Source organism: Leucoraja erinacea, chromosome 5 (assembly GCF_028641065.1).
Source record: "Leucoraja erinacea ecotype New England chromosome 5, Leri_hhj_1, whole genome shotgun sequence".
Taxonomy (NCBI): Eukaryota; Metazoa; Chordata; class Chondrichthyes; order Rajiformes; family Rajidae; genus Leucoraja; species Leucoraja erinaceus.
This window is the reverse complement of record NC_073381.1, coordinates 58,267,008-58,510,800: the sequence shown is the minus strand read 5'-3', so window position 1 is coordinate 58,510,800 and position 243,793 is coordinate 58,267,008. Positions and strand designations below refer to the sequence as shown.

General features: G+C 41.5%; 4 protein-coding genes across 5 annotated transcripts; 2 read left to right on the top strand and 2 right to left on the bottom strand.

Annotated features, from left to right (window-relative positions):
* Nucleotides 1-2,455: 2,455 nt before the first annotated feature.
* On the bottom strand, nucleotides 2,456-147,649 carry tbc1d32 (TBC1 domain family, member 32). 2 transcript variants are annotated; one of them, XM_055635730.1, is made up of 34 exons: nucleotides 147,349-147,647; nucleotides 142,030-142,188; nucleotides 139,991-140,149; nucleotides 135,167-135,344; nucleotides 120,509-120,580; nucleotides 119,853-119,978; nucleotides 117,250-117,328; nucleotides 110,079-110,182; nucleotides 109,921-109,982; nucleotides 108,068-108,218; nucleotides 101,576-101,635; nucleotides 96,612-96,708; nucleotides 96,257-96,394; nucleotides 86,773-86,865; nucleotides 84,175-84,317; nucleotides 82,238-82,362; nucleotides 81,695-81,896; nucleotides 79,992-80,074; nucleotides 76,217-76,355; nucleotides 74,828-74,915; nucleotides 68,880-68,998; nucleotides 67,084-67,203; nucleotides 58,146-58,234; nucleotides 52,939-53,061; nucleotides 52,746-52,854; nucleotides 42,063-42,156; nucleotides 41,268-41,384; nucleotides 38,392-38,469; nucleotides 29,312-29,381; nucleotides 28,458-28,573; nucleotides 26,646-26,800; nucleotides 23,137-23,277; nucleotides 15,874-16,062; nucleotides 2,456-3,043 (listed from the first exon to the last, which is right to left on the bottom strand). In XM_055635730.1, exons 2-34 carry the CDS (start codon nucleotides 142,182-142,184, stop codon nucleotides 2,930-2,932), a joined length of 3,888 nt encoding a protein of 1,295 aa, XP_055491705.1. In that variant the 5' UTR covers nucleotides 142,185-142,188; nucleotides 147,349-147,647; the 3' UTR covers nucleotides 2,456-2,929. The 2 variants fall into 2 exon arrangements, with proteins under 2 accessions (XP_055491705.1, XP_055491706.1); XM_055635731.1 differs by lacking the exon at nucleotides 139,991-140,149 and having other exon boundaries at nucleotides 147,349-147,649.
* Nucleotides 147,650-152,387: 4,738 nt separating this feature from the next.
* On the bottom strand, nucleotides 152,388-163,680 carry hsdl1 (hydroxysteroid dehydrogenase like 1). Its single transcript, XM_055635732.1, has 4 exons — nucleotides 162,995-163,680; nucleotides 158,136-158,581; nucleotides 156,359-156,586; nucleotides 152,388-152,779 (listed from the first exon to the last, which is right to left on the bottom strand). The coding sequence occupies exons 1-4, from the start codon at nucleotides 163,212-163,214 to the stop codon at nucleotides 152,684-152,686; spliced, it is 990 nt and encodes a 329-aa protein (XP_055491707.1). The 5' UTR covers nucleotides 163,215-163,680; the 3' UTR covers nucleotides 152,388-152,683.
* Nucleotides 163,681-172,154: 8,474 nt separating this feature from the next.
* On the top strand, nucleotides 172,155-189,710 carry LOC129697300 (gap junction Cx32.7 protein-like). The gene is made up of 2 exons (XM_055635733.1): nucleotides 172,155-172,564; nucleotides 187,476-189,710. The coding sequence occupies exon 2, from the start codon at nucleotides 187,490-187,492 to the stop codon at nucleotides 188,363-188,365; it is 876 nt and encodes a 291-aa protein (XP_055491708.1). The 5' UTR covers nucleotides 172,155-172,564; nucleotides 187,476-187,489; the 3' UTR covers nucleotides 188,366-189,710.
* A 14,773-nt stretch (nucleotides 189,711-204,483) lies between these two features.
* Nucleotides 204,484-213,196, top strand: gja1b (gap junction protein alpha 1b). The gene is made up of 2 exons (XM_055635729.1): nucleotides 204,484-204,958; nucleotides 209,674-213,196. The coding sequence occupies exon 2, from the start codon at nucleotides 209,690-209,692 to the stop codon at nucleotides 210,836-210,838; it is 1,149 nt and encodes a 382-aa protein (XP_055491704.1). The 5' UTR covers nucleotides 204,484-204,958; nucleotides 209,674-209,689; the 3' UTR covers nucleotides 210,839-213,196.
* The last annotated feature ends 30,597 nt before the right edge of the window (nucleotides 213,197-243,793 follow it).

Genomic DNA, 243,793 nt, shown 5'->3' with positions numbered 1-243,793 from the left:
TTTAAAGACCTGTCCCACCCTGGTAATTCTTCTTCTCCCTGCTCCTGTCCAGCAGAAGGTACTGAAGTTTGAAACCAGCACTATCAGACTCAGGAACAGCCTCTTGCCATTATCAGGCTTCTGAAATGTCCTTTAATATGATTCACCTCTACCCCATCGTGGATAACGGACTTTGTCTATGCAACTGATTCGGTACAATGCTGAGAACTATATTCTGCACTGTATCTTTCTCTGCAGTATCTATTGTACTTAAGTTTGACTTGCTTGTATTTATGTATGATATATCTGATCTGTTTGGATAGCATGCAAAATAATGCTTTCTACTGTATCTCAGTAACTGTGTCAAAAATAAATCTAAACCTAGAGAGCTTCGCCAAAAATATGCCTCACACAAATTTTGCAGAGAGCTTCTCCTCACTCTCTACTACTTTCCACTCTTGCCATAACCACTTTTTGCAGGATATTTAGCTCTGGTCTGGCCTTGTAGCTACAGTCTTTACATGCAAGATACAGGTGTGGCGTCGCCTTCATGCCCATGTTGGTTTTGCACACAGCCCGTCACTGCTGGCAACTCGCCAGCAGCCTCACGAGAAGGTCCAGCCACAAGAGCTCAATAACAACTTCAAGATCAGATGCACTAATTAGCCTTATCTACACACGGGACATGATTGGTGAGAATGTAGGTAAAAGGGGCTTCTGGAATAAACGTGACACAAGGTGTCTGGCTCAGCTAAGTGGCATTTGTTCTTTGCTTTCTGTCGTGGGCTTCAGTAGATCCTACACACTTAAACTGCTGGTCAGATGTGACTTCTATGTTGATTGTCATGGTTTGATGATAATAATGCTACAAAATCATTGAGGTGGCTATTCACTTCATAGGATCTGCAATAGTTCCAGTGTAATTTCTTCACTCTTTCCCGATAGCCTTCCATACATTTTTCCATCCAATTGTATTTTAAAACCCACAATCGTATTCACAAACACCATACCTTCAGGCATTGGATTCCAGATCATAAATATCCTGGGACTTCCATCTGCACCCCTCCTCTCACACTGGATCTTTTGGTTACCACTCAAAATCTATGTTTAAAAGGTGGTTTAAAAATCACCATGAAACTAAACAGTTTCAAATTATTTTGTTTGTGGTTATGTAGAATGATCAATTAAATTTGAATTTACTAAGGAGCTTCACAGATTTTTGTTTCAAAATATATTTGGACAACTAAATGGACAATAGCTTAAATGTGCAATAATTGGTTCATTAGCACAGATGTGATTTATTGTTAAATGTTCCAAAAATGTGCTTCATGTAACAAATACATTTGACAGCATATTATAAACTCGATCCCTTCAATTTAAATGGTGTAATGATTACTGGCTAACATTCTTCAGCAATCTAAATTACATCGCATTGGAGGAACTTCAAGTTACAATGGCACCGCAATCGCCCCCAACTACCACCTCCCGTCCAAAATAAATATTTTAATGAAAATCTGCTTTCAGAGGTGTGAATCTTTTATCAACGAAGTCCAATACGAAATATTTGATAACGTTAGAAGCAAATGATTACAATTATAGTTTAAAGTGCAGACTTGTACATTACAAAGCACATAGAAAATAATAAGCACTCGATGGGTTTGTTCAGTATTTACAATGCTCAAATTAATCATTAAGGTCCCAGTATATATAACATATAACCATATAACAATTACATCACGGAAACAGGCCATCTCGGCCCTACAAGTCCGTGCCGAACAAATTTTTTTTTTTCCCCTTAGTCCCACCTGCCTGCACTCATACCATAACCCTCCATTCCCTTCTCATCCATATGCCTATCCAATTTATTTTTAAATGATACCAATGAAAATAATATAAAAATATGAAAGTGCACATAAATATTTACCTTATTAAAGCAGAACTATGGCAATATAAAATTAAATAAGATATTTTATCAATCTAGATACCAATTATTCATAGTCATAGAAAGTAGAAACAGGGCCTTTAACCCTCCAGCATCTTATCCATTGTGACCAAAATGTCCATTATTATTGTTACTAATAATAATAAATAACAGGTTGTCTTAATTAGTCTGAAGAAATGACACACCTTAAAACATTGAGCTTGTTTCTCCTTTCACAGATGCTACCTGATCTGCTGAGTACATCCAGCATTTCATTTTTTTTTAAAAACAAACAATTTATAGCATACTAGACTAAGTGGAACCCGTTCGCTCCCATGTTCACACGGGAGGGCTGGTCCCCCAACGCAATATTCCAAGTCTCCACCAATTCCAATATTGGTGGCCAGTTGCATAGCACTCCAGGCAGGATGCAGGCCACCACATTCAATTGCATAGCACTCCAGGCAGGGTGCAGGCCACCACATTCAATTTTATAGCATTTCAGGCAGAGTGCAGGCCACCAAATTGCCAAACAACTCATTGTATTGTCATTAAGGGCTAACAAATCATTTATTGCAAGTACATTACAGACTCACAGTTCAGTAGATTCACAATATATATTTTTTTTAAATTCTCATTTGCACGTCCTCTACTAGGTCACAATGTCTCTCAGGCCTAACTCTAGAAGAATACAATAACTTTTCGATTGTTCCCAAATGTCCACACTACTATTTGTTAAATTTAAACTGAAAGCTAAAGGAATATGAAATGCATTTGATCACATCTTATCAGCCTCCAAAAATATATTTTATTTACTTTGCAGCAGTTGGATTTTGTAAAATTCTGGTAATTTTATTCAAACATTTGCGAAAATGCTTTTCAGTCACAGCTTACCATCTATACGTAAACCTGCATTGTTGTGGGAATATTTAAGATTTTATAATATATTCTTCCAATAAAATTACATAAATAACAATTGAAAAGGATGGAGCTACCAGAAAAGTAGTCCATCAAATCTTCAATCTGTTTTCACTTTATATTTATGTTCTTCATTTCTGCAAGTATAGTTGTTCTGTAGGATTTTTCCAGCTTTTCCATATATTCAAAGTAGCTGCTAATATGAAATCCATGGATTGCTTCCTCCTAAAAATAAATTGAAATAAATTAAAAAAAAATATTTTGCTGGATATATTTGGGATTAAAATATCGTGATGCTTTCTTTACATATATAGAACATTGCAACTGATTAAAGCAAATTTAGGAAAAAAGTAAAAGATGACTTTTGGCTTCCATGAAAACTACTATCCACAGGTGCAGTATGTAGTTTTGGTGCCTTAACAATATCGTGCGCCAATACTGTACAAAATAAAACTCTATAGTGACCTGTAAGTTACAGTACATAAATCCAAGAGCATAGTACAGTACGTTAATTTTCATGAGTACAGAAGCCATAAGCTGGTAATGGTCAGTCATTGTCATATCATATTACGGTATTGGTCAAAAAGTATTACATTTATTCCTCAAATACTTAGAGGAATAAATTTAACTGTAACTGTAAACGTGCTGGAGAATTACATGACGTTTTTCTCTTTTAGACAGTCTCTCAGGATTAAGGATCACTTGTTACGATTGCTGACTGATGGGACCAAGTGGAATCTGCAAATTCATCTACATATATGGCAGGAGATGCATGGTGTTCTGGGTGGGCAGGTTGTTTGCGAGGTGGTGCATTCCTTCTGCCAGATATGTAAGGCATCTGTGTTATCCACCTTGAATGATCATGAACTAATGATTCTGAGGAACCACCGGTGATAACCATATAACAATTACAGCACGGAAACAGGCCATCTCGGCCCTACAAGTACGTGCCGAACAATTATTTTCCCCTAGTCCCATCTACCTGCACTCAGACCATAACCCTCCATTCCTTTCCCATCCATATACCTATCCAATTTATTTTTAAATGATAAAATCGAACCTGCCTCCACCACTTCCACTGGAAACTCATTCCACACAGCTACCACTCTCTGAGTAAAGAAGTTCCCCCTCATGTTACCCCTAAACTTCTGTCCCTTAATTCTGAAGTAATGTCCTCTTGTTTGAATCTTCCCTACTCTCAATGGGAAAAGCTTGTCCACGTCAACTCTATCTATCCCTCTCATCATTTTAAAGACCTCTATCTAGTCCCCCCTTAACCTTCTGCGCTCCAAAGAATAAAGACCTAACTTGTTCAATCTTTCTCTGTAACTTAGTTGCTGAAACCCAGGTAACATTCTAGTAAATCTCCTCTGTACTCTCTCTATTTTGTTGACATCCTTCCTATAATCGGGTGACCAAAATTGTACACCATAGTCCAGAATTGGTCTCACCAATGCCTTGTACAATTTTAACTTAACATCCCAACTTCTATACTCAATGCTCTGATTTATAAAGGCTAGCACACCAAAAGCATTATTTACCACCCTATCTACATGAGATTCCACCTTCAGGGAACTATGCAGTTATTCCTAGATCCCTCTGTTCAACTGCATTCCTCAATTCGCTACCATTTACCATGTACGTCCTATTTTGATTTGTCCTGCCAAGATGTAGCACCTCACACTTATCAGCATTAAACTCCATCTGCCATCTTTCAGCCCATTCTTCCAAATGGCCTAAATCTCTCTGTAAACTTTGGAAATCTACTTCATTATCCTCAACACCACATAGCTTAGTATCATCTGCATACTTACTAATCCAATTTACCACACCTTCATCCAGATCATTGATGTACATGACAAACAACAGTGGACCCAACACAGATCCCTGAGGCACCCCACTAGTCACCTGCCTCCAACCTGATAAACAGCCATCCACCATTACTCTCTGGCGTCTCGCATTCAGCCACTGTTGAATCCATCTTGCTGCTCCTGCATTTATACCCAACAATTGAACCTTCTTAACCAACCTTCCATGAGGAATCTTGTCAAAGGCCTTACTAAAGTCCATATAGACAACATCCACTGCTTTACCCTCATCAATTTCCCTAGTAACGTCTTCAAAAATTTCAAGATGATTAGTCAAACATGACCTTCCAGGCACAAATCCATGTTGACTTTTCCTAATCAGAGCCCCTGTTTATCCAGATGCTTATATATATTATCTCTAAGTATCTTTTCCATTAATTTGCCCACCACTGAAGTCAAACTAACAGGTCTATAATTGCTAGGTTTACTCTTAGAACCCTTTTTAAACAATGGAACAGCATGCGCAGTACGCCAATCCTCGGGCACTATTCCCGTTTCTAATGACATTTGAAATATTTCTGTCATAGCCCCTGCTATTTCTATACTAACTTCCCTCAATGTCCTGGGGAATATCCTGTCAGGACCTGGAGACTTATCCACTTTTATATTTTTCAAAAGTGTCAGTACTTCTTTTTCTTTGAATCTCATAGTATCCATAGCTACTCTACTTGTTTCCCTTACCTCACATAATTCAATATCCTTCTCCTTGGTGAATACTGAAGAAAATAAATTGTTCAATATCTTCCCCATCTCTTTGACTCTGCAGATAGCTGTCCACTCTGTCTCTCTAATGGACCAATTTTATCCCTCGTTATCCTTTTGCTATTAATATAGCTGTAGAAACCCTTTGGATTTACTTTCACCTTACTTGCCAAAGCAACGTCATATCTTCTTTTGGCTTTTCTAATTTTTTTCTTAAGATTCTTTTTACATTTTTTATACTCCAGAAGCACCGAATTCACTCCATGCTGCCTATAATTATTGATGTTGCATTTTTTCCAAGGAGGCTTTCAGAACAGCCTTATCAATTTACCTTTTAATATATTCATATCAAAGAGTTTGGAAGAGAGTCTGGTAGATGGCTTTCTTATACTTATATACAATGATACTTTATAAACATTAAACAAAACCATTCATTAGAACTGGCAACAGGACTTCCATGATGTTTACAAATAAGTTGATTTCAGTTTTAATTAGTTGCCTTTAGGTTTAATTTAGAAATGGTAAACATGATTTAAATCACCTATGGTAATGATAACTAAGCATAATCTATGAATTACGTTTCATAATGATTTACAGGGAACAGAATGATTTAATGGATTAAACAGTTCGTGTCGGAATAATCAAAATTAGAATGTATCATGATATAACCACACATCTCCATACTAAGTATATGCTTACACCATTTTTTGTAAACATTATGTATGCCAATACACAGTCTGTGAGATGTAAATTACAAAACAAGTTATTCATCTGATCTTAATGCAATGTTTATCATTTGCCAAAATCAATAACTTTCAAGAGCAAATTACTTGACTAGTGGTTTGTTTCACCATAGACTACAGAAACAACAAATTGTTTTAAAACAGAGTCTGCTGAACACTTCTGAATCTAAGGCAAATACAGAAGTATATTTACTTTTCGGCTCGCATGCTTGGATTGCGACTGTTCAATTACTGTTAGTGCCACATCAAAGCTCCACTAGACGATCATTTTTTGTCACTGGAAACTCTATTTCCTGACTTTTAAAAAGTCTATTGCCTTGCTGAATAATAATACACTTACAGCCCAAAATATGAATGGACGCTTTTACATTTTTCACCCAATTTATCTTCAAACCTGTAAAGCCTAACCATTTCCTTGGAAACAAATAATTTCGAAATAAATTATACAATATTGTGTTTCCTTTACACAGTTTATATATAATACAATTTTTCTTTTGGCAGTGGTCTTCCTAAGCTAGCATTTTTTTACGATTTAAAAAAAATTGGTCTGCTTCAGATGATATGAGGGTCAAAATTGACAAGCGAGGCTTACGGCAATTGCCATTATTTGTGAGGGGTTGATGCAAGGGTAAAAACTCAAGTCTGGAAGTTTCTATTCCAATTACAGAAAAGTAGAATTGAACATTTCACTATGGCAATGCACTAAATGGTATGAAGTGTGATTGCTTCATGGTAGAAACAAAAAAAACTTGCTTTGTCTGTTTAGGTTTCCGTAATCATTTAATAATATGACGAGTAATTACTGCTTAGTAGAATCACAAAGGCATTGAAAAATAACTATTTGAACTGGAATTCCATCATTCAATTATTCACATTAAAATTCTTTCTGTCATTGAATGGTAAATATCACAATCTTTCTATCTGATTGTTGTAACATAATGAAACTTTCCTAAGATTATCACTTCAGGAAATGATGGCCTTGAATTAAATATTGGGTGCTAGTTGAAACCGATGGTCAAAAGATGGAATAAATACCCATTTTTAAAACCTATCATGATTAACTCAATTGTTGTAATCTAAACACAATTTGCTGTACTCATTTCTGCATACCTCCCATGCCCTTACCAAACTACTCTGTGCTTTCTCAGTAACATTGTGTCACAGCGTAGATACTGCTTCAGTAAGTACTTTGATGATTTTTCAAAATCATTCCCTTTGTTCAGCATAATAATTGCATTCTTGCTCCAATTTTTAATTTAGTTAATTATTGTCAAGTGTACTGTGAAAAGCTTTGTGTGCTAACCAGACAAAAAGACTATGCATGAATACAATCAAGCTCTCCACAGTGCACCGACAAGGATAAAGGATACAAATCATTTTAGTGCAAAATTTAACAAAAGGTATTTTAGTTTTTATGGCCGATAATAGTAGTAGTTTTAAAAGACTCTCTCAACCAACCCGCGACCCCTTCAAACATTAAAGGGTCTTATTTTTACATAAAAATGACCCTGTCTATAAAGTTTTCTATGAATAGGATTTTGGGTCCCGCAGTACTGGGCATTTGAGAGCACAAAAATCCACTGCAATTGAGCGCGTTCACAGGAACCCACTAGAAAGCCGATTTAAATGATTACAGCAATTGAACACTAAATTCCTTCCATTTGCCTATAAATTGATGTAAATGAGATTTAAAAATCATGTTTATTGTGAACATTTGTGTTACACTTAGGCTATTTAAAAATGTTAATCATTTATTAAGAAATGCATGATTTTTAATCTAGTAATTGAAGTTTGAAATTAGGATTTATCTTTAATTTCAGGGTAAGATTATTTTATATTTGTTTCAGAATGGTTCAATCTATGGTTCTCTTAATTTTTAAAGGTTATGGGCTTTTGACTGTCCTCGATCACAGTATTTCAGAAAGGTTAGCATTTTTTTAATGATATCCATTGAGAATGTATGGAACAAAGATAAACATTAAGTGTTACCATTTTTAAAAATTGACATTACTATTCCTTTCACCTGGGCAAACATTTTTTTGAAATAATAAAACAGAGGCAAAATGAATTGTTTATTTTCAATAGGATACCCAGAGCTGCAATTCCACAGAGATGGACAGTGGGATGGTGCATCAAGCTGTGTACATTTTGTTTCATGTGCATTTTGTTTCATTGCTAAACAAACAAAAAAAAAATCTTTAGTGTGTCCCACCAGATATAACTTGCAGACATGATAATATCCTGTTGATCCAGAATCTTTGTAGACTGTCTACTAACCAGTATTCTTTTCATACTAATATATATCTCTCAATCACATACACTTTTGCAAACTAGCATTTTACATGGCACCTTTCTGAACATGTCAATTGAATTTAATAATTGACACAATAGAGGTTGTTTAAGCTATGAAATAGACCAGAACATCTTTGTTACACAATTGTCAGATGGTACATTTTTTAACAATCAATCTTGAATCACTCTTATAGCAAGTGTTATAAATTCTTACATGATAGCAAGACAGCCATTTGACCCATCTTGCATGAGGAAGTTCTATGCAACAGATATTCAACCATTTCTACACGTCTTTTTCTCACAGCTTGCTAAAATGTAACGTTCCAATTGTGAGTTATTTTTTTGAAAATGATTACTGAATCTGCTTTGCCGTTAAACAGAACTTTATAATTCATCATTGAGAATATCGAGCTATACTGGACATCATACAGGGAGTCTCATATATTTACGCATTAGTTTACACGTTCATTTGTTTATCTCCTTCCATTGTAATTTCCTGGTTCTTCCCATAGAGCTTTCTGTGCCATCTAATTTATTGCTATTCACACACATTGACATATTTATAAATAAATTCAGTGGAATTGACATGTGCAAAGTCTGTTCATTAAACACCTAACTACTTGTCACATCCCATCAATCAGAAAAATACTTTATCTCAAACTTCTACTTTCAATTGATTACTGATGCACATCAAAAGTTGCTTCAAGTCCACGTTATCATTTTTACTAATAACATCATGCACAGAGTCTCACCAAATATAGACACTTGCAAAAAGTATCATTATCTTGCAGCTACGTCACATGTCATGACTTGTTTGAAGAAAGAGTTTTAAGCAAGAGTAAGGAAGGCTGCCATTTTGAAATGTCTCTAACTGCATTACAATTATTTAACGTCAAAACTCAAAATGTAGTAAGGCAGTGTGGTGGATGGCATGCTTGCATGAATAAAACAAAAATTGGTGGGTTATCCAATTTTGCCTATCATAAATGTTTTCATGAATCAAACTGGTAAACCAGACATTATCTGGCATTGTAACTATTTGGCAAATGTTGTAAAATGCATTAAAATTAGAGGCAGCCTCTCTTTCACTGAGCGACTTGTTTGGGTACTCAACAAGTCTCTAAGTAAGCCCCAAGCCTTTTATACCAAAAACATTCTGATGACCCTTTGTTCAAAGAAGAAGCGTTCAATTTCTTAAATATTTGGAAAGTTGCCTAAAGGGCCTGTCCCACTGTGGCAACGTATTTCGCGAATTTAGAAGAGTTTGCCCTCGACTCACTCGCAGCATGGTCGACACGAGGTCCTAGGAGGTCTTTGTAACTCTCCTTCATGCTCGAGAGTAGTCCCTGTGTACTCGAGGCCTCAGCTAGGTCGCGGCGTTTTTTCAAAGATAGTCGAAGGTAAAGTTCGTTGAGAAAAAAAAAGGTAAGTAAACCGACCGGTAATGTTAAATGCCCACTAAACCTTATTAAAAGTTGTCTGGCTTCTTAAAAGTGTCTCCACTCCTTCTCCCCCTCTATCTAGTTATTAAAAATGGGATAGCAGCACATTTGAAAAGTGGTGAAATCATTGGACAAAGTCAGCATGGATTTACGAAAGGTAAATCATGTCTGACGAATCTTATAGAATTTTTCAAGGATGTAACTAGTAGAGTGGATAGAGGAGAATCAGTGGATGTGTTATATCTGGACTTTCAGAAGGCTTTCGACAAGGTCCCACATAAGAGATTAGGAAATAAACTTGAAGCACACGGTATTGGGGGTTCAGTATTGATGTGGAAAGAGAACTGGCTGGCAAACAGGAAGCAAAGAGTAGGAGTAAACAGGTTCTTTTCAGAATGGCAGGCAGTGACTAGTGGGGTACTGCAAGGCTCAGTACTGGGACCCCAGCTATTTACAATATATACTAGACTAAGTGGGACCCGTTGGGTCCCAGCATCACACAGGAGGGCTGGTCATCCAACACAATATTCCACCGCTCCACCAATTCTAATATTGGTGGCCAGTTTGGGGGGGGGGCTTTCTGGAGCGCTAGTATGGGTGTTATGGGCTGAAGGGACTGGTTTCCAGAGGGCTAGTATGCAAATTGTGCGCCAAATGGATTATTGGGCTGGCGTCTCAGTCAATCAAGCCTGTTGTGCTGGCAACTCACTCACAGCTGGAGGGCTGGTAGTTGACACGGCTAATCCTTGAAATTCTATTTCAAGCAGGGTATAAGGCCACCAAATTCAAGTGCAGTTTCTTACCACTTCTAGCAGGGTGCAAGGCCACCAAATTCAAGTGCAGTTTCATACCATTTGAAGTAGGGTGCAAAGCCACTAAAGACAGCGAGTCGTGACCTCTCCCTCCTCCATCTTGCAGAGACTGAGCCACATTTCCGGGTTTTATAAAAGGTGTGGCTTTCAAGGAGTGAATTGACAGGAGTGAGATTCTCAACATTTTTTTAAAAACTAATAACACTTTTATTTTTCATTGATGGGAAGAATTATCTGCATCTGCTCCACCGAGGGGGACTGAGTAAGATGGCCAAAAATCACAGCTGTGAGTGATAACGTTTTATCTAAAATCAATATACAGTGCAAACAGGAAGTAAGTGCATTTTAACTTCAAGCCAAAGCACCCAAGCCACCATTTGCAGTAAGTAGTGCCTTTCTTTTTTTATTTTTTTTAATTTTATTAGAAGTACAGTCATATGGCACCAAAGTGCCTAATATATATTTTCATAATACATTTTAAGTACAACTTCTTTTTTTTTTGTTACATTGAAAAAAGATTAGAATAAGAAGAAGTTAGATAGTAAAGGATCGAAAGATGGGAAATATATAGTGTGTGAAGAAAGAAAACGAGTAAATGAAGAAAGTTGAGAGAGAAAATAGACAAAAGAAAATAAAATTAAAAAGAAAAGGATCATTATTTATAGTCTTGACCAACCCTCATCCAGTCCTGAAACAGTTAGTTTTTACAATTGTGTTGCACCATATGATTCCAAAAAAAACGACGAATGGAGACCAACTCGTTATGAATTGGTCTGATTTATCCATTAGGAGGAATCACATTTCCTCAAGATGAGCTGTGTCCAACATAATTGCAATCCACATTTTAAGCGTTGGTATTGATGTACCCTTCCAAAATGTAAGTATTAATTTTTTTGATATTATTAAACCATAGTTAAGGAATAGATTTTGAGATGTGTTCAATTTATTCCCATCTTTCATTACGCCAAATATAATCATTTCAGTATTAGATTCCATTCTTGTCTTGAATAATTTTGTAAATATTTCAAAAATATCATTCCAAAATCTATAAAGTTTTATGCAGGAAACTAAGGAGTGTGTTACAGTTGCCTTTCGGTCTAAACATTTATCACAAGTGGCGGATATATTTGGATAAAATTTGTTCAATCTTGTTTTTGAATAGTATAATCTATGTACAATTTTAAATTAAATTTGATTATGTCTTACATTAATTGAACATTTGTGAATATATATCAAGTATTTTTCCCATTTAACCTTCGTAATTTTTATCATTAGTTCCCGTTCCCACTCTTTTCTAAGTACATCTGTCGATGGTAGGTCTATATTTAGAATACTATTATATAAATATGATATTAATTTTTGTGAGTCAGCTTCAATATTCATTGCTTCTTCCAATAAGTCAGGAGTTACTTTTTGATATCCTTGTATATATTTTTTCATGAAATCACAAATCTGAAGATATTTAAAATATTTGTTGTTTTTCAATTTAGATTATAATTGTAATTGTTGGAATTATAGTAGGTTTCCCATTTCGTACATATCCCGATCCTTCTAATTCCGAGACTTTCCCATTGGTTATATGTCTTATCAATAAGAGATGGTTTAAATAAAGGGTTATTCGCAATTGGCATTAACAGTGATAGATTTCTTAATTTTAAAGATAATTTTAGTTGTTTCCAAATTCTTATTGTACCATATAGAATTGGGTTCTTTTTATATATTGTTTTGTTCCGTTTTTTTGGGGAGAAGAGGATCGTTCCTATATTACAAGGATGGCAATCCTCCTTCTCCATTTTTATCCATTCTGCCTGTTGGGTAGAACTATCCAACCAATAAATTATATTCTTAATATGCACTGCCCAGTAATAATACATAAAATTCGGAAGTGAAAGTCCCCCGGCCTCTTTTGGTTTACATAAGTGTTTTTTTGGGATTCTATGCGATCTATAGTCCCAAATATAATTAGTAATATTAGTCTAATTTAAAAAATATATATTTTGGTATACATACCGGTATAGACTGAAATAGGTATAGTAATTGTGGTAGGAAGATCATTTTTATTGCATTTATTCTACCTAATAATGATAAGGGAAGTGTTTTCCAAAATTTAATCAGGGTATTAAGTTTATTTAATAAAGGTATGAAATTAGCGTTGAATAATGCTTTATATTTTCTAGTAATCTGAATACCCAAATATTTAATTTTTTCTGTTGCAATTTTAAAGGGGAACTTCAATAAGTGTTTAGGTTCTTGAGGTTTTAATGTCATGATTTCACATTTATTCCAGTTTATTCTATATCCAGAAAAAGACCCAAATTCCTCTATTAAATTTAATAAATTTGGTATGCTCGTTTGTGACTTTGTAATATATAAAAGTATATCGTCTGCATATAATGAGATTTTATTTCTTTGAGTCCCTGGTATTATAGCCCTGAATATTCGGATGAATTCTTATACTTTCAGCCAGGTGTTCTATCCTAAGGGCAAATAGCAGGGGTGATAGTGCACATCCCTGCCTATTACCCCTTGATAGTTGAAATTGTTGAGATAACATGTTATTAGTTAAAATTCTTGCCATCGGTTTATCATATAATAATTTTACCCATGTTATAAAATTCTCTCCCATATTAAATTTTTGTAGTACTTTATATAAGTATTGCCACTCTACCTGATCAAATGCTTTCTCTGCATCCAAAGAAATAATTGATATATCATCTTCCTCTACTTTATGCGAGTACATTATATTAAACAGGCGTCTCAGATTATTAAATGAGTATCTTTTGGGTATAAACCCCGTTTGATCAGGGTTTATCAATTTACTAATATATTTGCTTAATCTTCTTGCTAAAATCTTTGCTAAAATTTTCTGATCTGTATTTAAAAGTGATATAGCTCTGTACGAGCCCGGATCTTCTAAATCTTTATCTTTTTTTGGAATAAGCGTAATAGTTGATTCTGTTAGTGTTTCAGGTAGTTTGTTTTCTTTAAAAGCATGGGAGTATAAATTAAATAAATAAGGCGTCGTTATCTCATGAAATATTTTATAAAATTCATTATTAAAACCATCTGGTCCCGGTGTCTTACCATTTTTCAGCGATTTTATTGTTTCACCTATTTCTTTGATTGTAATTTGAGCTCCTAGTTCCTCTTGTTCCAAAAGGCCCAGTATTGGAAGATAACAGTTATCTAGAAATTTTGTTTATCTATCTTGCCAGAAGACCTGCCTCATCAGCCTTTTTCCCTCAGCTTGTACCCCTAACTCGCAACAATCAGCCACTTGAATTTCTTCACCAACTCTGCTATTGAAGGAAAGGACTAGTTGCAGTCTGAACACATGATGCCTAGGTACTCGTGCGGAACATTTATGGTAGGCGGCTCACACATGAAAACGCATTGATCTTATGCGTATTGCTGATTTTAGTCAGCCAGTCACTATATATTTACTAGGGTTCATTCTTAAATAAATAGTTCTTATATTAACCCATATGCAATCAGAACACGATCTTACAATCTGCATTGTTTCATTCTGCTGTTGAATAATTTAAGCTATTATTGAAGATAGAGGCAGTGATCGCAAATATATCGCTCTGCAGCAGCCAATAATTCAATCTGAATTTGAGTGACCAACCAATAGCTATTGAGCAACAACATTTATCCACAGATGAATAGCTGATGGGCATGAAAATAAAATAGAGTGCAACTCACACACGTGGGAGGTAGGCAGACAATGAATATCTTGCTTTCCAAATAAATCATTTGTCGTTCAGTCTTCTTGTTCTGAATTAACCCATGTACGACACATCATCGTCTAAACAGCAGCTCCATGAATTAAATACTTTGTAAGTACTTAACTGAATTAGCTTAGTTATGTTACAAACATTTGAATCCACAACTTTTTGACCTAGAAGTTTGTCTATGCAGTGATCAATAAATGGGCAACACTACATATTTTACTGCCATGTCCAAGGAAATGATCCCCAAATTCTTTAAAACATACTAAGTTTAATGAGAATAAATGAGTTTTAAAGTATTTTAGGTTGAAAATTGAGAATAGCCCAGTTGATGTTCTCCACAAGGCCTACGAATACCATTTAAGTTGAACATTTTCCAAAGAACCTGGTTGAGGAACATGGTGTTGAGCTATCTGTGAGCATACAGGTACAGCAGACATGGAGAAAGGTAATAGCGTGTTGGCCTTCATAACAAGGGGCGTTGAGTATAGGAGAAAAGAGTTCCTTCTGCAGTTGGTGAGATCACACCAGGAGTATTGTGTGCAGATTTGGTATCCAAATTTGAGGAAGGACATTCTTGGTATTGAGGGAGTGCAGCGTAGGTTCACAAGGTTAATTTTCGGGATGGTTGGACTGTCATATGTTGAAAGAATGGAGCGACTGGGCTTGCTTACACTGGAATTTATAAGGATGAGAGGATATCTTATTGAAACATATGATTATTAAGAGATTGGACATGCTAGAGGCAGGAAACATGTTCCCAATGTTGGGGGAGTGCAGAACCAGAGGCCACAGTTTAAGAATAAGGGGTAGGCCATTTAGAACAGAGATGAGGAAAAACCTTTTTACCCAGAGAGTTGTGAATCTGTGGAATTCTCTGCCTCAGGAGGCAGTGGAGCCCGATTCTCTGAATGCTTTCAAGGGAGAGTTAGATAGAGCTCTTAAAGATAGCGGAGTCAAGGGATTATGGGGAGAAGGAAGGAAAGGGGTACTGATTGTGGATGATCAGTCATGATCACAATGTATGGCGGTGCTGGCTCAAAGGGCCGAGTGGCCTACTCCTGCACCTATTTTCCATTATGTCCGACTACTTTGACCTTTATTTAGATTCAAATGCATTCCTCGACAAAAAGCATTTGAGATAGCTTGTAGAATGACTTCATAAAGTGAATAAATTATGTTTACATTAACAAAAAAACATGAACTGAAACAAATTACACTGACTGACAAAAACATTGATGGCTCACTGAATTAAGACAAAGAACACCATCAATCTAAATTGATTACAGCCAAAGTTATAATTTCAGTATTTTTATTATAGTAATTGTGTTCAACCATTCGAAGAGAAAATAGTAAATAACCCGAATCAAGTTTTGCTTGATGTGTACAAATGTTTGGTGTTGCTAATTAATTACTTTCAAAATTTTTAAAAATATATATTTTCACATTTAATAGCATCACTTACCTTAAGAAAAACCTGAAGATCCTGAGTTTGCATGTGATGAAGAACATCTTGTTGCATGTGTTTCAGCAAAGCAATGCACATGTAAACCTGATAATCAGGGCCCAAGATTATGCAGATAGCAATGTAATGTCCAATTTCAGTCCAGTTCAAATAGTTCCAGAAACATTGAGCCAGCCAGTGTTGACAAATCTGCATGCAATGGAGAAAAATGAAGCACATTTCAATGAATCACAGAAATAGAGATCTTCAAGAGGATTTGAGCAAGTTCTTATTTTGTGTGCAAATGCTTACATTAATCACATGGAGTATCACTAGGTTAAATGCTTAAAGAGTTTTATTAGGGGCTTGAACAGAAAAACACACACACGCACACACAGACAGAGACAGAGACACAGACAGAGACAGACAGAGACAGAGACAGAGACAGAGACACACATTCTGTTGCCGGAACAGGCAGTGAAATCAAATCCAATCATGGCTTAAGAGGCAAATAGATAGGCATTTAAACAGACAAGACATAGAAGGGTACAGACCTACAGCAAGCAAATAAAATTACTAAGATGGACCAATGGGCCCGTTTCTGTGCTGTTCAACTCTATGGCTACAACACAATCAACCGTGATATTGTACTTTCAGCTGAAATTATTCTCTATGTCCAAGAATATATATTTTTTAATTTGAGTTCCTAAAATTACAAGATGCATTTGATGAAAAATCTTCATTCATCATTCAACTCTAAATTGCAACCATACACTCCATCTGAAAACAAAAACTAATAGCAGCAATGTACTGAATTAGTACATAGTTTCTCCTGCACAAAAAAAAATCACTTTCTGCCAAATTTTCAGCACAGCAGATTAGAAAATGCTCAATGTAGTGGTGGCCTCAATATTATTCAATCAAAAGCATTGATACTATTAAAAATCTAGATCCGTGCTTTATTTATAGTGGTGAATTATAGCCTAAGATTTCACACTTCACATTTCCCCTTTTGAACGGAGTTTTCTGCTTTCAGAATACGTGCACAACTGCAAGAAACTGAATTAAGAAGTTTAGTATATGTTAAAGTAAAAGAAGAATTTTGTCTAGCTTGCAATAATCCATACAAGAGTGGAAAAGAAGAATTATATTCAAAATAATTGGAAAGAAGTAAGAGCAATCAGCACAGAGTACTCTCATAGAATAATTTCCATTTGAAGAATTCCAATATGTAAATAATTTCTCCTCAAGTTAATTGCAACAATAAGTAAATGAAGAGAAATGTTAAAATTTGATAAAGTCCCACATAGGAGATTAGTGGGCAAAATTAGGGCACATGGTATTGGGTGTAGAGTGCTGACATGGATAGAAAATTGGTTGGCAGACAGGAAACAAAGAGTAGGGATTAACGGGTCCCTTTCAGAATGGCAGGCAGTGACTAGTGGGGTACCGCAAGGCACGGTGCTGGGACCACAGCTATTTACAATATACATCAATGATTTAGATGAAGGGATACAAAGCAACATTAGCAAATTTGCAGATGACACAAGGCTGGGTGGCAGTGTGGACTGTGAGGAGGATGCTATGAGAATGCAGGGTGACTTGGACAGGTTGGGTGTGTGGGCAGATGCATGGCTGATGCAGTTTAATGTGGATAAATGTGAGGTTGCAAAAACATGAAGGCACATTATTATCTAAATGGTGTCAAGTTGGGAAAAGGGGAAGCACAACGGGATCTGGGGGTCCTTCTTCATCAGTCAATGAAAGTAAGCATGTAGGTACAGCAGGCAGTGAAGAAAGCGAATGGCATGTTGGCCTTTATAACAAAAGGAGTTGAGCATTGGAGTAAAGAGGTCCTTCTGCAGTTGTATAGGGCCCTAGTGAGACCACACCTGGAGTATTGTGTGCAATTTTGGCCCCCTAATTTGAGGAAGGTCATTCTTGCTATTGAGGGAGTGCAGCATAGGTTTACAAGGTTAATTCCCGGGATGGCGGGACTGTCATATGCTGATAGAATGGAGCAGCTGGGCTTGTATACTTTAGAAGTTTAGAAGGATGAGAGGGTATCTTATTGAAACATGTAAGATTATTAAGGGTTTCGACACGCTAGAGGCAGGAAACATGTTCCCGATGTTGGGGGAGTCCAGAACTAGGGGCCACAATTTAAGAATAAGGGGTGAGCTATTTAGAACGGAGATGAGGAAACACTTTTTCCTTGAGAATTGTGAGTCTGTGGAATTCTCTGCCTCAGAGGGCGGTGGTGGCCGGTGTTAGGCGATATGGGGAGAAGGCAGGAACGGGGTACTGATTAGGGATGATCAACCATGATCACATTGAATCGCTCGAAGGGCTGAATGGCCTACTCCGGCACCTATTGTCTATAAAATAATTAACTGAAGACAATTTGCAATGTGCTATACTTACAGGGCATTTACTGATAGAATGACCAACTCTCAGGTAAGGCATTTTACAATCGCTTTCACAATGCTGCTGAATTTGATATTGATCTATCCAAAGGTTTATTATTTATTTCTACAGTGAATGCAACCACAATGTTGCACATTATTGAAAAAACAAATATTCCTATGATAAGTATTTTATTACATCCAGAGATAATTTTTGTAATAAAAAGATATAAACATATTAAATTTGGTTAGCAAAGAGATGATGAGGTGGAATTAACCCATATTTGCTGTTTCCAATGCGGGCAACATGCCAATTTCCTGAAGGCTACTAAGTGATGCAGTTTCTTCGTGCAGCCAGTTTTTTTTACTGCCCTGCTAACACTATGCATGTCTCAGCAGGAAGCTCAAAATTGTGAATGATGAACCAACATTACTTAAAGGGAGGCTATACTATAGTTTTAATAATTAGGAATTTCCATGATAACGTTTTCAATGAAGCACAGATATATGACATTATTCCTTGTGCATGCTCAAGCAGGGAGCTAGCTCATTAAACATCCTGGGTGGATATACCTCTTGTTTAGAACCTTTCTCTCTGTTCTTCCTATTCAAGCCGCATGTATCACTCTGTGGGCCTCTTTGTTCATTCTACATGTTATTCGGTATTCCAAGAGGAATAACTATTAATGCATACATGTGTGAGGGTAACTAGTTTATCCAGAAAACTTGAAGTCAAGACAAAATAATTCAGTAACCATAATAAGATGTAAGCTTTAAAAGTTTAGATGTGGCACCTTCTAGGAAATCATCATATTGCAGCTTAAATGTGAGGGATAGAGAAGGAATGTGTTACTTTCAGACAGAAGGAAAAAAATAGGCAGGTAGTGCAAGCACTCCCTGAGTATTCCTCATTCCTCCCAGAGTAATTCCTTAGAGAGCATCTCACTCACTCCTACACTCAGTTCGAATTGACAATGAAGGCATACGTTCCAAGAGTACAGCCAGAGTCAAGTTTTGCAGAAACCCATCCATACAGCAGGGATGGGGGAAGACAGAGAAAGAAGTAGTTATCGAAGAGTCTTTAGTTGTTGAGTTCCGCTGGGTGTTTTACAGCTGCAATGTGATTTCAGAATTATATTCCTGCTGTCAGGGTCAAGGATGTCACTCAGCATCTACAGAATACAGCGATGATTCACAGCACAGAAACTCATCCATGCCGACTCATCCAGGTATTTATAAACCTGTTTAAGGCTGAAGCGAACTTTGTATCCACATTCCAAATATCTGTGCACAAAATGTATCTGGCCCTCTGATGGATCATTTAAGATCTTTGCTTAAAGCTACATAGAGTTTAATTTCTCTACTCAGCAGACATCCTTGCTGATTTCTGTGCTACTGATAGCCTTACACTAAAGTTTGGAGTGTAGTAGCTCTGGCACAGTGGTGATGAATACAGAGCTAAAATCAACAAACAAAATCCTCGCATAGGTCCCTGGCAGTCTAGGTGCTGGAGGATGAAATGCAAGCCCAGGTTGACTGCATCATCCACAGATCTATTGACCCGATATGCAAACTGCAGAGGTTCCAGCAGGGGGTTTGTGATATTTTTCAGCTTGGCCAGCACAAGCCTTTCAAGGGTCTTCATGACTACAGAGGTCAGTGCGACAGGCCTGTAGTCATTAAGACCAGTAATCCTTGCCATTTTGGGTACAGGGACAATAGTGGAGGCTTTGAAGCAGGCAGGATCAGTACAGGTTTGCAGGAACTGGTTGAAAATGTCTGTGTAGACCGGTGCCAGTTGTTCAGCACAGAGCTTGAGAGTAGAGGGGGAAACATTGTCCGGTCCTGGAGATTTCCGGCTTTTCTGTCTTCTGAACAGCCTCTCCACCTCCTCTATTTTTAATGTTGATGATGGGCAGGACATGGGCAGAACCTACACAGTAAATGGTAGGGCTCTGGGAGTGTTGTAGAGCCAATGGATCTAGTTCATTGAAAGTAGCAGCACAGGTAGATAGGGTGATCAAAAAGGTTTTGGGCACATTGGCTTTCATCAGTCACAATATTGAGTATAGAAGTTGGGAGGTCATGTTGCCGTTATATAAGACGTTGGTGAGGTCAAATTTAGAGTAGGTGTTCAGTTTTGAGCACCAATTAATAGGAAAGATGTTGACAAGCTGGAACGAGCTGCCGGAAGTGGTAGTTGAGGCAGGTACTATCGCAAAGTTTAAGAAACATTTGGACAGGTGGCAAACGTAGGCAGGTGGGATAGGGCATGTTTGTCGGTGTGGGCAAGTTGGTCGAAGCGCCTCTTTCCACAATATATGACTCTATAACTTGCACGTACATGCCTAATATTCTCTTTCTCAACAATAAATCTGGGATTCTGCACCTGCATCTATTAGCAACATAAGATCTTTTAACACCCAGACATCCCATCTGCTTGTGGTCACTGGTAGTGAAGACCCAATCAGCTGTCAACAATTCTCTGAAGACTCGACACTATCCAGGAACATGCAGCACATTTGATGGGCACCCCATCAATCATCCTAATTTTTTGTTCTCTCGCCCATCATGCACAAATGTATGGGGTGTGCATTTTCTACAAACACAAATTGCCATCAAAGCTACTCGGAACAGCTTCTCCAAAATCTTTACTACCAAGAGGGACAAGGGAAGTAGGGCAAGGAAATACCACCACCTGCAGGCTTCCTCTCCCAGCTGCACACCAAACTGCTTTAGAAGTACATTACTGGTACTTCATCGTCCCCAGGTCTAAAACATGAAACGGCATTGAGAGACCATCTTCACCAGAAGGACTGTAACAATTCCTAAAGGTGGCTCGCCACCACTTTCTCATTAGTGAACAGCAATAAATGGCTGAAACAAGGGACTGCAGATGCAGGTTTACACAAAAGGACACAACTCAGCAGGTCAGGTAAGATCTCCATAGAACATGGATAGGTGACGTTTTGTGTTGGGACACTTCTTCAATCCCACTCGAAACGTCACCTATCCATGTTCTCCAGAGATGCTGCCTGACCTGCTGAGTTACTCCAGCATTTTGTGTTCTTTTTAACAATAAATCATGACCTTGTTTGTGACCGCCAGGGCTCTTAAATTAATAAAAGTTAGTTCTTTAAAACTTGCTGATCATGGGAATGCCATGAGAGGCAAGCAGTGGCAACATAAATGCCCGATTTTTATTTTTCTGTGCTTACACAAAAAGAGAAATGGATATAAATTAACCTGTGGTGTTACTCACTAGCAGGACATAATTATGTCATTACCTCAAAATAAAACAAAGGTCAAGCAGGTCCTATATTGAGAGAAACAGTTAACACTGAGATTGATGATATTTCATCAGCATCAGGTGAAACTGAAAGGTTAATTCTGTTTCTCACTCCACAAACTGGGCATCGACCCCTCCCTCTGCAACTGGATACTGGACTTTCTAACCAACAGACCCCAGTCTGTGAGGTTAGACAAGCACACCTCTTCAACCCTCACCCTGAACACCGGCGTTCCACAGGGCTGTGTGCTGAGCCCCCTCCTCTACTCCCTCTTCACCTATGACTGCACACCTGTACATGGTACTAACACCATCATCAAGTATGCAGATGATACAACGGTGATTGGCCTCATCAGCAACAACGATGAGCTGGCCTACAGGGAGGAGGTCCAGCACTTAGCAGCATGGTGCGCTGACAACAACCTGGCCCTTAACTCCAAGAAGACCAAGGAGCTCATTGTAGACTTCAGGAAGTCCAGAGGCGGCACGCACACCCCCATCCACATTAACGGGACGGAGGTGGAACGTGTTTCTAGCTTCAGGTTCCTGGGAGTCAACATCTCCGATGACCTCTCTTGGACCCACAATACCTCTACTCTGATCAAGAAGGCTCATCAGCGTCTCTTCTTCCTGAGGAGACTGAAGAAGGTCCATCTGTCTCCTCAGATCCTGGTGAACTTCTACCGCTGCACCATCAAGAGCATCCTTACCAACTGCATCACAGTATGGTATGGCAACTGCTCTGTCTCCGACCGGAAGGCATTGCAGAGGGTGGTGAAAATTGCCCAACGCATCACCGGTTCCTCGCTCCCCTCCATTGAGTCTGTCCAAAGCAAGCGCTGTCTGCAGAGGGCGCTCAGCATCGCCAAGGACTGCTCTCACCCCAACCATGGACTGTTTACCCTCCTACCATCCGGGAGGCGCTACAGGTCTCTCCGTTGCTGAACCAGCAGGTCGAGGAGAACAGCTTCTTTCTGGCGGTTGTCACTCTACTCAACAACGTACCTCGGTGACTGCCAATCACCACCCCCCCCCCCCCCCCCCCCCCCCCCCCGGACACTTATTATTATTTATTCAAATTGTTTGCTATGTCGCTCTTGCAGGGAGATGCTAAATGCATTTCGTTGTCTCTGTACTGTTCACTGACAATGACAATTAAAATTGAATCTGAATCTGAATCTGAAACCCTGTCTGACCTCATGAGTATTTACTACATTTCCTGTTTTATTTCAGATTAACAGCATCTACGCATTTCACTTTCACATTATCTAAAAATGTGCGCTCATATGACACACAAATATTCAAAGATCAGTGTAATTCTATCTGCTGTGACTAATCATAAGCCACCAGAAATGATGATAATAGATATTCTAATTTTATATCAAATACCCTCAATGAGTGCAGCTTCAAAAGACAGATCTTTAGAAATAACATGAAATTGCAAAATTAAATTTAAGTCTATTTCTGAAATTCTTAATATAGGCCACAGGTCTATAAAATTAGTTTTATTTAAAAAAATACATTTATTAACTTCCCAATTGCAATAATAAAACTCTTCATATACATGCATTTAAAATCTTAACATTTCACCTGTGAAGGAGTGAAGCCTGACATGCGGAATGCTGAGAAAACAAGTGGCAACTCTTTCTTCAGTAGCATCTCAATGAAATAAGTTGTGCACGAATACACAGGATGGATACCGGACTCTGATCTTTCCACAGGAAGGTGGATCTGTCAAAGTGACAACATAGACAGATGAATTAATTTTGAAAAACAATTTAGAGATGTACTTCTTCCAACTAGTCATCATGTACCCTGCCTAAAAGTGTCCCTTGATTAAGTTTAATTCCTTTGTTTTGTCATAATATAACCAAGTCATTTTATATTTGAGAATCCAGGCAGAAACAACCATTTACTAGTGCTCTTAACATTTAAAATGTGGTCATCAAAGGGAAATTATGTTCAAATGTGTGTCAAATTGAATATTTCAGCTCCAGTTTTTACTTTTTATAAATATATTCCATGGTTCTAAATAGTCAAATGATCTCAATCTTTCTGAAAGAAATACAGGATTATCCTGGCTATCCCATCACACCATAGAAAATAAAATGAGTTGATAGGATACATCTTCCTTCCAATATCTCCATGTAGAATAAGTAAGGAGATGATGATTAATTAACTGAAGGGAAGGTCGCTGTGGATTTTCTGTGTCACCTTCAAAATAAAACCCTTTGCCAAGATCAATTAGCTGGCCTAACTCGTGAACATTGGTGGGTGCTTTATGTGAATGGAATTAAAATCAACAGTGAAATTGATTTAAAAATGGTTTCACCTTGGCAACATTATATTCAACCCCACCCAAAACCACTCTGATTTATAGTTTTGTTTTGCTCTGCTCTGAGTCCTAATATCTAGGCATTTGTTGTTAATCAGCACTTGTTCTCTTCGTAAATTCTGATTATGATCTATGAATAAAGGCAGAAGGCTTAGTGGGATTTTAAATTATGAGTCTTTACAAAGGAAACAGATGCTGCCAAAATCTCAGTAGAAAAGAAGGTATTGGAGATAAAGGATGAGGCGATAATTGATTAAGGAGAAAATACCAGAAAGCAAACTAGAAAGCTGGACCAGATGGTCTGCTGCTGAGAGCTGTGGATGTAAAGGTTGCTAACGTCATGCCCAATTAGAGAGGAGGTGGAGGCGTCAGAGGCTAGCAAATTGACAACTATAATACTCTTATTCAAGAAAAGATTTAGAGACAACCACAAACACCAGTTTTACCCTGGTGATAGAGAAGTTTCCATAAAGAACAATCAACAAAATAAATTAATGGACACTGAGATATTTGAGTTTATAAAGAAGAATCAATGTATTTGTAATCAGCCATAATCTTGTACAATTGCAGAGCTAGCTTGAGGGACTGACACCCATTCTTATTTCAACTATTCATTTGTTAAAACTACATTTTGCTGGACTAAGAAATGGATTTTAATTGAACATGCAGAACATGTTGATGGAGAGATTGCAGTAGATGGTTCGAATAAATGCCAGACATTGGCTTCAGGATAATAAGTGGTCAAGCATTGTTTTTCAGGATGGAGTGTGGCAGGCATATGATGCTCTCCATTTAACAGTCCTGGTACTAGTGCTATCTTTGATGAAACCGCAACACAGAATTTATTGTCTCAGTTTCATCGGCCATCGATATTGTTTGGAACCTTCACATTGGCAAGCCAGGTCCCTCCATTTTTCAGTGAAGCAAATTTATATCTATGGAAACGGCAATCTGATGCAGTATGATTTGAAGAGAACTCCCAAGAAATGTTATTAACAAAAACTCAAAGCTGGACAGGCAGCACCTGTGGAGAGTATAGACAGGTGATACTTCAGGTCATGATCTTGTTCAGACTGACTGGAGTAGGGGGAACAAGCTGGAAAATAAGAAATGAGGGTGGGGCAAAGACTGGCAAGTGAACGATGGACATAGACTGGGGTGAGGGGCAATGAATGATTGCCACATGGGTGGAGTAAGTGACAAAAACTAGAGGCGAAAAGGAAACAAAATGGTATCAGTTAAGGAAGGAAGAGGAATGAAATATACAGCTAGAGGCAGGGATGTGGATGGAAGGGGACAGAGGGAAGAGGAAAGAAGGGGTAAAAAGATACTGCCAGGACTTGAGTGCACAAGCTATTAGGTGAGATTGGCTGGGCTAGGAATTTATTTCTTGGAGCACCGGAGGTTAAGGGGTAAACTTAGTGAGGTGTATAACATCATTAAGAGAATAGATAGGGATAATGCAGTTTATTTTCCTATGGTAGGGAAATCAAGAACTAGAAGACATATGTTTGAGGTGGGAGTTCAAGATTTAATAGGAACCTGAGAGACAATTATTTTCCACGGGGGGAGGCGGCGGAGGTGGGTACATGGAATAAGTTGCAGGGGAAATAGTTGAGGCAGGTATAATACCAATTTTAAATATATATTTCAAGAGGAATATGGATAGGCAAGCTGTAGAGGGATATAGGCCATGGGTGAGTAAATGGGACTCGCTTAGATGAGGCATCTTTGTTATTAAGGATAGGATGGGCCACCAGAAGGAAATCAATTGTTCTTACTCCCTACCTCGCCAAGCCATTATGAACAACACCTTCCCCAACTACCGTGTAAAATCCTATTTCCATCTTCAATCCTCTTTCTAAATCACTAATTCACTCTCACTCCTCACTGATCCATTCTCTACCTCTCAATTGTATCTTTCCTCTTATTCTTATTCTTAGCAGAAGAATTGATTTTCTTTTAGTGGCTTTTGAAACTAAAGTCAGCATGCTTATTCCATCCTGCATACTGCCTTAAGCCTTTCGTGCTAGGCGCTCATTGCCAATGGAGAGAACAGTCTCAGAGAAAATTGAATCAGAGACCTACACAGAACTCCCTTAATGTGCCTTTGCAAGCTTTGTGCTATCTCTTGTCCCATTATCTGTGCTTTTGCCTTTAAAAAGATGTGATTTGATCCCTGTAAATGGTTTATCCTGAGCAATCCAACAATCCTGATCATTCCTGGTCAAAACACAGCAAAAATTGAAAATGACTTCTTCACTGACTTATTGAAAAGACATGGCTGCAGTTAAATTCCATTATCTCATCCAAACTGTCATTATTTCTGTATCAGATAGGAAAGGTTAAGTTGTTTTCAGGCAAGGTCATTGGAGTGGATGTGTCCAGATTATATTCCGACTTCAATTGAGTGTTTTAGGTCAGATTAACATTAATTTTGAAAAAGTCCTCTAGATATTAATGCTTTTTTTAAGGAACATATCTTTATCCTGATGAGATTTTGACACTTTTTAAATAATTATTTCCGAATTTCCAAGCCAAGAATGACGCTTACAAGTCGTAGGCTTAACCAAACCAATATATTACCATAGATAACATTATGCCAATGGGCCCCAACTACTACAATGAACTGAACACTTTGCTGGCCTGGTGTCAAAGACAAATTTGCGGAATACATTTATCCACACTTTTTCAAATGCTGTCTACCTGGAATGTAATTAAGAAAAATTAAGCAAGTGTTAGATTTTACTAAAGGAATACGCACAGAGCTATGTAAGCGAGGTAGCCAGAGAAATGCTGAAACAAGTAGGTTTGAAAATTGTTGCAGAAATTTTAGTGTTCTCTCTCCATCCCCTGACATTATCAAAAACGCAGTGGATGCAAACCAGTCATGCCCAACATAACCTCCCTGTAGACAGCCTGTAAACTGCAGTTAAGGAAATTTGAAAGCATAAATCAATTTTTTAAGGCATATAATTTCTGTTATGTTTCTATCAGTGAATTTGAATTCCAATCTTACATCCCCTGTGAAAATATGTTACATTGTTCTGTTGAATCAGCATTTTTACATCTATTTGATATGGCTGAGGTGAAAAATCTTACATTTAGAAGCTTAAATAGTAAGGTGCATAAAAGTAAATGTTTGATAAAATAATATACAATACTGATTATAATCTGTGTGATTTTGTTTATCTGGTGATACAATTCTTATTGTTACAATTTGAAGTATAAACTTATCTAATACGTAATACTATATATGACATGATTACATAACACATCAGCAACATGGAAAATCAGTGTTTAAATGTTATTAAATAGGAAGCATGAATGTTAGCCTCTGATCTTTTCCCTATCAATTTCTAATCATAACATCACCAGAAGATGAGACCAAGGATTTCTCTCCAATGATGAAGCATAATATGTAGTCAAAATAGGGCAGAGACGCAGCAGGATTCTTGGGTATAGGTACACGTCACTAAGTGTAGTGATGTAGGGTAAAAGGCAAAAGTACAGGAAATAGGTCCTTGAGGAATATAATTGAAAAGTTAAAGTTATTTTCAATTTGGAAAGAACTTTGTTTGGAACTATTTGAGTTCTGTGCTAATTTCTATCTCTGCTAAAAAGAAGCAAAGCAAATATTACCAGAACAGTCCTAGATCCATCGTGATACTTTGAAGAGATCGGGGTTGCTATTTCCAGAAAGAAAACTGGCAGTTGACGATTTGGATTCTATGCTTATGAAGGTATTGGAATATGGTAGATTACGTTAAGATATAGCCTTTATTGTAGTCTTCATCTTAATGTCTTACAAACTAAGTGAACATGTAGTTTATGTGAAATTATAAAAAAATAATTGGTAGTTCTACAGTGACAGACCAGTAAATAACTTGCCATGCCAGTCCCCGCTGTGGTAGTTGTAGAAAATACAAGAGCAATTATGGAAATAAATGAGTAGGTCCTTCAGCAAAAATAAATTGGCAAGTTGCTCTTCCTGTAGGAAGTCTTCTTGTCAGAACTGAAGTTCTCATGAGAAATCTCCAGCTGGAATACTAATTTATCATTTATGTTAATAATAAGTTGACAGTGAGAGGATCATGTCTTAAGTTAATTTACCAGGCACAATTCCTTAATATTCTTAAAATCCATGTCAAGTCAACTCCCAGTTTTCTTTCTGGAAATAGCAACCCCAATCTGTTCAATTTACAATTCCAGATTTCTTGGGGCTTCAATTTTATGTTTTGCCATTATGTGTGCCACAAACTATAACACAATCCATTTGAGAATGACATCCAAAAATTAAACACAAGTTCAGAAACTCACCACAAATCTTAATGTTATAGTTGTTGTGAAACTGTAGTTGATGAATTATGAACCTGACTATATTATCAAAACATAAATTAATAATAATGGGATAAAGAAGTTGGTGGGAATGAAAAACATGGAAAAAGCTATTTGGGAATTCATTGTAATCAAATCTGTACTCCATGTGTAGCTTACAATAACAAATACAAGCATATTGATTTGAATAAGAATTAAGTGTTCAAATCATGAAATATTAAATCACACAGAAGGATACAAAGTGAAGAGCCTAGGGCAACTTGCTGCTGTTTCAAAAATCCATCACAGTGCATCAGTAAAACTGCAAGTTCCTCATCAGCATCAATCTTTAGTACCCCAAGGAATCTTCCATATCTACGAGAAAGATTTTAAATATAACTAGTTATAAGGGCATTCTCTAGACATTGGTATTTAACATATGCTAGTATAATTTTCCGAGCAAATAAACATCTTAAAGTTGAAATACCACAACAATATATTGGACTTGGTCATTGATTAAAATTATCAAACGTAAACAATAGAGAAAAATTTGTTAAAAGGTTTTATACAGAATCATATATGAAGCAAACATTTGTTTTTGTAATAACATTAGTGCCACCTAATGTGAAGGAAAGCAAATTGCAGCAACACACCCAAACAAAATTGGAGTAAAAGCCCTGTCCCACTGTACGAGTTCATTCAAGAGCTCTCCCGAGTTTAAAAAAAAACAAACTCGTGGAAGCACATAGAATGAACGTAGTGGGTACGTCGGAGCTCGGGGACGTCTCTTAGCGGTTCGTAACACTAACGGCAGATACTTGGGAAACGCGGTAAGCTCGGGAAGACTTGTGAAGATTTTTCAACATGTTAAAAAATGTCCACGAGAACCCAGAGTACCTGAGGGCGGCCATTACCGTAAATCTCCAAGTTCGAATCAGGGCAAAACTCGGGAGAACTCTTGAATGAACTCATACAGTGGGACAGGGCTATTACTTGCAACTATTTACATTTTCCCAAACTCAAAATTAAATATTTTGAGTACTTCTGCTTAATCTTAATGCATACAAAAATGTTTAGAATCCTACCCATAGATGTACATAAACTGTAAAATACCTGACAACCATCTTTATTCCAAGCTGTTGAATAGGCGAAAGACTGAGATGCTTGACACCATCATCAGTTGCTGTAAAAACAGAAGAAATATTGTACCTAATAATCAGATGGAAGTCATTCATATCCATTTTAAAAGCCAAACACAAATAGGGAAAGAAAGCAACGATATTAGCTAAATGAAATATAATGCCCATAACATACTGTACTTTCATTACATGCTATTTTATTTAAAAAAAAGAGTTGTTGTACGATGGAAAGTATTACTGTATGAGTGTAGTGAGCAAAAGGATTGGAACCAATTACACAGTTCTGTCAAATATTAGATGCAGCTACAATGGACTCAATGCCCAATTCGATGATGTAAGAGGATACAGTATATTAGGCTGAAATATATTGGATCCAATTTGCTGTCTGTGGTGCCTGCCCACCTACACTAATATGTCCCAGGTAATGAAAGCTGATTGAACTGACCTTCCATTATCCAAGAATTCTCCTATGAAATGAAACACTTCACATCTTTGTAATCAAACATTTTAAAACAGTTCAAATAGTCCCAAACGTTGAATAAATAATGAAAGAATACCCAATATAATTAATTAAGAACAACTTAAAATGATAGGAATGAATAAAAAAAACACAAATATAAAGTGTAAAGTAAAGTTTACAAAAAACAAAAATATAAAGTTCATCTTGCCAGCAAAAGAAGAACGCCAGTAGTTCTCGAAAGATACTGGCCCAATTTCAAAAGATTTGGGTTTAGGTTTAGGTTTATTATTGTCATGTGTACGAAGGTACAGTGAAGAGTTTTGTTTTGCATACTATTCAATCAGATTAGATAATAATCTGAAGAATGGTCTCGACCCGAAACGTCACCCATTCCTTCTCTCCAGAGATGCTGCCTGTCCCGCTGAGTTACTCCAGCTTTTTGGGTCTATCTTCGGTTTAAACCAGCATCTGCAGTTTCTTTTAACACAGATTAGATAATACTATACATAAATACAATCGGCAAAATGGCCAATGTGGCAAAAATCTTTGAGATCACCCTATCTACCTGCGACTCCACCTTCTCAACTCTAGATCCCTCTGCTCTGTAACACTCCAGTGTTAGACTTCCCAAAATACAACCTCACATTTCTCTGTGTTAAAATCCATCAATGAAATGGCAGATGAGTTGAACAGGTACTTTGGATCCGTCTTCACTAAGGAGGACACAAACAATCTTCCTGATGTACTAGTGGCCAGAGGATCTGGAGTGACGGAAGAACTGAAGGAAGTCCACATTAGGCAGGAAGTGGTGTTGGGTAAACTGATGGGATTGAAGGCTGATAAATCCCCAGGGCATGATGGTCTGCATACAAGGGCACTTAAGGAAGTGGCTCTAGAAATTGTGGACGCATTGGTGATCATTTTCCAATGTTCTATATATTCAGGATCAGTTCCTGTGGATTGGAGGGTAGCTAATATTATCCCACTTTTTATGAAAGGCGGAAAGAAAAAACAGGGAATTATAGACCAGTTAGCGTGACATCGGTGGTGGGGAAGATGCTGGAGTCAATTTAAAAAGATGAAATTGCGGCACATTTGGATAGCAGTAACAGGATCGGTCCGAGTCAGCATGGATTTATGAAGGGGAAATCATGCTTGACTAATCTTCGGGAATTTTTTGAGAATGTAATTAGGAAAATGAACAAGGGAGAGCAAGTGGATGTAGTGTACCTGGACTTTCAGAAAGCATTTGATAAGGTCCCTTATAGGAGATTAGTGGGCAAAATTAGGGCACATGGTATTGGGGGTAGAGTGCTGACATGGATAGAAAATTGGTTGGCAGACAGGAAATCAAGAGTAGGGATTAACGGGTCCCTTTCAGAATGGCAGGCAGTGACTAACGGGGTGCCACAAGGCTCGGTGCTGGGACCGCAGCTATTTACAATATACATCAATGATTTAGATGAAGGGATTACAAGGAACATTAGCAAATTTGCAGATGACACAAAGCTGGGTGACAGTGTGAACAGTGAGGAGGATGCTCTGAGAATGCAGGGTGACTTGGACAGGTTAGGTGAGTGGGCAGATGCATGGGTTTAATGTGATAAATGTGAGGTTATCCACTTTGGTAGCAAAAACAGGGAGGCAGATTATTATCTAAATGGTGTCAAGTTTGGAAAATAGGAAGTACAACTGGATCCGGGGGTCCTTGTTCATCAGTCAATGAAAGTAAGCATGCAGGTACAGCGGGCAAGAGGAAAGCGAATGGCATGTTGGCCTTCATAACAAGAGGAGTTGAGTATAGGAGCAAAGAGGTCTTTCTGCAATTGTACAGGGCCCTAGTGAGACCACACCTGGAGTATTGTGTGCAGTTTTGGTCTCCAAATTTGAGGAAGGACATTCTTGCTATTGAGGGAGTACAGCGTAGGTTCACAAGGTTAATTCCAGGGATGGCGGGACTGTCATATGCTGAAAGAATGGAGCGGTTGGGTTTGTATACTCTGGAATTTAGAAGGATGCGAGGATATCCTATTGAAACATATATGATTATTAAGGGTTTGGACACGCTAGAGGCAGAAAACATGTTCCCGATGTTTGGGGGGGAGACCAGAACCAGGGCCACTGTTGAAGAATAGGGGTATGCCATTTAGAACGGAGATGATGAAACACTTTTTCACACAGAGAGTTGTGAGTCTGTGTAATTCTCTGCCTCAGGAGGCCAGCTCTCTGAATACTTTCAAGAGAGAGCTAGATAGGTCTCTTGAAGATAATGGAGTCAGGGGATATGGGGAGAAGGCAGGATCGGTGTACTGATTGTGGATGATCAGCCATGATCACATTGAATGGCGGTGCTGCTCGAAGGGCCGAATGGCCTACACCTGCACATATTGTCTATTGTCTAATCATTTCACAGCCCACCTGGCCATCCGATCAAGATCCTGCTGAAATTTTCACAAATCTTCATTCTCATTATCTGCAATACCACACACTTTTGTATTAACTTCAATCTTATTAATCTTGCCATGGACGTTCTCATCCAAATCATTGATATAGATGACTAACAGTAATGGGCCCAGCACCAAACCTTGAGGCGCACCACTAGTCACAGGCCTCCAGTCCGAGAAGCAACTTTCCACTTTCCAGCAACTTCTATCCATCGAAGGGCCAAATGGCCTACTCCTGCACCTACTGTCTATTGTCTAGTCAAGTCAAGTCAAGTTTATTTGTCATATACACATACAAGATGTGCAGTGAAATGAAAGTGGCAATGCTCGCGGACTTTTGTACAAAAGACAAACAACCAAACAACCAAACTATAAACACAATCATAACACACATATTCTTTAACATAATAAATAATGGAAGGAAAAACGTTCAGTAGAGTTAGTCCCTGGTGAGATAGGCATTTACAGTCCGAATGGCCTCTGGGAAGAAACTCCTTCTCAACCTCTCCGTTCTCACCGTATGGCAACGGAGGCGTTTGCCTGACCGTAGCAGCTGGAACAGTCCGTTGCAGGGGTGGAAGAGGTCTCTCATGGTATTGTTGGCTCTGGAGTTGCACCTCCTGATGTATAGTTCCTGCAGGGGGGCAAGTGAAGTTCCCATAGTGCGTTCGGCCGAACGCACTACTCTCTGCAGAGCCTTCTTGTCCTTGGCAGAGCAATTCCCAAACCAGATGGTAATGTTCCCGGACAAGATGCTTTCCACCGCCGCTGCGTAGAAGCACTGGAGAATCCTCGGAGACACTCTGAATTTCCTCAATTGCCTGAGGTGGTAAAGGCTCTGCCTTGCCTTACTCACGAGTGCTGAGGCGTGTGATACCCATGTCATATCCTCAGAGATGTGGACTCCCAGATATTTAAAACAGTTCACCCTATCCACAGGATCCCCATTTATCCTCAATGGAGTGTACGTCCTCGGATGATGTGCCCTCCTAAAGTCCATGATCAGCTCCTTCGTTTTTTTTGATGTTCAAGAGGAGGCTGTTATCCTGGCACCAGAGTGCTAGACCAGCCACCTCCTCCCGGTAGGCCTTCTCGTCGTTGTCTGAGATCAGGCCCACCACCACAGTGTCATCAGCAAACTTAATTATTGAGTTGGAGCTAAACCTAGCCACACAGTCATGTGTGTACAGGGATTACAATAGGGGGCTGAGGACACAACCCTGGGGCGATCCTGTGCTCAGGGTGAGGGACTTTGATGTATCCTTCAGCCAATGTAAGCCAATTTTCTATCCATTCAGCTATCTCTCCTTGGATTCCATGCAATCTAACCTTCCAGAGCAGCCTACCACATGGAATCTTGTCAAATGTTTTGCTGAAGTTGATAGACTTCAGTGTGGAAAAGTGCAATGTCATCCACTGTGGATGTAAAATACATCAGAAACATCCTAAATCTAGGAACTGTAAAATCACCAATTGAGGAACTGTGGAATCACAATACGTATGAGAAATGTACATATATCAGTAAAGGCAAGTGAGTAAATAAGAAAAATATGATTTAAAACTTTTATGGAATGCTATTTATCTTCATTTGTAGTGTGTGAATTACAAACTGCAATTTTATAAAGTCCTGCTAAGATCTCATATGAAAGTAATGCATTTAACTGATAGGATATACTGGTCTTGCAGCAAGTTCCACAGAGTGATACCAGGTTATCAGTCTGAAGAAGGGTTTTGTTCCTTCGCTCCAAAGATGCTGTCTCACCCACTAAGTTTCTCTAGCATTTTTGTCTACCAGATGATAAAGTTCATTTGTGAGGGCATATTCCATAGCCCTTGTTTATATCCCCCTGTATACAGGATCAAACATGAAATTACTGAAAAAGATAAGATGACAATGGAATTTTGATGATACAGAAACCATTTTCATTGGTGGGCAATACAAAATAGAGATTGTAATCTTAAAATCCTAGCTAATATGTTCAGGGTTCTATACAAATTAAAAACAAGTAGGCTATTCAGCCTTTCAAGCCTATTTTGACATTTAAAAAGTTCTGATTGTAACACAACTCTGCACTCTTGTGTATCTACAGTAATGGGCCTGTCCCACTTAGGCGACTACAGGAGACTATGCGGTCGCCACATGTTCGCGGGTGGTTTCTGGGGAGTCACATTCATGGTCGTGAGTTGTTCCCGCATTCTCGGAACTAGTCACGACTCATTCCGGAACTAGTCACGACCAGAATGAAGCCGCCATGGAGAGTAGCGAGAATTCTCGTGCTGTAGGTGCAGTGGTATTGAGTTGCCAGGAGGCCGAAGGTTGTCATAGGTTGTCGTAGGTTGTTGCCGGTGCAAATCATTGGCTCATTGGGAAAAAAAACGTAAACAGTTTTCAGAACTAAGGATAACTGAAGGTAATGCTAATGTCTGCCAAGCATCACAGCCGTGTATATCTGGCTTCTTAAAAGTTGTCTCCACTCATTCTCCCCATTCTCTCTTTTAAAGGACTTGCGTGACCCTTCCCGTACACTGTGCTTTCACTGTCTTAATTACAGTGCAAACCTTCCTGTTCATTGTGGAGTGTGTCTATATCACATTGGCTTTGCACCGTGTGAATTTCACTCAGACAGTGCTCCCCCTGCTTGCCCTGTTCCTGCCTGCATAACTGGCTGGTGAAGGAAGCGATTTATGTCTGTGTGTGTTCAGCTATGGCGGTGAAGGCTCGAAGGGCTGAATGGCCTACTCCTGCACCTAATTTCTATGACTGTCGCCGTGTGTGTGTGTGTGTGTTTTCTTTGCTGACAGTCACCGATTTTTCAGCGACCTGCTACGACTTGACAGTTGCCTGAAAAATCGCCGAAGTGGGACAGGCACATAACCTTTCACCCACTGACATATCAAGTATCACCTGCTACATTAACATTATTCAAATACCTTGGATCAATTGTCTTTTTAGGAAGAGAGTTCCAAAGACTTACAGAAAAAGAAAAACAAATGTTTGCTTTAAAATGGCAATTCTTAATTTTAAACAATGCCCCTTAGTCTAGATTCGCTCACAATAGGAAATATACTCTACATGTCTATCTTGTAAAGATCCCTTGGGATCATAGACACAAAAAGCTGGAGTAAAGGGCCTGTCCCACTTGGGTGTAATTTGCGCGTCATTTACGCAACATCATTTACGCGTCATGCCGCTTACATGGCGCGTGGTGAGGCGTGGTGGCGTAGGCAGTGACGCGCGGTCGTGTGAGGCGCCCCAGGATTTGGGGTTTTCACAAAATCTTCGCGCACCATCTGTGTTTCTAACTCAAAAATACTGTTGAAACTTTGGTAGATTTGTTCCTTGTGCACTTACTAGACTCGGTGTTGTTGTGAGTGTTATTCTCCGTAAAACATTAAATTATTTTTAAAATTTGTAAACACACAAAAATTAGAGCCTTAATGTTTTACTCAGGACCAAATATTTTACTACGATTAAAAGAAACAAAATGAAAACACACTTCATTGAGATTATTTTGTTTATCTATTCTGGTCAGAAAAAGATTTGTGTCAACTGAAACTGAATTTGTAGAGATGGGAATGGAGACTGAATTGTCATTCTTGGAAGGAAGCCAATCTTTTCTTTTCATTATGTTTTTACTTCTTGCCTCATAGATCAAAGGACAAACAATCAGGCTTCCATATCAACTCTACATGCAGCCACCGCTTTTCAAAAAGGTAATTTTGCTTTCATGAACAAAAATCCAATAGTAAACGAAACTCACTTTGCTTTTAGCGACATGGATTTTGAACAGTAATAAATGAGTGGTGTTGAAATGCATTCCCCTCCTCACATAGAATTTATTTGGGAGGTGATTTTTTTAGATCAATAAACTGAGTAGAGTTAGTGAAGTATGAAGCATGATAATATTAAAAACTGGGAACCTAACAGCAAGGTCATAATCCTATCAACGAAAGGCAACTTCCCAATTATTTCTGTCCAGACCAATCTAAATAACAATCTCGCTAAAACCACTAATTTAGCAGTTAATTATGATGCAGATATAGCTACAAGGAACTGTATATTAATTTTATTCAGGATCCTTTCATTTGGCAAATAAAAAACTCTTGATTTCATCATATTGAGATGAATTCAAAATCACAACTAAAAAATGAAAGTACAACATGTTGATCAATAGTGCTGAATTTGCATCTAAATTATATTTTAAAAGGTTGGACTTCTGTAAAAGTAAACATAAGCAGTGTTCCACACAGTGCAGTCACCAATTTATTTGCATTAGTCTGGATTCTGTTTTAAAAGGAATCAATTCCTGCATATAGCAACATATATTTTAGCTCATTTTTGTTCGGCAAATGCACAATCTATGGTTGAATTTGAACTTTATGTTGTTTTGTTAAAATCACGCATATGATAAACCTAATGAAATTGTCTCATGTTCTTCAGAACAAAAACACCACATTTTGGCTACCTATTGCTCTTTCTGAAATGCTTCTAGTGAAAAAATCATTTAATTCTCATAATTATCACAAATTCAGCAAAGAATATAAAAATGCATTTCCCCCTTTTAACAGAAAAATGTAAAAAATTGTCATCAATATTAGCACTCATATGCATTGCTTCTAGCCTTTTCATGGTTAAATCTTTCTCATTGAGAATCTAAAGGGCCTGTCCCACGATGCGAGTTCACCAAGAGCTCTCCCGAGTTTAAAAATAAATCAAACTCGTGGTAGGTATGTAGAATGTATGTAGTGAGTACGTCAAAGCTCGTGGATGTCTCGTAGCGGCTCAAAATGCTAACGGCAGGTACTCAGGAAACGCGGAAACTCGTGAAGTTTTTTCAACAGTGTGAAAAATTTCCAAGACTAAACAAATACTCGTGATGAGGTACCACAAGTTTGATTTTTTTTTTTTTAACTCGGGAGAACTCATGGGTGAACTCGCATCGTGGGACAGGTTGATACATTCATATTGATACATTCATTATCACACTGCATTTTGAGATTTGTTAACGGGCTTGATGAAAATTTACATAATGCAATACTCGTTTTGATAACTTCATATTACTTTTCTTTTTTGCCAATTTTCACCCCACTCATGTCTCACAATGTCATTAACACTTTGGGAAATATATTATATTAATTGTATCTAAAGCCTTGCACATAAGGCCGCTTTTTATCTGTGAACTTTGCTGATGTGGTATCAGGTTACTTAGAAGCAAGTGGCCAACACCTCCTGCTGGGGTTTATGTTTATTTCCTCCTCTTTGGAGAAGTTGAGGTCTACATAGCTCAGCTCTTCACAACTAAGATCGCTCAGCATGAGGAGAGGCACAGTGGCGCAACGGTACAGTTGCCTCACAGCGCCATAGTCCCGGGTTCGATCCTGTACATTGTCTTTATACATTCTCCTTGTGACCAAGTGGGTTATCTCCAGGAGTTCAGATTTCCTCTCAAGACATACAAAACACTCCAAAAACATAATTGTAAAGTCTTCTTTCTACCCTATCCGGCTTAATGGTATCCTTCCTTTAGCAGGGTGACCAAAACTACACACAATACTCCAAGGTGCAGCCTCACAAATGTCTTTGTACAACTGGAACCTAACTTCCCAATTTCTCTACGGTCTCGGAGAATGTCCGTAGCGGCTCCGTAGGAGTTCGTGGATGTCTCGTAGCAGCTCGTACGAGTAACGGTAGGTACTCGGGAAATCCGTAAAACTTGTGACGCTTTTTCAACACTGTGGAAAATGTCCACGTGTAAAAAAATACTCGTGATGAAAAAAATTGTTACTTTTTACTCGTACGAGCTACTATGAGACATCAACGAACTCATTCGGACCCGCTACGGATATTCTCCGAGTTCGAATCAGGGGAAAACCCTTGAATTACCTCGTACGGTGGGACAGGCCTTTTAGAAGGGTGAGATAGATCAGCCATGATTGAATGGCGGAGTAGACTTGATAGGCTGAAAGGCCAAATTCTACTCCTATCAGTTACGATCTTATGATCAAACAAATCCCTAATTACCATTCCCAAAAATATTTCAGAAAAAAAGTATTTTAAATATTTTGCAGCAATTCTATCATTGAAAAATAACCTTTACAAAAGCCCAATAACGTATTTCCAATCATAGATAAGGGAAAGTAATAACTCACCTTTGTATGGTCTGAAAAAACACTCAGATGGGTTATTAGCGAGAAATTCAACAACGTTCTCCAGCAATTCAACGAGTGCTTAAGTTTGAAGAAATAAACAATGTTAATAGACAATAAAGTAAACGTGAAAATCAAAAATAATTGCAGATGTTGTATCTAAAACAAAATGACAATGCTGGAAATACACGGCAGGCAAGGCAGCATCTAAGGGAAGAAAAATCTGATTTAATGCTTCTGGTTAAAAACTCTTTGTCAGAATAGTCTTCAAATTATTATAACAAAAAATGATTATTTCCCCCCCAATTTGCAGCATTCTGTAAGCTATAAAATAAATCAAATCTTGCTTTCAACTACTTCCAAAGAAGACGATCTTTATAGAAAATAGCAATGGAGATTTGTGAAAATCTATTCAACTGATGATATGCAAACTAGCTGATGAATCACCCTAGCATGTTTTCATTTCTTTACAATGACTGCCAATGGTTCAGAAATTCAGTACAGTTTAGTGCCATAAAACTTGTGATCTGTTCTTGAGAAATTATTTGTTTAAATCTTTAACTGGGTGTGGATTTTCAAATATGGGGAAGCAGATTGATTTAATGTTGCTATCTCAAATAATAACCTGGAAAATATATTCTGTAATTTATATTTTAGGTTTATCACTACTGTAATTTATTTTCAAGCTTTGAAAGTTTAGTTTAGTTTAGAGATAGAGCTCGGAAACGGACCCTTTGACCACCGAGTCCGCACCGACCAGCGATTCTCGCATGCTTACACTATTCTACACACACTAGGGACAATTTTACATTTATAACAAGCCAATTAAGCTACAAAACCTGTATGTCTTTGGAATGTTGGAGGAAACTGAAGATCTTGGAGAAAACCCATGCGGTCACGGGGAGAGCGTACAAACACCCGTAGACAAGCGCCCGTAGTTGGGATTGAACCCAGGTCTACTGGCACTTAAGCACTATAAAGCCCCTGTCCCACTTGCGTGTCTTTGGCACGCTAATTATGCGACCTTGTGGTCGCGTTGAGGCGCGACGGTCCCGCAAAGGCCGCTCGCGACTTTATGCGCCCGCACAGCCGTCTGGAGTGCGTGACGTCATTTGAAGATGCACACAAAAAGCTGGAGTAACTCAGCAGGACCGGCAGCATCTCTGGAGAGACGGAATGGATGACGTTTCATGTCGAGACGCTTCTTCAGTCTGAAAGAAGGGTCTTGACCGGAAACGTCACCCATTGCCTGTCTCCAGGGATGCTGCCGATCCCGCTGAGTTACTCCAGCATTTTGTGTCCATCTTCAATTTTCTTGGCCTCGCTCTGGGAGTAGAAGTGGTGGTGAATCCAGATCCGGAATGGCCGTGAGCCCCAGGCCGAGCTCGGCGATTGTTTGCCTGCTTCTGCTGCTGTTGGAGGTGAGACGTTGTGTCGTGCCAGGGTCTTGGGCCTGTCTCACTTTTGCCATCAGTTACGCGACAGGCCGTTGGTGCGCGAAGATTTCGTTTGGTACAAAATTTCGGAGCGCCGCGCGATATCGCGCACAACTCCATACCCCTCCGCGCTTCTCAGTGGGACCGGCCCCACGCGGCCACACAATGCCCGTGCGCCTCAACGCGACGACGAGGTCGCGTAATTTGCATGCCAAGGACACCGGGCCTTAAGGCTGCAACTCTACTGCTGCACCACTAAATAAGTTTGTTCAACAAAATTGTGAAATATCTGCATCATTTTTGTTTTTAAGAGGCAGAATACTGCCAGATTGATAATTTCTAACAATACATTTTACAGAATGTAGGTGAGGCAGATTTATTACCCATTTCTAATCACTCTTAAAAAGTTGGTGAATGACCTTTTGAAGCACTGTAGTCTAGTGCCTATCGTTTTTGCAAAAAATGAATAGGATGTTATAAAAAAGCTTAATTTTCCATTGATTTGGCAAGCCATCAATGGAAGATTCGGCTGTTTTGGTCTTAAAATCCATTTGGTCTTAAAATCCCAGCTTACTTGGAAGAGGCCTCAAGGGCCAGTCTTCTGCTGGGAAGCCAGATTCCAGCTGATTGATAAGATCCAGTGCTGCCTTGCTCCCAGTTTACTTTGTATCAAAGCTGACATTGAGATTGAAGGTTTGTGTGTAGGTCTCTCATTGCAAACATAAAAATCATCCGAACATTTCAAAACAAGAAATATAGTTCAAATATTCTGTCAGAAAAACCCCCCAAAACAAATAAATACATTTCAATTATACCAATTGAAATAAAGTATGTAGGAAGGAACTGCAGTTGCTGGTTTAAACCGAAGATAGACACAAAATGCTGGAGTAACTCAGGGGGACAGGCAACATCTCTGGAAAGAATGAATAGGTGACAGGTCTGAAGAAGGGTCTGAACCCGAAATGTCACCCATTCCTCCTCTCCAGAGATTCTGCCTGTCCCACTGAGTTATTCCAGCACTTTGTGTCTATTTCCAATTGAAATACATACCTTTCCATCTGATTCTTTCAAGTGTAATCAATGGGGTTGCTGCATTTTGCCAGGTTAAACAGACAAATCTGCAGCAGAAACACTGATAAATCGGCAGATGTTTGTACACTTGAATTCAAGAAGCATTAGAGGGTGAGTGCAGGTGCCCCACAATCAACAATCAGCTGTACCTAAATTCAGATTTTCCAGCATCACTCGGGTATCCTGAACTTTCATTCAGTTACATCGTTAAAATCAACATGGGATGCAATCAATTTAAAGCAAAATATCCATTCCATTGTTGAAAAAAATTGCATGTTTAAAGTTCCCATTAAATAATAGAAATGCTTTTTCCATTTCATGCTAAATCAATGCTTGTCCAAAAATATATTTATAATAAACGTGAAAACTTACCGTTTCCTTTAATTATTTCAGTTTTGATTGTCATATTTTTACGGAACTGCTTCTTACAGCACTCTAACCAGTCTGGCTGTTTCCCTGAAATTTTCAGTAACTTGATAACTTCATTATCTAAATAATAATAAAATTTGTTATGTTATGTTGCATATTACCTTTTTTTTTATAAAAAGGAAATCAGTGTATTCAATTGTTTGCAGCAGAATAGGGAATAGTGAAAATAATTTGCATTTACACAATATTGTTCATAGATTCTTCGAAATAGCTCATATGGACACAAGACAACAGCCTCAGGACAAGGCAGAACAAGAAAACTTACCATAGTTTTGTGTGATAAATCTTAGTCTTATGTAGGAGAACTAAAATCAGAAAATGTCAGACCTTTCCAACATTCAGTTCCACAAAAGGAGAAATGTTGTCTTTAATATACTATACTTGTCTTTAAAAAATACGATTCATTTTACTCTTTGAAAAGTGTCAGACAGAAACCATTTTGAATCAGCAAAATATGTGGATACAACAGCTTATTACCCAACAAACATCATCTCTAGCTGATTTTGCATTTTGAATCCTGCCCCAAAACATAAGAACTTTATAGGATTTCTTAATTTTCATGAGGCAAATGTGATCAACCACATTCTTTCTGGCTGTAGTGATGTACACTAACTGATCCTTTATTTTAATAACATGAAATGCTTCTGTAGGAACGAATGTCACATTCAATTTTTAAGTGCGCAACAACCTATTTTTATGACTATAAAACAAAGAACTTACTCATTTATTAATGTTTACCTTGTTTTAGTACAACATTTTTCAATGGGTCTTGCAAATAACACTTTGGTACAGGGTAAGAGGAAAATAGTGGCCAAGGATATGGGTCATTACCCTAGGGTAGAAAAGTACAAGATTAAAGTGGAAAAAACAGATTTAAAGTAATATTTTCCCATCATTCTTTTATTGACTTTAATTTCAGCATTTTAGGTCTGTTAGGTTTTCAAAGTTCTCCATTTTCCCACTTAAGAAAATTAATTCCAATCCAAAGCCATTAAATTATAAAGAAATACAGAATAATAGATATCTTTCTTCTGTCTCTACCAACATAACTATCCATGAAAGCACCATTCTTGTACTGCGCTGATGTCTATGCATTAGGTGCTGAAGCCCTAAGGGGAAAAAAGTGTATTTTCAGTAGGATTACTAATATTATTCCACGTCAGTAATTTCCACATCCTTTGTGTAAACTTGACAGCTAATATGGACATATAGCCTTACAAAGAAAATGCTCTAACAAAGATTACACCCTGTGCATACTAATGAGGATCATCACATATAGATCTTAGTTGTTCATCAGGCTGCATTTGGCCACAGAAAATCCAGACAGGAAAATAAAAACTAATGTTTATGTTATAAATCAATGAATTTATATCGCTGGTATTAATTTAGAGGCTCAAAATGATTTAATATTTTTCAATAAATTGAATGGTTGTAAATTGTTAAGATTGACCATTAATTATTTCCGTAATAAGATCAAACTACACTCTCAACGGATCTTCTAGTGTAAATATCTAGTGTAAGCGTTGCTTGTTGCATTACAGGCTTAGATATTGGAAATAGTAATGTTATGTAGATGAAGGATTAACACAACATTGTTTTGGTAATTGCAATGAAAGCACTGAATAAACTTTGAATAATAATTCAAAGTTTACACCACAGTAGGAAACCAGTTGGCATATTGTATTTATCAGCACTGCATCAATCAAAAGCTAATTCCACGTAATCCTCACATTCCTGTAGTGGATATTAACTCAGAAACAGAGCTGAAGCCTTGGCTCAGATATCAGCCCACCATGCTCACATTGTTTAAAGGAACAATCAAAAAGGCAGACAAATTTGGGGAGAATTTACCAACTATGCAATTTTGTTGGCACCATGTGCAAAAAACCTAAATCAATGAATTTCATTTTGAGACTCCAAACTTTCCTAACTTAATGCTTTTATTTAATGAAACATGCAATTGTTTAAAAAAGTTGGAACCAATTTGAATGTAAAGATGTATTAATTAATCTCCAACTTAAAATAGTAATTACCCAAAATATATTTGCATTTCCTTCAAAATAATTAATAAACGGGAATTTTGAGGTGCCCATTCATAATATAACCAGCATGTAAAAGATGGTCAATAATTATAATATTTAAATGAGGCAAGAAAGATGATTCAAGAAAGACTGGAGAGAGAAGGCCAGCTAGCATTTATCATTGACAATACTATAACATTTTAATAGGAAACTACCAATGAGACATATTAAACCATATTAGACATTAAGCTGTGTGTTCGCATCATTCTTCAGCGAGAGATTATTATGCGGCCTTGACGTTGTCTTTGGAAAGGTAAATGTTTCATCTGTGGTTGCATTTCCTGCTGTGGCTGGCTAGACCCATCGTTGACAGGCATTAAGGTAATCACGGTGCAATCAAAATGATAATTTGAAAGAGTAGAAGAAATAAAACAAAAATATTAGAATTTATTTATTAAATATGTCGATATTTAAAATGAAATTATAATAGTCAAGAAGAGCCAATAAGCTCTTGCGAAAGAGAAGTTATGTTTGACAAATTTGTCAGCATTCTGAGATTATATTTAGGAGTAGGGCCTATAAAGGGAATCAATTGGTAGCTGGATTCCAAAAGATGTTCAAAAGGGTGCTAGATAAAAGTAACCATATGGATAGAGGATTGACTAATCAACTGAAAGTTGGGATAAATAGGCCATTTTGGAGGAATACCACTTTGATTAGTGCTCATGTTTCAACTACTTAAGGGCCTGTCCCACCAGCATATGAATGCATGTGTCTAGCGCGACCAAATGTGGTCGTTTGAGGCGTACGGCCTCGCGGGGCCGGTCCCACTTCGATCGCTGGAGGCGTATGGAGTTGTGTGGGGCTGGTCCCGACATTGGGCGGGGCTCCGAAAATCTTGCCCTGTCCGAAACTCCCGCGCGCCAACGGCCTGTCGGCCCACAGGCACACTGAGGGCGTACGCAGAGTCTCGACGCCGTACGCAGCGTCTTGATGTCGTACGCAGCATCTTGACGGCGTTGCACGATGACGTCACCGCCCGGCGTGCCGTTGTGCGATGACGTCACCGCCTGGCGTGCCGTTGTGCGATGACGTCACCGCCCGGCACCATGCGACATCCAAATTCAGTCGGCCCGCCTCCTGCCGAGCTAATTGGTGAGTATGACCTAAATTATGTCACGAGCGAACTTTGCGAGTACTTAACGTGAACTCCGCTTCTGTTTGGTCGCGCTAGACGCATGCAATCGTATCATCAATCAATCAAGAAATTAGAGGAAAGGATTGGTTATACAGAAGCAAAACAGAGGAAAGCAATTATGACATGAAGAAAATACAAAGAGATGTAGATGACTGAAGTGGATAGCAAAAATGGCAGATCAATCATGGGTATCTGGACATTCTCTCAGATGCAACACAGGAAGTCACCATGAAAATACAGCAAGCATTTTGAGTAGAAAATATAATATTGGACCAAAAAAACATTATAGGCAGCATCAAGGAGTACAAAATAAAAGAGAAGTACTTAGGATCCGTCTTCACTAAGAAGGGCACAAGCAATCGTCCTGATGTACTAGCGGCCAGAGGATCTGGGGTGACGGAGGAACTGAAGAAAATCCACATTAGGCAGGAAATGGTGTTGGGTAGACTGATGAGACTGAAGGCTGATAAATCCCCAGGGCCTGATGGCCTGCATCCCTGGGTACATAAGGAAGTTGCTCTTGAAATCGTGGACGCATTGATGATAATTTCCCAATGTTCTATAGATTCAGGATTAGTTCCTGTGGATTCCAGAACCAGGGGCCACGGTCTTAGAATAAAGGGGAGGTCATTTAAGACTGAGGTGAGAAAAAACTTTTTCACCCAGAGAGTGGTGAATTTATGGAATTCCCTGCCACAGAGGACAGTGGAGGCCAAGTAACTAGATGGATTTAAGAGAGAGTTAGATAGAGCTCTAGGGTCTAGTGAAGTCAAGGGATATGGGGAGAAGGCAGGCACGGGTTATTGATAGGGGACAATCAGCCATGATCACAATGAATGGCGGTGCTGGCTCGAAGGGCCGAATGGCCTCCTCCTGCACCTATTTTCTATGTTTCTATGATTGGAGGGTAGCTAATGTTATCCCACCTTTTAAGAAAGGCGGGAGAGAGAAAACAGGGAATTATAGACCAGTTAGCCTGACATTGGTGGTGCGGAAGATGTAGAAGACAATCATAAAAGATGAAATAGCGGCACATTTAGATAGCAATAACAGGATCGGTCCGAGTCAGCATGGAATTACGAAGCGGAAATCATGCTTGACTAACCATCTGGATTTTTTTTAGGATGTAACGAGGAAAATGGACAAGGGCGAGCCAGTGGATGTAGTGTACCTGGACTTTCAGAAAGCATTTGATAAGGTCCCACATAGGAGATTAGTGGGCAAAATTAGGGCACATGGTATTGGGGGTAGAGTGCAGACATGGAAGAAAATTGGTTGGCAGACAGGAATCAAAGAGTAGGGATTAACGGGTCCCTTTCAGAATGGCAGGCAGTGACTAGTGGGGTGCCGCAAGGCTCGGTGCTTGGGACTGCAGTATACAATTTACAATATACATCAATGATTTAGATGAAGGGATTCAAAGTAACATTAGCAAATTTGCAGATGACACAAAGCTGGGTGGCAGTGCGAACTGTGAGGACGATGCTATGAGAATGTAGGGTGACTTGGACAGATTGGGCAAGTGGGCAAATGCATGGCAGATGCAGTTTAATGTGGATAATTGGCAGAGTATTATCTAAATGGTGTCAAGTTGGGAAAAGGGGAAGTGCAATGGGATCTGGGGGACCTTGTTCAATAGTTAATGAAAGTAAGCATGCAGGTACAGCAGGCAGTGAAGAAAGCAAATGGCATGTTGGGCTTCATAACAAGAGGAGTTGAGTATAGGAGCAAATAGGTCCTCTGCAGTTGTATAGGGCCCTAGCGAGACCACACCTGGAGTATTGTGTGCAGTTTTGGTTCCCTAATTTGAGGAAGGACATTCTTGCTATTTGGGGAGTGCAGCATAGATTTACAAGGTTAATTCCCGGGATGGCGGGACTGTCATACAATGAGAGAATGGAGCGTCTGGGCTTGTATACTCTGGAATTTAGAAGGATGAGAGCGGATCTTATTGAAACATACGATTATTAAGGGTTTGGACACACTCGAGGCAGGAAACATGTTCCCGATGTTGGGGGAGTCCAGAACTAGGGGTCCACAGTTTAAGAATAAGGGGTAAGCCATTTAGAACAGAGATGAGGAAACACTTTTTCTCACAGCGAGTTATGAGTCTGTGGAATTAATTGCCTCAGAGGGCGGTGGAGGCCGGTTCTCTGGATACTTTCAAGAGAGAGCTAAATAGGGCTCTTAAAGATAGCAGAGATTCAGATTCAGATTCAGATTCAATTTTAATTGTCATTGTCAGTGTACAGTATATGACAATGGGATATGGGATATGGGGAGAAGGCAGGAATGGGGTACTGAGCTGGGAGCCGCTTCGGACTGTCGTGAATCTCATAGCGGGGCGCGGACTTACCATCGGAGCGGTTCCCTTGCCTGGGATCGCTCCCACCGCGACCACCGTGGACTTACCAACAAGGGCTCACTGTCTCGGGAGAGGCAAGTCAGGAGCTCCAACGCCGCAGTCCAGCCCCGACGCGAGGTTCGATCGCCCGGCGCGGGGAGCTGACATCCCCCCGATGCGGGAGCTGAACGCCTCGACGCGGAGGACCCGAACAACGCCGGCTGCGGGTGTTAAGACCGTCATGACAACGGGGGGATCGAGGCCCCCGACCGAGGAAGAACAAAGGAAGAGACTTTAACTTTACTTCGCCTTCCATCACAGTGAGGAATGTGTAGGAGTCTCTGTGGTGGATGTTCATGTTAAATATGTTTTTGAGTCTGTTGCTTTTAATTGTATGACTGACCTGGCCAGTGAAATTCCTCGTATGTTGCAAAACATACTTGGCGAATAAATTCTGATTCTGATTGTGGATGATCAGCCATGATCATATTGAATGGCGGTGCTGGCTCGAAGGGCCGAATGGCCTACTCCTGCACCTATTGTCTAAAATACCTAAAATACAACAACTATTCAGGACTTTTTAATTACTGAGGTAGCCTTGGAGGTAGTTCAGAGAAAGTCTGCAAGTGTGATTCTCGAGATGAACTGGTTATCATGTAGAGAACAATCGAGCTTGCTGAAATTTGGAAACTTAAATGTGATCTATTGAATTGTAAACATTTTTAGGGGATCTTAAATGACACTGAGAGGACATTTGTCCAATGCAGAAATCTGGAACTGGGGGGTCACAGAGTCAGAATAAGAGACCATTTAAGGTAGAGATGAGAAAGAATTTCTGGAAGGAGGAGGTGGCAAATGATTTGGATTTCTATCCCAAAGAGTTTCTGAGGTGCAATTACGAGCATTTTCAAAGGAGATATAACTTTTTGGATGTATGGTTGTAGAAACAGACAGAAAGGTGGCGTTGAACCAATTGTCTGCTCATCAATGAACTGGTTCAAGCTGGACAAAGAGCTGCTACTGGACCGGGCGCACAGATCCACACAGCCGAAACCACGACCCGGTGAGCGACCACGACCCATCATTGCCAGGTTCCATTACTACAACGACTGCATAAATGTTTTACGCCGTGCAAGAGAGATTCGACAGATCCATATCGGTGATTTGAGGATCTCCGTTTTCCCCGACCACACTGCTAAGGTGGCCCGGGCAGCCTTCAACGAGGTCAGAAAACAGCTTCGTGGTGTGAAGGGGGTTCGCTACGGTCTTTTCTACCCGGCCCGATTCCGGACCAGCTACCGAGGTGTGGAGAATGACTTTGACTCGGCGGAGGATGCCAAGGCTTATGTCAACAAGATGAATATTGGGTGATGTTGTACAATATGTTGCAATAATGTCATGCACCCATGCCTTTACTTTACATTTGAATACTTCTTCACATTTGATGTTTGTTTACATTTAGACACTTGTTTACACTTGTTCAACTTACAATCCTCTGCAATTTTCCTTTTATATACAGGGGGAATTTGTTTAAATTGTCATGTGATAATACCTTAATTTGCACTAATATTAGCCCCCCAAAATATATTACAGTATATTGGTGTTTATATATTTTTGAAGTGGTCTTTTCATGTACATCCTTTCAGCCTACATGAGGTAATATTTCATTTAAGCCGATACGGGATATTCTTATTATTAGTTGTGCCTTTTATTACACATTTAGGAGTGTGGGAGTTATTTCTTAGGTTTGGCTTAGTTTATTCTCCGAGTTGTTGGCAGAGTTATGAGGCAACAATTGTTTTCTCGTTTCTTACACTGCTGTCTCCCTTTTGGAGTAGTTTGGTTGACCCTTGGAGACTTTGTAACCCCTCAACCACAAAGTTCTCTTTCTTTTCTCATGTACATTAATCATATTCAAGAATAGATTATTTCTTTATGGATAATAGTCTCAACTCATGTGTAGTTTCCTCGGATTATTCAAGTATTCTAATATCTGATCGTGCACCATTTTTTCTAGATATGCTGTTATCCATACAGAAATCTACTCTCCCCCCCCCCTCCCCCTTTGGAGATTTAACTCATTAATGTTGGCTGATAAAACATTTTGTGAATTTTTCACACTCAATTGATGAGTTTCTCTTCTTGAGAGTGAATCTACATCTTTTTCATTAATTTGGGAGTAGCTGAAAGCTTTTCTTAGAGGGCAGATTATTTCATGTTCCTATTCTAATAAAAAAACACAATACCAGGCTTACTGAGCTTACATCTCCTATTAATAGCCTCGATCAAGAATATTCATCCGATCCTTCTCCAGAACTATTTGAAGCGTCTTAATCTTCAGGCGGAGTTTGATCTTATTTCTACCAGATGTGCTGAGCGACTGTTGTTACAAATTCATGGTACTTATTATGAACATGATGATAAAGCAAATCGATTATTAGCACACCAATTAAAACGTCAGTTCACCTCATGTCTTATACCTCAAATAAATAATGTTTTTAACACGACTGTTAGGGATCCTGTGGAAATTAATGCCACATTTAAATCATTTTATTCTTCCCTATACAAATCAGAATTCCCTGCTGATACTACGAAAATGAATCAGTTCCTGGCCAATCTTGAGAATCCTACCATTGATTCTGACCGTGCAAAAGAATTGGATGCTCCACTTTCCCTTGAAGAACTCAGTTTTGCAATTACAGCAATGTAATCTAACAAAGCCCCAGGTCCTGATCGATTTCCAATAGAGTTTCTAAATAAATTTATTGATAAATTGGCACCTCTACTTTTGTTGATGTTCAATGAATCTTTGGAAAATGGTTTGTAACTTCCCACACTGACTCGAGCTTCGATAGTTCTTCTTTTAAAGAAAGATTAAGACACCACTTCCTGTGGTTCTTACAGACCTTTATCTTTACTGAATGCTGATGTAAAGGTTTTGGCAAAAATTATTGCTCTCCGTCTCGAGGTTTTTGTCTAGTATTATTTCTGATCAAAGAATGGCTTTTTAAAGGACGCATTTATTTTTCAAATCGTACTCTTTTAAATATTATTCATTCAGCACATTCTGATAATTTACCTGAGATTGTAATCTCATTAGATGCTGAGTAGGCATTCAATAGGGTTGAGTGGGGGTACCTATTTGCGGTATTGAAGACATTTGGTTTTGGAGATAAATTTATCAGTTGGGTAAGATTACTGTATGCATCGCCACAAGCTAGTGTTCAAACAAATGATATTTGTTCTGAATACTTTGCACTAGAACGTAGGACACGTCTGGGCTGACCTTTATCTCCATCTCTCTTCGCTTTGGCTAATAAACCGCTGGCCATTTCTTTAAGGTCCTCCACTTCTTTTAAAGGTTTTATTCGTAACGGTGTCGAACATCGTTTATCTCTGTATGTGGATGATTTGTTGCTGTATGTAACTGATCCTGCATCTTGTCTTCCAGGTATCCTATCAATTCTGGATATTTTTCGTTCTTTTTCAGGATATAAACTAAATCTTAAAGAGTGAATGTTGCCCCATTAACGCAGCAGGTTTGCAACTTCAGGAAGCTGATTTGCCCTTTAAAATCACTCGTTCTGGATTCAAGTATCTTGGCATCAATGTGACGCGTACATTCTCAGGCTTTTTGTCCGCCAACTTTACCCTGCTCATGACTAAAGTGAAATCTGATTTTCAGCGATGGAATAATCTGCCTCTCCCTTTAATTGGGAAGATTAATGTTGTTAAAATGAATGTTTTGCCTAAATGTCTTTATTTGTTTCAATCAATTCCCTTATTCTTACCAAAACATTTTTTTGACTCCTTAGACAAAATGACTAGCTCTTTTATTTGGGGTGTGAAGCCCTCGAGGGTCCGTAAATCATTACTCCAACGATGTAAGTTCAGTAGTGGTCTCGCTTTACCAAACTTTCAATTCTACTACTGGGCTACTCACTTCTATAAAATACGTTGTTGGGTTGATTTTCCGTATTTAGCTAAGTGCAAACTGGAAGCCCGCTTTTGCCCTCCTTCATCCCCCTTCATATCTGCTCTTATATATTCCTCTCTTCCAACCAAGATGTCATTGTTTATCAAAAATCCTGTTGTGCTTAATACTTTAAAGATTTGGTATCAATTCAGGAAACATTTCAAATTTGTAGCTGCATCTCCCTTAGGTCCTTTATGTAACAATCACCTGTTTCCTCCCTCACATTTGGATTCCGTTTTTTCGGTATGGCGTAACAAAGGTATACAATGTTTTCTTGATCTGTTTTCAGATGGTATTTTTAACGGCGTTACCAATTTATCATCATTGTATGGATTACCAGCAAATCATTTTCTAAGGTACTTCCAAGTTAGACACTTTGTTCCTAAATGTTTTTCTAATTTTCCCTCTTCACCTCCATGACAAATATGAGATAGTTTGATTTATTTCAAGACCCAACAAAGAGGGATTGTTTCAGAGATGTATAACTGCATCCTGGATCTTTGCGATCAGTCCAACTCTAAAACAAGGGCTGCTTGGGATGAAGAGCTGGGACTTCAACTTACTGAGGAGTGGTGCGATAACGTTGTGGGTGGGCTTGTCTTGCACTCATTCAGTTTAAGGTTATACATAGGGTCCATTTTTCTAAATCAAGACTGTCTGGGATTTATCCAGAGGTGGAGGATAAATGTAATAGATGTCTGGGCCCACACTGTTCATCGGAGCCATATGTTTTTCCTTTGTCCACGATTACATAATTGTTGGTCCTGCTACTTTAATATAATGTCTACCGTAATGGGAATACCTCTACAGCCCTGTTCATTGATTGCCATTTTTGGGGCCCCGGATGAGTCAGGTCGATTAAACTCTGTGCAAAAATAAATTATTCATTTTACATCTTTAATAGCCAGACGTCGCCTACTCCTACAGTGGAAATCCCCTAATCCACCCTCTGTGTCAGTGGCTCAAATATGTAGTGTTTTTTCTTAAACTTGAGAAAATTAAATATAAATTGAGGGGATGTACTGATAATTTTTTTCACAAATGGCAACTTTTTTCATCATACTTTACAGACTTGCAGGTTCTGCCAGATTAAGGGCTGGTTTGTTAAATGTTGTTATGTGTAGGTGCATTGTTCACTCTTAATTAGCCAGGGTGCGATGGGTGGGGTGTGTGACTGATGCATTATATATTTATTTTTATTATTTTTTTTATATACAGTATATATATATATAATTATTTCTATTTATTTTATGTTTCTGTATATTTTTGTATTTTTCTTTTGTGTATTATTTGAGCTTTGTATTAACATGTCTTTTTTCATTTTTGTGTTGATTTATTTTAAATTAAAAATTAAAAAAATAAATGAGCCTAGTAAATGGCAAAGCTGGCTCAAGAGGCTATCGAGGCTATTTCAATTGCTTACGTAACCATATTAGGAGCCATTTGGAATTAATAGGTGCAAGTTGAATATCCTGCTGAAACCCAGAGCTGAATGTACTCCCTTGGTCCCACAACCAATATTCAATGTAGATTATGGCTAACTCTGACATTATTCTATTTTGCTGGCCGATCCCCACACCCCAACACTTAGAACCCAAGAATATACTTAAGTCACTGTGCAAACCTAGTCTAAAGAAGGGTCGTGGCCCAAAACATTATCTGCCCATTTCCTCCACAAATGCTGCCATACCGGCAGTTCCTCTAAGTTTGTTTTTACTCAATATTCCATCATCTTTTGATATTCAAAAGCTGACAGATACCATTAACAGCAAAGGGAAGTCAATGAGCTAATCATTGGGGCCAAGATAAACACTGTACACCATTTAATTTCAAATGAAAAGGAAGCAACATTTCAAGCAGGAGATATGGAGAATTTTCCAACCTTCTGTAAAACTCTTGGTGGTAAAACCCGCTCCGAGGCTCCCCCGACAAGTTCCATGCGGATAAGTATATGATTTCTCTCCACAGAGAGACCATCAATTATGAAGTCCCTTGAATATATAATTATAATTGTTTCAGAATAAATAGCTTAGAAGTCTAAAACATGTAAAATGCCAATAATATAATTTACTTACCCCAGATTTTTTAAGTCTTCTCTAACATTTTCCTTTTGTGCATTCAGGAAAATTTCTGTTACGCTATATTGGGATTCTAAAAGTAAAAGAATATCCAGATTGCAGCACAGAACACTCAGCAGCCTACAGAAAGAAAATAATGATCTTCAGCAACATAACAAAAGTGTGCCCATTTGTTATAAATTAAACACACACTTTTCTCGTCAATGTGTAAACATTTATGCATATGAAGGATCACCAGTTTAGTAAATGGTCACAACTGTAGATGTTTGTTAAATGGGAACACAGATCTAATGTGGTAGGTGTTTTAACTAATTTGTCACTGCCAAGATTATATCCCTCATCTGTCCTCAAATTCCCCTAACCATTCTCCCAAGTCTGCCATATTCCACATCTTCCCCCTACTAATGTTAAAATCCCATTGACATTATCAAAAACCTAAGTGTGAAACACTGTGTTGGATGTTGGAATATTTATTTCTGACTCAAAACATTAGAAATTTCAGATTATCAGTTACAAAAAAGAATTTCTGAAGTTAAGTGCAACAATAGATAAAGAAATAACATCACCTTAATATTTAATGGAAGCAAGTCAGCAAGATATCAATTGTAGGTAGACAAAAATGCTGGAGGAACTCAGCAGGTCAATCAGCAGGTCATTCAATCAAGACTTTATTGTCATTCAAAAATACACCAACAAATGCAAGTCAGAACGAAATTTCAACATAAAATAACAAAAGGGTACAATAGATAAAAAGATAAAATAGTTAAAAGATAAAATAGATAATAGTGGCGGCACATTATATGGAATTCAAGAGTCTGATGGCTTGGGGGAAGAAGCTGTTGAAAAACCTGGCCGTTCTGCTCCTTATACTACGATACCTGGAGGGCAGCAGAGTGAACAGTCCATGATGGAGATGTGTGGGGTCTTTTACAATGCTGTTGGTCTTGGACAAGCAACGTTTGCACGCAATGTCCCGGATTGAAGGAAGAGAAGTTCCGATGATTTTTTCAGCCATCCTCACCAATCTTTGCACGGACTACCAGTCGGAGGCTTTGCAGTCCCCAAACCAGACAGAGATGCAGCTCTATGGTGCCCCTGTAGAAAGTGGTGAGGGCGGGATGGGGAAGGTGAGCTCTTCTCATCCGGCGCAGTAAGTACAAACGCTGCTGCGCTTTCTTAACTAGTGATGCGATGTTTTGTGACCAGGTCAGACTGTTCGTGATCTGCACCGCCAGGAACTTAGTGCAACTGACCAACTCCACATCGATGTCAATACTGTGTAGTGGTGTGTGAATGTGCCGGTTTCTTGTGAAGTCAATGATGACCTCCTTTGTTTTGTCAACATTCAGGATCAGATTCAGGTGAGGCTGCATCCATGGAGAGAAGGAATAGGCGACGTTTCGGGTAGTGACCCTTCTTCAGACTGATGTCGGGGAAAGGGGGGCGGGAAACAGAAAGGAAGAGGCGTAGACAGAAGGCTGGGAAGGGGGCGGGGGAGAGGGAAGGGGAGGGCAAGGAGGGAGAAAGCAAGGACTATCTGAAATTAGAAAAGTCAATGTTTACACCCCTCTACCTTAGCGAAATATGAGGTGCTGTTCCTCCAATTTGCGCTGGGCCTCACTCTGGCAAGGAGGCCCAGAACAGAAAGGTCAAATTCAGAATGGGAGGGGGAGTTGAAGTGCTGAGCCACCGAGGATCAGGTTGGTTAGTGCGAACTGAGCGGAGGTGTTAGGCGAAGCGATCGCCAAGCCTGTGGTTGGTCTCGCCAATGTAAAGAAGTTGACACCTGGAACAGCGGATGCAGTAGGTGAGGTTGGAGGCAGTGCAGGTGAACCTCTGCCGTACCTGGACAGACTGCTTGGGACCTTGGATGGAGTCGAGGGGGGAGGTAAAGTGACAAGTGTAGCATTTCCTGCTGTTGCAAAGGAAAGTGCCCGGGGAGGGGGTGCTTTGGGTGAGAAGGGACAAATTAACCAGTGCGTTACGGAGGGAACGGTCTCTGTGTGAAAGCAGAAAGGGGAGGAGATGGGAAGATGTGGCCAGTAGTAGGATCCCGTTAGAGGTGGCAAAAATGTCGGAGGATTATATGTTGTATGCGACGACTGATGGGGTGGAAGGTGAGGACAAGGGGGACTCTGGCCTTGTTACGAGTAGGGGGATGAGGAGTAAGAGAGGAGCAGTGGGATATAGAGGAGACCCTGGTGAGAGCTTGGACCTCCTCCATTGCCAGAGTGAGGACCAGCACAAATTGGATGAACAGCACCACATATTTCGCTTAGGTAGTTTACACCCCAGCAGTATGAACATTGACTTGTCTAATGTCAGATAGTCCTCGCTGATTCCCTCCTTCCCCTCCCCCTTCCCAACTCTTCCACAAGCCTACTGTCTCCGCCTCCCCCCCGACATCAGTCTGAAGAAGGGTCTCGACCCGAAACGTCGCCTATTCCTTCTCTCCATAGATGCTGCCTCACCCGCTGAATTCCTCCAGCAATTTTGAGTATCTTCGATTTTTTCAGCATCTGCAGATCCTTTTTAAACAAAATAAATCATTTGTGATCACATTGACAAATGGAACAAAGTGGCAATTTATCTAGCTTTGAAAACTGTTTGCTAATCATGTTTATCATGCCCTTGAGAGCTGTCAGGTCTTTAATTTATCTTACTCTATTCACTGATGGTAAATACTGTCCTTTGTGATTGTCATATGTAGTCAAAGATCATAGCTTCAACTTCACGTTCACATTTATTGTCACATGCACCAATTGGTATAGTGAAATTTGAGACCATACAGCCATACAAATAAAAATAACACAATACACGATAGAGTTTAACATAAACATCCACCACAGTAGAATCAACGTTTCCCACTGTGATGGAAGGCAGTAGAGTTCAGTCATCTTCCTCTTTGTTCACCTGTGGTCGGAGCCTTTGAACCCTCCGCAGTCGTCGCTACGGACGGCCCGATGTACAGGCCCTCTCGCCGGGATGATCGGAGCTCCGGCATCGGAACGGATCGAAACACACTCGCAGCTAGGAGTTTCCGAATCGGCCGCTTCTTACTGCGGCTTCAGAGTCCACAGGCCGAGATGGACAGAGCTCCAACACTGGCGATCCCCGGCAAAAGTCCCAGGCCTCCGCGATGTTAAAGTCAGCACTGCGCCCGCGGCTAGAAGCTCCGCAGACCACAGTTCCACGGTGTTAGAGTCAGCGGGCCCAACACTCCAGAGCTCCAACACTGCTGCGCGATGATAATTTAGTGCAGCGCTGCTGTTGAAGCTCTGGGCCGGCCTCCGGTAGGAAAGGCTGCACCAATCCAGTTGGTAGGCCGCGAGCGGTGGGCGTAGATGCAACAAAGAGAAAAGACGCATCTCCATCCAGGTAAGTGACTAAAAAACAGTTTCCCCCTATTACCCCACCACCACCACTAAGAAACATTTAAAACATACATTTAGACACAATAAAAATAACCAAATGGGTGAAAGGACTAACAGATGCTGGCGAGGCAGCCACTGAGCTTATGAGCCTACATAGGAATATTACTTGTTGAGTAGAAGAGCGACTTGAAAATGATTGGTAGGCGCAACCCAGGGAGGCGAATCAGAATTTAGGTTGCATAAAATAAGTACGGGTCAGAACACCTGTAGGTTTAGATTTTACAGAACGGTAGCAATATTTTTTATAGCATTTGTCAATTTGATCACAAATGACACATTGATGGATTACTAACATTAAAAAAAACTTTAATCTGATGTTGTGGCATTATCCATTCAGACAATATCCACTGACCTGCTCTCATCAATCCCCTTGGTAACCTCTTCAAAAATATTAGATTTTTGAGACAAGATTTCCCACACACAAAGCCACGTTGACCCTCTCTAATCAATCTCTGCCTTTCCACTGCTGATAGATCCTTTCGCGCAGATTTTCCTCCAACTAACTTTCCCACAATTGACGTTGGGCACAGCTGCCTGTTGTTCCTTGGCTTGTCCTTGCTGCCATGGTCCAATATTAACAACCCTCCAGTCTTCTGGCCCTGATCAGGCCCTGGGAACTTATCCACCTTAATGATCTTTCTTTGGTAATTCTTACATGATCTATGACATCACAACTCACCTCTCAATTCCTCAACTTCCATGATCTTTTACTCAGTAAAAAACAGGTGAGAAGTATCGATTTACTAACTCCTCCAATTCTTGTGGTTCTACACAAGGACGGCCATGCTGAACTTTAAAAGGTCATCTTCTCTTCCTCGCTACTCTTTTACTCTTAATATACCTACTGCATCTATTAGGATTTTCCTTTACCCCACCTGCCAGCTCAATTTCATGTCCTCTTTTTGCCGTTCTGATTGCTTTAAGTGTATTCTTATATTTGTTGAGGGGTTTGCTTGATGCCGACAACCTAAATCTGGCGTTATGGTTTTTTTCTTTTTCCTGATCAGAGCTTCCACATCTCTTATCAAAATAGATTTCCAAAACTTGCCAGTCTTGGAATTTACCCTCACAGGAACATGCTGCCCCTGATTTCTTGCTATCACACTTTTGAAAGACTCCATCTTGCCAGTATAGTTGCAGAGTGGCACGTTTCTAATGATCTCTACACTGAGATTTGGTAGAACTTTATTTGAGTTGAACTTTGTGTTAAAATTGACAGAATCAATTTCAATGTAGCATCACACAAGAAAACTTGACAGCCTTGTTCCCACTGCATATGCCACTTTTATAAAGAGCATGAAAATGATCCACAATTCTAGTTGAAAGCCAAAAAAACATTGCAAAAACATTGTGTATACATTAGTCGCATGCTAAGTTCCTAGACTGGTAATGACCTTGAGATATGTTCAAATTCCACCATAGCTGGGAGTTTTAATTCAAGTAATTAAATAAATCTGGAATAAAAATCTAGTTTCAGTAATGGTGAAAATGAAACTGCCAGATGGCCGTTTACAAAAAAAAGGACACATCAAGAATAACTCAACTGTCTGAAGAAGAGTCCTGGCCCAAAACGTCACCTGTACATGTTCTCCAGAGTTGCTGTCTGACCAGCTGAGTTACTCCAGCACTTTGTGGGGGTTTTTTGTCATTAAAAATCCACCTATTTCATTAACGTCCCACAGGATAGGATATCTATTATCCTTTTAAATGAACAATAAAATACACATAAATACATTATTTCCATCTGTAAGTAGTTGGAGTCCTACTTACCTAAGCCCAAACATATGGGAATGCTCATAGTTGAACAGCGAGTGTATTTTGGCATTAGAATTGATAATTATCAGTCGGTCAATTACATCCTTTAAAAGAGAAACATTATTATTATACCAATCATTAATGCTGTATAGAGGGCAGAATGTAGTATAAAAATAGAAGACCATAAAAATAAAATTTTCGTTATCTGAAGGCAGCGGGGAGATGAGTGAGTGGCCAGGATGGTGTGGATCCTTGATGATGCTGGCAGTCTTTTTGAGGCAGCAAGCAGTGAAGAAACTGTACCTTTTGAGGCAGCAGGCAGTGAAGAAAGCGAATGGCATGTTGGCCTTTATAACAAGAGGAGTCGAGTTTAGGAGCAAAGAGGTCCTTCTGCAGTTGTACAGGGCCCTAGTGAGACCACACATGGAGTATTGGGTGCAGTTTTGGCTCCCCAATTTGAGAAAGGACATTCTTGCTATTGAGGGAGTGCAGCGTAGGTTTAAAAGGTTAATTCCCGGGATGGCAGGACTGTCATATGTTGAGAGAATGGAGCGGCTTGGCTTGTACACTGTGGAGTTTAGAAGGATGAGAGGGAATCTTATTGAAACATATAAGATTGTGAAGGGTTTGGACACACTAGAGGCAGGAAACATGTTCCCGATGTTGGGGGAGTCCGGAACCAGGGGCCACAGTTTAAGAATAAGGGGTAAGCCATTTAGAACAGAGACGAGGAAATACTTTTTCTCACAGAGAGTTGTGAGTCTGTGGAATTCTCTGCCTCAGAGGGTGGTGGAGGCCTGTTCTCTGGATACTTTCAAGAGAGAGCTAGATAGGGCTCTTAAAGATAGCGGAGTCAGGGGATATGGGGAGAAGGCAGGAATTGATTGGGGATGATCACATTGAATGGCGGTGCTGGCTCGAAAGGCCGAATGGCCTACTGCACCTATTGTCTATTGACTATCTCTAGAACATCACACACCGAGGAAGAATTAGACAGAAAAACGCCTACCTTAACCTGCTATTACCCTTTTCTCGGCTCTTTCACAAAGCCTCAATGCTGCACTTTCCCTCAATGCAGTCCTTCACCTCAACACAACTGTTCCCAATAGGCCGCTCTGCTAAACATTTCCTGCCTTTTATTGGCTGATCTGTCTCTTCCTTAGCCAAACAACAACTGATCACCAAACTCGGTAACCTGGGCATCGACCCCTCCCTCTGCAACTGGATACTGGACTTTCTAACCAACAGACCCCAGTCTGTGAGGTTAGACAAGCACATCTCTTCAACCCTCACCCTGAACACTGGCGTTCCACAGGGCTGTGTGCTGAGCCCCCTCCTCTACTCCCTCTTCACCTATGACTACACACCTGTACATGGTACTAACACCATCATCAAGTATGCAGATGATACAACGGTGATTGGCCTCATCAGCAACAACGATGAGCTGGCCTACAGGGAAGAGGTCCAGCACTTAGCAGCATGGTGCGCTGACAACAACCTGGCCCTTAACTCCAAGAAGACCAAGGAGCTCATTGTAGACTTCAGGAAGTCCAGAGGTGGCACGCACACCCCCATCCACATTAACGGGACGGAGGTGGAACGTGTTTCTAGCTTCAGTTTCCTGGGAGTCAACATCTCCGATGACCTCTCTTGGACCCACAATACCTCAACTCTGATCAAGTAGGCTCATCAGCGTCTCTTCTTCCTGAGGAGACTGAAGAAGGTCCATCTGTCTCCTCAGATCCTGGTGAACCTCTACCGCTGCACCATCGAGAGCATCCTTACCAACTGCATCACAGTATGGTATGGCAACTGCTCTGTCTCCGACCGGAAGGCATTGCAGAGGGTGGTGAAAATTTCCCAACGCATCACCGGTTCCTCGCTCCCCTCCATTGAGTCTGTCCAAAGCAAGCGCTGTCTGCGGAGGGCGCTCAGCATCGATAAGGACTGCTCTCACCCCAACCATGGACTGTTTACCCTCCTACCATCCAGGAGGCGCTACAGGTCCCTCCGTTGCCGAACCAGCAGGTCGAAGGAACAGCTTCTTTCCGGCGGCTGTCACTCTACTCAACAACGTACCTCGATGACTGCCAATCACCCCCCCCCCCCCTGGACACTTATTATTATTTATTCAAATCGTTTGCTATGTCGCTCTTGCAGGGAGATGCTAAATGCATTTTGTTGTCTCTGTACTGTACACTGACAATGACAATTAAAATTGAATCTGAATCTGAACATTTGCTTTTTGAATGTCCTGCCTTCGATTGAAACAGTCTCTTTTCGATCAAAGCACAGTTTTCTCTCTCTCTCTCTCTCTCTCTGAGTTACTCCAGCACTTTTTTCCTCAAGATTCCAGCATCAGCAGTTCCTTGTGAGATTGGAGATTGTGAGAACTGAGTTCTTGGGTGGTGCAGACTTAAAAATGGCTTCTTAAACATCTCCCATTGGTCTAAAGTCTTACAGATCCAGCCAGGGTCTCAACTAAAATGTATTTAACAACCAATTAAACTAAAACCATTATGACTGAATAATCAAGGGAGTGGCCAATAACATTTATCTCATTGTGCCTTGTCATATAACACCGATTAAATTTAATAAGTGTTGTGTTGGTTATAACATCTGGGATGTTCTATGGTGGTAACCTTGAAACTCACAAAATAAAAGCAACTGTTACAATGTAAACACTGACATGGTTTGGGTTTCATCTTAATTCATAAAGTTATTAAATATAAATCAATTAATTTGCAAAACGTTCAATGGTCTAGATATTTAGTAGACCCATTTTGAGCTTTTGACCTCAGTGTTTATTGTTGATCCTCAAATAAGGAGATTCAACTTGATCTGGATTTTGCATTAAACTGTGTAGCTGGAGTTTAGCTTATTATTGTCACATACATCGAGGTACGGTGAAAAGCTATTGTTTGCCTGCTACCCAGTCAAAGACAAGACTATACATGTTCAAACTGTCCACAGTGCACAGATAAAGGATAAAGGGCACAACTGTCTGTCTGCCTTTTTTTTTCCTTTTGCCTTGTTGTTTAGTTTATTTTGTTTATTTTAGTTGTGTATGTGTGGGGGTTGGGGGTGTGAGAAACTGTTTTTAGTCTTTTGCGACCTTTTCTTGTTGTATCCCCCGTCTCAGTCTCCGTCTGCGCTGAGGCCTATCGACCAGGACCTACCAACTCGGGGCTGGCCGACTTCGGGGCTGTGGTGGCGTTGCGGCGGCGGCGACGACCCGACTTCGGAGCCTCGGAGGCTCGGCCACGACAACGTCGGGACCTCGCAGGTCCCATGTTGGTGACCGGTTTTCTGGAGCTCCCGCAACGACAGGTTCGTCCGCTGGACTGGAGGGTGGCAGCTTCGGCAGCTTCGACCGCCCCGGACCACAGAGTTTGAACCGGCCCGTTCACGGTGCTCGGATGCGGCCGCTGGACTTACCATCACCCGGCGGGGTCCCTACATCGAAAGCTGGATCGCCTCAATGCAGAGGGAGACGAGGAGGGAAGAGACAAGGACTTTAAGACTTTTGCCTTCCATCACAGTGAGGAGGTGCCTGGTAGACTCACTGTGGTGGATGTTAAACTGTGTTAAGTGTGTGTTTTGTTATTTTATTCTATGTTATGACTGCAAGGTATACAATTTTGTTCAGACTGAAATCTGAATGACCCTTAACTTAAGTCGATCTAAAGTTAGCGACCGCTCGCAGCCACCCGTTGAAGACGCACCCGTCAGACGCACCTCTCCCGGTTGCGCCACAATGCGGTGGCTGGCCGCGCCCGGAGCGCCACGGCGCTGCGTTCCCAGCGACCGTGAGTTGCTTGCTGACCTCCCCGCAACTTTGGCCCAGCCAAGTTTACTACTTTGCTGGCATGGCTAGGCCGTGCTGACCCGACCCCCTCCTTTGACCCTCCCCGCAACTTTGCCCCTGGTGGCCCAGCCAAGTTTACTACTTTGTGCAGCATAGGCCGTGCTGACCCAAGCCAGATTTCCCACACGCTGTGGCAAGGAACACTCCCCCCCCACCCCCAGCGGTGCTGTCCTTTTGCAGCTGCTTCCCACTTCACATAGTTCATGGGTTGAAGGAGTGGCAGGTTCTGCGGAGCAGTCGCTACGAGAGTGGCATTGCTTGTCCTAACCTTCAGCCTCCAAGACCCAGGTAAATTTTCAGGCCTTATTTTAGAGTAAACAATAGCGTCATGGACGCCGGGAAATATGGTAGGTAGATTGGAGGTCATGACCTCACTCTAGCTGGTGAAGGGAAGGTTCAGTTTCCTAATAAAAGCTGGGAGAAAACTGCACCTGAATCTGGAGGTATGCGTTTTCATACTTATGTACCTCTTGGAGAGGGGAGAAGAGGGAGTGACTGGGGTGAAACTGGTCCTGGATTATGATGTTGGCCTTGCTGAGGCAGCATGAAGTGTGGATGGAGTCAATGGAACATGCAGATGTAAAAATATAAATTTTCAGATAGATAGTTTGGCCCATGGGGGTCTGAAAGAGGGTTAGGTGAGCCTCAGAATCCATTATCATAGTTCAATGGACTCTGGATAGGAAGATAATGTGACATGGCAGTATTATTGGTTGGTTGAGCAAGAACATCACTGGCCTATGGATCACTGGTGGGAGGAATTACGTGCTCTGTTGGGGGTGTTTTAGCGCCAAGGATATAGGAAGAGCAAAGGTGGGTGTCTGGGAGAAAGGGGAGTGACCGTGTAGTGCAGGAGACCCCAGTGACTGTGCCACATGAAAACAGATACACCCTTTTGGGAGCTTTCGGGGCAGACAACACTTGAGGGGGTGAGAAACCTGGTGAAAAACCACGCAAACCGGAAGAGCACAAGATCGGAGTTTTAATTAAAGCCCTGTCCCACTGTACGAGTTCATTCAAGAGCTCTCCCAAGTTTTAAAAAAAAAGTCCAACTCGTAGTAAGCACGTAGAATGTATGTAGAGGGTACGTCGGAGCTCGGGGACATCTCTTAACGGCTCGTAACGCTAACGGCAGGTACTCGGGAAACGCGGTAAACTCGGGAAGACTCATGACGATTTTTCAACATGTTGAAAAATGTCCACGAGAGCCCCGAGTACCTACGAGCGGCCATTACCGTAAATCTCCCAGTTTGAATCAGGGCAAACTCAGGAGAACTCTTGAATGAACTCGTACAGTGGGACAGGGCTTTTAGGTATAGATTAAACAATTGGACACACTAGAGGCAGGAAACATGTTCCCAATGTTGGGGGAATCCAGAACCAGGGGCCACATTTTAAGAATTAGGGGGAGGCTATTTAGAACGGAGATCTTTTTCACCCAGATTTGTGAATCTGTGGAATTCTCTGCCTCAGAAGGCAGTGGAGGCCAATTCTCTGGATGCTTTCAAGAGAGAGTTAGATCGAGCTCTTAAAGATAGCGGTCAGGGCATATGGTGATAAGGCAGGAACGGGGTACTCATTGTGGATGATCAGCCATGATCACATTGAATGACGATGCTGGCTCGAAGGGCCAAATGGCCTACAATATTGTCCATTGAGATGCTGTTCCTCCTATTTGTGTTTAGCCTCACTCTGACAATGGAGGATACCAAGGACAGAAAGGTCTGTGTAGGAATGGGAAGGAGGATTAAAGTGTCCAGCAACCAGGAGATCAGGTTGGTTCACGTGGGTTGAGCGAAAGTGCTCCACGAAACGATCACCCAGTCTGCGTTTGGTCTCGCCGATGTACGAGTCCACATCTTGAACAACGAATACAGCACTTGAGGTTGGAGGAGGTGTAAGTGAACCTGAAAGGACTGTTGGGGTTCCTGGACAGAGACGAGGGAGGAGGTATAGCGACAGGTGTTGCATCTTCTGTGGTTGCAGGGGAAGGTAAGTGGGTGGTTTGGATGGGAAGAGATGAGTTACCCAGCGAGTTGCGGAGTGAACGGTCTCTGCGAAAGGCAGAAAGGCGTGAAGATGGGAAAATGTGGCCAGTGGTGGGATCCCGTTGGAGGTAGCAGAAATTTCGGAGGATTATGTGTTGTATGCGATGGCTGATGGGGTGGAAGGTAAGGACTAGGGGGACAGCAAGGGCAGAGCTGTGGGGGCCTCATTTTTGATGGGAAAGGGGAACCCCTGTTCCCGAAAGAATGAGGACATCTCGGATGTTCTAGTATGGAACACCTCATCTTGGGCGCAGATGTGACATAGACGGAAGAATTGGGAATAGGGGATAGAGTCTTTGCAGGAAGCAGGGTGGGAAGAAGTGTAGTCGAGATAGTTTTGTGAGTCAGTGGGTTTGTAATATACGTCAGTCTATAGTCTATTTCTTGTGATGGAGACTGTGAGATCAAGAAAGGGGAGGGAGGTATCGGAGATGGTCCAAAACAAACATACCCATGATGTGGCAGATTACCAAGACAAATTTGATCTCATTACAGTTCTACCTAAATATGGACCAGAGAGATGGTTTCTGGAGGTAAGACAAGGATGACTGTACCTAATGGTAAGGGAGGAATAAGAAAAGTGGCATCAAAAAGGCCAATCAAATTTAAAAGGCAATGGGAATTAAAGGGAAAGGGCTCAGCAGTGGCTGGAGTCAAAGGTAGTTTCAGTAGAGATGGTTGTGGATGATAGAGGCCGCCCAGGACAATGATGAATAAATCCCACAGCAAAGTATCCAAGGCCTAACAATGCTGAAAAACTGAAATTCCCTTCAACCAGTAATAAAACTATCCATATTGATCTGACAACACTTGTTCAGGTTTGATGTAGCATTTTAAATGACAACTTCTGTGACATGTAATTATCACACTCAAAGACCATTTCCAACAACAGAAAAACATAATCATGTTACCATGACATTTAATCATCACGTCTTCCAACATAAAGCATCATTGATCTATAAATCAACTTGATCATACACACATATATAAAATAAATATAATCCACATAAATATACAGAGAGTGGGTATTCTGCACTTCATCTGCTGAATCTCTGAATCACCCTGGCTATGCTTCTTAGGTGTCAGGAGGAATTGCAGATGCTGGTTTAAACTGAAGACAGACACAAAAAGCTGGAGTATCTCAGTGGGCCAGGCAGCATTTCTGGAGAAAAGGAATAGGTGAGGTTTTGGGTCAAGACCCTTCTTTAGACTATTCCTTGTCTCCAGAGATGCTGCCTGACCCATTGAGTTACTCCAGCCTTTCCTATCTGTCGTGTTTATACTTCTTAGATAACCCCTTGGAAGTGGAAAATGATTTGCTTTCTATCCAGTTTGTTTATTTTTAAGTGGCTTATGAGGAGATGTCAGATAAAAGAATCACACATCCTCCATTTGTGTGGATGATTATAGCAACGGAAATCTTGAAGCTTGACAAAGTAGTCCTTTTATCAATACCATATCCACCGATTTGAAGTGTCAAAGTAGTAGAAGCAGAACAAATTGTTGGTGATATTTATGTCTAGAAACTTGACGTTTGCGAGCATCTGCACTTCAGATGCAGATTGGGATTTATGCATCACCCCGCATCATGAAGTTGATAACTAGATCCTTCAATTTGCTGACATTGAATAAGAGGTAGTTATCTTGACATTATGTAACTAAGCTCTCAGTATCTTTCCTGTACTTCATTTCATCATTGTCTGAGAACCAGCCCATTACAGTGTGGCATTGCAAATTTGTAAATGGAGTGGCACAGTCGTGACAGTATAGGGAGCTGGCAATGCATTCTTGCAAGGCACCAGTATTGAAAAATGTCATGGAGGATGTTTTGCAGCCAATCCTCACTGATTATAGTCAATAGAATCAGGACGTCCTGGAACAAATACACTATCTAAGTGGGTGTCAAGACCAGGTGCTCTCACAACATTTAATAATCAAAATTATGCTGAATGTTGAATCGTCATTGCATTGAAGCTGCAGAGTGAGAGCTGGTAAATGTATTAATTGGTACATGATGGGTGGCATGGACCTGCAGGGCCAAAGGGCCTATTTTTGCATGTATATCATTTTCATTAAACGACATAAACTGGTGATGATGCTTTAACTGAGAACTAAGCAGTGACTTATCAAGCTCCAGCCTGATTTGTTTAATATTGTACACTGTTCTGTATTTACTTTTTGGAATATGAGAATTGCTGACAGCACCAGGATTTATGGCACATCATTAATTGCCCAGGAAATATTGATGATGAGCCATGTGCTTAAACTACTACCATCCGTCTTGTGAAAGAACATTTACAGTGCAGTTGGCGATACTCACACAGTAACATTCTGGAGTAAAAATGTTATCATCCTGCACCCTTAGGACTTTGGTTGTGCCATAATAGCAGATTTCCTGCACTATTATTGAATGTTATTGCTAATAACACTAACATATTTCTAAGCTACTTTTAACACAGTAATTTAATAAATTTTCTTACAAATCTATTTAGGATTATTTTCCAAACCCTAATGAATCTATTGTTTTAAAAGAAGCTGAAGAAATGGGGAGCCAGTTCATTTAAAGGGAAAGCCGGAAAAAGTGCCCTAATCTGTTTAAAAATGAGGGACTAATGTATTTTAAAGGGAGTGGCGAGTAAAAAGGTAAAATTGGATAAAAGGGTCGCAGTGAGGTTGAGTGGGAAAGAACTGCAGATGCTGGTTTAAATGCACACAATGCTGGAGTAACTCAGCGGGACAGGTAGCAGCTCTGGAGAGAAGAAATGTGTGGCGTTTTGGTTCGAGTCTGAAGAAGGGTCTCGACCCGAAACGTCACCCATTCCTTCTCTCCAGAGACCCTGCCTATCCCAGTGAGGTTGAAGTGAGTGCAAGAAACAGGGAATGTTTTAAAGAGATCATGGGAAACAGGACCCCAGTGTGATTAAAAGAAGTGAGATGCTGCAACATCTGGATTTTCAAATTTATCTTTAGAAAGTTTATACAGAACAAATTGTATTAACAATAAAGTACTTTCAGGAATAAAAATAGTTCCACTTACAACAACTGAGCTAGGCACTTCACGTAAGGAGTATACTGCCTTGTTTGGTAGTGGCAGATTACCAATAAGTTCGTAGACAGCTTGGTAAGAAGAGAGCAGATTCACCAGAGCTAAAAATGACTTAAAATAAAGAAGATTTCTGTCAATATCCATAAACGCTAAAGAAAATCTTAGTAACATAGAAGAAAAAATGTCCAAAGTAAAAGCACAGAATCAGAAAACAAACTATACGGCAATAAGTTCAGTGCACAGCATACCTTTGGAAATATAATTTATTGACATCAAACTTAACTAAACCACACTACGTTAGTTGTTTCCAGTAGGAATATTGCAAAGGCCTTAACTTTCACTAGAGCATTCTACAATGACAACAAACTCAATTTTATTTGACATTTATTCTGTAAATAAAGAAAACCAATCCATGCCACCTACAAGGCCAAGGCAATCCTTATGATGTATTGATCACTGTACATGGACTATTAATATATTTAAATAACTACAAATCTGCCTCCATAACACATGTGGAGACAAGTCCTTCGGCCCACCAGGTCCTCACCGACCAATGATAACACATACACTACTTCTATCCTGCACTCGAGGACAATCTACATAAGCCAATTAACCTACAAACCCGTAGACCCTTGGAATGTTGGAGGAAACAAGAGAAAACCCATGGCATCAAAGGGAGAACATACAAACTCCATACACACAGCAACCATGGTCATGAAATAATCTCTTCAATTTAATTCATATACAGCTGTAGCAGAAAATCTCCATGATCTATAATTGCTTGTTTGAGAGACAACTGATTCGTTATCGGGCAATAGAAAACAAGAGTGCCAAAGATGCTAATGAAACCAGATGGCACATAACAACATAAGAAAAATAAGCAGAAGTATATCATCTGGCCTCTTGAACCCACTCTACCACTTTGTATGAACATGCTTTATCTTTCACCTCTGCACTATTTTCCACCACTCGACCCGTATCCCTCGATTTTCTTCTAAAATATATTCATCTCTGCATTGGATATATTCAGTGAATTCTCAGGATCAAGGCTCGACCTGAAACGTCACCCATTTCTTCTCTCCATAGATGCTGCCTCACCCTGTCGAGTTACTCCAGCATTTTGCGTCTACCTTCGTCCTGTACTGATTCCTATTGTGTCCCAGAATCATGGCCTCTAACCCCAAAATAATCTGTTTTCTGCCTGTTTAACAATCCTCAATCCACATCAGTACATTATCCTGAGATTCATGTGCTCTCATTTTGTTCAACAATTTTTTTGCATCTTAAAGGTCTTCTAAAAATGGCTTGTCCTTAATCCAAGTTTAATTATAAATCAAAAGGCTCTCACACATATGCCAATTATAAACCCATGCTGACCCAATTTTTATTTTCTATGTGCCACTTCCTTTTTAAATAATTTACAATAGATTCTAGCATTATCTCTGCCACTGCTCTGTAGCCTCTTTCTATTTTCTTCTCATGTGGCTACATTCTAAACTGTGGAGAACCATCCTAGCATTCATGTAGTTTTAGATGACATCACTGTTTCCACCATCTCCATTACCACAACATTCAAAACTATAGGAGTGAGAATAGCAAATCCTCAACATTTATCCGCATTGTCGCTTGGTTAATCACCCAGTCTACATCTGTTGCTGTCCACTATTTCTAAATACCACTTTATCTCACCCCAGAGAATTTGCAGGAAATGGTAACAATATTTTTCCTTGGCACTATGCCATTAGTTGGTTAAAATCCAGGGCTTAATTTCCAAATTTCCCACTTACCTTCTGACAGCTTCGATCTATGGCCTCCACTGGAGTTGGTTTAGGATTGATCATTCTAGCGTCATCTCTTCCACACTCCAAAACAGACCACAACTCCATTACAAGAGCTTTGATAAACCCTGAAAACAAAAATAGATGACACTATTCAAACATGAAAATGTGTTTAAAAAAATACTGTATGTCAAAAATCTGAGAGCTAGCTACTGTTAACCATGTTGATGAATCAGATATTCTATCTCAAATGGATTATCAACTGGACTAAAGCTTTTCACATATTACATACTACCTTGTATATTCATGCAGCCTATGACTAAATCTAGTATTCCTACTAACCAGAGAATACAACTTTCAAAGTTGTTTAAAACAAATACCATCAATAGATGCAAGGCTTGAAGGTTCGGTTATGTTCATTTAAGGTGGGTCATAACAATATATTTCAAAACTTCGCACAGTAACATTGGTGATGCAACAACAGTTAGAAACATGGGATTAGAAATGTCTGAAGATGATGGAATATGTACTCAGATAGTACCAACCGAATGGGAACTAGAGTCAATGTGTCAGAGTAGTGATCTTTCTGATTAAATAATAAACAAGCTCTCTGGATTCTGATGAAAGATCAAAGCAATCTGATATCAGCACTGTACATAATACTCCTAATCTGGACTAACTGAAGTTCCCAACAAAACTGACTTCCCAACTTTTATACTCAATGATCCAACCAATAAAGGCAAACATACCGAATGGCTTCTTTACCACCCTCTCCTCTTACATAGTCACTGTCAGGGAGCTATGGATGCGCTCAAGATCTCACTGTACCTCAATGCTCCCAAGTGTCCCGTATTTATTGAACACTTTCCTTTTGCATTTGATCTGTCAAATTGCAACGTTTTACACTTGTCCCAATACAATTTCATCAGCCATTTATCCACCCAATTGTTTTATTGATCTATATCCTGCTGTTACTCCCCGAGTTATTACAGGATGTGTCCATATCCTGCCACCTCCTTTGACAACCTTTCACACCATCCGCAATTCCAATCATTATGGTGTCATCTATAAAATTACTAATCAGCCCATCTAAATTGTGATCCAGATATCAATTAACCATGGAATATTATTTATATCCCAACCTGCCTTCAACAACAGCTTTCTTCTTTTGTGCCTTTCCCATCTACCCTGCAAACAGGCAAAGACTCAAAGATCATTCTGCTGATTTTTTTTTGTTATATGATAGCATTTGAAGCTGAGAAGTGGTGTCAAAGCTAAGGTGAAGACTGACATAGAAGGGAAGCAGGACAGCAAAATATAGATATCAGGATAGAAGGTGAGTATGAGTAATTGAGACAATAATGGCTTGAGGCAGCTCAAAAGTAAGCCAACTGTGAAGAGAATCAGAGGCTTTCAAAATAAATCTATGAGACTTGTGGGACTGAGCTTCTCACTCATTCAATGGCATTTCTAACAATTAATACTTGTCACCAATACTGTAATCAGAGGAAAGAATATTTATCTCACTGAAATTCATCATTAAAATCTTTCCTAAATTTCCTTCGTGTGAGGTAATAAACCCAGTATTTACAGTAAATTACTGAAATAGTACCAAAAACTTGCATTTTCTTCATTAGTCTTGCAAAATTATATGTGGAATTAGATAAAGACGCAAATCGAATGGGACTATTTGAGTGGGAATGCGGTGAAAATTTATTATCACAAATTGATATCAACACGGGCTAATTATTATAAAAAAGGAGGTTAATTTTATTTTTCACACATGGCACCTTTGTAATATGGCACAATACTCCCACTGGAACTAAGCTATAAATCTACCTTACAGAGCTCACTATCCACCCAGTCAGAGAGATCTTAACGTAATTTGTAAGGCATTTATAGAGGATAAATGTAAAAGAAATAAACAATAAATTATTTGAGTGCAGAATCGAGCTAGAGTCATACAGCACGGAAACAACCTTTCAACCCAACTCATCCACGTTGAGCAAAATGCCCCATTGAAGCTTCATCTGCCTGCACCTAGTCCATGTCTCTTTGTACCTTTTCTATCCCTGTACCTGTCCAAATGTCCTTTAAATGTTGTTATTATATCTTCCTCTACTGCTTCTTCATGTAGCTCGTTCCATATAACCATCACCCTCTGTGAGGACCACTTACCCGGCTGATGAAGATCTCTCCGTAATTCTTGATTACCATCTTCACTGTCTACAAATCCACCTATTTTAGGACATAGGGCCATAAGTGATAGGAGTAGAATTAGCCCATTCGGCCCATCAAGTCTACTCCGACATTCAATCATGGCTGATCTATCTCTCCCTCCGAGCCCCATTCTCCCTCCGCTCCCCATAACCTCTGATACCTGTACTAGTCAATAATCCATCTATATCTGCCTTAAAAAGATCGACTGTCTTGGCCTCCACAGCCTTCTGTGGCAAAGAATTCCACAAATCCACCATTCTCTGACTAAATACATTTCTTCTCATCTCCTTCCTAAAAGAATGTCCTTTAATTCTGAGGCTATGACCTCAAGTCCTAGACTCTCCCACTAGTGGAAAACATCCTCTCCACATCCACTCTATCACAATCACAATCATCACAACCACAATAATATTAGCCAAGTATGTTTTGCAACATACGAGGAATTTCATTTGACAATAGACAATAGGTGCTGGAATAGACCATGCGGCCCCTCAATCCAGCACCGACATTCAATGTGATCTTGGCTGATCATCCCCAATCAGTAGCCGTTCCTGCCTTCTCCCCATATCCCCTGACTGCTATCTTTAAGAGCCCTATCTAGCTCTCTCTTGAAAGCATCCAGAGAACCTGCCTCCACCGCCCTCTGAGGAAGAGAATTCCACAGATTTGCCAGATCAGTCAAACAAATAAATGCAACGGGACACACAAAACACATTTTAACATAAACATCCACCACAGCGACTCCTCCGCATTCCTCACTGTGATGGAAGGCGATAAAAAGTTCAAATCTCTTCCCTTCATTGTTCCCCCGCGGTCGGGGGCCTCGAGCCCTCCGTTGACGGGACAATCTTGACTCCCGTAGCCAGTGGTCGGGCCCTCCGCATCGGGGTGATTAGCTCCTGCATCGGGGAGATGTCAGCTCCCCCGCTCCGGCGATCGAACCCCGCATCGGGGCTGGTCGAACCTCTGCATCATTGGAGCTCCCGACATCCACGGTCTCTCCCAAGACTGTGAGCTTACGATGGTAAAGTCCGCAATCCCGTGCCTGGAAAGATCCCAGGCAAGGGATAGGCTCCGATGTTAAGTCCACGCACTGTGCTGGGGCACAAGGTCAGTCCGAGGAAGCTTCCAGCTCCATCGATGGTAGGCCGCAGAGCGACCGGAGACACGATCTCGAAAATAAACGCATCTCCGGCAAGGTAAGAAACTGAAAAAAAGTTTCCCCCTGGCCCCTCCGCCTCCCCCCACATAAAATAAACCGAACATTTACACTAACTTTTAACACACACAAAAATGTTTTAAAAAGACGAAAAAACAGACAGACTGTTGGCGAGGCTGCCAATCGTGCGGCACCCCTAACCAAGCCTTTCACTATTCTGTATGTTTCAATGAGGTCCCCCTCATTCTTCTAAACTCCAGCGAGTACAGGCCCAGTGCTGACAAATGCTCAGCATAGGTTAACCTACTCATTCCTGGGATCATTCTTGAATGTGTCATCTGCAAGCTTATTAATCATGTCTTGTATATTGTCATCCTAATCGTTGATATAAGTAATAAATAGCAACTTGTATTAACACCAATTGCCGAAGCACACCACTAGCCACAGGCCTCCAATCTGAAATACAACCTTCCATCACCACACTACTTCCTACCATTAAGTGAAGAGTAACAGTAGCTCAGTTATGACCAGTTAAATGAAATATTATTCCTATTAATATGCTGTCACATAAATTTCACACTACAAATTACAGAAACATAGTTTGATGTGTAATCGATCATTGAGCCACAAAATTATGCAGCAGGGATACAGGTCATTTGTCCCAAATTGTCCATGCTGAACAAAAGTGCACCCTTTCGTATTAATCCCATCTTCCAGCCTTCATGGAAGGTTCAGCGCTTTCCATGCCACAGCAATTTAAGTGCTCAACTTTAGTTCTTATTTGCTATCGACAACTAGCTTCAACCACTCTCTCAGGAATTTACAAAGGTAGACAAAAATGCTGGAGAAACTCATAGGGAATGGAATAGGAGACGTAGGGAATGAATAGGAGACGTTCGAGACCCTTCTTCAAACACACACTAAAAAGGTCTGAAGAAGGGTCTCGACCCGAAACGTCACCCATTCCTTCGCTCCATAGATGCTGCCTCACTCGCTGAGTTTCTCCAGCATTTTTGTCTACCTTTGATTTTTCCAGCATCTGCAATTCTTCCTTAAACACCAGGAATTTACAACCCTCTGGATAAAGAAGGTTCCCTCATACCACCTCTAACCTACCCTACATTTTCATATTATAAAACTCAATCATGCCTCTCTTAACTTCCTCCTCTGTTTCTCCAGTCTCTCTTCATAACTGAATTGCCCTACCAGCGAATCCTCCCTCTAGCACGATGACTCTGTGCACACAAAAAAAAACTGCACACAATACTCCAGCTGAGGTCTGAATATTATGCCACATGCCTTCCTAACTAAATTATAATACTGTATTGCCACCCTCAAATATCTGTTGCCATAATTCAAGTTCCCTCAGTTCCTCAATTCTCCCTACAACTCATGATATATGACCTATTCTCATTAGTATTCCAAAAATGCATCACAACACATTTGTCTCCTATTTCACCAATACTTCGATTTCCCTTTGCAGCCAAAGACTACCTTCCATTTCCCTTGAGAATGGTGCAAATGTTCTCATGCTAATAGTAATCCAATTTTTTTATTTAATTGGCATTCAATATTCTATTAGAATGCACATTCTAAATCCTAACTTGCATTGCACATATCCTAATATCACCTCTGGTTCTATTGACAATCAACTTAGACGATATTTATTATCATAATTGTTTAAGACAATTTAAATACTTTCTTCATTTTATTCAAACCCTTCATGATTTTGATTGCCTATGTCACTTCTCCTCCTATACTTCTATGCTGCAAATTGTCTTTGCTTATCTATCCTATCCACATAAAGGTAGTGCTCATGTGGACAAGTATAATACATTGGCATGAATAGAGGACATAGAGCAGAAAAAGAGATGGACAGGCCTAAGGATTTGGCTAAGTACTTTGCTTACCTCTATGCACCCCAGGTCAATGCTACAGAATAAAAAAGCATATTGTCCTGAGAATGCTATATTAAGCACTCCTAAGACAATGTTATTCAAGATCACATGTAATGCTGCAAAAGGAGCATTAATACGATACAATACGATAGAAATATATTTATCCCAGGAGGGAAATTGAATTTCCAACAGTAATAAAAAAACACAAAATACATGAAACATTAAATTAAAGTGATGATGGGGGATGTACAAAGATTGGGGAGGGGGGAAGGGAGTCAGTCTCAGTCTATCCCACTACAGAAGGGGGAGGAGTTGTACAGTTTGATAGCCACAGGGAAGAGGGTTCTCCTGTGGCGTTCTGTCCTGCATCTTGGTGAAACCAGTCTGTTGCTGAAGGTACTCCTCAGGTTGACCAATGTGTCATGGAAAGGGTGAGCTGTATTGTCTAGGATGCTCCACAGTTTTAGCAGCATCCTCCCCGCCAAGACCACCTCCCATGAACCCAACTCCGCCACCAGGACGGAGCCAGCCTTCCTGATGAGTTTGTTTAGCATTGCATTGGAAAATTACATCATGAAATACACCACTGAAATAATAAAGGATACTTGTAACATTTCATTTACAGTAAAATTCTTCCAATTTACACCAGATTTGGCAAACTTCCACTCATCAATGTTTACCTGAACTTTGCAGTGCCACAATGCCAGGTGCTGTTGCAGCTACCTGTGTGACCATTACTCCATATCCAAACTTTTCACATTTGCTGACCTGCCAAATTAAGGGGAAAGTAAGTACTTTTTCTACAACTTGATCTAGAATTTGATACCCAAACACCCCCCCCCCCCCCCCCCCCCCCCTCCCCCCCCCCCCCCTCCCCCCCCCTCCCCTCCTCCCCTCCCCCCCCCCCCCCCCTCCCTCCTCCCCCCCCCCCCCCCCCTCACACAAGAAAATAATGTTTGGTGCAAGTAGGTGCAAGAGACCTTCTTCATTTGATTTGAAAGGAAGAGAAAAAGCTGAGAGAATCTTGTATAATTTTAGACTTTCAGTTAGGTCAATAAAATTAAAATAGACTTCTAATATTTTCTTTAGAATTTATTTTAAACTCTAGTTATTTTTTTTAATGAAAAAACGCATCTGAAAGAATTTTAGATTTTTTTAGTAACTTACTTTTCTTCACTTTTGCTTTTAAAAATTAAATATTTTTGATATTAAATAGGAAGGTGAAGGGAGAAAGATTTAATAGGAACCTGAGGGGTAACTTTTTCAGACAAAGGGTTGGGGGGTGTATGGAACAAGCTGCCGGAGAAGATAACTATTGCGGGTACTATTGTGACTTTTAAGAAACATTTAGACAGATACATGGAATAGGACTGGTTTAGAGGGATATGGGCCAAACGCAGGCAGGTGGGACTAGTGTATATAGGACATCTTGGCCGGTGTGGATGTTGGGCCGTAGGGCATGTTTCCACGCTGTAAGACACTATGATTGCATGACTATACGCGACAGTGCTCATTACTGATCTGCAAAATGTGCCCAAACTATATACGGCTAACCTATTATTATTTGATGATTAATTACTTGCTATTTATAATCAGGATTATGGTGTTCTTGCCTTTAAACTGTTGCCCACAGGAATTTAAGATTCTATTTTAAATCTCTATGATCAAGGGGAAAAAGAAAGCTTCTCGAAATGGCCCTGAAATAATCTTAAAGGTAATAAAATAATTGTTTGTTTGTGAACATACATTTGGGCCTTATGAGCCTATCCCACTTATACAACTTTTTCGGCGCCTGCCGGCACCCGTCATAGGTCATTACAGGTCACCAAAATTTTTCAACATGTTGGTGTCGCCTCTATGGTCGTGAGTAGTCTCCTCAGTCGCCCAAAGTTTATTAGCGTCTTTCTGGTCGCCGGTGGATTTTCAACATGTTGAAAAATTTTGGCGACCTGTAATAACGGGTGCCGACAGTCGCCAAAAAGTAGTGTAAGTGGGACCATCGTGTAATGATGGTAACATATTATGTTAATTCCATTCATCCTCATATAATTGTCAGATTTTATACAAACCTGAAGTTTTTTAGTGAATCTGCTAAACATATAATTCACACACTCATTGATTGCTCCAGTTTGCTGCAGAAGTAATAATCCTTTTGGAGTAGCGGCGAAGTTTAATAGATTGTCCAGAAGCATCTCTTCCAAGTTCATCCTAACAAGGAAGTTAAAGGATTTAGCTTTTATGGTAGCTGGAAAATTTAAACATGTTATGCAATGGTAGTTCAAATGAGATTCCTCCTACTGGGTGTCATGGTACACCAGTCATTGAAAGTAGGCATGCAGGTGCAGCAGGCAGTGAAGAAAGCGAATGGTATGTTAGCATTCATAGCAAAAGGATTTGAGTATAGGAGCAGGGAGGTTCTAATGCAGTTGTACAGGGTCTTGGTGAGACCACACCTGGAGTATTGCGTACAGTTTTGGTCTCCAAATCTGAGGAAAGACATTCTTGCCATAGAAGGGAATACAGAGATGGTTCACCAGACTGATTCCTGGGATGTCAGGACTTTCATATGAAGAAAGACTGGATAGACTCGGCTTGTACTCGCTGGAATTTAGAAGATTGAGGGGGGATCTTATAGAAACTTACAAAATTCTTAAAGGGTTGGACAGGCTAGATGCAGGAAGATTGTTCCCGATATTGGGGAAGTCCAGGACAAGGAGTCACAGTTTGAGGATAAAGGGGAAATCTTTTAGGACTAAGATGAGAAAAACATTTTTCACACAGAGAGTGGTGAATCTCTGGAACTCTTTGCCACAGAAGGTAGTTGAGGCCAGTTCATTGGCTATATTTAAGAGGGAGTTAGATGTGGCCCTAAAGGGATCGGGGGTATGGAGAGAAGGCAGATACAGGATACGTAGTTAGATGATCAGCCATGATCATATTGAATGGCAGTGCAGGCTCGACGGGCCGAATGGCCTACTCCTGCACCTATTTTCTATGTTTCTACTTGGATACCTCCACATCCACAATTTTAACTAGGGACATTGCCTACAACACAGGGTCAGCCACTCTAGGCAGGTATAAATCCGTTTCACAGACTAATATGTGGCCTGATGATGCAATCAGCATGCCAATTCTGCTTTAACTCGGGAAAATGGGAATTAAGTATGACATCAAACCTGAAATCTGGCAACAAATAAGAGAATGCCTAGAAAATGCTAAGTCTGTTAGCAATATTTTGATACCCTGCACTCCTTAGAGTCTGGGGCTCCAAAGATTACTTCTTTATACAAGAAAAAAAGCTCCTTTCCGATACACCTAAAGCAATAGCTGGTATGTCCTCACTTCTGTTTGTTAAACATGACTTCCCTCCTGCATATTTTGGATAAACATATTGTTCTGTCAGATTGCAATGTGACCCCATTAAAAAATAGGACTGAATAGAAAATATATATCTGTATACACTGTAATAAAATGGGAGACAGATTTGAAAGGTATAATGGCTAACGTTGATACATTCAATGTGTACCATGGAAGAATGCAGTTGGAAATAGAATGATAAGTCACAGAACTACACAGAACAGAGATTGGACTTTTGGCCTATCACGTTCATGACAACATTTTTGTCACATTTTCCCGCACTATAGCCCTCTAAGCCTTGTCTATTTCAGTATCTATCCAAATATCTCTTAAAAACAATGAATTTCTCTCCATAACTAAAGTCTTCCAATCCAAATGACATCACGGTGAATCTTCTCTGCACTCTCTCCTGCACAATATTCTTCCAATGGTGTCGCGACCAGAGCTGCACATAATACATCACGTGTAGCCTAACAAATGATTGATAAAGTTGACACATGACCCATTAACCTTTATGTTCCATGTCCCAACCTATGAAGGTAAGCATGCCACATGCCATCTTCGCTACCCTATTTACACGTATTACCTTTTTTAGGGAATTATGCATTTGCACCACAAAGTTTTTCTGTTCCTCAACATTCCTTGGCACCGTACCAACTAATGTAAATGTCCCATTCCTATTTGACTTCCCAAAATGCATCATCTAGCAATTGTTTGGATTAAATTCCATCTGTCAATACTACTGCCCAACTTTCAATCTGGCTGTGGCCTTAAAGTGACTTCCTCGTTATCCACAACGCCATCAACTTCTGTTCCATCCACAAACTTAGTAACTATTTCTCCTCAATTAACATCCAAGTTGTTAATATATAATCACAAACAACGAGAGTGTGAGCACTGAACCATGCAGTACATCACTGGTCACAGATTTCCAATCAGAAAAACATCCTTCCACCAGCATCCTCTCCTCTGACCACCAAGCCTCTTTTGGATCCAATTAGCTAGTTCACCTGGATCCTATGTGACTTAACCTTCTCTACCAGCCTACCATGTGGAATATTACAACATTCATAGACAACATCTGCCATCCTGCTTTCATCAATCTTTTTTTAATTACCCCTCCCCTGTAAATCTCCCCCGCACAAAGCTATGATGACTATCCCCAATCACCCATCTCGCCAAATGTATAGAAATTCCATCCAAATTCCGGTCTCTGTCCAATAATGTTTCTACCACCGATGTACCGTAGCATTAAAATACAAAGACAAATTGACCCAAAGAAACTGGGAAAAGCGATAGAGAACTAATTAATAATAAATAAAAGTTAATGGAAACACAGTATACTTCTTTTATAGAAATTGTAGTACCTGTAGTAGGTCCATCAAAGATTGCCTCGTACCCTTGGTTCCAGGACCTTGCTGGATTATCCGTTTTGCCAGACCAGAGGTCACAGCCTCCGAGAGGAGGCTTTGCTACACCCCATACCACAGTTTGGAGCAGGAGGCTATCATTGGTGACCCAGGGCTTGTCCTGCAAATGGGGCAGGTGGACAAATCGGTAGGGAGGTGCAGGATCAGAACAGCTGTTGGGTGTCGTGAACCGCTTCGTGCAACCCCCCAGAGCACCGCCGGAGCCAAAACCATGGCGAGCCACAAGAATAATAACAGCACCCAGAGTACTGAAAAGTTTCACCTAGGCCGCCGGGGGGCTGAGATACTGGCCTGCAAAGTTGGCCTCAGACGTTGGCTAACTTCTGAGGCCAACTATGGGATCAGATTTGGTAGGGGACAAATTCGACCTGCTGATCGGCCACGGAATTGCCGATGAGGTTGACTGCCTCACCTAGCCTAGGTGCCACATTTTCGGGCGGACTTCCAAGTGGGGTTTCAAGTATGCACCATAATGTTGTCTGATTAAAGGAGGTGCCAGATCAGCAGTTGCCAGAAATTTGGTGATGAACCTGTATTATATTATAGCAAGGATGAGTACTAAGGTTTAATCTCATAATCTGACAGATGTTGGTTTTAGCATAACCACATTATACATTCTTCATAGCTCTTTCAATGTCTGCCATCGAGTATACTCTTTAACCACTGCTTAACAGGCAATATAATTTTGATGCAATGTTGCGGACCACCGTTTGCATTAGCAATGTAGGAAAATAAAACATTCTTACCTATTGGGCGAAAGGCTGAATTATCAGACCATAAGGCATCGGAGCAGAATTAGACCATTTGGCCCATCAAGTCCACTCTGCCATTTGATCATGCCTGATCTATTTCTCCCACTCAACCTCATTCTCCTGTCTGCTCCCCGGAATCTTTGACACCCATATATAACATTAAACCTAATATTGGGCCTCATATTAAATGCAATGTAGTGGTTTCATGCGGTTAACATCAGAATTTAAAGTAAGGATTAAGAAATAACTATTGTTAACCAGCAGGATTGCTGATGATTACAAAATAACAATTCACTAGTACTTACATGTTTTGCAGTTCATGAGCTGTTGAAGAGCCTGATTCACTTCCTGCTACAGGAGTTGGTATTCGTTCAGTAATTAAACTGGCCTGATTTATGAAATAAAGTTAAAACTAAGGTATGACAACATTTCTCTTCAACTTCATTAGTAGTAAGATAGTAAGATCAATTCATTTTTAAACATTCCACTTCAAACTGGAAATTACACCAGGGTAAGTTCTTAACATCGGATTTTGCACAAAACAACTTTGGCATGAGAAAACGTCCTGAGCTGCCATTTGCATAGCAGAGGGGATGAATCATGCAAAAATAGATTTTCGCACAAAGATTAGATTTTAACACCATAACTTTTGAAGATGCATCAACTTAGAAAACAAGAAATTATAATAATAATAATAATAATAATAATAATAGGTGCTTTAACAAAAATGCAATTCTAAGAGAAATTGAAATAAAGCCACAAATAGGGATTAAAAAAAAAATGATTTTAGTTTAATAAGCAACTAGCACTGTTTTAAAAAATTCAGATAACAGTTCACGGTCGGCCAGAAACATCGCCTCTACGTCTGGGATCATCGTTCCAGGCTCCGATTCTTTGTTGACATGGGAGCAGAGATCAGCATACTAACCCCGTCCAGAGTCGACACCCATTCCGGTAAGCGAGGCCCTGCCCTAACCGCCGTCAATGGCAGCCTTATCCAGACATATGGAGTCCGCACAGTTCCCCTTATTTTCAGCTCCTGCCATTTCACGCAGCCAATATTGACCTGGTGCACAGTTACCACCAGATACCTGCCCACCCAGTTGATGTGCCCAAAATCGCCATTATCACCCCTTTCGGACTATTTGAATTTTTGAGAATGCCTTTTGGCCTCAAAAACGTCACCCAAGCCTTTCAGCGGCTTAGGGACATGGTCGGCCGGGTGTTGGAATTGTTATTCATCTATCTCGATGACATTCTAGTTGTCAGTCGCTCTCGTCAAGAGCACTGCGCACACCTCCGGTTAATGTGCCAGCACCATAATGACCATGGCATCGCCATTAATGCAGCCAAGTGCCAGTTTGGCCTTAACTCGATTACCTTTCTCGGCCATCATGTCACCCAACAGGGCGCAATCCTGCTCCCCACCAAGGTGGAGGCCATTCGACAGTTTCCCTGGCCAGCCACAGTGAAAAGTCTCCAGGAGTTCGTTGGTATGATAAACTTTAACCATCGTTTCGTACCAGCGGCAGCCCGGATTATTCGACCTTTGTTTTAGTGTTTGGGCAGGCAAACAGCGATACCTAGTGTGGGATGCTGAATCCACAGCCGCATATGATGGCGCAAAGGAGGCGCTGGCAAACGCAACAATGCTCGTCCATCTGCGGGCCAATGCCCCTACCGTTCTCACCGTGGACGCTTATGACACCACTGTCAAGGTGGTCCTCGAACAATTCATTGACGGTCGCTGGCAGCCACTTGCCTTTTTCACCTGGCACCTGCGCCCTCCAGAGAGAAATTATAGCGCATTTGATCGCAAGCTCTTGGCTCTCTACGTAGCTGACCGTCATTTCCGTTATTTCCAGTAATAAAAAACAAAATCAACCTTTTTAAAAAGATAAAAATCTGAAAAAAGCTCATTATGATAGATCACATCAGATTTTCAGAAGCCGTACTAAGAAAGTTCATGATAAAACAAGTTTTGATGTTGAGCAATAATAAGTGTTACCTTCTTCCATGCTTTAGAGATAGATTCATGCAAGCCATAGGGCATCAAAACCTCGAGACCCTCGCATGTATTGTACATTTGACGACAGACAAAAATAAAAGCCCCCTTCAGAGCTGAGGATGGTTCAGTGGAATCTAAAGCTGGAAGCTCTCCATCAAGTAGTCTTTTGGTAAATTCGGCAATTATATGTGCAGTAGAAAGACTGATAAGAGAAGGAAAAACATACAAGTCTTATGATGTGCTGTTTATTCAAAAACATTTTAATTTACTAAGCGCTATTAACTTAAAGTTTCTGATGCTACATACAGGTAGTTACCTATTACCATTCCCAATTGGATATGACAAATGTTAATGCATTTAAAATAATTTTTGGCCACAGCATTTTAAGAATGTTATTAAAAACACCATAAACTAGTTTACTTACTTAGTAAAACTTAGCTGTCACAAGAAAATTTTAATTCTTCGGCCAAGAGAAAAAAGAGGAACAATGTATATGAAATGTTATAGGCAAACTATGTTTTTCTATCTTGTATACTTTCTTACCAATTTGTTGCAATAGGGCTGTCATTTTCACCAAAAAGGAGCAAAGAAAGTCCTCGGTCTGTAGAGGCTATCCTTGCCAAAATATCAGCTATGTTTATCAACACTGTTTCATTACAGTTCTTTATCTATTCATTGCAAAAAAAAATCAAATTAATAGAATGTTTACTACAAAACAAAATAACTCAATGACAATTTAAATTTGAAGCCATTGTAGCCATTTCACATCTAGAACAATTTATAAATGTTTATGTTAAATCTTAAGTAAATTTTAAGGTATTTCATGAAGGACATCGATGGAGATAACTATTTTTATTGACAGAGAAATCAAGAACTAACAGACATAGCTGGATGGAAACTGGAATATGTACATGAAAGGGCTGAATTTGAAGGGCTATGGGGAGAGTGCATAGAAACATAGAAAATAGGTGCAGGAGTAGGCCATTTGGCCCTTCCAGCCTGCACTGCCATTCAAGATGATCATGGCTGATCATCCAACTCAGTATCCTGCCATCACTCCATACCCCCTGATACCTTTAGCCACAAGGGCCACATCTAACTACCTCTTAAATATAGCCAATGAACTGGCCTCAACTACCTTCTGTGGTAGAGAATTCCAGAGATTCACCACTCTCTGTGTGAAAATGTTTTTCTCATCTCGGTCCTAAAAGATTTCCCCCTTATCCTTAAACTGTGACCCCTTGTTCTGGACTTCCCCAACATCGGGAACAATCTTCCAGCATCTAGCCCGTCCAAACCCTTAAGAAGTTTGTAAGTTTCTATAAGAAACTTATAAGTACAGGTGAGTAGGTCATGGAACTGGTATGGACTGTGGGTTGAATGGCCTGCTTCCATGATATAACTATTTTATGATTCTATAAGTGTTGTTTCTAAGGAAATATCATCCCAATTAATCAAAAGCAAAGGAAACCAAGTATACATAAAAGGAAGGTGCACAAATAATAGTTTGCGGGTGATACAAAACTTTGTACAGCGCAGGAAGGAGAAAGTTAATGACATTATTTGAGACCTGGTTAGTTGGGCAGAAACATGGCAAACAAAATTTAATAAAGAAAAATGTGATGTAATGCATTTGGAAAAGTGCAACAAGATGGCTCCCATTCAACAAAACTTCAGATATAGAGAGCATTGGTAAAACCACATTTGGAAAGCTGTGCATAATACCAGTCTCTTTGTTTAAGGAAGGATATTAATATGTCAGAAGGAACTCAGAGATGATTTACTAAATTAACACTTAAAATAGTCAGGCTGGAAGGGTTGAAGAGGTTGATTCATTGGAGTTTGGAACACTGAGAGGTGACGATCAAAACATACAAGCTTCAGACAGGTCTTCAAAGATTGGATGTGGAAAAGATGGTTCCTCTTATGGGAATATTTGGAATAAATTTTAACACTGTTTAAAATTAATAGATCTTCCGTTTAAGTTCAGGCAATTTTTTTCTTTCAGAGAGTCATGATTCTTCAGAACAATTTTTCTCAAAAGGCAGAGGAAGCAAAGTCTTTGAGTTTTTAAGGCAGAAATATATACGTCTTGATAACCTTGAGGTGAAAGATTGACAGGAATGCAAAGTTGAGGTTACAGTCAGATCAATCAAGAGCTTATCATATATTTCTGCAAGCTAGATGATTGAGTATCCTCCTCCTGTCACTAAATAGCCTGTTCCGACAGGAATATCCAATAAAAGACAAAGACTTTGGGAAATGTGGAGAGATGGGGTCTTTGGTGGGTATGAGCACAGATCCTTAAAGGAGGAAAATGTGTCAATAACATGATTAAAAAGGCACATGAGATGTACATGGGTCACTGGGAAATACTTGATAAGATGGGACCAGGCTCAGAGGTGATGTAATTGAGGTGCATAAAAAGAGTAATAGTCCAGTAACAAAAACACAAACAACATCAGTAGAAATCACTGCACCTGTTTTCCTTTCAGCAATGTGACTATCGGAAAAAGAAGGGATTCAGTAATGATGTTCTTGTACAGGCACTCTGTAGCACACTCTTTTCCACCACATAACATGCGCAATACTTCCATTACGAGATTTGCTGGAGCATATGAATCTGAATGAAAAATATTTGTTAAATATTGAATATTCAACTCCAGACTTTTCACGATTTTATGGATTATCACAGCAAACCCAGTAGCATTTGAAAAGGAAAAATGCAGACTGCTGTTTCCAGCAAAGCTTTAACAACCATACAGTGAAGAAGGCTGTCAGAAGATAAAGTAGGATATAGGTCAGCTGCAGAAATGGGCAAAGAAATATCAGATAGAGTTTAACCCAAGCAAGTGTGAGGTGTTGCACTTTGGGAGGTTGAGTGCAAGGAGAGAGTATACAGTTAATGGCAAGACCCTCAACAACAATGATTTGCAGAGGGATCTTGGAGTCCAGGTTCATAGCTCACTAAAGGTGGCAGCACAAGTAGTTAGGGTGCTAAAGAAGGCATACAGTATGCTTGCCTTCATTACTAAGTACTAAGAGTCAGGAAGTCAAGATGCAGTTCTATAGGACTTTGATTAAGCCACATTTGGAATATTGCATGCAGTTCTGGTCACCCGTTTACATGAATAATGTGGAAGCTTTGTAGAGGGTGCAGAGGTGATTTACCAAGATGCAGCCTAGATTACAGGGCTTCAGCTACAGGGAGAGTTCGTCACGTTCAAGTTCAAGTGAGTTTATTGTCATGTGTCCATGTATAGGACAATGAAATTCTTGCTTTGCTTAAGCACACAGAACATAGTAGGCATTTACTACAACACAAATAAGTGTGTCCATATACCATAATATAAATATATACACACATGAATAAATAAACTGATAAAGTGCAAATAACAGAAAATGGGTTAATAATAATCAGTTTTGTCCGAGCCAGGTTTAATAACCCGATGGCTGTGGGGTAGTAGCTATTCCTGAACCTGGTTGTTGCAGTCTTCAGGCTCCTGTACCTTCTACCTGAAGGTAGCAGGGAGATGAATGTGTGGCCAGGATGGTGAGGGTCTTTGATGATACTGCCAGCCTTTTTGAGGCAGCGACTGCGATAAATCCCCTCGATGGAAGGAAGGTCAGAACCGATGATGGACTGGGCAGTGTTTACTACTTTTTGTAGTCTTTTCCTCTCCAGGGCGCTCAAATTGCCGAATCAAGCCACGATGCAACCGGTCAGCATGCTCTCTACTATGCACCTGTAGAAGTTAGAGAGAGTCTTCCTTGACAAACCAACTCTCCGTAATCTTCTCAGGAAGTAGAGGAGCTGATGAGCTTTCTTGATAATTGCATTAGTGTTCTCGGACCAGGAAAGATCTTCAGAGATGTGCATGCCCAGGAATTTGAAGCTCTTGACGCTTTCAACCATCGACCCGTTGATATAAATGGGGCTGTGGGTTCCCCTCCTACTCCTTCCAAAGTCCACAATCAGTTCCTTGGTTTTGCTGGTGTTGAGGGCCAGGTTATTGTGCTGGCACCATACGGACAGTTGCTCGATCTCTCTTCTGTACTCTGACTCATCCCCATCAGTGATACGTCCCACAACAATGGCGTCGTCAGCGAACTTGATGATGGAGTTCGCACTGTGACTGGCTACGCAGTCATGAGTATAGAGTGAGTAAAGCAGGGGGCTGAGCACGCAGCCTTGAGGTGCTCCTGTGCTGATTGTTATCGAGGCTGACACATTTCCACCAATACGAACAGACTGTGGTCTGTGAGTGAGGATGTCGAGGATCCAATTGCAGAGGGATGCGCAGAGACCCAGTTCTGCGAGTTTGGTAACCAGCTTGGAGGGGATGATTGTATTAAATGCCGAGCTGTAATCGATGAATAACAGCCTGACGTATGAGTTTCTGTTGTCCAAGTGGTCCAGAGCGGAGTGGAGGGCCAGCGAGATCGCATCCACCGTTGATCTGTTGTGGCGGTAAGCGAACTGCAGTGGGTCGAGGTTAGGTAGACTTGGATTATTTTTTCTGGCACGTTGCAGGTGGAAGAGAGACTTGATAGAAGTATATATAATTATGAGATGCATAGACAATCAGAATCTTCTTCTACGCGGGGTGGAATTGTCCAACACTAGAGGGCTTAGTTATAAGGTGAGAGGGCAATAGTTTAATGGGGGTGTGCGTTTTTGGTGGTGGCGGGTGCCTGGAACGCATTGCCAGGGGTGGTGTTGGAGCCAGATATGATAGTGGCGTTTGTGGTTTTTGGACAGTAACATGGAAATGCAGGGAATAGTGGAATATGAATCATTTGCAGGCAGGAGATCAATCAACTGATTGTGGCTTGAAGGGACCATTCCTGTGCTGTACTGTTCTATGTTTTATGTACAGCTGTGCCAGGAAGTAAAGATTTGATCATATAAGCCCTTTGTTGGAAATGCTTTAAAACTACTTTGCAGATACTGCCAGAATTTAGATTTTAGTATCTAGATTTCTCACACTTTCTTCATTTAATTCTAATCTTTAAATGTAGGATTTTAATTTTCATCATTAAACACGTTATGCTAAAATATTCCAGTTGATAATTACCTGTTTGTGTAACATTTCCTGTCTGTGTTGTGTTTGGATGCTGGTACATCATACGAATCAAGAGTACAAGGAAGTCCATCAGAGATACTGGTTCTGTATTGTAAAAGTAAAAGTTACTCGTCCATTTATAATAATTTTCTTGAATGATTGAGACATCTTTATTCCTTATTTTATTGTGCATTAAGTTAAAAACATTTTCCCTTTACGTCTACTTACTTCAGTTTAATTTGAGCTCCTTAATGCCACATTCAGCCAAATATCAAAACCAGTCAATTACACCTCACCTCTGGAATATAGCTTTTTGGGTTTCTCTCAATTCACCCATACCACCACCATTTATTTTGCCTGGCATTAACATCTTTTCTGTCATTTAATTTCTCCATCTATTACAGACTCTCCCTTCACTTTTTTCCCCTGCTACTCCACTTCCTACGCATCTTAAACCTTGTTATTTATTCGACTTCTTAATCTTTGTAATAACTCTGCTACATATTCATTGTCCCTAAACATTGGACCAGATGTTGCCTATGATTTTGATTAAAGTTATTGATTTTTAGTTGTTCAAACTGTACCAATGGATATTCTCATCACTGTGTTATGGATTTCAACACCTGCTATGAAATGCTGAAGTTGTGTATGTATGTACAGGTCTTGAAGACCAAATAGAGCCATGAAGCTGGTCAGTTCGGCTCAGCTGCAATACTTCATATCGAGTCCAACAGCAGTGCACTGACTCAATGAGATTCCATAGAATTATATACTAGGATCCTGTGCCAGATACATTATCTGAAAGCCTGAAACAAGATCACAATTCCCTCAATGAGGTTTGCTGGGCTAATATTTGGGACACAAAGAAGGTAACTTGCTTCTTTGCAGTGATTTTGTGTACTTTTTCATGTTATTTTGAGATGAAGTGATGAAAAATCAAGTTCAAATAATTATTTCTATTTAGCAGTCTTGAAATAACCAGAATACACAATAGACAATAGGTGCAGGAGTAGCCCATTCAGCCCCTCGAGTCAGCACTGCCATTCAATGAGATCATGGCTGATCATCCACAAATCAGTACCCCATTCCTGCCTTCTCCCCATATCTCTTGACTCCGCTATCCTTAAGAGCTCTGTCTAGCTCTCTCTTGAAAGCATCCAGAGAACCAGCTCCACCGCCCTCAGAGGCAGAGAATTCCACAGACTTACAACTCTCTGTGTGAAAAAGTTTTTACTAATCTCCGTTCCAAATTTTTCTTCGGTATTCACCAAGGAGAAGGATATTGAATTATGTGAGGTAAGGGAAACAAGTAGAGTAGCTATGGAAACTATGAGGATCAAAGAAGAGGAAGTACTGACACTTTTGATAATATAAATATAAAATATAAAAGTGGATAAGTCTCCAGGTCCGGACAGGATATTCCCTAGGACATTGAGGGAAGTTAGTGTAGAAATAGCAGGGGCTATGGCAGAAATATTTCAAATGTCATTAGAAACGGGAATAGTGCTGGAGGATTGGCGTACTGCGCATGTTGTTCCATTGTTTAAAAAGAGGTCTAAGAGTAAACCTAGCAATTATAGACCTGTTAGTTTGACGTCAGTGGTGGGCAAATTAATGGAAAGAATACTTAGAGATAATATATATAAGCATCTGGATAAACATGGTCTGATTAGGAACAGTCAACATGGATTTGTGCCTGGAAGGTCTTGTTTAACTAATCTTCTTGAATTTTTTGAAGATGTTACTCGGGAAATTGATGAGGGTAACGCAGTGGATGTTGTGTATATGGACTTCAGTAAGGCCTTTGACAAGGTTCCTCATGGAAGGTTGGTTAAGAAGGTTCAATGGTTGGGTATTAATGGTGGAGTAGCAAGATGGATTCAACAGTGGCTGAATGGGAGATGCCAGAGAGTAATGGTGGATGGTTGTTTGTCAGGTTGGAGGCCAGTGACGAGTGGGGTGCCACAGGGATCTGTGTTGGGTCCACTGTTGTTTGTCATGTACATCAATGATCTGGATGATGGTGTGGTAAATTGGATTAGTAAGTATGCAGATGATACTAAGATAGGTGCGGTTGCGGGTAATGAAGTAGAGTTTCAAAGTCTACAGAGAGATTTATGCCAGTTGGAAGAGTGGGCTGAAAGATGGCAGATGGAGTTTAATGCTGATAAGTGTGAGGTGCTACATCTTGGCAGGACAAATCAAAATAGGACGTACATGGTAAATGGTAGGGAATTGAAGAATGTAGGTGAACAGAGGGATCTGGGAATAACTGTGCACAGTTCCCTGAAAGTGGAATCTCATGTAGATAGGGTGGTAAAGAAAGCTTTTGGTGTGCTGGCCTTTATAAATCAGAGCATTGAGTATAGAAGTTGGGATGTAATGTTAAAATTGTACAAGGCAGTGGTGAGGCCAATTTTGGAGTATGGTGTACAATTTTGGTCGCCTAATTATAGGAAGGATGTCAACAAAATAGAGAGAGTACAGAGGAGATTTACTAGAATGTTGCCTGGGTTTCAGCAACTAAGTTACAGAGAAAGGTTAAACAAGTTAGGGCTTTATTCTTTGGAGCGCAGAAGGTTAAGGGGGTACTTGATAGAGGTTTTTAAAATGATGAGAGGGATAGACAGAGTTGACGTGGAAAAGCTTTTCCCACTGAGAGTAGGGAAGATTCAAACAAGGGGGCATGACATGAGAATTAAGGGACTGAAGTTTAGGGGTAACATGAGGGGGAATTTCTTTACTCAGAGAGTGGTAGCTGTGTGGAATGAGCTTCCAGTGATGGTGGTGGAGGCAGGTTCGTTTTTATCATTTAAAAATAAATTGGATAGTTATATGGATGGGAAGGGAATGGAGGGTTATGGTCTGAGCGCAGGTATATGGGACTAGGGGAGATTATGTGTTCGGCACGGACTAGAAGGGTCGAGATGGCCTTTTTCCGTGCTGTAATTGTTATATGGTTATATGGTTATATGGTTAAATGGCTTACTCCTTATTCTTAAACTGTGGCCCCTGGTTCTGGACTCCGCCAACATCGAGAACATGTTTCCTGCCTCTAGCGTATCCAAACCCTTAACAATCTTATACGTTTCAATGAGATCCCCTCTGATCCTAAATATAAGAGTATACTTGTCCAGCCGCTCCATTCTAACAACACATGGCAGTCCCGCCATCCCGGGAATTAACCTGGTGAACCTACGCCGCACTCCCTCAATACCAAAAACGTCCTGCCTCAAATTGGGAGACCAAATTTGCACACATTACTCCAGATGTGGTCTCACTACGGCCCTGTACAACCGCAGAAGGACCTCTTTGCTCCTATACTCAACTCCTCTTGTTATGAAGGCCAACATGCCATTTGCTTTCTTCGCTGCCTGCTGTACCTGCATGCTTACTGTCATTGACTGATGAACAAGGACCCCCAGGTCCCATTGTACTTACCCTTTTCCCAAATTGATTCCATTTAGTTAATAATCTGCCCTCCTGTTTTTACCACCAAAGTGGATAACCTCACATTTATCCACATTAAACAGCATCTGCCATGCATCTGCCCACTCACCCAACCTGTCCAAGTCACCCTGCATCCTCATAGCTTCTTCTTCACAGTTCACACTGCCATTCAGCTTTGTGTCATCTGCAAATTTGCTAATGTTACTTTTAATCCCTTCATCTAAATCCTTAATGTATATTGTAAAAAGCTGCGGTCCCAGCACCGAGCCTTGCGGTACCCCACTAGTCACTGCCTGCCATTCTGAAAGGGACCTGTTTATCCCTACCCTTTGGTTCCTGTCTACTAACCAATTTTCTATCCATGTCAGCACTCTACCCCAAAACCATGTGCTCTACTTTTTCCCACTAATCTCCTATGTGGTACCTTATCAAATGCTTTCTGAAAGTCCATGTACACTACATCTACTGGCTCTCCCTTGTCCATTTTCGTAGTTACATGGTCAAAAATTAGTCAAGCATGATTTTCCATTCGTAAATCGATGCTGACTCGGACCGATCCTGCTACTGCAATCCAAATGTGCTGCTATTTCATCTTTTACAATTGACTCCAGTATCTTCCCCACCACCGAAGTCAGGCTAACTGGTTTATAATTCAGTTTTCTCTCTCCCACCTTTCTTAAAAAGTGGGATAACATTAGCTACCCTCCAATCCACAGGAACTGATACTGAATCTATAGAACATTGGAAAATGATCACCAATGCGTCCACAATTTCTAGAGCCACTTCCTTAAGTACCCTGGGAAGCAGACCATCAGGCCCTGGGGGTTTATCAGCCTTCAGTCCCATCAGTCTACCCTACACCATTTCCTGCCTAATGTGAATTTCCTTCAGTTCCTCCATCACCCTAGATCCTCTGTCAACTAGTACATCAGCGAGATTGTTTGTGTCCTCCATAGTGAAGACGGATCCAAAGTGCCTGTTCAACTCATCTGCCATTTCCTTGTACCCCATAATAAATTCACCTTTTTCAGTCTTCAAGGGTCCCAATTTGGTCTTAACTAGTTTTTTTTCCTCTTCACATACTTTAAGAAGCTTTTACTATCCTCCTTTATATTCTTGGCTAGCTTACCTTTGTACCTCATCTTTTCTCCCCGTATTGCCTTTTTAGTTATCTTCTGTTGGTCTTTAAAAGTTGCCCAATCCTCTGGCTTCCCACTCATCTTTGCTATGTTATACTTCTTCTCCTTTATTTTTATACTGTCCCTGACTTCCCTTGTCAGCCACGGTCACGCCTTATTCCCCTTGGAATCTTTCTTCATCTGAGAACATGAGATACTTTTAAAACGGTTAAAACCTTCATAGCTAACAAAGTCTCACAGTGAAGCTATCCATAATAGAATGTTGGGTGCATTCAAAACAAAACTTGCACATTGTACCACTAATAGCTCTGTTGCAGATAAAGCCAGCTGGATTATTCACACAGTTTGGTTAAGGGCAAGACTTGGGGACTAAATCGTGATTCCAGGCAAGGAGAAAATAAGTCAGCAAGTTCGGTCCTGTTAACTGGTTTGCATTATTGTGACATACATCTCTCAAGAAATCAATACAATGTTGGTGATTTGAGTCTTGCCTCGAGAACAAATCTTTGTTTAATTTCTATATCAAAATAGTAATTAATGCCATGTCAATCTCTGAGGTGAAAATCAATTTTTATCACAACAATCTCTGCACAGTCATATATATATATATATTTCACACATTATTAATATTCATAATATAATAAATATTTCCTGTCAATTAAAAATGTAGGTTTTATTTTGAAATAAAATAATATTTATTATCATCAAGGTTTGCATCAAAGTTTCAATTATTTCAGTTAATTTTTGAGCTGGTTATAAAATATTCTATTTTCAACCCACCCATTAAGAATACAGGACTAAAAGTGCATTTGCTTTATGCTGAAACTTATCTAATTCTTCCATGAAAGGTAGAATAATGCTCAGACTGAACAGTGTTTTGTTCAGAAATAATTGCTTTGATGCTGCTAGTTTTTATACTTCTTGCCATGTTGCTATGCCTTGTCGAGCTTTTGGTCGGGTTCAAAGAACAAGTAATATTGACATTACTTTTTATTTATGCCTCTACAGCAAAGCTTCACATGGTATGCAAAAAATTATGAGCTGGTGAACTGAGATGCAATACTTTGCTAAGTCAATCCACATTCCTTGAGTGACAAATCTATAAAGATATGCCCAGATATCTATAAAGATATGACTGCACAAGGTGGCAGCATAATTAGATAGGGTGGTAAAGAAGGCATATGGTATGCTTGCCTTCATTGCTATGGGGCATTAAATACAAGAGCCAGGAAGTCATGATGCAACTCCATAGCATTTTGAATATTGCATGTAGTTCTGGTCATCCCATTGCAGCAAAGATGGGGAGGCTTTCAAAATGGTGCAGAGGTAGTTTACCAAAATGTTGCCTGCATTCAAGGGTTTCAACCACAGGGAGAGATTGGATAGATTAGGATTGTTTTCTCTGAAACTTCAGGGGTTGAGGTGACATAGAAACATACAAAATAGGTGCAGGAGTAGGCCATTCGGCCCTTTGAGCCTGCACCGCCATTCAATATGATCATGGCTGATCATCCAACTCAGTATCCTGTACCTGCCTTCTCTCCATACCCCCGATCTCTTTAACCACAAGGGCCCTCTTAAATATAGCCAATACTCCCTCTTAAATATAGCCAATGAACTGGCCTCAACTAACTTCTGTGGCAGAGAATTCCAGAGATTCACCACTCTCTGTGTGAAAAATGTTTTTCTCATCTAGGTCCTAAAAGACTTCCCCCTTATCCTTAAACTGTGACCCCTTGTTCTGGACTTCCCCAACATCGGGAACAATATTCCTGCATCTAGCTTGTCCAACCCCTTAAGAATTTTGTAAATTTCTATAAGATCTCCCCTCAATCTTCTAAATTCTAGCGAGTACAAGCCGAGTCTATCCAGTCTTTCTTCATATGAAAGTCCTGACATCCCAGGAATCAGTCTGGTGAACCTTCTCTGTACTCCCTCATGATAGGAGTATATAACATTATGTGAGGCATTGATTGGATAGTCAGAACCTTTTTCCCTTGGTGGAAATGTCCAATAAAAGAGGCCACAGCCATAAGGTAAGAGGGGAAAAGTTTAATGGAGATATGCGGGACAAGTTTTTTTTAACATACAGAGTAGTGAGGATAAGGAACGCTTTGCCAGAGGTGGAAGGATATGATTAAGTTTAATAGGGTGACAAAAATTTATAAAATTGGGGTTGTTTTCCCGTTAGTGCAGAAAACATCAGGGAGATTGTTTGTGTCCTCCTTAGTGAAGACGCATCCAAAGCACCTGTAAATAATATAAAGAAGCTTTTCCTATCCTCCTTTATATTCTTGGCTAGCTTACCTTTGTACCTCATCTTTTCTCCCCGTATTGCCTTTATATTTATCTTCTGTTGCTATTTAAAAGTTACCCAATCCTCTGGTTTCCTTCTCATCTGTGTTATGTTATGCTTCTTCTGCTTTATTTTTATACAGTCCCTGACTTCCCTTGTCAGCCACGGTCACCCCTTAATCCCCTTGGAATCTTTCTTCTTCTTTGGAATGAACTAATCCTGCACCTTCTGTATTATTCTCAGAAGTACCTGCCATTGTTGTTCCACTGTCATCCCTGCTAGGGTATCTTTCCAGTCAACTTTGGCCAGCTCCTCCCTCATGGCTCCATAGTCCCCTTTATTCAACTGTTATACTGATACCTCCGATTTACCTTTCTCCCTCTCAAATTTTAGATTAAAATATCATATTATGGTCACTACCTCCTATTGGCTCCTTTACCGTGAGTTCCCTTATCCAATCCGGTTCATTACACTATATTAAATCCAAAATTGCCTTCTCCCTGGTCAGCTCCAGTACAAGCTGCTCTAAGAATCCATCATGGAGGCACTCCACAAACTCTCTTTCTTGGGGTCCAGTACCAACCTGATTTTCCCAGTCTACCTGCATGTTGAAATCTCCCATAACAACCGTAGCATTACCTTTACGACATGCCAATTTTAACTATTGATTCAACTTGCACCCTATATCCAGACTACTGTTTGGGGGCCTGTAGAAAACTCCAATTAGGGTCTTTTTACCCTTACAATTTCTCAGTTCTATACACACCGACTCTCATCTCCTGATTCTATGTCACCCCTCGCAAGGGACTGAATTTAATTCCTCACCAACAACTACCCCACCCCCCTGCCCACCTGTCTGTTTTTTTTGATAGGACACATATCCTTAAATATTCAGTTCCCAGTCCTGGTCCTCGTGCAGCCATGTCACTGTAATTCCCACAACATCATACTTGCCAATAAGCCAGTTCGGTATTCCGAGTGTGCATGCACAGGTCATGGGTCGCTCGGGATAAACACTTTCGGCAATCCATTCCGCTGCATGGGTGTAGACCTGCGGAACGGATGGACAGGAGTGGCGCCCAGGCCCGCAGGCGGCACGGAAAAGAAGCACCAACTCCAGTTCAACTCGCCCGTCCCGCCGGCGAGACAGGCAGGGTCGAGCTGGGGCCGAAACTCCTGTCCGCGGACCTCTGGATAGAAGACCCTCCTTCAGACTTCCTACACATTAGACTTTTGCGCCGTGGTTGGGATGGATGGGAGTGGGGATTTCCACGGGCACAAGGAACAAATGACCTAAAGTTTGCGTTGAGTGAACTGAGTGTTCTTAACGTCCTCGCCGTACACCGGCGTTTTATGGGAGTGGTTGGATCCCAGCTTCAGCTCAACCAAAGTTGGTCACATTATCCGGACAGGCAGTGGGGGATCAGTAGCTGATGTGAGGCATAGGCGATGCTCTGGAATCCTAGTCGGCCGCTGCCGATCAGCGGGGTCGAGGAGGCAGCACCCGACCCGGGGAGTAGAGGTGTCAGTTCTTCCAGCGGTGAGTAGAGAGGCACCAGCTCCCGCGGGCTGCTCACCTGTCTGGCACTGACTCCTCGATCCCGGGATCCAACCACTCGCATAAATCGCCAGTTTACGATGCGGACGGTAAGAACACTCAGTTCACTCAATGCAAACTTTAGGTCATTTGTTCCTTGGTCCCGCGGAAATCTTCAGCGCAGTCGAGACGAAGGGGTTCTGAAGTTGCATTGTCTTGATTGAGGAAATTTTCTCAACTCTCCTAGACGCATCGAGCCATGGCTTTACCTATGGTTGTCGATCTAACTGAAACATCTCTCCCCCACTTCTCACCATCTCTCCCTGTCTCCCACTCGCATCTCTCCCCCTTCCTCTCGCTGTTACACCCAGCTCTCCCCCTCTACCAGGCACACCGTTTGCTAATTTTATTCTTGAATGACCTTTGACAAATCCCATGATTCCTTGCGTTTTTCGGAATACCGAACTGGCTTATTTCTAACTGAGCCTCAAGCTCATCCACTTTATTTCTTATACATTGCGTATTCATATACAACACTTTGACTTCAGTATTCACCTCCCCTCTTGCTCCAGTCACTATTGGCCCTGACCTTACTCTCTTATCCCTTCTCGAACTTTCCTTCCCATTAATTCGGGAGTCTTTTGTAACTTTTCCTGTATTCACTTCCACCACAAGTACTAACTTATGTTCTTTCCTATCCACTCTAAACTAAAAAAACTTACAAGAATTAAAACCGATTATCAGATTTCCATTTTCTCCTCAATAATGTATTACCACTGAGAAATAAGGGTAGCTTGTGACAGATCTGAAGAGCATTTCAGGATATTGACACTTTATATAGTTGGCAATGAATTAAATATTTTTTAATTTTATTTCGTCCAACATATTGAGTCTTTGGATAGCATGTAAGTCCAAAAACAAATAAATTTGAGTTCCTCTACCATAACATATGAATTTTATGTATCTATTTCAAATTTTAGATAGAGAAACAGGTGTGGTGAACCATATCAGAAGCAGCCACTTTGTCAAGTTCATGCAATGGAAAATTCATTTGATCATTTGTTTTTTTTTTACCTTTTTTGTTATTCACTTTTACAGGAAATAGTTTTCTGCCATGTGTGTACATCAACATTCTTCCCAGAAGACAAAGTGAATGTACGAAGCAAATGTATTGCAATTCACTTCCTGTATAGTACGTTCTCTGACCACTGCCTTTAGACAAAAATGAAAAATTAGATTACAATAAAACAATCTTTGCATAAAGAAAGTGAAGCAGAATTTCCTTAATAGGAATCCCCTAGCAAAGAAATTCTGCAAAAAACAAGCTTTTGTACCAGCTAATATTGAAGACATAAATGTGTATCGACAGATTACCTCCTTGTTGGTGTACAGCACTAAATATAGCAATATAGCAAATAATGCTACTTACTTATGTGATAAAGCATGGTACATAAATTGTCAGTAGCATCATCCTCTAATTTTCCTGAATCAAAGTAATTCAAGCATTGTTGAACAGCTGCAGTTATCTGTAGAAAAATAGATAAAAGTATTACGGCATTAAATTCTCCATTTCATCTTACTGTATAGAATAGTGAATGTTCTCTGAGCTATGAAAACACATGTACCAAACAACAGTGAATCCAAAATTATGAAACAAAATTATTTAACTATCCAAAATCACATTTCATAATTGTTAACTTTAGATAAAATATATTTTTCATGTTATTGAAGTATTCAGTAAATCATAAGTTCACAAGTTCATAAGTTATAGGAGTAGACTTAGGCCATTTGGCCGATTAAGTCTACTCCGCCGTTCAATCATGGCTGATCTAGCTTTCCCTCTCAACCCCATTCTCCTGCCTTCTCCTCATAACTCAACACCTTAAATACTCCAAAGGGTGTATCATGCACACATTTTCTGAAATACAATTTTTTTACATCAAATTAATTCAATTTGTGTATTGTGATATATGGCTCCAAAGAACAAAATATTGCAAAATGATTTCATACGCTGTCTCAATCCTTTCGAAAACAATATGGAGAAATATCTGTGTACAACAATATTTTGCAACAGTTTTAACTTCCAAACACAGTCATCTTCGATGGAATTCCAACTGTTATTTATCAATCGTGCTGCTAATACTCTTCCCCAATTACATCATATGGAATACATACAAAATAATCATTTCCAAGCCAAAGTTCCCTTATGAAAATGCCTCTAAATGCTTGAATAAATAAAGTAATTGAAATATTTTTGAAAAACTATGCCAAATATGAACAATATTTTACTCAAATTACTCATTGTAGTCCAAGGATAGATTAATCTCTCAAAATTTAAACTTGATTTTCTAAGCTCTATCAATTCGTTGTTATTGCCTTGTGCCATCCAGGTCAGTCCTCATTATAAAGCATGAGCAAAAAGCATAGGTGTACTGTGATGTTGATGTAACTACAATTTGCAGAAGCCTTAATGTGGCTCCAGATACAAGACATCTCCATTTAATTGTTCACCCAGGTCTGCAGGCCCTGTTCCTGTTAGAGGTGTGAAATCAAATATTCTGTTTTCGGAATCAATTATTTTCCTGTCCCAGGCATTGGTCCCATCCAATGGCCCAGACCTTGATTTTCTGCTTGTTTCCATCTTAATTCCAAATGTTAAACTGAAAAGTATGGAAAACACAATTGGATGGTTTTAAAATAGGCTGGAAACAGTGCCATTTTCTCTCCCTACATTTTTCATATTTTGCATTTGCTCCTCCAATCTCCTCGCCATTTTATCTTCATGATTGGAACCCTACTGTGATCCCCTGCCACTTTATCTTCAGGTATCAGGTACCAATTCACCTCCTCAAGTAATTCCTCAATTTTCATTCTTCTTAAAGTTGCTTCTACTTTCTCGTGTGTATTCATGCTACCTACACCTGTCATCAATCGAGACAAATTGAAACATTTTTCTCGAATTTGAATGTATTCAATAAAAGTAAACAATACAAATATTGGCAAATGGAATAAGTTAACATGAAAAAACTCCAGATATACAGAAAATACATATAGAGACTAACATATTGATTCGTACTTTTGCTGAGAAATGTAATGGGACGAGCATATAATGAATGTGCTGCAGAGACAACATTTCCATCTTATTAGCCAATTAAGTGGAAAACTGACCATACTACAAATCAGGCATATTGACCACCTTCTCAAAACCTGATCCCTTGCTAATAACTCAGCAGTCATTTTTGAAAGAGAACGCTTGACTGGAGGTATCAAATCAATACTCCTGGCGACCAGAAATGTTCCTACATAAAAATGAATTATCTTGAATAATGTTGTTGATGCAGCTAGTCACAGTTTGCTTCCAAAGCTTACAACATTTGTAGAACTACAGATTATTATGTGTGCTCATCCTAGCATAGTTCAGATATTGGAATACAATTATCGTTGGAAAATCTTGACCTCAGATTGTATTATTAACTGTGAGATTAAGGGAGAAAATCATGATTATTCTTACCTCAAGATGTTGTTGGAAGATCTTGTATCTCAATAAAATTTAATTCGCTCCCCCTCCCACCTTGTTTACATAGAACTGTACTGCAAAAAATCAGTCCTATTCGCCCACAATGCCCGTGCCAAACATAATGCCACGACCAACTTATCTGCCTGCACAAAATCCATATCCCTCCATTCCCTGCATATCTATATGCCTATCAAAACACTTTTTAAATGCTGCTATCGTAACGGCCTCCACCACTTCCCCTGGCAATGCGTTCCAAGCACTTATCAACCTCTTTATTAAAAAAACAGCCTGACGCATCTCCTTTACATTTTGCTCCACTCTCCATAGATATACCTTCTAGTATTTAATTTTTTCCAGCCTGAGAAAATGTTTCTGTCATACGATACGATACAATAAACTTTATTGAAGCCCGGACGAGGAATTGGTCTGCCGACAGTCACAACACACAAGGTACAAAAAAAGAAAAGACAAGTGACTGTTGGCTGGCTGCTGCGTGGACAGCGCCTTCACTGGAACGAATGAACAAACAAACAAACGAGCAGCGACCTATCACCTGGGCAGAGGATTCTAAACTAGAGTGCCCTTCCCCACACCGGGTCCCCATTTGTTCTCCTACCGTCCCTCCCAGCGGTCCCCCCATGCCGGGCCTACCATTGTTCTTCACGGCAGTCCTCCCAGGCCGGGTCCCCATTGTCTTCTCCTTCCCCCATCACACTCATCGACCACGAAGACCCACCGCTACCGAGGCTCCCGTTGCCACCGAGGCCCACTTTTCCCGCCGAGGCTCCCATTGTCGTCACCACTGAGGCTCTTTTGGCCCAGACAGGCCGCGCCGCATCGCTTCACCGCAGTCTCCTGGGAGTCCTGTGGGGCGAGTTGGGCCTATCGCGTTCCGGTCTTGGGTTGTCACCCCAGCCATCGGCAACGCGGTTGTTCAACAGGTGGATCGGGCCTGCGTGGCTCCCCGGGACACATATCTATCTCTATAACTTCTCATCTTGTATGTGGCATCAAGGAGGCATCGAGACCACAGCGGTGAGGCCTTGCGACGATGGGGAGCACGGTGGTCATGGGGTCTGGACGAGAGTTGAGCTGGGGTTGCCATTTCTCCATGCTAGCTGTGGGCCTGAGGCTGCTGGTATCGTCGGTCCGGGTCTGTTGGTTGTCCCGGTGGGAGTTGAGCTGGGATTGTCGCTTCTTCTCCGCGCTATCTGTGGGCCTGGGGCCGCCGATGTCGGGTCCCAGCCCCACAGCCAGCGCAGAGAAGAAGCAGCAACCACAGCTCAAAAAAGGCACCAATAACCCCCCCCCCCCTATGGGTTATTCACAACCCACACCCTCTCCAGTTTATTCACACTCTCCCTCCCGGGTTCTTCACACCCCCCTGCTGCCTCAAAAAGGCAGCCAACAACTTCCCCCGGGTTATTCACACCCCCGCCCCCTCCCTGAAAACTGTAACTTCCAGTTTCGGGAACATATTCTTCCCTACACCCAAGCAAGCAAGAATTTTGTTGTCCTATCTGGGACATATGACAATAAAACACTCTTGACTCATCACCCCCCCCCCCCCCCCCCCCCCCCACCCCTCCCACCACCCCTCCCGCCGCATGCCCCCCCCCCCCCACTCACCTCCCCCTAACTCCCTCGCGCCCCCCCCCCTAACCTAACCCCCCCCCCCCACCCCTCCCCCTCCCCCTATCCGCCCCCCCCCCCCCTCCCAATGCGGAGACGACTGATTGCCTCCATAAATTCCATAATTTTCCTTGTGGGGGTTGATTGGACAATAGACAATAGGTGCAGGAGTAGGCCATTCGGCCCTTCGAGCCAGCACCGCACCATGGCTAATTGACTTTGGGGCCGCCTGTCTCCGGGGTGAGCGCAAATGCCACGCAATCCCCCCAGCTTGGGGGACGGAGCCCAGCGTGTCCCACTTGGTCTATATCTCTCTAAATCTCTGCTTGCCTCCCATGGGGACTATGGGTGAGTGGTGTAATATTGCATTGGGGGAACCAGACCTCCGCTGTGACAGGCCAGTTCGTCTCGTATAACTTTAAAACTCTCATCTTGTATGTGTGTGTGTGTATATTTGTATGTCTGTATATTTTCGCCAAAATGCTACACGGTAACGATAAGAATTTTTACATATTCTGACACATTTTTCCTCTCTAAGCAGTGACCAGCTTCACTTAAGATTTTATGCATTATTTCACAACTTATTGGTGATTAAAGTTTAAAAAAAAAGACAAAACTGCCTTTTAAGCTTCGCCTGATGACGTCACAATAAAGTGACATATGACAATAAAACACGATTGACTCTAGACCACCGCCTCCCCTCCTTCCGCACCCCCCGCTTTCTGCATCCCCCACCCCCCTCCCGCCACCTCTTTTCCAAACCCTCCACCTCCGTCCTGTAAATGGGGCAACCAGAACCGCATGCAATACTTCAAATGCAGCCTAACCAAAGTCCTATACAGCCGCATCATTCCTTCCTGACTCTTATACTCAATGCTCCAACCAATGGAAGCTAGCATGCCATATGCCTTCTTTACCACCCTCTCTACTTGTGTTGCCACTTTCAGGAATGTTATAGACTTGGACCCCAAGATTCCTTTGTACATCAATGCTGAAAGGATGAAACCATTAATCGTATATTTCCCTCTTACATTTAACCTCCACGTGCAACACCTCGTAATCGGATTAAACTCCATCTCCATTCTCCTTGTTCATCACGTTGGGTGCATAAATTCAATACAGAATATAATGCGGTAATAATTTTGATGGTACTGGAACAGCACATAACTCAAATCACTATTGATATAGCCATGATGCCTACAAAATATGAGAATAAATGCATCACTTAATTCTGGGACACTTACCAATGACTTGTACTTATTTTCAAGGAGTCTTAAAACTACTGTTCTGCTATAGTAACCATGCTATGAAAAGAAAACAAAGTGTATTAATACCCTATAAGCTCCTACAGCTACTCATTTAGAAACCAACTCACATTCATTGTTGAATTACTATATATGAATAATTCAGAATTATGATAAATAGGTAGTGAAAGGTAACATATTACCATTAATAAAATATGTCATATCCATTACCTAAAGTACAATTCTTATTCTTAACATTCATTCGTATTAAACATTGCATATTTCTCCTGATAACATGCCACTCTTTGCATTTGACATTTTCAATATATTTGTAAAAGATTTATTTTAGTTTCATCCATTTTTTCCCTATTTTTACAGCATATTCCATTACAACTAAATGTTTATTGGTTACAGTTGCAAAAAGCAGTGGAATAATCTCCTATCTAAGTGTAAATCTGCACTCAAATTTTGTACAGATTTGTTAAAGCTTTCTAAGGTCAGGAGACTTATTTAAAGACATCTCAAATTCAAATCATCTGAGAGCTAATGTTAAATCCATATCATATTAATGGGAAAATAAAACTTGTTCTCTGCCATCTGAAAAATACTCTACATAAAATGTTTTGAGGAATGTCAAATCTGGGCTTATTACTATAAATTGTCAACACTAAACTAAATAAATATGATCTGAAACTCAGTGGTGTATGTCCCAATGTTTGAATATAGCTGTAGCAAACACAGGGCCTAACATGGACAGGTCATATAGGTGATATTGCAGGGAGGTTGGATGATAGTGAAAAGTTGCATGCAGAGATTTCCATCCCCAAAACTGATTTTTTCCCACATGCTTTTGTCCATGATTGGCACCCTGATAAAATTTTAGTCTTAAATAGGCTATGAGTGGAAAGTATTTCAGAGCAGATAGTTTACCAATTTGCATTGTTGGACCTAAACCTTTGACTTATTTTCCTGTTGGCTAAAACAGTGGCAATTGATTCTGGAGATGGAAAGAGAGGGGTGATTGAATGAGGGCTTAGAAATAAGTTACAAAATGTCTTATTGAAGTGAAATTCCTGTGGTGTATGTAATAGCATGCGCAAGAGAGATTCAAGGTGGCGTCCTGGAATAAAGAAGCTTGTTAATTTTACTCCCGTGTCCCGAGTGTTATTTAAAGTTAACTCCAAGCACCAAATACACAACAGTTCCGTACAAGAGAGAAGAGTTAAAATAAATTGCAGGAGAACCTGGGAGATTCCAACAGAAAAATAATACATTCAGTAAGCCCAAAATTACCCCTTGAATTTCATGACATTATCACGAAAAATACCCTTTCAACCTTTGCATCTCCTTCACTCCCTTTAAGACCCTTCTTAAAATTCAGAACTTTAACTAAGCCCATATCACTTTCTGAATTAAACTTATTTTCTTTGATGTATCTATTTGTCTCTGAGATAGTTGGATATGTTTGTTCAATCTTAAATAAAGACAAATAATTATATCTTAAAACTTAGGCGGTGATGAATGCAATAGTGTACTACAGCAGTAAGTGACTGCAGTAGCAACCAGGCTCTTGACCACTAATTCCAAGATAAAATTTTAGATTCATTGTGGAATCTAGGAATTCTAACGATAAAATCTATGTTAAAAGAAAACCTCAATAGCCTTCTCCCGAAAACCACCACATCTTGTAAAATAGCGCAATTTGTTAATGTTTTTTTCTAAGAAGAAAATTTGCCATCTTAACTTATAGCCTATATGTCTCACAGACCTATAAGCGTGGTTGATTTGTAAATGCAATAAAGTACGGGCAATAAATGCCACTGTTTCTAGCAATATCCACGAACCATTTTTTTATTCTGAATGTCTCAAGCAACATAATCACACAATGCAGCAGCTGACCTATGTACAGGAAAAAATGCTAATACTGAAGCTGGGTGACTATTTATTTTACAACAACTTGGGTGATAACAACAAACATAGATCCTGGGAGTCTGAATTTGTCTAATAGATAATAAAGTATTAGAGATCTAAAAGGACAGTGACTCACAAAGAAAAATCACAAACAGTAATCTGTCTCCGTGAAAAAAAATCATATTATCCGTGGAGAGAAATGGTGATACAGAAAAGGAGAGAGTGGTGGATAATAAATGTGATAAGAAACATAGAAAGTAGACGCAGGAGTCGGCCATTCGGCCCTTATTGCCAGCTGCACCATTCAATATGATTATGGCTGATCATATGGCTGATACCCCTTTCCTGCTTTTTCCCCATATTCCTTGATTCTTTTAGCCCCTATAGCTAAATCTAACTCCACTCTTGAAAACATCTAGTGAATTGGCCTCCACTGCCTTCTGCGGCAGAGAATTCCACAGATTCACAACTCTCTGGGTGAAAACGTTTTTCCTCATCTCAGTCCTAAATGTGCCTACCCCTTATTCTTAAACTGGGATCCCTCATTCTGGACTCCCCCAACATCGGGAACATTTATCCGGCATTTAGCATGTCCAAGCCTTTTAGAATGTTATATGTTTCTATAAGATACCCTCTCATCCATCTAAATTCCAGTGAATACAGTCAACCCATTCTTTCATCGTATGTCAGTCCCGCCATCCCGGAAATTAACCTAGTGAACCTGTGCTGCACTCCCTCAATAGCAATAATGTCCTTCCTCAAATTAGGAGATCGGAACTGCACACAATACTCCACATGCACTCACCAGGGCCCTGCAGAACTGCAGTAGGACCTCCTTGCTCCTAAACTCAAATCCTCTCGCAATGATGGTCAACATGGGACATTGTTGGCTGGTGTGGGCAAGTTGGGCCAAAGGGCCTGTATCACTCTACGACTCTATGCCATCAACTTTCTTCACTGCCTGCTGTACTTGCATGCTTACTTTCAGTGACTGATGTACAAGGCCACCCAAGTCTCGTTGCACCTCCCCTTTTCCTAATCTGACACCATTCAGATAATAATCTGCCTTCCTGATCTTGCCACCAAAATGGATAGCCTCACATTTATCCACATTAGTCACCTTGCAGCCTCATAGCATCCTCCTCGCAGCTCACACTGCCACCCAGCTTTGTGTCATCTGCAAACTTGGAGATGTTACATTTAATATCCTCGTCTAAATCATTAATATCTATATTACTAAAAGTCTCATCTTGACCACTTCCAATTGTACTGTACATTGATTTTAGAAAAAACGTTGCCACTTGCGGCTGTGGTTTTTGGCCATCTTACTCAGAGTCCCCCTCCGTTGGTCAGGACAAGAGGATTTTTCCCATCGATGAAAAATAAAAGACTTATTAATGTTTTAAAAATGTTGAGATTCTCCCCCCTGAAGGCCTTGCCCCTTCCGGAGGGGCTATACTACCAGGAAGTGTGGAGGTGCCTCAGTTCTCTGCAAGATGGGGGAGCGAGAGATCACAATTCTCAGTCCGAGCTGTGAATAACACCAAACACATGTGTACTAAACTGTGAGTGGTTTTACTGACCTGTCAGTGCCCTTAATGTGGTTTGAAAATGGAGTTTGAAAATGCAAAAAGTGTGTTTTGGTTTGAAAGTGCTAAAGCTTTGTTGCCTTTGGCTTGAAAGTGCTAAAGCTGCGTTGCCTTTGGCTTGAAAGTGCTAAAGCTGCTTTGCCCTTGGTTTGAAAGTGCCAAAGCTGCGTTGCCTTTGGTTTCAAAGTCCTAAAGCTGCGTTGCCTTTGGTTTGAACATGCTAAAGCTGCATTGCCTTTGATTTGAACATGCTAAAGCTGCCTTGCCTTTGGTTTGAACGTGCTAAAGCTGCATTGCCTTTGGTTTGAACGTGCTAAAGCTGCGTTGCCTTTGGTTTGAACGTGCTAAAGCTGCCTTGCAGCGGGACTATAAAACCCAGAAGTGTGGGCGTGGCACAGTCTCTGCAAGATGGGGGAGACTTGCTGTCTTTAGTGGCCTTGCACCCTGCTTGAAATGGTATGAAACTGCACTTGAATTTGTTGGCCTTGCTCCCTGCTTGAAATGGAATCAACTGCGAGCCCTCCAGCCGTGAGTGAGTGAGCTGCCAGCACAATAGGCTTGAGTGACTGAGCTGCCAGCCCAAGAATCAATTTGGCCCACAATGTCCATACTAGCCCTCTGGAAACAAGTCCTTTCAGCCCACAACACTCATACTAGCGCTCCAGAAAGCCCCCCCCCCCGTCACTGGCCACCTAAATTGGAATTGGTGGAGAGGTAGAATATTGCGTTGGGGGACCAGTCCTCCCGTGAGATGCTGGGACCCAATGTGTCCCACTTAGTCTAGTATATTATAAACATCTAGGGTCACTGCACTGAGCCTTGGGGCACCCCACAAGTCACTGCCTGCTATTCTGAAAAATGTCCCATTAATTCCTACTCTTTGCTTTCTGTCTAGCAACCATTTCTCTATCAATGTCAATACCCTACCCCCTATCTTTTTCTGCAGCGAAAATCCCAATTACTCTTCAGTCTTCCGAGAGTATAAGCAACTTTCTTGAAACTTAACAGAGATTAAAAATCATCTAAACATGGTAACAATGTTATTCCAAAATAGTAAGTATGTTTGAGTATGTTTGAACAATGTAATGTAAATCTTGAAAAGAAAATAATAACATTGATGATACAAATTTGAAATAAAAGCAGAATGTTTGAAACATTCAGGTTAAGGGAGAAAGAAACAACATGAAAACTTGAAGAACAACATGAGAAGTTAGAAATCAAGCAAGTTTTAAGTTTAAGAAGTGGAGGCATGAAGAGGCCAATGGGGGACTGAATGGTGATTGTGGTGCTTGCTGAGATGGGATGGTTATTTGGAGTTAAAGGACAATATGGAAGTTTAAGTGGATAAATGAAAATAGAGGAACTGAGAAAAGAAGAGAAAAAAATGCTGAAATTGTGATAGACAAAATATCATAGAAACAAATCACTGCAAATACTGGGAATAATAGCAGAGAATCTAGGAAATGTTCAGCAAGTCAGGTAAATTATTTGGAAAGAGAAAAACAATTTACATTTTAAGTTTATAAACATTCAAGGGAACTATCCAAAACTGACACAAACTATAGGGCTATCCGAAATTATTGTATTTAATGTTAAATCTTGAGACATCCAAGCTAGAAGATAGAATCCTGCTCCTTGAATAACCAAGTTTGGTATTCCGATTGCGTATGCCCAGGTCATACTCACGATAAACATTCTCAGCAGCTGTGCTGCTGCATGAATACAGACATGCGTTTCATCCGTAGTCAGGATCGAATCCGGTGCTGCAAGTGTGTTGAATCGCTACTGGACTGTCCCCGTCCCTTCCGAGTGTCCCATCCCTGTCCGGCGGCGGCCAAAGATGTCCGGGGTGACCCTGGTCTGACGGGACACCGGCCCGGAGCAATGGCGGCGTAGAAGAAGTGCTAACTCCCCTGCTCCAGGCTGGTATCCCGTCAGTCCAGGGCTGTCGGTTAACCAGGCAGGACAGGCAGAGTTGAGATGGAGTTTGCGCTTCTTCTCCATGCTGGCTGTAAGCCTGAGCCGCCACTGCTCTGGGCCACTGTCCCGTCAGTCCAGGGCTGTCGGTTAACCCGGCGGGACAGGCAGAGTTGAGCTGGAGTTAGCGCTTCTTCTTCGCGCTAGCTGTAAGCCTAGGCCGCCATAGCTCCGGGCCGCTGTCCCGTCAGATAAAGGTCACACTGGACATCTTCGGCTGACACTGGACAGGGATGGGACACTCGGTAGGGGACGAGGATCGTCCAGTAGCAATTCAACGCTTGCAGCGCCGGAGACCCGGGTTCGATCCTGACTACGGATGAAACGCAGGTCTGTATTCATGCATTGGCACAGCTGTTGAGAATGTTTATCATGAGTGACCTTTGACAAATCCCATGATTCCTTGCATTTTTCGGAATACCAAACTCGCTTATTTATGTCGCGATTTTTGAAAATAAGTAAAAAGTCCAAAGGCAGAGAAGTTAAAGTGGGAGTAGGTTGGTAATTAAACTGACAAGCAACTGAAAGGTCAGGGCCATTCATATGAACACTTGTAATTTCACTTTCCAATACAGCTTAGAAGTTGCTTAGTTTTTCCACAAGCTCTTTTTCTCCATTGTCTTCTAACTAATTTGACATTTCTGCCCATACAATCTGCTGTGAGCCCAGACAAATGTTCATCCCAAGTCAAACTAATTGGCTAGCACAGAAGCATAGAGCTGCCAAATAAGACTCTGACTGACATAGAGTGAAAAAGCCTGTGATTAAATTGCACCCAAGAAGGAGGCTGCAATTTATTATATTGTTCCTATTAATAAGGGAAAATAATGCAACTACAATGTCTAGTAACAGTAATCAAAATCTAATTAAGTTTGCACAGTAAACTGATAAAATATTGTGCCTTCAAAAATTCCATGATTCGTAATTTGTCGACATTTCACTCCCTTCACATTAATTCTACATTTGAAAGTTCACTGTGCATTTTCAAAAAACATCTTTTATACATTAATTTTACCATCCATTTCTTGAACCAGGAGGCTTTTATATCCAGCAGTGCCAGAAAATAGACAGGTTCCAGTGCACTGTCTAGGGTGTCAGTATTAAGGCTCTGTTCATGTGTTACTGACAGCAATGACAGAGTGCTTTCCACTATCTCCTCCATAAACCTGTAGAAAATTAAACATCAAATATTTACAACTACTTAGCTGTGAAAAACATACAATATTATTCACCCCATTTTTTTCGTACGTGACACATCAAGCAATATTTTCAGAAAGTTTCCACAAGCAGAATATTTCAATGTTTTTTTATCGGTCAGAATACAGTGCCCTCCATAATGTTTGGGACAAAGACTCATCATTTATTTATTTGCCTCTGTACTACACAATTTGAGATTTACAATAGAAAAAAATCACATGTGGTTAAATTAGTTTAATAAAGGCCATTTTTATACATTTTTAGTTTCACCATGTAGAAATTACAGCTGTGTTTATACATAGTCCCCACATTTCAGGGCATCATAATGTTTGGGACACAGCGATGTCATGTAAATGAAAGTAGTCATGTTTAGTATTTTGTTGCATATCCTTTGCATGCAATGACTGCTTGAAGTCTGTGATTCATGGACATCAACAGCTGCTGGGTGTCTTTTCTGGTGATGCTCTGCCAGGCCTGTATTGCAGCCATCTTTAGCTGATGCTTGTTTTGGGGGCTAGTCCAATTCAGTTTTTCTCTTCAGCATATAAAAGGCATGTTCAATTGGGTTCAGATCGGGTGATTGACTTGACCACTCAAGAATTGACCATTTTTTAGCTTTGAAAAAACTTCTTTGTTGCTTTGGCAGTATCTTTGGGATCATTGGCTTGCTATAGAATGAACCGCCAGCCAATGAGTTTTGAGGCATTTGTTTGAACTTGAGCAGATAGGATGTGTCTATACACTTCAGAATTCATCATGCTACTACCATCAACAGTTGTATCATCAATGAAGATAAGCGAGGCATTACCTTCAGCAGCCATACATGCCCAGGCCATAACACCCCCATCATCATGTTTCACAAATGAGGTGGTATGCTATGGATCTTGGGCAGTTCCTTCTCTCCTCCATAGGTACCGAGGTCTAATCGGAGGCTCAGAGGGGATAGAGCCTTCACTGTTGCTGCTCCGGCACTCTTACACCCTTCAGACAGGCCCCCTCACTGTACATCTTCCCAGTGGCCATAACTCCCCCCATGCCACTTTGCTTCATGTGTGTCTTTATTTTACAAATGATTGTTATTTTGGTGGTAATGTCAATGATTATGGATCTTGGGCACTATGATTCCTTTTTAAAGTGCTCTATAAATCCATACTTTGCTCTTGCCATCACTCTGCCATATAAGTTAATCTTTGTCTCATCATCATCTGTCCACAAGACCTTTTTCCAGAACTGTGGTTGCTCTTTTAAGTACTTCTTGGCAATCTGTAACCTGGCCATCCTATTTTTGCAGCTAACCAGTGGTTTGCATCTTGCAGTGTAGCCTCTGTATTTCTGTTCATGAAGTCTTCTGCAGACAGTGGTCATTGACAAATCCACTCCTAACTCCTGAAGAGTGTTTCTTATCTGTCGGACAGGTGATTGGGAATTTTTCTTTATTATAGAGAATTATGGAGTACAGAGGCAAATAAATAAATGTTGGGTCTTTGTCCCAAACATTATGGAAGGCACTGTATCCTTGGTAAAATTTTATTCAGATATAATTAAGTATACTGCTATCCACTGTATGATAGATGGTTAATTTTAATTATTAAGCATCTAATTAAACAAGGCATGGTCTAAAAAGTCTCGCATTTCATCTGAACTGCAATATCATTTGTTTTAAATATATACTTCTCTGGATGACGAATCCAGAAGGATGGAACTTCTTTCTGAAACTCATTAAGAAGACGAAACTGTAAATACAATAATATTTTATTATTTTTTAAAAACTTCCACTAAATTACAACTACTGTTAAATACAGGCATTCAACCTGTACCAGAAATGCTACCTTTTTAAGTATCTGTACAGCATCAGGACTTGTTATATCCATGCCAACGGAAAGAGTGGAAACTGGCATTTGCTGTGAAGTAAAGCAGGATTCCAAATGCTTGGCTACAAGAAAATATATAGAATTGCAATCAATATATTACCTATATATTATGAAGAAAATTCTTAAAGCTAAACATACTAGTAAACCACATGGCGATATTTCAAATTTTAGTTAAATTAAAAATTATGAATGAAAAGTTAAAGGGGACATTGTTTCAGGCCATTGAAGTGAAAGTGTGAAGCGAAAGTGAAAATGTGGGCTATCAGGAAAGTTTCTGGATATTGAAAGATTTGTCAAAAAGGATGGAAGGTGAGATTCTTCCATCTAAAACACAAGAAATCCCAACAGGCCCAGTATTGGGAGCGTTGGAAGGCCCAGTATTGGAAGTTCAGTCAGTGAAAGTAAGCATGCAGGTACAACAGGCAGTGAAGAAAGCTAATGGCATGTTGGCCTTCATTGGACATACTGCAGTTGTACAGGGCCCTAGTGAGACCGCACCTGGAGTATTGTGTGCAGTTTTGGTCTCCTAATTTGAGGAAGGACATTTTGCTATTGAGGGAGTGCAGCGTAGGTGCACCAGGTTAATTCCCGGGATGGTGGGACTACATACCATGTTATAAGAGTGGGTCGACTGGGCTTGTATTCACTGGAATTTAGAAGGATGAGAGGGAATCTTATAAACATATTGTAGATTGGTTTATGCATGACAACCAATCATAGTAGACTGCATCACTAACCCCACCCTTCTGTACCATTTATATTAACACCCACTTCCTGTACTGATCAGTCTTGGAAGCGGTTATGATGCTCCGACAACTAACAACCTGCTGTACCGCTATAGTTTGAATGCTGATTAAAGATGATCTTGGATCTTAGATTATGTGACTCAGTTGTTTACACATATAAAATTCCTAAAGCTTTGGACAGGCTAGATGCAGGATAAATGTTCTCAATGTTGGGGGAGTCCAAAAACAGGGGTCACAGTTTAAAAATAAGGGGTAGTCCATTTAGGACCGAGATAAGGAAAATCTTTTTATTTTAACCCGGAGAGTTTTGAATCTGTGGAATTCTCTGCCACAGAAGGTGGTGGAGGCCAATTCACTGGATGTTTTCAAGAGAGAGATAGATTTAGCCCTTAGGGCTAAAGGAATCAAGGGATTTGGGGGGGAAAAGCATAAACGGGGTTCTGATTTTGGATTATCAGACATGATCATATTGAATGGCTGTGCTGGAACGAAGGGACGAATGGCCTACTCCTGCACCTATTTTCTATGTTTTGATATATCCATAACTTACTCATAAAATGTCATTATTTGAACTAGATTAGAATATACCAGCTACAAAACAGGCTGGTAGCTGGATGTACGTCAAGACTAACAATTCCACGTTCCACGTCTAGCCCTGCTGGAGGGAATAGACAAGTACTGCTGACAAAAGAGTGCCTGCATTCTCTGCATGAAAAGTACATTTTAGTTCTGTTATGCCAAAAGATTAAAAAAAACTAAACAGGTTGGGTAGCTTACATTGTTCATTCAATGTAACGGAATGAACATTGAATCCTCCAATTTAAGATAGCTAACCTACTAACAATCCTCCCCCTTTCTCTCCAGCCCTTCTTCCCTCTCTCGTCCATGTCCCACCTGGATTCACAATGATTTCTCCCCTTCCACCTACATTCCTTCTTCTGCCTTCATAATTCGCACCTTTTCTTACCTTATCTCATATTACTTGTCTTTTCTTCTCTGCTCTTTGTCCCACCATATGCCTATCAGAACCTATTCCCCTGATCGCTGTCACCTGTACACACTTGCCAGGTTATGTGCTGCCCCCAACTCTCATCCAGCTTTCTCTCCACTCACACCACAGTCTGCAGGGTCCTGATCCAAAACATCACCTATTCATGTTCTCCTGAAATGCCTGGCCCACCAAGTAACTCCAGCAATGTGTGTCGTTTGTTTTCGTAAACCAGCATCTGCAGTGCCTTATGTCTCCAAAGAAGCTTTGCATTTGCATTTCAAAAAAACATGCCGTGGGATCCACACCTGAGCACTTAAAAGGTTTTCAAAACCTATTTGATTGCTTAACATGCCATCACCTCCATTCCTTGTAATGTTGGAATTATTGGGTGAGATGATTGACAAGCCTAATAATCAAATTGTTTACCTTGGCATTTTGAGGGTTTTTTTCTGTTATTAGGTTGCTGATGGAAGTGCAAAATGATACTCACAGGAGTGATACAGGGAATAAGAGGTTATTTTGATAAAGATATACAAAAAATAGGGCGCAACTAACAAAGATTAAATAAAGAACAAAACAGTTAAGGACATAACTGTTCAACCCTTTTTTCACACAGAGAGTGGTGAATCTCTGGAACTCTCTGCCACAGAGGGTAGTTGAGGCCAGTTCATTGGCTATATTTAAGAGGAAGTTAGATGTGGCCCTTGTGGCTAAGGGGATCAGGGGGTATGGAGAGAAGGCAGGTACGGGATACTGAGTTGGATGATCAGCCATGATCATATTGAATGGCGGTGCAGGCTCGAAGGGCCGAATGGCCTACTCCTGCACCTAATTTCTATGTTTCTAACCCAAGTTACATCACTGTAGCGTTATTTAACTGACAATGGTTATCTTTAAACAATAAAATAGAAAAAATGAAAAGCAAAACAAAATGAAATTAAATAAATGGTTCCAGTAAACACCAACTATCAGCAGAGTACAAATGATCTAACTTATCTATTTATTTATTGTAATTAATAGGATTGTAAACGATTAAGTTGGAGTCCTAACAGAATAAAACACTAAGAAAACTATACTATTGTACTGTGGTGAGATAAACATATATAACCATATAACAATTACAGCACGGAAACAGGCCATCTCGGCCCCACAAGTCCGTGCTGAACAACTTTTTTTCCCTTAGTCCCACCTGCCTGCACTCATACCATAACCCTCCATTCCCTTCTCATCCATATGCCTATCCAATTTATTTTTAAATGATACCAACGAACATGCCACCACCACTTCCACTGGAAGCTCATTCCATACCGCTACCACTCTCTGAGTAAAGAAGTTCCCCCTCATGTTACCTTTAAACTTCTGTCCCTTAATTCTGAAGTCATGTCCTCTTGTTTGAATCTTCCCTATTCTCAAAGGGAAAAGCTTGTCCACATCAACTCTGTCTATCCCTCTCATCATTTTAAAGACCTCTATCAAGTCCCCCCTTAACCTTCTGCGCTCCAGAGAATAAAGACCTAACTTATTCAACCTATCTCTGTAACTTAGTTGTTGAAAACCCAGGCAACATTCTAGTAAATCCCCTCTGTACTCTCTCTATTTTGTTGACATCCTACCTATAATTGGGCGACCAAAATTGTACACCATACTCCAGATTTGGTCCCACCAATGCCTTGTACAATTTTAACATTACATCCCAGCTTCTATATTCAATGCTCTGATTTATAAAGGCTAGCATACCAAAAGCTTTCTTTACCACCCTATCTATATGCGATTCCACCTTCAAGGAACTATGCACGGTTATTCCCAGATCCCTCTGTTCAACTGTAAGGGGTTTTAATTAACCAGATATTTTTATAAAATTCATTGTGAGGTAAATCTCAGCAAATTATTGGAGACACAATAATTTTGTAAGAAATATATTTTTTACAGCATTATGAAGGTATAAAGGGACATATTTCGCAACTTTGAACACAATACATTTACTCAATTGGTTTATACAAATTGTAGACAGAATCTCATATATTCATTTCTTTAGTTCACTAATTAAGTAATTGAAGTGCAGACTCTTCAGAATTATTTTGAATAACACATTCTGGAAAATTTACTGTGAACATATTTTAATTACTCATTGTACAAAGATTTTCACAACACTGGGCTTCTAAGGAAAATTTGTAGGCATTCATGTATACAACAATCCGACTGGGTGATCAAACCTGCCAACAAGGGGGGTGCCGTGGTAGTCTGGCGCTCTGACCTCTACCGATCTGAGGCCAGGCGCCAACTCTCAGACACCTCCTCCTACTTATCCTTGGACCATGACCCCACAGACGAGCGCCATCACTGGCTTCATCGCTTCCGGCTCCCTGCCCTCCCAAACCTCCAACCTCATCGTTCCCCAGCCCCGCACGCCACGATTTTATCTTTACCCAAAAATCCACAAACCTGACTGTCCTGGCAGACCCATTGTTTCTACTTGTTCATGTCCCACCGAACTTATTTCCACATACCTCGACTCCATCCTATCCCCTCGGGACAAATCCCTCTCCACCTATGTCCAAGACACTTCACACGCTCTTTGTCTCTTCCATGACTTCCGTTTTCCAGGCCTCCACTCCTTCATCTTCACTATGGATGTCCAGTCACTCTAAACCTCCATCCCCCACCAGGAGGGTCTTAAAGCCCTCCCTTTCTTCCTCGACCATAGAACCGGTCTGGTAAGACCACATCTGGAGTATTGTGTACAGTTTTGGTCTCCTAATTTGAGGAAGGACATCCTTGTGATTGGGGCAGTGCAGCGTAGGTTCGTGAGATTGATCCCTGGGATGGCAGGACTGTCATATGAGGAAAGATTGAAAAGACTAGGCTTATATTCACTGGAGTTTAGAAGGATGAGGGGCAATCTTACAGAAACATACAATTATATAAGGACTGGACAAGCTAGATGCAGGAAAAATGTTCCCAATGTTGGGCGAGTCCAGAACCAGGGGACACAGTCGTAGAATAATAAAGGGGAGGCCATTTAAGACTGAGGTGAGAAAAAACTTTTTCACCCAGAGAGTTGTGAATTTGTGGAATTCCCTGCCATAGAGGGCAGTGGAGGCCAAATCACTGGATGGATTTAAGAGAGTGTTAGGTAGAGCAGTAGGGGCCAGTGGAATCAAGGGATATGGGGTGAAGGCAGGCATGGTTTATTGATTGGAGATGATCAGCCATGATTACAATGAATGGCGATGCTGGCTCCAAGGGCCGAATGGCCTCCTCCTGCACCTATTTTCTATGTTTCTATCTAACCAACCAATCCCCGTCTACTAATACCCTCCTCCACCTAGCAGAGCTGATCCTTACCCTCAACAACTTTTTCTTTGACTCCTCCAATTTCCTCCAAATCCAAGGCGTAGAAATGGGCACACGCATGGACCCCAGCTGTGCTTGCCTCTTTGTAGGGTACGTCGAACGATCCTTGTTGAAGGCGTATCGTGGTCCTATCCCCGAACTCTACCTCTGCTACATTGACGACTGCATTGGTGCTACCTCCTGCATCCATGCAGAACTCACTGACTTCATCTATTTCACCACTAACTTCCATCTGGCACTCAAATTCACCTGGACGGTTTCCGACATCTCCCTACCGTTTCTGGACCTCACCATCTCCATCGCAGGTAACAGATTACTGACCGATATCTACTACAAACCTACTGACGCCCATGGCTATCTGGACTACACTTCTTCCCACCCTGCTTCCTGTAAGGACTCCATCCCCTACTCCCAATTCCTCCGTCTACGCCGCATCTGCACCCAGGATGAGGTGTTCCAGATCAGGGCATCGGAGATGCCCTCATTCTTTAGGGAACGGGGGTTCCCCTCTTCTATTATAGATGAGGCTCGCACCAGGGTCTACTCTATATCCCGTAGCTCAGCACTTACTCCCCTTTCCCCTACTCGTAACAAGGACAGAGTCTCCTTGTCCTCACCTTCCACCCTACCAGCCGTTGCACGCAATATATAATCCTCCGACATTTTCGCCACCTCCAAAGGGATCTCACCACTGGCCCCATCTTCCCATCTCCTCCCCTTTCTGCTTTCCGCAGAGACTGTTCCCTCCGTAACTCATTGGTCAATTCGTCCTGCTGTATTACTCCAGTACTTTATATGCTTTACTGAAAATTACACTTTAGGGAAGGAAAATTTGTAAAACATTATTAAAAGGGGAGTTAATGGACATGCGATACAGAATAAGTTACAGGGATAGAAGAAAATAATGCAAGGGTATAAGGGACTACTACGAATCTTCTGCTGACTTGATCCAGGTGGGCCAAAAGCCCTCCTTCTACATTATTGTAGATAAAAACTCAAAAAGAAAAAGGCCATAAATATCTGAAAATGATTCAACTTATTTTTCTAAGTATTGTGACTTAACTAGGAACCAATGAAAGTAAAGTGAACAGGATTGAATGCAATATATAAAGCTTTTGTTAACCACATGACTTGGAGAGTAACCAGAGGAGGATAAGCAAATTGTTAAATATGGCGATAATAAAAAATTGGATCAGGGTTTCAAGTGAGTTAAAGCACAGATACGGGGGCAAGCAATGTTACGGAGGAAACCAAATTGAGCTAAGTAATGTCATAAATAGGTCAATGGTGATCATTCTAGGGGTAATTATTGCAATAATTTCCAAACGTTCTCCGGTTCAGGTTGTGATAATTCATAGAAAGATGCAAAAGCATAGAGTCGAGGTCTATGGAATGCTTTACATTGGTTCCTAAAATATTGGACTTCCCAATAATCATTGGGAAATGTATTTGTCTAGTACTGACTGTTAGACAAACAATTTAATAATTTCCTCCTCTTGTTCTTACATGGTGCATTAGTTTTCCAATGAAATAGTCACATTGTGCCCAGAGGTTCTGCAATGCAATTCTATTTCTAGCCCAAGGTCAATTTCGATATGTACAATCATGGCACCCAGCATCACATCACTAATGCATCCCTTAACAATGTATGTTTTTTAACTTACAGAAAATGTGAAAAGCAAATTATGGGAATGTGCAATTGCTTCAACTAATCAGTTAACGTGTATCTGCAATTAGAATGAAAGAATAAATTACACTGAACATCCTAAAGTTGACCAACATATGTAGACAATCAAATTGGAACAATAAAAACATACTAAATTATTTAATCTGTTCAATTCCAATTCAGTTGAGCACCAAATGATACAATAGTTTTGTGATGCTGGTGCATTAGCTCGTTAACATTAAATTGGCTTCCAGATGATTGCAAGAAGTATTTCCAAGAAATATACAATACATTAATAATCTCAGATGGGTCACATATTTCTACATGGGATCAATTATCTCAAAAAAATTGCAATAAATGTTTAATCCATACCCAGGCATGTGTAGATTTCCCTTGAAATGCTAAATGTTGATGATGAGAATGTTTTTGCATAGAACCGAAGGCCTTTATCCTAAAGAAAATGAGACATTATTTTTTTTTAATGTATTCCACATCTTTTCTTTACATGTAATACTTTAATAAATTATTCCTTACAAAAAATGAATACTTCAAATTTACTTTTGACCACTAGACAATGATAACATGACAACATTCGCAAGTTAAAGATGTGGGCCAAGAAAGCTGCATCATTTTTCTAGCAATAGTCGCTTTCACTGCACTTTTTCCAGAAAGTTTTGAAACAAATAAAATTAAATTCATCAGCATCATTTCCAAAACAGTGCTCTGCGATAGTACTTATGCAATACCACTTTACACAATGTCAAAGTCAGGGTCATCCTCACTCAGAAGTCTTGCCAGAGGATGCTCTTCGGCTGCCTCTGTTGAACTATGCCCCATGACACCTCGCCATTCACTGCAACTTTGCCACAGTCAAAAGAAACACTTATGCCAAAGAGTGCAAGCTGCAATGTTTGTGAAATTCAAATTTTACAAACACACTTCTGAGGGCATTTGATAGTGATTCAAATGAAGTCTCTCAAATCCTTACAGATAACTCTTGCCATCAGTGCTACATATTTCTCTTGTTTTTGTTTCCTGATCTGATTAATGTAAAATCAGTTTTCTTTTGCAGATTTCCTCTGGCACCTCTAGCCACCTAATTTTGAGCAGCAACCTGATGAAATATCTTGCTACTATGATAACTGGGATCACTGATTGTGTCTGTTTATTCAAGAGAGAGAGTTATGCTGATAACTGCAAAGTGATGTATCTAATGCTAAATAATGCTCAGTTTGACTAGAACATTACTAGAAGTTTGTTTCAGGTGTGCTTCAGATTGAATATGGTTGAACATTTTGACAAAAACACATTAGGCCATTACAATGCTTCAACAAGATTTTGGTAAGATGGATGTCAGAGTAACAACACTGCACAAACATGCATTAAAGACGGTAAACACTACAGTAAAGCCAATTGATTTTTCTGTGCAAAGTTTGTTTTGTGGGCATTGTGCAAATATGTTTTATGTACATTGTTTAAAAAAAACTCTATCCAACCAATATATGTGATAGGAAATTGTGATTACTGAAGATGCCAATTTCTAATATTAAAGTTTTCACTTACTATGGAAATATTTAGTGTTTTTGAAGAAAAATCGTGACATGAAATGTAATTTTTTCATTCCCTCTACTGATGCTGCCTGACTCACTGAGATCATCCAGGCACTTTTTTGCACAAGATTACTGCAACTCACTTCTCCTTGGCATCAGCTCCACCTACATCAACCGACTCCAACTGGTCCAGAACGCAGCCGCCCGACTCATCACCCACACCAAATCCTGGCATCACATCACTCCAGTCCTCAAACAACTTCACTGGCTTCCCAACTCCCACCGGATCACCTACAAAATCCTGGTCCTCACCTACAAAGCCCTCCACCATCTGGCCCTCCCATATCTCACTGATCTCCTCTCCCCCTACCAACCCTCACGGTCCCTCAGATCCACATCAGCCGGTCTCCGCTCCATCCACAAGTCCAACCTCCACAGTTTTTGGGACAGAGCCTTCTCCAGGGCAGCTCCCAGGCTCTGGAACTCCCTCCCCCAACTGATCCGCAATTCCGTGTCCCTCACCATCTTCCAGTCCCGCCTCAAGACCCATCTCTTCACCTCTGCCTATCCTTAGCCCCACGTCCCCCTCCCTTTTCATCTGTGCTTGAATTGCCTCATATTGTGTTTTGAATTGAATTCTGTCTTTAATTTGTGTACTAGTCATGTCTCTACTATTTATTTCATTCTGCTTACATGTTTTTCCTCTACTTGCTAAATTTTTGTACGGTGCCTTGAGACTCTTGAAAGGCGCCCATAAATAAAATTTATTATTATTATTATTATTATTATCTTCAGTTTCTTATGTCTACATTTCTAGTGTGTTTGACTTCAGGTTTCACAAACGGTTCCAACCTGTTTTTCAAAGCTTTAACACATCCCTTCATTTGCTTTCTCTAACTGCTCTCATTAACCTGTTAACCAGACCAATGTGTAAATGTTAATTCACCCAGAGAACATTGGCTTCATCATAATCAGAAATATTCCCTTTGTTCCATCCAACTGTACCTGCTCTTAATGCAACTCAAAACTAATTTTCATTCTCAATTTCATAGTTCTAAAGAAAGGTCTTCGACATTAAATATTAGCTCCTTGTCCGTTTCCAGAACTGCTGAGTGTTTCCAGTTTTCTCTGTGTATATTTTCTTAATTATGTTGTGGTATAGTTCACTGTCACTTCTGAAAACTTATTGCTATTATGGGGTGGAGACATACGTTACCTTTCACATTTTTTATATTTTTAAAAGTACGTTTGTAACACTTAAGCTGCTTCAGCAAGAGAACGAGCCTAATAGATACTATAAAATATGCCACAAATTACAGTAATTAATCAAAAAATGCAAAGTGTTGACGTATGAAAATCTTACAATTCCCGATTTAATAGCACTTTCAGCGTATAGTAAAGTGTAAGTATATTTTAGCTTATTACACTCAATGTAGAGTCTGGATCTGAAAGAGCTGCAGCAATGTATTTGCAAAGAGTTCCCCAGTATTCACAGTTCAATACATCAGATGGAGGAGCACAGCATAGAGTGTGCAAGGCATCCTGGCGAACCTTGAAAAGAAAACTCGGTTGAATCAATTTATTTCATCAAAGTGAATCAAATTAACTGGATTTATCAGCATTTATCAAAATATCAGCATTTATGCCACCATCTGTATAGAATGGTTAATTTACACTTAAAAGAGCACGATCTTAATAAAGACAGGTGCCTTGTCCATTGTACTATACATGCTGAGGCCAAGTGAACATGTAATTTCAACTTCAAGTAGCCCTGACTTTCCCTCTCGCCATCCCCTCCCCTTTCCCAGTTCTCCTACCAGTCTTACTATCTACAACTACATTTTATCTCTGTACCGCCCACTCCTCTGACATCAGTCTGAAGAAATGTCTCGACCCGAAACATCACCTATTCCTTTTCTCCAGAGATGCTGCCTGTCCCGCTGAGTTACTCCAGCATTTTATGTCTACCTTTGAACGCATAATTTGTTTAGACTACTCTTCCACTGTCAGTGTGACACAACAGTATTTAGGAAATATTGATATCCTCTATAATAGTGGATATCCAATAATGATGCACTCACCTCCATTGGCTGGCCAGGATCCATTCTTTCTATTAAAATCTGCAATTGTTCCTGATTCATAAATGTGTAGCTCTGCAGTAAAACAATGAATTATATTTGACACACTTAATGGCAATGATATATGAGGGATTATAGTTGACAAGTCCTTTTCAACTGGATAATAAATAGCCAATATAATGAAGCAACACAATTATCATTAGGGTTAAATGTGACATTTAAAGCTGGATGTACAACAACTTTTATTTATCAAATTGTTGCATTATTCCATTCTTATGGCCAAGTATTACTCCAATCATTCTATAAATCATCAACAAATTATTCAGTGAGTTCTGAACTAAAATTTCTTAAATCTACAAAGAGATATCAATAATCTATCTATACATAACTAAAACTATGATCTTGTATCTTCCGGTTTGACAGTCATTCTATTTGCGCAAAAACAGTATGCGATAGCGTTATGATTTTTTGCCAGCTTACTCACCGTTCTCCTGTGCTGCGATTGCACCGTTTCTGTCCGATCGGTGGAAGCTGGTAAGTTATCAAGATTTAAAAATCTTAAAAACCGCGCATGTGCAGATCAATTGCCTCTCCTGCCATTCAGCGCCGCGCGTATTGGTCACTTCTACTGGCACTCTGCAGGGACGGTCCGCCCCTTCCTGTGCCATCGCATCTTTACTGCAGCTGCGGGAGGCACTGGATGGCCGGCGGAGATCTCCAACGCAATGTTCCACCTCTCCACACAATTTTTGGAGGGAGGGACCGGAAACGGTCCGACCCAGCCTGATCCAGATTTTCTCTCCTGTCAATCACGTCATGAAGGCCACGCCCCTTCTGGTGGGAGGGGGAGGGACTATAAAACCTGGAAGTGTGGGCGTGGCTCAGTCTCTGCAAGATGGGGGAGGAAGAGGTCACGATTCGCTGTCTTTAGTGGCCTTGCCCCCTGCTTGAAATGGTATGAAACTGCACTTGAATTTGGTGGCCTTGCACCCTGCTTAAAATGGAGTTTCAAGGAATAGCCATGAGTCAACTGCCAGCCCACCAGCCGTGAGTGAGTGAGTGAGCTGCCAGCACAACAGGCTTGAGAGACTGAGCTGCCAGCCCAAGAATCCATTCAGCCCACAATGTCCATACTAGAGATACAAGATACATTTAATTGTCATTTGGACCCCTTGAGGTCCAAACGAAATGCCGTTTCTGCAGCCATACATTACATTACAAACACATAGACCCAAGACACAACACAATTTACATTTTACATAAACATCCATCACATAGCTGTGATGGAAGGCCAAATAAACTTATCTCCTCCACCCCCCCCCCCCCCCCCCCCCCCCCCCCCCCGATGTCAGAGTCAAAGTCAAAGCCCCCGGCAGGCGATGACGATTGTCCCGCGGCCATTAAAGCCACGCCGGGTGGTGCAAGGTCGCACACCGGGTCTTGCTGTTAGAGCCCCCGGCGTGCGCTCGCAGAGTCCTGCGGCCATTCCAAGCCGCGCGGGGCGGTGCTGTAAGGCCCCGCTCCAGGAGCTCTTCAACCTCGCAACTCGGGCGGGGGGAGTCGCCGTTGCGAGAGCCCTGAAAAGCGGTCTCCCTCCAGGGAGCCGCGGGCTCCCTGGTGCCGCCGTCCACAGACCTGCCGTTGGAGCCTCCGACTCTCCGGTAGCAGCAGCAGCAGCAGCAGCAGCAACAGCAACAGCAACAGCAGCGCTCCTCCACCGCTCCACCCGCTCCGGACTCGGCCAGCCCCGCAACGGCGACGGTGAGTCGTAGCACCTGAGTCCCCGGCTTCTTCCTGTTGGAGGCCGCTCCTCGTTGCGGCCCCAACGACAACGGAAACCCGACGAGAAAAGGTCGGGTCTCCAGTGCAGGGAGAGATTTAAAAAGTTTCCCCCACCCCCACCCCCCCACACACACACACCCCAACAAAAAATAACAAAAACTACATTAAAACACAGACAGAAAATAATAAAACGCGGACAGACTGCAGAGGCCGCTGCTGACCAGAGTCGCGCCGCCCACCGCCTTTTAGCCCTCTGGAAACCAGTCCCTTCAGCCCACAACACCCATGCTAGCGCTCCAGAAAGCCACCCCGCCCCCCCGGCCACCAATATTGGAATTGGTGGAGAGGTGGAACATTGCGTTGGGGGACCAGCCCTCCCGTGTGATGCCGAGTCTAGTACTTACTTAAAATAATAAAAACAGAGAAGGGACAGGACAGACTGCTGGTGAGGCGGACATTACGGGTGCCACCCAGTGGTCCCCGGAGCAGAGGATTCTAAACTAACGCCCCCCACCCCTCCACACCGGGCCCCCCTTTGTTCTCCCACTGTCCCTAATGGTGGTCCCCCACACCAGGTCCCCATTGTCTTCCCCTCCCCCCCTCACGTTTATCGATCTCGAGGCCCCCGTGCCGCCGAGGCCCACGTTGGCAGGCAGTGACTAGTGGCGTACCGCAAGGCTCAGTGCTGGGACCCCAGCTATTTACAATATATATATTAATGATTTGGACGAGGGAATTGAATGCAACATCTCCAAGTTTGCAGATGACACGAAGCTGGGGGGCAGTGTTAGCTGTGAGGAGGATGCTAGGAGGCTGCAAGGCGACTTAGATAGGTTGGGTGAGTGGGCAAATGCATGGCAGATGCAGTATAATGTGGATACATGGGAGGTTATCCACTTTGGTGGCAAGAACAGGAAAGTAGACTATTATCTGAATGGTGGCCGATTAGGAAAAGGGGAGATGCAACGAGACCTGGGTGTCATGGTACACCAGTCATTGAAAGTATGCATGCAGGTGCAGCAGGCAGTGAAGAAAGCGAATGGTATGTTAGCATTCATAGCAAAAGGATTTGAGTATAGGAGCAGGGAGGTTCTACTGCAGTTGTACTGGGCCTTGGTGAGTATTGGAGTATTGTGTACAGTTTTGGTCTCCTAATCTGAGGAAAGACATGCTTGCCATCGAGGGAGTACAGAGAAGGTTCACCAGACTGATTCCTAGGATGGCAGGACTTTCATATGAAGAAAGACTGGATAGACTCGGCTCGTACTCGCTAGAATTTAGAAGATTGAGGGGGGATCTTATAGATACTTACAAAATTCTTTAGTGGTTGTACAGGCTAGATGCAGGAAGATTGTTCCCGATGTTGGGGAAGTCCAGACCAAGGGGTCACAGTTTAAGAATAAGGGGGAAGTATTTTAGGACCGAGATGAGAAAACCATTTTTCACACAGAGAGTGGTGAATCTCTGGAATTCTCTGCCACAGAAGGTAGTTGAGGACAGTTCATTGGCTATATTTAAGAGGGAGTTAGATGTGGCCCTTGTTGCTAAAGGGATCGGTGGTATGGAGAGAAGGTAGGTACAGGATACCGAGTTGGATGATCAGCCATGATCATATTGAATGGCGGTGCAGGCTCAAAGGGCCGAATAGCCTACTCCTGCACCTTTTTTCTATGTTTCTTTGTTGCCGCCGGGGCTCCCACTGCTGCCACTGCCGAGGCTCCTTCGGCCCAGACAGGCCTCGCCATCCGGCTCCTCGGGGCACTCCCGCCACGTTCGCAGCTCCCCAGGACACAATCACAATGCCTCCATAATCACAACCCTACCATTTTCAGAACCCTGCGGTGCAATCCAATTGACTTACCCAGGTTCAGATATTTCAGCTTCTAAAGCAACTTCTCTTTAGTAATAACAACTCTGCTAATTTCTGCCCCCTGACATTCTTGAATTTCTGGTGTCTCATGCTTTTTCTCTCTTCTGACATTTCAGATTTGATTTGTTTTCTCCCATTTATCCCACCTTCAGAAATAACTTTACCATCCTATTTTACTTCATTCTTTTCCAAGTTCCAATTCTGAAATATTCTGTTCTGCTTTCTGTGGATGCTACCCAATCTGTTTAATATTTCTGACATTGCATGATGTTACTTCAGTATTTCCAGCAACTGCAGTATTTCAATGTTACAAATTTTCAAGATGTGTCAATATTATTCACATTTACAAATGTGATAATTGAGTTTTAATCTTCTAGTGCTTTCTGCTCTGCCACATTTGACAAAGCTATGAGGAGAATACATGATTAGTTTAAAATTACTGCAATGAGCTTTTTGAAGATCTTCTGCAGCAAGTGCTGTTCGATTATAATCAACATTTTGCCGCCTGCTCAATTATTTCTATTCACTGGCTCACCAGCCTGCAGGAAAGATGCTATTAACCTGGAAAGGGTGTAGAGAAGATTTGTGAGGATGTTGCCAGGACTCGAGGGTTGAGTTATAGCGAGAGGTTGGGCAAACTAGGACAATTCCTTAGTGGACTGGAGCCTAAGGTTGATCTCATAGAGGTGCATAAAATAATTTGTCCCAGGGTTGGGAAAATTAAGAACTAGAGGGCATACATTTAAGGTGAGAAGGGAAAGAATTAATAGGAACCTACCAACTTTCCATACAGAGGCTGGTGGGTATATGGAAAGAGCTGCCAGGTGAGGCAGTTAAGGCAGGTACAATAACAACATTTATAAGACATTTGAACAAATACACTGATATGAAAAGTTTAGGATATTGGTTAAACAAGGGCAAATGGGACTAGCTTTGTTGAGTATTTTGGTCTGCATGGGATGTATCTCGCCAAAGGGCCTATTTCTGTGCTGTATACGTACGTCCATGGCTATATTACCCATTCCGAGATATCCCGTCCAATTATAAGCCATACCAAACTTCTCAAATCATTTACCAAATAACCCACCCAGAACATTTTGCCAAATAACTCATCCCCACCATCTCTTTGGCCACACTTCCAATCAATTCCAAACTTTTATCCTCTCTCCTCAATTTCCAGCTCAAATACCTGTAGAGGTGGTAGATTACAAAGGGAAGTGTACATGTTTATACGTGTAAAGCTATTTTTTTCAGGTAGCATTTCAATGCCTGAAATTCTAGCACAACACTCAAATTTGCTCTTTGGCACCATTTTAACTTTGGTTCCTAAGTCCATTAAGTAAAACTTTCCATGGTACTTAATAGATGTATTTTCAAACATTATGTAGTGACCTCCTTATCAGAAGAAAATCACCCATGTCATTTTTAAAAGAGGATGGGGTGGGGAGGGGGGTTAAAACCAGGCGCAGCAAGTAGCCCAAGCAACAATGTAAAGAACTAAGTTAAAAGAAATAGGACACAGAAGTTGAGAATTAAATCAGGGCAGGAGGGAAATAGATGAAGAGAAAATTAGGAGAGACTTGAGACAGAAAAGAGGAAGAAAGGTAAGAGGTGATTATTACTTGGAAAATAACCACTTACCCTTTGACTCCTTCCACTTCCTCCAAGTCCAAGGCATAGCTATGGGCACCCGCATGGGCCCCAGCTATGCCTACCTGAACTTTGAACAATGTTCCAGCGTACACTGGCCCTATCCCCGAACTCTATCTCCGTTACATTGATGACTGCATCGGTGCTACCTCCTGCACCCATGCAGAACTCATGGGCTTCATCAACTTCACCACCAATTTTCATTGTGCACTCAAATTTACTTGGACCATCTGCAACTATTTCAATGTAATACTGTACTAGATCTCCAATCCACTGTATCCGTTGTTCAAGATGTGGACTCATACATCGGCGAGACCAAACATAGACTGGGCGATCGTTTCACAGAACACCTTCACTCAGCCCGCCTAAACCTACCTGATCTCCCAGTTGCTGGACACTTCTCCTTCCCATTCCTGCACAGACCTTTCTGTGTTTGGTCTCCTCCGTTATCAGAGTGAGGCTAAACACAAATTGGAGGAACAGCATTTCATATTTTCCTTGGGCAGCTTACAGCCCAGCGGTATGAATATTGATTCCTCTCACTTCAGGTAACCCTGGCATTCCATCTCTCTCTCTCCCTCTCCCACCCAAATTGCACTAGCTTCTCATTTTCCCCTACATACAGCTAACAATGGCCTGTTTGCTTTATCATCGTTACTTTTTGGCGCATCTTTTATTCACTGTCCTTTATCTCTCCACATCATCATCCATGTGTGTCACTTCCCTTACCCCTAACCAGTCTGAAGAAGCGTCTCGACCCAAAACATCACCCATTCCTTCTCTCCAGAGATACAGTCTGTCCTGCTGAATCATTCCAGCTTTTTGTGTCTATCTTTGGTTTAAACTAGCATCTGCAGTTCCTTCCAACACACCCCTCACCCTCCTGTGCTCCAAGGAATAAAGTCCTACCTGTTCAACCCCTCCCTTTAGCTTGAGCCCTCAAGTCCTGGCAACATCCTCGTAATTCTCCTCTGCACCCTTTCAAACTTGACAACATCTTTCCTATAACGAGCTGGATGGATACGACCTTAATTACATTAACAGAAAAAATAAGGGTGGAGGAGGGGTAGCACTATATGTGGATACAACTCTGAACTATAGGGTATTAGATGGTATGACAACTGTGGTTGACAATCTGCAGGAATGCATAACTATAGAAATATATAACGGTAGAAATAAAAATGTCATCATTAGCTGCATATATAGGGCACCGGGGTCGAGTATTAAAATCTTCAGGGGCTGGATGGAGAGTATGTTTTCAATAACAAGTAGCAAATCAGTTTTTTCAATGTGGAGATTTCAATATCGACCTACTAAATCCTAACCAACACAACCTTACAGAAGACTTTGTCCACACAATGTCCAGTATGAGTCTATTTCCCAAAATCACCAGACCCAGTAGAATTACTTCCCATTGTGCTACACTCATTGACAATATATTCAACAATGACATTGAAAACAAAACAGTAAGTGGATTATTAATCAACGATATAAGTGACCACTTGCCAGTTTTCATAGTTTATGATTACATCCACAGGAACAACAAACCATACAAACTAACAGAATATAGACGAGTGAGATCGGAGGAAGCTATCAATGCACTAAAAAAGGACTTATTGGCACAAAACTGGGACATAATATACCAAAAAAGAGACATTGACAGTGCTTATGAATCATTTATTACTATGTTTGTCACTATATGATTAAAAAACTGTCCAATCAAAGAACATAACAGAAAATCAATAAATACTAAATGTCCATGGATTACAAAGGGATTACAAAATGCCTGCAAAAAAAATGCACTATACAGAAATTTCATAAGACAGAGAACTAAAGATACAGAAAATAAATATAAAAATTACAAAAATAAGTTAACTTATATTATAAGAACAAGCAAGAAAGATTATTATAAGAAAAATTTAGATGATAACAAAAACAACATAAAAAGAATATGGAGCATACTTAATAGTATTATCAGAAATGGCCCGGGGAAAACAAACTACCCGAAGTATTTTATTGATAAGGACAATGAAAATTATAATATGGAGGATGTAGCAAATAGCTTTAATAATTTTTTTGTAAATTGTGGACCAGACCTGGCTAAACAAATCCCTGATCCAGGGACATCTGGAGAAACTCCTGAGAATTTATTGGAGAGAAATCCCTGCTCTATGTTTCTTATGGCAGTAGATGAAAAAGAACTGTTGGACATTATTAAAACTTATAAAAACAAAATGTCTACTGATTTCAACGACATTGACATGTTGTTAGTTAAGATGGTTATTGAGGGGATTTCCAAACCTCTAACATTCATCTGTAATTTATCTTTCCAAACCAGTACTTTTCCAATCAAAATGAAAATAGCAAAAGTCATACCAATATACAAAACTGGGAACAAGCATCATTTCACAAACTATAGACCTGTTTCTTTACTCCCTCAATTCTCCAAAATACTAGAAAAAATGTTCAACAATAGACTCGACATATTTGTAGAAAAGCATAAATTAATCACTCAATATGGATTCAGATCAAAAGATCAACATCACTTGCAATAATAGAATCAATTGAAGATATCGCAAACGCTATTGACAATAAACTATATGCAGCTGGGATATTTATTGATATAAAGAAAGCATTTGATACGATCAATCATAGAAACATAGAAACATAGAAACATAGAAATTAGGTGCAGGAGTAGGCCATTCGGCCCTTTGAGCCTGCACCGCCATTCAATATGATCATGGCTGATCATCCAACTCAGTATCCCGTACCTGCCTTCTCTCCATACCCCCTGATCCCCTTAGCCACAAGGGCCACATCTAACTCCCTCTTAAATATAGCAAATGAACTGTCCTCAACTACCCTCTGTGGCAGAGAGTTCCAGAGATTCACCACTCTCTGTTCATGATATTTTATTAAAAAAATTAGAAAGGTATGGCATTAGAGGTCTAGTACTGGATTGGATAAAAAGCTATTTAAGTAACAGGCAACAGTTTGTGAAGTTGGGTAGCTACAGTTCTACATGTTTGGACATTGTTTGTGGTGTCCCCCAGGGGTCAGTGTTGGGTCCAAAACTATTCATCATGTATATAAACAACATTTGTATTGTGTCCAAAGCCTTGAGGCTGGTCTTGTTTGCAGACAACACAAATATTTTTTGTTCTGGGGAGAATTTAAAACAACTACTGGACAAAATAACAAAATAAATGGGCAAACTGAAAACATGGTTTGACAGGGACAAAATATCATTAAACTTGAGCAAAACCAAAATAATGTTATTTGGTAATTGCAGAACAATTACACAAGCAAATATAAAGATAAATGGGGTTGAAATTGAACAAGTTCATGAAAATAAATTTCTTGGAGTTATAATGGATGATAGAATCAGCTGGAAATCACACATTAAACATGTACAATCCAAACTGTCAAAAAGCATTTCTGTATTACACAAAGTTAAGCAGGTTCTGGATCACAAATCACACCGCATTCTCTACTGTTCACTAATCTTACCCTATTTAAATTACTGTGCAGAAGTCTGGGGCAATAACTATAAAAGTTTGCTACATTCATTAACTATTCAGCAAAAAAGAGCAATACGTATTATTCACAATGTCAGGTATTTGGGTCACACTAATCCATTATTCTTGCAGTCAGAATTATTAAAATTAGAAGATTTGGTTGCATTTAAAACAGCACAGATAATGTTTAGAGCCAAAAATAAAAACTTACTTGGAAATATACAAAAATTATTCAATGAGCGAGTGGGGGGTTATAATTTAAAAAGAATATTTAATTTTAAGGTACAAAGAGTCCGCACGACCAAAAAAACTTTTTGTATTTCGGTCTGTGGAGTAGGATTGTGGAACAGTTTGAATATGGAGTTAAAGCAATGTCCAAATATGAACCAGTTCAAAATGACATACAAAAAACTTTTTTTCACAAGGTACAGGGATGAAGGGGTTGGTTGACAAACAGTGGTTAATGTTTATTTATTATTTTATTTATTATTTATTTATGTTTTTTGGTTACTTCATACACATTACTTGTATGGGTATATCAGTTGTATGTATATATATATGCCTGTATGCATCTCTAAAAATTGTCTGGGGTATTATTATTATTAATTAATTAATTATTAAACAGGGAAGAAAGGTTTAGGGAGAAGGGGTGAGATTAAATAAGTTATTCTTCTTCTCACTCCTTTTCGAGCTTGTAAAGAAAAAGTGTTGGACATTTAAATTTTGCTTTATGCTTTTCATTGCTTTGCAAATATTGCCTGGAATGTCCAATTGTTTGACTATTTCGATTTTGTTGTTGTTATTTATTCCTATTTATGTCTTTACTTGTTCGGAACAAATAAATAAACTAACTAACTAACTAAACTATAACAGGGTGACCTAAATTAAATACAATACTCCAAATATAGGCTCTACAGTGTCTTGTGTAACTGAGCATGACCTCCCAACCTCTGTACTAAATATTCTGACCGAAGGCTAATGTGCCGAAAGCCTTGTTGACCACCCTATCTACCTTTGACTCCTCTTCAAGGAACTATGTACCTACACTTCTAGTTCCCTCTGTTCTACAACACTTCCCAGAACCCCACCATTCACTGTGTAGGTCCTGCCCATGTTAGACTTCCCAATATGCAACACCTCATGTTTCTCTGTATTAAATTCCATCAACCATTCCTCAGCCCACCCGACCAACCGATCAAAGTCCTACTGCAATTTTGAACAACCATCTTCTCTATCTACAATACCACCCACCTTTGTGTCATCTGCAAAGTTGCAAATCATGTACGTACGTTCTCATCCAAATCATTGATATAGATGACAAACAGCAATGGGCCCAGCACAGAACCTTGAGGCACACCATTAGTCACAGGCTTCCAGGCCGAAAAACAACCTTCCACCATCACACTCTGCTTCCTTCCATTATGCCAATTTCTATCCATTCAGCTATCTCTCCTTGGATCCCACGGGATCTAACCTCTACAGCTCTGCCCTCGTCAACCGTTTTGGTCACATGTTCACATCTGAAGATTTGTGTCTCAGATTTGTGAGACACGACATCCCAGGTGCAAAACCATGTTGACTATCTCTAATCAGCCCCTGTCCATCTAAATGCATGTATATCTTATCCCATAGTATAGTCTCTAATAACTTTCCGACCACAGACGTTAGGCTCAATATTTATATACTTGCAATATTTTTTTCTTAATTACAACGACGACTCCTGAACAATGGATGTTTGCCAGTGAAGTGTCATCCAGAAAAGCCGTCATTTTGTGAGAAAGTTAATGAAATTGTCTTCAATTAGATTACCAGTGAAATTTAGCATCACTGTAATATATAATACCATTTAACTTTTGCCAGCTACAACTTTGATCCTCCAGTTTATGTATCATTAGAATTTACTGCAATCTTGTGGAACATGACACCATTTTTACATCAATTACAGTAATAAGGTGTGTATAAAGCCTAATTAAGCCATAAAATCATGAGATGTATGGCTGGTTCTCATTCTGAATCCTCTGAGTATAGTTGGACCATTTTCTTGAGACTCCCAGATTTACTTAATCTTAACTACTTTTGTCACAAGCATCAGCAGCAACAATAGAAAGCAAACCAATTCTACTGATATGTTGGTTTTCAGAGAAACTTAGGACTGCTATCCATAGACACCAAATGTTGTTAAACAATCCCTTATGGACAATATCACGTCTACATCTTGCACTCAGTTTCAACATTGAATAAAGCAGCAACATCTATTACAAAAAATGAACAATTGTTTGAGGCTGTAACTAGGAGAATAGACAAGGGAGAGCCAGTGGATGTAGCGTACCTGGACTTTCAGAAAGCATTTGATAAGGTCCTACATAGGAGATTAGTGGACAAAATTAGAGCACATAGTATTGGGGGTAGGGTACTGACATGGATAGAAAATTGGTTGGCAGACAGGAAACAAAGAGTAGGGATTAACGGATCCCTTTCAGAATGGCAAGCAGTGACGAGTGGGGTACCGCAAGGCTCGGTGCTGGGACCGCAGCTAATTACAATATACATCAATGATCTAGATGAAGCGATTCAAAGTAACATTAGCAAATGTACAGATAACACAAAGCTGGGTGGCAGTGTGAACTGTAAAGAGGATGCTTTGAAAATGCAGGGTGACGGATAGGTTGGGTGAGTGGGCAGATGCATGGCAGGTGCAGTTTAATGTGGATAAATGTGAGGTACTTTGGTGGCAAAAACAGGAAGGCAGATTATTATTTAAATGGTGTCAAGTTGGGAAAAGAGGAAGTACAATGGGATCTGGGGGTCCTTGTTCATCAGTCACTGAAAGTAAGCATGCAGGTACAGCAGGCAGTGAAGAAAGCGAATGGCATGTTGGCCTTCATAACAAGAGGAGTTGAGTATAGGAGCAAAGAGGTCCTCTGCAGTTGTACAGGGCCCAAGTGAGACCACACCTGGAGAATTGTGTGCAGTTTTGGTTTCCAAATTTGAGGAAGGACATTCTTGCTATTGAGGGAGTGCAGCGTAGGTTCACAAGGTTAATTCCCGGGATGGCGAGACTATCATATGTTGATAGAATGGGGATGGGGATGGGGACTGGACATTGTGCCTTCCCCCACAGTGGTATCCATTGTGGGGGGATGATTTTTACTGTGTAATGTGAATATGTTAGTTTGTGTCCAAGATGGCTGTCGGAAGGGAGAGTGGACGCTAGCGCGCTTTAGCTGCCGCTGCTCTCTCTTCACATTATGTTTTTGATTTTTTGTCTTTGGAGCGAATTCTGTCTTTAATTTGTGTATTGGTGATGTCCTTATTATTTATTTTACTCCGACTCTATGTTTTTTCTCTCTTGTTAATTTTCTGTAAGGTGTCCTTGAGACTTTGAAAGGTGCCCACAAATAAAATGTATTATTATTATTATTATTATTATAGAATGGAGCGGCTGGGCTTGTATACTCTGGAATTTAGAAGGATGAGAGGGGAATCTTATTGAAACATATAAGATTAATGGTTTGGACACGCTAGAGGCAGGAATCATGTTCCCGATGTTGGGGGAGCCTAGAACCAGGTGCCACAGTTTAAGAATAAGGGGTAAGCCATTTAGAACGGAGATGAGGAAAAGCTTTTTCACACAGAGAGTTGCGAGTCTGTGGAATTCTCTGCCTCAGAAGGTGGTGGAGGCCAGTTCTCTGGATGCTTTCAAGAGAGAGAGATAGATAGACAGTCAGGGGATATGGGGAGAAAGCAGGAACGGGGTACTGATTGTGGATGATCAACCATGATCACATTGAATGGCGGTGCTGGCTCAAAGGGTCAAATGGTCTACTCCTGCACCTATTTACTATTGTCTATTGTCTAACTCAGCAGATCAGACAGCATTTGTGGAGAGAGATGGACAGATGGTGTTTAGGGTCGAGACCATTCCTCTAAATGAGGTAGCAGAGGGGAGATAACCAGCAGAAAAAGATGAGGGGAAGAGGTGGGGCAAAACCTCGCACACAATAGATGGATCAAGTTGAAGAGGATCTGATGGGCAAACAAGTCAGGTGGTGGAAAGAAGGGTGGAGACATAGTATGAAAAATGGGGGACCGTGGCAGGGATGGGTAGAAAATGAAATGAAATGATGAAAGAATTGGAGAAGGAGGAAGGTGCCAAGGATCGGGCAGTGGAGAGAAAGGGGCAAACAGGGGTAATTACCTGAAATCGGAAAATATGAGATATTGTTATTTCTGTTTGCATGTGACAATGGAGACGGTAGAGGATAGTCAATATGGGGAGGGGAAGGGGAATTAAATTGGCTAGTAGCCAGTTGCTGTCTATTATTTTCTATGTTTATTCTGTTCACTTAATTATTCTGACACACAATGGAGAGCATTCAGCTCATTGAGTCCATGCGGACTCCCAAATGAACAATCCCATTTCCCCTCTCATCTCTGTAATACTCCGACCTATCCTCTCCCTCATGCTCACCAATTTCCCTTTGATTATTTTGCCACATCCCCCGTGATCACAGGAGACCAAACTTCACCCAAGATCAGGGCTGAACCCATGTTGCTGTCACTATTAGATGGCATCAGCAGCACTAGCCCCCGTGGCACTGTGCAGCCCAAGGAATGTGGCTTTGGAAATTAAGAATGATCAGAATAAATTGTGAATGGATGTCTGGGAAATCATCGTTTCTTCCACATCTATGCCACATTGGACAGAATTTTTAGCATTGAAAAGTCCTGTCTTCTAAAGCTCCTACTTTAAACAGAATCAAAATTTAAGAATATCCAAGGTTAACAACTGCATTTCTTAAACAATGAACTCTATGGTCCAATGCTATATAGTCAGCAGATTCAACCTCAAACCCGTTTCATTTTGCCTAGGCCTACATGATCTCCAAGTTGCTAAACATTTTAAATCCCCCTCCCATTCTCATACTGACCATTCTGTCCTGGGCCTCCAGCACTGTCAGAGTGAAGCTTAACCAAATTGGATGAACAGCACCTTATATTTCATTTGGGCAACTTACAACCCAGCGATATGAATATTGATTTCTCTAACTTCAAGTAACCCTTGCTTTCCCTCTCTCTCGTCCTTCCTCCATCCTAGTTCTCCGACTAGTTCTACTGTCCTCCTGATTAAATATTACTGATTGTATGCTGTGTTATCACCTTCCCCTCAGCTAACAATGAACCATTCTACATTTCCTTATCAACATCTGCTATGATCTGTTGTCTTCACACCTTACCCTTCCACATATCTCTAGTTTAGTTTAGTTTAGAGATACAGCATGGAAACAGGCCTTTCGGCCCACGGAGTTTGCACCGATCAGTGATCCTCACACATTAACACTATACTAGGGATATTTTATTACATTTATACCAAGCCAATGAACCTACAAACCTGTACATCTTTGGAATGTGGGAGGAAACCGAAGTTGTCTGAGAAAACTCATGCAGTCATTGGGAGAATGTACAAACTCCATACAGACAAGCACCCATAGCCAGGATCAAACCCGGGTCGTTGGCACTGTAAGAGCTGTAAAGCAGCAACTCTACCACTGCGCCACTGTGCCACCCTCTCTCTCGCCGTTTAGTTTTCCTCTTCCCTGACTAATTAGTGGTAACTGCTATTGCATCGCTGTTGTTCACAAATGCTAAGCCATGGTTACCTCTTTCTGATCATCAGTCTGAAGCAGGGTCTCAATCCGAAACGTCCCATTCCTTCTCTCCAGAGATGCTGCCTGTTCCGCTGAGTTACTCCAGCATTTTGTTTCTATCTTCGTTACTAAATTATCATTCAGCAATAAGTAATACTCATAAGAAAAGTAGAACAATTATCAAGTTATTTACCTGATTGAATAATGATCCACTGTCTGAGCAATTTTCCATGCAGTAATCAGTATGTTGCTCATGCTGTTTTTTCCTGTGTAGTTCTTCTTTCTTCAATTGATCTTCTTCAAATTTATTAATTAGGGACTCAACGACTATCATCATACTATTTTTCATTGATCGCATCATTTCCTTGTATCTGAAACGAACCATAACAACTTAACAATTAGCCTAGGAATTATCTTGTATATATTAAACTCTTCCATCATGTTCTGAGTAATTTTATGAAGCATAATTTCAATCGTAAGGAAGTATAATAGGGTACTTGGAAATTAATAGTTGAATGTGGCTGGTCAACATGGATTTCCTAAAAGGAAATATTTGACTAATCCAACATCTTACTGATGTAGCAAAATAAGTAAGTGAACCAGTTGATGTGGTTTATTTACGTTTTTAGATCTTCAATAAGATACCACCCAAGAGGTAATTAATCAAAATTGGAATGCACTCTACTCCGTGTAGGTTCTTCTTAGGCCCCTATGGCCATGGCTGTCCATGGGTGTCTCCAGGGCACTATTCCATATATGGAGGACGCCTGTGTGTGACTTTGTTTAACGTGGGGAGACAGGTGCACAGACAGCCACTCCACGGCCCTTGACTGATCTGGGTCAGGATCCAGTGGCATGGAGTCCAAGATGACCGGAGAAACTTTTCTGCTGCAGCCTTCATCCGCCTTCCCAGCCGTTGTGACGCTCCACTAAGGCCAGCCATTGTCCTCCGCCTGTTCCACCGTTGAGGTCTTGGTTGGATTGATCTTTGTCAGAGACCTCCCCCTCGACCTTACCGCCATGGGTGGCCCTACCAGGAGCATAGCTCCAGACAGTATCGTTCTCAGGATCTCAGGTCCACACAAGTTTCTCCACCACGACAAGGTGACAATCCACGGAGAAGTGGTGTAGGTGGAAGATATGGTAATACGCTGAGGTGAACTGAGGATTGGTAAAGGCAGAAAACAGAGAAGGGGGTCATTTTCAGATTGACAGGCTGTGGCTAGTGCCACAGAGATTGGTGGCCATTTGTTCAAAAACTACATTAATATTTTGGATAGGGAATCAAGTATAATTTGTCCATGCTTCGTGAAAATGTACAAAGTTATACAGAGGAGCTTCGAAAAAATAGAGACAGCTGAAAAGAATGGACAAGAACATGACAGATGGAGTACACTGGGGAAAAATAAAGTCACCATCTTTGGTAGAAAAATTAAAAGGCTATTTTTTTTTTAAGTGAGATTGAAAGGTGGGGTTCAGTGAAACTTGGTTATCCTTATACACATCAACTTAACATGAAAGTACAGCAAGCCAATAATGAAAAAGAATGCTACCCATAACTGCAAGATGAGAGACACTTTACTTCAATTGTCCATGGTCCTGCTGAAACCGCCATCTGGGATATTGTGTACAGGTCTTTATCCCTACATGAAGAAGAATGCACTTACAATATAGGGAGCGCAGCAAAAGTTCACCAGATTCATTCCTGGGACGGGGAAGTTATTACATGAGGAGTATTTAAGAAAACTAGGCCTAAACATCCTTCAGTTTGGAAGAATGAAAATTGATCTCATTGAAGCATATAATATTCTTCTGATGGTTTACAAAATTCATACATACGTGATGCCTCCTGTGTTTAGAACCAGGATTAACAATCTCAAGTTATTCAGGCTAAAGATTCAGGCTAAAAAGTATCTTCATATAGAGTTGCACATTTTTTTTAATTGACCAAGCATGAGGGCTGTTGAAGCAGTCATTGAGACAGGTTCAAGGACGTCCAGGTATATGGGCCAAAGTGATGCTTGTTGCAGCTCAGAAGGGGGTCATTCAGTTGTTGATGTCTTTGCTGACTCCCAGGAGAGCAAATCCAATCCATCCCAATATTTCTCTGAAGCCCTGAAGGTATTCGTTCTCGCATGAACATCAACTTCCCTTGTTCTTTTTCTGTCTTCTGGCACGAAAGGGCAAATTACAGCAGCTGATTAGCCATCACATTTATTGGATCCAGTGTACCTAGCAGAACCCCACTATGTCTTGATGTTCTGACTGGTGTCTTTGAAGATGAGTATCCTTTTCTTGTTATGGCTGAACAACTCCAAAAGCCTGCTCATGTCGAGCACTTTTAGTCATGTTGCCAGGTTTCTTATTCCTCCGTCTGGAGAAGGGTCTCAACCCAAAACGTCACCCATTCCTTCTCTCCAGAGATGCTGCCTGTCCCGCTGAGTTACTCCAGCATATTGTGTCTATCTTTCTTATTCCTCCAGTGATTTTGGTGCATAAGCTCTAATAGATCCTCATTAGTGAACTTTTCATCATTACATATTGCTGGTTGTAAGCCTTAAACAGATCAATAGCAGAGTGGTCTACAGGTTATAACAATGACATGGTATTAGCAGACAAATGCACTACCCCGGATATCATCAACCATGTCCTTGATGTTAACTGGATGTCGGGGGAATTGGTAATAATAAGCAAGTCTCTGTCGTCCATGATATTTTTTGCACATGCAATGTTTGTTAAATAGAGCAGAGAAACAGCATGATATAATCACAAAATAGCATATCATCATTTAGTATTTTTTGTTCAATCAGTACACCAAAGCAAAACTAACGTTTCAATATCCCTTTAGGGTCCTAAAGTTTGCCGAGTGGCTGATCAAGCAAATCTGCCCTTAGAAAAGCCTCCAGGAAAAAGTCAATCCTTGGCTGTCTTGAAATGGCTATCCTCTTCCAAAGGTGTCCTGTCTAATCCACACTAAACCATTCTTTTGGAGTGTAGCCGTGTTCCTCAATGATTCATTTTAAAGGTCATGGAAATGTTCTTCCTCCAAGGAATTTGCAGTTCTTGCAGTTCTATGTCCCTCATTAGAAGACTATTATGTACAGAAAATAGCTGAAAAACCCAGCCGCTGGGAGGACTCTCCCGACGCCGGAGCAACATCACCCGGCGAGAACGGCCAGGAACATCGGGCCTCCGTAGAGGCAACTGTGGAGGCCTCAATGGGCCGGACTATGGGTGAACTGGGGTTGGGGACTGGACTTTGTGCCTTCTCTCATGGTGGGAGCCATTGTGGGGGGATGTTCTATGTGTTTAAGACTCTCGTTGGTGTTATGTCTGTATTCTTTTTTTGTGTGCTGCAAAATGGCAAAAAGCATTTCACCTCACTACACCTAGGTGTATGTGAATGTGACTAATAAAATACCTTTGATACCTTTGATACTTTGAAAAGAAAAAGTCAATGGTGCAGAACTGAATCAGCATTGACAGCTCACTAAAGAGGTTACTCAATGATATTTGACTGATCCAGAATGATACAATCTATAAATTTATAATAATAATTTAGTCGTACAACACAGACACTTTGAGCCCCCACTGCCAACATCCACATTGGCCATTACACCATTCTACACTAATCCTATTTACCTCATTAAGTCCATAGCCTTCCAGGCCTTGACAATTCAAGTGCTTGTATGTATGCTTCTAACATGTTGTGAAAGTATCTACCTCCACGACCTCATCAGGGAGTGCATTCCAACCATTCTATGTAAAACAAATACTTCTATCTTAGTAATATTTCTTAGTAAATACTTCTACCGCTCCACCATCGAGAGTGTGCTGGCATATTGTATCATGGTGTGGTATGCTGGCTGCTCAGCAGCAGACAGGAGAGCCCTGCAGAGAGTGATCAAAACTGCCCAGAAAATCATCGGCTACCCTCTGCAAAAATACTGTCTTCCCTAGAAGACATCTCCAACTCTCGGTGCATCTGTAGAGCCAGGAAAATAATCAAAGACCCCTCCCATCCTGGACAGTTCATGTTCAACCTCCTGCCCTCTGGTAGGCGGCACAGGTGTGTCAAAATCCAGTCAAACAGACTCAAGAACAGTTTATTTCCCTGGGCCATTAGAACTCTAAATTCCTCAAATATTCACACAACATGAGAATGCCGTCACCCCTTCCACTATAAAACAGACCACTCAGCTAATATTTCTTCTTTTTTTTTTTTAACTCTTTTAAAGTATTTATTAAATTTTAAAGTGTAATATTCTCCCAGTGCAATATTCTACCTAGTTGTGATAATTATAATGTATCTACTATTTTAAGCAGTTAAATAATGTATTGAATGTATTGGATGTGTTTTTGTCTTGTTTGGACTTGTTTTGGTTGCACTGATCAGTAGCTCTCCTAATTTTGTTGTATTTCCACGTACAATGACAATAAAGGCTTATTATTATTATTATTACTACTCTCTAAATGTCATACCTCTCTCCTTAAAACTATGTCCTCATCTTAGATGCCCCTGTCACGAGATCTACATCAACTTTCATTTCCACTGTGAGGCAACACTTCAGGTTTAAATAAGTCTATGCACGTCAAATATCTATGATCTTTTAAAGCACGTAACAAATTTCTGAGGTCATTGAGGATCTTTCTGGGAGAAAATAGAAAGGAAATCCTGAAGCAAAAGGCATATAATTTACTCATTGGATTCTTGAATATTTCTTGTAACTTTACCATCTACCTTATCTATTGCCCTCATATTATTGTACTCTATCAGTTCACCCCTCAGCTTTCTCCAGTCCAGGGAAAACAAACTCAGCCAAATCAACCTCTCCTTACAAGTTGAGATTTACAGCAACCTTAATTTCCACTGTGAGGCAAAGTTTCAGGATGTAAATAAGACGATGCACGTCAAATATCTATGATCTTTTAAATCACTTAAAATTGTTGTGCTCATTGAGGGTCTTTCTGGGAGAAAATAGAAAGGAAATTCTAAAGCAAAATGCATATAACTTACTCTTTCGATTCTCGAATGTTTCTGGTAACTTGTTGAACTAGTGTATCTTGACCAGAAACTAAAGTTCGACCTTCTCCAGTACATTTCTCAGTCTCCTTCTCAATCACGGAGCCCAGTATGTCATCAATATGGTTCCGTAGGTACTTCACCAACTCATAACTTAAATCACAGAAATTTGATATAGAGAAATTAAATGAATTTTTTCCCCGTCGTGGCGAAATTGAATAAACAAATCATGCTCCTTTCTACATTACTGTAATTCTGCCATCAATTTCCAAAGCTTTTATGTTAATCAAACTGTTAATTTTAAAAAGAGCACAAAAAATCACCGATTTCGAAAAAAATATGCAAAAAAATGCCTATTTTTGCACGAGGTGATGTCCACAATGCACTCGTAGAATAAGGCAGGATGGGACACTCCGGCCACAGCCTTCCCATTTTCACGTATCCTACTCACATTTTTCCCCGTCGTGGCGATAAACATCTTCCCGTCGCATTCCCGCCCATATTTCCAAAGTTATTAATCAATTTTATCACCGATTTCGGAAAAAAACCCGAGTGATGTCACAATGCACTCGCAAGGCAGGATGGGACACTCCGGGAGAGGCACTCCAGCGTTCGTGGTGAATGAGGAGTGACGACGGGTGCTGGCGCCCAACGCCCGGTACCTGGTGGGGATGGTGGTGCTGCACGCCGTGCCCTGGAACTGGGCTGGAGTCGAGCCTGGTGCTGGAGTGAGGGCCGTGCCCGGAGCTTGGGATGGGGCTGTGACCAGGGCCGAGACAGAAGCCGCCGCTGGAACCAAGGACGAGCCTGGGTCTGGGGTCAGGGACGAGCCCAGAGATGAAGTCGGGGCCTGGACTGGAACCCAGGCGGCGGCCGAGTTGATGGCTGCAGTCTACAGCCAGGGCCAGGCTGAGTACGTGAACCAGGCAGTTACAGGCCCTGGCACTGCTCTATGACCTGGGTAGGTCCTGGGGCAGGGAATGGGAGTGAGGGGAGGAGGATGAGGGAAATGAGGAGGCGGGAGATGGGATGGGGAGTGGGGTGATAGAGGGAGATGGGGGGAGTGTGAAGGAGGGAGATGGGGAGGGGTGGAAAAGGAGATGCCTCCTCCCTACCTACCCTCACTACCACCCTCTCTACCCCCCTTCCCTCCCTAATCCCCTCACTCTAACATCCTCACTATCTCTACCCCGTCTGCCCCATTACCTCTCTACCCCCCTCCCCCTACCCTCCCTCTTTACCCCCTCCCTCCCTCTCTCTACCCTCTCTCTCTGCCCCCCTCCCACTCTGCCCCCCTCCTTCTCTGCCCCCCTCCCTCTCTAGGGATTGAAGAGCGAGGGTGAAGAGGAGGAGGAGGGAGTGCTGGGGGATGAGGAGAAATGTGCCGCGCCTGCACAGTTGGGGGTATGCGTGAGTGATCCAATATTGTGTTGGGGGTACAGGTGAGTGGTGGAATATTACGTTGGGGGAGCAGGCCTGACGGGTCTGCACTTGGTCTAGCGGAACATTAAAAACTAAGGACATTCCAAGTAGAAATGAAGTTGAAACAACGAAACTGCATCCAAGCATTTTAAGGTGATTTAATCCACTAACTTTGGTTTTCCCCATACTAAATGCAACACTTCCAATTTATTTCAGTAACATTTCACGTCCCGCCCAATTCATTTTCATGTCTTTGGAGAATAATGCAAAATTTGCATGCAAGAGCGTGGAAATCAAAACTTATTTTGGACTATTTATATGAGAATCCTCTCATCAAAATGCACAATGAGGCAAGTTAGAGAAATAAATTTATCCATGCCATCATCCAGTTCTCAAATGATGAATGAAAAATGACAGTATGAAGAATTAATAGACATAAAACAATCTGGAAAATTTTAATTATATAAATACTTCTATCCACTGCACGTGTGCTTCTATAATCAAGGATAAATGTGAATTGCAACAATCCAAAATTAGGCACCCGTGTTTGAGCTTCAACTAGTTCATTCTTCTTAATATTCAAATCATCATGTTGTCATTTCTTAACATACTTGTGAAAATTTTCATCTGTTTCTTCCAAATGCAGCAAAATCTCTTCCACACATTCAAGTGAAGGTGCACCTACAATTCTCTCCTTAATACTCTTCAATAGTTGTCTAACTAAAGATTGAAGACTTGACTCATCCTCACTGGAAAGATGGGACATCTTGCTGTAAATAATAATGAAAACAATTAAAATTGCTTGTAGTATGAATTAATATTGATTTGCCTCATTACAAGGATTTTATTGTCTGCCTTCTTGATACATGTCTGACTCACTAAGCTCTCAACCCATCTGGTAACTACTTTTCACCTTGCACCTCACCCAAGATGTTGTTTCCTCTTTGCCCTATCCCATATCTACTTTAAATGATTGTTGATGCTGTTAATTGCATTTCATTGTCCCACTTAGGCATGGTTTTTCAGTGGCAATTCTTTTGCATTAACATCACAAGGCCAGTCATTCACTTATGCCCTCATATATTGGTGAATTCCACTTAATTTCCAAAGATTAGAAATATATGTAGCATACATTAATAAAAGCCTTCATGCTGAGGCGTTGTTGCAACGTGGGCTAGCAGCTATGGGTCTCTTGCTTTACTGTTCAATATACCCTTTGACATTTCTCCAATATATACACTCTGGCTGGAGGTGGCCGGCCTGTAGAGGACCGAGCCCGGCCCCTGCTCATACCCTGAGGATCGGAAAACTGGAGAGGAGAACAGAGAGGACCAGCGCACACCAGACAAAGGGCCAGTAAGAGAGTGAACCAGCGTCTTACCTTCCGCGCTCTCAAGTGATGACGGTTCACTGGATGATCTGGACAAAGGCTTAGGCTGGAGGCCTGAGGTTCATCTGGATCAGGTTCTGCTCCAGAAGACCAGGCACATTGACCAGACAATAAAAATAAAGCCCAAACCTCGCAACTTCTAAATGCAGTTTCAGTGGACTGTTCATATTTTCTTTATACTGTTGGGGATTTCGTTTGGGTATAGCAATAGTGTACTGAACTGGATGCAAAAATAGAATTTCACTGTACATATATATACTCTTTGTTCCCGATGTTGGGGAAGTCCAGGACAAGGGGTCACAGCTTAAGGATAAGGGGGAAATCCTTTAAAACCGAGATGAGAAGAACTTTTTTTCACACAGAGAGTGGTGAATCTCTGGAACTCTCTGCCACAGAGGGTAGTGAGGCCAGTTCATTGGCTATATTTAAGAGGGAGTTAGATGTGGCCCTTCTGGCTAAGGGGATCAGGGGGTATGGAGAGAAGGCAGGTACGGGATACTGAGTTGGATGATCAGCCATGATCATATTGAATGGCGGTGCAGGCTCGAAGGGCCGAATGGCCTACTCCTGCACCTAATTTCTATGTTTCTATACATGATGATAAAGAACCATTGGTTGGATGAGTGGAGATCCTTTAGAAGTGTATCAAATCATGAGGGGAATATATAGGGTGAATGCCCAGAATCTTTTACCCAAATTAGGGGAATCAATAACCAGAGGACATAGGTTTATGTGTGAGAGGGGAAAGGTTTAATAAGAACCTGAGGGGCAACTATTTTCATTCAGTAAGGTGTTTATGGAATGTGCTGTCAGAGGAGGTAATTAAGGCAGGTACAATGACAATATTTAAATTACAGTTGGACAGCTACATGAATAGGAAAGGTTTAGAGGGATATGGGCCAAATGGTTAGATGGGTCCCCGGTTTCTGTTTCGTTGGACTCTATGCCTCTAATGTGGGAATAAAGTCATGGGATTGGTGCCAATTAATTTAGATTCAGGAAAGAACAGTAGGACTCTAATATTGTACCATTCCTAGTGATAAATTAAAGATATTTTGACAGAAAATAAACTTTACTCCCCCCTTATGTAATAAGAAGCTATGTTACTCATGTTAAAGTGCAAACCCATATACCATTGAGTCATGGTCTCAGAATAAAGAGAAATGTCAACGATACTCAAAAGTCGCTCTCCTCTGACTCTCAGTCTGAAGAAGTATCTCAACCTGAAATGTCATCCATTCCTTCTCTCCAGAGATGCTGCCTGTCCTGCTGTGTTACTCCCACATTTTGTGTCCATATCAAAAGTTTGTTTGTTTGTTTAATTCCTACCTTTGAAAATACTTTCACCACAATCATGGACAAAGATAACAAAACCCAAACAATCCACAAAGTAAACAGAAATATGTTTTGACACTACAAGGTAAATCTTAATGTTCAAAGTTACAACAATCTGGGTAGTTTTGGTGAAGATCAACAAAATGTAATCAACATCGCTGCTACTAAATCATATCAGACTACACGGGCAATGTGTGCAATCCTGTATTTTAAAAGCATGCAGCAGGTAGAAAGTCATCTCTGTTGACATTTTACTGAGTTTGTTATGCATTCTTCCATAATTCAATTGTATTAAAGTTAAAAGTTGCTACAATACATACAATGCTTTATGATTTGATAAGATAGAACTTTATTTATCCCAGGAAGGAAATTGGTCTGCCAACAGTCATAAAACACAACCAGATACATGAAACATGAAAGTAAAGTGACGTGGAAAGTCCAGAATGTGCAAAGATTTGAGGGGAGAGGAGGGGAGTTAGTCAATCTACCCCATGACAAAAGGGGGAGGAGTTGTATGTACAGTTTGATAACTACAGGAAAAAAGATTCTCCTGAGGCGTTCTGTGCTGAATCTTGGTGGAACCAGTCTGTTGCTGGAGATGCTCCTCAGGTTGACCAGTGTGTCATGGAGGGGGTGAGCTGTATTGTCCAGGATGCTCCACAGTTTGAAGAGCATCCTCAATGTAATATATTGCATATGCAACAACGAGGACGAAATATAACGTATCAATGGTTCTTGGTTCTTGGTTCTCCAAAATATTCCAAATGGAACTTAAACTGGAGGTGGATTTAAACTTCTGCTAGAAGAACAAACTCATCTAGGCAATCATTCTGGAAATCTTTGAAGTCCCTCAAGTTCTTTCTTTGGTGGGGCATATGTGAAGAACACAATAGAGTGTTATCACCTAAAAATGGAGAATGAGTAAATGGGTATGCAATTATTCTTGAAACTATTTCCAATTGAAGTCTAATAAAGTAAGTTGAGGCCACCCTGCTCACAGGACAAATACAACCTATGCCGCCACAGTGCACTGCAAACAATACTTCAAGAGACTCCACAGTTTCACCTGGCATTTCAAGCTAACAAAAATGCCTAGCAATATATAACAAAGTCTAAGCAAAAACGCATAGACCATGGACAAAACGTCTCTTTAGCTTGTAAGGTACAATGGTTTCTTTATTGTCATGTGTACTAGGTATTGGGGAAAGGCTAACTTTGATGAGATGCGAAATGATTTAAAAGGAGTGAACTGGGACATTTTGTTTTATGGGAAGGATGTAGAAGAGAAATGGAGGACATTTAAAGGGGAAATTTTAAGAGTACAGAATCTTTATGTTCCTGTTCGGTTAAAAGGAAACAGTAAAAAGTGGAAAGAGCCCTGGTTTTCAAGGGAAATTGGACATCTTGTTCGGAGAAAGAGGGAGATCTACAATAATTATAGGCAGCATGAAGTAAATGAGGTGCTTGAGGAGTATAAAGAATGTAAAAAGAATCTTAAGAAAGAAATTAGAAAAGCTAAAAGAAGGCTAAAAGGAGGTTGCTTTGGCAAGTAAGGTGAAAGTAAATCCAAAGGGTTTCTACAGCTACATTAATAGCAAAAGGATAACGAGGGATAAAATTGGTCCATTGGAGAGACAGGGTGAACAGCTATCTGCAGAGCCAAAAGAGATGAGGGAGATCTTGAACAATTTTTTTTTCTTCGGTATTCACCAAGGAGAAGGATATTGAATTATGTGAGGTAGGGGAAACTAGTAGAGTAGCTATGGATACTATGAGGTTCAAAGTAAAAGAAGTACTGACACTTTTGAAAAATATAAAAGTGGATAAGTCTCCAGGTCCTGACAGGATATTCCCTAGGACATTGAGGGAAGTTAGTGTAGAAATAGCCTGGGCTATGACAGAAATATTTCAAATGTCATTAGAAACGGGAATAGTCCCCAAGGATTGGCGTACTGTGCATGTTGTTCCATTGTTTAAAAAGGGTTCTAAGAGTAAACCTAGCAATTATAGGCCTGTTAGTTTGACTTCAGTGGTGGGCAAATTAATGGAAAAGATACTTAGAGATAATATATATAAGCATCTGGATAAACAGGGTCGGATTAGGAACAGTCAGCATGGATTTGTGCCTGGAAGGTCATGTTTGACTAATCTTCTTGAATTTTTTGAAGCGGTTACTAGGGAAATTGACGAGGGTAAAGCAGTGGATGTTGCCTATATGGACTTTAGTAAGGCATTTGACAAGGTTCCTCATGGAAGGTTGGTTAAGAAGGTTCAACTGTTGGGTATAAATGCAGGAGTAGCAAGATGGATTCAACAGTGGCTGAATGGGAGAAGCCAGAGGGTAATGGTGGATGGTTGTTTGTTGGGTTGGGGGCAGGTGACTAGTGGGGTGCCTCAGGGATTGGTGTTGGGTCCTTTGTTGTTTGTCATGTACATCAATGATTTGGATGAAGGTGTGGTAAATTGGATTAGTAAGTATGCAGATGATACCAAGATAGGGGGTGTTGTGGATAATGAAGAGGATTTCCAAAGTCTTCAGAGTGATTTAGGCCATTTGGAAGAATGGGCTGAAAGATGGCAGATGGAGTTTAATGCTGATAAATGTGAGGTGCTACACCTTGGCAGGACAAATCAAAATAGGACGTACATGGTAAAATGGTAGAGAATTGAAGAATACAGTTGAACAGAGGGATCTGGGAATAACCGTGCATAGTTCCTTGAAGGTGGAATCTCATATAGATAGGGTTCAAACAGGAGGACATGACTTCAGAATTAAGGGACAGAAGTTTAGGGGTAACATGAGGGGGAACTTCTTTATTCAGAGAGTGGTAGCGGTGTGGAATGAGCTTCCAGTGGAAGTGGTGGAGGCAGGTTCGTTGGTATCATTTAAAAATAAATTGGATAGGCATATGGATGAGAAGGGAATGGAGGGTTATGGTATGAGTGCAGGCAGGTGGGACTAAGGGAAAAAAGTTGTTCGGCACGGACTTGTAGGGCCGAGATGGCCCGTTTCCGTGCTGTATTGTTATATGGTTATATGGTACAGTGAAATACATTTTTTTTGCAAACAGTTCAGCAAGAATTCCCCAGTATGACATCCATCCACTTCACATGAAGTGGTGGGCTCACATGAACACCCAGGCTGCAGCGAGCAGGCGAGATGCAACGAGTCACCTGCAGTGTCAGTTGCAGTCAGAGTCCCTACCTGGAGCACGTCCTCTGCTCTTCCCCCGGGCCCAGCGACGGTAACCATGGAAACACCTTCCGACGCTCAGCTTGTCGCTCACGTTTTACAGCAAACCCATGCCGACGATTGAGGCCAATTATAACAACTGTTTAAAGAGACCATAAGGTTTTCCTTCGCGCTACCGTTCGTTGTTGTTGTTGTTGTGGTGACAGCGTCTGCTCGCCGTCCCCAGTGAGAGCGGCCCGCAGCCCAACTCGAGTGAGAATGAGCCGCGCCGCAGCGGGGCAAGATGGCGGCGACGGCAGCGGAGGAGGAGTAGTAGTAGGAGGAGGAGGAGGGCCGGGCCGGGCCGGGCGGCTGTCTGTCTGTCTCTGCTAGTGCGCGGGGCGGGGACGTGGTCAGCTCGCCTGGTGCCACACCTCCAGCACTTTCATCAAACCTTGTTTAACAAGGATCTGCAGATGTTGGAAAATCGAAGGTAGACAAAAATGTTGGAGAAACTCAGCGGGTGAGGCAGCATCTATGGAGCGAAGGAAATAGGCCTTTTCGAATAGCGAAGGGAAAATGTAATAGGCCATGAAACCTGTTGCATTTACGTAGCGCCTGGGGCCCCACCTCATGCAACTTCATAAAATCATAGGATCTTTGATCAAACCTGTTGCATCTATGTACATTTGTGTGGAGCGACTCAGCGGGGCAGGCAGCCTCTCTGGCTAGAAGGAATGTCTGAAGAAGGGTATGCAAGCATTTTTTTTAGGAAAGATAATAGAATTATATTGCTCATGTGGGGAGAATTGAACTGAAAAGTAGAAATGTTTTGTCTCAGTTATATCAGGCTGTGATGAGATCACATTTTAGTCATTCGAGGCAGTGTAGTTTAGAAGAATTAGAGAACTTGAGTGAAATATATAGAACCATGTGTCGGAAAGAACTGTAGATGCAGGTTTAAATCGAAGGTAGACACCAAATGCTGGAGTAACTCAGCGGGACGAGAAGGATGAGTGATGTTTCGGGTCGAGATCCAAAACGTCACCCATTCCTTATCTCCAGAGATGCTGCCTATCCCACTGACTTACTCCAACATTTTGTGTCTCTATCCTCAGTTTAAACCAGCATCTGTAGCAATGTCACAAAATGTTGAGATTTAAAAAATCAAGTCTGCGGTTTACCCCATCAGATAAAGCATAAAATAAGTTTAATTTGACACCTAATTCACTTTCATATCTTCAGTATTAAAAAAGTTATGGCGATTTTCATACTCGGAAATTAGCATCTTTTCCCCTATTGCTTTTCCATTGACTTACTCAAAAGCCCATAACTTTAAAAATTAAGAGAACTGAATGAAATTTCCAGTTGTTATAGATTGAAGCATTCTGAAACAAATGTGAAACAATCTTACTTGGATGACCTGAAATTAAAGCATATAATTAGTTAGTTACCTAATTGTAGCTAATTACAGAATTCAATTACTAGATCTAAACATCTATCAATTTCTTAAGAAAAGGTTAACATTTTTAAATAGCCTAAGTGTCCAAATAACATTCACACAAGAATTCACAATATAACATAATGTTTAAATCTCATTGTCATGAATTTATAGGCCAAATGAAAGGAATTTAGTGTTTAATTCCCATAAATTAATGGCCATTTAAATCATCTTGCGAGTGGGATTTTGTGGAACGCGATCGATTGGAACGTTGCGGTTGCAGTGAATTTAAACCCCATATCGGCAGGAAAAATACAGCCGGTTCGTATGGGGCCTAAATCACCTTTTTGCAACGTAAAATTTTGATTAAAGGCATCCTAAGAAGCACATTTATATGTAAAATAAACGGCTTTCCTTTACCTGTTCCGTACGTGAAATCCGTCCCCGTTGTCAGTGTTGACGGCTTTAGAAGTTGATTTTTAAATTACTCCTGCTCTTAAAATATCCAGTGCAGTTTAAAAAAAAAACGAAATAAAAACGATGTCGGAGCGATTATTCTTCAGCAGCTAAACAGCCTGACAAAAATAGATTTGAACAGGCTGGGAAAAAACTGCATTTTAAACCTGCCCCCATCTCAAAGGCGCCAAAGTCACACACCCGGATAGTGACAGAACTGCAGCGCCGCTGAAGGTAAGTTTTGTAACATACCTAGCATCTGCAGTTCCTTCCTACACTGTTACATTTATGGGGCACCTCTCTTACAAGCAAGTTTTAGTGCTTTAAGTCTTCAAGTGTCCCAATGAAATTACCACACAGTTTATAAATTTAATATAAATGTAATTGTCATATGCATCGGCCATGGAGCAATGACATTATTACTTGGATCTGAAAAAGGGTCTCGATCTGAAACGTTACTTATTCATTTTCTCTAGAGATGCTGTCTGACCTGCTGAGGAATTCCAATATCTTCAAATTATTACTTTCTGCAGCTTTACAAGCCCATTAACCGAATAACATACAAAATCATATTGCAATAATCAAAATACATTAAATAAATAAAACAATAAATCACACGGTAAATTAATAATGATAATCCGACCATACTAGTGCAAACACCAGTTTGTAGAGCAACCAAAACAAAGTTCATTGTTAGTGTTGGGCAGTGTTCAAGAGTCTCTTGATTGCTGGGAAGATGCTGTTCTTGAATCTGGAAGTTCAGTTTTCAGGCTCCTGTACTGTCTCCCAGATGGTAGTAGTGAGATCAGGGCATGGCTAGGGTGGTGTGGATCTATGATGATATTAGCTGCCTTTTTTAGACAGCACCTCCTAGATTCCTTCAATGCTGATGTCAGTATCTGTGATGAACCAGATAGTCTTCTTTCTGCAGTCCCCTCCATTCCTGGGCATTTGAGTTATTTTGATTCAACTAGCCAGTATGCTTGCCATGGTACACCTGGTACAAGTTCAATGGAGTATTTGGCCACATTCCAATTCTCCTTAATCTTCTAATGGTGGTAATGAGCTTTCTTTATGATTGCATCAATGTGCTGGGCTCAGGGCAGATATTCAGATATACTCGCTTAGGAACCTGAAACTGTTAACTCTCGTCCCATCGATGAAGACACCGAGATTGGCTTTCCCTTCCTGAAGTTAACATTCAGCTCTTTTGTCTTGATAACAGAGCATAATTGTTTTTCTGATACCATTCAATCAGATTATCAAGCTCCCTCCTGAAATCTGACTAATTATCGGACCTAAGATACACAAAATGCTGGAGTAACTCAGCAGGACAGGCAGCATATCTGACCTGTTATTTATTAGTAAATTTAAAGATGGTGTTGGAGGCATGTCTGGCTACACAGTCGAGATAAAGAGTAGAGAGGACAAAATAACTAATCTCTGAAAAATTGCTATCAAGAATATTGCAAAATACTGAACCCTTTGCAGTAGTGTATATGTGCATCCTGCAGAGCCTGTCATCATTTTCAGAGTAATAACAACAGACTTCTACAAATGTAAAATCCAGCTCTGAAGAATTATTTTAGGAACTAAACATGGTGAATGAAATATAGTAGTGAATGGATACCCTTTAATTAGTCCAGATCAAGGACTATAAGAGGGTGTTTAGGGGATAGGGGATAAGTGATAGGGAAAATAGAAAATTGAATATTTCAAACTGATTTAGAAAAGAAAGCACAAAGGATTTGTACTTTGGTTTACAGAGTGATTGTAAAATTAAGTTCCCATTGTATACATTCAGAAGATCAAAAACCATAAATGGTATATCCAATAAAATAAGGTAATCATCAAAATATCTTTAACAGTCAAAAGTTAAGAGTGTTTAATTGTCATATGCACCAGGACTGCAGAAGCAGCTTTCAAAGTGCCTGTGAGTCATCTTTAGTAAAGGACGTACACTCCACTGAGTATAAATGGGGATCCTGTGGATAGGGTGAACTGCTTTAAATATCTGGGAGTCCACATCTCTGAGGATATGACATGGGCATCACACGCCTCAGCACTCGTAGTAAGGCAAGGCAGCGCCTTTACCACCTCAGGCAATTGCGGAAATTCAGAGTGTCTCTGAGGATCCTCCAGTGCTTCTACGCAGCAGCGGTGGAAAGCATCTTGTCCGGGAACACCTCCTTCAAGCTTGTAAACAAGAAGGCTCCCCCGGCCGAACCACTATGGGAACTTCCTCACCCCATGCAGGAACTATACAACAAGAGGTGCAACTCCAGAGCAAATAAAATCATGGGAGACCCCTTCCACCCCTGCAACGGACTGTTCCAGCTGCTACGGTCAGGCAAACGCCTCCGTTGCCATGCCTGAGAATCTCCAGAGGCAATCACTGTAAACGCCTTTCTCCATAGTACAGAACGTTTTTCCTTCTATTAATTACGTAAAATATATGTGTGAACGCGAGCATTGCCACTTTCATTTCACTGCACATCTCGTATGTGTATGTGACAAATAACTTGACTTGACTTGACTTGACTTGACTTGACTTCCTTGAACAAACCCCAGGCCAGCACTGGAAGTCCAACTTAAAATGTCATCCAAGTAATATACTTCCCTCGGGTCCTTTAATCTTCACACAATACTGTCATGGCGGTAGATTCACACCTCCTTCAAGCTTGTAAACACCCCCCATCCCCACTTCCCCACCATCCAACCTTCAACCTGGCATACCGATGTTAAGCTGATACCTGCCCTAATCTCCATGCAATCATGACTCCATAGCCCTCTAACACGTTATACAACTCTGCCCAGCATCTACCTCACCACCACAAACCTTTCAGCCAAATATTTAAATATACTTTAGAGGATACTAATAGGCAATTCTCAGATACACATATTTTACAAAAATATTAATTTATACTTCTTTACAAGCAACATCAACACCAGAATGTTTCATTTTTCACATTTTAAGCCACTGGTTTAATATATTTTCATTAGTTATATACCTATCGGCCATTCAATTCTCCAACCTCATCCCCACCAATTTGTTGTTTTACCTTGCAAAATATTTAGAAGTTAGAATTTAGGAGATTATTATTAAATAAAACTGATGTTTTGCCTAGGTGTACTATTGTGAACTTGGGATTTGTTAAGTGGTATAGTTTAGCAATTTGTTGGATTAACCCGATAAGGCAATTTGTTTAATGGCATCTGTTAGTTTAGAAACAGTTGACAGCAACGATACAGATAATAATGACCCAATTATGATACATCTTGTATTTTCATTCTGAGGCTCTTTTGATGGTGTCAACGTGATATAAAGTTGCTTGTGTCACCTCAATAATTTTCAGAATGCAACAATTATTTAACAAATCTCACAGTAATGATGCTGCTTAATAGAGTCTTGGGTTGTTGATAATAAGTGTACACAAACATGATTTTCTGAGAGCCAGCATGTCCTTTGTTTTATGACTTGAGTGTTGCACATTTGGACAATCTATTGTTCATCAGTGTAGCTCCCCATATCCACAGCCATTCAGGTATGCACTGGGCAAATAAGAACTGTAATGGGAAAGACAAATAATGTTGAAAGAACCATAAACATTTAGTTTCATAGAATCAATTCCTTTCAATTAATGATAGTGTGCACCTCTACAGCAAAAGTTGAATGAAGTTAAACATTTATTTCATCCTTTCACATGAATTGAGACAATTCTCACTACATTACTATATCCATTGTTGTAAAATACACAGCCCATTTGGTCCGAGGGTACTGACTTAAGGCATGCCATCCAAGTAGTCTAGCTGACACTGCCACTCACCTACTGAGTCCCTCAATTTGTTTGGTTTTTGCTCGATTCCAGCATCTACAGTATATTGTGTCTCCATCAAACTGTCCCAAGTCATGGACAGTGTTGCACTCATCCAGACAAACAGAGTATTCTAAAAGATTCCTAAACTCTGCTTTGTGGATGAAGGAAATGCTTTTGGATGTCACAAAAAAAGTCACTCACCTCAGCATATCCAGCTTCTGATCTGCTGCTGCAGTGTTTTTCTTTTTTGAAAATAGAATTGCAATATTGTGCAACTGGAGAATTTCTCACTTCTGCCCTTGTGTTGCAACATGAATGTAAGACTGTTGGGCTGTGGACATTGCCCTGAGGAACTCTGATGATGATATTATGGGGTGAGATGATTGATCTTCAACAACCAAAGCAATCTTTCTTTCTGTGAGTTAAGACCTCAAACAGTACAGCTGTTTCACCTTGATGCACACGATTATTATATCATGGTGCTTTGACATTCCCTTGGCTCAATGTTGTCCTGATATTTTCATCTTTTTGATGCTTCTCAGATCTCTCTGGAACCCCAACCTCCTCAGCATCCATCTTTTCACAATCCATACATATCTAACTACTCACTCATCAACAGTTCTCTATTCAGTTGTTCAATAAGTATCTTTATCCTTTAAAATGTAATTTTTCCACATTGCAATCCCAGTTCATTCACCTTTGTTTTATTAACTCTCTCAGATACTCACTTTTCTCTCTTTACCACCCTTGTTATTTGTTATATTGCTAAGATTTGAACCTCTTTTGATAATCTCATTCACAACTTTGTTTTAAGAATAGATGATGGCTAAAGGTTAGAGTGAATAAAATCAATCAGTTTGTCAAGTTATATTACTTGGTACAGGTGCACAACCTTTTATCCGAAAGCCTTGGGACCAGACACTTTTCGGAATTCGGAATTTTTCGGCTTTCAGAATGGAAGATTTTTAGCATAGATTTTAACGGCTGGCTCAGTGGTAGAGTGCTCGGCTCATATCCGCAAGGTCGCGAGTTTGCGCCTCGATCCTGGCAGTTACTCGATCGCAAGTTTGAGTCTTCAATGTAGTTTTTTCTTGCAGAATAGGAGAGAATAGGGAGGGTTAGGCTGGGATCATTCTCTGCGAGATGATCTTAGTGCGGGAGACAAGTGTAGGAGAGGTGTACTGACTGTGTGGGCAGAACTTTGGAAGTGGTTGCCCACCATTCTCAAAAGCCGCTGTGTCTCCCTGTCCCTGGGATAGCAGGGGGCGATCAAACAGCACAATACCCCTCTCCCCCTCCAACTCCAGAGGAATCCGCTCCCCGATGGGCCGCTACGGCGACAAGTTGCAGTTCGCCCACAGCCCGAGCTGCGCCACCCCAAGAACAAGACGTACCTTGCACACCATCAGCTTCTGCCCCTACGGGGAGCGTGTTCCTCTGGAGTTGGAGCGGGGCTGGGCTGGAGTTGCTGATCTGGGATCTCCGTGCTTGCAGTGGGCCTGGGGGTCGGTGTCCCGATGAGGGGGCACAGCTCGGGCTGTGGGCGAACTGCCACTTGTCGCCGTAACAGCCCATCGGGGAGTGGCTTCTGGTGGTCCTGATGTCTCTGGCCCGTTTGCAGTTTTCCTCTGGAGTTGGAACGGGGCTGGGCTGCTGCTGGCTTTGTGTCTCTGGGATCTCCGTGCTTGCAGTGGGCCTGGGGGTCGGTGTCCCGTTGGTCCTGACGTCTCCGGTGACTGGCACTGCCCTGCTGGCATCGCCAACGTGAAGTCAGTGCAAAGCCCCCGCGCCGGTGCAATGGGCGGGGAGCTGGAGAGGGGAGGGAAGGGGGTCACACACATGGCCGGGAAGCAGAGGGGTGTAGGTGGGGTGAAACTGAAGGGAGCGACAATCTGCTGCTGCCTGCCCACTGAGTTAAAAAGTTCCCATGCAAGACTCACGATACACTGTCGTGAGTCTACCGTGGGAACTTTTTAACTCAGCGGGCAGGCAGCAGCAGATTGTCAATTATTAACCCTCCCGCGCAATATACCCTCACCTTCTCTTTTATGAATGGGGATTTAGTTCCCCTTTCTTCGAGGACCGACCGGAGGTTCCACTGTCACCTCTGCGGGCCGCCCTCGGTGAACGTCTTCAAGGACCTTTCAAGGGCCGAAAAAATGTCCGCTATTCGGTGCTTTTCGTTATTTGGAATTTCGGATAAAAGGTTGTGCACCTGTACCAACACTTTGAAATTGAATAACAAGCATTCAGTTCCCTTTAATAACATGAATTATTACATTAACATTGTGTAATTGACAAAAGAATATGAGGTTAAATACTTCAACATCTATCTAAACTCTCACATGAAACAAGGTTTAACATCAATGTTGGCTACAATTCTCATGTATTGGGGATCTGAGCGCACCTTTCTAATTAGGGATGAGAGCATGGCTAATTTTTACAAAACATGGCTCCTTGACAAGCCATTTGGTTGCAGGGAACTTTGGCTTAAAATGAATGATTTCCTTTTGAAATGCAGGTGATGCCTATTATCATTATGGCTGCTAATACATTTGTAAAATAAGAAATAACTGCAGGTCTCACTTAGCCAAAGTTCCAGTTTCATTCCACAAGCTTGATAGTGTCATACAGTGTGGAAATAGGTCCTTCGATCCAACTTGCCTATGCCAACCAACTTGCTCCATCTACACTAGTCCCACCTACCTGCGTTTGGCCCATATCCTTTCAAACCTCTCCTATACATACACTTGTCCAAATATGTCTTAAATGTTGTGATAGTACCAGTTTCTTACCTCATCTGGTAGCCCATTCCCCACTTCTACCACCCAATGTATAAAAATGTTGCCCCGCAGGTTCCTATTAATTCATGATTTCCCCACGCTGGATAAAAGATTGTGCATTTTCCCCGATCTAATCCTCTCATGATCTTATACATATGATAAATAATGTAGAGCAATGTTAAAGTACAGGACAAGTTAGTGCTGCATTTAATAGGTTCTGACTACCCGCAGAAACATTACTCCTTTGCTGACCTCTCAAATGAGCTGTAGTTGACTGTATCTTTGTTGAAAGAGTTGCAGAGCTCCTCAAATCTGAACATTAATGTGCTTATCAATAAACCATTGCTACCTTGTTCATCTAAATTATTTGTTGGTGAGGCCTTCCTGTACAAGTGAAGGGCTATACATCAATGTATTACATTCACTGAGAAATGTATTTTATGATGCCTTGAGGTTATGAAAGGTACTGTGTGAGCTCAAGACCTTTCTTTTGTACTTTAATGTAATTTTCAAATCTTAAATGCAACATTGCTTCAGATAATTACCTGCACTGAATGTATCCAGTAACCTGGAGTCCTGCTGGCTATTCCAAGGGTTGAAATTGCATGACGTGCATACACATTAACTGATGGTGCTAGCCAGGAGAATAAATGCAGGCCTTCGCCGTACCCATCTCTGTTAGTTGTTGTGGAAAACGGCAATAAGCTCTGAACAAAGATTCCTTTGGGAGCATATTCACAGTGCAAAGCTCTGCTAAAATGGTCTAAATACACCTGAAAAGTAAAAATAGACAATTATGAAAACAGATTTCTCTGAAGGAAATGCTAATTGTCAACCTTTTAACCTCATGCTACATTTATTTTCCCCCTCCCACCCATCCAAGGACGGTTGCTATAGATTTCAATGAACAGCAATTAGCTCTGCACATTTTATTCAGCAATCAGTTCTTTCACTCATCTCAAACATAAAGCAGTGTGAATTGTTTATCATGCCATTGCACCAGGTTTCTGCCAGTTCTCTTAGCCAGAAAACAAAGGAGAGCAAACATTTCCAAAAAGCAGGTCATTTCCAATTAACATTCACTTTAATAAGCCAGTTTGGTATTCCGACTGTGCATGCAGATCATAGGTCGCTAGGGCTAAACACTCACGGCGGCCGTGCTGCTGCATGGGTGCAGACCTGCGTCTCATCCCTATCCAGCCACTGCTGGGCCGTCCCCGTCCCCTCCAGAGTGTCCCGTCCGGGGGCGGCTGGGGACAGAAGAGAACGACGGGTGCCGGCTCCAGCTCGTCTCTGCCTGTCCCAGCGGGGGCGCTGACCTGTTGCAGTAGCGGCCCAGGCCCGCAGGCGACGTGGAAAAGAAGCACCAACTCCAGCTTAACACCGCCCATCCCGCCGGCAGGAAAGGTAGAGTCAAGCTGGGGGCGGCGCCTCAATTGAGAGAATGCAATTTCAGAACTCATTCGTCTCGACCGCGCTGGAGATTTCAACCAGCGCAAGGAACAAATGACCTAAAGATTGCGTTGAGTGAACTGAGTGTTCTTAACGTCCTTGCCGTATACTGGCGTTTTGTGAGAGTGGTTGGATCCCAGCTTCAGCTCAACCAACGTTGGCCATATTATCCGGACAGGCAGTGGGGGATCAGGAACTGATGTGAGGCATAGGCGATGCTCTGGAATCCTAGTCGGCCGCCGCCGAGCAGCAGGGTCGAAGAGGCAGCGCCCGACCCGGGGAGTAGAGGTGTCAGTTCTTCCAGCGGCGAGGCACCACCTACCGCGGCCCGCTCACCTGTCTGGTGCTGACTCCTCGATCCCGGGATCCAACCACTCTCACAAAACGCCGGTGTACGACGAGGATGATAAGAACGCTATGTTCACTCAATGCAAACTTTAGGTCATTTGTTCCTTGCGCCCGCGGAATACCCCAGCGCGGTAGAGAAGGGGTTCTGAAATTGCATTCTCTCAATTGAGGACATTTTCTCGACTCTCCTAGAAGCAACAAGCCATGGCTTTACCAGTGGTTGTCTAACTGAAACCTCTCTCCCCCACCTCTCACCGTCTCCCCGTTTCCCACTTGCATCTACCCCCTCCCTCTCGCTGTTATACCCAGCTTTCCCCCCGCTACCAGGCACCCCTTTCGCTTTTTTTAGTCTCGAATGACCTTTGCCAAATCCCATGTTTCCTTGCGTTTTTTGGAACACCGAACTAGTTTATTAAAACAAGATTCCAAGTTCATTACAACCTCAGTAATATAACTGCATTACAAACTGAATGTGACATTGTTATACAACTTATTATAATTGCAGAAACATTTAGATATTACCTTAGTACTTGAATATGTGGCCATCTGTGGTGTGGGCTTGCAGCAAAATCCTGAAGAAATATTAACAATCGCTCCCTTCCCCCTTTGTACCATTCCTGGTAACACAATGCGGATCATCATGTTGGTTGCAGCAATATTTACATTTATAAGATCCCAGAGTTTGTCCTCGGAAATGTTTAAGAAAAACTGTGGATATTCAGCAGGCACATCTGCACTATTCACCAGAATGCCTATTTCCTTATCCTTCAGAGCTTCTTGAATTGGTTGGTAAATCTCACGTCCTTTAGTAAAATCAGTTATGATTATATAGGTTTCAACATTAAACCTTTCTGTAATGGCGGCGGCTGTTGCTTCCAACTTGTTTTGATCATGGCTAATAAGAATCAGATCAATGCCTTGCTTAGCCAGCTCCTCAGCATAGGCTTTACCAATCCCAGCTGTTGCACCTGAGGACAACAAAGATAGATCAGTTAAATTAGTTAACTATTTGTAGAGTGACTGAAATCATCAAGCCCTAACTCTGTAAAACCCATACTAGAAACTATGTTCAGAGAAATAATACTTATTTATAAAGTTCAAGGAAAGGATTCCATAAATGCCGATCATGTAATGTTAGATGTATTTCATAAATGTATTCCATTCTATGTTTTTTCTCTGGCAGGCATACAAGATTATCAGTCACATAACATCACACCATAATCTTTCCAGATGTGTTAGCTTTACATTATCCAAATATAAACTTATTGCACAGAATAAAATAAGACAAAGTCGATTCAAAATTCCTGCACATTATTGCACAAACTATCTAAGATTATCAGATATATCCTGACAAAAAAAATCTACTTTCCATTGTATTATAATTCTATACCAAATACCTCTAATCATATGAAATGTGAGTGTTAATAATGGAACGATCCAAATGTATATTTATTTTCATCCAGTAAAAGTGGTCATTGCGATTCACAAGCAAGGTGTATCTCATCTATTGGTCAAATGTGACTTTACAAGCACATCTCTGGTCGAGTGACAATGGTCACTACAGTTATCATGTAGGAAGCAGTTTTTCCCCAGGGGAGGAGGGAGGAGAACACAGGCAATGTGAAACTGAGAATACCATGAGAATTGATTTGGCAGGGAATTAGATGGGAACTATGTCCCACAACAGAATGGGGAGTGCAGCCTGCAATTCCCAAGTGACAAACATGATGAATCGACATGAAGTTGACAGTGTCCACAGAAGTTGTGAAAATAAATTGACCAGTCTGAAAGGTGCTATCCATTCCCTTCACAGATGCTGCCTGACTCACTGAGTTCCTCCAGCTATTTGTGTTTTGCTCAAGATTCTAGCATCTGCAGTACCTCATGTACAAATAAATTGATGGATCAAGGTCAAGAAATGTTTCCTTTCAGAAGACTACTGTTCCTTCAGGATAAATATAAGATCTCATGATATTGTTTTTTTTTTCCCAATGAATTGCTTTTGACAGTGAAGGCACTGAAGTCAAACTACAGTAGGATGTAACATTTCCAACATTTGAACACTTAGCTTCACAAATTAGCACATAATAGAAATATGATCTCATTGCACATAAAGACATTTCCTATCTGGGAATGACTTTCCTTGGAGTATATGTGAAAGAAAACAATGATTATTATCACTGTCTAATTCACACAGAATACACTGTTTTAATTGTTGTTGTTGAGCTTTATAATAAAGGCCTAAAGTATAGCAGTGTCTTAATGTGAGGCTGAGCTGATCTTTAAAAAGTTGCTTTAGTTAGTTAGGGTATAAAAGTGTTGCTCTTATGATTTATTGATGAGAACATTGCTGTATATGTTTAAATAACTTTATATTCTTTATCACAACACACACTAAATTATGGGTTAGATTGCCCTGAAATCTTAAAATTTTAATTTAAATTATAAATAAATGACTAAATTAGAATTTGTTCTTATTCATAAGGATTTCAAAGTTGCCGACTGAAAACAGCAATGTGATTTCATTGACTCGGCTCTAGACCACTTCAGCGATAAGACTTTAACACATTTCTGGCTGTTGCTGTTGAACACCAACATACAGCTTGGTGTTCTACATCATCATATTCTCTAAACTAATCATCAAACTCAGCGAACTGGGTCTCTCCGCATCCCTATGCAACTTGATCCACGGCTTTCTCATCAGCAGAGCTCAAACAGTGCCAATTGGCAACAGTTCTTCCTCAATGACCATCGGCACAGGAGCACTTGGCTGTGTGCTCAGTTGCCTGCTCTACTGTTCCTAATACAGATGGCAATTGATTCTTAAATGATAGAAAGTTGGGGCTCTTTTTAATTTTCCAGGTTAAAATCCATCACGTTACTTGTGTCTGTATAGCATTCTCAAATGAGAGAAATTCCATGTGATGATGACTTTCTATAAGTTTCTACATCTTGCAAAATATTTTGTGCAGTGAACCACCAAGAGAAAGGCATCATTCTGTACTTTTGTGTCCTAGCCACTGTGGTGTTTCGACTTGGACTATCTGTTCCATGCACCTCAAAGCACAGGCCAGGTACCCAATTTGACTCCATTGAGCAAGCCACATTATTTACAAGCTAACAACAGGACATTCATAGCAAACTCTAAATTCTGAACTCTCATGGGAAAAGGTTACCAAATATTGGAAATCAAAATATTCAAGGATGTTCTCAAAACCTCCTTGGAAAAAAATACACATGACTGCTGAATTCTGGGAATCCATTTCCCCACGAATACTCAAAATCAAAAAGGATGACTTTTCGTGGTATTAAGAACTCTGTGTGCACACTTTCAGAGCACACAAAAGCCCAGAAGCACACCACCTCACAGACTACCCACTTACCCATCTAAGCATCTCCCATCCCAGAAGAATTTACATTTCCCACACTGGTCTCATTATTAAGCTGTGATCCACTAATTTGAAGAATCAAGTAATCCTTAACCTTGAGGGAGTATCCAAGAAATATGTAGTATTGAATAAATAAATGGCTCAGTTGCCGCTTTTATGGTGTACTTGAACAAGTGTAACTTGGTGCGCCTGCTTTTGCTTTGAACTTTTGCTTTGTTTTGTATGTAATTCAGATGATAAGGATCATCCCAACCATTAAACAAAACAAAGCAAGAAAAATTCAATCCATTTTTATGATAGACCATGCCCAAAGTTAATTTGAGTATGGAAATCTCGGGCAAGGGTAGCTCATTCCCCATTCTCTAAATGCCTTTGAAGTTAGCCACTGCATCCTCAATGTTGTAAAATAAATGGATCAGGGATTTTTTTTATCTACATCAGCTCATATTGGGATCACTTGGCTATCCAATTTACCTGCTTCACAATAGACAATAGGTGCAGGAGTAGGCCATTCAGCCCTTCAAGCCAGCACTGCCATTCAATATGATCATAGCTGATCATCTCTGTTCTGAATGGCTTACCCTTTATTCATAAACTGTGGCCCCTGGTTCTGGACTCCCCCAACATCGGGAACATGCTTCCTGCCTCTAGCGTGTCCAAACCCTTAATAATCTTACGCTTCAATAAGATATCCTCTCATCCTTCTAAATTCCAGAGTATACAAGCCCACACGCTCCATTCTCTCAGCATATGACAGTCCCGCCATTCCGGGAATTAACCTTGTAAACCTACGCTGCACTCCCTCAATAGCAAGCATCCTCAAATCAGGGGACCAAAACTGCACACAATACTCCTGGTATAGGCTCACTAGGGCCCTGCACAACTGCAGAGTTACCTATTTGCTCCTATACTCAACTTCTCTTGTTATGAAGGCCAACATGCCATTCGCTTTCTTCATTGCCTGCTGCACCTGCATGCTTACTTTCATTGACTGATGAACAAGGACCCCCCCCAGATCACGTTGTACTTGCCCTTTTCCCAACTTGACACCAATTAGATAATAATCTGTCTTCCTGTTTTTGCTACCAAAGCGGATAACCTCACATTTATCCACATTAAACTGCATCTGCCATGCATCTGCCCACTCCCCCAACCTGTCCAAATCACCCTGAATTTTCATAGCATCCTCCTCACAGTTCACACTGCCACCCTGCTTTGTGTCATCTGTAAATTTGTTAAGGTTACACAGAAAAGCTGGAGAAACTCAGCGGGTGCAGCAGCATCTATGGAGCGAAGGAAATTTGAAACCCTTCTTTGAATGTTGGGGACTTCAAATCCCTTCAAGGATCTAAATCGATGTTTGCAGACTGAATATGAGGTTGTCCTCCAATGCTGCTCGCTGTGGCCATGGAGGAGACCCAGCACGAAGCCTTGCGTGTACCCCACTATTCGAGCGGAGGTGTTGCCTGCCATGGTCTGAAAGGGCAAATTTGTCATTACTTCAAATCCTTCATCTAACTCTTTGTTTGTAAATAGCTCGGTCCCAACCAGCCTTGTTCTATCCATGCCAGCCATTCTCTAATCCCCCAACAATCCATGTCAGCATTTCTACCCCCAATACCATGTTCCCTAATTTTGCCCACTAATCTCCTTTGTGGGACCTTCAAATGCTTTCTGGAAGTCCAGATACACAACATCCTCTGGCTCTCCCTTGTCCATTTTCCTAGTTACATCCTCAAAAAATTCCAGAGACTGATCATGTTGATTGGGAAACTATTAATAAAACTTCAACAAATTGCTGTTAGCTGTGCTGAAATGTACGGGATTGGATATTTATGAATTGGGTGCTGATCCAAAGAATTGCTTGGCCTTGGTTGAAGAGTCACACATTTTGCAGCTGTATTTACAATGCAAATCTAGCATTAATAGAGCACATAAAGGTACTTTATCAAGTCTACATCATTCACTTAAAGACAGAAAAAAACTACATACCAGTTACCATGGCCCATTTCCCATAGTGTTTGAGCAGGTGCTTCCTGCTCACCAGTCTCGGGATGAAATGGAGTCTAACCATACTGTAGATATCACAAACAAAGCAGATACTTGTCTTTGCCACATACCATGCTCCCAGAACAGTTAATGCATCTGAGTAGACATTACACGTCCTGGCAACCTGCCAGTACAGTAGTTCGAAACTATCCACCGCTGCCATGCTATGGAATGTGGATAACCTTTTAATCTAAAGGACAAAGTAACCCAGTGGCGTCCCACAATAGCACGTCTGTAATTTCACATCAATGCATCACGTGAACATATTATCGGGCTTGGTAACAGGAAACTTTCAGAATGCTCTTTGTAATACAACTTTGTAGATGCAGCCCGTAGTCTGTTCTGATAGTTTGTATTAATCCTCTTTACATGCAGTAAGCAAACAAAAACGAGATGCCGGAGTGCATAAAAATCGCTTACAAATATTCAGTTTAAAAAATGACTTGCATTTAGCTATTACAATCTATGCAGCTGTAAAAGCGTTCTGCAGAAGTGCTGCTTATGCACACCGTTACAGAAATAAAATAGCTACTGTATGAATTTAACCCATAGGCCGAATGAACTGAAAAGCAAAATACTGTCTCCTGCCCGGGAACTTGCATCAGCTGATCTCTCTAAAGGTCCCTACTGAAATGTAAGGTGGAGCTTACAGAGATTAGCTGTTCAATGGCGTGCCTTACAAAAACTGTTCATTTGTTAGATGCAACAAACAGTTGAAAAGTTAGGGATATTTTTATACAATCCATTTGATGTATTCAATCGAAACACTTATATTTTTGGCTTTGACAGTGAGTAATTGCAGTCCCTTAAACAATTGGTTGAAAACTTATTTTCTGGACCTTCCAAATCGCCGTTGCACAAATAGATTTTTTTGAAAGATGTAGATCATGGTGTTTTATTCTGGAAACAAAATGTTTCCCTTTACTTATATGCATTGGATGGCTATCTCATTTTCAAAATTACCAACCTCAAAACAAATTCTACATAAGATTATTTGATATAACCAAGCCACTCACTTCCAGCAAAAGCAAACGTTATTAAAAGTGATAATTTGCAACTCTCAAAATTAGCAAAGTGATGGATTGTGTGCTTGACAATGGCTTCAAGAGACACTTCAAAGGCATGCATGCTGACGCTTAGTTTTGGTTTTGTCAAGCTCATTCTCCTCCAGACCTCATCATAGACTTAGTCCAAACATTGATCAAAGAGCTGAATTCCAGAGGTGAATTGAAAATGACTGCACTTGAACAAATATGAAATCAAAGAATCAATCTGCCTTCATACAAGGTATTCTACTGGACATGTTATCCTACTGAACATGAAGGATATTTTTTTTGTTTTATTTAGTTTATTGTCATGTGTACCGAGGTACAGTGAAAAGCTTTTTCGTTGCATACTATCCAGTCAGCAGAAAGACTACATGATTACAATCAAGCCATCCACAGTGTACAGATACAGGATAAATGGTATAATGTATAGTGCAAGACAAAGTCCAGTAAAGTCCGATTAAAAATAGTTGGAAGAATTCTCCGACAGATTCTTCCCAAATGCCATTGCCATACAGGATAAAGACTTTAGGCTTTAGAGATACAGCGTTGAAACAGGCCCTTCAGCCAACTGAGTCTGCGCCCACCAGTGATAACCCCATACACTAGCACTATCCAACACACTAAGAACAATTTACAATGTACAGAAGCCAATCAACCTACAAACCTGTACGTCTTTGGAATGTGGGGGGAAATCAGAGCACCCAGAGAAAACCCTTGTGGTCACGGGGAGAACGTACAAACTCTGCACGGACAGCACCCATAGTCAGGATCAAACCTGGGTCTCTCTAGCTGTAAGGCAGCAACACTACCGCTGCGACACTTTGCCACCCCTTTTACATCAATGTCTCTAGCCTCCACAAATCTCATTCAAAGTTATGATTATGATGATGCTGTGTTAAAGTTTCCTGTCTTCTCTTAATTGGGTGTTTCACTCGATAATACAAAATAATGCTCTTGAAGTTGTCAAATGTGGCTTATTAAAATATGTTTTCTACTGCCTGTCTTCCCTCTTTTGCTTTGGCTTGCCTGAGATCTCACAAATTTACAAATTCACTCTATACCAGAAACCTTCAACACCAACATTGTCTCACTCCCTTCTTTTTCCAAATATTTTTTGAGGACTCTTCAAGTCAAGTCAAGTCAAGTCAAGTCAAGTCAATAGAGTTTATTGTCATGTGTCCCAGATAGGACAATGAAATTCTTGCTGGCTGCAGCACAAAATAATATTGTAAGCATAATACAGAACAGTTCAGTGTGTCTATATAGCATAGACCATATATATACACCTAGATAAACAGATAATGTGCAATAGGCTGTTATAGTTCAGAGTTTGCTTGATGGCGAGTTTAATAGCCTGATGGCTGTGGGAAAGCAGCTATTCCTGAACCTGGATGTACCAGATTTCAGGCTGCTGTACCTTCTACCTGATGGCAGCGGAGAGATGAGTGTGTGGCCAGGAACATCCTTGATGATGTTCAAGAGTCAAGAGTGTTTTACTGTCATATGTCCCGGACGGGACAATGAAATTCTTACTTGCTGCAGCATTACAGAATATGTGAATATGTAAACATTGTATATAGTGGGGGAAAAAAAAAAGTTCAATAAATAACAAATATAGTGCAAATAACATATAATAATATAGTCTTTTGCAGTTCAGAGCTCATAGCTTATTCGTTGTGTTTAATAGCCTGATGGCTATGGGGAAGAAGCTGTTCCTGAACCTGGACGTTACAGTCTTCAGGCTCCTGTACCTTCCTCCTGATGGCAGTGGTAAGATAAGTGTGTTGCCATGATGGTGTGGGTCCTTGATGATTTTGGCTGCCTTTTTAAGGCAGGGACTACGATAGATCCCTTTGACGGCGGGGAGGTCAAAGCCGATGATGGACTTGGCAGTGGTCACAACATTTTGTAGTCTTTTTCGCTCCTGGACGTTCAAGTTGCCGAACCAGGCCACGATGCAACCATTCAGAATACTCTTTACCGTGCACCTGTAGAAGTTTAGGAAAATTCTCTTTGACATGCTGAATCTCTGTAATCTTCTCAGGAAGTAGAGTCGCTGATGTGCCTTCTTTACAATAGCATCGGTGTGCTGGGTCCAGAAAAGATCTTCTGATATATGCACGCCCAGGAATTTGAAGTTATTGACCCTCTCCACCATTGTCCCGTAGATATAAACAGGATTGTGGGTCCTCATCCTTCCCCTACTAAAGTCCACAATCAGTTCCTTGGTCTTACTGATGGTCTTACGGAGTGGAGAGCAGCAGACGTTGGCAGCCTTTTTGAGGCACCCACTGCGATAGAACCCTTCGGTGGACTGGGCAGTGGTCACAACTTTCTGCATTCTTTTCCACTCCTGGAAGCTCGTTGCCGAACCAAGCCACGATGCAACCAGTCAGCATGCTCTCTACTGTGCACCTGTAGAATTTCGAGAGAGTCCTCTTTGACTAGGGGTGGGGCACCTTTTCATGTTGGAATGCCGCATTAAGTTAGCTGTAATCTAATAAGGCCGCATCCATGAAACATCAATTAGATATACTTAAAAATGTACAGTATTTTGTAAAAAATTTAACTACTGTGTGCTAACTTGAAGAAAATTGTTAATTCTAAAGTTAACTAACCTTTTAATTACTTTGTTGTGACTGCTTTTTGTGGGAACATTTGAATATTTGGTTGCAACATGGAGAGATGCAGTTTCAGCTGATCTAGATGGGTATCCGTCATTTGTGACCTTATGGGCGTCTTGATTTGGGTTAGATAGAAGAATGTAAATTCGCAGCAATAAGTGGTTGAAAAGCAATAAAGCATTTTTCGTGCATGTTGCCGGACGTGGGTATTCTACTGCATTTTTCCATATTTCAATCGGATCTTTCAGCATCAAATAAGGACTTTAAAATGTCATCTTCTGAGAGCTCAATCAAATCCATCTGTAACATAGAAACTTAGAAATTAGGTGCAGGAGTAGAGGCCATTCGGCCCTTCAAGCCTGCACCGCCATTCAATATGATCATGGCTGATCATCCAACTCAGTATCCCGTACCTGCCTTCTATCCATACCCCCTGATCCCCTTAGCCAAAAGGGCCACATCTAACTCCCTCTTAAATATAGCCAATGAACTGGCCTCAACTACCCTCTGTGGCAGAGAGTTCCAGAGATTCACCACTCTCTGTGTGAAAAAAGTTCTTCTCATCTCGGTTTTAAAGGATTTCCCCCTTATCTTTAAGCTGTGACCCCTTGTCCTGAACTTCCCTAACATCGGGAACAATCTTCCTGCATCTAGCCTGCCAAAACCCCTTAAGAATTTTGTACGTTTCTATAAGATCCCCTCTCAATCTCCTAAATTCTAGAGAGTATAAACCAAGTCTATCCAGTATTTCTTCATAAGACAGTCCTGACATCCCAGGAATCAGTCTGGTGAACCGTCTCTGCACTCCCTCTATGGCAATAATGTCCTTCCTCAGATTTGGAGACCAAAACTGTACGCAATACTCCAGGTGTGGTCTCACCAATACCCTGTACAACTGCAGTAGAACCTCCCTGCTCCTATACTCAAATCCTTTTGCAATGAAAGCTAACATACCATTCGCTTTCTTTACTGCCTGCTGCACCTGCATGCCTACCTTCAATGACTGGTGTACTGGTGTACCATGACACCCAGGTCTCGCTGCATCTCCCCCTTTCCCAATCGGCCACTGTAGTTCTATAGGAGCCTTGGAGACAACAACTAGGTGAGGTTGAAATGTTAATTTGAATGCTAAAAAATGCTAATGTTGTTGAATCTTCTTTTACTTTTTGGTATTTTAAATACGTTCATTTAAAGATTAAAATAAAAATAATAAAAGACAAACAAAAACATATTAATAAAAATAAAAGGATTTGTTCTACAAAATTTGGATTCATTCAAAAGGCCGCACTTAATGGCCTAGAAGGCCGCATGTGGCCTGAAGGCCGCAGGCTCTCCAACCCTGTCTTTGACATACCGACTCCCCGTAATCTTCTCAGGAATAGAGGCGCTGATGTGCTTTCTTTATAATTGCATCAGTGTGTTGGGACCAGGAAAGATCTTCAGAAATATGCACGCCCAGGTATTTGAAGTTCTTGACCCTTTCCACCATATTAACGGGATTGTGGGTCCCTATCCTATCCCTTCCAAAGTCCGCTATCAGTTCCTTGGTTTTGCTGGTGTTGAGCGCCAGGTTATTGTGCTGGCACCATTTGGTCAATCAGTTGATCTCACTTCTATACTCTGACTCATTACCATCAGTGATTCATCCCACAACAGTGGTGTCATCGGCGAACTTGATGATGGAGTTCGTACTATGTCCGGCTACGCGGTCATAGTATAGAGTACAGCAGGGTGCTGAGCACGCAGCCTTGAAGTGCTCCCATGCTGATTGTTATCGAGGATGACACATTTCCACCAATACGGACAGACTGTGGTCTGTGGATTAGGAAGTCGAGGATCCAATTGCAGAGGGTTGCGCAGAGACCCAGATCTGAGAGCTTGGTAACCAGCTTCGAGGGGATGATGGTATTAAATGCTGAGCTGTAGTCAATGAATAACAGTCTCATATGAGTTTTTGTTGTCCAAGTGGTCCAGAGTGGAGTGGAGAGCCAGTGAGATCGCATCCACCGTTGATCTGTTGTGGCAATAAGCGAACTGCAGTAGGTCGAGGTTCTTGTCGAAGTAGAAGTTGATATGCGCCATAATCAACCTCTCAAAGCACTTCATCACCACAGACGTTAGTGCCACTGGTCGATTGTCATTGAGGCACGTCACCTTGCTCTTCTTGGGCACCGGTATTATTGATGCCCTTTTAAAGCAGGTGGAAACCTCAGACCTCAGAAGTGAGAGGTTGAAAATGTCCGTAAAAACTCCAGCCAGTTGGTCCGCACAGGTTTTTAGAACACGACCGGGTATACCATCAGGTCCAGGCGCTTTCTGAGAGTTCTCCCCTCTGAAGGATTTTCTGACGTCAGCCTCTGTGACTGTGACTGAAATACCATCATGGCGAATGGGGGCTCGGGAAGGCACATTAGTGTCCTCCCTATCGAGCGTGCGTAGAACGCATTGAGATCGTCAGGGAGTGATACTACGCTGACAATTGAGCTGCCTCCTGATTTTGCCTTGTCGGAGGTGATGGCATTCAAGCCCCGCCACAGTTGCTGAACATCTGTCTCATCCTCCAGCTTGGAGCACAAGTCCCTTTTGGCCTTTTTGATGGACTTACCAAGATATTATCTGGACTTCTTGTAGACCTCTGTATCTCCAGATCTGAATGCCCAGGATCTGGACTTCAGAATGGTGCGGATCTCATGGTTCATCCAAGGTTTCTGGTTAGCAAAATACTCAGAAGGTTTTTGTTGGGATGCAGTCCTCCACACATTTCTTTATGAAGTCAATAACGACTGTATCATATTCGGGTCTGTTGCTGTTTCCCTCGACCAGCTCTGTACAGTTCTCACCTCTGTGGGTGCGCTGTTCAATTGCTGCCTGTAAGCAGGAAGAAGCAGCACCGCAGTATGGTCGGATTTACCGAAGTGAGGGCAAGGGATAGAGCGATAGGCGTCTTTGATGGTCCTGCAGCAGTGGTCGAGGGTGTTTGATCCTCTGGTGCTGCAGGAGACATGTTGGTGGAAGTTAGGGAGCAATTTCTTCAGGTTGGCTTTGTTGAAGTCCCCGGCTATGGTGGTAAATACCCCGGGGTAAGCCATCTGGTGCTTGTTGACCACGGCGTGCAGCTCCCCCAGTGGACATCACCCTGGGGTGGGATGTAGACCGCGGTCAGCATGATGGAGGTGAATTCCCTCGGTAGGTAGAAGGGACGGCATTTCACAGCCAGGTATTTCAGGAGTTGGATAGGACTGCCACATCTGAGCACCACGCAGAGTTGACCACTTGTTGAGTGATGTTGTGAATGACACTCCAGAGATGCTACAAAAGTTTCTGAATGCCAAACTATGTTTGTATTTGAAACTATCTTTGCTGCTTATGCATTTGTGGTCATAGTGATGTTGTGGTGATGGTATGTTCTAAAATTTGAATAATCTAGCTCCAAAACACAACAGGAGTTTCCGCACACATTATGACAGACTAACTTAAATAATGCAAATGCTCTAGCCATGCTACTTATTCACATGATTTATTTATATATTTACAAAATATATCAGATTGTGTTTGCTCTGTCTCGTTTAAACTACATCATATTCTACTAATGAAATGAGTTCCAGGTTTTCAATCCTTCAAACTACAGTTCAAATTTCTGGCCGTATTAAACTCTTATGTTTATTTTCCACTCATGCTTGTAGCCAAGTTTCAGTGGTGATAACAGATCTGTTTTGTTCTGTGGTATATTGACTTCCTTACTTCTCTTTTCATTTCTAACACTTCAAAAACTGTAACAATTGTTCATCACCTTTATTTGTTAGCCACCAATGCCACGCTGTGTTTTGGTATGGACTATCCTGAGTGTTTACCTTAATCCTTTCCTTCCTATAATTGGTCAAGTTGATTTTTTTGCTGCATTGCCTTTAATTCCTTTTAAATTTAGTTTAGTTTGGAGAAACAGGACGGAAACAGACCCTCCGGCCCACCGAGTCCACGCCGACCAGCGATCCCCGCACATTAAAACTACCCTACACACACTAGGGACAATTTACACTTATACCAAGCCAATTAACCTGCAAACCTATACGTCTTTGGAGGATGGGAGGAAACCGAAGATCCGGAAGTGGCGGCGCTAACCAAGCAGCTGCCTTTTTCCGTCTGTCTTTTTCTTTTATTTTGTTTTCTTTTGTCATGTTGGACATATGTTTTGGTTCATTTTTAGTATATTTTTAGTTGTGTATGTGTGGGGAGCAGGGGAAGTTGTTTCAGTCTCTTCCTTCGAGGGGATGCAACCTTTTTCTTTGTCGTATCCCCGTCTCTGTCTCCTTCTGCGCTGAGGCCTAATCGCGGAGCTGGCAGCCTCCAACTGGGACAGACCTCGAGGCTCCGGAGGCAGAGCCAGGACTTACTTACCATCGTGAAGCTGGCCGACTTCGGGGCTGTGGTGGTGCTGCGGCGGCGACCCGACTTCGGAGCCTCGGAGGCTTTGGCCACGGGCCCAGTGAACGACAGCATCGGGAGCTCGCAGGTCCCATGTTGGTGACCGATTTTCCGGAGCTTCGGTAACAACAGCTTCATCCGCTGGACTGGAGGGTGACAGCTTCGTCCGCCCCGCCGCGGAGTTTGAACCGGCCCGTTCGCGGAGCTCGGATTCGGCCGCGGGATTTACCATCACCCGGCGGGATCCCAACATCGAAAACCTGGATTGCCTCAACGCAGAAGGAGAACAAGGAAGGAAGAGACAAGGACTCTAAGCCTTCCATCACAGTGAGGAGGTGCCTGGTAGACTCACTGTGGTGGATGTTAAACTGTGTTAAGTGTGTGTTCTGTTATTTTATTCTCTGTCATGACTACAAGGCACGTAATTTTGTTCAAACCAAAAGTTTGAATGACAATAAAGGATACTTTATACTTTACTTTATACTTTATCTCTGAGAAAACCCATGTGGTCACGGGAGAACGTTACAAACTCCGTACAGACAGCACCCGTAGTCGGGATTGAACCCGGGTCTCCGGCGCCGCAAGCTCTGTAAGACAGCAACTCTACCACTGCGCCACCGTGACACCCTAAGTTTGGACACATCAACTCTTCCATTTCTACCTTAAATACTTTAATTCTCCAAAGGCCAGTCACAGTGGCACAGTGGTAGAGTTGCTGCCTTACAGCGAATGCGGCGCCGGAGACCCGGGTTTGATCCCAAGTACGGATGCTGGCTGTACAGTTTGTACGTTCTCCACGTGATTTGCGTGGGTTTTCTCCGAGATCTTCGGTTTCCCCCCACACTCCAAAGACGAACAGACGGCATCCGTAGTCTTTGTCACTTTCCTTCCCTGTCGAAATGACTCTACATCTTACAACTCATCTATTTTTCAAGACGGGTCTCAAGGTTAAATTCTATTTCTAATTATGACATGCTTTGATACAAATGGGATATTGTGAAGATGCATCATACCTAAATAAGAAGGCTATTGTCATTCTATAATTGAAAGTATCTCATGTGGTCACTTGGGAAAGCCGGTTTACGTTTCAAAACTGATATTTTCCACATTAAACAAAACCAAAATCATCCAGATGTTTCATTTAACAGTTATTAAATAGAATTATTATAAATATTCTTATTGGAACAGATGTCCTGTTAAGTTGCTCTAATGTTATAGGTTAGCAAAAATGTGACCTTCATTTCTGTGGTGAAGCAAATAAACTTTGTGATTACAACATTTTAGATCAGTAAACATTTGAGCTTCTTATGCAACACACTGCTCTTTTCACATTGCACACGACCAGCTGCATCCTCCGTAAAACTTTCTTCGCCATTATTAGCAGATTGTCTCTTTTAACCTAGTGCTATTTAAAGCAGGTAAGTGATTTAGTTGCCATTTGTTGATATTAACAGCACAAATTTATTTCCTGGATGCTATTGTTGTTTGATTTGTGGAAACGAGCACTTTCAGTTTCCATAATTTGCAAAGGAAGCTTGACGGATCTAAATGTAAGGAAAACGCATTTACCTTTAATCAAACTATGGATATTAGTTATGGTAATACAAATTCATGCTTGAGTTATTTTCTGTTTTAATTTGTGTTAATTTGTTTTACTTGCCTGGAAATATTGATCCATAGTCACACTGCACAGAAATTGGCACCAGCCCTACTTGTCCATGCCGACCAAGATTTTCCAACTACTCGAGTCCCACATGCACGTGTTTAGCCCATGTCCCTCTAAACTTTTCCTATCCATGTTTCTGGCCAAATGTTTTTTTCAATGTTGTTATAATATCTGCCTCAAGTACCTCCTCTGGCATCCCATTCCATATACCCACCACCCTGTGTATGAGAAAGCTTCCCCTCAGGTTCCTATTAAATCTTTCCCCTTTCACCACAGATTTCTTGCTGGTGATATACAATTGCTTGTGCCAATGCACCATTTAATGAGAGGTGTGCTACAACTGACCTTAAACTAGAATTTCTTTTTTTATAACAATCAATAGAAACTGATCAATCTCAGCTGCTTGCTCTTTCCTGAACTCTGACTCTCTAAGAAAATGGTTCCATCATTGCTCTAACAAAATCATGCCACTCACCATTGACTGGAGATCAAACCGTGCATATAATCACTTTCAAAATAGCCTAATACAAATTATGGTGTGCCTTCCATTATACTTCACACTCAGTTTGAGTTTGGTGCTGAATGAAGAAGGGTATCTGAACTGTCTTCTACGGACATGTGTGTCATTCTCTGATCTAAAAAGAAATATTGTGCATTCATACTTACCTACTGCTTTCTACTCACCAGAACTAAAATGTCAGCAATCAGATGGCCGACAGAGCAATGGATTTATTATCAGTTGCTTGACAGAAAAGTCAGCTTTGCATTAACATTCATGAAATGCACACAAGCTTAAAAGGTTCTCAGGTGTTAAAATGTCAGATTTGCTCTTCAACAACTGCAATTAAGTTACAGAATGACGCCAAATCGATGCCATCTTACTGATGAATCACACTGCACATTTTTCTAAATCAATATTAGTTTAACCTGGATTATATTAATATAGCCAAAGTTATTAAAGAACCAAGGTGGATAAATTAAGTAAAGTCATGCATAAGGCACGGGGAAATTAAATGATAGCTCACACTCAAGGGTTGGAATGACCTACGTATAATTGCACATCCCAACTAAATAATGATAGGCAATCTGTTCTCAAGCTACTGTCACTGTTGCTCTACCTATACTATTTAACAATGACCTTGGAGACTGGCTGTGTGGCATTTGCACATTCTCCCTGTGACTACGTGGGTCTCCTCCAGTCTTCTCCCACATCACAAAGACTTGCAGATTGTTAGGTTACTCTGTCGCTGTAAATCGCCACGTGTGCAGTTGAGTGGTAGAATCTGGGGGAGGGGGTTGATAAGAAATTAAAAAAGAGGATTATCAAACGATTAGTAGGACCTCCAAACCTCTGCCTTAAAAATATTCAAAGACTTTGCGTCAACCGACCTTTAAATAAGACAGTTATGGGAGAAAGTAAAAATAACTTTATCTCTCTCTTACAAGGATAATTCATGTTTTTATTTTAATAGTGATCCTAGTTCTAGATTTTCCTGCATGAAGAAACATTATCTCCACATACAACCTGTCAAAACGAACCATGGTTCTATATAGACATAAAATGCTGGAGTAACTCAGTGGGACAGGCAGCATCTATGGAGAGTAGGAATGGGTGACATTTTGGGTCTCGACCCAAAAGTTATTCCAGCATTTTGTGCTTACCTTTGATTTAAACCAGCATCTGCAGTTCTTTCCTACACATGGTTCTATACATTTCACTTTTCGCTCATTCTTCTAAACCACACTACCTCTAGTGACTAAAATGTGGTCTGATATAACTGAGACAAAACATGTCTACTTTTCGGTTCAATTCTCCTCTCATATGCAATATAATTCTATTATCTTTCCTAAAAAAACATACTTGCATACTATTGTTTTGAAAATTATACATCAGGACACCACTGCTTCATGCCCTATATCCATGATCAGACATGCTACATACATGGAGAACACTATCCAAAGGTTAATGCGTGTTATGTGCACTATAATTTCTTTGTCATATTAAGCAATTAATTTGCCCTTATATATTAATCGTGCAATCTACAAAAAAGACCATATCACTGGGCCAAAGTTCTCTAAACTAGTACAAACTAGTGAGTTTCTTCCAAAGTAAATAATGACTGAGTTGCAAAACAGCTATCTTAACTTGATCGTTGTGTGCCTAGGTAAATAAACAATTGGGACATTTAATTTTTGTAAGCTTTCAAAGGGATAACAGAAAACCTTCTCACAACTGTGAAAACAAAGAGCAATCGAATATATAAAGTCAAACTGAAAATAATACATCCATATTGTGAAAAAAAGTGCATGGATTGGGTAAAATAAATTTGGGATAAATGTTTGACCAATTGATTTTTTGAATAATAAGTAGTAGGCTACCAACACATGTGTTAAAGGAAAATAGACACAAAATGCTGGAGTAACTCAGCAGACAGGCAGCATCTCTGGATAGAATGAATGGGTGATGTTTCGTGGGACAAGACCCTCTTGGCCCGAAATGTTACCCATTCCTTCTCTGCAGAGATGCTGCTAGTCCTGCATTTTGTATCTATTTTAGGTGTAAACCAGCATCTGCAGTTCCTTTCTACACATGTGTTAAAGACGCAGATTAACACCATAGAAAACTGAACATTAGATACTATTTAGATAAAACAATAAATCCATTGAACTATAGTGTTTGTCCCAATAAGATTATTCAGTCTATATCTTATATTGGTTCTCCTGTCATTATTAATACTGAATCTCTCCTTCCAAATATATAGATTTTGTTTTCTAGAAATGCTAGAAAGCTGAAGCCCCATTTAACAGACAGATTACAAACACCATCTAATCTCAAGCATGGCACCTGCAAATTAATAGGTCTTCCCAAACAACTCTTTTTAAATTTCAAGCTACATTACAAGCTTCAATCCTTGCACGCTATTCCGTGCTATAGCAACTTTGTAACAAAACCGACTTACATGTGTGTGTGTGTGGCTGTCTGTATATGTATATATATCTTCTATATTACTAAAAGTCTGATCTTGACCACTTCCTATTGTTCTGTATATTGATTTTAGAAAAAGGGAGAGAGGGAGAGGGGGAGGGGGAGGGAGAGAGAGAGAGAGAGAGAGAGAGAGAGAGAGAGAGAGAGAGAGAGGGAGAGAGGGAGAGAGGGAGAGAGAGGGAGAGAGGGAGAGAGGGAGAGAGGGAGAGAGGAGAGAGAGAGAGGGAGAGGGAGAGAGGGAGAGAGGGAGAGAGGGGGAGAGGGGGAGGGGGGGAGAGGGAGAGAGGGGAGAGGGAGAGGGAGAGGGAGAGGGAGAGAGAGAAAAAAAAAATCTGGTCAAGACATATGGAGGTAATCCCAAGTGTAATCACACTACTGGTGTTAATGGAATAAGGTTCCTCTGTGTGTCCAGAATTAGCATGAGTACATCGCAATGGGATTTTATGATTTGTTGGGTCAGATTTGGCCCAAATGCTTCATATTGCCAATGAATGAGCTAGATTAAATAATGTGAAACGTATAGCATGTAAGCATAGTGCCATATTGTACTGCTAATTGCTAGAAGCACTGGACAGACATCATTTAGCAGCAAATGAGCCTGGAGCACACACTTTGAAAACACTTTAAATAAAGCTGCTGTTATTAGGCTTACAAAATAGCTTACTGGACGGTAAGAATACTGTCTCTTTGAAACAACAGAAGTAGCAACAATTGAAAGGAGATCACATGTGCAAGTCTTGTGCCACCTTCTCAGAATGCACCTTAGCTACAACCCATTCTTCAACCCAAGAATTCCAAGGCTGAGTACAACGACTGCGAACTGAAGAGTATCAATGTTAACACAACACATCACCAATTGTTCAAGAAGGAACTGCAGATGCTGGAAGATCGAAGGTACACAAAATTGCTGGAGAAACTCAGCGGGTGCAGGAGCATCTATGGAGCGAAGGAAATAGGCGACGTTTCGGGCCGAAACCCTTCTTCATCACCAATTGTATTACCAGAATAACTAATCATTGAAGTAAAACAAACAAAGGAACCTTGAAGATGATACTGTTTGGCTGATAAAAGAAGAGAATGTAATCTTTCAAGAGTATGTGTCGGGCGACAGACAAGAGGGAGCCGAATCAACTGTAATGGCATTTCTACTACAATTTGAGGAAACATGGACATAATTGATGTGTCTTCCCTCTGTGTGTTTCAAACTATTGAAGGGTGAAATTGAAAACTTGAAGAAAAATAAAATGTTAAAATTATATAGAGTGCATGGTAGCTTTTTGTTGGACTTTGGGCTGCATTTACATTCTTCCCGTTGCGGGGGGAGACTGAGAGAATTCCTGGCATAACTAGCAATCCTGAAGTTGGTCTTGGACAGGTCCAAGAACTCAGGGGCTAGTGATCAAAGGACTGGATTGGGCCTGGGACTAAAGACCAGAAAATAGGAATCAGGGACAAGGGCTAGACTAGGTCTCAGGCCCAGAACTTAAGTTGACTCACTATACCAAACCAATAGACCTAAAAATCTAGAGAATTTATAAATTCTTGTCTGGACGTGAGATAGGGTGATCTCCTCCCACCACCCACCTCAAGCCCTCTTACTCCATATCATCGCATTTACCCCTCCTCCACTTTATATTCTATACCATCCCTTGTCTTCCCTGTAACTCCCTATTTAATCTCTCTCTCACTCTCTCTCTCTCTCTTTTTCTTTTTCAAAGACTTTATTCAACACATCAAATAATACAACAGATCAAGTCATACACAAAACGAACTTACATTATATCAAGTGTCATTATAGTACAACATTACAATCATTGTTCACAATACTCTCAGCCCCACGCGGTGACCAGCGCCCACGGAATACCTCCAAAGTCCCCGTGAACACCGCATGTTCCCTCTCCAGGGAAACACGTGCATGGACGTAGGCCCGAAAGAGGGGCAAGCAGCCGACTCTTGCCTGACCATCCATCGCCTGCTGCCTGGACCCGCGTATGGCCATCTTGGCCAGGCCCAGGAGTAGACCGACAGGTAGGTCCCACCCTCCCACTTGGCTCTCCCCACACCCTGCCTTGTGTCCAAACACAAGAATCGTAGGACTAAAATGTAACCAGAACTTTAGGAACAACCCCTTCAGATATTGGTACAGGGGCAGTAGACTCTCACACTCCATATAAATGTGGAACACGGTCTCTTCCTCGCCACAGAAAATACAGGCAGCGGACGAGTCCGTGAACCGACTCAAAAGTTTGTTACACGCCACCGCTCTGTGCAGCACTCTCCACCCCAGGTCCCCAACATAAAGGGGGACAACTCCCTTGTAGAGGGACCCCCACTGGGGACCTTCCCCGCCTTCAGGTGGTAACACCGTCCGCCATGGTGTGTCGGGACGGGAGACGAAGGCAAGGAGGTGCAGAATGTGCAGGAACATTCTATACAGTGAGCGTCTCTTCGCGTCACAAAACGGCACGCTAATCATCTCCGAAAGGCGGCTCAAGTTGTGTGGAGCCGGTGCCCGAGATATATTTCGGAGCCGAAGCCCGATGAGCAGATCTGACGGAGCGGGTAAGAGCTCAGTCAAAACCACTCTAGGCGCACGCCTCTCCTCGACACCCGCCATGATTTGTTGAGGACCGGCCACTCCTGCAGCCGCAACATCCCCCTCCCCTCGTGGAACAACACGCTGGCTGAAAACAACCAGATTCCTCACTCTTAACACATCCCGGTAGAAAACAGGCAAGCCCCTTAGGGCAGGTCGACTGATGCCCGCCACCGGGAGCCGCGAGACCCCCCTTAGACAACGACCCCGTCGGAAAAAATACGTGGCCAAAACGTACCATCCTCAGAGTCCTGAGGCGGAGAGCCACCACCTGGGTACGCACGCATACCAAGGACTGGCCGCCCTCCTCTAACGGGAGACTCAGGACAGCTGCGGAAACCCAGTGCTTCCTATTTCCCCAAAAGAAGTCCACCAGCTTCTTTTGTAAAGCATTTACAAAAATGGGAGGCGGGACAAGAGTAGCCAGCCGGTACCATAACATGGAGGCCACCAGCTGGTTTATGACCAACACCCTCCCCTGAAAAGAAAGAACTCCAAGCAGGCCTGACCAGCGCCCCAGCCTGGCAACCACTTTCGTCTCCAACTCCTGCCAATTTACCGGCCAAGCATCCTCAGTGGGACTCAGGTACACCCCCAGATAGAGGAGGTGCGTGGTGCTCCACGCAAACATTGCCATCTCCTCTGGCAGGGAGTCCATCTGCCACTGACCCACTAAAAGTCCAGAGCACTTGCTCCAATTAATCCTGGCAGAAGATGCAGCCGAGAAAATCTTCTGGCAATCACGCATCCTCCGCAGGTCACCAGGATCGGTGAACGTAAGGAGTACATCATCGGCATAGGCCGAAAGAACCAACTCCACCCCCGTGCCAGGTAGGGCCAGGCCTGTCAACCTCCTCCGAAGAAGACACAGGAACGGCTCCACACAGACCGAGTACAACTGACCTGACATGGGGCACCCCTGACGGACCCCCCTCCCAAAATGAAAGGGAGCCAACAACACACCATTAACCTTCACAAGGCACTCCGCTGCAGCATACAAGAGGCGGACCCGGGCCACAAAATGCGGTCCAAATCCAAACGCTTGCAACGTTCCGAAAAGGTATTCATGCTCTACCCTATCAAAAGCCTTCTCCTGATCAAGAGACAGAAACGCAGCTGACTGACCAGTTCCCTGTGCTAGATGAATCAGGTCCCTAACCAGGTGGATGTTAACCTGAATGGACCGACCAGGGACTGTGTAGGACTGGTCATGGTGAATCAGCTGAGACAGCACGGAACCCAAGCGATTTGCCATCGCCCGTGCAAAAACTTTATACTCTGTGCATAGGAGAGAGACCGGGCGCCAGTTTTTCAACAGGCGGAGTTCCCCCTTCTTGGGCAGCAGGACAACAACTGCTCGACACCACAAGAGGGGCATCTCCCCTGTCGCCAGGCTCTCCCCCAGAACCAACATGTAATCACCCCCCAGGATACCCCAGAAGGCTCTTACAAACTCTACCGTCAGCCCATCCAGCCCGGGGGACTTACCCCTCCTGAGCTGATGCAATGCACGAGTCAACTCCTCCAAAGATAAAGGGCCATCAAGAAGATCGGCCACCTCCCTATCTATAATTGGTAGACTCTCCCACAGGTCCTGCAGAGCTTCCCCGCTGACTCCACCTGCGGAGAACAGGGAACCATAAAAGGACCTGACCAAGGCACTAATCCTCTCTGGATCCGTGACAGAGGAGCCATCATCTGCGAGCAGCTCCACGAGCTGTTTGCGGGCTCCCAATCAATCAATCAATCAATCAACCTTTATTGTCATCTTGCAAGCAACAAGTACAGTGCAAAATGAAAAGACGTTTCCCAGTGAATAGCGGAGCCTCGCACATGAAATTTAAAACACTTCTCACATAATAACACTAAAAAAAACAATCCAGTCCCTGATGGAACAGAATAAATAGTTAAAAGCAGGTAAAAAACACAATGTTAAAATACAGTAAACCAATCATAAAAAATGTCCGGGGCCGCTGATTTGAGTGGCCAGTGCCAGTTATTAAAGTGTCCGTGCCAGCCGCAGAGTCAAGTCAAGTGACTGTGAGTGCAGAGTGACTGTTTAGCAGCCTCACCGCCTGTGGTAGGAAGCTGTTTAGCAGCCTCGTAGTCCGGGCTTTGATGCTTCGATATCTCTTGCCTGATGGCAAGAGATCCAGGTGTGTGTGGAGGGGGTGCAGTTTGTCCTTGGCGATTCTCTGTGCTTTCTTCAGACAGCGGCTCTGGAACAGTTCTTGTACCGAGGGTAGGGAGACGCCAATAATCCTCTCTGCTCCCCTCACTACCCTCTGCAGAGCCTTCCTGTCCGAGCAGTTGCAGGTGCAGTACCACGTATTTATGCAGTACGTCCCCGCCCTTTCTCCAGAGAGAAAAAGAAAGGCGAAGCTCGATCCAGATCGTGCAGCATCTGGACCCGTGCCCTCACGTAAGCGCCTCGGGACCGCTCAAGTTGCAGGTTCCTCAAGGCTTCCTTCTTCTCATGAAACACACCCCATTCGCAAGAGTCACCTCCAGCCTGACCCAGGCGAGACTCTGCGTCCATCATCTCCCTCTCAAGCTTCTCAACCGCTGAGTCCCGCCGCCCGGTCGACCCCCACGTGTATTCCTTACAAAAAATACGGATGTGAGCTTTTCCCACATCCCACCACTGCCTTAGGGAAGAGAAGCACCTCTGCCTCTCCCTCCACCTCACCCAAAACTGACTGAATGACTCACGGAAACACCGATACTCCAGCAGCCGGTTATTAAAGTGCCAGTACGCAGACCCGGCCCGAACGCGCGCTGGATTAAAATCCACACGCACCAGGCAGTGGTCGGAGCATGGCACCAGCTGCATTGAGGCCGCTGAGACACAGGAAACAAACGCTCGGGAGATATATATTCGATCAATGCGGGAACCACCGCCCTCAGACCTCCGTGAAAAAGCAGTGGAGTCTGGGTTGAGGTCCCGCCACGCATCAACCAACTCAAAAGAATCAATCAACCCTCTCAGCTTCTTTGCTACAGCAGGAGCACACTGAGTACCAGAACGATCTTGCACCTCAAGTGTGCAGTTAAAGTCCCCCCCAAGGAAGACACACTCTCCCCGATCAATAGTGCTCAACAGAGCACTCACCTCCTGAAGTAGGCCGGCCTGCATCGTGCCGGAGCTGGGGGCATACATGTTAATGAAATGCAACGGCCAGATGGAGCAAACGTCCTGGCACAACTTCTTGCACTTTTATAATATTGGGCAGGAAATTCTGAGCCAACAGAATGGCCACCCCACTCGAATTTGAGCTAAGATGACTCATATAGACCTCACCTTCCCACTCCAACCTCCAGGTGGGTTCATCACTTACAACAGTATGCGTCTCCTGCAGAAAACACACTGCAAATTTCCCCTCCCTAAGGACCGATAAAAGCTGGAATCTGCGAAAACTCGCTCTACTCCAGTTTAAGTTTAGTGTGACTAGCGTGAATGCACTGACACATTAAATTGAAATCCTCACACTTCTCCTCCTGGGCTCTGTAGCCCTCTCTCTTTTTAGGAACTCCAAAAAGTCCCTAAACTGGCACTGCTCAGAGCCAGGAAGATCACTATCCTTGGTGGCAAGGATAGCCTCGAAAGTTTTAACTAAGGACGACAGATCAGCCCACCGTCTCTTAGCAGCATCAATCTTTGTCCTGCTGGTACGGCTTGTTTTTAAAAACTCCCGCACCTCACAGATAACAATTGCATGAGACTCGTCCTTGGTTCCTGGGCTATCGTCCAAGTTACTCGCACCTGACACAACACGCTCAGCATCACCAAGGTCATTATCAGAAGTCGAAAAACCAGAGCTCTCTGCAATTTCGCCAACCCCTCCACACAAACTGGCCCCATCACTCTCCCCCTCCTCCGGCATGACACCACCCCCAGGATCAATGCCGGGGAAGGATCCCGAAGCCCCTATCCGCATCACGCAGCCCACTGACTGGCTGGGCTCCTACGCTCTGTCCTCACCCTCTATATCTGGGCCTGGGGAAGAGAAAACAAGAGGCACCCCCAAGGGTCTGTGGTAAACTGGCACCCCCAGAATCTGAAAGAAGGTCGCTGCCTGAAATAACTCCGACCTCCACAGCACCGAAAGCACCCTCTCCACTGGCAACATCCAGAGGCTCTCCACTAGTTTTTTCCCCCTCCCCTACCAATTCAACCGGCAATACAATACACACCTCAGCACCTCCATTGGCTCTAATATTGAGCACTGATTGGTACACACCATTCCCCCCGACCCCCCTCCCTCGGGCTGACTCTGCTCATCCCCCGTCTCAGGGTCCACACTACCAGGGGAGCTTACCCCACCCTCCTGCGTGCTAACACCCTCAGTAGGCCTCTGAAACGAGGGGACCTCCTCCGACCCAGAGGACACACCCCCAGGGGAGCCAAGATCAACACACGATGAGATCCCCCCCTCGGAGGGCCCCTGAGACAAAAGGACATCCCCCCGCCCAGAGGACACAACTCCAGAGGGGTCTACCCCATCACCTGACCCTGTGGTACCCTCGAGAGATCCCTGAAGTGGATGCTCAACCTCCAACCCAGAAGACGTCATTTCCTGACCTCCAACCACATTGGTGGTGGAAGGTCTGGAAAAATGCACCCCCCTAACTTTGGACTCACGTCCCTGCTCTTCCTCACCAGGCCCAATCCTCCTTTTTGTCCCACTAGCATGCGGCGGTGTGGTAACCTCCATAAGGAGAGGGTCTTCCTCCTCCACACTACCCCCAGCCTCCTTACCACCCGCACGTTTTACCTTCCCTACCCCCTTCAGAGCCACCTCAGCTCCTTGCTGGGCCACGGCAGTTTCACTCTGGACCCCCCTGGAGCTGACAGGCGCCCCTTGGGTGATCTCCGCACTCGGCAGTAGCACACCCGCCTGCTTTTGACTCGCTTGGGTGATCTTTTTCTGCTTATTCTTCTTCTTCTTCTGCTGCTCCCATTTCTCTCCCCCCTCACCCTGTGCCTCACCTTCAGCCACCCCCACAGGTTCAGGATGTAGGGGGCGGGGGCCCTCGCTGCCCCGGGTCCCCAAGGCGGAAACTGCAGACCCAGAAGGGCTATCCCCGCTGCCCCGGATCACCGAGGCAGAGCCGGCAGCCCCAGCCAGGTCAGCGATTCCACCCCGCCCCTCCGAGACATGACGAGCAACCCCTGATGGGCCAGCAGTGCATTCCTGGGCCGCTGCGCTAGAAGTTCTAGCAGCGACCCCTTGATTAGGACATTCCCTACGGAGATGTCCATAACCACCGCACGCATGACACCGTGCCTTTCTCCAACTCCAACGCACGGTTCTGGGGAGACCCCTACACTCCACCTCGAAACTCCCCTCATCACCTTCCCCCTCCCCCACCTTCACGAACACTCTCCTTTTGAAACTGAGAATCCCTTTTTCCTCCGGGTCCCCTCCAGGTTGCATGAGCCTAAAGCACTTAGACCGCACCTCCCCAAACTGAGACAGGTGTGGAATGAGTGTCGCATCCGGAATACATGTGGGGCAACTCTGCAGGAGAACCGGTCTCACCCTGGACACCCATGGATTCACCTATATATGGACCCCCCCCACTGAAATCCCCCTCTCCAACACTTTGGCCACATCCTCCCGGTTCTTCAATATCATCTCAACCTTTCCCCTCTCGAGCTCGGAAGAGACAATAGCCCCCCTACCAAGAAGGGCATTCATAGCCTTCGTAATTGTTCCCCTGGACATCTGGGGCCCAGTTTGAACCGAGATACCAAAACTGTCCCAGTCCAAGTCAACATGAGGCTCATGTTCAGATGGCCTCACTTTCGTTGCTGATGTCACTGCTGCGTAGCTCCTCGCCTTCGGCCGCGCCCCCGACATCGCCATCCGGGCAGAGGCACAAACCAGCTCCCGGCACTCCAGCAGCTCAGCAAATTAATTCCCAAGGACAGTCACAGCCCAAAGCAATCCTCAAAAAGCAAAGTCCTCCAGCTGAAGAAAGAAAATTCCCAAACTCGTCCACATCAGAAACAGCTCGCCATGTCTTGCCGAACGCAAAAGCACCTTCTTCACATTAAGCCAGGCAGCCGCACTGTGCAAAATAACTTTAGGGTGGAGAAACAGTGCCAAAAACACGACAAAGGCACCGAAACACTTCAAACCCTCGATGTCCAGGCACTCTTGGCAGTCCGCCAATGGCAGCCGCTCCCTGCTCCCTCAACAATGTAGAGACTTCTCCAGGAATTTTCAAAGTAAATGAAGGACTTTTTGACGCAGCGGAAAGTTTCAACAGTCCAACAATAAGTTAGACTATGAAGCCCCTCTGCCTCTGTTCCTTTCCCATCGACAGAATCCTTCAAAGGCTGCTTAAAACTTCTCAGCCACTGGAGCTGAGAAAGACACAGCCTCTCTCTCTCTCGCTCTCTGACTTCCAGTTATATTTTTCTGTGCATCCTGCATTTTGTAATTATAAGGCTATATGGTGATAAAGAATAGGTATAGAATTAGGCCATTTGGCCAAACAAGTCTATTCTGCCATTCAATCATGGCTGATCTATCTCTCCCGCCTAATCCCATTCTCCTGCCCTCTCCCTGACACCTGTACTAATCAAGAATCTATCTAGCTATACCTTAAAAATATCCACCGACTTGGCCTCCACAGCCTTCTGTGGCAGAGAATTCCACAGTTCACCATCCTCTGACTAAAGAAATTTCTCCTCATCTCCTTCCTAAAAGAACGTCCTTTAATTCTGAGACCAAGACCTCTAGTGCATAGTCTCCCACGAGTGGAAACATCCTCTCCACATCCACTCTATCCAAGCCTTTCACTATTCTGTATGTTTCAATGAGGACCCCCTCATTCTTGTAAACTCCAGCGGGTTTAATTGCTTCATCTCTGCTACCCTTCACTCTCATTTCTGAATATTGTTTAAATCTTTTCTCTGGTTTCTTTAGTGCCTCTTTCTCCATTTCATAACATAGAGACAAGAATGCAGGTTTGGGTAGCTCTCACTACTGTGGTTGGCACTTGCATAATTGTATTTGTAAGACATGATGTAATTCTTCTCGAGCTTAAATGCTGTACTTCTTTGTCTATGGTGAGAGAAGTTGTCTATTCCACATGAGGTGGGACCAAACTCAAAAGGAGCAGCTGTATTAGCTACTAAATTCAGTTTTGGAAGGTTTAGACTGTATCTGATTTTTGGCATAATTTGAAAGTAGCTTGGCTGCAAAGGACTACCCTATCACTACTTAATACTTGTGGTAGAATGACCAGATTGCTAGCTCTTCTACTTTTCTAACAATTTGCATTCAATTTATTGAGCAAAGTCAGACCATTGACATTTCCCTGGGTGTTTTTTTAATCAACAATACAGTTGTTCGCAATGTCAGGTGGATCTATGGATGTTGCTACTTTACTTCAGATCATTTTTACAAATCTTTTACTTCCTTAATGATTAAATATCAGTTAGACTTTGACATTATTGTGTTATGGTCTTCACTGTCACCATCTGACTAGTTGAACCCTGGGAGGATGTTGCATGCTTTATCATCTGTATAGTATATTATTGTGTTTGATTATCCGTTGTTTCACTCTATCTGCTACACTTGACACATTTTCAAAGCATTTTACAGTTAGATCATTATTCAATCTTGAAAAAATCAATTTTCATTGAAGGAGCTACAGGGATATCAGGCTCTGCCATATTTAATTTTAACATTTAAAAAAACAACTCTAGTAAATTGACATTATTTCACCTTAGGCCCTTTGGCTTTCATTTGGTTGTTCGATATTCAAACCTTTCCCCTTGTTTCTTGTAAACAGATCAAATAAAATTATGAAGGTAGATAAAAATGCTGGAGAAAGTCAGCTGGTGAGGCAGCATCTATGGAGCAAAGGAATATCAGTATCCCGTACCTGCCTTCTCTCCGTACCCCCTGATCCCCTTAGCCACAAGGGCCACATCTAACTCCCTCTTAAATATAACCAATGAACTGGCCTCAACTACATTCTGTGGCAGAGAATTCCAGAGATTCACCACTCTCTGTGTGAAAAATGTTTTTCTCATCTTGGTCCTAAAAGACTTCCCCCTTATCCTTAAACTGTAACCCATTTTGACCTGTTGTGGATACGATGCAACGTTTGATGAAATTATAGATTTTCTCTCTGGGCAAGTAACAGGTTGTAATCCCTTTCTAGAATCTTTAAGCCAAATCTGAGATCAATGTGTTGGTTTATAATGTTCGGTGAAATTATACATGGATCAATTGTATTTTGTGCCATAAAAATAAACATAATCTATAACAGAGGAAACTTCTTCCCACATTAATGACAAAATGTCACAAGGATACATTTTGTTATTAACCGATTGCAGTAATCAATGGACCAAGACGATTCAGGTCTGCTTTTATGTATGAATGTGTGCAAACACTTAGGGAGGACTTGCATAAACTAGGTAACTGCCCTATTGTAATGTCCCCATCTACAGGCTGCATACCTTGAGGCGAATACCTTGTATAGTGGAATAGTCATAATCATTCATAAACAAGGTACAGCACCTCAGTTACCAGTAATTTTATTATTTTATGGAATGTGGCAATTGCTGTGAAGACCTATCTTTATTAATCACCCCTACCTAATTGCCCTAATTGCCTTTGAGTTGCCTTCCTAATTTGCTGTTGTTTTACAAAAATGAAGAATCTCCTACAGGGTTGTACAGAGTATTCCAATATTTGAAGAATAGAAAAAGGAAACCGCAGCATCCTTAATCTTGAATTTGTTACCTTTAATTTAAGGTAATTCAATAAAATTATTTTTGACGTACATGAAATGCGTCAAATATAATAAAAAGTAAAATAAAAAGAGTTCAGACAAGTTGAATATATTCCAGGGGCTGAATTTCCACATGGTCTATCTTCATTCACAATTTAGGGCATTTTTCCAGAGCTTCCATGGCCTCCTTGTTGATGTTGTGACAGGTGAGGCTGACAGCTCTTGCAAATATCCATCCCATATGGAAAAGTACAAGAATAACATCCAGTTTGTAATGCAGGTGATTTTGTGTACATTTAGTTGTGTATGTGTTTAATTTGGCAGGTATACTTTGAAGAATGGGGGATTGGACTCTACTTGGAAGACTGCTGGACAAAGTTCAGGCACAATCTACAGTGATTGGGAAAATTTGGCTCACCGTATTATTTATCTTCAGGATCTTATTGCTTGGATCTGCTGCAGAGAAGGTTTGGGGTGATGAACAGTCTGGCTTCCTTTGCAACACACGCCAACCTGGTTGTGAAAACGTCTGCTATGACGAAGCTTTTCCAATTTCCCACATTCGCTTTTGGGTTCTTCAGATCATTTTTGTTTCAGCACCTACCTTGCTGTACCTTGGACATGCTGTACATGTTGTCCACTTGGAGAGAAGACAACACATTGATGAACAAATCTTCAGAAAAGTTAAGAAGACATCAAAGTACATTGTAAGGAATGGAAAAGTAAAAATACAAGGAATCCTATTATTTACCTACATTTTACATGTTTTGTGTAAAATTCTGCTTGAAATTGGTTTCATTGTGGGTCAATGGTATCTCTATGGCTTTTCTTTGGATCCCATGTATGTGTGCAGTAGATATCCCTGTCCACATTCCGTAGATTGTTTTATTTCACGTCCAACAGAGAAAACCATCTTCATCATTTTCATGCTGGCTGTCGCTTGTGTGTCACTTCTTCTAAATATAGCTGAAATAGTTTACCTTGTTTTCAAGCAAATAACTATTTCAACGCAGAAGAGATATAAAAAACATGGCCATCCCCAATTTATTGAGTCTTTTGATAAATCAAAGCTGACTGAAGATTTACCTCTATCAGGTTCTAAAGTGAAGCCTTTTAGTACAGAACCAAGCAATAGCCAGGATCCCAAGTCTCAGAATACCATTAACTATGGGATTGAGAAAGATAGTGAGGAAATTAAAGAAAATACAGGATAATAAAATGGGTATGATTTTCAATAAATTAATCTGCCTTTATTCCAGAACATAGGTCGCTGAAATAATACAACAAACCAATTCATGAACAAGAATCTAGAAATGTACCAATGATTATATTATTGTATTAGGCTTGTAAACCTGACGAACAATTTACAATGTATTATTAAGCAGTTTCTTCAGCCATGATAAAAAGGACCAGAATTCCATATGTCATCAGGACTGACCAAAATGTACAACTTTCTGACACTAATTCATTTTTCAACTGATGAATCGTATGATTCATAATGATACCGCATCCACACTAACAATTTTTTTGCTCTGTATATTTCTCCTGAAGTCATTCAGTTCACTTGTGGCAAAAACGGTGAGAAAATATTTTAAACTGTGTTTTGACCAAGCTGACAGTGCACTGTTATCATTATGCTGATAGATATTAATGCTAACTCATTACAGTTTCTGTCTTATTTTTTAATGTATCATCTGAATGATCTGAATATCAGTTCCAATTGATCAAATTGCCATTGATCTCATTTGTTGTCTGAAACATGTTCATCTTATTAACCCGTTTAGCTCTGACTTTGAGAGTGGTTCTGTGACCCTACCATGAGACTGCGCCACAAATCGCAAGGTTGTAGACAATGCTTTCTCTGGCTCTCACCATGATACTGAGGGCTAAGCTATCAAGGGTCTGCTTTTTAAATAATCTCTGAGCTTAAATTGATTTAGATAATATAAAAATGAAAACTTTATTGAAAACAAATTTAAAAGGACATACATTTGAGCACATTAAACTAGGGATATGGGGAGAAAGCAGGAATGGGGTACTGATTTTGGATGATCAGCCATGATAATATTGAATGGCAGTGCTGGCTCAAAGAGCCGAATGGTCTACTCCTGCACCTATTTTCTATATTTCTATGCTTCTACAATGTAGAGAAAAAAACAAAATGCTTAGTTCAACCTATCATTTGAATGGGGGTCAATATACCCATTGAATTGAATGTCCCAATGCTTCTTATCCTATCTGTGCTGGGTGCCATCTAAGGGGCAGTTACAAGGTCTATCCGATCCTTCAGTTCAGGAATTATTAAAGTGCCCTGGGATTCAATAGTGAGTGCAGGTGGAAGAAGAGAGAGATCAATATGGCCAGAAAACTTGAAGTGACATCATGTTGGATCCAATATTTCTGAAATCACTTCAGTTGTAGACCAATATATGTCATAATATTTTAAGAATCTGGAAATATTTAATTTTCTATTGATATTATAATATAAGATCATTTGAAACAATGCTTCAGTGTTATAAATGTGAGCAATGAATAAATAAATCAGATATTTTTAATAAAGTGCCTCATAATCTTACTCTAATATACAGGTGGCAATATTAGAGAACAGCTCATCTATCTATCTATACATAACTAAAACTCTGATCTTGTTATCTTCTGGTTAGGCAGTCTATCTATTTGCGCAAAAACGATTAGCGATAGCGCTACGATTTTTCACCGGTTCAGTCACCGTTCTCCTGTGCTACGAGTGCGCCAAGTTTCGTCCCGATCGGTTGAATGTCGTAAAAGTTAGCGAGGTTTAAAAATCTTAAAAACCACGCGTGCGCAGATCGATCTCTGCGCACGCACAGATTAGTCTCTTTCCCTGTCACTCCTCGGGATGGTCCACCCCTTCCTGCGCCATTACAGTGGAGATTTCCAACTGGACTTTCGAAGGGACCCAAAGCAACGCAGCCCAGCCCACCCCAAGCAGGCAGTCCCATGCAGCCCAGTCCTGCCCCGCCCCACCCCTAGCAGCCCGCCCCAAGCAGCACCCCTGCCCCAAGCAGCAGCCCCGCCCCCATGATGAAGGAGTGGCACAAGCCACCCGAAGAGCTACAGCCGCACTGTACCTGGTGGGGATGGTGGTGCTGTGGGCCGAGCCCGTGGTCTGGGCCTGGACTGGAACCAAGGACGAGCCTGGGTGCGGGGTCAGGAACAAGCCTGGAGATGAAGTCGAGGCCTGGACTGGAGCCCAGGTGGTGGCCGAGCTGAGGGTTGGAGGCGGGCCCAAGCCCGGGGCCTGGGTCAAGATGCACCAGCGCCTTGTGGGGCCGCCCAGCCTCCACATCCTGCTCTGCGGGCAGCTCTGGCTCGCCTGCCTGCCACCCCCACCCCCCACCCTACCCCCCCCCCCCCCCCCCCCCCCCCCCCGGCACAGCGAGCCCGGCTCCGTCAAGGCCCACGTACAGGAGTGCTTCGGCCGCCTACTGCCAGGGACGGGCCAAGTACGAGAACCAGGCCAAGTTCCAGGCCCTGGCGCTGCTCTAAGACCTGGGTAGCTACCTGCTGGCGAAGGAAACCGTGGGTCCTGCGTCCAGCGACTCCTGCTCTTGGACGTGGACACCGGGAGTGGCCCTAACACACCACAGTGTTACACGGGGAGATGGAGTGCCACAGCCCGACCCACAGCATGGTGGTGGTGGGGGGGGGGGGGGGGGGGGGGGGGGGGGGGGGAGAGGGATGAGGGAGGGGAGTGGGGGAGAGGGGTGGTGTGAAGTGCAGGATGGTAGGGAGGGGTCCGGGGTGATGGGCAAGGTAGGATAGAGGGGTGTGTAGAGAGAGAGGGCGAGAGGGAGGGGTGGATTCGATGGAAGAGGGATAGGCGTGAGTGGTGGAATATTGCGTTGGGGGAACGGGTTGCGTTGGGGGAACGGGTGTGTGGTGGAATATTGCCTTGGGGAACGGCTTGCGTTGGGGGACCAGGCTTCCCTTGTGACAGGGACCCAACGGGTCCCACTTAGTCTAGTATTTCTCTAACAGTCTTCTTCATGAAAGATTCAACCTGTGCACATTTTTAGGCTTCAAATTATTATTTATTATCTTAATAATTAACCTGCTCTAAGTTCATTGTAAATAATCTTTCAAATGTGAATGAAAGGTATTTAAATGTTAACATTTTAATAGCATTTTTGCAGAAGAAGACAACATAGGACAAAGACTAATATTTATGTCACAATGTCTTTTAACATTTCAAAACATTTTCTGGAAATATATGTGATGGCTTTATTTTGTTTAGTTGGGCAAATAATGAGATAACCAGAATTGTGACAAATGAGTAGAATAATGTAAGATGACAATTGGATGTACAATATCAAATACAATTTCATGACAAAAATATTTAAAAGAAGAGGAAAAAACAAGAATGAAACATATAGGAAAATAATCAGCAGTGTGGTAGTTTGAGAGAGAAAAAAAAGTAAAAATCCTATTATGAATACTCTATTTAATAGTTTGACTAGTAAAAATATTGCCAAATAAGAGAAATGCCACTAAAAGCTCACTTTAAAGCCTGCAAAGCAGATGCAGCAAACTAAAACCTGAAAGATTTCCAATCTGAAACATTTCCTACCCATTCCCTGAGATGCTGACTGACCCGTTGAGTTCCGTAAACACTTTGTGCTTTGCTCAAAATCTAAGAATTTGGAAAGGGACATGTTGATTTGTTTTTCAAGGAATAAACTGGTGTACTCCATTCAGGGCTAGTTGTTAATCAATAATAAAAATGGATTTCCATGTACTCCCACTGGAAGTTGTGTGGAACAGGGCCTCAGGTGTTAATCCTGCATCCTGCTCAAAGGGCAAATTCATTTAAGTAAAAGTAGTTAAGACTGAAACATTAATTAAATTTCTGTATATTTACCCCACATAGTTCAGGAATATAGGAGAATTGCAGCTCCTTTAGGGGAAGGACGGGCCATTAAGGCTGATAGAAATTACTAATGTAATGAGCGATTTAACATATAATTAGCCATTTTCTTCATTGCAGTTATGAAAGCAGCAGTGCATGCCCCATTTCTACCAGATTAATTGCCAGTCTGCATCCATGCAGGAGAAGAAGTTGCATTGGCAAGAACATTAGATCTGTCACTAAAAACAGCACAAAAGGCTGACTGTGTAACTGGTTCCAGTCCTAAATTCTAGCATATCCCTTTGTGGCACATTAGATAAAGGGATATGAATCACTCTGAGTAAACAGACGGTGAGTGCATGCAAAGCAAAGGACGGCAACTAAATTAAATTGACATTGTACCAGTAGGCATGGAACACATAAAGATGGAATTTACGTTCAACTTGCACAAAGACTACAAAATAAATATTACTTGTACGGCAAGTAGAAATATGCAATAGCTTGTTTCAAACAAAACATTTATGAAAGATATAAAGAAATAAGCAGCCTGAACATTAATGTGCAACTCCAGACAGAAAGTTATGCTGAACGAGAAGCAATGGTGCCTCCCAGTGGTGAAAGTTATGTTCAAAGCTGCATTTTCCTTTGCAGAATGTAATTTAAATCACACAGTTTTTTTTGGTCGCAAACTAATTACATTTTAAATTGTTTAGATGCGTAGTATATAGATGCAGCATTTCTTTACGAAGCACAGCAGACAAATGCAAGAACTGTTCAATAGAGAATGGATGGATTAGAGTTTGTCTTGGGACTCTCTCATTAGTTACTGAAACGGAAGAAAACAAAATGAGTAATTACTGGAAAATACATAGCCTGACTAAGTGCAAGAGGGAAAAGAGTTTGGATCAAAAGCAATATAAAAGTATGGAACATAACGGAAATGTAAGAATAATATTAAAAAATGCAAAATTGGAAGAAGATCCCTGGAAATACTTTAGTATCCAATGGAAAATTCAGCACAGAATAATAAGGAAATGGCAGTAAAGAAGGCAAAATATACCACCATGTCGCGCTGGCAGAAAAGTAAGTTTCCAGCTTAATCCCACTTTCCAGCTCTTGGCCTCTGGGTTTGTAATCCCCACAGTTTCAATTTTCCTTTTTTTAGCCAAAAAGATTGAAAGACATGGTAGGAACTTAAATCCTTTCCTTACATGATTAAGAACCAGCCCCAATTCGCTGTGCTAAATTTATTTTTCTTGAATGTAAGAGGAGGTTGATGCTGTGCTTCTGTTCTTCTGTGGTTAATAGAAGAGTCCAGCAACTTGTGGTGAATTGCACTTCTAGCTATATTCCTTTCTTAGCACAAATTACCATCCATTAACATATGAATAGTGATTGCCAAAAAAGACACATTATTATTTTCTCATCAAACTCTTAGTTGTTGAAAATCAAAAAATCTGTAGATGCTGGAAATCTAAACAAAAAACAGGGAAGACCTGGAGTAAACCCACATAGTCACAGGGAGAATGTACAAACTTCGTACAGACAGCACCCATAGTCAAGATCAAACTCAGATCTCTGGCGCTATACTGCTACACCACTGTGCCACCCCAGTTGGAAAAGCTTTAGTCATAGAGTCATAGTGTGGGAAAGGGCCCTTCGGCCCAACTTGTTCAAACCGGCCAAAACAAATGTCCCACTTGCCTGCGCTTGGTCCATATCCCTCCAAAACTGTCCTATCCATGTACCTGTCTAACTGTTTCTTAAATGATTGGATAGTCCCAGCCTCAACTACCTCTTCTGGCAGCTTGTTCCATACACCCACCATCCTTTCTGTGAAAACGTTACACCTAGGATTCCTATTAAATCTTTTTCCCTTCACCTTGAACCTATGTCCTCTGGTCCTCGATTCCCCTACCCTGGGCAAGAGACTCTGTGCATCCAATTTCTCATTTGTTTCTATAATCACCTCTCTTCTATTCACAATACACAATACAATACACAATACAATTTATTTGTAATTTCGACCCCGTTGAGGTCCAAACGAAATGTCGTTTCTGCAGCCATACATTACAAAACGAAAAAGACCCGAGACACAACACAATTTACACAAACATCCATCACATCGCTGTGATGGAAGGCAAAAAAACTTATATCTCCACTGCACCCCCCACCCACCACGATGTCAGAGTCAAAGTCAAAGCCCCCGGCTGGCGATGGCGATTGTCCCGCGGCCATTTAAGCCACGCCGGGTGGTGCAAGGTCGCACACCGGGTCTTGTTGTTGGAGCCCCTGGCAGGCGCTCGCAAAGTCCCGCGGCCATTCCAAGCCGCGCGGGGGGTGATGTAAGGCCCCGCTCCAGGTGCTCTTCAACCCCGCAACTCGGGCGGGAGAAGTCGCAGTTGCGGAAGCCCCGAAAAGCGGTCTCCCACCAGGGACCCACGGGCTCCCGGTGTTGCCGTCCGCCAGACCTGCAGTTGCAGCCTCCGAATCTCCGGGAGTCGGGTCGCAGCAGTGCTCCACCACACCAAGAAGCCAGGTCGGGTCTGCCTGTGCAGTGGAAAGATTTTAAAGTTGCCCAGCCCCCCCCCCCCAACCCCCCACCCCCCCCCCCCCACCCCCACCCCCCCACACACATACCCCAACAAAAATAAAATAAAAACTACAATAATAAAAAGACAGACGGACTGCAGAGGCCGCTGCTGACGAGAGTCGCGTTGCCCACCGTCCCTAATAGGGAATAGATCCATCAGAAAATTACCTGAGTCTCTCTGAATCAAACCAGTCAGTCCACTACAGATCTGATCCGAATCTATACCAGGGTCAAGCAAGAATGCATCATCATACAAACACTTTTGTCCAACTCTTGCCATGATAAAATTGCAACTCAACTCTAAAGGGCTGTCAACAGGAATAGAACTAACCCTGCAGCTCTATATTTATCACTTTTACTCCACAGTCGAGGACCCTACAACTTTAACAAATGCAGTCTGCCGGCAATGCATGCATATGTGTACATTCAGAGACTGAGCTCCAAGTCATTGTTGAATCTCTTAGTGAAGCGTTGCAGAGAATCAACACATCTGCAAATCAAAGATTCTCTGCCAGCCGGCACAGCTGTAAAAGGGCAAAGACTTTGGAAAACTTGAACTATTTTCCACATCTCGGGAGTGGCCTGTCAGTGAAGAGATACGTCAACGATGATGCAACACATGTCTGGCCATCTGAGGCAAGGGTGAAAGTAATTTCGACATTTTACGGTAAAGTTGTGTAAATTTCTTAGAGTTGTTTCATAAAATGCATCATAGAGCATCTGCCTTTTTTTTTTAACCACCATGCTGCCCTGTACTGCCTTATTTTAACCTCTGTTCAGAGAGAAAAGGTGTTTGAAGAATTTAAACTCGGCAAGATGCTAATACTTATCGACCAGCAGTGATCCTAAGATTTCTGTCCACAAGAGATTTGGGACACTTACACTTACAGCAAATTCAGTACAAATTCCTCCAAATTTTCTGGCAGGATAAGCAAACCAAAATCAGCATTCTCTCTCCAGCCAATGTATACTATTGTTGAGCTTAGTCTATTTCAAAGAGATTAGCTACATTGTCCACATTCCTGACACAAGCCTCCTGTTACCAGATCTTCCATCTGACCTCTGTAATTTGTCAGGAGCACAAAGGAAATGCATTAAATGTTTTCAAAGCCTTCTTGAAAAATTGTGACAAACTCCTTGGATCATGAGATTCTTTGACCTGTGGTGGAACATTTGGGTATCTTTATTGAAGTACTAGACCAAGTGCAGACCCGTTGGGTCTGTTCCCCCAACTGCGGTTGTGGGGGGGGGGGGGGGGGGGCATGAGGCATCACACACACACTAACTATTCCCCCCCCCCCTCCGCCCGCACTCACGCCAATTACCCCCCTTGATATTATATTAATATTATTAATTTGCTCCTTTTACCCCATAACCACCCTATCTACTGACGCATAGCCCCCAACTTGCAGTCACAGTCTAGAGAGGGAGGGGGGGGGATTAGAGAGTGAGGGCAGAGAGAGAAGGGGCAGAGACACAGAGAGAGACAGAGGGGCAAGAGGGATGGGGGTGGGAGGAGGAGAGGAGAAGGGGTGAGGGGGGAAAGGTGGGGGAGGAGGGGGGAATGGGGGGGGAAATGATGGGGGGAGAGAGGGGGGAGAGAGATGGGGGGAGAGAGAGAGGGGGGGAGAGAGAGGGGGGGAGGAGGGGGGGGAGGGGAGGAGAGGGAGGGGGGGGGGAGAGAGGAGAGGGAGGAGGGAGGGGAGGGGAGAGGGTGTGCTGAGGGGGGTGAGGTAATGGGAGGGGGACGAGGTGGGGAGCAGGGAGGGGAGGGAGGGTGGAGGGAGGGGGGTAGGGGTGTGGAGGGGGGGGGTTAGGGGATGGATTGTGGGGGAGTGGAGGGGAGGGAGAAAAAAAGAGGGGGGGCGGGGGAGAGGAGAGAGGGGGAGAGGAGGGAGGGGAGAGGAGGGAGGGAGAGAGAGAGAGAGGGAGGAGAGAGGGGGGAGAGAGGAGGGGGAGTGGAGGAGGGAGGGGGGAGAGGATAGGGAGGGGGGGAGAGAGAGAGGGAGAGAGGGAGAGAGATGGAGAGGAGAGAGAGGGAGAGGGGGAGAGAGAGATGGAGGGGAGAGAGAGAGAGAGAGAGAGAGAGAGAGAGAGAGAGAGAGAAAGAGAGGGATAGGAGAGAGAGAGGGATAGGGAGAGAGAGGTGGGGAGAGAGAGGAGGGGAGAGAGAGAGAGGGTGTCTTTTTACTTCAACCCAAATAACCATTTGCAGGCAGTGCTTTTTTCCCCTCAAACTCACCATATTTTCATTTTCAAACCACATTATGGGTACTCACAGCTGTGGAGACATTTGTTCAGTGTTATTTAGAGCTCTGATTGAGGCACACCACTTGCAGAGACTGATTGAGGCGCACCACTTGTAGAGACTGATTGAGGCACACCACTTCCTGGTTTTATAGTCCCTCCCCTCCCTCCAGCAGGGGCAGCAGAGAGAATGGGGAATTTTGTAAAAACATTAATATCTCTGTCATTTTTCATCGACGGGAAATATCCTCGGCACATGGTGGAAAGATGCGGCGGAGGGGGGCTCTGAGCGAGGTGGCTAAAAATGACAGCCGTAGGTAGCGGTGTTCTCTCGGAAATCGTTCACACATGTTCCTAAGTCCATATGTTATGGACTCAATTGGAAGCAAATCATCCTCCATCCTGAGGGACTGCCTCGGAAAAACTGAAAGTGCCCAGGAATGCATCTACACATGAGCCATGCCAAAGTAAATGCTTCTCATCATGCCAAATGTACCCACGTTGGAAAAAAAAGAAATTGCTCAACAATAACTACTAAGAAATTATCAGTTATTACGTTACTTGAGCTCCATGGCTCAATACGTTCCAGAGTTTGGTATGAAAGGCCTTGATAACATTAAAGTCAATGTTACTGAAATTTCTCTTAACTGACTGGAATCATTCAGAACACTAAAGAAAATGGCTGTGCTTATTAATCCTCGGGTCATTATTTCAGGCATTCCTCAGGCCACAAGGAACTACAGATGGTGAAATCTAGCATTTTCCCTCCCTAGATGTTGTATCTCATTGACCAGGTGGTGCTGTACAATGGCTGCCTCACCAACAGTCTGTCTTGTCCCTTTCCCTCTTTGTTGTCTGCTCTTTGTCTGTAGTTAAATGTTATTTTAGTGTGTGTTTAGTTTTGTATTATGTGGGAGGGTGGAGGAAACTTTTTAAATCTCTTTCCTCGATGGAGATGCAACTTTTTCCTTATCGTATCTCGGTCTGCACTGCAGCCTAATATCATGGAGCTGGCGGCCTCTTGCTGGGGATCTACCTTGGGAGCTCCCGACCACGGGAGAAAATGGAGGAAAGAAGATAAGCCTTGCATCCCAGTGAGGAGTGTGGAGGAGCCGCTGTGATGGATGGTTATGTTAAATGTTTACGTAGTTGCGTGTTTTGTTGCTTTTTGGTATGACTCTGGCAAATTCCTTGTATGATTTACATACTTGTTTTGTTTTCATACTTATCTAATAAAATCATTAACAATTACAATTACATTACTCCAACACTCCATGTTTTCCTCAGGTGTGTGTACTGGCCTCAGCTAAATCCAACTACCTTCAACTGGATCATAAGTTTGGAGGTATGCATATTTGCTGATGATTGAATTATTCAAAACATTCTGACTGAAAATGAAAAGCAGTTTCTGAAGTGCCATCCAAAATTGTGAACGTATTTTTGTTCCATTTTCTACTCCTCAGCCAATGAGGCAATCTTTGCCATCAAACATCAAAATGGGAAAAACATTCAAATGGCATATAATGTTCGTGCCAGGTGATTGCTGTTGGTAACAAGAATGAAAATGGAATCGGTGCTTGAAAATCTAAAGCATTAAGCCTTTCAGATAGGCGGGCCGTGGAACCAGGAACCTGCCCAGAGGACACGAATACTCAGTGGGTTGGAGACGTCGAATGTGAGCAACAAGGGTCAGTAGAAGATTGCATGAGATTAATGGCTCCAGCACCTTCAAGGTCAGCTGTAGGAAGTGAACATCTTAACGTAGCGGGAACATTGGAACTCATGGACTTAACTTAACAACTCGTAATGCTAACGGCAGGTACTCAGGAAACTTGTTAACTCGTGAAAAATTTTCATCATATAACCATATAACCATATAACAATTACAGCACGGAAACAGGCCATCTCGGCCCTACAAGTTCGTGCCGAACAACTTTTTTCCCTTAGTCCCACCTGCCTGCACGCATACCATAACCCTCCATTCCCTTCTCATCCATATGCCTATCCAATTTATTTTTAAATGATACCAACGAATCTGCCGCCACCACTTCCACTGGAAGCTCATTCCACACAGCTACCACTCTCTGAGTAAAGAAGTTCCCCCTCATGTTACCCCTAAACGTCTGTCCCTTAATTCTGAAGTCATGTCCTCTTGTTTGAATCTTCCCTATTCTCAAAGGGAAAAGCTTGTCCACATCAACTCTGTCTATCCCTCTCATCATTTTAAAGACCTCTATCAAGTCCCCCCTTAACCTTCTGTGCTCCAGAGAATAAAGACCTAACTTATTCAACCTATCTCTGTTACTTAGTTGTTGAAACCCAGGCAACATTCTAGTAAATCTCCTCTGTACTCTCTCTATTTTGTTGACATCCTTCCTATAATTGGGCGACCAAAATTATACACCATACTCCAGATTTGGTCTCACCAATGCCTTGTACAATTTTAACATTATATCCCAGCTTCTATACATCATGTTGGAAGATTTCCACGAGTCAAATTTACTCTTGAAGAAAAAATTTGTAACTTTTAAACTCGTTGTAATACCGTAGTAGCCCGTAAGTTTACCGTAGGGGCTCATGAGTAACTCGTGGGTTTGGCCTGAGTGCCAGAAGTGAAATGTTGGAGATTAGTCAGATCTTAATGGGAAATGAATGAATGGATGGATGGATATAGGGGTCTGAAATTAACTTGGATACGTTCGATGGGAGAGAGCCGCCAATGAAGCTGAAGGTACAGAGCGAAGATGGGGGCTCAAACATTGATGGGAAAGGTTAACACCGGGCGGGACATGTGAAAAGTGACCATACTGAGGGAATTCCCACGTATATGAAGCAGAGAAACGTGAGTTGTACATAGATTATGTTTGAGCCAGCGAGGAGACATTTCTTCAGATAATGATTTTACAATGTGAGGTGACATTATAAGCCATGGGATATAGACACAAAATGCTGGAGTAACTCAGCAGGGCAGACAGCATCTCTGGAGAAAAGGAATTGGTGACGTTTCGGGCCGAGACCCTTCTTCAGACTAGTTTTGTGCTGTGCTGTTGCCATATCTCTGGAGAGAATTAATGTGTCACGACCCGAAATGTCACCTATTCCTTCTCTCCAGAGATGCTGCCTGTCCCACTGAGTTACTCCAGCATTCTGTGTCTATCTTTGTTGGCGAGGAACCGTGCCTGCCCATTGCAAGTTTCCGCTCTCGAACACAGATAGCAGCAGATTATTAGGGGAAGAAACTCGTGTTCATGCCGCATGACGTGTTTGACCACCTGCCCCCGCTACTAATGGAGCTTGTGAACAGCGGTAACCAGCTGTGGAGCTTCAACTGGGTCAGGCTTTACCTGCTAGGCTGCTTGGAGCTGCTGGACCTCCTGTTGTAGTGCCTCGCATGCTGTCCAACTGCATTCAGACCCTGTGCATCTTCAACCTCACCCGCAACCAGATCTCCAAGCTAACCAAGGACTTCCTGCGGGACGTGACCTCCCTGCAGTACCTGGATCTCAGCTATAACAACTTGAAGACCATCCAGGCCTCCAGTTTCCCGGACAGCGCCATCAAACACCTTCGGGAGCTGTGGCTAAGCGGCAACCACTTTCTCTGCACCTGCGACGCCAGGTGGTTCGTGTGGTGGATCAATCAGACCACAGGGTCTACATCCCTCGCCTGGTCACCGATGTCACTTGCACCTCCCTCAAGGCCCACCGTGGCCACGGAATCGCATGGTGGACCTGCACTCCTGCGAGTTGGACTACCTGGGCATTGGCCTCTACACTTTCTCTGCCTTGATCACCTTCTTGCTCCTCTATTTGATACTTAAAACAGGCTTTAATTCGTGGTGGTGCAGCTGCCTGACAGCAAATGCAGCGTTGGAGACCTGGGTTCGATCCCGACTACGCGTGCTGTCTATAATGAGATGGTAAGTTCTCCCCATGACCTGCGTGGGTTTTCTCCGAGATCCCCCCACACTCCAAAGACGTACAGGTTTGTAGGTTAATTGGCTTGGTGAATGTGAAAATGTCCACAGTGGGTGTAGGATGGTGTTAATGTGCGGGGATCGCTGGTCGTCGCGGTCCCGGTGGTCCAAACAGCCTGTTTCCTCTCTGTATCTCTAAACTAAACTAACAGGGGAGAACACTGGACCTTCTTGGTCAGTTTATTATTTTACACTTATATACATTACACAGATCACGGAATGCAAATAAAGCTGGCAAGCTGAGGTCATGCAAGAAACGGAGGAGGAAAACGGGAGACGATTTTATTCAGCAACTCCGTTCTGGCAGAACATCTATCCAGTGTTAAGAAACCTATCTTTCAAGGGATTTAAATCTTGAGTTCAACTTCCTGAATTTAATCGATTTACAAAAGCTTTGAAGTTCTCCCTGCAGTCCGTTTCTTAAACACCATTATGTTTTGCGCTTTTTTTGACAGCCAAGTACTTTAAATGCCATTTATTGCATTGTAGCAACTATTTGATAAAAGCGGTTAATTACATGACAGAGAGTGGTGAATATCTGGAACTCTCCGCCACAGAGGGTAGTTGAGGCCAGTTCATTGGTTATATTTAAGAGGGAGTTAGATGTGGCCCTTGTGGCCAAGGGAATCAGAGGGTATGGAGAGAAGGGAGGTACGTGATACTGAGTTGGATGATCAGCAATGATCATATTGAATGGCGGTGCAGGCTCGAATGGCCGAATGGCCAACTCCTGCACCTAATTTCTATGTTTCTATGACAAGAGAAGCATGCAGCTGCATAAAAGACACGGAGAAGCTGATCATCGGGGCAGTTCTGTCCATGGTCATGGGAGGCTTTTTATAATTAAAAAAAACTGCATGACATTTTTATCCATGTGATGATTTTTCCACACGTCGGTAGTCGTTGTTGACTCAGGAATCAAGGGATATGGGGAAAAAGCAGGAACGGGGTACTGATTTTAGATGATCAACCATGATCATATTGAATGGTGGTGCTGGCTCGAAGGGCCGAATGGCCTACTCCTGCACCTATGTTTCTATGATTCTAAAATATTTACTTTATTGGTATCCGTTTGTTATCTTAAATATTCCTTCTCTCCACCACCAGTGTATTGTGGCTGCAGTGATAGCATCCACTGCAACAATGTAATAGCAATTCCAAAACTCAACATTTCTAATGCCTTGAAGAACATGGATGGATGCATGGCAATTGGAAACATTTGAACCTGCATGTTCCACTTTCAAGTTCAGAGATATAAATATGAAACCTTTATCTCATTATAGCTAGGTCTAAATCTTGGAACTTCATACCCAACATATCTGATGCAAAATCTCCATTGCAAGCACCACAGTTGCTGGCTCATCGCCAGCTCCTTCCCAAGAACAATTACAGATGCACAACCATATTTCAGATATATATCTATAGCGGCACTGTAAGTGTATGGCCATGATTATAGGGAGTGTTTGTCACACGTCATGCCTATTATGTAGGTACACAAGACGCGATGTTAGACAACTCCGCAGAAACAATGCTTCTCCCTTTCAATCCGAATCATTCAAAGTAGACTTTACTGACATAGATTCAATGCCTGTGAAAATAAAATCACATGGAAATCACTTCCAATGTTTATGTTCTTCCACGAACAATTTAAATGTTGAAAGTCGCGCGCGTGCAGCGGGGAAAGGTTGTATTAGTGATTTTTTTTCAGACTTTTTAGATCAAACAGTCTTAGTGCCAGTGAGCTGGTAAAAGGCGCAATATATAATTTAACAAGTTTTAAAGGAGAGGGCGCAATAACACAACATTTCAAAATGTTTATTGCTCATCAATTTACTGGATCCCGATTGCATGGTCTGTTTAATGATTATTTAAGCAATCTGCAAATAAGAACGAAAAACTAAAGGTCTATAATATTTCCAGACTTGATTTCCAGGGAGGAAGTAATGTTTCCCCAGTGATTAGACGTGTCCAGAATAGTACAATAACATAGAACACCACCGTTACAGCCAAGCTTATGACAAGTTACCAGATAATTTCCCCTCAATGTATGATGTTGTCTAATTTCATATACGATGATTGATCCAGTGGCCCTTTCCGAATCAATAAATGATCATTAAAGGAGCGTCTGTGAGGAGAAGAACCGAGTTAACCTTTCCGGTCGATAGTAAGATGGTTGCCCTGGTTCTCTCGCCACAGAAGCTGCCTGTCTTGTTGAACATTAATAGCATTTGCAGCATCCAAATGTTGCCACAGGGTCATTAAACGGGTTGGCATATTCCTAGGTAGACAAAAGTGCTGGAGAAACTCAGCGGGTGCAGCAGCATCTATGGAGCGAAGGAAATAGGCAACGTTTCGGGCCGAAACCCTTCTTCAGACATACGCCTAGTGAAGGAAGGAAAATATCATTAAATGCAGGTTAAAGGATTGGAATTGTTTTACTGCTTACTTCTCTTCGTCAAGTATTAATAAATATTTATTCTCTTCCATGTGCCTGTTGGGCCGGCCAGCGGGTATAGTTCTGGATTGTTAATAACGACCTGCAAACGCGTTCTTTTGCGACACGTTGTTGACTCAACCAATACTTTCCCATTGACATTCAGTAATCCTGTTCGAATTTTTCTCTCTTTACTCCAGAGCACTTATGAGCGTCGTCGTGTGCGTCACGTACTTTAAGTAGAGTTCTTTTCAGTAGGTGTCTGAATTTTGAAAAATTGCTGAAATGATATCTCTTGCCTGTGTTACCTTTACACTACACCTCAGTATTGATGCAGCGGGGAATCAATATAAAATGCCGCCCATTTAGCTGAACTTTCATAGGCAAAAGGCTTTAGCTGGTATTTATAATCCCCGTTAAAGTGGTGGTGATTTAACAACTAGAACATAGAATTCTTGAAATTAACACAGATTTACAGAGTGAACTGAAGATTATATTTTGTAAAACTTTTGACATCTGGACTTTAATGGAAAACTCAGCTGCATCGACAAAGTATTTCGATGTCGGAGTCACATTCATGACGGTGAAAGCAAATGTTTTTCCAATGTATTTTGAACAGCTTCTTGTGGGCCCGGTTCTCTTTACTGCGAGTCCTAACATAATGGTTCTGGCATGCATAACATCAACAACCCGTTTAATATCCATCACCTTTACATTTCTGTTAGCATGTTATTAATCAAATTATTACATCATAAGGGGTTTAGTTTATATATTGAACTGCAACCTTAATTTTTCAATATTAAAGTATAATTTGTTTGTCATAATACAGAATTAACTATCCAATTTGCATTGCCAAATCTTTCTACGGGGTGTCATTTGTGAATAAACTTGTTTACACTACAAAGAATAAAACTGTAAAGGGCATGATGGCGTTTTACACGAAGAATCGAACAAGTGAGTGAAAAAAAACAATTGTATTGATAAAACGTTAACACATATCCGCGGATCCTGGGAATCTGAAATAAATCAAAACATGCTCGATGATTCGTCTAACTCAGCAGAGTGTTCTTAAAGTAGGCATTTGGCAGAATTTTCAACCTCGAAAATAGCCACACGTAATCAAAGTGGTCTTTTGCGATGACGGACGTCGATTTTCTCGGGATGAATCCTAAATTACAAAAGAAGCCGTTTCAAATATTGACTTTTTGTTTTAATTCCTTCTCTCCAAAGATGTTGCCTGTCCCGCTGAGTTAGTCCAGCATTTTGTGTCTATCTTTTTGTTTTAAGGAAGCGACTTCTAACAGTGGAATGTGCACCGTGGAATTTACTGGCACCGCCGGCCATATAGAAAGACTGGGGATGTAGTTGACACAGACAGAGGTTACCAGGGCCAATCCCGGGATTTGAGCAAGTGACAAGCAGCCGCTGGATCTTGGAAGTTTCAGGGAGCTCGTGACGTCAGTGTCAGATGACTCAAAACTTTTTTTTGAGCTAAAAGGGCTTTAAATCGACCGGCACTCACTGCTCGGGCTGGAGTAAAGATCCTCCTTCACCTAGAAGTGGATCAAAGCTCAAGGATTCCAATATTTTGTTCCAATATTTTGTTGTTCGGTCAGTCTGATCTAATCAACTTCAACCATCGTTGAGAGCTTCTTACGGAACTTTGGTGGTAAGTGAAAGTTTTTTTTTTAACATTTAAAGGATCGAGCTGCTGTAGTTGAACTTCACCGCTGCAGTTTGAATCGCGAAATATACGAACTTGTTGAAAGCAACCCCTTCCTCGCGTAGCGTCCGATTTAGAGCGATACCGTACTTTGCAAAATGTTGAAAACTGGCTGTTAAAAGGATGTTGGAGAGAAAAATATAACGGTTTGTACAAGTGGGATCTGGTGAGAAACGCGTCTCAATTCAGGGAGCTAGCTGGTCGTCCCACTAACTTTACATAACTTACGCTAAACTCTGGAGTAACTCACAAAGTGCTTTACAAACTTTAATCAGGAATTAGGCATCTCACGGACGCTAGTACTTGAAACTAGATAAATTAGCTAAATATGATGAATGACATTGTTCAGTAAACAACTTTTTAGTTTATTTAAGCATCTTCAAGCAGTTCGGTTAAATCTAGTTAGGGTACCGGGATTCAATTTACCTCGTGAAGTCAATATGTAAACTTTGACTGGCATCTTAATCTATCCCTCCATATACAGGTGGCATTTTAGATTGAAAATACAGCCAGCAAATTTATCTTAACAAGTAGTCCCATTCCCTTCTCCGGACTGAAAGCTGAAGTTAAGAGAGAAGTGCCCGATTTTTTCAGTTGTACCCATAGGAGGTGAAAGTTCTCCGGTCCCCATAGAACTGGCGACGAACTATATGTTTCAATGAAGTAACAAATTCAAAACTACAAATCATATTTTCATAAAATTGACTGGTGCCTGCTAAGGAGGAATAGAATATGTGCATTATGATCTATTTTATTGTGTTCAAATTATTCTATGTTTTTTTCTTATTTGCATATGGAATGCATAAGTGTAACAGGTATGCTGAGCATGTAATCAACAGTAATGTCAGGCAGGCTATTGGCAGGGGTAACGTTAACAAACATATTAAGATTTACCTCCAATACATAGGTCGTTGGTGGCTAGAAGGACTTGACCCAGAATCAGGTATAATTTGTAAAGCACAATATTTTGCATTTGGAAAAATATGAATTCATTGAGTCTTGCTATGAATTCGCAGTTTAAGTGACATAAAATAACAATGCTGAACACATTTGAAGCAATTTATGTCTAAAATATCACTGTCACTAAATATTGCTTCAGGAGCAGGAACTGAATTACAATTTTAAACTAATATCTCAAGTGTGTAAACATAATCATAATTAACGTAAACAAATTACTTTAATTAGTAGAGTTTGAGTCTTATTTATAATGTTATAACAGAGAGCTTGTCAGTCTTTCTCACAACTGTTTTGTATATGGAGATCATTATGGCTGTATTAAGGAGTAGTAATACATTCTGGATCCAGATATTCCAATATATTGACAGCCGTTCCTCATTAAAGTTGTGTGTTTTTTTGTTAAACTTTAAGGCACCAACAAATGTAGGAAGAGATTCCCGGATTCCAAAATGAAAGAGGGGAGATAAAATGTGGAAGCCTCTTTCTTTAAGGTTACTCTAACAGGATACTTAAATGTTTTCAGGCTTCCTAAAAATAATTAAAGTACCAATTCATAGTGGAGTTTTCCGCAAAGATCCATATGCTTACAGCCAAAAGTCTTAGTTAGTCTGATACCTCATAGTTACTGTGCATGAATCACAAATAACTTCGGAGTCTGCCAGTAAAGAACATCCAGAAACCACCCTTTTTGACTATGACTATACCCTTGCATCAAAAGATGTGGTTATTAATATTTATTCAGCTTGTATTTGTCTGTTGAACATATATTTAAGATCCATTGTGATTATTACAGTTCCTCAAACTTAAATAGATCTGTTAATTTCAAATACATATTTTAATTTATCTTAATTTTGTTTGAGATGATGACATGGTGACAACATCACATCACCAGCCCCCCCCCCCCCCCCCCCCCCCCCCCAAACCGATTGCTGGTGTTCACACTTTCAAACACGACTTGAAAGAGCCTAATGTTGATTTTACGCTGCTGAAATGCCACGTAGATTTGTTTCTAAACAGAAGCTCACTGCCATTCTTCTCAGGTTTGTCCTGTCGCAAAAATAATAATAAATCCAATCACTGTAATTATCTTTCCTTCAGTGTACGCCCAGTAAAAAATATAATATTTCAATGGAGATTTGACTGTTATTAAACACTCACCTATTCGCCATGACCTTACACGTTCATTCTTTTTTAGGTTTCCACCAGAATTATTTGACTCAAGCCCTCATTCTGGCCTTAATCCAAACATGTACAAAGCAACGGCATTCCAATGGTGGGTGGAAATTAACCACCTGAAAGATTATAACAGATTTTGACCAATTGTAGCACTAGAATTTATTGTAAATGTTGTGGTTAATGGGAATCGGGGAGAAAATATTTTTTTTGACTGCAATTAGATCTAGAGCAAAGGAAGATGGTTATACGATGAAGATAGAACCATAGAAACAAAGAAAACAGGTGTAGGAGTAGGCCATTCGGCCATTCGAGCCTGCACCATGATCATGGCTGATCATCCAACTCAGTATCCTGTACCTGCCTTCTCTCCATACCCCCTGATCCCTTTAGCCACAAGGGCCAAATCCAACTCCCTCTTAAATATAGCCAATGAACTGGCCTCAACTACATTCTGTGGCAGAGAATTCCACAAATTCACCACTCTCTGCGTGAAAAATTATAGACCTCAGCTCCTCAACAGTGCAGTCAAGGAGCCATAGAACTATGCAAGACTGGAACAAGTCCTTCAGTCTGTATTGTCTATGTCAACCAAGTTATCATACTGGGCTAATATTTTCTGCATTTAGCTCATGATCCTTTAAATCCTTCCTATCCGTTCTGTTCAAATGTCTTTTAGAAGTCATAATTGTATTCATTTCAATAGTTTCCTCAGCCAGCTCATCCCACATCTTCTGAGTGAAAAGGTTGCTCCTAAGATCCCTCTTAAATCAATCAATTTTCAGCTTAAGCCCATCTCCTCTAGTTTTCAAATCCTCTACCCTGACAAAAAAGACTGAACTCTCACTTTATCCATGTTCCTCATGATTTTGTACAACTCAATAAAATCACCCCTCAGCCTATGCTCCAAATAAATAAGTTCTAGCCTATCTAAACTCTCCCTGTATCTCAAGCTCGCAAGGCTGGATAGCATCCATGGTGAACCTCTTCTGCCCCCTTTCCAACTTAATGACATTGTTAAACTGCAGGAGTTCCTCGGGAAAGTGTCTGAGTTTATTGGAATATTCTCCACATGCTAGGACGAATAGCTCCAGCAAGACTCATCATTTTCCGTCAAAGACAAATAATCCCAATTATTGGCACCCTAAACCCTTACTGGCATCGCTACCAATAGAATGCAGAAAACAAACAAAACTGCAGGTGTTGGAAACTGAAATAAAAATAAAAATATTGGAAAAACTCAACCAATCAGAGAGAGATATCTGAGGAAGGGCGACTGTAGGGTTAGAGGTGACATACTGACAGAGTAACTGGCAGAAGCAGATATGATAGTAACATTTAAGAAATATTTAGACAGACACATGGACATAGAAAATAGGTGCAAGAGAAGGCCATTCAGCCCGTCGAGTCAGCACCGCCATACAATATGATCATGGCTGATCATCCAAAATCAGTACTTCGTTCCTGCTTTCTCCCCATAACCCTTGATTCCATTAGCCCTTAGAGCTAAATCTAACTCTCTTGAAAACATCCATCGAATTGGCCTCTATTGTGGCATTCCACAGATTCACAATTCTCTGGGTGAAAACGTTTTTCCTCATGGCAGGGATATAGAGGGATATGCCTTGTAGATAGGATTAGTTTAAAATTGGCATCATAATTGGTGGGCTGAAGGATGTATTCCTGTGCCTGCACTGTTTTATTCATCAAAACCCCTGTCAACTCAAATATAGTTCACCCATCACCCAGCTGCTTGCTCCTGGTTAAAGAGCTGCCTTTTAACATTTAGTTTATCCATGGCATTACTTTTCTCTTTGTAATTTCACTGAAGTCATAGAGTCATTCTACTTTTAAAGAGGCCCTTCGGCCCAACTTGTCCACTTCAGTTCTGGCCTGTTGCTCATCCCTGGATTTTGGTGTTCCACCTTAATTGGCCTTGTCTTCAACAGCCAAAGCCCAAAACCCAGGATTTTGTTTTCAAAGCTCTCCTACAACCCACTATTTTTTTCCTTTATGATGTTTTAAAAAGAACCCTATATCTATACCACTTGATTATCAGAACGTTATATGGATGTGTCATTTGCTTTGAATGACCACATGAATTATCATAGGATGTGTTGCTATGTAAAAGTTGTTGTAAATATTTATTATATTTATGAGTGCTTACTAATATATAATTACATATTATTTCAGAGCAAATTGAGTAGATACATTGAAAGAACAAATTATCTTCAGATTTTTTAATTGTTTGAATGGATAAAATTGATTTTAAAAGGCCTGGCACTTTAAATTATTGGTTTGTTTGCTTTCAAATAATTACTCATAACTTTTTTACGTTACCGTGTATGGTACATACATGAAATGTTATTGATGCTAAATGGTTTTGACTAATGTTGAGCTGAAAATATACATCCTAGTCAGATCATGATTAAAGAAAGTATGTAAATTTAAATTAAGCTATATTTTAAAATGAACCAACATATCTGGCAACTTCACAATCTATTGACACAGTCGTTCTCTTATTTTTATAGCCAAAGCTAAAGCAAGATGGGTGACTGGAGTGCCCTTGGGAAGCTATTGGAAAAAGTACAGTCACATTTGACTCCGGGAGGTAAATTGTGGCTCACTGTGCTCTTCATTTTCCGTCTCTTGGTGCTGGGCACTGCGGTGGAATCAGCCTGGAACGATGAACAATCTGCGTTCACATGCAACACATTGCAACCAGGTTGTGGTAATGTCTGCTATGACAAGTCCTTTCCTATATCCCACCTTCGATTCTGGGTCCTTCAGTTTATTTTCGTCTCCACACCGACTTTGGTCTACCTTGCCCACGTCTTTCGTATCTCTCACAAAGAGAAGAAAATATCTAAGAAGGAATCATATTTGAGGACACTCCAAGAACGTGGCGAAGATGTGGGTCTGCACTTGAAACAATTAGAACTAAAGAAAATTAAGTATGGTCTGGAGGAGGAGGGCAGAATTAAAATTAAAGGATCCCTCTTGCGCACTTATTCTGTCAGTATAATCTTTAAAATAATTTTCGAAGTGGCTTTTATATTAACTCAATGGTGCATTTATGATTTCAAATTCATACTGAATGCTATTTACACCTGCGAGAGGTATCCATGCCCACACAAAGTAGACTGCTTCCTGTCACGACCCACAGAGAAGACCATCTTTGTTATATTCATGCTGGTGGTATCCGTTGCATCAGCTATGCTAAATGTGGCAGAGCTGTTCTACATCGGCTTCAAAACTACAGCGGACCATGTCAAACAGAATAGGAATTTATTTCAAGACTCTCAAAAAACAGGCTTGAATACTCTCAAAGACTCCTCTGCATTGAAGTATGCCTATTTCAATGGGTGTTCCGCGCCAACTGCACCCATGTCCCCTCCTGGATACAAGCTTGCTACCGGGGAAAGGAATATGTCCTCTTGCCGAAGCTACAATAAGCAGGCTAATGAACAAAACTGGGCAAATTACAGCACAGAACAAAACCGGATCGGTCAGGCCGGTAGCACCATTTCCAACTGCCATGCACAGGCGTTTGATTTCCGTGGTGAACAGCCAACCATGCAAAAGCTATCATCTGTTACAGAACTGGAACCAATTGGTCTCACGGAACAGAGGCCTCCCAGTAGAGCCAGCAGTAGAGGAAGCAGCAGGCCTCGACCAGATGACCTTGAGGTCTAACCCAGTCGGTTCATTTAAGACACTGCCTCATTTCTACAATCTCGAGTAGATACATTATTTGTCTGGAAATGCTTCCCAGATGTTGGTACTTAGTAGTTTTGAGTTACACTCATTACCAACTAACAATTCGGTGGTATTACCTTTTTAAATAGGACCACGCTAAGACACAACAAAAATTATACTTCTGATGATATTCACTCCAGTAAACTCATTTAACAAAAGGCCAGCTGAAAAAAATATAAGAAATTATTACAATGATGAAAATTAACTGATGTTATGCAATTTTTTGTCATATTCCTGCACATTGCCAAAGTATTCCATCTTATTCCTTCAAAGAATTTGACTTTGTACCAATTGATTTAAGCCAAGTAATAATATTCCAAGACATGATCCTGCACTATGAAGTTTTTCATCATTCTGATTGAAATAACTCTTTAGCAGCAACAGTAAAACACAAAATATTTCCATCCTGGGCATCACAATAATTTGAAAAGAATACATTGCAGAGTTTATGAATATAGATGGACACAAAGTGCTGGAGTAACTCAGCAGTTCAGGCAGCAGCTCTGGCGAACATGGATAGGTGACGTTTCAGGTTGGGAACCTTCTTCAGATCTGCCTGCTGATGTATCTGCTGTCAGAAGAACTGTCACCTGTCCATATTCTCCATTGCTGAGTTACACCAGCGCCTTGTATCATTTTATGTATTAACCAGAATCTGCAGTTCTTTGTTTCTACATTATAAACATTGTTGATTTGTTCATGTCAGATGTCTCCCTGTGCACTTGAAATTATTTAACCAGAAAATCAGTTTAGATGTTCTCGAACATATTTCTTGACTAATGAATGTTTGGTATTTGACCATTTTTGTTAAATTGTTCCACCAATACCATACCCATTACTTCTTATCATACTTATAAACAAAACACTGCTTCGCTGAATAATGAATAATTTCAAGTGCAATGAACACAATGAAACCAATTGGGATAATTTTGAAAGACAAAATGTTTGGACAATTAATATTCTACTTATTATTATCATTGCAGTTTTATAATCTGATCATCAAACCATTATTTATTTGGTTCATACATTCTTAATTTAAAGCAGGATGGCAAAAGTTAAATACTCTGTGGGTGGGAGGTCAGGGGAAAGGAGGGGAGCAGAGTGGGGAATTGCTGTGGAGAGGGCCTATACTGATCAATTCCCAAGGAGCCTATTTGACAATCTGGTGTATTTTTCTTAGAATATTTGTTCAAATATGGCATGGCTAATTTTATTGTCTTAACTGTGTAACATGAGGGTATTTGTATCCAGCGAGGATACTGTGGTTTATATGAGAAAGGTAAGAATGATTGCTATTTTGTGCTAAGCAATAGTAACTTGATTGTGTGAAAGAAAATTAAGAACTATTTAATCATTGCAGTGATAGTGGTAACAGTACTTTTGAGATGAAGTTATCAGTAGTATGAGAAACTTGTAGTCAATGTGCTTAGTGCTGGACTAATATTTAGTCATCAAGTAATAAAGGTATTCGCCAATATAGCATCACAAATATCCACATTCACCAATACATTTTATTTGATTCTTTTTTTTAAATATCACATAATATAATCTCACTTAAGCAATTCTAAAACTACAGTTTCCAAGAATTGACTTGGTCTTCATGTATCCAAGTTTTGTTTATTACTTTAGCTATAATGGCGTTTGCACTGAAGTTTGATACTTGCTCAGAATGCACATGGCACAGAAAGTTGTTACAATTTGTCAAGTAGTGTGCATGTAACTAATTTATTTTTTACAAGGGTTCCATATTTCCTTTAATAATGTATTTGGGATTACTTTAGAGAAAAGCCTATCCACAGATGGATCCATCTTCAGTTCCATTTATGTTCTATGGTAATTGTTAAATTCCCAAATTTTGTGATAATTCCATAAATAACTGAGGGATATAATCTGTGATCATTGTCACAGGTGGAGTTGCTGTCTGATATCTATTTCCATTGTCTGTTGCATCTCCATGGGGAAATTGTGGTGTGACTAGTCAACACTTTTTTGGGGGGTGGGGCAAAATGCTAATATTCATCCACAAAGAAAATTACTTGAAACAGTGATGTTCACTCTAGTCATAATTATTATAAAGTGCTTATGTTTTAAAAAAATGTATCATTTAACATTCCAAGCTAAATCATTGACAAACAGCCCCACTTATACTGAGATCCATAGAATTATTATCACGTGAACAGTCTCCTGTTTAATACAGTCTGATAACTTAAACTTTAAAATGGCATTTTCCTTAATGGTACCTTGTCAATTTTGTTTCATGATTTCAATGTTAAGGATATTAAAACTCTTCAGAATCTTAATTTGTGTGTATGACTCTCATTGGGTTTTTTTCCCCCCCAGCATTTCTTACTGATGGATTTAAAAGATTTAAAGGAGTCGATTTTTATAACATCTCTTTGTAATCTGGTTCATTGACTTTTTAAATAAACCTTTTAGCTTCATCAAATGATAAATTATGGTTTAAAGGCGATAACATTTCTGGAGTTCATATTTATCATGGTCTTCAGGCAATCATATTTTAGGTGCAAAATGTGTCTGTGACTCCACCTTGGTTTAGGTTTACCATTGTCATGTGAACTGTGAAACAGTGACAAAAAACTTTGTTTTGCTTGCTGTCCAAACAGATTAGATAATACTATACTTTATATGAATAAATCAAGGCAAACTCAAGTGCAATAGATAGCGCAAAGGGAAAGATATAGCCTAGGATATAGTTCTCAGCATTGTAGTGCATCAGTTATAAGAAGGGAATAACCAAAAAAATAATTGGCAATATAAAAAATGTGCAGTTATTCAAAACTAATATAATGTTTTGATTAAGTGGTGCTAAATGTAATTGATAATAAGCAAATTAATAATTATGCTTCCAACTTTTATTTTTATTATCTACACCACATTAACTTAACTGAGTAAATTCCAACCAATTTCTTCAAATTACACCAACAGCACACAAGTGTTACTAAGCCATCAAGCAAAGCAAGGGCCCTAGTTCACATGCAGTCGACTACATTTGGCAGGACCTGCTGTTCGCATGCCTAACACCATACTCCTGAAGTAAACACCCTGATCTGAGTTCTGCCATCTGAAGCGATTAGCAGGCGAATAGAAGAAAAGATTTAAGGGTGTGCTCATAACCTCCTCAGAAACAAAATTACATCCTCACTGACTCCTTGGAAATCTCCAACCCATGACCATTCAAGGACCATTAAGGATCATTTTATCATAAGGTCATACTACACAGAAACATTTCAGCTCACTACGTTTATTCTGACCATCATATGCATATTTATACAATTGTTAGTTACTAGCATTTTGTCAGTTGCCCTCTATTGCCTGATCATCCAAGTACTTGCTAGGTACTTCATAAGTTTTGTGACAATTTCTCCCTCTGACCCTTTTAAGCAGCACAATCCATATTTGAATGTGTAAAATAAATCCATGTGTAAAAGAAAATCCGGGTCAGACTCACAAAATACCCTTTCACTTTAGCAAACACATGCCCTTTATTTTACCCTGCTCCGCAATGCAGATAAGTTTCCTACTGTGTAACCTGCCTATTCCCCTAATCGTTATGTATATCTCTATCATGTCACCCATCAGCCTTCTCTGCTCCAAGAAAAACAAATCTATCCTATCCAATCATTCCACAGAACTGAAATGCTCAGTCCAAGGGAATATCCTGATGAATTTCTTCTGCACCCTCTCCCATGCAATAATATCCTTTTATAGGGTGAACATAGTACTTCAGCTATGGTCTTATCTGTGATAGTGAGAACCTCTAGGCCAAGAAATGGGGCACATGGAAGTCCTGCATAAACAGCTGAAAGTGCAGACAACCTCATAAATTGCCTACACCTGCAGGCCATTATCTGCCCCCTCTGTGAGGGAGAATATGGTTCCCACCAGGGGCGGAAAAACCCGGGGGGGGCCAGAAGGGACACGTCCCCCCCATGTTTTGAGAGGTGGGCGACATCCCCGCCAGGTGAACCTGCCTGGGCTTGCGGGAAATATGGCCAGCACGGAGAAGCAGCGCTGGTATCCCGTCTGTTCAGACAGGGCTGTTGGTTAACCCGGCGAGACAGGCAGTTGAGCTATATTTAGCGCTGGATTGAGCCTCCGAAGCCTCGCGCGCGTGTGTGAGTGTGCGCATGCGTGCGCGGCCACCAAAAAATTGTGTCCCCCGTCCCCTCCATGTTTTGATAGTGAGTTTCGCTCTTGGTTTACACATTTGCCTCATCAATCATCTCTGGGGCAGCACAGTGGCGCAGTGCTGGACTTGCTGCCTTACAGTGCCAGAGACCCAGGTTCAATCCTGACTACGGGTGCTGTCTGTAGGGAGTTTGTACGTTTTCCACGTGACTGTGTGGGTTTTCCCTGGGTACCCTGGTTTCGTCCCACACTCCAAAGATCGGTGGAGCAAAGGGTCTGTTTCTGTGCTGTATCTCTAAACGAAATTAATCAGAGCTGAAATAGTCATCGAGAGTCATAGAGCTGTACATCCAGTAAACAGGCCCTTCGGCCCATCTTGTCTGTGTCCTTTAGGTATCATCACTAGGTGTCATCATCATCATCATTGTTGAAAACATCAACGGGCACGGTGCCTTACAATGCTATGTACAATAGTGATCGCAACCTCTACTGAAGTGTGGAGGGCCGTTGGCTCGCTAGCCCTTTGGCTCGTTGGCTCGGTAGCCCTTTGGCTCGTTGGCTCGCTAGCCCTTTGACAGGTCTTGTTTCTGGTCCTGCTGGGTGTCCACAGCCCCCTCCTCACCTGGCAAACCAGGTGGGGGAGACAGTTTAGTCGTCGCCTATCCGACCATGGAGCAGGTAGCACGGGATTACATGGTACCCGTGGAGGTGGGAATTCCCTCCGACCTGACCTAAAGGTAAGTCATCCTCAATCCAGAGAGATTGCCTGAAAAGAAAAATTAATCCTTCATAGGTTTCCGATAAATAACATCATTCACAAATTACAATGCAGAGGTGTAACATTTACATCCAGATTCACCATTAATTGGCTTGTTAATTTGTTGACAATAAATATTCTTGGTTCCAAATGCATAGATATTAAAAAGGATCATGGGCCAATTGCATTAAAGGGTAGAGTATCTCACAACCAAAGTATATCCACATTGTGTAGGAAGGAACTGCAGATGCTGGTTTACATTGAAGATAGACACAAAATGCTGGAGTAACCCAGCGGGACAGTCAGCATCTCTGGATAGAAGGAATGGGAGACGTTTCGGGTTGAGAGCCTTCTTTAGTCATGGGAGAGGGAGGCCCAGAGATAAAGAATATAAGGTGTGAAAACAAGACATCAAAGAGGAGGAAGCTCAAGGAAAACGTTGAATAGATCATTGTAACCTGGGGAAGTTGACATACAAAGATACAAATTTAATCAAGAACACAGTCAGATTTGACTGTCATAGCAAAAGCCGCGAGGGGTGGTACGGAGGGGGAGAGAGCAAAAGCGGAGGGGGTGTGGAGGGGGGTGGAGCGGAGGGGGGGTGGTGCGAGGGGGGTGGAGCGGAGGGGGGGTGGAGGGGGGGTGGTGCGAGGGGGTGGTGCGAGGGGGGGGGGGGGGGGGGGTGGTGCGAGGGGGGTGGAGCGGAGGGGGGGTGGAGGGGGGGGAGCGGAGGGGGGGGGGGGGGGGGGGGAGGGGGAGGGGGGTGGAGCGGAGGGGGGGGGGGGGAGCGGGGGGGGGTGGAGGGGGAGGGGGGGGGGGTGGAGGGGGGAGGGGGGTGTGTGTGTGTGTGTGTGTGTGTCTCAGTGTCACACAAGCTCTGCGCAAACTGCTCGGCCACCCTGCAGCCCAACTCACCCTCCCTCTGCACACTCCCCTTCCTGTCGAACCGCCCACTACTGCCGCTCGACCCGTGACTGCCCACCCGCCTACCTGCCTACCTGCCATCGCCGGGCCGCTGGGGGGGGGCGATGGAGTCAGTGTTCATCACGGTGGGTACCACGAGTTTCGATGAGCAGGTGGAGAAAATCTCCTCCGAGTAGGCCGTGAGGGTGAGTTACCGCAACGGCGGCAGAGGAGATGGACTCGGGCAGCAGGTAGACGGGACCGCCATTGCCACAGGGAACGGGCAGGGGAGAGGGGTGAGTGATGAGGGAGAGAGTGACAGGACCAGGGCCTCCACTGAACTGCGGCCGCCACCGGCGGTGGGCGAGACGATAGACAAGTTACTGTGAGGAGGGGAGAGAAGAGTTTGTGAGTGAGGCGGGACAGACTGCCGCCGGAAGGGGCGTCGCCATCCCAGCCATGGCATTGATTGACAGGAGAAGAGACCAGTCTGCGTGGCGCTGACTGAAGTAATCTGCCCATGTGTGGTTTTTAAGATTTTTAAATCTTGATAACTTTTACACTATAGCACCGATCAGAAGGAAACTTGTTGCACTCGCAGCACAGGAGAAAGGTGAGTAACCTGGCAAAAAATCGTAGTGTTATCACGTACTGTTTTTGCGCAAATATAAAAACCTTACAAACCGGAAGAGCACAAGATCAGAGTTTTAGTTATGTTTAGATTAGATGTATAGATGGATAGATGGATAGATGGATAGATATAGATAGATGGATAGATGGATAGAGATAGATGGATAGATGGATAGATATAGATAGATGGATAGAGATAGATGGATAGATGGATAGATATAGATGGATGGTGTATATATATATATAGATGGATATATATATATAGATAGATGTATAGATGTAATTATGCTCCTAGAGCTAACCCCCCTTAGTCTAGTTCTAGTTCAAGCACTGGACCACTAAACTTTATTTTATGAAACAATAATACATTCCCTACACAATACCTAACCACCAAGGGATCAATGCTTATCTCTGCTTGTCTAAGCCCTTCACCCTCATGCAAGCAGACACCTCCAAAAGGTTACGCAGTCCCAAGCGCTCCTCCAGAAGATCGACAATGATCCTCGTGGGGGTTACCTTTTATAGGTCATCGAACCATGTGGGGCAGATCTACATGGGGGTGGTGACCCCTACAAACCAATCACAGATATTGATTACATTAAAGTGTTATTGACAGTTCCCCAACCCAATTACAAAGCACCCCGTTACAATGTTTCTACAGAAGCTTCTGAAAAGAAATCAGTTGACCCAAGTAATGCAACGTTCTCCTGGGGAGTATAAACAATTCAAACAAGGCTTACACTTCAGCCAATCATCAAACAGTAACACAACCACCTTGCAACATTATTAACATGATCAGTCTGAAGAAGGGTTTCGGCCTGAAACGTTGCCTATTTCCTTTGCTCTTTAGATGCTGAGGCACCCGCTGAGTTTCCCCAGCATTTTTGTGTACCTTCGATTTTCCAGTATCTGCAGTTCCTTCTTATAAACATTATTAACAGTATTTACAACCCGTTTGCATCTGCAACACCTCTGCGTTTCTCTGCAAAGTCCTCATACATTTTAACAAAAGAGAGGACATCTGGTCCTCACCTTGTCTGATATTTCCATTTGAGACGTAGACTTCCTGGCACCAGTTCAAAGCTTGCAGCTTTACATGGCAATTGACTAAGCAGGCCCTGCAGATGCAAAGATCCTCCATTTTATAATAGCTGTATTTTGGCCAATATTAATAGATAGATAGATAGATAGATAGATAGATAGATAGATAGATAGATAGATAGATAGATAGATAGATAGATAGATAGATAGATAGATAGATAGATAGATAGATAGATAGATGATGGATATAAGGGATAGATAGATAGTAGATGGATAGAAGATAGACAGATAGTAGATGGATAGATAGATAGTGGATGGATAGAAGATAGATAGATAGATAGATAGTAGATGGATAGATAAATAGTGGATGGATAGAAGGATAGATAGATAGTAGATGGATAGAAGATACATTATTAAGGATAAGGTTTCCAAGTACAGAAGCATATGACAAAATAGGCCGGTCAGCGTGGTTTTGTGAAGGAGATATCTTGCCTAACAAATCTGCTGGAATTCTTTGAGGTAATTAATGGCAGGATAGACAAAGGAGAGTCAGTGGATGTTATTTACCTGGATTTTCAGAAGGTCTTTGATAAGGTGCTGCATGTGAGTGCGAAAAAAGATGTAAAACCATGGTATTAGAGGAAAGGTACCATCATGGATAGCAGGTTGGCTGGATGGCAGAATGAAGAGAGTGGGGATAAAGGGGGATTTTTCTGATTGGCTGCCAGTGACTAGTGGCGTTCCGCAGGGGTAAGTGCTGAGCAATTGTATAGCAATGAATTGGATGAGGGAATGGAAGACTTTGTGGCCAAGTTTGTAGATGATACGAAGATAGGTGGAGGGGTAGGTAATGTAGATGAGGCAGGGATTCTGCAGAAGGAGTTGGATAAGTTGGGAGTGTGGGCAAAGATGTGGCAGATGAGGTGGCACAGCACATCACTGGCAACTGTCTCCCGGCCATTCAGGACATTTTCACACAGCATCATCAAGGACCACAGCCACCCAACACGCAGACTCTCCTCGTCACCATCAGGCAGACGATATAGGAGCATGGCTGCATTCACCACCAGGCTTAAGAACAGTTTTGATCATCATGCCATCCGGCTTCTGAACTCATAAACACATCATATATGTTGATTATTTTATTTATTATTGTCTTTTATCTACCAATGTCACTCAAGAATGATCTTATCTTTTTTTTAACCTAAATTTTATCCTTGTAATAATATTGCTGAGGCGACCCGTTGTCTTGTCAAAAACATTTCATTGTACCGTTGACCCTGTGTTAACCTACATATGACAAATAAAAACTGAACTGAACTGAACTGATGGAATGCAGTGTAGCGTGTGGAGTCATGCATGTTGGCAGTAGAAATAAAGGCGTAGATTATTTTCTAAATGGGGAGAGGATTCAGAAAGCAGAGGTGCAAAGGGACCTGGAAGTGCTTGTGCGGGATTCCAAAAAGGTTAATTTGCAAGTTGAATGGGTAGTAAGGAAGGTTAATACAATGTTAGAATTTTGGTACACATACGGCTTGCATTGACAGTGCTGAATTACAGATGGTTGAAAGTTTCAAATTGCTAGGAGTAAATATCACCTACAACTTCTCCTGGAGAACCAAATTGAAGCAATTGCCAAGAAAGCGCACCAATGCCTCTACTTCCTTAGAAGGCTTAGGAGGTTTGGCATGTCACCAACCACTCTCACTAACCTCTATAGATGAGCTGTAGAAAGCATTTCATCAGGATGCATCACAGCTTGGTTTGGGAACAGCTCCATCCAAGACCGCAAGAAATTGCAGAGAATTGTGGACGCAGCCCAGACCACCACACCTCCCTTCCATTGACTCTATTTATACCTCACGCTGCCTCGACAAGGCCACCAACATAATCAAAGACGTGTCGCACCCCGGCCACTCCCTCTTCTCCCCTCACCCATCAGGCAAAATGTATAGGTGTGAAAACGCACACCTCCAGTTTCTTCCCAGCTATTATCAGGCAACTGAACCATCCTACCACAATCAGAGAGCAGTCATAAGCTACTATTTACCTCACTGGAGACCCACAGAATATCTTTGATCTGACTTTTCTGGCTTTATCTTGCACTAAAGGTTATTCACGTTAATCCCTTCATCATATATCTGTACACTGTGGATGGCTCGATTGTAATCTATATTGTTTTTCCTGCTAAGGATAGACACAAAAAGCTGAAGTTACTCAGCAGGACAGGCAGCATCTCTGGAGAGAAGGAAAGGGTGATATTACAGGTCGGGACCCTTCTTCATACTTGCTGACTGGTTAGCATGGAAAAAAAGCTTCTCAATGTATCTCGGTACATGTGACAATAAATTATGCTCAATTCAACTTAACTTATTTCAAGAGGAGTGGATTATAAAAATAAGAATGCAATGCTGTTTTAAAAGGCATTGGTTAGACCACCTTTGTAGCATTGTGAGCAGATTTGGGCCTCATATCTGAGGCGGGATGTGCTGGCATTGGAGAAGGTCCAGAAAAGATTACGAGAATGATCCTGGGGATGATTGGGTTAACATATGATGAGCATTTGATAGCACTGGGCCAGTACTCGCTGGAGTTTAGAAGGATGAAGGGTATACCTCATTGAATTTTACCAACCAGTGGAAGGCCTGGATAGAATAGATGTGGAGAGGATGTTTCCACTCGTGGGAGAGTCTAGAACCAGAGGGCAAAGCAGAATGAAAGGATGTACCTTTAGAATGGAGATAAGGAGGAATTTCTTTAGTCACAGGGTGGTAAATCTGTGGAATTCATTGCCACGATGGCCAAGTCATTGGGTACTTTAAAGACAGATATTTGATTGGTAAGGGTGTCAAGGGTTATGGGGAGAAGGCAGGAGAATGTGTTAGAGAGGGAAAGATAGATCAGCTATGATTGAATGGTGGAGTAGACTCAATGGGCTGAATGGCTTACTTCTGCTCCTGTGACATGAACATGAATTAGAATATATAAGAATTTCAACCCAACACTATCATATTCTCTTGTATTTTCTGAACAGACTACTATTTTTTACTTTCTTTATTGAATGATTTCACCAACTGTGATATTTAAATAGTTTCTAAAGTTACTTAAACATTACAGCACAATAGCAGATACATTCTTATTTCTGTCTGCAGCTTGTGTTTAATAAAGCATCACCCATAGGCAAAAGGCATAGCTATTTGCATTCACAATTTCAGGAGGAGAATGGCAAATGTGTCTCTTTTATTAATAGTCCAGCTTTCTTTGTTTTTGACACCATGCAAGGCAAAATTTCAACACCATGAAAGTACATTTTAAACAAAGGTTCTTTCTTGTCTTTTAGAAGTTTGGAGGTCATTAAATATTTATTTTAACAAAAATGTTGGCTTGCTGCAATTCATTTTATCACAGTATTTAAAAAAGGATATTAAAATTAATATTTATATTGTAAGGCTAACTGCAATAAATGGAGGTGCTTATTTAAGAGCAGAATAATAATGACGTTTTTACATTCACAGATAAATTTCCAAATTGGTAAGACATAAAATTTAAAAAAAATTGGATTCAAGGCTTATTCATACGTTCAACAGAAAAGTGAAGGTCATATGCATAAAGTTGTTTTGATATTATCTTATTATATCTGGAATACTATGTGAAACCTAATTTTCAATAGTGAGGAGATTTGTGTAGTTTATAGAGTACACAAGATAATTTGACCTCCTGTGTATTCAATAAACTTACATAATTATTGTTTTGCAAATGTCAAAGCACCCATTCAAGTTTGGAGTTATTTCAAATTTAGCATCCAGAAGCTGAGCTCTGCATATAAGTGCAAGTAAACAAATACAGGACTTCCCAGGCGCTGAAAATTTGATTTGTATTTAAGTGGCATAAATCACATTCTGTCAGCAGCAAGCGATTCTGCAGCTACTAGTGTCAAACCAGTAGCAACAATATATACACAACATAAAATACTTGTCATTTGGTGACCATCAGGAAAAAATACATAACATATTATATGAAAATTGTTCATGAAAACTCTAAAGTGTGATTCTTCAAGTTCTGCAGGATATACCTCCTTTCATTTGCAGTTGAAAAGCTACAAAGCTACATGACAGTAGGTTCATATCTCTGGTCAGCACTTTGATGAAATAGATAATAAATCAATATTGACATAAAATATATTCTTGATTATGTTGATTTCTTGCTGTGTTTGCTGTTCCTCTGCAATTTTTCTGGAATTTAAATTCATTTTTGCACTAATTGGAATCTCCCAAATTATCTTAATATTACTTTCTGTATGTTCAATTGTCATTTGAATCATTACACAAACTACATAAAGCATATATTTAAATATATTTTATGTGCTTATATAGATTTTTTTTATTTTTTTATTTTTTAATTTTTTTAATTTTATTAGAAGTTAATACAACACAAAACAGTACAGTGGAACCTAATTTTAGGTGCCAACTATGTAATACCGTAATCCATTCTATGTACAACCTCTAGTTTTATGTTATGAGAAGGAAGTAAGCAAGACAAGAAAAAGAAAATAATAGAAAGAGGAAAAAGTGGAAAAATAGATGGTAGAGAGTAGAAAAACGTGAAGTGTGTATATAAAAAATAAAAAAGGAAGAGAGAAAGTGGAAAGTAGAAATAGAAGAGAAGGCCCCTCAAAAAAGAATTTTTCAAATCTGTATTCGGAGATGTAGATCTATCCGCGTCATGAACTGAAATCAGCAATCTTTACGGTATTGCCTATATAGATTTTGAACTTAAATCTGGCATCTTTGACTTAGTGTTAATCAATACGATTGTAATTAAATTATTATTTTTGCCAATTTTTATAAAACAATTTTCAATAAACTTAAGGTATAAAGATTTTTAGCAACTAGGGACTTCAACTAAATACATTTAAAATTCCATTTTGAAACATGATGTTATACATTTCAAAAAAATAAAGCCTTGTTTAAAATTGGAAACCATCGACTGGAAAGGTTGAAGCCATCATATTCAATTCCATTGCAATCTCCCCATTCCTCAGCCACCGACTCTTTTTCTCAACAAGGAATTGTCTAAAATTAAACCTGTTTGTGACTTGACAACATAATTGATGCCAAAATAAGCTTCTGATTTGACCTAATCCACTGGTGTAACACCATCTCACCATCTCACCAAACTCATCTCTTATTGAATAATATTTCATCCTCAAAAAGGCTGGTGCAAAACATTCCAATTATTACTCCAAGAACTTAATATAAAAATAGAATGTGGTAGAATATTCAAATATCGTATTTATGGAAAGAGACAAAGTTAAATCAATTACCTTTCATCCATCTCACCAGGTAACTACAACAATAATAATAATAATACATTTTCTTTATGGGCGCCTTTCAAGAGTCTCAAGGACACGTTACAAAAATTTAGCAGGTAGAGGAAAAACATGTAAGGGGAATGAAATAAATAGTAAAGACATGACTAGTACACAAATTAAAGACAGAATTCAATTCAAAACACAATACGAGGCAATTCATGCACAGATGAAAAGGGAGGGGGACGTGGGGCTAAGGATAGGCAGAGGTGAAGAGATGGGTCTTCAGGCGGGACTGGAAGATGGTGAGGGACACGGAATTGTGGATCAGTTGGTGGAGGGAGTTCCAGAGCCTGTCCCAAAAACTGCGGAGGTTGGACTTGTGGATGGAGAGGAGACCGGCTGATGTGGATCTGAGGGACCGTGAGGGTTGGTAGGGGGAGAGGAGGTCAGTGAGATATGGGGGGGGGGGGCAGATGGTGGAGGGCTTTGTAGGTGAGGACCAGGATTTTGTAAGTGATCCGGTGGGAGATGGGAAGCCAGTGAAGTTGTTTGAGGACTGGAGTGATGTGATGCCAGGATTTGGTGTGGGTGATGGGTCGGGCGGCTGCGTTCTGGACCAGTTGGAGTCGGTTGATGTAGGTGGAGCTGATGCCAAGGAGAAGTGAGTTGCAGTAGTCCAGTCGGGAGGAGATGAAGGCATGGATGAGTCTTTCAGCAGCGCGAGGTGTGAGAGAGGGTCTGAGTTTGGCGATGTTGCGGAGATGAAAGCAAGTTTTAATGACATGGTGGATGTGAGGCTCAAGGGAGAGGGTGGAATCAAAGATCACGCCAAAGTTGTGGGCCTTGGGAGATGGGGAGACAGTGGTGTCGTCGATGGTGAGAGTAGGGTTATTGATTTTGCTGAGTGTGGATTTGGAGCCTATGAGGAGGAATTCTGTCTTATCGCTGTTGAGTTTGAGGAAGTTATGTTGCATCCAGGTTTTTATGGATGACAAACAGGAGTTGATATGGGAGAACTAAATGCAGGCATTTAGTTCATAATTAAATAGAATCGATTACCATATCCTTTTTGGCACTGTTCACACGGAATTGCTCCTGATCTAATCTATGTGGTTTGGACTGGCAGATTTGACTGAGTTTCTGAAGTTTTCTTTTTGAGGGAAAACTTGATGTTAGTTGGATTGCTTTTAAGTATGTTGATCCAGAAACCTAAGTATTTTGAGTAGAATGTGATCCTTGCAACACGTGTTTCCTAAACTGAAGAGGGAAATTAAGGGTTACACAAAAAAGCTGGAGAAACTCAGCGGGTGCAGCAGCATCTATGGAGCGAAGGGAATAGGCAACGTTTCGGGCCGAAACCCTTCTTCAGACCACACTTCGATACCACACTTAAACACAGGGAAATTAAGGGTCCAGTTTGGAGAGCAACATTTCACACCAGATCTCTTTCCTGGAGTCGGGCATGGTGAGGAAAGAGGCTTTGGAGTTGAATTGAATGTCTATGTTTGGTTTGCAACACATGGTTAATAGTCAGTGGACTGGGGATGATCCTGGTCTAGTCGATGTCCAAATGTCATTGTTGCAATGCAAATAGTGACAGACACATAATAAACTGTTTCCTTGAGCCAGGTGACGAAAGCTTCACAACTTGCCGGTTACCATGGTTCCACTCCACACCTGAGATGTAACTTTGGGCAAGCTGCACAAATTTCATTTTCAGAAATGGACAAGTTTCCGGTGGCAAGATTGCCAGCTCATTACATCGGTGACTCCAGCTTCCAGCTGGTATTAGGTGTTGGAGTGAGGCCTCCAAGCAGGGCACCTCCTCTAAGCCTGGATGTGGGATGGGTTTCTTCACATTGATTCTTTCCAGAGACTAGTTGATCCTGAACAGGTATGCAGACCTGCTCAACGTAGCTTATGCTCTTGTTGTTAAGTAAGAATGGCTTGATTATATTCAAACAATTTATCCTGTGAACAAATAGTAATATAGTGCATTTTAATGGCAGAGAAATATCCCTAATTTTGGGCATTGCCATAAAAGATGTGTAATACGGTAATTTCACAGCCTGCTGACGACTCGTTCCGTCTCATCATTGCAGTGGTGCTCGAGATCCACAGTGTATGACACTGATTTTATTATCAGGCATTTGGAACACTGATCAGGGACTAGAGTGGGTTCATCAGAGTCCTGATTCGGGGCAAGGATGGGTTCATCAAAGACTTGATCAGGGTCTGAGATGGGGACATCATGGACCTGATCAGAAGCAGGGGTGGAGACTAATTAAGGATTGGTGGACATTGGTGTACTATTCTGGGGGTAAAGAGGTGGGGGTGGATTGGCTAGCTAGAGATAAATGTATTTTTGAGAGGGCAATTGAAATAATGAGTATCAAAAAGTTTAAAGAGCACAGTCATGATTGAACAGTTGGTGAATTCGTTGTTGAGTAAGAAAATAATTTTTGTTCAGATTGGTTTTTAGCAATGCTCTCCCCAAGAAGCTAAACCAGAATCTGCATTCAGAATTGTGGATATAATGTCAATCATTCCATAATGACCACTGGCTAAGTGGAAACTAAGGATTTCCCTCAAGTTATATAAATTATGGCGTTATTCATTCTATTGAAAGAATAAATCCTGCACACCGGAAAGGTTTAATTTTAATAATGTAGTATGTATGATTCACGAAACACAGAATTCTTTGACATTGTCACAGGGGTAAGACAAGGTTGCCTTATATCCCCCTTACTGTTTATTGGCATGATCGACTATGTCATGCGGAAGACAATGAACAAACCTGACTTTGAAATACCGTGGAGAACAGGAAGATGCCCCACAGACCTAGATTTTGCTGATGACATTGCACTACTAGCAGTCGAGACACACCCTTCAAGGGATGACAACCGCTCTGGAGGACAATGCATCAAACGTTGGATTAAAGATCAGCTTCCAGAAGACTAAGACCATGCAGACTGGAGACCAGCAGCCAATAGACCAACTGATAATCAATGGAGAACCTGTGGAAAATGCTACAAGATTTACCTTTCTTAGCAGCATGTTCACAGTAGACAGAGATTTAGAGGTCGACATCAACTCCCGAATTGGTAAAGCTGCATCAGTCTTCAGATGAATGCAGCCAATATGGTCTTGTGGTGAGATATCCAAGATGCTAAGAGTTAAGCGCTTCCAGTCCGTGGTCCTCCCTACAGCCCTCTATGCCAGTAAGACGGTGAAGATCAATGTGAAGATGAAAAATAAATTGGATGCATTCTAACAACGCTGCTTGAGAGTGATCCTGAAGATCAGCTACAGAGGCCACATCACAAACGAGGAGAGCTACCATGAAACTGCAACAAAGCCTCTCTGCCAGGACATAGAGGTACGCAGGATGAAATTTGCAGGACATGTACTCAGAATGTCACCAGAACGTGTACCTAAGATAGCAATGACATGGCATCATGACGGAAGAAGGAAAAGAGGCCGACCAAAACTCACATGGAGGCGAACATTCCAGAAGGATTTGGAAGTCCGGGATGCAAGCCTATCGAGGGTGGAAGACGTCGCACAGAACCGAACAGAATGACGAAAGCTTGCTGCCCAATGCACTCAACAGTGTGGGAGGAACTAAGTCTAAGTAAGTATGTATGAGTTTTTTGTAGTTTTTTCAACTGTTTCTATCTGTCACCAGCTCAAAGGAACAAGTTAAGAGATAAAAATAGAAAGAGTTAGACATGCTCAGCATGTTAAGCATCAAATGTGAAGAGAGAAACAGAGTTAACATTTTAGGTCAATGGTACATCAGAAAAAAACAAAAACATTGAGAAAACAAGTGTGGCATAAGCAGCAGAGGGCAGGGGGAGAAAGAACATAAAGGATCGATATAGGGTGGAGACAATTGTTTTCCTGGATACCCAGAGAGATTGCAAGGTCATTCTTAATTATACAGATTGAGTCTGATGATACCTCCAATATATTAGATGGAGTGCAGCAGATTATTGCTGGCTTCCATATTAGCTCATGGCTGTTGTTGGCCTTGGGCTGTTCAATGAGGGCTGGAAGGTTATTTTCAACAAGAATAACCTCGAGATATAGAAGAGCCTTTTATTCCTCTGCCCATCCCAACCTACAGTCAGAAATCTTCTGCTGCCACAGTCAATGTCTTCTAATGGCATCTAGTCAGCTTCAAATCCATCAGATTCTTGGGTTTGTGACACTTTCTTGTCATTCTGTACTATTGTCTAAGTTTGGAACTTACAAAAAAAAAACCCATGCAGCAACATCATAAATGTGTCCAGGTCTATTGTTGCCCCGTTTCAGTGCTTGCCATACAGTCACCATACAGTCACTATTCAGTCCCCCCTGCTGATATCTGAGCCAGATTTTCAGGGCAAAGGTTGTCCTTGAAATAAAACATAATCCTATATGAACATTATGACTCTCCATCAAAATAATTCAGGCCCAGTTTATATTTTGTGACTGATGAAGTTTAGAAATCGCCACAGATCTGTTTTCTTTTACTCTTCAATACAGAATGTTCAGTTCTCGACACAAATGCCTGTTATGTCTATTATGTGTGAAGAATGCATTAGAAATCCAAAACCAACAAATACCAAGCATAGCTGCTAGATTTTTGCAGTTTAGTGGGAGATGTTTTCAATTTGTCTTTGATGTACATTCATCATTTTTTGTACTTTAAAAAAAAACAACCTAGCATTATTTAACGGGAGAATTTAATACATTTTAAAGTTTTCATTATATTGTTAAAATGAAGATTGTGTGGTCACAATTTTAAAAGTTCTGCCTGATTCTTTAAGGCAGAATCATTTTGTAAGCCATATCACTACCTTCTAGACCAGGGGTCTCCAAACTATGGCCCGCGGGCCACATCCGGCACGCCACGAGATTTTATCCGGCCCGCAGCAAGCTCTTAACACGTTCCGTGCGGCAGGCTACTTAGCGGGTTCTGTGGTAGCGCGGGAACTTACACGGCAGTTTTCCGTAGGCTATCAAGTTGAGGGTTTGTGTGTAGCTGCTGACAGGTTACCGTTAGTTGTACGTGACTAATACCCAGGGGTGCAGTGCTGCCTGAGCTCACCGGAGCCTCTGTAAAAAAACCTAAAATAAACAGCGGGGAATTTTAACTAGCGGATGTGTGGTTGGGGAAGACCCATTACTACTGAGGTTCCCTGTAGGAGGGGGGAAGGGGGGGGGGGGGGTGCACTAGGACCCAGCAGAGTCAGACTACTCTGTATCGTGGAGGTTGTGGGCCTGGTGCTGAACTTAGAACTCAGGTGAGGTGACGGCTCTGGCCCGCTGGTGGCTGGTGGAGAGGAGAGGGCCGTCGCAGTTGCTAGTGGAGGCCCGTGGGGAGCTGGAGTAAAGATACGGGTCGGTGACAGCAGCATTGATGGCCCGGGTAGACAGTGAAGATCAGCGACAGTGTCGGCGGTGGCCCCAGTGAAAGAGTGGGTCCGTGGGTGGGTGTGTGAGTGTGTGTGTGAGTGTGTGAGAGTGAATGTGTGTGTGTGTGTGAGTGATGTGTGTGTGGGTGGGTGGGTGTGTGCGTGTGGATGAGTGTGAGTGGGTGTGTGTGTGTGTGTGTGTGTGAATGTGGGTGGGTGTGTGTGTGTGTGTGTGAGTGTGTGTGGGTGTGTGTGTGTGTGTGTGTGTGTGTGTGTGTGTGTGTGTGTGTGTGTGTGTGTGTGTGTGTGTGTGTGTGTGTGAGTGTGTGTGTGTGTGTGTGTGTGTGTGAGTACAGCCCGCAAAAATGTGCCAAATATATAATGTGACCCTCATGCAGAAAAGCTTAGAGGCCTCTGTTCAAGACTATGACTGTGCACCAAAATAAATATCAACTGAAACAAAGCCTAGCTCACAAACCTTGAAAAAATTTACAGGCAATCAGAAAGGTAAATCCAATTCAAGTTGCAATGCAATCCACATCATCACAATATAAATGCACAAGTATATATCCTTATTCAAATATATATATATTTTTTTAATGCTTTTCAATTGATAGCATTCATGTTATGCTTCCTCAATCTTAAGGCATTTGCTTTTCCAGTAGGTGATTAACACTACTTTTACAATAATTTAAAATTGATATTCAACTGCTGAAGGAGGAATGTTGGCCTTTTCACAAGCACCTTATATTTTGCTAAATTGACCTTTTGACCTGTTGACATGTGGCCTTTGAAAATTTAATTTTGGCTGATGATTGGATCAATACCCTGAATGAGAGAAGATTAAGAAGGCAATCATGCCTAGCTTGTTCAAATAGACGGTTGCACATCACAAAGCTTTTTGTTCCATTTCTCAAGGATAGCCGCTACAGGTGCCAACAGGGCATGAATTTAGACTGAAAAGTGGAGGTCATAGTCCCTGAATCTGACTTGGAAGATTACATCAATGAACCTGAGCTCATGATGTGCACATTGCCAGATTCCCATGGCAGAAACTTGCCAAATATATTATCGGTGGGAGCTGACGCTAGCACTTGTTGTTTACCCTCTCGTCCCCATGTTGCATTAAGCTCAATGAATTAGTCAGGGGAGTCACATCAGTCACTCTCCCAGTATTATACTGATTGAGGGGAAGAGTAGATTTGAAATTTAAACAAATTCTTGGAACTGCTTTGCAAATTGCGCAACATTTGGAGATAAAGATACTAGTGGAGCTTTCAGGCCTTTTATGGTTTGTCAGGACTGGAAGTTGTACAGGTGTAACAAGTTTCGAGATGTGCAGATAATTTTGTAGGTGAAAGACAGGGTATAAGGAGACGGGAAGATTGGCGATAAAGCAAAATCTAGTGCTTTGTATGACTGGAGGAAGACTTGTTTAAGATTAAAGGGAAGATAAAGCACTAAGTAATGGAGCAAAAGATGGATGTCGGGAAAATGTAAATAGCTATGTAAATAAAACTTCTTTAGAAGTAGCGGCTGACAGAAAAATATTCGGCAGTGTTTATGATTTAAGATAGTTTTACAGCAGAGGAAAGAGGACTTGCATAGAACATTGAAACATAGAAATATAAAATTCTTAAAGGGATTGGACGGGCTAGATGCAGGAAAAATTTTCCCGATGTTGGGGAAAATTCAGAACCAGGGGTCACAGTTTAAAGATAAGGAATGGGCCATTTAGGATTGAGATGAGGAAAAACGTTTTAGCCTGTATCCCTATAACCATGGGATATAAGCCATGTGCAACCAGAAGGGATTGGTTTCATTTGGCGTTATGTTCAGCAATGTTCAATGTTTTATGTTAAATATTTTTCTTCTTACTTGTTCTCCTGCACTGCACACTGAGGCCATTGAAACACAGTTGAGAAGAAATCTTGAAATGAAATCAAAAGACTGTGATTCTGGAAATTTGAAATAAATACAGAAAATGCTGTAAGCTTTCAGCCAGTCAAACTACATCAATGGAAAGAGGTATTTTCATCAGGAAAATAAATCTCACCTTAGGAAGGGTTAATTTTGAAGTACGAGGTTTTTGAATTATTGTAATCTCCACCGTACATAAAAGCCCTATACTGCACTATATTTAAATCATAGCGGCACATTGACCACATTGATGTTTATGTTTCTGAACGGATGCTCACAGTTGTGCTCCACATTAGATTTGGAGACAGATGAATTGGTTCCATTGGCAGACTGCTATTTGAAGATAATGTTCCAGATAATTATATACTTGTGATAAAACATAAATATCCATTTGTGAAGTTCTGCAACAGATTGAATATGATAATCAGCAGAAGATCAATGTTTTTTAGTGGAACTGCTTACGTTCTGGTGATCTAAAAGAATTGATAAGCAAGTAAGCACTCTGTCTGATGCTATTAACAATGCAGTCGACATTGTTGTCCTGTCTAATGCTTATGAGTTATATACGTGCAACACTTTTAGAGCTGTCCAGGCAGTGAATAATAATATATCCATGCTTAAAGTAGCACCTTTCATTTTTCATTTCACCTCGACTTTTTTATAGCATGGGGATACCATATAATTACCATGCAGCATTAATATTTGTCAGTGAATGTTCATTGTGTACAGAGTGAAATACATCGTAAAGGTATCATTTTTGGGCATCCAGCACATTAGATTCAAAGGCATTTGCAACACTAGTTTCTCTCCGGATGATGTTAAATAATTGTATGGCTAATACTTTGCTCAATTACTTATTCTACAAAGGTAAACTATGTATACTTCATGCCTCTGCATAAAATGGCAGACACATTTTTGCGAGCACCATTTGGTTATGTGACAGAAAGATGTAATTGAAATACCAATTATTCCTTTCCGGTGAATGACACACTTTCCAATATTTCACATCGTATCAAATTGCCTTTTAGATTTTTCACAAAGCGTAGACAGTTTAGTGTATGTGGCTGTAAATTCTGAAGCATTACTGCTCTATTATGCTTACACTCTGAAATGAGATTGGCACACTTGTAAGTTCAAGTGTTATTGAGATTGAAAGCAATCGACCAAGCTCTGGTGCAGCAAGATCATAGCGGCAACAATACTTCATATAATTTCGAGATTTTTCTTGTGGATTGAGTTAATCTGTTCAATGATTGAGAAATTATTTAAATGTGAATCATTATTTTATTGTACAATCTAAGATGATGCAATATATAACCATATAACAATTACAGCACGGAAACAGGCCATCTCGGCCCTACAAGTCCGTGCCGAACACTATAATGATGCAAAAAATGTGACGGCCATAAATATACATCTATTAATTATATATATTATACAAGACCAAGTGCAGACCCATTGATCTGCTCCCCAACACAAGATTCCACCACTCACCCATTCCCCCAATGCAATCCGTTCCCCCAATGCAATTTGCACCACTCACGCATAGCCCCGCGCAGGCACGGCTCATTTCTCCTCATCCCCCAGCACTCTATCCTCCTCTTCTTCACCCTCTCTCTTCAATCCCTAGAGAGGGAAGGGGGTAGAAAGGGAGGGGTGGTACAGTGGGAGGGGGGTAGAGAGGGAGGGGGCGTAAAAAAGAAGGGGCGGGGGCAGAGAGGTACGGGGGCAGAGAGGGAGGAGGAGGTAGAGAGGGAGGGGGAGGGGGATGGGGGTAGAGAGAGAGGGAGAGAGAGGGGGTAGAGAGGGAGAGAGGGGGGGTAGGAGAGGGAGGGGGAGGGGGTAGAGAGGGGGAGGGGGAGGGGGAGGGAGTAGGGAAGGAGGGTAGAGGGAGGGGGAGGAGCAGAGAGTGAGGGCGTTGAGAGAGAGGGAGGTATAGAGGGATGGGGGTAGAGGAATGGGTAGAGAGAGGGAGGGGAGAGGGTGGGGAGTGAGGGTAGATAGGGAGGGGGCATCTCCCTCCTTCACCCCTCCCCATATCCCTCCTCCTCCCCCCCCCCCCCCCCCCCCCCCATGTCACCCAGGCTTATCCTTGGTTCCAGCGGCGGCTTCTTTTTCAGCCCCGGTCACGGCCCCATCCCAAGCCCCGGGCTCGGCCTTCACTCCAGCTCCAGCACCACCCTCCCTGTCGGGCGTCGGCAGCCGCTGCCACGCGAGCGATGGAGTGCCCCTCCTTCCCGGAGTGCCCCGTCCTGCCTTGCGAGTCACTCGAGGTTTTTTCCGAAATGGGTGAGTTTTTGGGCTGCATTAAAATTTTAAATGATTAAAAAGTTCGGAAATATAGGTGGAAATGCGACGGGAAGATGTTTATCACCTCAACAGGAAAATTGTGAATAGAATGAGTGAAAATGGGAAGACTGTGGCCTAGTGTTTGGAAATAAATAGGAGAATTAACCAGATTGACACACACACACAGCCACAAACAAGACAAAGAGTTTCAGTATTATATATATCTATATTACTAAAACTCTGTTCTTGACCGGTTTTGGCCATCTGTGCTGCGGTTTCTGAGAGTACGCCGCCACCTACGGCCGTCATTTTTGGCCACCTCGCTCAGAGCCCCCCTCCGTCGCATGTGTGCCGAGGATTTTTCCCGTTGATGAAAATTGACAGAGATATTAATGTGTTTACAACATGGCGGTGCAGGCTCGAAGGGCCGAATGGCCTACTTCTGCACCTAATTTCTATGTTTCTATTCCCCATTTTCTCTGCTGCCCCCGCTGGAGGGAGGGGGAGGGACTATAAAACCAGGAAGTGGTGTGCCTCAATCAGTCTCTGCAAGTGTTGTGCCTCAATCAGAGCTTTGAATGACACAGCACTGTGAGTGAAAATGAAAATATGGTTAGAGGTAAAAAAGCACTGCCTGAAAATGGTTGTTTGGGTTGAAGTTAAATTGTGAATCACCTTTATGCTGCATGCCCCCCCCACAGAACACTTCGGACGGACGGACGGACACACACACGCACACGCGCACACGCGCACGCGCACTTTACAAACACACACACACACACACACACACACACACACACACACACACACACACACACACACACACACACACACACACACACAGCTGGAACACACACCCAATTGAAGATTTGAAGTCTAGTAGGTAAAACTGCATGAACTTTGACAAATCATTGGCATTTTACCGTGCACAGGGTGCAGCTGGAATACTCTCCCTTATCCCGAATGAGTGCAGCTTCAACACTACACAAGAAATTCGAACACACTCAGGACAAAAATCCCCAGAAAAAAATCACTCTCTCCATTACCAGTGCATGATGACCAATATATGTGTACATAAAGCATTGCAGAAATGTAAATAGGCCTTTTGAATAGCATTTTTTGAATACACCTTCAGGAATCGTTGGACTAGTAGCAGAAGAATGTACTCCATGTATAGCAGGGCCCAAGAAATTATCAAGAAATAGAAGGGCCCTGGTGTGCAGGTGAAGAAAGGATATGGATACTGCTGGGGAGTAGGATATAAAAGCAGGGAGATTATGGTCCAGTTTTATAAAATATTAATTTGCCACAGTTGGAGTTCTGTCTGCATTTCTGGTTGCCACACCATCAGATCCCTGGTAAGGAGTAGAGGGGAGGGGTTGGTGTGGTGACTGTCCTTAAAGGAGAGTTTAGTAATTTATTCAATCTTGACAAAGCCATTTTACCAATTATTTGGATTGACCCCTAGTTGCTGGCAATATCTCCTCTTTAGGTTGTGCTGAAATGGATTCAAAGCATGCTTGCTAGTTTCATCTAGCACAAACTATTTATTAAATTACTCCTTGTGAATAAGCACTAACCCCACAAATAGCATGGTTAACACGCGGAAGACGCTGCTGTCATGGTAATGAGGTGAGAGCACAACTTCATTTGCAACCTGCCCTTGATCATTTATATGCAGGTTAATTGTGATTCCAGTTCATGATTTCTGGCACCATTTACTTTCTCTCCCATGGTCAATATATAAACACTGATGTACATCACATATTTTGTTAAGATTTTGACAGCACAGTTTAAAAAAAGCATCAAATATATTTTTATCTAAAAGAACAATTAAGTGATTCAATTTTCAACTATTTGTTTCCAGCTTACTGTTTCCCTCGTTTTTGGCAAACATCTTCTTTGCAAATATCAACCCTCTATTTGTGAGTTCATTTGAATGGTAAAACAAATGCAGTATTGTGAAAGCATAATAAGTAGTTCTGGCATTTCGAATAAAGTCGGATTAAGCAGCCACAGTTTAGTAATTAGGAGACTTCATTCATTTGAATTATTCTGTCAAAAGAATAACATAAAATGATTATTTAAAATAGCGTTTTACTTTGTGAAAGCATAATATTAATGCATACTTATAGCATCATAGAGTCTTACAGCATAGAAACAGGCAACTTGCCCACACCGGCCAATATGTCCCATCTACACTAGTCCCACTTGCCTGCATTTGGCCCATGTACCTCTAAACCATTCCAAGCCATGTACCTATCTAAATGTTTCTTAAACATGTTTCTTAAATATTTATTACATTTAAAATGAAGATTAAATCTCATTCAGTTTCATGTATGATCAAACTTGTATTAACAAGTAAAACAATATATTTAAAAGAGTGACAATTTTGTGTTTTAACTCATTCAGTGTAAATGCTACAGTGATATTTCCCACTGCATTTAAGATGATAGTGCTATTTCTAGCTCCTAGGAATCAAAACTTTTCCTTTGGAATGAGAATAATTTCACAATGTCAACAGTGACAAAAATAAATTGAAAGTGGAATTGTGAAGTAAAAATGATTTTATGCTCTAATTACTAAACGTAGCTGCAGTCTCGAGTCTCTTCACTTTTAAACTCAGCATTTGAGATTAATAAATGGGTTAATTCATTCAAACTTTTTGGTTGAGTTGTTATAGTGTTCATGCTAGCAATTCTCCTGATGATGATTTTTGGATCTTAGCATAATCATCATGGGAAGAGAATGATGGGAGATCAAAGAATAAAAATAAAATGTGAGTCAAGCTTACTAATTTTTTTGCACTGACAAGGACCAGAACTTGAGAGGAGGTTGCTTAAAGTCTTTTTGGCTTGGGGCAAATTTACTTAAACCACAGAGGTAGGGAAAGACGATACAAATGAGAAGACCAGTGAAGATGTCTATAAATGGGGGGAAATTAAATTAGGTGACAGCTTTCTACTCCGCTATACACATGCTTCCTCTGTTCATTATTTCAGAAATATTCATAATAAAGACTCCTTGGACATGTGCAGTTTGGAAAGTAGCATAACATTGAAGAGAAGAGAGACAGAGAAACCAGAGTAAATCTGGTGAATTAAGCAAAGGACTTCTATTGCTGGAATTCATAAATAAATCTTTGTGACAGTGCTTAAATTCAGTTTCACATAAGAACATAAGAAACAAAGCAGGTATAGGTCGGTTCATCCCACTAGCCTGCTCCACCATTTAGTAAGATCATGGCTAATCTAGTTTTGTACAAAACATGGTTTTCCCAGTTTTTATGTTTTAGTTCATCTGCCTGCCAATCTTTACCTTGAATGTATTCAATCACTCCACCTCCACACCTCTCTGGTTTAGATAATCCCAGAGATTTTTTTCAGGGATGATATTATCTCTCATCTCTATCTGAAACTTGTTCTCAAACTAATCCCACTAGTTCTGGATATCTCAATTGGGGTATCACTATCCCAGTTCTCACCCCGTTACCTCACATTTTATGCCACCAGGGGTGCCGAAAGATTGGCAGCCCCGCCAACAGTCTATTTGTTTTTTCGTCCTTAAAAAATGTTTTAGTGCGTTTTATAAGTTTGTGTAAATATTCTCCGGTTTGTTTCGTGTGGGGAGTGAGGGCAGGGGGTCGAGGGAAACTTTTTTTTTCAGTTTCTTACCTTTCCAGGGCCACGTTTCTGGTTGCTTTGCGGCCTATCATCGATGGAGATGGAGGCCTCCTCAGACTAACCTTGGGCCCCACCATGGAACTCGCATGTAATATCGGAGCCGCTCCAACCATGACCTGCGGACTTTACATCGGAGCACGCAGTCGGGAGAAGCTAGTCGGGAGCTCTGGCGAATGCAGAGGCTCGACCAACTCCGACGCGGGGTTTGATTGCCTGCGCGGGGGAGCTGACCCCCCCCCCCCCCCCCCCCCGATGCAGGAGCTGGATCGCCCCGACGAGGAGGACCTAAACGCCACCGGCTACTGATCGCGGGAGAGCAAAGGGAAGAGATTGAACTTTTGTTTGCCTTCCATCATAGTGAGGAATGTGGAGGAGTCACTGTGATGGATGTTTATGTTAAAATGTGTTCTGTGTGCTCTGTTGCTTTTTATTTGTAAGACTGACTTGGCAAATGGAATTTCTCGTATGTTGCAAAACATACTTGGCTAATAAAGTATTATTGTGATTGTGATTCCTCAGAATTTCATTTTTTAAACTCCACAAGGCACAGATACAGCCCACTCAATCTTTCTACAGAAAGTTAACCCCTTCATACACTTCAACCTATTGAACTTTACTACGCTTCCACCATTGTAAGCACATCGCTCCTTAAATGCAGAGATCAAAGCTGTTCACCATAATCCAGGTACTCTCAGACCATGAGTCATCCTAATTACCAAATTTTGTTGCCTGCTAACTTTCATTATTGGACCCAGAGAACACTGCATTTCAAAATTCTGTTGACTTATTCAATTTAAATAATATTTTGCTTTTTCATTATTCCTTCCAGTGGATTTTTGCAAATGTATTCACTGTTTAACAATTTCTTACCCACTCATTTAAACTATCCATAGACTCTTTATATACTCACAATTTGTTAACCTATTCATGTTTGTATTGTCAGCAAATTTGGATATTGAACAGTTGATCTTAATTCACTAATATACAGTGTAGATTAGAATTAGTTGAGGTTCCAGCGCTCATCCTGGACTTTTCTAGTTATGTTCAACCTGAAAACAACCCATTTATCACAAACCCCTGCTTTTGGGCAGTTAGCTTCTCCCCAATATCTATATTACTAAAAGTCTGATCTTGACCACTTCCTGTTGTTCTGTATATTGATTTTAGAAAAAACGCTGCCGGTTACGGCTGTGATTTTTGGCCATCTAGGTCAAATTAGTGTTTAAAAAATGCTGAGCTTCTCTCTCCTGAAGGCCACACCCCTTCCGGAGGGACGACAAATCCAGAAGTGTTGAGTGCCTCAGTCAGTCTCTGCAAGATGGGGGAGTAAGACGATCATGTCTCTCAGTTTGAGCTGTGAATAACACTGAACACGTGTCTACTAAATTGTTAGTCGTTTTACTGACCTGTTAGTGCCCTTAATGTGGTTTGAAAATATAGTTTGGAAAAGCTAAACTGTGTTGCCTTTGGTTTGGAAATGCTAAAGCTGTGTGGCCTAATTAAAGTTGCCTTGCCTAATTAAAGTTGTCTTGCCTAATTAAAGTTGCCTTGCCTAATTAAAGTTGCGTTGCCTTCTATATAATTAAAAGTCTAATCTTGACCACTTCCTGTTTGCGCTTTATATTGATCTTAGAAAAAAATGCTACCACGTACGGCTGTGATTTTTGGCCATGTTACTCAGAGTCCCCCTCCGCTCATCAGGTGCTGAGAATTTTTCTTATCGATGAAAAATAAAAGAGTTATTAGTGTTTAAAAAATGTTGAGATTCTCTCTCCTGTCAATCACGACATGAAGGCCATGCCCCTTCTGATGGGAGGGGGGAGGAACTATAAAACCCAGAAGTGTGGGCGTGTCTCAGTCTCTGCAAGATGGAGGAGGGAGAGGTCACGACTCACTGTCTTTAGTGGCTTTGCACCCTGCTTGAAATGGTATGAAACTGCATTTGAATTTGGTGACTTGCACCCTGCTTGAAATGGAATTTCAAGGAATAGCCGTGAGTCAACTGCCAGCCCACCAGCCGTGAGTGAGTGAGTTGCCAACACAACAGGCTTGAGTGACTTAGTCGCCAGCCCAAGAATCCATTTGTCTGACAATGTCCATACCAGCCCTCTGGAAACCAGTCCCTTCAGCCCACAACACCCATACTAGTGCTACAGAAAGCCCCCCACTGGCCACCAATATTGGAATTGGTGGAGAGGTGGACCAGCCCTCCCGTGTGATGCTGGGACCCAACAGGTCCCAATTTGTCTGGTATATCAATGTATTCCCCCACTCGTCCCACAACAAACTATCCAGTGACATGAATTGTAAAAGTAAAAAATGTAGCTTCTGCTCTTTCCTGTCCATCTTTCATTAGCACAGAGTGATTGCCCGATTATCGATTATTGAAAGTAATCCCATAAATATAAAATTCACATAATTTCCATGGCATGTATGCATTAACTTAAATTAATTTTTGATCTATCTCGGAACTGAAATGTTCAACACAATTTGGTTCAAATTAGAACTTGGCATCAGCACATTTTCTTCCATAAGTTATCGTTGCCATCTGAAGTTTGCTAGTTTACAAAAAAATAATACAAAATCTGTCAAAATTTGCTCCATTTACCTATAATGCATGTCAACAATGAGTACACAGTCACCAATGAGTTGGTTAAAGATCTTTCCTTGCATATCCATATCCACATGCCATATTGTCCATTGTCCATTGTCCATATACCTATCCAAATGTCTCTTAAATGTATCTGCCTCGACCACCACTACTGGCAGTGCACGCACCACCCTCTGTGTAAAAAACTGTCCCACACATCCTCTTAACTTATCCCCTCTCAGCTTAAAACTGTGCCTCTAGTATTTGATTTTTCTGTCCATCCTATCTTTGCCTCTCATAATTTTACTTACTGCTATCAGATCTGCCTACAACCTCCAGTGGTCCAGAGAAAATAATCCAAGTCTGTGCAACCTCTCCTTGTAGCTAATATCCCCTAATCCAGACATAATTCTGGTAAACCGCCTCTGCACCCTCTCCAAAGCACACAAAACTTCAAATGTGGCCTAACTAAAGTTCTAAAAAGCTGCATCATGACTTCCTGATTCTTACACTCAATGCCCTGTCCAATGTATACAAGCATACATGTGCTTTCTTTACAACTCTATCTATTTACAGATTGTTGCCACTTTCAGGGAGTTATGGAATTGGACCCCAAGATCCCTCTTAACGCTGTTAAGGGTCATACAATTAATTCAAGGCTGCCAACTCCCATGCATTGAGCGTGAGAATCATGCATTTCACCAAATTCTCACGCTGATCACAAATTTATCTCGCTCTGTTGTGAGAAATTCTGTGATCAACGAAAATTTCAAAACTCATATCAACTGCATGGGCCGCGGGGCAGGGACAGATGCGGACGGGGAGCGGGGCTGGAGAGTGTTTTCCGGGCTGGCGAGTCGCTCACTGCAGCTCCGGCCATGGAGCAACCTCAGTGCAAGAGTCCCGGGCCGCCGGAGGCGTCGAAGCGTTGCACCGCTGCCGTGAGAGTCTCCGTGCTGAATTCGCCCAGGTGACCGGCATGGATCAGGCTGCGGCTCGGTGCATCCTGGAGGACAACCAGTGGCTGCTGGAAGTAAGTACCAAGCACTGGGTAGATACGGTGGAAGATAGTGGACTTCAAATGGGGGAGGTTAGTGAAAGCATCCTGCTTGCCTGCTAGATTTTCACTTACTGTATCTGTAGGAAAAATATTCCCGATGTTGGGGGTGCTCAGAACCATGGGCCACAGTAAGAATAAAGGGGGGGCCAGTTAGGACTGAGATGAGAACAAACTTTCTTCACGCAGAGAGTTGTGAATCTGTGGAATTCCCTGCCACAGAAGGCAGTGCAGGCCAATTCACTGGATGTTTTCAAGAGAGAGTTACATTTAGCTCTTGGGGCTAACGACATCAAGGGATATGGGGAAAAAACAGGAAAGAGGTACTGTTTTATATGAATAGCCATGATCATATTGAATGGCAGTGCTGGCTTGAAGGGCCGATGGCCTTTTCCTGCACCTATTTTCTATGTTTCTATGCTTGAGTATATGGCAATAAAACGCGATCACTTGATTTTGAAGCATTCATGCATGGTGGAGGTATAATGTAGTCATAGAGTGATACAGTGTGAAAACAGGCCCTTCGGTGCAACTTGCCCACACCCGCCAACATGTCCCAGCTACGCCACCAGCTTTTGGTCCATACCTCCAAACCTGTCCTATCCATGCATCTGTCTAACTTTTTCTTAAATGTTGGGATGGTCCCTGTCTCAACTACCTCCTCTGGCAGCTTGTTCCATACACCCATCACCCTTTGTGTGGATAAAGTTACCCCTTAAAAAATTACCTCTTAAAAATACTTCATACAAAAAACATTGAAATCATACTTCTACCGTGCACTAAAACATGATTTGAATACATCAAATTTCAAAACGTTCCTACCCTGGGAGGGGGGACACCCTTCTTCCACACCCTCTCCCCACTCGGTTGCTCGATTCCTGCACCGGGTACCCCCAAGGCCAGTGATCAGTGATCGCACAGCCTCCCCCCTTTCAAAAACGCTCCAATCCAATTTAAAGCATATATATTGCATTCAAGTGTAAGTTAAAAGACTCGCTACAGTATGCACCATATTGCACAATTTCAAGCTGAAAAATGCAAATGTTCTGTACCAATGGGAGGGGGACACTCTCCTCTCCCCCTCCCCCTCCCCGTCGCTATACTGCCTCGGGCTTGGTCTCTTGCAATTTCTCACTCCCAACTCTCACCCAATGTTGGCAGCTCTGATTAATTGAACATTTTCCTTTCCTCCTAAAATGCTAAATCTCACACCTGCTCGGATTAAACCCCATCTGCCATTCTGCAACCCCAACAATCATTGTTTCATCTTCAAATTTTCTAACCAGCCTGTCTACTTTTACATCCAAGCCATTAATATATATTACGAACTGCAGAGGCCCCCAATAAAGATACCTGCAGAACTCTACTAGTCATAGACCTCCAGCCTGAATATTGTCCTTCCACCACAACACTGTCTTAGTTTTGAATCCATAGAATCGTTACTGTTAATCCTGCACCTTAAACGACTAATCAGCCTACCATGGGAGACTTTATCTAATGCAATTAAAATCTTAATTGTACTATCAATAATGAAAGACACAAAATGCTGGAAGAACTCAGCAGGTCAGGTACCTATCCTTTTTCTCCAGATATGCTACCTGACTTGCTGATTTATTTTAGTGTCTATCTTTGTATAAACCAACATCTGCAGTTCTGTGTTTCTACAGACTTGATTTAATTAGTCTGGTTAATCAGTACAAGGGTCCTGATGCCTGTTCAGCCCCTCCCAAGATGCTGTCTGACCCGCTGAGTTCCTCCTGCACTTTGTGCTTTGAGTCTGGTTAATGTTATTTTACTCAACATTCTACAATCAGTTGGATAATTTGGAGATTGCAATGCAATTTTGCTGAATTATAATTCACCAGAAAATGATCAGAATTTGCATTTACATCCCTTTTGACAAAATAAGCAAATTTATCACATTTTCTAAGGAATTCAACTAGAAGAGGCACCTGAATCTAATTTCAAAATGCAATTATATAAGTCTGATAGCTAAGCATTGCTTTTTACTTAAAATATTAATTAAGGCAGCAATAATATCAGTATCACAAGTTTAATTTAAGATGGCGATACATGCAGTATTTCCTGGAAGAAAAGGTACAAAACTCTACTTAATGCTATTAAACAAAATTAATGCATAGATTAAATGAAACAAGATATCATTTAATATAAATAGAAGTATGGGATGATAACTTAAACAGTAAAATGAAAATATTATGCAATGTGATATTGTAATAAAAATGCTAAATGTGCCTTAATACATTGTAATTTATTTTCCTTTATGGTAATTAAATTGTACATATTTCTGGCTGCGTTGATGACATTTCTCTGAGGGAATATGTGACTTTGGTATTCATTGATTGCATTAGCATTAAACAACCTTGCAAGATAACACATATTTCACCATAGCAAATGTCCTGGCAGACCCATTGTTTCTGCTTGCTCATGTCCCACCGAATTTATTTCCACATATCTCAACTCCATCCTATCCCCCCCTAGTCGAATCCCTCCCCACCTATGTCCAAGACATCTCACAAGCTCTTCGTCTCCTTCACGATTTCCATTTCACAGGCCTCCACTCCCTCATCTTCACGATGGATGTCCAGTCACTCGACACCTGCATCCCTCACCAGGAGGGTCTTAAAGCCATCCGATTCTTCCTCGACCGTAGAACCAATTTTCATTTACTAATACTCTCCTCTGCCTAGCGGAGATGGTCCTCACTCTTAACAACTTTTCCTTTGACTCCTCCCTTTTCCTCCAAATCCAAGGCGTAGTTATGGGCAGGCGCATGGGCCCCAGCTATGCCTGCCTCTTTGTAGGGTACGTCAAACAATCCCTATTCGAGGCGTACTGTGGCCCTATCCCTGAACTCTACCTCCACTACATTGACGACTGCATTGGGGCTACCTCCTTCATCCATGCAGAACTCACTGACTTCATCCATTTCACCACCAATATCCATCCGGCACTCAAATTCACCTGGACCATTTCCGACATCTCCCTACTGTTCCTTGATCTCACCATCTCCATCGCAGATAACAGACCACTGACCGACATCTACTACAAACCCACTGACTCCCACAGCTATCTTGACTACACTTCTTCCCACCCTGCTCCCTGTAAGGACTCCATCCCCTATTCCCAATTCTGCATCTGC

What these genes read in the sequence shown, in the direction of transcription:
- tbc1d32 (XM_055635730.1), bottom strand. Translation starts at nt 142,184, where the DNA reads ATGTCCCATCTTTCCAGTGAGGATGAGTCAAGTCTTCAATCTTTAGTT. An exon ending in GAAGACTTAAAAAATCTGGG is followed by an intron (nt 52,855 to 52,938) that starts GTAAGTAAATTA and finishes TATATATTCAAG; the next exon opens with GGACTTCATAATTGATGGTC. An exon ending in CAGGCTTCACTCCTTCACAG is followed by an intron (nt 16,063 to 23,136) that starts GTGAAATGTTAA and finishes CATTGCATGCAG; the next exon opens with ATTTGTCAACACTGGCTGGC.
- hsdl1 (XM_055635732.1), bottom strand. Translation starts at nt 163,214, where the DNA reads ATGGCAGCGGTGGATAGTTTCGAACTACTGTACTGGCAGGTTGCCAGG. An exon ending in GAAATGGGCCATGGTAACTG is followed by an intron (nt 158,582 to 162,994) that starts GTATGTAGTTTT and finishes TGTTGTCCTCAG; the next exon opens with GTGCAACAGCTGGGATTGGT. An exon ending in CCACATATTCAAGTACTAAG is followed by an intron (nt 156,587 to 158,135) that starts GTAATATCTAAA and finishes TTTACTTTTCAG; the next exon opens with GTGTATTTAGACCATTTTAG.
- LOC129697300 (XM_055635733.1), top strand. Translation starts at nt 187,490, where the DNA reads ATGGGGGATTGGACTCTACTTGGAAGACTGCTGGACAAAGTTCAGGCA.
- gja1b (XM_055635729.1), top strand. Translation starts at nt 209,690, where the DNA reads ATGGGTGACTGGAGTGCCCTTGGGAAGCTATTGGAAAAAGTACAGTCA.